The sequence below is a fragment of the Mesocricetus auratus genome, unplaced genomic scaffold (assembly GCF_017639785.1).
Source record: "Mesocricetus auratus isolate SY011 unplaced genomic scaffold, BCM_Maur_2.0 Super-Scaffold_100007, whole genome shotgun sequence".
Lineage (NCBI taxonomy): Eukaryota > Metazoa > Chordata > Mammalia > Rodentia > Cricetidae > Mesocricetus > Mesocricetus auratus.
Genome location: NW_024429191.1, coordinates 51,596,113 through 51,883,666, shown reverse-complemented (window position 1 = coordinate 51,883,666; position 287,554 = coordinate 51,596,113). Strand labels below are relative to the sequence as shown.

Sequence of the window (287,554 nt, the reverse complement as noted above, 5' to 3'; positions counted from 1 at the left end):
ATGACTCAGCCAGCTTCTTGTTCCTACTGAGTATAAACCACACTGACTGGGACTGGGTCGGGGCAGGGAGTGGGGCCCAGAGTAGTCACTGACTCTGACTGATCTAAGTCTCCTTCTGCAGCGCTGCACACGGGAATCCAGAGCTTGAGAATCCAGGAGGTCAGTGCATGGACATGGCTACCTGGACATCCTGTGTGTCCCTGGGGAGCCCTCACTGGAACCAGCCCTCAGTGAGAATAAGCAGGGTCACTCACCCAAATAGAGATTGTCCTCGGCAGGGTCATCCAGGACCTGATCAGAAGGAGCAGACGTGGGCACAGGACTTGAGGAGGAATGGGGTTGGAGAACCCAGGCCTCCTGTCCTTTCCTGACCCAAGATCTCTACTATGCCCTGCAACCACCCTGGACACAGAGCAGGAACTAACTGTACAGGTACCAAGAGAGGGGCCTCGGTGTCACTGATGCCCTCCCCCACATAACACTGGGTCCTTCTTCCCCTGTGATGGAGAAGGGATTCACAGTTACCTCCAGGACTGCCCCTCACCTTCAGCAAGAACACTACAGACCAGTTTGAACTGCTTCTGATACCCAAAAGGCTGATCTGTCTCCAGGGACTCACCCATTCCTGTTCCCTAGGCCCTGGTAGGCTGAACACTCGCCCCACCCTCCCACCCACCCACCCACCAAGCTCCAGTACCTTTGCCATCCCTCCTACCTCGATCAATTTGACTACGTTCACGTGGTCTAGCTTTTTTTAGGATGGCAATCTCCTGGTACACACGCTCTAGCGGCAACAGCTGCTTGGCTGGTCCTCCCTGGGTGGCTTGAGACCCTCTAGGGGGAGGACGGCCTGTGACCAAAACGTAAGTGAAGGCATTGGTCCAGAAGAAAGACTCCCACAAGGCTGAGATCTCATTCCAGCTCACCAAGGCTAGCCCATTCCCAGGCCACTGCTCCTGTTTCCTACCCTCCATCCCCACCATTCCCTCCTCCTCTGCCCCCAGCCTAGCAGCTCCCAAGGACAAGGTATACATACGAGGAAAGCCATACTGCTTCAGTAACTTCTTTTTTGGAAAGGACTTTCATCGCCTATGGAAAAAGGAACAGAGACATCACTCGTACAGCCTCCAGGGGGCTAGGAAAGGCTGGTTTATATGGGGACCATAGTCCAGATGGGCACAATGGCAGATGCCATTGGCAATAAGCATGTGGCCAGGTATGTGTCTGCTTATGCCACAGCTGAGTCTGGGCCTTGGCCCTGTTCTCCCTTAGAGGAATCTAGCCTCTGCTTGCATACCCCCAAGGAACAGGAAGCTCATTCCTTTAGCACATCCAGGAATAGGAACACCCCATAAGAGGAAGTCCTAGCCCCTTTCCCCAGCACATCTGCCTACTCCCCAGGCTTCGGGGGCCTACCTGGGCAGCAGCCTTTCCCAGCCCCACACTCACATAGTGTCTGTCTTCACTTTCGTTGTAGGCCAGCCTCACCACACCGTAGGCACCCTGCAGACAGCCACTGGTCAGTTCCACAAAACACTTCTTTCTGGGTCTAGCTCAGGAAATGGCAGGCCTGACAGCTCTGGTCCCAGCCTTTGCACCCCAATCCCACCCTATTTCCTACCATCTAGTTCTTGGGTTCACATTTCCCAGAGATGAGGAAGGAACCCCTGTGCCCCGGGAACTACCCCTGCCTCACAACTCCATATAGCCTCTTGTTTCCCCTAATCTCCATCAAGAACCCTGGGAGTCAGGAGTCAGAAGTTATCTCCACCCTCCTCTGGTGATCTCCCAGTCAGGCTGGGCGTTCTTGGCTCTGTTCCCCAGTTCCATCAGAGGGAAAGAAAGATGCTCAGAGATCGTCTGCAGCCCCACCTCCATCCTACCCAGGTCCTACCTTGCCAATCTCGCTCTGCAGCTTGTACTGGTTCAGTTGCACACAGTCCTAGGGGGAAGGGGAGCATCAAGATTCAGATACAACAGCACTCCCATCTTGGGAGACTGTTCAGGGCCCAGTCTCTCACCAGCCTTTCAAGTTTGGATCAGGGAAGGCTGGAGGGTAGCATTAACACCATGAGAGACAAGAAGCCTGGGGTAATATGTAAAAATATGAAGGGTGAGGCCCTAGCTATGCTATGCTCCCATCAACTACCCAAGTTCACATTCAAAGTCAAGCTCATGTAACACCAGAAACTGGAAGTACACTGCAGCTTTTAAGTTAGAGCACTCTTGGAGGCAGGGTTATGACTCCTGGCTCATGCGTGGGATGATGAAGGGTAGGGATGTACATGATCTATTTCCAAAGCTCTAAGAAGGCTGCTTAGGAGCAAGAGAGGGTCCTATGCCTGAGCTGACGGCGGGAAGAAGGCAGGAAGTAGCTATTGCTTCAGATGGCCTTCCTGGATAGGAAGAAGCCCTGCCGCTGGGTAGTGAGCTTCTCAGCTCTCCAAGTATGCAAACCAAAGAAAGCTAAGTATATGGGACAGACGGTAGGAAAAAACCCTAGGCTTTCCTGGCAGGCCCATGAACAACTCCTACCTAACTCCATCTCACCAACCTCCGTGTCTGAGATGGCCACACGGTGGGACTCGATGGTGGGTCTCCGCCAGGCCCGAGGAGAGATGTGAGTGGCAGGTCCTGTAGAGTAAGGCCCAGGTTGGGCCTCTAGACAGTTTCCGGCTGGCCGTTCCTGCAGGGAGAACTTCCTAGCAGAGAGGCTGGGCCGCACTGACATGGGTCTTGAAGCACTGCCAGGGATCACAGAGGCAGCTCTGGCGCGGGGCGGAGGGTCCACACCATTCCTGGAAGGCTCTGGGCCCTCATCTGCCTCTTCCAAGTGGGTCACATTGATGGCTGCCACCCGATCCACCAGCTCTGCCCGAGGGTCCTGACAGCAGACAGCCGGGCCACTCTCCATCACCTCAGTCAGTGGGTTCTCTCTATAACCTTGCTGGGAACCTGAGAGAGGAGGGAGTGTCACTCCTGGCCAGCCAAGCGGATTGGGCCAAGACCCTTTCCCACTATAACCACAGTGCGATAGATCTACCTCCCAGATTTTCCCTTGGCCTGGCTTGCTAGCACATAAACCCAGGGCTTCCTAGTAGCTCACCTGGCTCAGATGCTCCCAGTGGCCCTGCCTGTAAAACAGACGCAGTCACTTCTGCCATGATGGCTTCACAGAGAAGTGCAACAAAAGTGACTCTGCAGTCAAGACAGGTAGATATGGCAGGCCTGGAGGCCTAGTCACACTAAGGTACAGAGTCCCAGGTCAGTTCAGCCCCAGCCATATGGGCAGCCCAATGATTCACCGGTCACCATGCTTACTGGCAGAGCATTACAGTACAGTCCCCTAGAAGGATGGGCATCGGAGCTGCAGACCCAGACACCTCCTCCAGGAATGCCCCCCTGGGTGTCCCAGACCTTCACTCTAGTCCCTCTCACTGTTTTCAAGAGCATTTCCTGAGGTCTCAGGCCTCTGACTCCTCCTCTCATTATCTTCAAGACCCCAAGGCAAATCCGATCATTCACCTCCTTGCCCCAGTAGAGCTTCCAGCCCAGAAGAGGGAACACGAGGGGCGGGTCTGCCACACAAGACACTAGTGCAGCTTCTGCATTCCTCCTGTTTTTCTTCCAGCATGTCAATATGACAAAATGTCCCTTATGGCTGCTCTGCTGGGGCCGAGGTGCTCCCGGGTCTGACTTTACACACACCTTGCATCTACTGCAGTTTCTGTCCCCAACCAGCTAAAACACCTAGCAGCAGTCCTAGCTTGAACCTCAAGTCAACACCCAGCCTCAGGCCCACCCCTCACCTCAGCCATGACAGTTAGCTCCACACTGGCCCTGGCTAAACCCTGACTTCCTCTCAGAGTAGGACAACCATCTCTGCCACAGCCCACATTCTGGCTCCACCTCTACCCAATGCTCCCTCCTGGGCCTCACTCTGCATCTTTTCAGAAAAGGAAGTAAGTGGACTCCTGAACCCCTGCCCTTCCTGTCTGTTGGTGACTTCCGCTATCCTGACTGCAACTCAGAGAACCTTTGGCTCTCCATCCTTGACTGTGAATGCCGTCAAGGTGGTAGGGCTGACTGAGATGCCCTAGCCACTGGTCGGGAAGCCACCTCTGTTACCAAGCTGCCACCGGTCTGGGGCAAACCAGGCTCCCCACCCTGTACTGTGGATGCTGTGCCTCCCTAGCTGCCCTGGCTACCATCAGACTTGGAGGTAGACTGTAACAGGGCGAGGATCAGAGCCTCTGCTTGGGACCATGTGTGCTGAGTGACTGGGTGCCAGGAGGCAGCAGAGTCAGCTGTTTCTGGCATGAAGAAAGGAACAGGGTGGGGAAGCTCTGAGACGCCTCCCTGGAAGAGGTGAAGAGGGAAGGGGCTTCAAGGCTGAGAAGAGCCTCCCCAAGCCTGACTCCCCCTCCACCCCCTCTTCCATTCCCCATAGGGCAAGTCTCCCCACCTAAGCGCCGAGATTAGTTCTCAGTCTGCTTCGTCTCCATAAGATCACTTACGACTGGCACATAAGAGCTTGATAAATATTTGCTGAATACAAGTGGTCGCCATAGTGATCTCTACAGCCCTCTCCCATTACATGGATGGGAAAGCAGCCTCAGTGAGGGAACCCCAGCCAGCCTCGGGCAGCAGACCACATCAGGGGATAGAAGACAGTCAGAAGTTCCCGCCCTCTGCTCTCAGGGGAGCCCCCAGTGGACACAAACCACAGGTTGCCCTGGCCCATAACATCTGCATATAATTTCCCTCGGGTGACAACTCCTAAAAGGTCACAATCCTTTCCTCGATGGGGTAAAGATGACCCTGGGGTCACACAGCAAGTGGGTGCAGAAGCCTTCCTGCTCTCATCTAAAGACTATTACCTGACTGGGTACCCAGGCTGGGATGCCAGGCTGCCCACTTCCTGGCTCTTAGAGGTGGGAAGGGCCGATAACTGGGTGTTCCTCACCAGTGAAACGCACCACAAGGCAAGTCTCACTCTCACGTGGTTGTGAGGTATAAAGAAGCCTGTTAGGGACACAGAATAGCGCTTGCCTGCCGCTAACAAGCTCTAGAGAAGTGAGTTGTGATTGCATGGGAAGAGCTGGGGCCCAGATGGGTGCGAGGGTGGCAGTGGGAGGAGGCTGTGAGAGATGACGTCAGGCTCCCATCCAGGCCTCCCTCTTGCCTGGATCAAATTCAGGTGACTAAGCAGGGCTTGGCTGGAGGGAAGCAGCAAGGGAGGCCCAAAGTTCCTGCCAAGTGTCCAGGAGACGGGGCCTTGTGCCTGGCCTGTGCTGTGCTGTGTGCATGAGGACCTGTGTCTGACCAGAGAGAATATACTCGAAGAGGCTAGAGACTGGCCCAGCTCAGGCTTCTCCTGGACGCTGCACCCCACCCTCCACAAGTCTGCCACTCCCATGAACACAAGCCCTTGGCTTCAGAAGCCCACTTCGTCTGACCTGCTTCTGAGGACGCGCCCCATCCAGTTAGGTCCCTCACCAGAGGCCAGAAGAGGAAAGAACAAGTAGACCCTGCTGTCACCAACACTGGCTCAAGCAGCCCTATCTACAGTAACTTCAGATCTCATTCTGAGTTCTGTTAGAATGTTCCAGAGCCAGGCTGAACCAGGGACCAATTACCATCCGGGCAGAAGATGAGTAACCCTGGTCACAAAGGACTGGGGGTGGTGGCGCGAGGGGTAGTAGCCATGTGTGCTACACACCAAAGTGGTCCTGACATCTCAGGGACGATTCGCTGGAGCCTGTCCGATGGCTCTGGCAGTGGTGGCCTCTGTAGCTCCCGCCCCTGCCAGGATGACTCAGTTCCCGTAGGGGAGACCCAGGAGTCTGGTGCCAAGTCATACTCAAGGATGCCTCTGTGAGGATCATCCTCTCACTACCTCTGGGGATCCCCGGACAGCCAGGTGGGCTCGTGCCTCCCCCTCTGCAGCTGTCCTCAAGGCATCCCTTGGCCCACCTGTGGAAACTGACATCTGTGGGACGCCTCTTCCATGCCAGCTCTGAGCCTCCACCCTCTTTCCAGAGAGTGCCTCCCCTCTGTTCCTGGGTAGCTCAGCTCCATCAGGGACCCATCCGGCTCAGCATCATCCCCATCACAGAAGTGGGAATAATTTCCCCAGTTCTCATAGAACCTGGCCCATAAAGGCAGGAGTCAGAGGGATTAGCTCCCCCTCCTCTCCCTCTCTTACTCCCCCCCACCTCCTTCAGCACCCACTCTCCACTCTGGCTGCATCCCATCATTTCAAGCTTCCTGAACTGAAGACTCCGTGTCACCAGGCCTTTGCAAAAGCTGTGCCTTCTGCCGGGAACACTCCTCCCTTGGCTTCACTGCCTGAAGACCAGTTCAGACATCACCTCCTTTGAGATGACTCTTTGAACTCCCCACTGCTGGCTGGCTGAGCTCACTAAGTCGAACCACCTAAACAGCACAGATGTGGTACTAAAACAGCCAGCTTCTGACCTCCACTGTCTTTTCACTATTCCTGGGGGGTCTCCCTACCTCCTGATTCATATCCCATTCCCCCCTCGACACCGGTTGCTAGTGGGAGGATATCTAACATGCAAATATGTTCGGAGTTTGCCAGTAGTTCTTCAAGGGCCTTAGGACCTGGGGAACAGACAGGCACACTGACTCCTGACATGCAAATCCAGAGTCACACAGTCCTGTTCCAACTATCCATACATACTAGGAGGCAAACCAGGGAACCCAAAAGACAAAGCCCCTGATCTCACCATTTGCTTTCTGGCAGAGGCCGGAAGCAACAAGTAAGAAGGCTAGTAATGAATATAAGATAGGTTACGTTGGATTCCCTAGGAAGACAGCCGTTGCGTCAAGACAGAGCAGGAATAAGACGACAGGAGAAAACTGATTCAGTGCAGGGAGGACTTATTTTCAGACGCAAGATCTAAGCGCTATGAAAGGAGTAAGGCAGGACACAGTGTGGACCTCTGGGGAGGAGCATCTCTAGACTGGCCCATAGAAGCAAGTGCCCTGAGGTGGGTAGGTGCTTGCTCTGTGGGAGAGGTCCCTGGGGGAGGATACATCTGGAGAGAAGCAACAGTCCATTTGCATTGGCCTCAGGGATGGTTCCTGGAGGGGGGTGACACTGATGCTCCTTTTTGACCACTAAGCAGGATTGGGGGGCGTCCCTTCCCAAAGTGGGACTCAGGGCTTGGTGCGGGGTTGGGCAGGACTTTGTAGACAGAAATCACAAAGCCTCCAACACCAGAGGAGTCTTAAACAGTGGAACAATTCTGTTGCATGAGATTCAAGTCGAACTCCACTCTTGCTGTGAGGACTGAGCATGGACGGACCGAGGAGCAAGTAGTGGGGTCCCTGAAGTGTGTGGGTCTAGAACACCCTGACCTGTGCAGTGTGTGTTGGATGGAGACAAAGATGTGCAGAAGGCCTAGCCCTTCCTTTTCCCTAGGATTTTCAAGGACACAAGCTGTGTGTTTCTCTCATATCCTGAACCTGGCCAAGGCAAAGAGGCACTCACTGCAACACAGTCCTAGGACCCAGGGCATGGGACAGCAAGCTCTGCTCACACTGCAACATCCTCAAGACAAACACACACCCCTTCCCTGACATGTAACCTATATCCTCGTGACCGATGTTCACACACCACTCCATCCTGAAACGCACCCCCCCACGTACACAGGCACACTCTTGTGTCCACGTGACACACGCAACCCGCCTCCAAACACCACACACAGCTCCCCGCGCACGTGTGCACCCTCGGAACATCAATCCTATGCCCACCAGAATCAGAAGCCACAGCGCCTGCCTCCGCCACCCTCAGCCAGGGGACGACTACGCAGCAGCTGAAGTCGCTAGCCGCATCCGTCCCATTCATTACCCCGCCCCCAGCTCTCCACGGAAGACTCACGGGAGGGCCGTGGGAGGAGCGCTCCGCTGAGATCCACACGTGGGTGCACCAGTCCAGGCCCACTCCACATAGACAGGGCCTCCACCCAGAGTCGGGGGCCGGGGCACCGCGCGCGGGGCTCCTATCCAGTCCCGCAGACAGCATCTGCGGAAGGGACGTGGGTAGCGGGACGCCTGTAAAGCTAGCTTAGACAGATGCAGGCTCGTGGAGCCACACCTCGGACTTGACTCTGGAGACACAGTGGGGGTCGCTATACGCTAGGTCCGGGCTGCCCACGTAGACGCGGCCTCGCAGACCACCCCTCTACAACACGCTCGCAGCACAGAGCGGCTTAGCGGTCCACACCCCAACTTCCCATTCCAAGTCCCTGCCGCCGATCCCCTACCTCGGCACCTCACCACAGTTTCCACGGTGGGCGCCAGGCTAGCTCCCGCGGCGCTCGCCCCGCCCTGCTCGCCGCGCCGGGCTGGGATCGCCCTGCTCAACCCGCCGGCGCCTTGGCTCCAGGCAGCGCTCTCCACCCCCCCCCTCCGCCCGCCGCCGCGCCAGCCCGCTCTTATTGGCTGCGCCGCGCAGCGCACCGCAGAACCGTCCAATCAGAGCCCGCGGGTGGAGGGGGCGGGGTCTCGACGCGATCCGGAGGAGGCAGCTCGGGAGGGGCCCTGCGGCTGGGCCCCGACGCGTCACGCCCCCGGCGCCCGCAGACAGGCAGGCTAAGGGAACCCGAAATCCCTCGGGCCTCGTCGTGGACTCCTCAGCCTGGCCTGAAGCGTACGGTGCTTTTCTCCGAATCTTCAATCTTGTGTCCTGGTTTGTAGAGACAAGAGCATCCCTCCCTCGGGGGATGAGGCCAAGCGCGTGCCAGGGTGAGACTAAGCGGAGACTGATGGAGAAGGGCCTGGAGTTGAGTGTTCTCCTGGGGTAGCGGGAGCCAGGAGGAGGGAGGTCCGGCCGATTGCTGGGGTTGGGCGGCACTCAGGCTTGGGGAGGAGCAGGAGGCAATAAGCCCCTAACGGACTAAGAGAATGGAAAAGACCGGCAGGACCAAGAGGCCCTAGCTATGGTTGTGCCTGGGGACTCTAGCCCTCACAGACTCTTGGTTAGATCCTGCTGTTAGTCTCTTAGAGAACCCCACATCACTGCTTGCCTCAAATCCAGATCCCTGTTGTTGTCTCCAGCTTGGTCTCCGCTGTGTCCCCGTCTCCAGCTGGAGTCCGAAACCAGGAGTTTCCTGAATCCTACCTGTGTAGCAGGTTTAGCGTAAGGCTCAGTCTAGCTACCTCTTTCCACCTCCCGCCCCTCCCTGAGCCCGACCACTAGTCGTGTCTCCCCTGGACTAGTGCAGCAGTGTCTCCCCTGGCCTCTCACCCCATCCAGCCTCACTTCCCACTGGCCTTCCTGGGACAACCAGGACAGGCTTTCAGAAACACCAGACAGCTGCCTCCTGGGATCTTCCAGTGTGCCCATTACCTTGAGAGTAGGTCTTCTCAAACCCTCCATAGCTCACGCCTGCCTAACCCCCACTTGTCTTTTGGGGTTTAATACTTCTGCTGCTAGGAAGCCTTCCCCATGTCCTCCTGGATACCCAGAATGACCATCAGCCCTTCGTCAGCTGGGTACCTAGGAGGGGTCAGGCTCTGCTGGACAAATCAAGAAGAACCCTCTGTCTCAAGAGTTCCTAGTCCAGATGGGAAAGACTCGGGTGAAGTAGACAGACTTTAGGGATCTTTAAGAGGCAGCATGATAGCCGGGCGTTGGTGGCGCACGCCTTTAATCCCAGCACTCGGGAGGCAGAGGCAGGCGGATCTCTGTGAGTTCGAGACCAGCCTGGACTACCAAGCGAGTTCCAGGACAGCCTCCAAAGCCACAGAGAAACCCTGTCTCGAAAAAACCAAAAAAAAAAAAAAAAAAGAGGCAGCATGATAGCTGAGACGGGACACCCTGAGGATCTAGCAATTGGAGGATTGCATTTATAGGGCAGGAACTCAGGAAAGGGCTGAGCCAAAGAGACATTTCTCCCCCAATGTTCAAGATTGAATCCAGGGCTTCCTGCATATTAAGCAAGTGTGCTACTGCTGAGCTGCACCTCGATATCAACGGGACAGTTTTGAGAGTCCTCAAGGACCCACAGTCATAAGTGGCACCATGGAAAGGACGAAGCAAATCAACTAAAACAAGGCCAAGAGCAAAACACTTGTCCCAAGGAGCATCAAAATTCTGACTTAGGCAACAAATATCTCAGCCTTGAGAAACAATTCTGGGTGGATATGATGGCTCTACTCCACAGAAACCTCCCAGAGCTGGCTCCCTCCACCCCCTGTACCAGCAAGCACTGGCCTTTGACCTCATGGTTCTGAATAGGGACCAGAGCTCCAGTGATCACATATATACTCCAGGTTTTGGAGTGGAGGAAAACAGCAAAAGATCAACAACTAACTCTCTCTTTTTAAAATTATTTTATGTGGATAAATAGTGCCTGTATGTATGTATGTATGTATGTATGTATGTATATGCATCAGTGTGTGCCTATGGGTGGTTGTAAGCCATCATGTGGGTACTGGGAACTGAACCTGGGTCCTCTGCAAGAACAGCAAGTACTCTTAACCACTGAGTCATCTCTTCAGCTCAACACTCTCTTAAAGAAAGTGCCAGAGCCGGGGTGGGGGTGTGGTGTGGCGCAGGCCTTTAATCTCAGCAATTGGGAGGCAGAGGCAGGCAGATCTCTATGAGTTCGAGGCCAGCTTAGTCTACAAAGCTACACAGAGAAATCCTGTCTCAAAAAAAAAACAAAACAAAACAAAAAAATGCCCAGAAAGTGCACCCAGAACATTCCCCCATGTATCCCACTACCTCAAACTTTGTCACATGACCACATCCACTTGCAAGAGATAGAACATGGAAATGCAACTTCCATTATAGGCAGCCATGTGCCCAACCAAGGACAGCAAGAGTTGTAGCATCAAGAAGAGTGTGTGTGTGTGTATGTGTGTGTATACATATATATATATATATATATACATATATAGAGAGAGGGGGGGAATTAGTGATGGTGTGTACCAGGCACTGTCCTGGGGGCACTTAATTTTACTCCAACCCTAGCAGAAGTTGCAGTACCCCTATCGCACAGGGGAGTCTTGGAGAGAGGCCACTTGCCAAGGACACAGGGTGAGCTGTGTGAGAGCTACAAGAGGCCTTCTTCCCCTACACTCCAGGCCTGCCAGGAAGTCAGGAGAAGCTGCACTGGGCACCACTATAAGGAATCTTTGAATAATTGTTAAATGCTGGGAGCCAAGCAAGATGCAAGCTCAAGTGTCGCCGTGGATTTTGCAGCAAGGACTCTGCTAGTGACCTTGGCAAGGGCATCTGGCAGTGATGGGGGTGGAGGCCAGCTGAAGACAAGGGTGAACTGGTCTTTCTGGAAGGGCGGCAATGAAGAGGGAGTAGGCTGGCCTGTAGCAGAACATGAGGCAGAGAATGAGGCAAGAGAAGAAAGCACGTAGGGAATAGGTGAGAGAGAGGAAGCTGCCTTGGCTGAAGGTATCTAGGCTGGTTGGATTCTTTTTTTTTTTTTCTGCCACCCAGGAAGAAGGCTTTGGGGGCTGGGAAAGAGGTTCTTGGCTGGGGAAGGTGGCAGAAGGCCAAGGTCTGTGAGAACAACTGGCCCATGCTGTCCACTCTGCTAGCCACTTGCTTTGTACAGCTATTTTGGTGAATTAAAAGTAAATAAGAACTGGGTATGGTGCCGAATACCTATGATCCTAGCATTTGAGAAGCCGAGAGAAGAGGGTCGTGAATTTCAGACCAGCTTGACCACATAGCAAGGCATTGTTTGAAAAACATTAAAAAGTGAAATGGTTCCAGGTGCTTATTGGCTCCCCTTGGCAAGTGGCCACCACATTGAACAGTACAGATCCATCTGTACAGTATGAGAAATTGTGCTGGGCAGACTGGTCCAGACAGAGCAGGGTGGGGGTACTCAGAATCCCTGACTGGCTGTGAGCCCAGGCTGGAGGGCGTGGCCACATGGAGCCTTCTCTCTCTCCAACCACAAGCCTCACTTCCTTTTGTGGAAGTGCCCCCCAAATCCCAGCCTTGAGACAACAAGCCCCTGTCTCAACCCCATTTCCCAAGGCTGCTTCTGGGGTGCTCAATTGCTCCACAACCAGGAGAACAGCTTTCTTGGGGTTGGGAAGAGTGCTGGTGCCCTGTCCTGTGTAGGAGATGGGGCTCAGGGACTGCTGTGAGCTCACTGAGCCGGCTGGGTTCAGGCATCCCTCACCAGCCTGTCTACAGGGGCCTCACATGCTCAGCTCAGCTGCGCATCTCGAAGGTGAGCACACTGAACTTCAGAAGGGTTTGAGAGGAAACCAAAGGAGACAGAAATTTGTCCTCATTTCTTTTTATTGTGCCCCCACCCCTTGCCTCCTCAGCCTTCATGTTCCAACCAAGCTGGGCAGGTCATGGAAGCTGGGACTGGGCCACAGGCAAGGAGCCAGGATTCATCAGGCTTACCCCTCCATCTGAGGTAGCTGGGTTCTGCGGCTAGAAGGGCTGGTCTGGCCTGACTCCCTCAGGAAGGAGCATCGTCCCATGGGGGTGACACTGTATGGAGACCATGTGTCCCTGCCTAGGGGCGTAGGTGTGTTCAGATGGCTGCGCTTGCAGTACCCAAGCTGTTCCAACCTACACTGGGAGTAGAGGGTTGTGTGTGTGTGTGGGGGGTGTGTACATGGTGGTTTGTGAACTCCTATGTGGCACAGGGGCACACTACATGCTTGTTGGAGGTGTCTGAGACCCTGCTCAGTCTCTACACCTGCCAGTTGGCTGACCCAAGAGTGATTGGGAGCTTAAAAATCAGAAAGCTCTAGGATGGCAGTTCTTAAGCCTCACGCACAAAGTGGCCTGTGTTTCTGGGTTAGGAGGAGGGATGTGTGCCAGGCTCTGGTGATGAGCCTCCCAGGGAATCCCTTAGGAACTTCCTCCAATGAAAAACATCATATGCTGTCCAGCCTGGGAGCCAAGGGCTACATGTGTCCACTTAGCTAGTTCAACTGAGACATATCTTTATAATATTTTGATTAATTTAAGTTCAAATTGTCACATCTGGCTAGTGGCTTCCATGTGGAAGGGCACAAATCTAGGCAGGTGAGGCCCTGGGCTGGACAGTGAGAGGCTGCTCCATAAACACAAAGCTACAGTATAGGTGCGTGAGGAGCCCAACCGTATGGACCCAGAGTGGCTGCAACTGGAGGGGCCTCCCTCAGGAGGGGAAGTGTGGGATTGTACCCAGGGCTCTGAATTGCAGTGTCTTGCCTGTCTCCACTCTGAATTGGGGGGCAACTTGGTGTCTGCCTGGTGGGAAAGCCCCTGGGAATGGCCTCTGCCCTGGCTCGAAGCCACCAGCCCTTGCCGGAAGCCCCACACTGAATCAAGTCCAGAGCCAAGACTGAGGTCAGGAGGTCCTCATGTTCTCCTGCAGGCCCAGAGTGGAACTGGTGGCCGCTGGGTCATGTTCACCCTGTGTAAGCAATGTGGGAACACAAGTCAGGCCCCAGAAGCACTGCCCTGCACGACAGAGCCTGCCAATGCAGACACACAAGCTTGAGGTCTTTGAAGAGTCCTGCCCGGGAAGCTCAGAAGTTCGCTTACCTCCACAGGCCCCATGTCCTCCGCGTACTTGAACTTCTTCTGCTTGTAGTAGTGCCTCTTGGGCAGGATGTGGAGCAATAAGAGGTCACAAAGAACTGTGGCCTGAGGACAGGGAGGGCAGGCATGGAGAAAGGGAAGCTGAGGCAGATATAGACCTTCCGTGTTCCACAGTGGTCCCTACTGACTGTGTTCCTGGCTGAATTCTGCTGCTCCAGACCCCAGTTTCCTGAAGACAGGATAAGGTGCTGCAAACCCCTCCTGAAACCTTGTCAATCCCATCCTCCCTCTCTCTTACCTTAACTCTGAGCCTCAGTTTCCCCAGGTACACAGTGGGTCTAGGGTGGTGGGAAAATCCGTTGCTGCCTCAGTAGTGATAGGCAGCTATGGCCACATTTTGGGGTTCTGTTACTGATGTAGAGAGGAGCAGCTGAAACCCAACACAGCAAACGTGTCCCTAGCACTTACCACTCCAAAGATGCCGATCCCAGAGCCGATGGTGGTCATAGTAGGGATGATGTCAAACTTCCCAGCCTGGTGGCAGGGCCCAGGGAAGAGCCAAGTCAACAGAAGGGGCCCATCTAGAAAAAGCCAAACCCTCCTCCCTCAGCTCCAAACTATCCCCACTGCCTGTGACCGAGGACCAGTGCTCTTCCGAGAGCCAGTTCCTGGTCAGTAAACATGGGCTTTGTGCCTGGCCTTGCTTCCCTGGACCCAAGGAGATGGTAGGGGAGCATGACAGTGGCCCTAAGCCTGGCCAGAATCATCCCCCATGTCCGTGGTCACTAGAAGCAGATCTCTGTCTTTTTTTTAATATTTTATTTATTTATTGTGTATACAGTCTTCTGCCTGCGTGCTAGCAGAGGGCACCAGATCTCATTCAAGGTGGTTGTGAGCCACCATGTGGTTGCCGGGAATTGAACCCTGGACCTCTGGAAGAACAGTCAGTGCTCTTAACCATCGAGCCATCTCTCCAAGAAGCAGATCTCTGAATACACCTATCCCATCCCATTTCATATCCATAACAACAGACATCCAAAACAGGAAGGTGCCTTGACAGCCATCCCTTCACATGGGACACTTACCTTGCCATCCACAAGGATGTCAAAGCGAATCCCAAACACCTTGAAGAGGTGACGATGGTTTGTCCCATTCTGCACAAAGTGCCTGGCAAACCTGGGGTGGGGGGAAGGTGGCAGGAAACTGTAACAAAACCACCTTGAGTACCAAATATATTAGGAAGAGACCCTCCAGCATGACTTCCAGGAGAGTTGAACTCAGCCCTTTCCTGACTCCCACTAGGCAGACCTCCAAGGAGCCAAGACCCAGGACTGGCGACTCAAGCCTTTAAGGTCTTGTTTCCTGTTTGACAACTTACATAGGATGGAGGCCGTCCAGGGTCCTCTGGACCCCTCTGGGAACATTTGTCAAACCGTGGCATTCCAGAAATAGGAAGGTACCTGAAGTTGAAGCCTGGAGACAGATTTTTCTCCCCATACAGTCCATGGAACTGGTAGATTGGTTTGCAGTGCCGCACGTGCCAGTCCAGGTCACATTCCCAGTCGATGGTGATACCAACTACCCCACCCTGCCAGAGACACAGGCACATAAAATCTGGGCTGCAGGATTCTAAAACTGTCTAAACTGGCAAGATGGCCTCGTGAGTTTAAAAGAGAAAAAACAAACACCAAAACTGTCTTATAGTTGGTGACTACATTCTCTTTGAAAAAATTGTCTTACATTATTTATTAATTCTGTGTGTCGATATATCCACCCTTGTGTACAGTATGACTTTGGAGGTCAGAGGACAGTTTGCAAGGGTGGGCTTTCTCCTACCATGTGGGGCCAGGGATTAGATTTAAACCGTTAGGCATTCCACCAAGCACCTGCGCTCACTCAGCCACCTTGTTGCACCGCCTCAAAGAGAAGATATTTTTACTAGAGGAGGGACACTGAGATCCTGCTTTAGGGCTGAAGATCTGCCACTGTCTCTGCTCTCCTTCCACACCTGAGTGATCATCTCTAGAATATACCAAGTTTTTCCTACCACCGGCCCTTTGTCCCTGATGTTCTTTCACAAACCTGGCTCTTTCTCATTATGTGGTCATTTGCCTTGAGGGCTTCCCTGACCACCAATTCAGTCTAAAATATGTCCCTTGTTACTCCCTCCTGTAATGCTGTGTGTTTGCTTTTAGGCCATTTGTCACTTGTTGTTTTTATTTGTTTGGTTGGCTTGTGTTATTTTAAAATTTATGAGCACATATCTGTGTGAATGTCTCCCATGTATGTGTGGGTGCTCTCAGAGCCCAGAAGAGGTCATTGAGTTCCCCGGAACTGGAGTTACAGGTCATTGTGAACCATCCATTGTGGATGCTGTGAATCTAAAGTTGGGTCCTCTGGGAGGATAGCAAGTGCTTTTAACCGCTGAGCCATCTCTCCAGAGCCTTAGTTTTTTGAGACTGGGTATTGCTGTATAGCCTAGGCTGGCCTTGAACTCTTAATCATCCCGCATCTGCCTCCTGTGTGCTGGGATCGCAGGTGTGTGCTGGCACACCTGACTTGTCATATGTGTATTCTGTCCCATTACTATTGACCTCTCCTCTAGGATTGTCAGCTCCAAGGGGACAGACCATCTGGCATTCGTCACTGTTTCTCAGTTCCTGGCCGAAGTCACAGTGGTTTGGGAGACAAACTTTGAACTAAGGTGACCTATTTAGTCTGGGAAGAAAACACTTCAGAAAGTGAAGTGAGGCAGGGAACAGGACAGGTGGGTAGCTCAGGCCAAGAGTGGAGAGGCGATCAGAGACGAGGGCAGGGAGCTGAGCAGCTCAGTATGGATGCAGGAACAGAGACCCCCACACTCAGTGGGCGACGGCAGGTGTGGGTGGATTGTGAGTTATGACGACCCTGTAGGATCAGACAGAGACCTAAACACCAACGGTTAACCACTGTCTGTCTGCTTCCACCTCGATGTAGCTCTTGAATGCAAACACCTGCAGACTTCTGCCATACATAAGTGTGCCATGAGTGAGGCTTGTTGGTGACCTCACAGAAAAGGGATTGTTGCCATCCCCGCACAGACAGCTGCAGGAGCAAGCGCACAGGACCCAGCAGGAACAGGATGTGGGACTGCCCCATGGCCCGCAGAGCTGAAGTGCTAACTTGCAGGTGCATGCTCACTTGGTCCTCAAAGCACCACCGTGGGAATGATGCTATTAGCATCTTCAGTGATGTTCTCAGATCCACTGAACTTAAGAGAACTCTCTGGTTGGGAGGCAGACCAGGATTTGGATCCAGAGCCTCACAAAGGAACTGTGGTCTTGGAATCCAGAGGACATGTGAGGCCCTGAGTTCTGTCTCCACAATGGGAAAAAATAAGTAGCTCAGTGATTTTAGACTATGTACAGCTCGGGGTTAGGGTCTGCTACAGCGTGCATGAGGCCCATCCTCAGCAGAAAAAATAATTAAAAACTAAACTGGGTGTGGTGACACACACCTGTACTCTTCATTAAGCAGGCAGATGCAGGGGGATTGGGAGTTTGGGGCCAGCCTAGACTACATAGGGAGACCCTGACTCAAAACAACAAAAAGGAAAAGGGAAAAGAAGAGAGGGAGGGAGGGAAGAAAGGAGGGAGGGAAGGGAAGGAGGAAGGGAGGGAGGGAAGGAGGAAGGGAGGGAAGGGACACTGAATATCCAAATGATGCTGTCTGCCCACGTCTCTTCATTCTTAGCACCTCCTCCATGGCAGAATCAGACCAGGCCCTGCAGAGGACCCTCAGGGACTCTGGTACTATAGGGCACAGTCCCATGCACACACTTGGCCTGTGCCAGGGAGGTTTTGGAGGCAGGATGGGGCTGCCAGGTCAGCATCATGACCCTGCGCTATACTCCCCTTGCTGGCACCACCCCATCCCATCCATACCCTTTCAGCCAGGCTGCGGAAGTCCTGGCCTGACTCTTGCACCACATAGCCGAGGCTGAAGACTGGGCACAGTGGATGCAGGGTCTTGTGGTAGAGGCATTTCTTCATGTAGGTGCCATTCACCTCCTCCACCAGGTTGCGCCTGTGTGGAAGGCATGGGTAGCAGCCATGTGCCAACTGAGAGGGTGCTCACTCCGCTCAGCTCTAGGGACCCCCAAGAACTCTAGGGCAGCCCCCTTCCCCCAGAGCAGTCAGCCTCCAGAAGGTCGGCTAAGGCTGCTGTCTCCAGAGTGCAAGCAGCAGGGAGGGAGGGAGGGAGACAGTGTTAGAGCAGCTGAGCTGCTGCAAGCCACCTGCATCTCTCCCTTCCTTTCCCACGAACCTGTTGACCCTGAAGCGTGGAAAGCTGATGCTGTTCTTGATGAAGAGGGTGAAGTTCTCAGCCTCATGGAGAAGAGCAGGGCTGGGGAAGACAGCACTCATTCAGTGCCCCTCTCCAAGAGTGTTTGCATGGCTGGAAAGGCTTGGCAATAGCAGGGAGCACAGGGGATCCCTGTAGCGTGCATTGATGTGTGGTGGGGTTGGGGTGGCCACTCTCCAGATGGGGCACAGGCTTACAGGCTCCTAGACCAGGAAGACTCTTTGGCCTGGGCCATCTGGATAGGGCAAGGGGTGGGATCAAAAGGATAAAGAACCCATTCTTTCCAGATCCAGATGTCTGTGAGTCAGAACCCTGTCTCTGCTTCCTGGAAGGCCAGGCTATCAGTTACCTTGGGATCTTGTCATCCACCTCCACAGGACACCAGCCAAAGATCTCACAGGTCTTCACTGTGCTATTGAAGGGCACACATTTGCCTGTGCGAATGCCTGCAGCAAGAGAGCAATCCCTGAGCCGGGCGTTGGTGGCGCACTCCTTTAATCCCAGCACTCGGGAGGCAGAGGCAAACGGATCTCTGTGAGTTCGAGGCCAGCCTGGTCTACAAAGCTAGTTCCAGGACAGCCTCCAAAACAATACAGAGAAACCCTGTCTTGAAAAAAAAACCAAACAAACAAACAAAAAAGAGAGCAATCCCTGGAGTCCCAACCCATGGTGTACTTCTGCAGCATGGTGGCGTAGGGCCAGGATGAGAGCAGGGTAGACTCTCAGTGGGGAACAACCTGGTGACATGTGAAGTACAGAGAGAAAGGCAGGCACAGGCACCATGGCTGTGGAGGTGACCTTACCTTGGAGCTGGCCTTACCTTGGGCCTTCCTTTCTGCTTTTCCTGGAGTGCAGCCATGGTCATCCTGGCATATGCCACCTTCTGGGTTCTGGGGGAGGGGAGAGCTGCTGTCCCTGAGGCCTATGGTGTTGTCCTGGGGAGGATTCTCTCCTGCCCCACCCCCAGGGTCACAGTGTAGACGTGGAGCAAAATCTCAGGTTCTATGGGAGACCCCTGCTCACAGCCTCCTCCCACATTTATCCTAGGCTTCTGTCCAGCTGCTGAGTGCTGGTGTACTGCAGGGGGACTGGAGGTTGGGATGGAGAGGCCCAGTGCCCAGCAATGGCACTAACAATGGCTGAGAGTTATTTTGTATGACTCTGTCCAACAGTGCATCATAACCTCATCAGAGGCTTGTCCTACATCACCACCAGGGCCCACGGGGATTCCGTCACGCTATCTCCCAGTGGGTCCAAGAGAGGGGCGGAGTCCTCACCTCTGCACAATAGCCTTGAGCCTGCTGAGGGGTCACGATGAAATTGGTCATAACTACAAAGGAGCTGTCCCCCTGGAAGTGAAGGGCAGGGAGAGGACAGGCAGAGTCAGTAGAATAGCCCCTAGCATCTAAACACTGCCCCAGCAGGGCTCTGGAGCCCAGCTGACACTCAGGAGATGCCACATCCCATGACATCACTGTGGAGTGGAAGGACTAGTCTTACTGTAAGGGAGACTGAGGTCCAGCGAGCAGGAGGCTGAACTGGCCCCTTGGGGAGCCTTGAGTCATGGCTTGTGGGAGCGAGGATGGTGCAGCCCTGAGCCAGCTCACCTGCGCTGGGAAGACATAGTCAGCCACGTCCCAGACCTGGGGTCCCAGGCCCTGGAGCTGGGTTACAGCTAGGCCCTTGAGCTTCACAGACACACTGCTGATGAGACCGCTTGAAGTCTGGTATCCCTTTTCGTAGACAAACACCCACCTGCCGGGGAAGGAGGGAGTTAGGATTTTGTGCAGTGTTGGCCAGGACATCCTAGGACATGAATGGCTGTGAGAGTGTCTATCCTTTCTGGCATCCTCTGGACCTCCTCTGTCTTTCTTAGAGTTTCTGAGCTTCTTTGGTTCCTAACTAGTTTCCTGGAGGCAGGACAGCCTCACCTGTCGCCCCCTGCTGGCCTGTGTCTAAATTCCCACCACCCCAACTGCCTCAGAGGAGGCCAGTCCATGCAGCTACCAACTGACTGTCCTTCTTAATCCTTTTTCCCAAGAGCTGTCTGTCAGGGCCAGCTGGCCAGCCCTTGACCCCAGTCCTCCTTCCCAACACCCTGTTTCTTCCCACACAATTTCCAGCAAAGCGTGAGGACTGCCTGGGAGTCCGGCTTTGTCTCCCAGCCAGCCCTGCCCCTCAGTGCTGCCAGGTTTGGAGCGGATCCTTCTTCATCCTCCTTATCTATGAAGTGGGAACAACATTGGTACTTGTTTATGTTAAGTGAGTTAATGTAGAGAAGTTGCTTAGGATGTGGGCTGGCACCTAGCAAAGCTGAGCAGAAGTGGTCTGCCATTACTGAGTAGAAGGTGGGAAGGAGAACAGTGGGAAAGAGAAAGGAAGCCAGGATATGGAGCTAGAGACCATAGTCTCCCCCTTGCAGCATCCGCCCCCCCCCCCTCAGGCTGCTGTGTAAGTGGCTCATGTTTAATCCCGGATGGGCACATGTCCAAGGCACGTCAGTCAACGTCCCACCCCTCCAGCAGTAGTGATGAGCCTTATTGTCCTTAGAAGAGTGTCAATAGCAAAGCCAGACTCCTTCTTTCCTGAGATTTGCTAGGAAAGAAACTTCCACTGTGCTGGGTGGCTAAGCAAGGCAGCTGTGAAGTCAAAACTACCACCAGCCATTTTTGCCACCTCTAAGCACCAGCCTGAGGATGGAGCCAGGAGATGGAGAGGACCAGATTCCTGACCATGGTGCTGCAGCCCCTTGGGTGGGTGGGTGGGATTTCTGGACTTTACTAGAACATGAGCCAATGAAGACCCTTCTACTGTGGGAACTAGCTTAGGTTTCTTTTCTGTTGCTTACCCTGGGAGTTCTGTATCTCACTTCTCTCCAGAGTTAGCTTCTTCCTTTAGAATAAATTGTCTGAGTAGACTGGGGATGTGTTGCCCACCGGAGCATGTAACGCAAGCCCTCCCCAGAGAGAAGACTGTAAGAGAGTAGGCTCTATTCCCTCCATCCTTTACCTCACCTATACAAAGAGCTCAAAGTCATCTACTCTGGGAACAGGATTCTCCAAGCCTTAGTCCCAGAGTCACTGTCATTTCCCTGTCACAGGGAAACAGACCACTGTCTTGTTACCTTAATCCTCTCCCCCTCTGGAAGCCTGCGTTGAAACGCATTCCTCTTCCAAGCCAAAGTGTGGTCACTGCTGCCCCCTGCAGGCCTCAAATAGCAACAGGCGAGGCACAACAAAGGTCTGGGTTCTTCTGAGGCTGATGGCCAGGCTGCCCGGCTGGGGAGTCCCTCAAGGAGAGGGGTTCCCCATCCCCGTGGTGCCTTTCTGTAGTCAGGCCTCCATCTGGCACCCCAGCTTAAATGGGCTACTTTGGAGGAGGGTGTTGGTGCACATTCTGAGTCCTCCCTAAGAAGCCACTGGTTTCCCTCTCCACATCTCCATCCTCAGAACCCCAATTTCTCTTTGTTCAGTAGCAACACATCACACAATAAGCGGGAAACTGAAGTCCAAGGACACGCCCCTCACAAAGCCAGCGGTCAAACAGGAGCAGACCCAGGGCTGGAGGACTCCTATCCAGGATTGTGCAGCACTGGATCGGCTGTGTCTTCCCACAGCTCCTCCCCCACCTCAGCTGTGGGTTGGAACCAATACAATTTCTGGGCTGTGTCTGCCCCTGGGGTTGCTGATCTTGGAGGTCAAAAGGAAATGTCAAATCTGGCATTTGTGACCTCAACCCTGGTAATAATAGCTTTGGCATGATGGCAACAGGCCTGTCATTCCAAAGCTATGTCTTTTTAAAAAGTATTATATATATATATGGGGGGTTTGAACACTTGACTATAGATAACCATAAAGACCAAGAGAAGGTAACAGATCTTGTGGAGCCAGAATTACAGGTATGAGCTGCCTGCCTGCCTTAGATGCTGGGGACTGAACTTAGTTCATCTACAAGAACAGTTCATACTCTTAACTGCTGAGCCATCTCCCCCAAAGCCATGTCTTGGCCTGGCCTTATGGTACCACTCTGGAAGGCCATCAAAGAGGTCTGAGGTCAAAGACATTGGCATCTTCAGAGGCCCCTCCCCTTCCAGGAATGGCCCTTGCCAGTCTCTTCACTTCCCTTGGGGCTCCCTTCTCCAATGGTCCCTGGGAAAAGGACACACAGTGAAGTGGCCATGTTTAAGTTCCAGACCTGCCTTTTGTCAGATGTATGGCTTCAAACGAGAGGCTGAACTTCTCGAGCCCTGACTTCCTCAGTAAAACAGAGGGTGCCCCTACCTCAAAGACACTCAGCAAATCCTTAGCAAGGCCGTGTACTCAATACATGAAAATCAAAATCTCTCATCAAATCTTCCCCCATTCCCCTGGCCTCCATTCTCAGCCCAGGGCAGAGCTCTGAGTGAGCTGTTGCAGGTACACTTGTCCCAAGATCCACCTCTACACCTATGGTCTGCCCCTACACATTTAGTCAGTCATTCAATAAATGTGTATGCATCAAGCCCATCTTCAGAGCCAAGCACTGTTTGCGACACTAAAACCACAGACGTGGGCAAACCCCAGGAGCCTGCCCTCAAGAAGTCTGAACAGCTGGCATCTCTGGTTGCTTGCTGTACTGCTTGATATTGTCAACTAATTGCATCTGGAGACACCTAAGAGACTCGTCTCAGGATATGCTCAGAGAAGATTAACCGAGAGGGGAAGTGAACTCAGAGTGAGCAGCACCGTCCAACAGGCCCAGAGATAAAGAGGAAAAGCAGTGTGACCTGCCAGCCTTCACTTCCTCCTGGAGTCATCTGGGTCATTCGTGTTATATACTGGCAAAGAATCTGGCCTTTTCTGCCTATGTCCCAAGAACTTGAATGAGGTTGAATTCAAAATTAATAAAGCAAATTGTTTAAAAGGAAGTTGGGCCGGGTGGTGATGGCGCACGCCTTTAATCCCAGCACTCGGGAGGCAGAGGCAGGCGGATCTCTGTGAGTTCGAGGCCGGGCTAGACCGACAGCCTCCAAAACAACACAGAGAAACCCTGTCTCGTAAAACCGAAAAAAAAAAAAAGGAAGTTGGGTTTGTTGTTTGGATGGTTTAAGACAAGTTTTTGTAAATCCTGGGTTGACCTCAAACTCACTGTGTTGCCAAGGATAACCTTGAACTCCTGCCTCCACCTGCTGAGTGCTAGGATTACAGGGATGAACCTTCTTTTTTTTTTTTTTTTTTTTTTTTTTTGGTTTTTCGAGACAGGGTTTCTCTGTGGCTTTGGAGGCTGTCCTGGAACTAGCTCTGTAGACCAGGCTGGCCTCGAACTCACAGAGATCCGCCTGCCTCTGCCTCCCGAGTGCTGGGATTAAAGGCGTGAACCTTCTTGTTTATGTGTCAGGGGATGGAATCCAGGGCTTTGTGCATGCTATGCACCTGAGCTACATCCCCAGCCCTGGAAGGAGACATTTCAAGGGATTTATTTTGTTTCATGGTTTGAGGATACACCTATCATAGTGCTGAAGGCATGGTGGTGAGAGCAGTTCCCAGTGTCAGGTGTGGTAGCAGGGGCATGGGATAGCCAGTCTCCCTAAGCCCACGGTCAGGAAGCAGAGAGAATGCGGGATTCCACTTGCTTTCTCCTTTATATTCAGCTCATGGCATGGTGCTACCCACATTCAGGGCAGCATTGCTTCTAGGAGCCAAAAGGTAGAAACAGTCTAAAATGTCCAACCACAGATACTCTAATAAATAAAATGTGATGGATCAACACATGGAATATCACTTAGCCATAAAAATATTGGGCTACTGGTACTCATTACAACCAAGATGGAAAGTAATAGAAGCCAGATACAAAAAGGCTCATGGTGTGTGGTCCTATTTATAGGAAATACCCAGAATAGGCAAGACAAGCTGTGAGGAGAAAGGAGGTTGATTACTAAGGGCTACAATGTTTCTTTTTAGGGATGGAAATGTAATTAGAAGTGATACTGTTTCAGCCTTGTGAACAATAATGACCACAGATTTGTGTGGTCCTGTTTGTTTTGAGACAGTATCCATCTTATACTCCAGACTTGCTTGGAATTTACCATGTAACCAAACTAACCTTGAATTCATGCTATGACTGCCTCAGGCTATTGAGTGCTGGTAGTATAGGAAAATACCACCTACCCTGCCTGGTCCAATTAGAAGCGTGTGCACAAGTGTGTGTGTGTGTGTGTGTGTGTGTGTGTGTGTGTGTGTGTGTGTGTTATGAAGGCTAAGGAATAGCTCAATGGTAGAGAGTGTACTTGGCATGCTCAAGTTCATGGGTCCAATCCTTAGCATCAAATAAATGAAAGACAAGTTAATTAGAAGAGTAGATATTAAGGTATTTGAAGTCAATCTCATGCAAGTTCCAGTAACCAAACAAAAAAATTCAGCAGAAAACAGGCATGGTAGCACACGCTTTTAATCCAAGCACTTGGGAGGCAGAGACAGGTGGATGTTTGTGAATCTGAAGCCAGCCTGGTCTACAAATTGAGTTCCAGAAAGAGCCAGGGCTATATAGAGAGACCTTGTCTCAAAAAACAAACAAATACAAAATTCAACTCAACCAATTCTTTTCTTTCTAAACTGGGTCTCTCTCTCTGTAGCCCTAGCTGCCTTATAATCTTAGAACTCACTGTGTAGACCAGGTTGGCCTCGAACTCACAGAGATCTATCCACCTTTGCCTCTCAAGTGCTGAGTTTAAACATGTGCACCACCATGGCTGGCCAGACTGACCCACTTGAACTCACACAAGAGTTGGTTCCCTGTGTCCACTCTGCTTCCCAGAAGGAGGGTCTGGACCAGTCTGTCTCATAGCTCAACCCTGCAATTAGAGCATTTTATCTGTGTTATCACTGGTAATCTGGGCCAGCAGAGGCTCTGCCTTTTAGAGTTTCTTACTTCCCCCACTTGCCTCAGATTTCCAGGAAGAACATGATCAATAGAGACCACAGTCTAAGCATCCAGATCTTGACATCTCAGCCTGTCTGTCGGTCTGTCTGTTTGCCTGTTTGTCCGATAGACTTCCTAAGTCTCAATGCTGCTTTCGTCACATGTCTTCCTCCACTGCCGTGCTGCCCATTTCCAACATGGACTTCACTATCTGGTGTCCTGAATCTCTTGGTGGCCCCCACCATTCCTCATCTTCCCTGCAGCATCCACAGGACCAGACATCCAGACAAACATCTAGGAAAGGGGAGGATCCTCAGAGAAAAGTCCTTCCCTTCACAAGGAAGAGTACAGTCTTCTCCAACCGCGCTGTCCTACGTAACAATGGGGGATTTGAGTCTTGAGATGCTGAGGCTCTGGGAGTCTTATCTGTAGGAGTCAGTGTAGCATCAGGCATGGGCCAGAGGAGGGAGACATAGACATAGGAGCCACAGGCAGAGCTAGCCAGGGCTCCAGTGGGCAGGAAAGCCTGGGTTTGGGGACCTGAAGACCTTGCCTTGGGCCCTGCTGTATGAATTGGACATTTTAGTGAGACTAGTTACATCCCTCATCTCTGATATTCTCACCCCTCATACTAACAAGGGCTACAGCCATTTGAAAATCATGGACCATCTTGAGCCAGAAGAAAGGAAAGGAGGGGATGAGGTTCCTGTCACTGGAGGTAATGTATCAGAGCCAGGGAGCAGTTGGGTCTCATCGTACAGCAGGGCTGGGTTAGGTGAGCTGTCCCTTCTGCTCTGACAGCCAGGAGCTGTACATAGCCACGGCTCTGAAAACACAGTAGAGAGACTTCAGGGCCTCCCCATGTGAGGAACAGGCTGAGCCTAAATAGTGATTTCTCTTTCCTGGAGGAACTAGAAGTAAGTTAATGGTGCTTGACATGTGGCCATTGGTGCCCGTTAGAAAGTTTCTTAGAAACCTTGTGGGGTGGGAAGGTAGGGGGCAGAGCAAAGGCCCAGGCCCAAGGCTGATTTGCCCTCTGACCTGGAAATTCCGTGGCTCTTCTCTGGGCCTTAGTTTTCCTCCCACGTTCGACCAAATTGATTTGTGAGCAAGGAGACAGATCCAAAAGGCATCAGGAGGGTCCTGGTCTTGGCTGCATCTGGCCAGCTCTGAATCTTAGGGGACCAATGGGCAGAAGGAAGGCTGTTCTGGGTGCTAGACACTCCCGTGGGGTCAGCGCTACATGGGTAACTTTTCAGGCCCTTACTATCAGTCCCCAAACGGGTTGTGCAAAGCCCTAAGAACAGCACAACATAGCCAGGCCAGGGTGCTGGGTGTTGGCAGGTTCTCATCAAGGCCCGACCCTTTTAGGGACCCCAGGGCCTCTAGGGCCTCTTTTCAGCATGATTGAGTAAATAAGATGCCCCTTACATGTGACACTTCAGGAACCTAGCTATCTCAGACCCAGGGAAGACAGGGACACAGCCATATGCATGTACATCCAGCCATGGATAAATCATCGGTACATGCCTAGATGTATAGGACATGGGCAGGACACAGGTATATCCACACGATACCATGGCATTAGCCCACACAACACACATGCAAGATTCTGTCAGGCCTGTTAGCTTCTAGGACACCAGGCTGAACTTTAAAATGTGGTCTTTGCATAGTTCCCAGGCTAGCCAGATTGTGGAGGTAGGCTTGTCTGCTTTGACAAGGAAGGAGATGTCACACTGGAGAACGGAGACTACCTCCTGCTTCAAGCTTCCATCTATATGCTGAATGATCATAATTTAAGGGTCTTTTCAGCTCCCAGGTTCCTGGATACCCCAGGTTGTCCCTTACTCAGACTGGAGAGACAGGAGCAGAGCCTATCTTCAGGCTAGTAAAACGGGTGTTGCCGTCTCAATGGCTGCATGTGGGAAGCTGGAGGTAAAAGGGGCTCTTGTGGTGAGCGCCACTCACTGGAAAGGACAGTCACTATGTCCCTTCCTCAGGACCCACAGTGGCATTGCCCCTTGTTCGTCATGCACCCAGAGCACTGTGCCCCATCCTGCCTCAGTGTCTCCACCTTGGCAGTGGACTAATGGGGCCTATTCTTTCCTAGCAACATGGAGGCTCTCCAGTCCAGAGAGAGATGAGGGGCTACTCAGTGCCCCAGAGCTCAGAGGGCTAGCACATGTAGAGGATGGGTGCCCAAAGGTGGTAAGGAGGGGACTCAGACTCACCCGATGACGTAGACCAGGACGACCAACTGGATCAGACGGAAAATGATTCCCACCTTCTTGTTTCGCACCAGCACCATCCGGGGAGTGTCATATTCAAAAAAGAAGGCTGACAGCTCATCCTGCAGCCGCCGTGCCATGGTGGGCCAGGGGGGGTTCAGAAATGAGCCCCCACACGGCTCTGTGGTCAAGGGCAGGCCAGCATCTGCACCCACAACTGTAGCAGTGGAGTGACTGGAGACTTCTCAGCCCCTTAAGAGCAGAGCAGGACGGGTGGGACTGGAGGCCAGGAGGCAGGGGTTCGTTGACAGGGTCTGGGTTGGGAGGGAAAACCCTGGGTGACCAGAACAGCTTTTGGCTGCTGGCAGGCAGTGGAGTTCAGGCCAGTGGTGCCCGTGAAATAAATTCCCAAAGATAGACAGAGGCGGAGCCAGTGGGGCCACCCAGGCCCAGCCCCACAACCCCTCTAGGCTCCGCCTGGGCCTCCAGAAACAGAAGCTGCTGGCCGGAAACCACCATGGCCACCAGTCACAGGGGCAGAGATAAAGCTACTGGCTACCCCCACTCCAAGAACCTGACAAGACAGAACTGGGGGGTCTGGCCAGGACTTGGGGTGAGATCCCGGAGAGCCCCATCTCCATCCTTACACCTGTAGTCTCAGAATGGGCAACTCAGTCCTGGGGACCTGTGGGAAGATGGGCAGAAATGGAATCAGGTCCTGTAGACTAAAACTGCCCTTGAGCACCCCCTGTCCACCAGTCCCTTCAAACCCAAGTCTGGCTTATAACTGTTAACTTCAGCATCAGGCTGGCATCTCTATCCTCCTCTGACCTGCTTGACTGTACCCCCTGACACCACCCCTGTCTTATCCCCGCCACCAGAAGGGACAGGAAGGTAGACATCTAGGGTCCCTTATCCTTATGAAGCCTTAAGACCCAGCCAGGAAAGCCTAATATTAGGCGGTTTTGCCACTGTTGAGGGCTTGGGGACATTGTCTGGCCTGTCTAAGTCTTCTTCCTGTAAGGTGAGACAATGTGACACTTTCCTCAGAGAGAAGTCCTTAGGGGATGGGTCCCAGCAACATCAGGGACAGAGAATTGAAGCCACTGTTTAGTTAAGAGTTCAGGTCCAGTGCAACCTTTGCCTTCCTCAGTAGTAACCCAGACCCTGAGCATGGGGGGTCCCAAGACCCTCATATTGTACCACTAGGGTCAGAGGGGAACAATCTTACTCTGGGCCTATGAGAAGAACCAGCTTGAAACGCAGGCCTCCTTGGTAGCCTTCACTGCCCTGCACCCCAGGCCAAGCTGACCCACCCTAAGTACTGATAAGCAATCTCTTCTTCCTCATAAGCCACTTGCAGGGAGCAAATGGCCCTGGGCAGAGCACCAAGCTCCTGTGCAAGAAGGGATGCTTTCTGGATGTCCTGTCCAAACACCCAGGATCAGTCCCTCCCTCTTGAATAGAACACACACACACACACACACACACACACACACACACACACACACACACACACACACACACAGAGAGAGAGAGAGAGAGAGAGAGAGAGAGAGAGAGAGAGAGAGAGAGAGAGAGAGAGAGAGAGAGAGAGAGACACTGAAATCCCAGTAGGAACTCTCACAACTGTCTGACCACTGTCAGGGTGGTGAGAACCACATCCTTTACTTTTTTTCCTAAGGAGCCAGAGCTGCAGGCTCCTTGGCTTTGTCTTGGCCCCAAACAAAAGGAATTGTCCCTCTCCCAGCTGATTCCATGTCCAACTGTTGGAACAGGAGCCCCAGGAGATGGGCCACTTGCAATAGGAGGGGTGGGTGCTGAGAATGGCCACACCTGCGCCTTCCTCCATGACACTAACTGTGTTCCAGAGAGGAGCCAGCTCCAAATAAGGAGGAAGAGAAAGGATGGGGAGAAGACAGGAAGAGGAAGGTCGGCGTCGTCTGCAGTCCCGCTTCATGCTGCAGCCACCTTCTTCCTCCTCATCTTCCTCACTCCTCCTCCTCTCCTCCCTTCTCTTCTTTCTCCTTCTCTTCTTTCTCCCCTCCCCCTTCCTCTTACTTTCCCTCTTCCACTTCCTGCTCTTTCTCTTCTTCTCTCTTCTCACCCTATCCCCAAGAAGCTAGGTTTATAGCTAGTTGGATAGACCATCAGGTCTACATCTGCTACAGCCTGGGCATCAGCCATTGCTCTTGGGAAACAGGTAGAGAGGACCATTTGAAGGTTCTAGAAGACCCAAGGTGGGGCCAAAGACACAACTTTTTCTTCTCTTTCTTTTCTTCTTTCTTTTTTCTTTCTTCCTTTCCTTTGCTTTTAAAATGTCTTTTGAGACAGGGTTTCTCTGTATAACAGCCCTGGTTGTCCTGTAACTCACTTTGTAGACCAGACTGGTCTAGAACTCACAGATATCCTTCCTGCCTCTGCTTCATGAATGCTGGATTAAAGACATGATCTGCCACTGCCCAACATAACTTTTTTCTTGATAATAGCCCTGCAAAAATAAGTCAACCACATGAGACTATAGGGATGGCTCAGACGACCCAAGTTTGGTTTTTTTGTTTTGTTTTGTTTTTTGTTTTTTGAGACAGGGTTTCTCTGTATTGTTTTGGAGCCTGTCCTGGAACTAGCTCTTGTAGACCAGGCTGGCCTCGAACTCACAGAGATCCGCCTGCCTCTGCCTCCCGAGTGCTGGGATTAAAGGCGTGCGCCACCAACACCTGACTGAGGACCCAAGTTGGTATCCCTAGCGCTCCTTACAGCAGCTGCATCTGTAACCCCAGTGCTGGGCTGGTGGAGACAGGCAGATCTCTAGAGCTCATTGGCCAGCCATGGAGCTCTAAGTTCAATAAAAACCCTGTTTCAAATAATAAGATGGAGAACCATTGAGGAAGACATTTGATGTTGACCTGTGGCAGTGCGCGCATGCTCACACTCTCTCACACACACACACACACACACACACACACACACACACACACACACACACACACACACACAGTGAATGTCTCTTGCACTGGTTCACTCTTAGGGACAGACATCCGTGACCCTAGGCTTTGTAAGCATAGGTAGGTAGAACAGATGTTAGAACTCCACCCAATTGAGTTGAGCCTTCTCTTTACAATGGCCCTGTAAAGTAGGTGGTAGAATGCCCATTATACAGATGCAGAATCTGAGGCTCTGGAAGTTGAACACCTGGTCAAAGGTCATGGAACAAGCAGTTCTCAAGTTTGCTTGTGGCTGGAAGAGAGGCTCCCCAAAGTCTAAGGGCTTGGCCCAGGTCCCACCCAAAGACTCCAGCACTTGAGATCTGCCAGGCCTGCCTTATAAGCCCAAAGGACGTGTGGCCAGCTCTGATTCTGGCCCGGGCCTTCTAGGGAGACATGGCCTTGCTGCCAAGGACTCGGCCCCAGGACAACCTCCCCTGCTTGGCTAAATTTAGCACTCTGTGGGTATGGAGGGGGTCAGTGCCCATCCTGGAGCCACTGATCAGGCCTGGAGGGCAGCCTGAGTCCTCAACAGGGTGGGTGGCATTAATTCCAATTTGTCTCCTTAGCCACTCATGGTACCAAAGGCTTATCCCTGGCAGTTTGACTCTCACACTGTATGGGCCTGCCCTAGTGTCCTCAGGGAGTCACCCAATCCTCAACAGCCCCTCCAGTGCTGTTGGAATAGAGCTCTTGACCTAAGTCAAGGGGAGGTCTATGGAGAAGGCTGGGTACCAGCCATGACCTCAGGGCTGGCTTTTCTTCATTGTCTGAATTTTCCAGACCTCTTCCCTCCCACCGTGGGCCATGACCACACTGGCTCCTATCCTTCAGTGTCAAAGGCATCGTGGTCTCCTAGTCCATCTCTATTCTCTTTGAGTCTTTCCCTGCAGACCTCTTCTGTCCAGTAGGAAGGGGCTTCTGGCTAGCATAGGTCCCTCTCCTGAACACTAGGCACTCACTCAAGAGACTTGTTTCTTCAGCAGTTCTCAAGGCAGTGGCTCCTCTGTAGCCATAAGTAGCACAGGCCCACTCACCTCTTCTACTGCTCTTTCTTTTTCTTTTTTCCTTTTTTTGGGGGGGCCGGGGAGAGACAGGGTTTCTCTGTGTAGCTTTGGAGGCTGTCCTGGAACTAGCTCTGTAGACCAGGTTGGTCTCGAACTCACAGAGATCCGCCTGCCTCTGCCTCCCGAGTGCTGGGATTAAAGACGTGTGCCACCACCGCCCGGCCTCTTTCTTTTATTTAAGATATAGTTTCATACATCTTAGACTGACCTCAAACTTGCCATGCAGTGGGAATGAACTTGAACTTCAGATACTCTCGCCTCCACTTCCCAAGTGCCGGGATTATGGACAAGTACCACCAAGTGCAGTTTACGTGGAGATGGAGATCAAACCCAGGGGGTTTGCATGCCAGGCTAGCACTCTACCGGCCAAGCTACACCTCCGGCTCCCTTTTTTTCTTAATTTAAATCAAGCCAAGTTGAGGTGGAGTTCACTTTTTTCCTTCGTTTCCACTTTTGACAGTTTGATGAGTTCTGACAAATGCACATAGTTACTCTCTGACCCATCATTCTAGAAGGGTCTCTCTTGATCCCACCTACTTTGATGCTTTGAGACAGGGTTTCTCTGTACAGCTCCGACTGTCCTGGAATTCACCCTAGAGACCCGGCTAGCCTCAAACTCAGAGATCCGCCTGCCTCTGCCGCCACCTCTGGCTTCTCCTGACCCTCTGTACTCACTCTTCATCCAGTAGCCCAGCAATCACCGATTTGTGGTCAGTTTGGGTTATCCTGCCTTTTGTGGAAGTCCACGGAGGCACAAGCACACAGGATGAGCTTTTTTGTATCTTATCTCTTTCATCCAGCACGATTATTTCTTCATATGCTTGAGACAGGATTTCACTTTGCAGCCCAGGCTGGCCCAGACCTTGCTGCAATGTTCCTGCCCAGCCTCTCTACTGATGAGATTTTCTGATGTGTGCCACATGGCTGACCTATCACAGTGGTTTTAAGCTGTCTATATGTGGTTCTATATGCATGTGGTCATGTGTGCCTTTGCTGCTGAAGATTTTCTGTTGTACAGACATACCACAGGTGTCCCCGGACTTTTGGGCTCAGATCTCTGGATGTCCGTACTCCCTTCTCAGCTCTGTCTTTATTTTGTTCTTCCATGTCTCATGACACAGCTCCAACCTGTTCCCTCCCCTCACTGAGGAGGCCTGGAGAGCACAAAGTCCTGTTCCCTCCCCTCACAGAGGAGGCCTGGAGAGCACAAAGTCCTGTTCCCTCCCCTCACTGAGGAGGCCTGGAGAGCACAAAGTCCTGGTTTCCAGAGAAGCAAGGGGACCCAGAGGCATCTTGGCAGCTGCCACCTTGGAGCCAGAGAGGAGTATGGTGGCGTTGCCTGGGAATTCCCTCCTGGGTGAGGTGAGGAAACCTCTCTGTTTACCTTGGCTGCCCAGCCTTGGGTTGCAGACTCCATGTTGTGTGCTAGACAGAGATGGATTTGGGCAGGCCCTGGTGTGGGTGGAGGCAAAACGGACCAGGTCATCATGATCCAGAGGCTGCTGGGGACACTGGAGACACACACACACACACACACACACACACACACACACACACACACACACACACGCCTCTTCTGAAAATTCCCTTTGCCTATCTCATTTCCACACCTTCATCATGATGAAAGCCAGAAGATAGGCCCCTCCCACGGGTTCCTCATTTGTTAGCTGGAGCCCCAGTATCATGGGGCTCTTGAGACCCTAAAAGAGGAGTGCAGGATTTTATATTTGAGAGTCTTACAGAGGTCTGTGTGGCCAAGAATACTTCTAACCATTCTGCTGGAAAAAAAGAAATCCTTGAGAGCTCCTCAGGGTACGAGCTATCTCCTCTGTTGCTTCACAGATGTGTGACTTAGATAACGACACTGAAACCACATGTAGAAAATCCTTGCACTTGGCAGTGGAATTCTGGGTTTCTTCTTTCCCCCAACCCTAGGGCCTCAGACTGCTCTACCACTGGTTTGTATTCCCATCCCAGTAGTACCTTGGGCTTTCTTTGTTTTGTTCTTGCTTTGCTGAGTAATTTGGAGGTCCCAGGTTTTCACTTTACAATGGGCTCTGCAAATGATACAGTCGGTCCTGCCTCCTTCCCTGTGCAACAGGCCTGGGGTATCCAGATTTCCATCCCAGGACAACTGGAGGAGAGATGTGAAACCTTCATGGTGAGCCTTCTCTCTCTCTCTCTCTCTTTTTTTTTTTTTTTTTTTTTTTGGTTTTTCGAGGCAGGGTTTCTCTGTGGCTTTGGAGGCTGTCCTGGAACTAGCTATTGTAGACCAGGCTGGTCTCGAACTCACAGAGATCCGCCTGCCTCTGCCTCCCGAGTGCTGGGATTAAAGGCGTGAGCCACCAACGCCCGGCTGAGCCTTCTCTTTAGAGACATAACTAGTCCCTTCCTACAGCTGCTTCCCAGCATTGCCTGCAGAGGCTGGTTCATATTAGGCATCATTATTGAGACACCCCTAGGTGGTGGGAGCTGAGGGAAGTTGTGGGAAAGGGGGAGAAACCTTTGAGATTGGATGGATTGCAGGGGTCCCAGGGGGATAAAAACATAGCAAGCAAGAAAGCCCAGGGAGAGTAATAGGAACTACAGCACTGCCAGGTCAGGCATTTGCTAGGGATCCTAAGGTAGGGATCCTTAAACGTAGGCTCCAGGCCCAGATCCTTTTCTGTTGAGGTGACATGTTAATCCCAAAATATGTGATTAAACCGTTGAGCGCTGTTCTTAAACTGCCAAGCAGTAGAGCAGGAAGCAGGCTGCCCAATAAGACTCAGGTTCGCCCCACTTCTGCTATTGGGGTGTGGTTCTGGTCCTGTGATTCCAACGTAAGTGTTTCTCAAAGCCCCATCTTCGCATCAGAGATGGACTCTGGCAATGTGGGGATCTCAGACATTGACTTTGCTGGTTCTGGGTAGGTGGGCCCCTGGTAGCCACAGAGATAGGAGCCCACAGTTCAGACAAGATGCTGACAGCTCCAATCCCCATACACACACCTTTATTTCTCTACCAGAAAGCATGTCAGCAGGTGGGTGCAGGGCAGCTAGAACAGCCAAGCCATCCCTCTAACGTGTTTCTCTCTAAGGCCCCTCCAGAACCCGCCTGAGGGGAGAGAGGATTGCAGGAGTAAGCTGCCAAACATGGAGTCCATCTGTCTGCAAGGCAGGCCGAGGGGGTGAGGCTTTTGCTACTGGGGGTCAGGATAGTGATGTGAATCTTGATTTACATATAAAATAATCACACTGTACACACTTGAGGCAGAACTAAGTCACGCAGACAGGCATGCACTCTGTTTTCTGTGACACCTGACTAGTTTGTTGCCAAAGGAGCGACAGCAGGGTTAAGAGGAACAACCACGGGGGGGGGGGACCCAAGCAACACCAAAACCAGTTCATCTGATAGATCCCGTGAGATGATTTCTTTCAGTGGGGGGCAGGGGTAGGCAGTCCCTCACGGAGCACCCATCCCAGTGACATCTCTTTGACTCAAAGACGTATGGTGGGAAGAGCAGGGCGAAGAGTAATGCCGGGAGCCCAGGAGACTTGGAGTCACCCAGCCCTGCAGCAAGTGGCATGCCTCACACCAGGCTGGGTGGCAGAAGAGGCTGGCACGGACCCAGGGATGTCTGGAGTCTCAGGCACCAGGGACACGGACAGGAAAACTGGCCTCTGCTATACAGACGAGGTCACCCTCAATCGTCATGAGCTGAGGCAGTGAGCCGAGAGGTGGGAATAGGGCTGAGCTCCTGGGAAAGGGAGTCCTGTGTTGTGTCCCCTGTATTGTCCAAGCCCCATCCCCTAATTCCCGACTCCACCCCACCTGCCCCAATTCTTGTGTTCCTATCTGTCTGTGATCCCTCAACCCTGGGTCCAGCACATACATAAACAGACACAGGCTCCCGCTCTCAGAATTGGACTTGGTGGAGGCAGAGCCAAGTGGAAGGGGGTGCCCTTCCTTGTGATCACAGCTGGGCCCAGATGGTCCCCTCTGACTCCTTCTCCCACAGCTGAGTAGGCTCCAGATCCAAACTAAGCAAGAGGTCAGAGTCTGTAAGAAGGCCCCCATGAGTCCTCCATCAGGGCAGAGGCATGAGTTAGCAAGCAAACCCAGTGAGCAAATGCCCAGCCTCCAAGCAGGGGAAAGGTTGTAGAGCTGTGGGTAATATGTGGTGTCTCTGCGGCCAGCTTTGGCTTCTTAGCCGCCCCTCCTGGGCTCAACTTCTGGGCCAGAGCTGTAGGGAGGGCTGGAAATGGAGACAGGGACCTGGGGTTGGGACTAAAGGTGACCAATCTTGTTTCAGGCCTGTTATGTCCAGCAGGGTCCAGTAGACAGGTGGCTGAGTGTTGTGGCAGGGGTGGGAACGGGGGCGAATGCTTGGACACTCTCAGTCCGACAGCCATACTGGAGACTCCTCTCTGATCCCAGAACTTACTTCAGGTCCTTTTTTTCTGGAGGGAAAATAAACCCGAGAACTCATATTACGACCAAGAGTGAGCTATGCAGGCTGTCCCTTTCAGCCACTTCTCCAGGGCCAGCCCCCACTTTCCACGGCCTGGAACCTTCCATACCTGATCTATTCCTAGTCTCACTGAGCCTGAGCCCCAGCCTCAGGAATCCAGCTGCTCTCTATGTCTCCTGCAGTCCTCCCAGAGAAAACGCTCATATTTCTTTGTTTGGAAAACACCCCCAGTTACTGTTAGTTCCACAAGCAGGGGATCCCCCTTGCCTCCTCCCTATCCCGCGTGGTCTGACTTCAACTGAACACGCTCAAGCTGACCTTTACCTCTGCAGCCCATACAAGGACTAAGGCCCACTCTATCTGTCTCGCCTTACTACCTCCCTTCTGCTGCTGGCGTCATACAAAACCCCAACCTGGCCCCATCATCCTCCCGTGGCTCCACTGTCTTCAGATGAATTCTGGGTCCGCCTTGTAAGCTTGGACTCTCCCAGATCCATTCTCTCTCAGCTTCTCCATCCCAGCCTACAGGCCTCCTGACAACCACTCAGTCACACCTGAATAGTGCCAAGGGTGGAGAGAGGACCCCCAGTCCCAGAGCTGACCCTAAATCCACAATTCTCCCCAGGACACATCCTCATAAATCACAGAGAAACAACAAGCGTCAGGCCTCAGTAAAACTTCCCTAAAAGGCCACTCAGCTGGCTTGGGAACGTAAAGGGTCCCCTCTCTCACCCCCGCCCTGTCCAACTTTAGGAGGCCCAAGGGATTGCGGCCGCCTGCCGGCTCAAGGCAGAGCCGTTTGGACTTCCAGCCAGCACATCGCTCCCCAGGGGAGGCCACAGGGACCCATCCTAGGTCCCTCCTGAAGACCTGTGGTCGCTCTCTTTCAAATCAAACTTCTGCAGGACCATAGTGGTCACCATTTTAGGTCAAGAAGGTTGGTAAAGGTGTGGCTTGGGGCCAGCTCACCCTGGACCAAGATTTGGTTTCTTCCTCAGGCCAGTTTAGCGCCTCTTTGGTTTATACTCTATTTAGTGTCCCTTCAGTACGTTTCTAGCTGTCATAGTCCCTCTCCCATGCTTACAGTCCTTCTGTGGTCCCCACTCCCTGAGAATAACCAGGACCTTATCTTGGCATCCGGGTCTTCCATGTCCTCTGGGCTTCCCCTCTCACGCCCCAGGCACCAGCTGCAGTATAGACGCCTTAGCCTCTACCCTGCCAGATTCCACTTTGTCCATGTAATCTACTCTAGAATCTTCTAGCAATTACCCTTAGTCCCAACTGGGCGGCCCTCTAATCTCCCCCATCTAACTCCCGCCCTCCCATTGGGCCCAAGAATTCAGTGTGGAATTGTATCCCAGACACAGGGTTTCCCCAAGGGAATGAGAAATTTTAGCCATGGGGAGACATTTTTCATTTTAAAATTTCCTCAAGAAAACATGCTGAACTCCTTGCCTGCTGTGGTCATCAGGGATGAGATGTCTCTCAAGGAAGACAAAACAGCTTCCAGATGCTCATGTTTCTAGGGGGCAGGCTTCACGAGTGAGTTTGTCTGACTGGGGCTGGGTGTGGAGGGAGGGGTTTCCAGGGGGCTCTCCTGTGCTGTCTGGCCAGAGCCAGAATTATTTTTTTCCTTTCTTTTTGTTTTTGTTTTTGTTTTTTTTTTGAGATAGGTTTCTCTGTGTTATCCTGGCTGTGCTAGAACTCACTCTCTAAATGTGGTTGAGTTTGAACTCAGAGATAGATTGCCACTGCTTCCCTTTAGAATCTTTCAGAGAAAACTAAGATAAAAAGTAATGCAAATATTTTAGGGAACAGACAGGCTTTCATTACATTGACCAAATGGATCTTCAACCCCTGTTCAAGTGGTGTTGCGGTTCAGTCTGGGTACACGTGAACACAGTCTGGGTACACGTGAACACAGTCTGACAGCGGCCATCTGTTGTGGTGGGCTGGCACAAGTGGTTCGGGAAGTGCTGGGATTAAAGGAGTGTGCCACCACTGCCCAGCCAGAGCTGGAATTGTGATGCTCTAGTGTCAGAACCATTTCTTTGAGGCCTCTCCCAGGTCCACCCAGGGTGAGCCTGAAAGACCCATATATGGAGGGGGCAAAATGGCCTGGTCCAACCGCCCTCAGCCCCGCTCGCTGGCTCTTTGAATCTAGCCATTCCCTGTACAAACTCCAGAGAAGAGGGAAAGGCTCATCAAGGCTCTTTTGAAAAGACAATTGTTTTCAGTACCCAGTAGGTTTGGTTAGCATAGAGTATGGGGGCCTTTATGGAATGACAGGCATGAGATTTATTTATAGCCTCCACTATTTCCTGGATCAGGGGTCACATTCCAGCTAGAAGTGGCCCCCAAAGTCCCAGCTGCCCAAAGCAAGTTTTAGCTGGTTGCTGGGCCCAACCTCTCCACAGCAGGGTAGCTTTCTTATCTGCACCCAAACCGGCTGCTGTCCATCCCTCCTGGATAAAGACAGACCCTCCCCTTGTTCCCACTCATAAGGTGACACCAAGAAGCCAACCCGGTGTGGTATGGGGTCCTGGAAGTGGTCGGCGGTTGCCTACTCCAGGCCTGCACAATTGTCCTGAGAATACCTGGATAAAGACAGGCCAGTAGAGGGAGGTCAGAGGTCAAGGCTAGGACTACCACAGCTTCTTCTCCACATACGTGCATAAGGCAGCAGGGGTGGGGTGGAGTGGGGGCGGTTATGGCAGGAGAGAAGAGGGAGGCAGCATGGTCCTGAGCAGTGCTCCCAGGAGGTCCAGTCAAGGCTCTTCCAGTGCAAGACACCTCCTAGCAACACCTTGGGTCACAGCTACCAGGACCCTTATATTTTCCATTTCATGATCCAAAAACATAGCTCTCCTACCATGATCCAAAAACATAGCTCTCCTACCATGATCCAAAAACATAGCTCTCCTACCATGATCCAAAAACATAACTCTCCTACCATGATCCAAAAACATAGCTCTCCTACCATGATCCAAAAACATAGCTCTCCTACCATGATCCAAAAACATAGCTCTCCTACCATGATCCAAAAACATAGCTCTCCTACCATGATCCAAAAACAGCTCTCCTACCATGATCCAAAAACATAGCTCTCCTACCATGATCCAAAAACATAGCTCTCCTACCATGATCCAAAAACAGCTCTCCTACCATGCATCCAGCATCCACTGCAGCATGGGGAGGGAGGAAGCAGAGGCAGGCTGGAGGCAGCTGGTGAGGACGTGGGAGGGGCTGGGCCTCACTTACCATCCATGTGGTTCCTGGACAGATACTTGAGGGCCTCATCGAGCAGGATGACAGGCAAAGACATCTGGAGCACCACCCCCCACTGCCGGCCACTCAGTGGGGTCACCTGGAAAATGAGCTGGTGGGGCAGGGAGACCCAGTCACAGGCTGTGGATCTGTGTCACCCACCTGGGCTCCAATGGGCTCTCTGTGGGCATGTCCCTGGGAGCCCTTCTGTCACACCTAAGTCTCCCCAAGGACATGCTGTCCCTTGCTCACACAATCCTTCCCCGGCCCTGCCTTCCACTCAGGCTCAGATAGTCCCCTCAATGAGGGGGTTCTACCTTTCATGTCCCCTGAAGGTGGGGACCTATAGGGGGGTGATAGCTAGCCACATCTCTCCCTGCTGTCCTTCCTGTCCTTCAGGTGACTTCTATTAGAGAGGTCTAGGAAGGCTCAGCACCAGTTGGGACCCCCTAGTGTCCAAGGACTACTTGGTGCCTGTAACCCAAGAAACTAAGGAAGGAGGGGGCATGGGGGCAACTCACAGGCAGGGGAGGCACCAGAAGGATGAGGAAGTGCAGAGCCATGGACATGACCACAGCCCCCAGCAGCCAAGGGTTCAGCCAGGGTGGCATGCGCAGCAGTGACTGGTTCTCTGAGACGCTACCAAAGGCACAGGGACTCACTCAGGACGGTGTCAGGCCACGGCGGGCCACCCACCTCAGCAACCACCTCTCTACTTAGGTTGTAGAGTCAGCATGGATATTTCCTGTGCATATCCCACTCACCCTAGAGGCCAACCTCAGGGCTTGGGCCTACGTTCTCTGTCCCTCAGGTTCACTCCTGGACCTCCATGGTATCACACCCAGGTCTTTCTCTCCTGAATCCCAATTCTGGCCCCACTGACTCTCAGAACGGACCTCTATCACCCACAGACCTCAATCTTCAATCTACTTGGATCCCAATCCCTGTCCCTTTTGACCTTAGACCTCAGTCTGTCTTGGACTCCTCTGACCCTTAACCCCAGCCCAGAATCCCCTCTGCCCAGCTCACCTGTTGAGGGCATTGCACATTTCAATGGTCACAAGCACAGATAAGGCCATGGTTGTGGGGAAGCGGGACTCAAAGACCTCACAGTCGATGCCGTCAAAGAGTGGGTTGTCTTCAGAGCACTTCAGGAAGTTCCTCTGAGGACAAGGTGAAGAACAGCTGTTACTGAGGTTCTGGACAGAGGAGAGGGAAGGCTTCTCCAACTTTGGACCAACTGAGGATGACTATAGAGTACAGCTCTGCAAGGATGAGTCAGAGCGACTACCCTGTGGTGGTTGTTCATGGATCATGGGAGTAGCTGGCTTCAGGCTGGGGAAGGCACTGGGAGGCCATGGGGTTGGGGCGGTGATCAAAAGAGACCTCATAAATACTCAAGTGCTTGCCAAGATCAACCAACACAACTACACTTAAATAGAACTGACCTCAGAAGCAGACAAAACCCACACGTGCCCTCTTCAAAGTCATCACACAATTCCTGCCTCACTCTCTGCCCTCTGCTTATGACACAGAGAATGAATGGCCAGGGCTCAGCCTTAACAAACACCTCCTCTGTAGTTAGTGAGCTGTTAGCACCATAAGGAAGCTGCCCCCCACCCCAGGAGCTTTCTTTCTGCTCACTGGCCTTGTTCAGAGTCTCCTGCAAAAGATGCCAAACTGAGGATGTCTGGGAGAACTGACTTGTTCTCTCCCACACCATGGGGGTGAGTGCCACTGAGTTCACCTGGGTCTCTCAAGCATAATTTCATTTCTTTCTTTCTTTTTCTTTTTTTGAGACAGGGTTTCTCTGTGGCTTTGGAGGCTGTACTGGAACTCACTCTGTAGTCCAGGCTGGCCTTGAACTCACAGAGATTCGCCTGCCTCTGCTGGAATCAAAGGCATGTGCTGCCACCACCACCCAGTTCAAATAATTTTATTTCTTACAAGTCTCTTCTTCACAGGGCTTAGTGATAGGCATTGTGCTGTAGAGATAAATCCTCCAGGGACAGGTGGTCTGACCGAGCAGTAAATACAGCACTGTTGGCTCTGTGCATGAGCCTCTACTGTCACACAGGAGGAAAACTATTGGCCACTAAGGCTTGGCTAGAGCCCTCCTAAAAGCTGATTGCATGCATGTGCCCCCAGACCCAGTTTACAGAGTGCTGTGAACTAAACCAAGTGTGTCATGCATGTTAGGTTCATGCATGTACCAGCTGAGCCACATCCTCAGTCCGAGCTCAGCTTGAGTTGGACCATTTATGCAGTCACATAACGGAGTGTGGGTGTGGTGGTTTATTTTAACTGTTAATTGGATGAAATTTAGAATCACCTGAGGGAGTGTGTAGCCCAGGTTGGCCTGTGGATATGTCTGTGGAACAACTGTCTTGATTATGTTAACCAATGTGGGAGCCCCAGCCTGAAACCAGACAGTGGCATTCAGTGGGTCTGGGCCCTGGACCACAGGAAAGCAGAGAAAACAAGCACCTCCTGCTCATTAGCGTGCACTTCACATTCGTCTTTAATGATTTATATACCAAAGAAAGGGGTTTTGTTGTTGGTTCGGATTTTAAATGAATATATATGTGTATGTATTCACATATGATTTTATGTGTATGGGTGTTTTGCCTGACTGGATATCTGTGTACCATGAGTGCCTGATCCCTCAGAGGCTACCAGGTCCTCTGGAACTGGAGTTACAAACAGTTGTGAGCTGTTACACAGTTGTTTTCTGAGGCTCTGACCCTGGCCTCTGCAAAAGCTGAGCCACCTCTCAAGCCCGTTCCTGTTTTGTTTGAGACGGGGTTCGCACTATGTATCTCTGGCTGGCCTGCAACTCGCTATGTAGACCAGACAAACCTTGACCTCACAGGAATCTACCTGTCCTGGGTACTGGGATTAAGGTCCCAGCTGGCAGAATTGTTTTAAAATATATTTCTTTATGGTTTATTATTAATAAATAATTGCCTTGTGTATGTATTTTAATACTTATGTACTTGGGGTCATATAAAAATTTCTTGAGTGAGAAGGGATTTCAAATAGAAAAAGTTTATGAAACAGGAAGCTGGAGGAATACCTTGGTGGTTAAGAGCACTCGCTGCTCTTCAGAGATCCTAAGTTCGATTCCTAGCATCCACATGATAGATCACGACTGTAACTACAATTCCAGAAATCTGACCACGTCTTCTGGCCTATGTAGGCACCAAGGACACATGTGGTACACAGACATAAAAGCAAACAAAACACTCCTACACATAAAATTAAAAACAAACAAAGCCAGGTGGTGGTGGTGTTTGGGAGGAAGAGGCAGGCAGATCTCTGAGTTTGAGGCCAGCCTGGACTACAGAGTGAGTTCCAGGATAGCCAGGGCTACATAAAGAAACCCTGTCTCAGAAACCCAACACTCCCCCACCTTAAAAAAATAGAAAACAAGCAGATACTTTTTAAAAAGTCATGAATCAGAGTGTTCTCTTTTGGGAGTTTCCTCAAGAATCCCTCTCTTGAAATCTGAAAACTCTAAGGCTGGAAAGGTGGCAGAGGCAGGCAGATACCGGAGCCAGCTGAGTCTATGAATCTATGAGCTCCAGGTTCAGTGAGAGACCTTGTCTCAAAAAAAAAATAAGGTTTAGAGTAATCAAGGGAGACACCCAATGACAACCTCTGGCCTCTGTACACATGTGCACATGTACACACACAAACACATAAATACCAGAGAGACAGAGACAGAGACACAGAAGCACAGAGAGGGAGAGAGACATCGGTGACTCTAGCCTAAGGTTCTGTCTCAGCCTCCCATTGAAGCACTTCCCACCCTGAATAGGGTTCCCCATTTCCACAGCCCCTCCCCCAGACTGCCAGCTCTTTGTAGAGACCCCCTGATAACACTCCCATGGCTTCAGTAATTTGTGCCCAGGCCAAAGTGAGAACTTGATAGATATTTCCTGACCAAGTGACTGAATGAGGAAAGGAATGAGCTAAGAGCAGTTGAGAAGAAAACATCACGTCAGGCTGACTGGGGCTTAAGGAGATGTCTAATGTGACTCCGGGGGTCAGCCTGAGTGACGAGGCAGACAGTGGGTCTGAGATGAGATAGAGGAGAGAGATCATTGTGGAAGGAGATGGCCTTGGTGTGAGCCTTATGGTTTGCATGGGGCCTGTGAAAATGGCAGAGGTGGTAAATAGCATCTGTGGGGTGGGATCTCAGGAGAGAGACAGGAAATCCCTAGAGATGGGAGAATCCTTGGTCTAAAGCAGTGGTTCTCAACCTGTGGGTCGAGACCCCTGGGTTGAACAACTTTTCAAAGGGGTAACTTAAGACCGCCTGCATTTCAGAGATTTACATTTTGACTCATAACGGTAGTAAAATTATAGTTATGAAGGAGCAACAAAAATAATTTTATGGTTGCGGACACCACAACTTGGGGAATGGTATTAAGGGGTCATAGCATTGGGAAGGCTGAGAACCACTGGTCTGAAGGATGGATGTAGACACAGTGATGGATGGAGGCACAGTGCCACACTCTAGTCCAAAGCTATCACGGGAGCCAGTGGTGTTGAGGTCATCAAGGATGATGGGCTCCCTGGCTGAGGACAGGAGGGGAGGGATGTTAGCCTTTGAAGGAGGCGGGGCTATGCTCTGTATTGTGGCGAACTGGTAGAGATGCTCTCTGGTCTCGAGGGCTGCTGGGTACAGAACATGGCCCTAGGGCCACCTCCTCTCCAACAATGCAGGTGGCATCCATCAAGGAAGGGTCCCAACTCCCTCAGCTGTCCTTGTCCACTGTTCTGTGTGTCTGTTTCAAGCAAAGGGCCAGAAGGAGACACAGCAGCTGAAAGGGCATCTGGCTTGCTTCCTGAGCTGAATGAACTAAGCTAAAACTGCTCTACACTGTGCTGTGTAGTATTTCCTTGAGCTGGGGAAGACAGCTGCAGGCCAGCCATGAAGGCTGTGTCTCCCTCTGGGACTCCCTCAACTATATCATCTGTAATTCCCCTGTCTGGCCTCTTCTTGCTCACCAGCTGATAGAAGGTGACTTGAGGTCCCTCGGCGTCATATAGGAACCACCAGGTGGCGGCAGCCACCGTAGCCAGGCCTACATACACTGTGGGCAGAGGAAGAGACACAGCACAGTAAGCAGTTGAGTTTGTTTGCTTGTTTGTTTGTTTGTTTGTTTGTTTGCCATTCATATCCACTACCCAACCATCCCTTGACTTTCCCTCTCCTTTCATAAGCCATGGCCTACTAACATCTATCCTGTGCCAATCATGGGCTCTGAGTGGCAGTCTCATCTGCCACACTCTTGGGTATAGTGACTAGTCTAATTTGCACTAATAAAAACTAATAGAAACAGGCCTGAGGCTTTTATAAAAATAAATTCCAAGCCGGGCAGTGGTGGCGCACCCCTTTAATCACAGCACTCGGGAGGCAGAGGCAGGTGGATCTCTGTGAGTTCGAAACCAGCCTGGTCTACAGAGCAAGTGCCAGAATAGGCTCCAAAGCTACACAGAGAAACCCTGTCTTGAAAAACAAAACAAACAAAAAATAAAAAACCAAAACAAAACAACAAACCTCCCTGGGCTGGAGAGACTCAGTGAGCATAAGCATGAAGATCTGAATTTGGATCCCCACCATCCATGTAAAGGCTGGATGTGGCCAGGTGTGCCTGTAATCCTGGCACTATGGGTTTGCAGGATACAGACAGGAGGATCACTAGAACTTTCTGTGGCCAGCAAGCCTCCCCTGCCTCCCCCACCCCAAAAGGGCAAGCTCCAGGCTAGTGAGAGGCCCCACCTGAAGGGAAAAAGGCAGACTGACAGACCAGCCGTACCCTGTGCCTAGTCTTTTTAGTCACATGAGCCCAGAGCATCTGCTAGCGGAAGCTAGCTGAGTTGCACTATCTGCAGTCTGCACACCTAGGATGCTCCTGAGGGATAATTCCCTGCTCACCTCCAATAGCCAAATACCGGAAGAAAAGCCAGCCACTGATGAGAGCCTCACGGGGGTTCCGAGGCAGCTTCTCCATGATGTCCAGATCTGGTGGGTTGAAGCCAAGTGCTGTGGCAGGGAGGCCATCTGTCACCAGGTTTACCCACAGCAGTTGCACAGGGATCAGGGCTTCAGGCAGGCCCAGAATTGCTGTGAGGAAGATGCTAAAACCAGAGTCATGGGCTCTAGCCCAAGCAGACCAGCTACCACCAGAGGATCCAGCTATACCTCTTACCCCAGGCTGGAAGAAGGACCCTCTGCAGTTTCCTCTGCAGCCCAGGAGGGAGGAGTGTGAGTATACTGGCTATATTTGCCCTTTATGTCTAACAAAAGACAGTTGGGTGTATACACACATACCACATGCCCAAGCAGCAGACATGTGCAAACATGTAAGGCCTGTTACTCAACCACACAAACACATAAACACAAGCATTCACCGATATGCTGGCCCCAAAGCACAAATGTGCAGAATTCACCTGCATTGAATACACATGACCTCACAGCATCCAGCAGCCATCTCTCCCATGCAAACAGGAATGGGAACATAAGCACACTCTGGTCTACATTCTGTTTGAGATTATACCCAATGACATGTAAGAGCACACATGCATTCCTAAGCATAGACCTCTAACCTGAACACACCACACACACACACACACACACATTAATGCATGCATACATGAAGACACCCTGTTGCCCTGTGGTGAAGCTGCTTCTCCAGTCTTATGGGTCTCAAGAGTGAGAAGTGATGAAGAGGAAAGACCGTGGCTGGAGGATGGTAGAGGATGCTGAGGTGCACCACAATCCTGGGGAAGCCTTCTCAGGAACATAGAGTTGTTTGGTACAGGGGCTTGGGAGGAGAGAGCATGGAGCCTCACCAGACAACCTCACCAACATTGGAGGAGATGAGGTAGCGGATAAATTGCTTCATGTTGTTGTAGATGGCCCGGCCCTCCTCCACTGCAGCCACGATGGAGGCAAAGTTGTCATCGGACAGTACCATCTCTGCTGCTGACTTGGCCACAGCGGTGCCTGAGCCCATGGCGATGCCAATCTCTGCCTTCTTCAGGGCTGGTGCGTCATTCACCCCATCGCCAGTCTGTGGGCCGGGCCAGGTAGCACACACCTGAGAAACTTGTCTATTTCCTCTTATCCCTAGTAACCCCACTGTTAGCCCCAAGAACTCAGACAGATAGAAGACATGGTGGAGTCAAGAATGAACTTAGAGAGCCAGCCCGTAGACCCAGCCACTCATAAAACAAGCAGGAAGACCACAAGTTCAAGACCAGCCTTGGTAACTTACTGAAACCTGTCTCGAAATAAAAGTGAAAAAAGGTCAGGGGATGTGGCTCAGTGACAGAGTGAGGGCCCTGCAACAGCACCCCTGCCCCTCCCCACCCCCCACAACACGGAAGGAGGGAGGAAGGAAGGAAGGAAGGGAGGAAGGAAGGAAGGAAGGAAAAATAAGCATGATCTTATAAGTTGGTTTGAAGATGGGATTAGAGAAGTCAAGGGATATGGGCTTGGATGAAATTGGACAAGACCAAGTCTAAGTCCAGAGAAGATGGTGAGGCAGGGGTAAGGATGAGGTGGACCAACACTGAGGATTGGTGTGAAATTCAGGTTGGGTGTGGAGTAGACCATCAAACTGAGATTAGGGGGAAAACTAAAATCAATTCAGACATAAAGTCCAAGTCAAGGGCCAGGTACATACTAGAGTCACACGGTAAAGGACAGAATCTAGGCAAGATGCAGGCTGAAGGTAAACAATACAAATTAAAGTAGAGGTCAGAGTCAAGGTTATTGTCCTCATGACTAGTGACATAGTCAAGTTTGGAGTTGCAAGGTCAGGATTGGAGGCCAGTTTAAAATTGAAATCAACATAAAGTTGAACACTGAACAGTGTCAGAGAATCACAGTCAATGTCTTCGATCAGTTCTGGACCAGGTCAAGACTTATATGCATATCAGGATTAAGCTTAATGTAAATAATAAGAGGGTCAAGGGGCTGGGGTTAACCTCACTGGTAAAGCATGTGATTAGCAAAACAAGTTGGAGATCAAGGTCAGTGCTAAAGTCAAAGGTGAGGGCAAGAACTAGGTTCCAGCAGTAATCATTTAAAGCAGCTCCCAGGCTGTACCCGCTGCCCTGCACACCATAGCCTCACCATGGCAGTGATCTCATTAAAGGACTGCAGGTTCTCCACGATGCGAGACTTATGTGCTGGTTCCACACGGGCAAAGCAGCGGGCGGTGCGGCAAGCGTGGCGCTGCTGCTCTGGGCTGAGGTCATCAAATTCACGGCCCGTGTAGGCCTTGCCCAGCACATCTTCTGTGTCCCCAAAGATGCCAAGTCGACGGCAGATGGCCACAGCTGTGCCTTTGTTGTCTCCTGTGATCATGACGACTCGAATGCCCGCTCGGGAGCAGCGTGTGATACAGGCAGCCACCTCTGGTCTCGGTGGGTCTAACATGCCCACACAGCCCACGAAGGTCAGGTCTGTCTGTGGGGAGGGAGGCAGAGGCAAGCACATTCCGAGTCTATGCTTGACCTGGTAGGTGCCCAGCCACTGCAAGAAGAACCCAGCTCTCAGCACCCACCTCATACTGTACAAACTGGCTGCAGTCATCCAATCGCATGTCCTCCTTCCTTGGGGGTGTGTCTCTGGTGGCCAATGCTAAGCATCGCAATGTGTCAGAGCCTGAGCCCCAATCCCGGATCTTGGCCAGAATGTGTTCCCTGGAGGTGGTATTCAGGGGTGCTGTTCGGCTCCCCACTCGGACTGAGCTACAGCGCTCAATGACACTCTCGGGAGCTCCCTGCAGAGGGAAGGGGGAGTCACCTCCACCAGCCAGGACCCTGGCCCTCCTTACTGCTCAGTAGAGGAAACTATGGAGAAGGGAAGAACCACCCTCTGTAAGCTCAGAGGGGGAACCTGGTGGGTCTCACTATGAGAAAACCTAAAGGCAGGTGAGGTCACAGCCATCTACCAGCCCACGACTGAGACGGCTTACTGCAACATTTGGAGGTCTGGTTGGGATCTGCCTCTCCCGTGGGAACATGTGCCCCTCTCTGCTTGCCTGTGGCCACTGGAATTCCCACTTCATACGAGCGCCACAGCAGAATGGCATACTGAACCCTGCCAGGGCACTCGAAAGACAGGCACGCAGTGTGGCACGTGTGACCCTGGCAAGGTGGCTTTTGGTGGAGGGGTGACTAACTCCTCAGTTTTATCAGGGTCTTGCGTGGGCCTGGGGTTGGTTTCTGGCTAGCCCATCAATGGCCTCTTCCTCTCTCCCTTAGCCTAAAAACCCAGGGGCTACCTTCTCTCAGTAGCCAGGGTTCCCAGGATGGAAGCCCTGTCATTTCACGGGTACTCCACTGTAGGGATGGGATCCTTCTGTTGGATTTGAAAGCAGCCCTAGAGAGCTGAAATGGGAGTTTCTGCTTTCTCTTCCCAGATTTCAGCTTCCAAAAACTAGGCACCAATCACATCACCACCAGTGATCAGAGGCAAAGGAGCTTCTGAGAGCTTCTCGCCCAACTTTGTCATTCCCATGGGGTGCCTGAGACGGTAGAGGAGCACTGCTGACCCCCAAGTCCTGTAGCAAGGCAGTGACCCTCGGGCCAGAACCAGGGACCTAAGTCACTGGGTGCTGTTCTCAGTTCCCTAATGCATGCTGACCAACCTCACTTTGACAATGGGCCTCACGGCTCTCCGGGTCTCCCCACAGCTGCAGTGTGTGGGGCTGTTTATTTGTTTGGGTTTTGGTTCATCTGCTTTTCTTTTCTCTTCTTTTCTTCCTTCCTTTCTTTTTTGAGATAGGGTCTCATGAATTCAGACTCGCTTAGGTAGCAGACCCTCCTATCTCTACTCCCTCGAGTGCTGAGATTCGAAGCATGTGCCACTGTACCTGGTTGATGTCATTCTAGGGAACAAACTTATGGCCTCTTGCACTCTAGGCAAACACTCTACCAGCTATACTTTGTGGTGTTTTAGAGCCTGGAGACCAGATTCCCTGCCCCCTGCCCCCTACTCCCCTCCCCCAGATCCCAGAAGTAACCCCAGGCCACACAGGCAGGCCCCCACCTTCACAAACATCTTGCTGCCTTGGGTTTTGGGGTCAGGACGGGTAGGTGTGCAGTACACAGACATGGACTTCCGGTCCCGGGAGAACTCGAGGGTGAACTCCTTCCGCATGAGTTGCTTGATGACCTGCAGGGTCCAGGAGAGCAGGGTCAGGGCATGAAGGACAGAGCTGGCAACTCTTGCCTGCTTCTCACTAGCCAATCAGAAGAAGATCTGCACTCCGCTGACTCTTGTTTCTTGTGGCCTGCTATCTGCACTCCGCTGACTCTGGAACTCAAGGTTCCCACCTTCTTCTCCCAGAATGTGCTCATTTCCCAACTGGAAGCCTGTGCCTACACCCAGCCCTTTCCTCCCTCTGCTCCACAGATTCATCTTACAAGGTGCTTGAGGTCCCGGTTCTCCCTCGAAGCTCCCCAGCCTGTACTTTTGTCTTTCGCATGCACAGACATGCCAGAGCTCTGGGCTGCGCAGCATCCACAGACACACCAGAGCTCTGGGCTGAGCAGCCAAGGCAGCTGCATCGTACTCACCGAGTTGCAGGCGCCAGCGCGCTCCACCCGGGACAGCGCTTTCAGGTCTGTGTCAAACACGTTCATCTTCTCTACGAGGCAAGTCAGGGCTGTCTCCGTGGCCTCTCCTACCTTCTCATACACGCAATTGGCCTGAAGGGTCACAGCACACAGGGAGTAAGGGCCTCCTGCTGTCTTTACTTACTAATTTTGAGATAGGGTCTTGCTATGAGCTCAGGATGGCCTCAAATTCACAACCGCCTCAGCCTCCCGAGTGCTGGGATTGATTCTATGAGTACTTCAGCCCACAGGGCTTCCAGGCTCTTCTCGCTGAGCTTCAACCCTCCTCCCTTACCGCACAGGGCTCCCGGGCCCGTGTTGTTATCAGTCTGTGCTATGACACACACAGAGCATCTTTTGGAGAGGCAGTGTGGTCATACCAGTCCCCTGCTCAAAACCCTTTGGTGGCTCTCTGCTTGCCCTTGGCTTGGCATGGGAACCGATTTGGCCTGGCAAAGAGTTCCTGGAAGGCTGGAGTCTCCTCCTGTATGTTCCATTCCTCTGCTCCAGCCGCAGAAATGGCATTCGATGTGTCACCTCTACCTTTGCAGAATGAGCCTTTCCCATGACATGCCCTCTGCTTTAAATGTCCGCTCTTGTCCTGACCCCCACCCAATGTCTTCCCAAAGCATCCCGGCCTTCCAGCCTCTCGCATGGCAGCCTCTCAGGGGGCAAGGTTACACAAGCCACGTGAGCAGAATGACAAGGAGGGTAGGAAGGGAGGGTGTGCAGGGGTGACCATGCTCCAGGGGTGTGGCCCTCTGAAGCAGCAAGGAACACCAGCCTGGAACAATGAGACTCTGGGCAAAGGAGAAGGGTCTGTCCTGAGAAATGGAACCTAGGGAGGTCATGAAAAGGAGTGGGGGCCCACCTCATTGTAGTCCAGTGCTGAATCATTGCAAAGGGCGCAAATGGTCGCTAGCTCCACAAGTCCATCAAACTGCCCACAGCGCACAGGCTGCTCTCCTTGTCGCCTGCAGAGAGAAAGTGGTCAGCACAGGGCCTGGCCCCGCCCCTGAGAGGTGTCCTTCGTTGACCCCCTCCCCCAGGAAACCACTTCCACGGACCCCCCTGGTGTCCCACAGAGCTCCACCCACTTGACCTCACCGTGCCCTCTCTCCCACACTCACACTTCGCCCTCTGGGGTATATGTGGTACCGGAGATGGTGAATTCATGCAAACTACAGGAGCTTGCCTCTGCTTCAGCTACCACAAACATCTGCAAACACAAGGGCGGGCTCAGGCTGCTGTGGCTTCCTTTCTCTCTGCTGTCAGCTTAAAAAAAACTGTCTGACCAAGGAGGATGTTTGTGGCACCCTCCAGAGTCGCTGAAGGGCCTTCCTTCCTCACTAGAGTGAAGAGTGAGCCCAGGCCAGGCCCGGGCTAGGCACCCTGAGACTGCTGTTCCCAGTGGCATCTGGCTCTCACTGGCCATTTGCTGGGGACTCCTGAGGGTTCTGTGGCCCATTTCTCAAAGCCTGAGATGGCTGCCAACATGACAGGGTCCTGAGTTGAGCAGGATACCTGGGCCCTTGTCCATCTCTGTGTGACCCCTTTTCAAGTATCTAAGCCTCAGTTTCTCTACCAGTAACATGGGGGAAAAGTGGGCCCAGAGCCCAACTGCAAGGGATGAATTCTCTACCTTCAAGGAAGAAACCCATATCTTGCTCTGAGGTAGTTTCAGCCAACCCACAGGTGACCTTAGAGAATGAGCCTCTTGGGGCCTGCCGGGTCATCCGGCCCCTACCTGCACTCTCTCCTACCAGGGCAGCCCATTTCCTAGTCCATCAGCCAGCCGAGACAAGTTCTTACAGCTCATTCTCAAGCCAGTGGTCAGCCTAGCATCTCGAAGCCTAGCATCCCAGACTATGCCTTCCTTCTTGTCCTCTCTGTTCTGGGGTGGTCTTCCAACAAGCAGAGTCAATTACCCAGCATGCTCAGCTACTGTCCCACACCATGCTTCTCAAATCTTTATTTTAGTCAAAGAACACTGAACAGATTAACTCCCACTAGGGATTTCAACAAGTCAGAGGATTCAGGACAGCAGAGCTTGCCCACGCCTCTCCCCTACATCAGGCTCTGATGTACTTCCATGGGGCTGTAAGGTCTCAAGAGTCCTAAGCTAGCCCCTAGGGCCTACTAGGAAGACTGTGGGAGCAATGCAGAAGGGGCCTGACAGGTGGCTGAGAAGGTGTGAAACCTACAGCTGCCACCATCTCCCCAGCTATCTCTCTGCTGAGTCAGAATGGGCCTTCGCCCCTTGGAATTCCAGCCAGAATCCCTGGAACATGTGCACAGTGGCCCCAGGATGTGGGATCAAGTGCCCTGGAATGAATAATTGCTGCCCTGGTCCTTCCCGGACAACTGGAGCCAGCATATCTGGTGACAGGCGTCAGGTGAACAGTCAAGACAGGGACGGATAGAACCTGGGTCCAATGACACGGAGACTGCACTTGACCCTCTTTTGGATCCCTTAAGGTAGTTACCTGGCAGCGCTCATACCTAGGTTTTAGATGAGGAGACTAAGGTCCACAGACTGGAAACGACCTTCCCAGGACACTGCAGTGACACTGGGCCCCAGTGATGTATCTAGACAGGCACTGATACAGTCTGCTTTATACATGGAAGACCTCAGTCTGCAGCTCCCCACCGCCAATGGACAGACACCACACAGGTCTCCATCCCTTACCCAAAAGGAGGTCAGGGAGCCAACCCAGCTGCCCAGCATCACCTAACCCCAGTGGGTCCCAACTCAGCTGCCACTCACCCTGCAGACAGACATCTGATTGGTGGTGAGCGTCCCTGTCTTGTCAGAGCAGATGACTGAGGTGCAGCCCAGGGTCTCCACAGAGGGCAGGCTCCGCACGATGGCATTCTTACGTGCCATACGCCTTGTGCCCAGTGCCAGGCATGTAGTGATGACTGCTGGGAGGCCCTCGGGGATAGCAGCCACAGCCAGGGCCACGGCAATCTTGAAGTAGTAGACTGCACCCCGGAGCCACGATCCACCGTGGGCTGGGTCAGCAAAGTGGCCGATGTTGATGACCCATACAGCCACACAGATCACCGAGATGGCATGGGACAGCTGCCTCCCAAACTCATCCAGCTTGCGCTGCAGTGGTGTCCTCTCAGGCTCCACAGCTGCCATCTGGCTCCGAATCTTGCCCAGCTCTGTGTGCAGGCCTATGGCCACAGCCACACCCAGGGCTTTGCCTGATGCAATATTGGTGCCCTGGCCAGAGAAGGACAAGGAAGTATTGCTTAGCCTCTGGCCAGGGCCGGGAATCCCTGACTCCAAGCCAGAATAGGCTCTTCTGTGTGGCCAGTGTTTCCAGACTTACATAGTTTGGTACTTACTGGATTGTTCTATGAAGGCAAGGGTTTAGAGGGTCACTACATGTCCTGTGCTTAGCATAGTGCCTGGCACAGAGGAGGCTTCAGGATTGATATCAGCCACATGTCTCAAGTTCAACCCATCAAATAGGACTCATAAACAGCCACTATGGCCACATACAGAAAGGAGAGTCCCTGACAATAATCCCAGGAAAGTAGTTTATAAATATTTACTGAAGAATCCACAAGACCTGAGGCTTGGCACTCCCATTCCCTAGGTCCTGGGCAAAAGACCCAACTCCTAGTGTAGAGGACAGGTGGCCTTGTACCCCAGTGTCCTGTTCTGCAACATGCCCCCACAGAGGCCCAAGAGGCTAACTGCCTGGTGCCCCCTTTGGATGGATGTGGAGGCAGGTGATAAGAACACAGGTGCTAGAGATAACTCTGCCTTTCCTTTATGCAGAGCAATGTAGCTTTGCCCCGATAGCTGGCCCCTCCCAAACTAAGACACAGACCCACAGCAAGCCACACGACCTCCGTGTGTCTTATGCCTCCCTCCTCATCCAAGGCAGCTTATCTGCACATGCACTCAGGAAGGGCTCGCTTCAGGAGCTGAGGACCCATGGTGTTCTCCATTCCCGGTCACTTCCAGGGAGCCACCTATGCCTGGGTGTGCTGGGGGCGTGGCCTAGCTGAATCGCAGCTCCCCCTATCGCTTCTGTTACCCTCTCCTGTGCCCTGAGTGTCTTCCATTGAGTGACTTAAGGCAAGCCCTGTCCCTCTCTAGTTGGAAGCACAGTGTCCTAGCAGGAAAGAGAAATCCTTAAGACTCAGATGTGGGAACTTACATCTCAACTCTGCTGCTTATTCACTGTGACCATGGGCAATTGACTTACTCTCTCCTAGCCTGTTTCCTAACACAGATAACAAGATACAAACAGCCTCATTTCAATGGTTTGCTGTGTGGGTTAAATAAACTATCAAGTTTAAAGGACTTAGACCAATGCCAAGAAGCAGGTTTCAGTAAACACAAGCTATTAAGATTACTAAAAATTTGCATGTATTGTTGGTAACCAAGAGATCCATTTCTATAGGACTTTGAAAATGTAAAAAATTACGAGCCAGGAGTTGTGGTTCACACCTTTAATCTCAGCACTCAGGAGGTAGAGGCAGGTGGCTCTCTGAGTTAGAGGCTAGCCTGTTTTACATAGGCAGTTCCAGGACAGCCAGATACACAGCAAGACCCTGCCTCAGAATAAAAATAAATAAAAAATATAATAAAAATGAATTAAAAAATGACAGACAAAAATATTCTTATTACTTTTTCGTGTTGTTGGTGTTGGTGGTGTTGATGGAGGTGATGATGATGGTGGTGATGGTGCATGCATAGGTCACCATGTGAATGTGGAGGTTGGAGGCCAACCTATGGGAATCAGTTCTCTCCTTTCAGCCTGTGAGCTCTGGGGATCAAACTCCGATCTTCGGGCTTGGTGGTAAGTGCCTATATCAGATGAGCCATCCCACCAGTGCTCCTATAGGACTATTGTTAGCTGACTTTCCTGATCACTGTCCTTATGAAAACTGAACTCTTACAAAAGAAAAGAAAAACAAACAAACAAAAACCCTATCCAGGCAGAGCCCCGAGCATCCCGACAACTTACAGAAAACAGCATGTTCTTCTTGTCCTGGTTCACGGCTCTGGGGTCTGGGATGGCGTCTGTGTGCTTGGTCACAGACACAGATTCCCCTGGTGACAGGATGAGGTATGAGAAACCTGGAGACAAGCCCATCACCTAGACCCACCCCCACTCTCCCCGAGCCCTTGGGCCTCACCTGTCAGGATGGACTGGTCCACTCGAAGCGTGGTTGACTTGATCTCAATGAGGCGGAGGTCAGCAGGCACCTTGTCTCCCACTGCACAAGGAGAATGGCATGGCTGAGAGTGGTTTGGGACCCTAAGCTCAGCAAAATCAGAAAGGCTCCCAGAGGCAAGGCTACGACTAGAGGCAGGGCCCTGAGCTATGGCCCTTCAGGCAGATCCCAGACACTCTGGCCACAGTCTCTGGATCTGCCCATCAGGGTTTTGGAAGGTTCCAACAGTCACTCCTCCATAGTGCAAAACAGAAGCAAAGAGAGAAACGAGGTTCCCTGCTGTCACATAGCGAAAGGAGAAGGGCCTGGACATACCCACCTGCCACTTCCACAATGTCCCCAGGGACAATGTCCCGGGCTCGGATCCTCTGCACACCTTTGCGGTCAGAGCGGATCACCTTACCCATCTCAGGCTCATACTCCTTCAAGGCCTCAATGGCACTCTCAGCATTGCGTTCCTGCAGAACATAAGTGGGCAGCTGGTCTCCCTTTGTTGCCCCAGGAGGCCTCCTACTTGACAGAAAAGTCTTTGGGACTAGGAGGGACCTGAAAGGAGAGATGGCCCACCCCCAGCACCTCCCACCTGCCACACTCCCACGATGGCATTGGCCACCAGGATCAGCATGATGACGAGGGGCTCCACAAAGGCAGTCGTGGTCTCTTCACCCTCCTCGAACCAGGCCAGGACCTGCAGGGACAGAGCTGATCAGCCTGGCTGGAGTGTCCCCTGGAATGAGCTCTTTGCCTTTTATCCCCAGAATTCTGTCTGCTCCCTGGGGAAACCTGGACTTAGAGAGGAGGCCTTGGTGGAGGAAGGATGCCCATCTTACAGATGAGTAGCCTTGGCCCTCATCCCACCCAAACCAGCCTTCAAAGGGACAGAGCAGCTGGAGACCCCTCTCTGCCTTCCCTGCTTTCACTGTGGTCCTCAATCAGCAGCCCCAGATGCACCTGGGAATTCGTTAGAACCAAAGTTCTCGAGCCAGCTCAGACATCTGGGCAGAAACTGCTAACAAGTCCTCATGATTGTGATGAGCGCTCATACTGAAGATCCTCCAGTCAGAGGAACACCATTCCCACCACAGAGTCTCAGCCTTAATGTGACTCAGGCCAAGTTCCTTGTCCACTTCTTGGCCCAGCTGGGGACTTGTCACCTCCCTCCAAAGTCCTCAGGGTTCCCATCTGTTCTTTGAAGGGTAAAGGTACTCCTTAGGCTTTGCCATTTTAGACATCTGCGTGGATGGGGTTTTTGTTTGTTTGTTTTTCTTTTCTTTTGTAAGAGTTCCAGTTTTCACAAGGACAGTGATCAGGAAAGTCAGCTACCACTGGATGGGAAAAGCCAGTCCCAGCCAGTACCATGGGGCTCTCTCTACATTCTGAGTCACCAAGATGAAGTCTCCTCCCCAGGAGTAGGAATCATACCTGCCTGCTTTGTATTAGCCTTGTATTTGCTGCTCAGCCTTGGAAGGCAAGCACTGTCTCCCTGCCCACCTACCACTCTGGGCCCAGGACCTGTGGTCCAGAAGGGGTCCAGATAGCAAGAAAGAGGAAGGTATAAAGAAAGAGAAGCCAAGACAGACACTAAAGTCTGTTTGGTGTACCTAAGAAGCCTTCAAAGGAATTTGGCCCCTAAACAGACATCTAGCAATGTCTGAAGACACATTCGATTGTCACTGGAAGGTGCTGCTGGCATCTGACATGTGGCCAGGGATGTTCAGCATCTCAGACCAACCAGAGCCATCTAGTTCAAGGGTGCTGAGGTTGACAGATCCTGGCTAAGGCAGGGACAGGGAGGGCAGGTTTGGGTTTTGAAATCTCCCTGAACCAGCGCATAAGTGGGTTAGAGGAATTCAGGTGGAAGCCAGGAGTTCACTGTGGGACAGCTGAAGACTGGGGAATGTCCCTGACTGAGAGGAGAGCAGCCCAGGGCTCTGAGCACTGGCAGGACCTGGCTCACAGGGTGGCAGGGAAGGCCTTACTTACAAAGGAGACCAGGGCTGCCAGCAGCAGGATGCGTACCAAGAGGTCCTCAAACTGCTCCAGCACCAGCTCCCACAGGGACTTCCCTGGAACAGGAGAGTGTGTGAGGCCCAGGCCCCTGGCCACCCCTCCCACACTGCCCCCATCACTACCTCCACTCAGAACTAGGGACTTTCAGGAACCCCCTCCCTGTTGTTCAGAGGGAAAGCCCAAAGTCCTGAAGGGTCCAGCTGAGGGCTCAGCAAGACCTCTGTCTGGGACTGGGGTATCGCAGCCTGAGGGTACCTAGCTCAGGGTTATTATAGCCTGCAGCCTCCCCAATCCATGCTGCCTCACCTTCCTCAGTAGGGAGCTCTGCAGGATCCAAGCAATCACAGGAACCGGAAGAGGCAGGAAAAAAGTGGTTACTAGTAGGCTCTTCTGGAGTCTGGGAGCCCCTCCCATGGAGCGAGTGCACCCGGGCCCACCATGGCATCTCCTGAGTCCTCCCGGCTCTGAGGTCACAGAATCGGTGTGCAAGCTCGGTGACTCCCTTTACCCCACCCCTGGTAAGTGGTCTAGTGTGGCCTGGCTCACCTTAGGATGAGACCAGAGGGGCAGAGGAGCTTCCGTCCCCACCCCCTTTCACAGAAGTGAAATGGAGGCCTGGAGAAGAGAAAGAAGCCGCGGTCACGGAGTCGGCAGTTCCCGTGAGCCCATCGCACTGACCTTCCTCGTATGGCTGCCAGCCTGGCGGGAGCCTCCTTGCCTTGGCAAGTTCTCAGTACTCCTTGTAAGCCCCAGGGAAAGGTCAGCCGGGAATCCCACCCACCAGCCTCCCTGGACACCCCTCGTATTTCTAGACATCCAGCAACCAGTCATGCTCAGGTCCTCCTCAGGATGCCCCTCGGGACTCCACTCCAGATACACTCAAGGAAGACCGCCCTCACTGTCCAGTCCCGCCCAGCACTATAGACTGTTTTCTCTAAATACCCGCAGCACCTGCATCAGCTTACCTGCCTAACTGCTTTAAAGGGATTATTTTTCGTTTTTATTTTCTTTTCATGTTTTCTGTGTAAGAATGTTTAGCCTGCACTTAATGCGTGCACACCACATCCGTACCTGGTGCCCAGAGCGGCCAGAAGAGGGTGTCAGATTCTGTGGCAGTAGAGTTACAGACATTTGTGTGCTGGGAACTGACAGTCAGTGCTTTTAACTGCTGAGCCATTGCTCCAGCCCTCCTGCCAAACTTCTTGAGCTAATTTCACACCAACTGTAAAATTACTGGCTGGCTGCTCTGGGTAGCTGGGGTCGTTAACTTTGCCCAGCAGCCTCCAGCAGAAGCATGTGGTGTGCCAGGCCCGTTTCCCCGTCTGTCCGTGAGGACCAGAGAGGACAAGCAGCTGAAGCAAAGTCCCACAGCGAATCCGTGTCTGTGTGGAGACGTGTACAGGTGGCGGAACTGAACCCCAGAGTTGCCGCTCTGGTAGGCTCTCCTCTATGGCAGAGACCTTCCCCTGCTGAAGCTGACTGAAGGGCCCCCATGGCCAGTCTTCCTGAACTCTGCCTCCGTCTGCCCCCACAGGCAGCTCAAAGCCTCAGCCATACCTGGGACCCACTCGCAGTACAGATTGGTAGCCTCCCACCCTCCCCTTTCCACTCCCTGACCATGGCCCAGATCCTCACATCTGTCCACCTGTTCTTGGCCCATGGACACTTTTCTCCAGACAGCACACCAGGGAAGTTTAGGGTCTTCACCTGTCAGCTGAACCATGGGCAGCAGCAAGCAGCCTCTGGCCCTCGGGGCTCCGAGAGGGAAACATATAACCTAAAAATACACTTTCTAGCATTTTCTCTAAAGTCCTATTTTAGGCAATGGCTGACATTTTCCACTGAAAATGTAATCTCCAGTGTCCTGCGTTGAGATTAAAATCAAACAGACTTTCCTTTCTGATCTATTTAACTGAAGCGAACAGGAAAGGTGGGGGGGAGGTCCAGGCCCAGTTTCTGGGCCAGTACTCCAATGGCACAGAGTCCCTTAGCGGTCATCTTAGCTATGCCCCTGCATCAAACAAAGCGGTGCCCACCCCACAGCACACGTCAGCGGCCTCTGCTAGGCTCTCCCCAGGAGTCTCTCACCTTGCTAAGTCTCATGGCCACGAGAAGGTCTGTCAGTCTCACCTGACTCTCTCATTCGGCTTCTCTGGTCTTTTGCTCTGAGGCAGGACCCCCACCCCACCCACCCCAGGCTCCATGCCACCTGTGACACAGATTCCACAGCGTTAGGCCTGGGGTTAGGACACTTGTCGCAGGCTCACACACCAGGACTAGTCTTCAGGCTACATTCTGCCTGCCCTAGGGGTGTATTTCTAGTTCCCCCTTTCTACTTGTCTACCTGGATCTCCCCTCGGGCGCCCTGACCCACAGTGACTCACTCTTTAAAAGCCATCGTATTTCCACAAACACTCCTGCTTCTCCCAGCTGGAGGCCACACTGTAACTGTGTGGTTCTCAGCCCATGAGAGTTTCCAAAAAAAAGGATGTGTGCTAGTTCCCAGTTGGCAGGTGCAAGGCTCCCTGGAAGGTCACTGTCCCACAGACCGATCTGTGAAGATGGAAGGAGTTTCTGTTCCATCTGGCATAGCAGTCCCTAGCTACATGTGGACACTGAGACCTGGGAAAGTGGCTCATGTGCCTGAGGGTGACATTTCTAATTTTATTGACTTCATTTAAACTCAAGCAGTCACATGCAGCGGCTAGCTGTTTGTCCCATGGACGACATGGCTGGGATACTGACCCTCGCCTATAGTGGTACTTATCCATGACTCATACAAGCTGCTCTGCTGCCCTTTGTGCATGCGCTTCCCTAGGATTCTCACTCAGTTTGAGGAGATACTGTTATCACTTCCATTTTACAGCACCCGAGAACAGATACACTGTGTCACAACTTCATGACCACATAGCTGAGAAGTATCAGGAACATTTCTACACCCAGGCCATCTGACCCTCAACCTCTGCTCTGGGCCTCCTGTGCTAACCCCTAGGTAGCCCCCACCTTCCTTTCCCGGGTCCCTTAACTGCCCAGTCGAGGCCATCCAAAAGACCTTGGGGTCCTGCATATTTACCTGGGTGCCCATTCCTTTGTAGTGAGCCCGGATCCACCTGCCCAATTACCTGGTCCCAGAGGATCTTCTGTCGTCACAGTTGGGGTTTGGGGGCCACTATATCCTGCCCATTAAAGCCTGGTCTGAAGGACCTGATTGTCTTTCACATGATGGAGTCACAGGGTCACAGAGGAAGCCCGGGACTGGAAGAGTTCCCGGTGAAGGGAAAGATAAGATGCTGGCTTTCCTACCTGCCCCTAGCTGATCCTGAGGACCGGTGTGGTGCCAGGCCTGCCTTGGTTCAAACGTCCTAGTTGCTAAATGGAGGGATGCCTGTCCTGTCCACCACAGTGTTGACAGCTACACAGGATGAAGGCAGTAACCTGGTAGGATCCTACCCCACTGGACTAGCCCAGGCCTGGGATCCCCTGAGTCTCACACAAGGAGACTCAGAACAAGGGAGCTGGTCCCAAGGACATGAATTCACACCCTGCTATGAGTTTTGTTATGCCGAGGCCACCGGCAGGCCCGGAGCACAAAAGCTGTGGTGACAGGGATGCCCCTTGAGGTTGACTGAAGGCAGAGTGATTGGCAGAAAGCTCCTGACAGGGACAGCACAGTCACAGGTATCAGTACAAGCTCCTGACAGGGACAGCACAGTCACCAGGCATTAGCACACTGACAGAGATGGACCATCAACTCCACAGCAGGATTGGTCAATGCAGCATCTCCAGCACCCGGAACAGCGCCTGGCCCAGGGCAGGGAGCCCCACGCAGGCAGGCGCATCAAAGCCCAGGAGCAGCCAGCCTCTGAGGCTTTCCCTGGTCTGCCCAGCATGTCCTTCCACAGTCTCCCCCGATTTATGTGCGTGTATCTCTGCAACCAAGCGAGAGGCTTCATGAGGGCCACCGCCTTCTGTTTTCCTCCATGTACCCTTCTCATCACCTCATCCAGACTGCAAGAAGCCGGGGCCTTTCATTCCAACCTTGTCACTTCACCACTCTTTGACCAGGAATTAAGACTGGGCCTCCCACCACTAGATCTTGGGAGCACCAAGGCTGGAGCCACACTGTGCCCCCTCCCCACCCCCAGGTCATTGTTTATTGAGTGGCTCAGGCCTACTGCCCGTACCCTGGAGCTATGGAGCAGAGGGTGCAGAGCCAAGTGCACCGCTGGGCTGCCCCCTCACCCCATCCTGGGCTCCACACACCACCTGCTCCTCTAATTTCCCCCTCCAACTCCTTCCTTCTCTCAACACTGAAAACTGGAATTTCGGCTTCTAAATGTCAGTTCCAGCTGGGAGAGGCGGGCACTCACCAAGGTCTTCCTCCAAGGCAAATTTACAGAGCAATTAAATTGTCACTTGTGGAGGCAGGGAGAGGCTCTAGCCAGGCAGAGCCCGCCCAGCCCACCTGGCTCTGCCCTGTCTCCAGGGTCCACCTAGAGTGGATGGCCTGGTCCGGCTCCGAGGGGGACCACTCAGGGGGTCAGGAAGAAATGGCCCCAGTGCCGCAGGGGACACACCAGCCTACCCAGAGCTGGTGCTGAAACGTTTGCCACCACCTGTGCGTCTTGCCACATCACAGGGAAGACTCCATCTTGCTCAGGGCACACCGGCTTTCAGCTGGGAAGGACTTGACAGATCTCAGTAAGAGCCAGGAGATGTGACGAGGAGGGCGAAGCCCAAGGTGGCTGCAGGTAACCTAGCACCCAGCAGAAGCAGTTTCAGGCCCTGAAAGGCACTTAGCTGACAGGGGCAGGCCTAACTCTACCATGCGGAAGACACTGGGACCAAAAAGGGGCAAGTATGCCAGAGGTCATCCAGGGTGTGAGGCCACACCTGCCCCGTCCTCATGGTTTCTGGGGGTCATACACATGGGTTTCCCCTGTTTGGTGTCAAATGGGGCCTGGGCTGAAAGCAGGAAACAAGGTCACAGCCAAGGCCCTGCTGAGCCCTCCTGGGATTTCTCCTGACCCAACATCCTCAGCTCTCAAGGGTCCGCAGGGGTGGGTGTTTGTGTTAGGATGAGCCTAGCACAGTCTAGTCTCTGGCCTTGGTCTACGCTGTTTAGGGACAGACAGAAGTCAGACGGCTTCTGAGCAACCAAAGATGCCGAACCTGACTTGAAACAGAAAAAAAAAAATGCAAGGAAAGCTATAAGAGGAACTTTCCCATCAGATGAGCACAGTCAAATGTGGACTTTGACACCACTGTCTGGGTGACAGAAGCAGGCAGGTTGACTGCTTCAGCCCATGGGCAGTGACTCAGCCACAGACCCTACACATGGAAAAAGACTCCTGTTTTGCTCACCAGTTCCTCTAGGAGCTTGTCCTGAAATGCCACCTGTAGTGGTGACATGATGTGGGGATGGAGGGCTCCTAGTAATACTGCGTGGACGAGCAAAGACCACGAACCACCCAGCCATGAGAAGTGTGCTGAAGAAACGGAAGCCTGCCATGATGAAACCTGTGCAGCCATGAGGGAGCCCAGGGCAGCTCAGTAGTCGTGTCTAGGAGCTCTAGCCAAGAGGACCACCACAGCCAGACTGCCTCTGTCCCTGTGAAAACAACCCTGGACCCTAGACCCCATGCACACCCCATGTGTATCCAGGAAGGGGGCTGGTGGCTGGGGATAGAGTTGGGGTGACTTTACTGCATACTATTTGTACCCTTTGAAGATTATACTTTGTGTAACTTTTTATTTAAAAATAAATTTAGAATTAGGGGTGTAGCTCAGTGGTTAGAAATCTAGCCTGGCCTGTGTAAGGCCCTGGGTCAATCCTGAGCACAGTTAAAACAAAAACAAAGCACCATCAGACCGAGCATGGTGGCACAGGCTTAAAACCCCAGCACTCGGGAGGCTGCCCCTGGAAGAACCAAGCTCCAGGCTAACAGGGGTATGGGGGCTGGTGCTGTTTTCATGTGTGTTGGACCTCCCGGCTGGTCTGTGCGAGGCTTCTACCCAACTCTGAGGTTTTCTGTCAGGGAAGGGAGGGGGGAGTCAGGAGGGTGAGGTTCCCCAGTGCCCCCACCATTTCTCCACCCCAGGCAGAATTTGCAAACTTTGAGGAGTTAAGCAAATGACTTCCTTGTGGTTTCCAGCACTAACGACTTTGCAGGTGCATAGCTGCCTATGGTAGGGGGAACACTAGTCCCTGGGGTGTCCCCTTTGCCTGTACACCCTGCCCATCCTGTCACCCAGCCTCTGGCCCAGAGCCCAGCCCCACCTCCTAGTTCCAGGGCAGGATGACTCTATGTAAGTGACCTCACTCTGGACAAACAACCCTGGCATGGGTCCTACTGTACCCTCATAACACAGAAGTCAAGGCAGAGCGTCTAAGTGGCCTGCTTAGGGCAAAGCAGAGCTAGGGTATTTACCCCATCTGCTGCACTACAGCGGCCGAGCAGAGGCTGGAGGATACCCAAGCTTCCCCCACAGGCAGGGAGAAGCAGCTGGTTCCCCTCTGCTCACCTGACAACTTCCAGAACCCTGGGCGGCTTCCTGAGGAACAAGCCAGTGATGGGAGGGACCCGGAGGACCGAGGGATGAAGCAGGAATAGCTGCTGCCCAGACAACCCCAACACCTAGCACAAGCACCGGCACCGTGGGGAGGGGGGAACAGAACCTGTGTCTGTCCGATACAGTCAGGAAAAACTGAGGCCTACCTAAGGAGAAGCCCCACTGCCGACCCAGACACTGACTGTGACCTTGGCAGGTCACTTGAGTTTCTAAGCGTCTCATTCACCTCCTCAGTGAAACGGGCGACAAAGTCCTTACTTCCTAATTGTTCAGAAGAAGAAATGAGTTAACTGATGAGAAGCATGGAAAGCAGTGCCTGTCACAACTGCTCAGTGAAGTAGGAGCTTTTATTAACACCATCAAAACAGAGGCACCTGAAGCACCCCTACCAACCTGTCCTACCACGCATGCCCTTACACACCATGCCAAGCCAATAGCCTCCGCCAGTCACACTCCGACACCCTGAGACTCCATCACCAGACAAGACTACTTGGGGTGAGGAGGCTGGGGCGTCCTCGCTCTCAGTATTGCCTCTGCTGGACTAATGACGGCATGAGCCAGAAAAGACAGCAAACTAGGCCAGAGCCCTCAGGGGACAGAATCTGTGTGACCTGGGACAGAGCTAAAGGTTGAGCTTCCAACTTCATATGGGAACCAAGATCCTAAGCTGGAGGCCACAGTCCCATTAAAGAGACCGTAGACCCCAGGTCTGCCTTCCGCTCCCTCGGGGTCAGGGGAAGACCCTGCTTCCTTGCCTTCCTTCAGCAGACACCCTCACTGCCAAGTCATTAATGGAGGATATTAAATAATATTTATCTCCTAGTTCCTCCCACAGCTCAACTAAATATAGCAACTAATTTTTTTGAAAAAGGATTTCTGTTCCAGAAAGATAATATTTACATAAGAGGTGGTTTTCATAAACCAATACAAACCCCAAAGCAACCTTTCTGACAGCTCTTCCTAATTTCCCAGCCTGCCCTGAGCAGAGGGACAGCCAGGCCAGAGCATGGCTCGCTCAAGTGCCTGGCAACTCTAAAGGGTAGGCCCTCTAAAAAGATACAAGTTTGGAATGGGTGGGATCTTCTCTCTCTCTCTCTCTCTCTCTCTCTCTCTCTCTCTCTCTCTCTCTCTCTCTCTCTCTCTCTCTCTCTCTCCTTTCTTTCCCTTTCCCCTCCCTCCCTCTCCTATAGGTGCTATGACCCTGAGGCAGGAATGACAGGTCCTGCTCACAGGGACACTGCAGGGAACCTCTATATGTCCACCCCCACCTCCATGCTCCTAACAATGTGTGGGCCACATCTGGATGCAGTCTACTGGCACTGGTGAGACTTTGGCAGGAAGAAAACCCAGTGCTCCTCGAGGGAGGTGAGGAAGCCATTGCTCTCCCAGAAAACTTCAAGGGTCCATGGGCTCCCTCCATGCCCACAGATGGGCAGGTACCACTCCAGACCACCAACTGGGGAAAAGACTCCTCTGGGATCTCCTCCAGACCTCCGGCCTGCCCCTTCAGGAAGGTGGGTCTTTGCCCCAGCAGTTCAAACCCACATCAACCCCCGCCAGCCACATCCGCTTGGGGTTGCAGAAAGAGGAAGACCTGGGGCTGGGAGTAAGAGCACCAAAGCTGACAGCTGACAAGATGCGCCTTTTCGGGCGTCTTATTGAACCTTCCGGGGAAGACATCGGAGTCAGCTGAAAGGCTGGATCCGGAGACCCTGGCTAGCATGTCTCAGAGTGCGCACCTGCAGGGTGCCAGCAGATTGCACAGCAGCGTTGGCGCGGGCATTCAGCGAAGCCCTCGGACACCATAGGTGAAGACTTGCAGGGGTGCATAATGACAGGGGGGGCGGATCCTGCCGCTCCCCATGAAGGAGGCCGCGGGGCCCCGCCAGGTGCCCCACTAACATCTGCGAAGGCTTACGGAGCCCCAGCTTCCTGCCAAGAGCCGGGAGGGGGACAACCGCTCCCCACCGCGGGGCAGGGACCCGCGCTCACCGTTGGGGCCGTAGCGCTTCCGCGCGTCGGTCACCTGCTCCGGGCTCAAGCCTCCCTCGGCTGTCACCGAGAAGCGGCGCAGCACGTCGGCAGCCGGGAGCAGGTGCGCCTCCTCCATGCTGCCCGCCCAGCCGTCCGCGACGTCCAGGCCGATTCTCCTCGGAGCTACTGCCCGGGGTGCTGAGGGCTTGGGCCGGGGCGGGCACTTCGCGAGGCCATGACCGCTCTGGGACCTTCCCCGACGGCAGTGGCTGAGGCGGCCCGGCCCGCGCCAGGATGCTGCGCCCCGGGCTCCGTCCCCTGGGCGGGGCGGCGCGGGACCCGCCCCCGCACCCACACCCCTTCCGGCCGCCCCCGCAGCCACCGCCCCGCCCCGCCCCGCTGCGGGGACGGAATCCCCGCCAGTTCTACCGAACCCGGCACTGAGGCTGCAGCCCGGGAGCCTCGAACCGGTCTGCAGTGTTAGGGTGCGTGCAGCTGGCGTGTAAGCCGCCTCTCGATGCCCTAGGGGAGGAGCAGGGCTGTGCAAACTGTCTCTGTCTGTAGAGTGGCGTCTCCTTCCCAGCTCCACTTCAGCGCTGCGGACCCTGGATCTGGCGGGAAGCAGATGCTGTGCACTAGTGGGTCTCCTGCAGAGGAAGCCACCTGATGCTTTCCTCGGGTGCTGAATGAGTGCGCTTTATTTTTCCCAAACATTCTGCGATGAGCGCTCATTGCTCACGCGCCCGCATCTCTAAGACCCTAAGAGAGATCCAGTGGAGAAGAAAGGTAAAGAGCACCAGGCTGTTACCTACCACTCAAGCGGTTTCCCGCCGGTGAGTGGGGGAATCCAGAGAGGTCCTCTGCGAGCAGGAGCGAGGCAGAGCGGTTTCCTGCTTAGGGTGCCCGGCAGAAGTGACCTTGGCTGAAGAAGGGGCGGGGACAGAGGGAACCTCCTGTGTCAGCACTGCCAAGGAGTGCCAACCGGTTGCAGGCCAGAGGAAGTGGGGGAAGGCAGAGACCACTCACCTCCCAAGAGGGGGAGCCAAGAGAACAGTGTGGTCTCATCACCACCCTCACCTCGGGCTCTGGACGCCGTATGATCTGTGGATCACCAAGGCTGCCAAAATGGTGCTTCTTGGCACCTGGGCCCCACAGCACCCTTGCAATTTGAAGCTTCCGGTCTGCCTGACCTGGGCACCCCGGGGCGGGTTCACCCTCTGTTTCCACTTCTCTATGCCTTCAAAATATTCAACAGTGAAGAAGACAAGGGCAGGTTGGGCCTTTTTGTAGCTTTTGAAGACTGTGACATCAGCTGGGTCTCAGCTGGCACAGAGATAAACGAATACTGTTTTTATGGCTGCATCTCCTTCCAACTGACATTTCATTTGTTTACTTTGGGTTTTTTGAGACAGGGTCTTGCAAGGTAGTCCAGGCTGTCTTCAGATTCTTGGCAATCCTCCTGCCTCAGCTTCCAGAGTGCTAGGATTACAAATGTATGCTACCATGCCGGAGCTCCTATTGTGACATCTTAAGTTTCAACTCCAATGTCCCCAGGTATCTTCCTTCATCCCTTTCCCTCTGACCAGGACAGTACATGGATAATCTCTCTATCTGTAAATTGCTAGGAACCTTGTTAGGATTCTGCTGGAGACAGAGCCAGCCAGGGATAGTTCCCCACTAAAGATCTCGCTCCCTGAGATATGGAGCTGTAGACATCCCTCCTTCCTCCCAAACACACACCTCCTCTGCCAGCCTCAGGGCCATTAACCCCAAGCCTCTCCCATTCTCCCCATCCACAGCTGGGAGTTGGTGTTTGCTAGAAGGCAGGGCCTGGAGACCTGATTGTTTGCTCTGACAGCCCCGCCCCTTTCTCCAGCCCACTCCACCCTGTCTTCAAACCACACAGGCAGAGCAGGTGAATACACCTGTCAGTGTGCCCCACTTGCTAAGCTGGCCTCATCAGGACTTCTGAGCACCCCTCCAAACTTTCCCTGAGTCCCACAGAATCATTACATATTCTGACTCTCTGTCCCTCACCTCTGTGTTCCCAATCATGTCCTCTGACTGCACTTAGACAGACAGCTTGAGGCTAGGGTGACATGGTCACTAGCAGGCTGTCCAAAGGGCAATTCTGTCCTCCTACTTCCCAGCAGCTGTCATGGACTCACAGCTCCAGGCCTATCTAGACCCAGATTTTTCTAACTCTCCTACAGGGCAGATAGTGGCAATTTGCCAGCAGGATCTCGCTGGGCTGCCTCACGTGAGGGGCCAGGACAGGCAGGAGGAGACAGGTGTTCCCTGGGAGAGTTTGGACACATGAAGAGGGTGTTGCAAGCGGTCACAAGCTGTTTGAATTAAATGTGGGAGACATTAGCCTTGTGGAGTAGACAGAGATCCAGTTCCAGCACAGCTGCAGCATGGGAGCAGAAGATGGATATCTGGAAAAATGACCAGGAGACTAAGCTTGGACTCTAAACCTTGATTACCCTGGTTCCTATCCTGAAGGTTTTTAAGCAATGAGAGACAGGATCAGATTTGCCTTCTAGAAAAATCTTCTGTGGGGGCAAGGGAAAGTGGAGTCACCCAAGCCAGAGTTTCTGCTTCAGCTTGCTGGGTAAGGGTCAGACCTAGGAGAAGGCAACAGGCTGAGGTAGAGAGAGGAGTCATTGAAGGTCAAGTGGATGTTAGGGGCCTGAGGTAGCTAGGGGAGGTGTTGAAGAACAGTTCTGTATTTCGGACTGAAGAGAAATCCTGGGAGGCAGCTTAAGCCACCTGTATACTGCCTACACACAAGCCACCTGTATACCCTCTACACACAAGCCACCTGTATACTCCCACAAGCCATCTGTATCCTCTCCACACACAAACCACATGCATACTCCCCACAACAAACCACCTGTATACCCCGCAAGCTACCTGTGTACCCACACACACAAGCCACCTGTATACTCCAGGTACACTCAAGCCACCTGCATACCCTCCCCCACAAAAGCCACCTGTATACCTCCCCTCACAAGCCACCTGCATACCCCCCACACACATAGCCACCTGTATGCATCCACTCACACACACCAAGGAGAAGAGAGGCCCAGGCCTAACAGTACAAACAGGGTGAACTGGGCCAAGTAGCTTGTTGCCTTAGGCCAGAAGTCATACCGGGAGGGGACTGAGATTGTGTTCAGACCAGAGTCCACAGTGCATCAGGCTCAGTGTCGCCTCAGCAGGAGAGCAAGAGAAAGTCAAGTGTGGGTGAAGCAGGGAGCTGAGCAAGGGAGAGGCAGTGGGGAAGGGAGACAGTGGGGGAGAGAGTGTGTCCACCCGTTGCATGGAGGCCCAAGGTGATGTTTCTCTATTTGTGATGTGTCTGTATTGAACAGATTTCTGGAGCTTTGTAGTCCTTTTCTGGTTTGCTTTTGGAGGCAAGGAGCTATGTGTGACTAGGTAGAAGTCCACCTTCAAATCTGGGCTCTGCCTCTTCTAGGCGGTGTAGCCTTGGGCAAGGTGCTTCACACCTCTGAGACTCACTTTGCTCATGGGTAATTGTCAGGGTAAACCAACTGCCACAACCAAGTCAGCCCAAATAAATACATCGGGGATACAGTCTACAAACGTTTCCTTCTAACGGTGTAGAGTGTGCAGCCTACTGAACACGCAGCAGGGTGGTGACACCGAGACCCAAACTCTTCCCTCTTTGTGGCTCTGTTTTCTTCACTTGGTGGCAAGGCCACCACTCTAGCTTCATGGAGCCAGGGAGGGAGGAAAAATATGGCCCCAGCCATAGGAGGCTTTCATGAGCCAATTCTGGTGCTGTCATTTCCTCTGCAAGGCTGCAGTTTGGTCACATGGCCCCACCTGTCTGCAAGGGGAGCTGGGAAATGTAGTCCATGCTTAGAAAGAAGGAGGAAGGAGGAAAAGATAGTGTTCTTACCCACACATGGGCATAATGGCCCACTCCCAAGTCCAGGAAATGGACCCTAATCAGCGTTCTGTCTTCCTCAGTTTTAATTCTGGGACTCTTCCCTTCCCTGTCCACTCTCTGGCTGCCCCAGAAATGATCCTGTTTCTGAGATCCAGAGACCAGGGCATGACTGTCCTAGAAAATGAGACAACCTGTAGTTCCCTGGCCAGAGGATTGGCTCAGAAGTAGCACTGACTAAAACTCAGCCAACCGGATATACTGACTTGGACTTTTTGTTAAAATATTGGGGAAAGTTCCAGGACAGGCTCCAAAACAATACAGAGAAACCCTGTCTCACAAAACAATACAGAGAAACCCTGTCTCACAAAACAATACAGAGAAACCCTGTCTCACAAAACAATACAGAGAAACCCTGTCTCACAAAACAATTGGGGAAAATATTTTTACTCTTCAGCTATTGATGGCCGGCAGCCACCTTGTCACCACAAGGGTGGCAGCACAGACAAACGCATAAACTTAGCATTCAGAACACCTGAGGCAAGAGGATTGGGAGTTGGAGGTCAGCTGAGGTACGCAAAGTGAGGCAGGAGACAGGAGGAAGCGGCCCCAACAGGAGGAGTGGGAGTATCTCTGGGCTGAGCTGTACTTGGCTGGTAGAGCACTTGTCTGGCACATACAAAGGCTGGCTTTGCTTCCCAGTGCTGCAAAGAGTGTATTTACCAAGAGGTGGGTCTCTGATGGAGCTGTAAGAGCACCTTCATCTGCCAGAGCTCGGGGGTCAATGAAATCCCGGGTTGGGGGGAAGTTGGGGTTTCTGTTATTTGGAAGAAGAAGGCTTGCTTGGGCTTTGGTAGCATTAGAAGCTAACTGTTGGGTGGGGAACCAGGATGTGTTCAGTAGAGACTTACTGAAGTTAGTTAACCAAAACTATGATGGGAATGGCTGAGGAACCTGTGGTGGCCATTAGTGCATAGTTCCCAAGGAGGGAGATGAAAACATGCTTCCTGGAGAGAAAGGGCCTCCACATAAGCCCTGTGACTGGCACCAGGGCCACACGCCAGTCCACTGCTTTCTCTCAAATGCATACAGTAGCCCTGCTTCCCCCCCAGAGCTCCAGGCCCATGGCCTGAGATGGGAGGAGCTTCCATACTAGGCAGGGAGATGTCTGTCATCAGAACAACTGAGGAGGACCTGCACCATGAGCCAGGATCTGCCCCCTATCACCCAGGTAGTGTAGTGCATTCCTGCAATTCCTCAGGAGACTGGGGCAGGGGGTTCTTGAGTCCAAGACCAACCTCCTGCTGTGTCTTATAAAACCAAACCAAACAAATACCCCTGGGCTTGTAGACTTGAGAACATTACCCATTACCTTCTTTTGGGGGTCAGAAGTGTCAGGGATCCTTAGCCCCCCTGCTGAGTGCTGGTCTGAATATATGGTCTTTTTTTTTTTTTTTTTTTTTTGAGACAGGGTTTCTCTGTATCTTTGGCTGTCCTGGAGTTCACTCTGTAGACCAAGCTGGCTTCCAATTAGCTGCGATCTTCCTGCCTCTGCCTCCTGAGTGCTGGGATTAAAGGCATGTGCCATTACCATCCGAGTTTACTGTCTTAAATTCCCAATCCTCCCCTTGATAGCCACCTTTGAGGAACAAGTGGGAAGTCCTTTGCTTCCAACTGTTCAGAGAGGGAGATCCCTTAGTCATCTGGTACCCTACCCTACCCTGGGATATTGTTTGAATGTTCAGGCTTAGGGACTCCGTACCAGCCCCTGGCATATCCCATCAGCTCTCCTGGGATCAGCCCCTTGGCCTGAAGCCACCTTCAATGCCCTCTTTTTCTGTCTCTGAGATGGTCCTCCAAGGAGTCCCCACATCACCTATGACCTCTTCTAGCTACCCCCCCGCTTTGTTCTCATGTCTCCAAACCTTTTCTAACCACTCCATGGGGGAACACTTGACTTCACATCTGGTTCTCTCCTCCCAGTAGGAGGCAGGCCTCTGGATTCTTGCTCATTCTGTTCCTAGGCTAGATACAGCGATCCCTTTTCAGCTGTCGCATTCCAGCCCCACAGAACCCCACTATCACCTTGATGGTTTTTGTCCCTGATCCTCCACCTGGTGGCCACTCTTGCCACCTGAGCTATCCCATAAAGGATAGTGTAAGGATTCAGACATTACGCTGGCCTGCCCCTGTCACCTAGGAATGCACTCAGGCAGTACCCTGGTCAGCCCAGGGTTCCATGGTATGCACGCAGGTGCAAAGGACCCTTTAAAAGAAAGACCCTCCACCCCACCCCCACCCACTTACTCTCTCTTTTCTGCTGTTCCCCTGGGGCAGGCAGGACTTTTCCCGTCTCCCTCTTCTGTCCTCTCTCTGTCTCTGTCTCTTTACCTCTTTTCTCTTTCCTCTTCCCCTTTCCCTTTCTAATAAAACTTCTCACTTAAGCTCTGTCTGCCTGGCATGTTTGTCCCCCACCTCGGTCACCCTCGCCTGCCGTGCAATCCTCCAAGGTTCCTGTCGCAATTTATCATAACCGAGCCTGCTCAGAGGTATCCAAAAGTCCTGTGGAGACACATGATGCCTGTCCTAGAAGGAGCACATGTCATCCATTTACTGGGCCACAGAACCGGGGCTTGTCACCAGGGGACAGAAAGAGAAGCACTCGCCGGGCGTTGGTGGCGCACGCCTTTAATCCCAGCACTCGGGAGGCAGAGGCAGGCGGATCTCTGTGAGTTCGAGACCAGCCTGGACTACCAAGCGAGTTCCAGGACAGCCTCCAAAGCCACAGAGAAACCCTGTCTCGAAAAACCAAAACCAAAAACGAAAACAAAACAAAAAAAAGAAAGAGAAGCACTCAGGGTCCCCAGGCCTCTTGTGCATTTTGTGACAAATGGACTTTCTGGCATTTTGCGTCTCTTCCCCTTGCATCTGGGCTGGCCCTGCAATGGCTAGGTCTGGGACATCAGGCCATGCTGCTAACTCCTTAAGGCAACTTCCTGTCCCCACCCCCTTATCTCCCCAGCCAGACCAAGGAAAGGAAGTCGTTCTCTCCAGAGGCACCCCTGGACCTCAGGAAAAGTAGCATGTCATGAGAAGGCGGGCCTACTTCTAAGTCCCTCCTCCTCCTGTGTCTGCTGTGAGTCCTCTTCCTAAGCAGCTGTGCGGCCTCTCCCTTGCTAAGAGCCTTGCGTTTACGCACTGTGATCTTCTCCAGTCAGATTGCTTCCACAGCCTCAGATTCCAGTCACACCAACCCATCTCCATTCCTTCTCCAAGATTTGCCATCTCCTTGTCTTTGTCCACACTGTTGCCTTCTCTGGGAAGGCCACTCTTAGGACATTCCTAGCCGGGAGGGTGAATTTGTAGTGACCATTAGCATAGGATGCCCCTGAAACAACTTGTGATGGTTTGGATGGTCCTCATCCTGGAGGGACACACCAATTGGAGGCTGCCAGTGAGAATTCAGGCGAACACAGAAGCACAGGGCACTGACTAATTAGGAGCCCAGGGAGTGGGGGTGATGCTGCTAAAAATCTGAAAGACAAGGAGGTTTGCATCTCATTACTCAACACCTGAACCACCACCTGTTAAATGCAGTCTCGCCAGTGCAATAGGGCAGAGAAGCACATGAGACGCCAGTATGGGAGAAAGAGGACGAATGAGCACAGTGTCCAGCAATGCTCATATTACGGGGATATATCTTATGTTATAACCACATCATGTAGTCGGGGGTCTAAGGCCCAGAGAGGAGCTAGAATCTACCCATGCCCACGCAGCTCTCGGGCTTCCCTCCTAACTCCACATTTACCTACCACAGTGTCTGTCACAAGGCACAGGCTCTTGGCCAGTTGTGTGCTCCAGCTACCAGCACCTAGGCAAAGAGAGGAGTGGGTCTGGCTGGCAGGAAGGGGGCACATTGGGCCAGCCTGCTGCATAACCTCAGCAGGAGGCCCAGGCAACCAAAACCCTGATTTGCCTTGGAAATTGTCGGAGCAGCCAAGCTGATTGTCCTTGAGTCTTGGCTTTAAAAGTGAGATTTATCCCCATGGAACAGAGAAGAGGCCACTGGGTATCATAAGAGCCAGAGCCCGTGTGCATGGTTGGGTAGGGGCTTAGGGCGGGCCTTGCTCTGGATTCTTCCAGGCTAGAGCTGAGTTCAGGTGGCTGGTAAACTCCTTAGGCCAGTCTGGATTGCCCTGGCTATAGAGTCTGGGGAAGCTCCCTCCACTCTCCACCTATAGTCAGATAGTAGGTGGGATGGACCCTTGTCTTATTCTAAGCTCGCTGGTGTCATGTGACCCCCCCCCCCCCAGGAAAAAGTGGCGCCTTTTGCTTTCAGAATGGAGCAGTGGAAAAAACTTACATCTCTATTTGTGGGCACCCAACTTCCTCTGCCTCGCTCTTGCTGTGGTCACACTTTCCATGACAATGCTGGGCCGTTCGTTCGCTGTCTGGAGCGACCAGCTGTCCTGACTTTCCCCCCCTCTGCCCTCTGGGGCCTTCCAGCCCAGCTAAGCCGCCCGCCGAGTCTCCACCCCGAGTTCCCTGTGTGGGCAGCCAGCCCAGCTCCCTGGGGATATCCTGCCATTGTGGCCCAGTGCCTGGGCTCTGTTTCTGCCAGGTCACCCCCAGTGCCCTGGGTCCTTTCCAGGTCCCCAGGTAGAGCCTGGGAGCTCAGAGATGTGGGCAAAGTTGACAGAGGCAGCCAGATCCTCTGCATAGCAGGGTGGCCAAGCTCTGTGTCTAAGACACTTGATACCCAGGCTCTGGCCACCTCAGAGCAGATACACAGAGGGCTCTCCGATCTGACCCAGAGCTGGCCCTGTGGGTGACCTCAGAATGTCCTTTACCTCTTTGGGAGACTTTTCCTGATGCCACAATTTATGGCTAACCCAACCCTGGTTCAGGAGACTAGGGGAATCTGTTACCACTGGGCGGTGACTCCCAGAGTGGTTAACCACTGTGGGTGTCACTGGACCTTGAGGTGGAAGGGAATTTCTGTGGGGCTGTGTTCCTAGCTTCCAACAACTGCACTCCATGAAAATACTAGAATTTGCAAGTTGAGTTCTATTTGCCTTAAATTTCCTGGAACCACACCCCTCAGTTGCATATTCAAATCAGTTCAGGCCCTCCAGGTTGATTATTCACAAAGGCAGCTGCTGAGGGAGGTGAGGTAGGGAATGTCGGGGAGAGCTGGGGGTAGGCAACAGCTACCAGGCACTGCCTCTAATCTGGTTGCAGGTTGGCTAGTTAGTTAACTAGCTACCTTGTTGTGAGATAGGGTCTCCTTAGCCAGGATGCCTGAAGCCTGCCATTCCCCTGCCTCAGAAGAACTGAGACCACAAGCCTGTGCCATTATACAGAGTTCTTCACCATATCCTTTGAATAACAACTTGTCAATGCCAGATGAGGCAAAGCCAAACCCTGGCAAACAGTGGATCAGGGAGCTCGCCCAGCCTTCTGTGGCTGTGGATGGAAATAGCCGGCTATGTGCACCAGTGCCCTGGGCCCTATGGGGCTGGGCTGTTAACCCAATTGGCCTCCAATATCCTTCTCTTATCCCCTGTTACAGCCTGGGAAAGTGCTGAGGCTGGGCTTCCAGCAATGTCCTTGGCACCCTCTTTGAGGTCACCAAGAATCCTACCAGTCACCCTTGAATAGGGGGAGGCGGTCTACCTGCAAAGGCCATCGCTAAAGCTCTACCGTGTGGCCTTGAACAGAGGCTTTGCGTCTCTGTGTGAAACGCAGGGGTTCCATGTCATGGTCCCCCTGGAGCTGACTGTGGGGATGACCAGGCTGCTGCTCCTAAGCAGTGACCCCTGGCTCCAGGTCTGTTCTCAAGAACCCAGCTTGGCTCTGGCTTCTGTTCGCCAGACTGTCTGTGATCTGAGCAGGAAGCTGGCCCTGGGTAATACCCACCCAGATCCTGGAGGCAAGAAGCCAGCAAGCAGGAACAAAGAACTTTCCATGGCTCCAAAGTTAATGAGGAACTGACACTCTTGGGCCTCGACTGGTCTTTCACCCTCCTCTCCTTCCCTCAAATTTCCATCATTGCTGATATTTACGTTGGAAAAGTGCCCAGGACTTCAGGAACCTGCAGGAACCAGTGGAAAAACAATGCAGAGCTGGTAGATGGATTCCTAAAGGTGGTGGCAGGTTTGCGCACCTTAAAATATATTGCAAGGCAGCGAGTATCAAAACCGAATGGTTGCTTAAATTAACTTGGAAGATGTCTATCACCTGTGAGACACTGGTGAAATACAAAGGAGAACCATGAAGTCCTTCCTTCAGGAGGGCCACAATCATGAGGGGCCCCTGTATAGCATGTCCCCCAACTAGGATTAGGAGCCTGCTTGATGGGAGAGAAATATGGAGTGAATCCCCTATGTGCCTATGTTACCTCAGGAAAGTTCCTATCTATATGTCTGAGTCTCAGTTTTGTCTTCAGTAAAATGGGAGTACTAATGGGCCCCACCTCAGCGGAGTGTCGTGTTTAATTGAGGAAATGAGTGGCCTTGCCAGCTGTCTACCCGACAGGGATCACTCCCCATTGCTGACAACAAACACACCTTTTGCTAACAGGCCTGAATTTGTTGCAGGTAGCAAAAGTATCCAGGCCGGGTGCATGAATCATGAATGGTCTAAGCCAAGTGTCCTTCCTCTTTGCCAAACACTGGTTTTCTCAGCTTCCCAGCAGCCCAGGCTGACCATGTCACTAAAATCTAGCCAATTAGGTATAATAGGAAATTTACTGGTGTGTGTGTGTGTGTGTGTGTGTGTGTGTGTGTGTGTGTGGTGTGTGTGTGTGTGTGTGTGTGTGTGTGTTTAATACTGAGAATGAGAGAGCTTTGACTCTGATGCTTCCTGCCTGGGACGTGCTGTGATGTCTGGGGCTGCAGCAGCTGTTTTGTGCCTGTGGGGCTTCCAGTGTGAGGCTGTGTGTAGACTGACATTGGTTGAGGAAGGAGGGGAAGGGGAGCTGCTGAATGGCTCCTGGAATGGCTGACCTCCAGGCTTCTTTCTCTGTCTGCTGATTCTCAATGCCTTTATTCCAAGCCACCAGGACCTCCAGGGTCTGTACCTATGTTTGCACTATATGTTTGACCCACAGTCTAATGCTGTGCTGTGATGTCACATTCCTCTCTGCTCTCCTGGACAAGGATGGAACACACAAGTGTGAAGTGCTTTCCCTGGCCTTTCCACTCCACAGCTCTTAGATAGTCCCAAGGGTCATTTTGCCCATCGTGATTTATATTGTTATCTCATTTGGTTTATTGATACAAGATCTCGCCATGCAGTCCTGGCTCCCTCAAATTTACAACCCTCCTGCCCCAGCCTCCAGAACACTGGGATTCCATCCTGACTTTTTTGTTTTTTTTGTTTTTTTTTTTTTTTTGAGACAGGATTTCTCTGTATAATAGTTCTGGCTGTCCTGGAACTCACTTTGTAGACCAGGCCGCCCTCAATTTCACTGAGATCCACGCCTGCCTCTGCTGGGATTAAAGGCATGTGCCACCACTGCTCAGCTTCCATGCTGACTTTTGCCTAATGCCCCAACTTTGGAGACCTGTAAGGAGCACAGTGGTCCTGCATGTGACTCAGAATTTTAGAGGTGTGCATAACCCCAGCTGGAGGGAAGTCACAGGCAGGAGTGACCCATCATAGTCTCTCCCACTAGAGAGGTGGCCCTGAAAGGACAAGACCAGGGAAAAGTACAGCCAGCTTAGTTCTGAATGCTTCGGGGGGCTGGAGAGATGGCTTAGTGGTTAATAACACTAGCTGGTCTTCCAAGGTCCTGAGGTCAATTCCCAGCAACCATACAATGGTTCACAATCGATCTGGCTTCCTCTTCTGGCCTGCAGAGATACATATATGCAGACAAGACACTGCATACATAATAAATAAATAAATACTAAAAAAAAAAGAACCCCAGTGCTTCACACGGCCTCTCACATGACCTCTGTATGTGAAGAGACATGTGATTCACATGCAGAACACACATGTGACTTTGGGTGATAAAGTACAGCAGCCCACAGACCTGGACCTGCCAGGCTCTGTACTGAGCATCAGTGGAGACAGGAGAGCATGGAGTTGAACCTAGAGGACCAAGTCCCATGTGCAGTCGCCATCTGGCCCTGGCCCCTCACCACACACCTGTCTGTGCATCTTCCTCCATTGGGTCTGCATTCTGTATTTGCCTGCTTCCCTGTCTCCTATTTAGTTTTTATAGTGCTGTGGGTTAATCCAGAGCCTCCCAGATGCTGTGTAAACGCTCTACAATGGAACCACATCCCAGCCCAGATGAGGCAGGATGATGTGAAAACGTGTGATGGGGGCAGGGTGGTCTGTGTGATGTTGACCCAGGGATTCACGGTAATGTGAATAGGCCAAGTGTGGACTCTATGAGTCCTGCCTGGACAGTCTAGTCATGGCCATCATGTTGTATGCTGTATACCTAGAGTGTTAATTCTTTGTTGCTGTTGTTTCATTTCACTTTGTCTGAGACAGGGTGTGCTGGCGAGTTTTATGTCAACTTGACACAAGCTAGAGTCATCTGAGAAGAGGGAGCCTCGATTGAGGAAATGCCCCCATTAGATCAGACCGCAGGAAAGCCTGTAGGGCATTTTCTTAATTAGTGATCGATGGGGGAGGGCCCAGCCCATTGTGAGTGGGCACACTCCTGGGCTGGTGGTCCTGGGTACTGTAAGAAAGCAAGCAGAGCAAGACATGAGGAGTTAGCTGGTAGGCAGCTCCCCTCCATAGCCTCTGCATCAGCTCCTGCCTCCAGGTTGCTATTCCGAGTTCCTGCCTTTGATGATGAGCTGTTATATAGAGGAATAAGTGACATAAACCCTTTCCTCCCTCCCCAAGTTGCTTTTGGTCATGGCATTTCATCACAGCAATAGAAACCCTAATTAAGATACGGGTTCTTACTTTGTAACCCTGGCTGTCCTGGAACTCACCATGTAGACAAGGCTGGCCTTGAACTCACAAAGATTCACCTGCCTCTGCCTGTACCTCTGCCTCCTGAGTGCTAGGATCAAAGGCATGTACCACCATGCTTGGCTCAGTAATTTTGCATTGTTGTGGCAAAATTCCTGACAGAACACCTGGAAGGATGAAAAATTTGGTTTGGCTCATGGTTTCAGAGGTTTCTGCCTATTGTGGCTGGGAAGGCCTGGGCAAGGAGCTTAGTTTGTGGTGACGGGAGTGTGTGGTACAGGCTGTTCACATCACAGTGGACCAGGAAACAGAATGCCAAGAAGCAGTCAGGAATAATATACGAAGGACCAATTGGCCCCACCACCCGAAGCTTTCAGAATCTCTCAAAATAGTGCCACCAACTGGGGGCCCTGTATCCAACCCAACTAACCTCAGCCAGCCCAGACATGGAGAACCAGATGTCCAGGAGAAAGCCACCAGGAACTTCTCTGCCTCTTCAGATAAACAAAGCTGGGTCACCACAGAAGCCAAAGAAGATGCAGCTGTGCCTGCCTGGGAGGTGCCTGGCCTGCCCTGCCCTGCCTGTGGCCCTCTGGAGTAGGCACCTGCAGGATGCAGAGCTAAGAGCAGCTTCTTGGGAGCTCAGCCTGGGTGGACAAGCAGTGGGTGGTGGTGAGGAGTTTTAAAACATTGTCTTAGTAGCGTCCTGAGTTAGGCCTGTGTTCACAGTCATCCCCCTGCCAAAGTCTTGCCTTGGCTCCTCCTGTAGAATGTTCCCTAGCAGGAGACCTGGAGGAACAAACACTTCCAGGAGGTAGAGTCGTGAAGAAATGGAGGCGCCCACAACAGCCACAGCACCATGACCTGCAATGGGATGTGAGGCTCCTGGCCTCTGAAGGAGCTAATGAGCTCCGGCCACAGCCCAGACACCCACCTGTCCTATGGCTCTCTCTCTGCTCAGCACATCCTGCTGTCATGGGGCCACCTTCTTTTTTAAGGTACCGCCTGCACCTTGGGAACGGAGAGCTCTTGTTAGAATGTTCAAATCCTTTACCCTACCTGGGGACAAACACACCGGCACCTGATAAACAGACACACAGACAGTCCTTGGCTCCTGATCGGGGCAGCTCATCTTCCCATAGCCACCATTCTCCACTGCAGGCCTTGGGAGTGGCCTAGGACCCCAGTCCCTGTTGGAGTCACACCTCAGGCCACAGCAAATTCTGACAATGACTACTCCCTTCTAGACCTTTGTTTCCCCATGCACCTGGTGATGTACAAGCAGAATGAAGGGCCTCTGGCTGCATCCCAAGCTGATGGAGTTTCTGTTTTAGGCAAACTATCTGTCCATAGGAGGTTTCCTGGGGAAGCAGCCCACTCCTGCGGCTGAGGGGTCCGAGTTAGATATTGGTGCAGGGACAGAGCCTCATTTATTTCCCTGCACTTGCTGAGTAGACAGAGCCTATCTGATCGCTGGGTCCTGGGCGTGGTTACTCCTTTGGGCCTCAGAGACCAGCGTCAGGGCTATAGGTGCTAGACAAGGCAGGCTTACCAACCCTGTCAGTCTTGCTCAGTTTGGGCCTCAGGAAATCTCTAGCTGTGCTCGGACCACCGCAGAGCACACCCACGGGCTCCCAGCCTCTACCTGGCTGCCAGGGCTCACCTCTCTGGTCCCCTTACATTTGAGTGTTTGCAAACAGGTTATCTAGGAGTCTGTGACAGGCCAGCAGCAAGCAACATTCTGACAGAAGAAAGGGGCTCATGGGTGCACCTGGGGATAGAAACCCTGTTCAAATGGCTGACACAGCAACAGGAGATCACCGAGATCACTGGCTCATTCCACTGAAAAGTTCTGGCACAGACTGCCTCAGGAATGGCTGAAGAAGTTCTCAAAAAAATGACTCCAAGAATCCCTCCCTCCCTCCCTCCCTCTCTCCCTCCCTCCCTCTCTCCCTCCCTCCCTTCCCTCCCTCTCTCCCTTCTCCTCCCTCCCTCCCTTCTCCTCCCTCCCTGCCCCCACCCCCTCTCTCTGACTCCAGGCTTCATCTTCAGGAGGACTCTACTCTCATGCGGTAAAGCGGCTGCCAGCAACTTCATTTACTGTCTCACTTACTGGCCACCTCAGAAAGAGATTCTCTTTGACATCTTCTAACCAAGATCACCAGGCTTTCCAGGTGTGGGGCTGAAACCCTTTCCTGCTCCAGGGGAGCTGGTCTCTGCACCCAGAGGTGGGATCACTGGTAGACAGCCAAGGTTCAGAAGCTTCGGAAGGAGTGTGAACATGCAGGAACACAGTAGCTGCCACTGCTGGCTGGGGATGTCAGGGCAAGCGACTGCGGCAGCCCAGAAGGAGGTTAAGGAGGTCCCTGGATACCCAACCCAGACCCCAAGGCATATCAACAGCTACAGTGGTTTTAACAGCCAGGAGACTAAACTGAGTGGGCAGCAGCTGGGGTGTGCAGAGCCGGAGCACATAAGTCCTGGGCGGCCAGGGGATCATTTAAGCCACACTGTTTACCCTTATTCTTAGAAACAGGAAGTGGGAGCTTCCTGAAAGCAAGCTGATGCTATCCACAAGCCCCAGGGTGGCTCATGGGCCTGACCACTTCCAAAGGAGTGCACAGAAGCACAGTCAGCCTGCAGCTTGTCTCTGGCCTCCCTCTCTATTCTCACTACACTTTGATCCTCGGTGTGAGCTGCCATCCATTTACACAAGGCTGTCCTTGACTGTAGGCCCTTGGTACTGGAGGGTCATAAGCCTCATTCCCTGACTCTTCCTGGTTCTGGTCCCTCCCGTGCTCATCCCTTATTGCTCTCATCCCTCCCGTGAGATCATCCCTCCCGTCCTTCATCCCTCCTGTGCTCATTCCTTCCTTTGTGCTCATCCCTTTCGAGCTCTCATCCCCCCCCCACCCTGCCTGCCCATGTACTCATTCATTGTGTGCCAGTGTTTTCCAGGTCTTACCATCTTCCTGGGGACTCTGAAGGTTTACAACTAAACAGCACAAAGCAGTTCTTAGGACAACCACAGTTTCATCTGGATAGTGATGCTTGTTTCTTTCTTTGGCCATCAGCCACGGTCAGAGTCTAAAAGAGGAAGGGTAATGGCTGTCCTCAAAATGATAATTCAAAAAGAAATACTGGGCGGGAGAGACATCTCAGTGGTTAGAACACTGGCTGCTCTTTCAGAGAACCCAGATTCAATTCCTAGTACGCACATAGTAGCACGTAGTTCCAGGTGAGCCAGTCTCCTGGCCTCCATAAGTCATTGCATGCACACGGTGCACACATACACATAGGCAAAATACACATATAACCCTTTTTCTTCTGAGAAAGAAGTGTCAGAGACACAAAAGGACTGACAGCTGAGAGGCCGGGTGCTGCCCTTGGCTCTGGCCCTGCTTTGCCGGATAGCCTTGGAGAATGTGGCAGACTTCTGACCTCCTTGGACTACTCCACAGCCTTCTAGCTCACTATCTGCAGATTCTTCCTGAGGTTAAACCCAGCGCGGCTCTACACATTAGCTTCCCTGCACTGGCCTCCTCAGCCATTCTGCTGTGATAGCCCTGTCCCTGGGGCTCTGTTTACTTTGCTCTCTGTGTGTGATTTTTCCACAAGTGGCTGTTGAGAACACAATTCCAGCCTTCCCTCAAGGAGGTGCACAGAGCCCACATCCTAGCCAAACAGTGGGTGTCACTAGCTTGGGTCAGAAGCTACCAACACACTTGGGGCTCCCATGGCTTCTGATCTTGAGCCTGCTTAGGGGCGAAGCAGAGAGCAAGGGCTGTTCAAGGGCTGCTGGGGTTCTAAACTGAAAAAAATGCATGACAATGGGCTTTCCTTCTAAGATATCCAGGGGCTGTAGAATGAGTGAGACCCATATGTTAATCCAAAAATCCACCTCATAAGGGACTTGCATGGCTCTTCCCAGAGAGATACCCCTGGAAGCCCTTGCCCAGGCAACCCAGACACAAAGGGTCTAGCACTACTAGCAACAAGTGTTTCCTGCTCAAACCGGCTGCACGCCAAGCACAGCATGGCCATGCTCAGGTCAAAGCAATAGTGTGGCCTTCGCTCTCAGCTTCCGGTCCTGCAGTGGGAACAAAGGCGGGATCAAAAACACTATGGGAGTCTAGAGCTTCACCAGGCTCCGTCACAAATGCATGTATCTCCGAATAAAAATCTAAATGCACAAACAGATACCGTCATCAAGCATTGCTGACACCTGTTCCGAGATTCTCCTGGGCATGTGGTGTTGGCAGGAACCTGGCATTCAGTCTGTGGGAGACGCACCCTCAAGTTTCCTTCCTTTGACAATTTGTCAGGTGCTCAGAGGTGCAGATGGGCAAATTGAGACCAGTCAGCTAGTCACTGTCACCCTGTGGGGGTCACTATCCTCAAGGGCCATTCAGAGGCATGTGAGGGGCCCTAGGCTCCAGGGTCTTCCTGCCTCTACCTTGTCCCAGTTCCAGGCTGGGGGTCCTTGGGGGCTGCCAGTAGTGGGCACACCTCTAAGGTAGCTTGCCTATGATGGTCTCCTGGTGTTCAGTCCTGTCTGCTCCCCGTTTATTTCCCCTCTTGCTTTGGTGTCTCCGGTCTCAGGATATTCTTGTTTTCTAGAGGCATGGAAGTACATCTCCATGACCTTGACTTTGACAATGGTTTCTTAGGACACTGGAGTCACATGCCATAAATGAAAGACTAGATGATAATCTGGACTTCTCTAAAACTAAAAAAGAAAAAAAAACTGTGTTACAAAAGATATTGTTGAGGATTGGAAATGTAGCTCAGCCAGCAGAGTACACGAAGCCCTGAGTTTGGTCCCCAGCACTGCTTAAACCAGGTGTGGTGGTACCAACCTTTAATCTCAGGGTTCTAGATGGAGAGGCAGCAGGATCTCAAGTTCAAGGTTATTGTTGGATCAACAACAACAAAAAGGCAACATCAAGAGAGTAAAGGGCAGGCTCCGAATGGGAGAAAATATTCACAATCCATACATTTGAAAACAGCCTAGTGTCTAGTCCTTTGTAGCCATGCTGGCCTAGGACCTTGGAGCCTCCTTCCTCAGCATCCCTAATGCTGGGATTACAGGCATGCGCTATGACACAGGACTTGTACTGAATTGTGTTGGTAAATAAGGGAGAAGTTACAGGATTGTCATGCCATAAGGAAAACATTGTGTTCAGTAGCGAAAGCCAAACACTTCCAGGGAACATAAGTCCCACAGCTTGCTCTTCTCTCAGTGAGAGACTTACATGGGGGACTTTTAAAAAGTCTGCAGGAACTTTGCAGAGGGAACACTCAGTAGGGGAGCTTTGGTTGGGGATCACAGCCCCAAGCCAGCAGGAGGCTCTGGAGATGGTGACGCTGTGGCTTCCACTAGGCAGAGCAGAGCGGGCCTACTGTTACTGGAGACCTGTGGGCCTCACAGAGGACAAGCTCACTTATCACTTAGGTGTCATTTGGTAGTAAATGAGAGAAACCCAATGAGATGTTCTAACATCTGATGAGCAAAAATGGGGCCATTTTAACTGTGTCACTGACTGTTCAGAAGCAAAGTGTTGGTGCACTCTGGCCTGGGGCTCTTGCAGGCCTGTGGATTGGCCACCGGAAACCCCATCTCAGAAACAAGCTCTCGTGCGTGGGCCTGGAGGCTGCTTAGCTTGGATTGGGAGGACCTGCATGGGTGCAGGAGTGAGGCTGGGAGCCCAGGGCTGAGTGTGACTCAGACCTAGGGGGCTGCCTGGAGAGAAGTGGGCAGCTCCTGTTTGTTCCAAACCCTCAGCCTCTCAGGCAACCTGGAAAAAAACAATCCTTCCAGCAGGAAACAGACACGTATTCCAGCCTGCAGAGCAGAAAGCCAAATCTTTTGACAAATATAAAACAAAACTTGCAGAAGGCAATTCTCACAATAGAACATTTAAAAACAAAGCACTTTTTATTTCCACAAGTACCACACATTTACTGTAGCAAAGTTTTAAAATACAGATAAGTGAGAAGGATAAAATGCTCATTATCTCACTCACTTCCAGGAATAAATGATGATAAATTGAACTGCCTGTTTTCTCAGGCTTTTCTTTATACTCACAAGTCTGTTTTATTCTTACACAAGGTCCGACACTATTTATAGATTTTTACTTCCAAGTGTTTGGTGGATATATATATATATATATGTATATATAATAGAATACCTGAGCCTGATAATTCATTAAGAAGAGAAGTTCATATTGGCTCACAATTCCAGAGTCTGTTATGGCAGGTGAAGAGTTCTTGCTGCTTCAACTCTTGGTTTAGCACAAAGGGGCAGATGGGAAAGAAACATGGAAGTCAGAAGTCAGGTTTGCCTGATACAGCCTCCTTGTCTTGTGATCTCTAATGTGCTCAATAATGTCAGTGACTTGCCTAGATGGGTCCCAAACCATCCCCCCTTTGCCTTAGCCTAGCATTCTAGATGTGTACCATCTTGTCTGACTGGGAATGACTATTTTGAGGAAAGACCACGAAGGTGGGGAGAAGAAATCCTTTGTGTTCTCTTATCTCTGTGCTGTGTGAATCCCTCACTACAAGCAAATGTTTTTTGTTTTGTTTTGTTTTGGTTTTTCGAGACAGGGTTTCTCTGTGGCTTTGGAGGCTGTCCTGGAACTCACTTTGTAGACCAGGCTGGCCTCGAACTCACAGAGATCCACCTGCCTCTGCCTCCCGAGTGCTGGGATTAAAGGCATGCGCCACCAACGCCCGGCCAAGCGAATGATTTTTATAACTGCAATTCCTATGGAAACAAATGGTTTCTAAAATCATGAGTAAAAGACGGTGGGCAGAGTGGAAGAGGCATTTGTAACATACACAACAACTTGTTTTTCATAATCTGTAGGGAGCCCTTACAGATCAACAAGATTAAAATCAACCTGCCAATAGCAGAGGGGAGAGCCAGATGCCGACAATCCCACTCCCCCTAAAAAAAAAAAACCTCACAAGCAGGTGATAAATGTTCATTTGTCTAAATAATTAAAGAAACATACAGCAAAGCAATACAAAAACTGAGAAGATAAAAACATCACCTGCCAGACTGGCAAGGGTGGAAAACAGCAAAGAGCCAGCAGTGGACAGGATTTGCCAGACACCAGTTGGGCAGCAGGAAGGAGCTAGGGTGTCCTGTCTCCTCTCTGGCACTGGCCAAGTGATCAGAGCCTTAGAGGGGCAAGTCCTTCACAGCACACTTCAGCTGCTAAGGATTTATCCACAGAGGGGAATGGTCTCGGTTCTGCCTCAAATGATATGACAAGACTTTTGGGATCCCCTATGGGAGGCCTCACCCTAAGGGGTGGATGGGGAGGGTAGGATGGGGGAGATGTTGGGGGGAGAGGCAGGACCGGAGGGAGAGGGAACTGGGATTGGTATGTAAAATAAGATTGTTTTTAATTTGAATTAAAAATTAAAAAAATATTTAAAAAATAATAAAAAGTATAAAAAATAATTTATCCATGGAATAATTGTCCATGGTGCTGAGACACAGAGAACTCACAAAAGACAGTCATTAAATACTTGAAGAAATGTGTTATTCTCTGCAAGTGATTAACATAAAGCTGCACATGTGCACAGGGTTACCTTCCTGTGGGGGTGCTCACGAGGCACTGCTCACGGTCCTGGTGTCATCGTGTAAGAGGCTGGGAGGGATCCATCCTCATGGAAGGGTTAATGTGGTCTTGGGGGAGTGGTTCATATCCTCATGACGTTAGGTCTCAAAACAAACACCAAGTCACAAAGAGCTCTGCCCTTTTCTTCCCTATCCTACCTGGGGTTTTCACTGTGTGTTCAGAAGTCAACGTTCATAGGGATGGGATATAGCTCAGTGGTAGAGTGCTGTCCATTGTGTGTGAGGCCATGGTGTGCTCCCTGTCACTGTAAAATATATAATTTAATTTAAAACATAAAATTACAGGGCCAGTGAGATGGCTCAGTGGGTAAAGGTGCTTGCTGCCAAGACTGGACGACTCAAGTTCAATTCCTAAGACTGATATGAAAGGAAAGAACTCCTAGAAGTTGTCCTCTGATCTTGTGCCATGGCATATGTGTACAAACACACACACACACACACTATATATATATATGTATGTATATATACACATTATATACATATACACACAATATATATATACATACACATACTATATATATATATACATATATACACACGCTATACACACACACACTATTTGGTTGAGTGGCCCATTACCTGTGTGTGTGTGTGTGTGTGTGTGTGTGTGTGTGTGTGTGTGTGTAGCTTACAATTCAATAGGAAGATGCTGACAGAGCAAATGGAGCCATATGCCTGTATCTGTATCTTGTCACCCTAGCTGTGAGGAGGGGAGTAACATGTGTGTCATCAAGGGAAGCCTCCAGGGTGGTCTATGATCCCTCTCTCTCCCAGAACTCAAGCTGAATGCAATCCCTTCCCTTTGAGTGGGGGAGGGACACCTGACTTGCTTAGATTCAGTAATGAAGCACAGGTGATGAGATGACCATCTGAAACTGGGTCAAAGAGTCTCTGTAGCAAAGACAAAACAAAGCTTGTAGAAATATTTGCCTGAGGGGTTGGGGATATGGCTCAGTGGTTAGAACACTGGCTACCCTTCCAGAGGACCCTGGTTTAATTCCCAGCACCCACTGTCTGTAACTCTAGTTCCAGGGGATCCAACACTTTCATGTGGACATACATACAGGCAACTACACTAATACATATGAAATAAAGATAATTTAAAAAATTAAATATATTTGCCTGAGTAGTGGTGGCACATACCTTTAATCCCAGCACTCAGGATACAGAGGCAGGTGGATCTCTGTGAATTTGAGGCCAGCCTGGTCTACACAGAGTTCCAGGACAGTGAAGACTGCATGCTGTCTCGAAACAAAACAACCACATGTCCATGGCTCTTTCTCTTGATAGGCTCCTGCTGGGTCAGGTGAGCTTCCAGGCTGTGAAGAGATTTGGGGAGAAGTCTAGGTGGCACAGGAAGGACCAAGGAGGAAACAAAACCTGCCTGCTGGTGATCACACAACAGCCAGTGGATTCCCCCCCCCCCCCGCCCCCTCTGGTCAGATCTTGAGGTGCCTGAAACCCACGTGAGATCTTGAGCTGCAGGAAGCAGCTAAGCTGTGAACTGAGATAGTAAACAGTGAATTCAGTGCATCAAGAAGCCCTTAGGTGAGCACATTTTTCTGTGTAGGTTCAAGTGCACAGTAACATCATTCTGGGAAACAGAGGCAGGAGGATCTCTGTGAGTTCAAGGCCAGCCTGGTCTACAAGAGCTAGTTCCAGGACAGGCTCCAAAGCTATACAGAGAAATCTTGTCTTGAAACCCCCCCTTCCCCCCCCAAAACAAAACAAAACAAAAACAAAAAATCACTCTGACAAAATCCTCTGGTCAATGTATGGCCCTCCATCCATTTCCCCAATCTTCAGTTTCTTTGAGTGTCCTGTTTTGTTGTCACACTATAAGGCTTGCACTTCTGTAGCCAGCTTTCTTTTTGAACTGTCAACCAGCTCTCAAATAAAGGCACGAAGACTTATTAGTTATGAACATTCAGCCTTATCTTATGCTTGTCCCACTATCTCTTACAGCTTAATTTAACCTATTTCTCTTCATCTATGTTTTGCCTCAGGGCATTTTACTTTTCTTTTACTCTATATGTCCTACTCCCCTGGTTCTTCTGTGCCTGACTGGCATCTGTCTTTCTCCTCCAAACCTAAATTCCTCTTCCTATTTATTCTCTGCCCACTAGCCCTGCCTATCCCTAGCTATTGCCCATTCAGTTTTTAATTAGACCAACCAGGTGCCTTAGGCAGGCAAGGTAAAACAAATGCAACACACCTTTACATAGTTAAACAAATGTAGCTTAAACAAATGTAACACACCTTTACATAGTTAAACAAATGTAGCTTAAACAAATGTAACACACCTTTACATAGTTAAACAAGTATAACACATTTTTAAATAGTTAAATAGTCCACAACATGCTTCTTTTGATAATTTACTCCTAAGATTTTTTGAGCGTGTTGTTGTTTTGAGATGGAGATACAGTAAGTAGCCCAGCTGGCCTCTCACTCTTGCTGCTTCCCTTCCCAGTGAAGGTGTGCCACACACTAACTTCTGTGTAGACTGCAATTTGGATGAACTCACTTGTTTACTGGGTTTTTTGTTGTCATTGTTGATTCTTTAGGATCTGAAGCCTGTAAGACCCTGATTTGTAAATGGATCCTTTCCTTTCCAGAATGGGAGCAAAGGGCTATTGTTGCTTGCCCAGCTCTTCTGTATAACGCTGGGTAGAAGTGGTGGGGCATATGCCTGCTGTGACTTGCTAATTTAGGAAGGAAACACCAACTTTCTACCAATAAGTGAAGAGTTAGTGCATTTTCTTAGGTCCCTGCATCACATTGGGGACCCACCCTCTGGTCTCCTTGCTCAAGTTGGTGGCAGAATTTGATGTCATCTGAATGACTTTGTTTTTGTTTTTTTGTAGGTGTAAAGAATATAAATGCTATGGGTCATACAGACTTTTGCCCAGATTCCAAAAAAAAAAAAAAGAAAAAAAAAAAGCTCATGAGACTCGGCACTGTGTTCCAGGGTCAGCAGCCTAGGAAAGAACGATGTGGAGCTGTGAGAGTGACGCCTAAGTTTCAACAGAGAACTCAGGAAGCCAAGGATGACAGGAACATGGAACATCTGCTGAGGGAAGATGTGAGCACAGCCAGCCCAAGGGAGGCCGCATGTGCCAAAGTCAGCATGGTCAGAGTAGCAAGAGTGCCTGAGCCTTCTAGGGCCCACATCATCCTATCACATGCTCCAGATGCCAGAGGCACAGGATTTAATGCTTGTCCTGCTGGCTTCCCTTCCCCCCTGCTCCTGGAATGGGAATGTTTAGACTGTGTCACTGGGTATTGGAAGTATGTTTTTTTTGGGGGGGGGGTTCAGTTTTATGGAGTCTCACAGCTATAAGTTTGTCTTGGATCTTTGAAGATGCTCTGAACTTGGGTTTTTGAGCAACACTGTAACCTTTGAGAAGTTGGGGAGTCTTAGAGATGTACAAAAGAAAGTTTTGCTTGAAGAGATGGCCATGAGTTTCTGGTGGCCAAGAGCATCTGAGTGTTATGAACCACTTGAGTGTGAAATGTTTCCTGCAGGCTTGGTCCCCAGCTGATGGGACTGTTTGGGGATGTGAGGCCAAACTGAAGGGAGATCCAGCTGGGTATGGTGGCCCACTGGCCGTTCTTGGGGAGGGACCAGGGTGTGGTTCCCAGCACCTACATGATGGTTAACAGCTGTAACTCCACTTCTAGGGGATCTGATGTCCTCTTCTGGCTTTTTCAGGTACTTATGTAGCAAAGCACTTTTTTTTTAAAGCTTGAAAAGGGGGAGTTGAAAAGAGTTGTTGCCAAGTGAAGAGGTGAAACTGCAGGAGGAAAAGTTTCTAATGCTCACTAGTACAGAGTAACAATGGCTGACAACTGGTTAGCTGAAGACAGCTCATAGAGATGCTTTTTAGGAGGCACTGGGTAATGAGTCTTAGCTAAACACATGCTACTCCCTAGAGTGGATTCTGAATGAATGTTCCTAACACAATGAAATGGTAAGCAGGAGCAGGTGGGGCAGGACTGAAATAATGTTCACTACTGGGAAAGCTGAGGCAGGAGGATTGCAAGCTCCATCCTGGAACACGTAAGACCTTAAAATAAAAAATAAAGAAAGCTCAGTGGTACGGTGATTGTGTGTAAGGGCCTAGGTTTAATCCGTAGCACTGTAAACATAACATGAATATCACATTATACCTGATAAATATGTACAATAATGTGTCAATTTTAAAACTTAAATATAAAATGTAAAAGGAATTTGAGTTAGCTGTTTCTCTTTACTTCTGCTGTGAATTTCTGCCATAATGAGCAGCCTCCCTGCCATATTTTAGGGTGTCTCACCTGATGGAGTGGCTGAGCAGCTGTGTTGACAGGACTCACAGTGGCTATGTGGGGATTTCCCAGGCATGACATCTGCCCAGTTGTCATGGATGCATGCTGCTCAGCAGTTCTGAGGCGACAACCCATAAGGACATGGGTCTCCCAAGTAGCTTTTTAAACATGAAGGTAAATGGTGGCTGGCAGTCCAGGGAAGCCTAGCATGAAGAAGCACAGCGGGTGGGGGCGGGGTGGTGGCTCTGGGCTGCCCGGGGAAGGAGCATGTGAGTAAGAGTCCAGGAAGAGCAGGAGAGGCGAGAGCAAGGAGAGACAGACAGACTGACCTCACATCTTCAAGCCGAGGCAGATGCAACTTTCAGGCTTTTCAGTTTTGTGAGCTGGTGAATTCATCTTTTAAATGTAGTCAGTTAGGGACGAGCAAAAACTGTGAGGCATGTGAAGGCAGTAGCTGCTAAGCGGCCCACCTGAGTTCACTCCCTGGGACCCACATGGGAAGGGGGAACAGATTCTCTTAAGTTGTCCTCTGACATCCACAAGTGTAGTGTGGCATGCTTGTGTGTCCGCGCGCACACACACACAAACATGCACACACACATGCAAACAAATAGTTTGGAGTTTAACTTAAAGCTGGGGAAATCTCACTGAATTCTAGGACAGTGCCTCCAAATTAATCTCAACTCCTTTTGTGCTAAGGGAAACTACAATAGCCAAGAATCCCTAGAAAGGAGAATTTGCTGATGGCTGCCATAAATTTGACTGGGCTCTGTCAGTGGCCTTTCTATTGCAGGAAATGTCTATACATTTATTTCCCATACATTGCTGATATTCTAAAAATCACATCACTCAGTATGCAGTCCTGGCTGTCCTGGAATTCACTGTAGACCTGCCCCCCAAGTGCAGGAATTAAAAGCATGTGCCAGCACCACCTGGAAGTAGAAGACGACTTTTAAGAGCCCATTATCTTCTCTTTCTGGATCATCAGGGTATTCGGGTCACCAGGCTGGACTGTAGTCTCTTTACTTATTGAGCCATCCCAGTGGCCCCTAAATTCTTGAAAAACTTCAGTAGTTATTTTTAGAAAAATATCTACTTAACAGGACTATTTAGAGCAATGGTTCTCAACCTGTGTGCCTTGACCCTTTCGGGGGGTGTCAAATGACCCTTTCCCAGGGGTTTCCTAAGACCATTAGAAAACAGATATTTACATTATGATTCCTAAAAGTAGCAAAATTAGTTATGAAGCAGCAACAAAAATAATTTTATGGGGGTCACCACTACATGAGGAACAGCATTAAAGGGTCACAGCATTAGAAAGGTTGAGACTCAGTGATTTAGATAGTCTTAGTTCTTCCTGGAATAGATTTTTAAAATAAATCTAATTGTTTTCATACAATGTATTTTGATACTATTATGGCAAAAGAGTTACCACCTTATTTTAACCCACTGGAGTCAACTGTGGCCTAAATTTGGGCCAGAAAGTATTTTCTTTTACAAGTGAGCAGAGACCAGCCAACCACACGCTCCCTTACCCACCTCCCTAGTACTCCTGGGGACCCTGAACAGGTGCTCAAACCCTGCAGTTAGGAATCCCACTCCCATTCCAATCCCTGCTTCTGCAGCTGCGTACTGACTTTTCGCCATCTGCTCTTCACCACCTTAGGGAAGCAGGTGGCAGAGGGGTCTCCAAGCGTAGTGCTTCCTCAGTGCAATGTGAGCAAGAACCCTTCGTATTCAGCAGCGCTCTCAGCCCTCCTAACTTGACCCTTTAATATGACTCCCAACCATAAAGCTATTTTCATTGCTACTTTAAAACTGTAATTTTGCTGCTTTTATGAAACATAATGTAATTACCTGAGACACAGGATATCTGATAGGCAACCTCTGTGAAAGGGTCATTCGACCCCCAAAGGGGTCATGACCCACAGATTGAGAACTGCTGCCCTAGAGCCTCCTAGCTGGCTGGCATCAGTGTCGCTATGGCAAGAAATGGCTCACAGCCACCATGATTGCAAGAGATGGGAAAGGAAGCAATCCTATAAACAGAAATGAGATTTCTAGGACGGATGACTCTCCCCATGAGCCAGTAAAAAGACAGTTTTCCTGAGATTGAAGCATCTATAGTTGTCACCCACAGACTGGATTCTGGGGCAGATGAGACGGTTCCCTGCCTAAAGTGCTTGCTGCCAAGCCTGACAATCTGGGTGCCCAGGGTGGGAACCAATCCCTGCAAATGGACCCACATGCACGATAATTTAAAAAAAAGATTTGATACTGAAAAAAAGATTCTGGAGTCTGTGAGCAGGGAAGGCGGGAAGTGGGCAGGAAGAGGCAGTGAGACAGGCAACAGGGTCAGTCATGTGTAGACATGGGCTTAGTCTACATCTGGGTTTTCCAGCAGGCTCTTTCCATGCAGTGTAAACGCCTGGCTGACATGCTGGGGGAGCTGGGCTGTGTGCTGGGCACCGGGGCTGAGCCCTGACGGCTATTTTCCTCCCGTGCCAAAGGATTCGGCACTGACATGCACAAATGAGGAACGCTGGAATTCTACCTTTCCCTTCAGTTATGGAAGGCTTGGGCTGGAGTTGCCTAGCACTGCTGTGACCTGCTAACTCCGTGTCATCTCAGCAAGCAGGGAACTTCCACACACTGTTCCAGTAAAGGCTATCAGTATCATCAACAGGTAAGGTTGGGAGCCTTACTTTTCAGGAGTAAGCCCCACAACTCTCAGACCCGTCAAGGAGAGGAGGGAGATTCAGAGCCCTGGATGACTCAGTTCCCCTGAGCACTATGCTAACCCAAGCTTCCTACTGGAGAAGCTGAGGCTGGATCCAGGCTCTGCCTGGGGCTCCCCTAGAGTTTCAGGTTTCGGGAAGATGTGTACCCTGTGGGCCTCAATGTTGAGTCAGGCCCAGATCCCACTGAGAAGGCGAGTTCCTCCACCTTGTAAGATGGCACTGAGCCCAGGAAAGTGTCTGAGAAGGGCACAGCATGGGACGTGGGACCTCGGACCTGAGGCGGAACAGGCATCGGCTTTCGACGAGTCAGACGAGGCTGGCAGGAGCAGCAGTCCCAGGACAGCAGCAAGGCGGTGCTGGGGAGTCTGGCTGGAGAGGGGTGAACTTGGGGACACTACTGGTGTGTCAGACCTGAGAGATACAGTACAGAAGGGGCCACTGAGGTGAACCCCTGGATTTCCTGGGTCGACACAGTGAAGGACAAGGTTCACGGTTCTGTCAACACTCAGAGGATGGTGCCTGAGGGATCTGCTGGACTCCTTCCCACAAGGAGGTGGCGATGAGGTTCTGTTAAAGCCCATCTGTTTGGCTGGGCAAAGACTCCAAAGTGTATTTCACAAGAGACACTGAAGCAGGCACGAGAAACATGGGCAGAAGATTGTGGGTTCCAGGCCGACCTGGGGGATACAGTGAGATCTTTCTACAGGGGGATGAGGACAGGGAAGGGGAAAGGGATAAATCCACACGGAGTTGTACTTTTTTTATATAGAATTTGTACAATATATTTCTCTTCATTTGCATATCTTATCCACAACTTAAAACATTCTTTTTACAGGCTGAACTCACTCAGCTGATATAATCAAAATTCTTTCTCTCAACCAAATAATAAAAATTCAAAATCGTAAACCTGTAAGAAAACAAATTAAAAACGATGATGAAAATAAGTCACTCCTCTCATTAGAACAGTGTCTGTACAATATATGATTTGGAACAGAATTCTTTGTAGATTAGGCACATGTTTCCACGACCCCTTATTCCTGCCAGTTTTGTCTCAGTCCAGGCAGTCTTGCCTCCTAAGAAGGGAGGGTCAAGGGGACGTTGGCCTTGATGGAACTCCTTTGGGACCTCCTGCCCTGGTTGGGGTCAGGAGAGATGGGCCTGGCTCAGCAGTGCCACCCAGTGGCCTAGAGAAGCAGAGGCAGTGGGCTGCAGGTGGCCAGGTCAGGAGGGGCCCTGTCAGAGCGCAGCTGTGGTGTGTGAAGGGCAAACTGAAGCACAGGGAGAGAAAACGGCCAGCAGTGAGTGGAAAGAAGCTATGGGGTCCAGCGTTTATTTACAATCGCTCTTCCTGATGGAAGGGTGGGAGGAGGGCTGGGGCCTCCAGCCTTGTCCTGCCCTGATCATCTGCTCCCTCTACTCAGTCTGAGGTGTGGAGGGGGAGGAGTGTGTCAGCACCCTCTCCCCCCATCCTCTAACTGCTCTCTGATCTGAGCCACCATGAGGCTCTTCACTGAGCACTGAGACCTGTTCTGACTTCACCTGAGACCTACTTGCAACGGGGACCTTCTCTGGGGTTTAGGCAGCTTGCAAAGCCCAGGTGCTTTGGCAAAGAGCAAAAGATGAGAAAGAGGTTCCTATGGGCTGGCACCACGTCCTGCACCATGGGAACTGGACTACAATTCCTTTGATGTCAGGGTGGTGGATCACAGGTCACTGCTCCATTTGTTCCTATGCTTTTGCAATCTGTCCCCTCCTGTATGCTGGGGTTCATCAGAGAACCTAATTCAGAGGCCAGGCAGGTAGTGGTGCCAGAACACAGCACCTTTGCAGAAGATGCTCCCAGACCTGCAGGCTCAGCCTCTTCCAACCCAGTCCCTTGCCTACTCCCAGAAGTCTCTTCAGAAGCCAAGAGGCATACTGGGTCATAGCAACACAAGTTGGCCAAGTGTGGCCCTGGCTGTGAGGAGCCTTTTTTTGCCATTGGGCCTGTGAGGTGGGACATGCCTCTGGCCCAGACACCTGCCCTTCAATAGAAGGTGCCTCAGGATTCTTTCTTCCTGAAAGTCCTTGGCCTGGTGCCAACTCAGTTTCCCACTCATTGTGACCCTGGAAAGAAAAATCATCAGCACTTCAGGGCAATGCTAAAGCCATATATGGAAAAATGCAAAAGCATTCACTAGAACTAATGTAGTTATTGAGAGACAGGTGATGGCTAAATAGCCAGACAAGAGGCCCAAGGTGGTAGGTATGCCGATCACCATGACTGAAGCTGAAGTATGATCAGGTATGTCCTGACTCCGAACAAGCGCTCCTCTGAGGGCACTGCTGGCACTGTAGGTGCTGGAGAGCCCCCTCCATTTCTGTCACTTCCACACACAGCAGTTTGTTCCTAGGCATTCCCTAGGGGCCCTCTCAGGGAGCCAGTGTGGTTCTCTTTTAGAAACATGAGGGGGAAACCAAAACATACTAAAATAAGTGAAGAAACACAGAAGTGTGTGCTGGAAGCTGTTGCATGGGTGACAAGCAGTGCCTGTCGGCTGTTCCCAAGGGCACTGGGGAGTTGATCAGCTGACCTGTGGCAACTTGGGAGTTGGAGGTGGCTGAGAGGTGCTCATGTTGGTTGTGGGTTAGTTTCCCAACTGGGTCATTGCTGCTGCAAGCTGCAAGTCTCACAGCACGGATGGTGCTGTCCCCTGATGGCAAGCCTGGGCAGCTCCCACTCAGTGGAGACAGAATCCTTCCAGAGACTACTTCTAGGTCTTCAGTGCTGTGACTCCCCTGGGACAGCCCTGGAGGAGACTGGTCTCTCTGAGTCATTTTCCCAAGGCCTCTTGATGGCCCTTTCTGAGCCCCTCAGCACTGCTGTGCTTTCTTGCACAAGTGGAGCCTGCACAGTGGGCCTACTTGATGAGGCGGCTGCTTGGCATCCAAATGGGAGCAGGGGGTGGGCTCAGAGAGCTGTGTGCAGAGGCTGCAGGGGTTTCCTGAGCAAGGTTGGAGGTCTGCTGTAAACCCCTGTAGACAAAGTATTGAGTCCATGCATGCCACAGTGAGGTTAACACTCAACATTCCAGAGGCGGGTGGCCTTGTTTGGGTAGTTGATGGCCAGGCTGATAGCAGCGATGTTTTGCAGAGCCTGTGGAGGGAAACAGCGGTCACCAACATCAAGGGCCATTTACTTGCTCACCCCTAAGTCTCTCAGCTGGAGGGTAGTGAGGTGAGCCAGAGGTAATGCCCCTCATCCAGAGGCCTGAAGGTAGAGTGAGAAAGGAAACAAAACCAAAAGCCCACAGGAAAACTGAGTTGCTGAGGCAAGAGTCTGGGAAAGCCATATAAAGGTAAGGAAGGGAAGCACATAGTACACATAAGAGGTAACAGCCAGTGACAGAGGAGAGGCACCCATAGGGAGCTCGTAGCAGCGCTGGAGAGCGGCTGCCCCAGAAAGACATGGCTAGGAATCAGAACTCTAGTGAGGGAACTAGACAGCCGTGGGAGGGGCACAGGGAAAGGGGACTAGACATGCACGGGGCAGGCATGAGGGTCAGTCGAGCCAAAGCAGCCACACATCACAATCTCTTACAGCACATCAAGGAAGCAAGGCCATGGCAGCCAGTGCAGGTGGCCGCTAAGATGGAGGGCAGTTTGTACTCTACCTACAGGTCTCAGGAGAGCCCCACCTGATCGTCCCCCCTGCTTTGGGGGAGGAGCCCCACTTCTGAGCAGACATTTCTAACCTTGCACAGAAGAGCCTTCCTCGAAGGACTGGGCTCTGGGAAGAGTCCCAGGTGGATGCCTACCTGCATCCCTATCTGTCCATTCTACGATTATGGCCCAAGTCCATTCTCAAAATGCAGGCCAGGGCCTAAGGCTCTCAAGCCTCTGGAGAAAGGTCACAGGTTCAAATATTACGTTCACCATTTCCTGAGCACACAGCACAGTTCCATTTCAGGGATTAGTGGAGGGCAGACACAAGAACCAGCTGTCTTCTGTTGGGCCAGACATTAAAGAAGTCTGCAAAAATGAACTAGGGCCACCCTCCTCAAAAGTGATTTTGTTTTCCTAAAACACATTAACATGAAAAGTTCTGTCTTAAAAACTGAATTGATAATAAATGTTTAATGTTTTAATTTTGACACTGAAGTCTAATTTCTAATATTATACACTGTATACAGCATACATAATGAACAGCTTTCTTGGGCCCTCTATCATTTAGAAGCACAGCTGTTAAGAGGAGTTTTCCTAACAGGGAAGCAAAGTACGTCCAAAAATATCTGAAATCTAACTCTATGGAAACTTCCAGGATCAGCCAAACTAAAGTGAAGGCACTAGTTGTTTTGGTTTTACAGACACACATTCTTGCTAGTGTCTTCTGACCCATTTAATATGAGTGACAGTGATAAACGGGGCTCCCCTGCTCTCTGTGAGAGTCAGACGGAAGTGACTGAATTGCAACCGAGCTCCATGTAAACTCTGGAAAGGTCTGGACTTGTCATGCAACTAACTCTCTTCTCACTCTTCTACCTCATGCCCTGCCCTTCAGTCCTGGCAAGTGAGATGGTGCCATCCATCCCAGGAATATGGCCTACAGTCCAGTTCTTTGGGGACAGGGGAGAGGGTACCTGTGCTGCACATCGGAGAAGGTGGTCCTCAGTCGTTAAGGCCAGCAGGTACTCCTGCAGCAGGCCAAGCTCCTGTGAAGAGAGCACGGGCTCCTTGAATGATGGGACTAGACAAAGGACACCATCATGCAAACAGGGTGCCAAGGGCGTAAGCACCTATGACACCCCACACTCTACAGCCACCAAGAAGCCTAACTGGAAGAAACAGGAGCCTGGTTTCAGAGCTAGCCCTGATGGCCCACAGGGTGACCAGGCAGAGACATTTCTCATGTACCCTGAGGAGGACAAGCAAAGGACCTGTGAAAGGCCCTTTCATGTGGCAAGTCAATAAGTCTATTGTACCTAGGCTGAGAAAGATGAGGAAGAGGAACCTAACTGTTTGATTTTCCAGAAATCTCTGTTGTCAAGAGCTGGTCCAAGACAGTCCCTACCCTGCTTTGGCTATAGGCCTGACAAAATAAGCAACTAGGCTGACCTGAGGGTTTCTCTTCCCAGGGCTGGGAGTACGTGTGTGTGTGGGGGGGAGGGGGTGATAGGGGGCTAGATGTAGGCCCAGGCCTGCCTCCTTGTGCAGTCTGGACACCCTGGGCTGGGGACTTGGGTGTGACCCTAGTCCTGCCATGAGCAGGAACAGGTAAAAGCATAGAGGCACAATCCTTCCTGCCCAGACTAAATGGCAAGAGGTGGACACATTCTTACCTGGGCACGGTTCTCGGTGACAAAGAAGAGCTCAGTGAGGGCGCGGTGCAGGGGCAGGAGGATGCCAGGCTGCGTCACATCCTCAAATAGGCCATACTCCATGTGGGTAAAGAGCTGCCACAGGGGCTTCAACAGCGCAAGGTCACAGAGGTCACTGGTGGTGCAAGCATGGGGTCAGTTTACTAAGAAGTAGGGCCCCCTCAGGTGGACAGTTGAAAAAAACTGCAGGTCAGGCATATGAGGACGTGGTACTAACAGTAAGCATACCCAACCTTCTCTCACCCTCCCCGGCTGCCAGCCTAGGAAGTGACAGTGAACCACCACTTTATCTTCCTGACTTGAAGATTCCTTTAAGTTTTTAAAAACAACAACTCCATAATACCTTTAACTTTGAGTATCATCATCACCTCACATTGACTCATACTGTGTGTATCTACATGCCTTAAAAATGCAGGAAAGAGAGCCTGGAGGTGGTAGCACACACCTTTGATCCCAGCACTTGGAGACAGAGGCAGGTGGATCTCTGTGAGTTCCAGACCAGCTTGGTCTACAAAGTGAGTTCCAGGACAGCCAGGACTGTTGTTACACAGAGAAATGCTGTCTTGAAAAACAAAACAAAAAAGCAGGAAACAGCAACTCTTACTGGTCAGGGGTCTGTGGGTGGAATGCATAGCAGCTGCATACATAGCACAGAAACCATCAGCTCTTTCCTTTGAGACAAGTCCTATGAAGCTATAGCCACATTCCTACGTCTACTCAACACTATCGTGGAAGTTCTACAAACCCTGCTCCTGTGCATTGAGAGGAAGAACTAAAACTCACTATCACAGATGCCATGACTGAGTGCTGGCTAATTCATACACTCACTCAGAACAGATGTTGGATATAAGGTCAACAGGCCAAAATGACACAGCAGCAAACAAAAGTCACCTTTTGTTTGAGGTGGTTTTACCAGTGTAGCCTACGCTGGCTGTGAAATGCCTTAGCTTTCTGGGTGCTGGGATTATAGGCATACACCACCATATCCAGCAAAAATTTAAACAATAATTATAAGAGAATAAAAAAATTAAAGACATAGGAATATACAAAACAGGTGCTGTATGAATTGTCTACAGAAATGTGTAAATTATTTCAAGAACCTACACAATGGAATAAGATAAAACGGCTGTGGATTAGGACAGTCAACTTTCTGAGGAATTTGATTTCCCGCAAACTGATATGCAGAGCTTATTGGAATCCCATTAGGAGGTGGGCACGTGCCTTTATGATAGAGTGTGGAAGACTCTTCCTCCCATGTGGAAAGCCATGGGTTAAGTCCCAGTACCACCACCACCACCACCACCAACAACAAAATCACTGGCCAAGATGGAGGTTGGGAAGTGTGAACAAGAGAGCACAAACGTCTCACTATATAGCCTGGAATTCATTATGTAGACCAGGTCTCCAGCTCACAGATATCCAATCGCTCTGCCTCCCTGCTGGGACTAAAGGTGTGTGCCACCACTGCTCAACTGAAAATGTTTTACTCTTTGGTTGTATGTGTTTGTGTGCGGTCTATGTATGTATTCAGGTAGGAGTGTGTAGATGCTGTGAGTGTGCAGGGGTCTTTCTCAGTTGCTCTGTACCTTACATTTAAATTTTTTATTAGATATATTCATGTTATATGTGATTGTTTTGCCTGAGTGTATGTATGTCCACCATCCTGTATGCTTGGCATATTTGGAGGTCAAAAGAAAGCACTGGATTCCCTGGAACTGGAGTTATGGATAGAGAACCACCACGTGGGTGCTGGGAATCAAAATCCTGTGCAAGAGCAACAAGTGTTCTCAACGGCTGAGCCATCTCTCTTGCCCCATGCACCTTTTTTTTTTTAAGATGAGTTCAGACCTAATTGGATCATCTGGGATGGTTGGCCAATGAGTTACATTAATCTTTTTGTTGTTGCCTTCCTTCCCCAAGTACTGAAGACCTCAACCCAGGTTGTCATTCTTCTGCAAGCACTATAGACTGAACCATCTCCCTAGTTCCATTTCATTTTTTTGGGGGGGGGGACGGGTCTTGTGTATCATGGGCTTCCCTAGAACTCACTATAGTTGAGGATGACCTTGATCTTCTGTACATGGAGAAATGGATAGAGAAAAAATGGTCAGTCACACTAGGGTTATAAATACCCAATACAGCCAGTGGAGTATACAGGCAGATCTCTGAGTTTGAGGCCAGTCTAATTTATATAGTGAATTCCAGGCTAGTCAGAGTTATAGAGTGAGATCCTATCTACAAACAAACAAACAAACAAACAAACAAACCAAAAGCAGAAAATCACACTCCCAACACGGTCAGGAATGGTGGGGCATAATCTGTAATTCCAGTGCTCAGGAAGCTGTGGTTGGAGGACTCAGAGCTCTAGGCCTGAGCAATATACTGAACCCTGTCTTAAACAAAACCAAAACCCAAGACAATCTTGAAGAGAAGAACTAGGCTGAAGGACTTCCACAATTATATTATTAGATATGTAAATCAGTCATAGAGCTACAGTCATTAAGACAGCACTGGCTTACAGACAAGTTATGAATACATGGGACCAAGGTAACAGTGCAGGATGCTCAGTACAAAGGAAAACTCAGAACAAGCAGAGATCCAAAGCAAAACCTTGGCACTCTAAACTCAAACTCGTTTACCCACATTTGTCCCAGGTAGATGACAGACATCACATGAAAGGGAAAGCTTCTAGAAAGAAACAATAGGTACTTTTATGACCTTTGAATGAGGCAAAAGTTACTTACAGGACACAAAACCCACTAACTTAAAGGAAATGATGGATGAACTCAGAAACACTAAAATTACATTTGTTTTTTTTTTTTTTTTCCTCAAAGATGCCATTAACAAAGGAACTATTAACAGAGTAGGAGGAGATGTCTTCAGGGACTGAACCCGGCACTGCCTACCTGTGGGTGCAGCATCGTACAATCCTCAGCAGTAAGTGGATGGCTTTCAGTCGTTGATGACCAGTCTGGCGGCAGGCCACACCCACCAGCCATTCCCAGATCTTGGCCAATGGGAGGTGAGGTACAACCCTTTCTTCGGACAACATCTGCTTCAAGATCTCAAACCCTGGCAACACCCCAAAATATAGACATTTTAAAAACAATTGTTAACATTAAAAGTTTTACATTTTGCAAACTGTTCACACTTTGATAGGGTGAAAACACTGTGATCATTTACATTTTGGCTGAAATAAATTTTTTTTTCTTTTTCTTTTTTTTTTTGTTTTTTTGAGACAGGGTATCTCTGTGTAGCTCTGGCTGTCCTGGAACTCACTCTGTGGATCAGACTGGCCTCAAATTCACAGAGATTCACCTGTTTCTGCCTCTCCAGTAGTAGGATTAAAGGCATGTGCCACCACTGCCTAATGAAACCAAATTTCTTTTTGTAAAAAAACACAAGAACAACATTCTCAGTTCCTCATTTTTGGAAAAGGCCCTGGTGTTGGGGGATATTCAATTACACTGTGAGTTCCAAGTATGCATTCACATTAATTAAATAAAATTAACCTTGGGTCAGGAGACTGAGTTACTAACTAGTTGAGGAAAGTAATCACAGAGCATCAGAGAGCATAGAGCATCTAGAAGAGACAGAGATACACCAGAAGTAGTAGGGAGGGGTTTTGAGTGGCGTGGCTTTTTTGTTTTTTGCAGAGTAGAAGGATAGTCCTTTCAAGAGAGCCATCAAGGAGAAAAGATTAGCTAGTTGCTACTTAACTTCTCTGAGCTAGCAAGTTTTCACCTCAGCCTTTGAGTCTCAAGTCTTATTTATAAGTAGAATGATAGAGATTTAGTTAGAGCTACCTTTAGTGGCAGTGACAAAGCCAGTGCCTGCGGGAGTAGAATTCCCGCCAGGCTTCGGCCTGAGCGGCTGGGCAGTTGCCAGAGAAGCAGGCCAGTAACTGTGGAGCTGCAATTGCTGACTGAAATAGCAGTAGATTAAGATGCAGTCACCGTGCTGAAGAGAAAACAACATACCCTGGCCACAAAAACCAAAAAACAATAAACAAAAAACCAACCAAACAGAAAAAACTTAAATGCTTTCTTTTAGATCCTGATGGAAGGCTTTTTTTGACCATTCAAGTTTATAAGCAGTCAACTAGGTCCTGGTGAAAAATGTCAGGCATGGGAATTGGGACACTTTTGCAAGGCCTTAGAGACAATACTTGCTTTGGTTTGAACAGAAGTCAGTAACATAATGGCACCTCTGGCCAGAGTGTGTCTGGCGGGCAGAGCATGCAAACAGAAAGGGCGAGCACATACCTGTCTGGCGGGCAGAGCATGCAAACAGAAAGGGCGAGCACATACCTGTCTGGAAACGGCCCAGGTGTCCAGCTGTCACAGTGAATCGGTAGCCCCACTCGGTGTTGCTCATGTCAGAGGTAAATCGGTAATACAGAGTATCTCCTGGGTCACAAAAACCAGAGACAGGTCAGGATATGGGAGCAAAAGGATGGCAGCTGGGGTGTTTCTGATGAAATACATTAAGCTCTAATAATTTCTCAATTTTATGTTTTTTTTTTTTTTTTTTTGGTTTTTCGAGACAGGGTTTCTCTGTGGCTTTGGAGGCTGTCCTGGAACTCGCTCTGTAGACCAGGCTGGCCTCGAACTCACCAATTTTATGTTTTTAACAGTTTGTTTACCTTTATTTTGGGTAATTATTTTGGGGTAAGAAGTGTATGTATGGTAGGCATGTACATGCCAAGGTATATGTGTAGTTGGTTCTTTCTTCCTACCACGTGGGTCCTGGGGCTTGAACTTAGGTTGACAGACTTGGTAGCAAGTTCCCCCTACCATTGAGTCATCTCACTGGCTTCACTATTATGTATAAATGCTTCCTTTAAAGTCTACACAGGGCTGGCGAGAGGGCTCAATGGGCAAAAGTGCTTGCTGAAAACCTGACAACAGTTCAATCCCTGGGAATCATATGGAGAGAACGGACTCCAAGTTGTCTTCTGATCTCCACAGGGCACTGTGAAACATATCAGCCCCTCAAATAAATAATCACATACACAAATAAATAAATATAAGGAAATTTTAGGAATTTTAAAGGAAAAGTCTATATACCTGGGAGCTCAAAATCTTTCCACTTCTGTTGGGAGCCGCTGAAGTTGTGTCGGTCCTGCTGAAAGTCACTACTGCTGGACATGGCTAATTCATCACAGCCTTCCTCTGTGTTGCACTGAGGATCAAATTTGATTGAGAGGTAGATTGCACCAGGAATGTGAACTTTATCCTAGGAAGGGAGACAGAGAATACTTCTATCACTGACACTAGCTGCCACTGTGGCTGTCACTGTAACCAGGGACATGAAGTATGAGCCAGCCACAGTCCCTTCCTCCAGCTCTGTGGCGGGAACCACACTGGGCAGTCAGGAAAGGTGCGGAGCAGGGTGTTGATAAGAAGCCCCTTAGGGAAAGGGACACATGGGCACCAGAGTGCCTTTCAGGTAGCGAGCAGCACCGGAAAGGTCTGCATGCTCTGAGTGGCAGGGAGTATGGCTTGGGGTTTTACAGGAGGGGTCATGAACATGTGTACTAAGACTTCTGGAGAGCAGGTGCTCTGATCACATCTTGAAGAAGGGTCATAGCTGTGAGGAGCCAGGAGGGGGTGGGGGTGGAGTTGGTAAGAATCAGCAACAGTTGCTCCAGAGGAGAGGCCAGGCTGGGACCATCAGGAAGCTATGACGATCCCTTCTGGGGTACAACTTGGCAACAGAATGACGCAGGAAGGAAGAGGGTGAGGAGGCGTACACCTCTGTGAAATAATGTCTCAGCTGATCAGCAGTCAACTTTTGAACCAGCCTCTGTGTCCCTGTCCCAACTGCTGTAGACTACTCCCACTTAGACACTCAGGCAATGCCAGCCCCAGCATCTCCAAAGTGCCAAGGAAAAGTGCAAGACGTCAAGTCAGTGAGAGTGTCTGATGTGGCCCAGACTCCTACAGCTCTCTATTTAGATACAAATTAGGATGGAGAAGATGAGGCTGTGAGGGCTGGTGGGTACTTAAAAAAAGGGGTTAGTGTCTCCAAGGTGTGGCCTAGATCCCCACACAAACTCACTGCTGGAAGAGGCGCTTACAATGGGAAAAGTACATTCTACTCTGGAGCCAGGAGCCCACTTTCCCTATTAATACAGCAGCTGAATCTGGAGAAAGGGAAACCTGCTGCCCAGGACTCACGGCTTTAGACAGGAGACAACTAAATGTGTTCCGAGTCAGGGTTGCTAAGGGAGGAAAGAGAAGTCTGACGGCAGCTGTACCTCAAAGCTGGTGTTGTTGTTATATGGGTGTTTTGATTCCCTCACTTGCACCTCCATTCCTGGCTCCTCCATGAACTGGCAGGCAGCCAGGGCCATGGTCCCCAGCATACCCTCTCGGCAGCCCTGGAGCACTTTCTGCAGGATCTGAGAAGAAAGAAGATGGGTAAGGGCAGGGAAAGCCAGTGTCATCTGAAGGAAGAGAGAGCCTACTTCAGTCTGAGAGTCACCTGAAGGCACTGGCACCATCCAAACTGTCCCCAATGCAACCCCAGTGGTCACCTCTCAATCAGGCCCTGTTCTGAATCAAAATAATGCCACTTCTAGGAGGCCCACAATAAAAGAACCAGCCAGAGACATTCCAGGCCTCTGAAGAGCTCATAGTGCTATAAGTAAACACTACAGCACACAGAGAGAAATGGCCCAAGTGAGGAGCTCTAGGGGCCAAGGGACAGAGAAGCATATGTCTAAGCAGGGGTCTGCAGAGGCAGTGGATGCCTCTTCCCTTCATGGAAGGTGGATATGGCTAGAGCACTCTGCCTGCCAGGGCCTGCAGAGCTGTGAAGCTGGTAAACAACTAGGATACACAGAACTAGTGGTTCTAGGCGGGCAAAACAAGGGCCAGAGAACACAGCAACCTCCCCGTGCTCAGCACACTGGACAGGAGGGACAGGAGTAAGGGGGCAATATGACCCATGATTTCTGCACCTGAAACCGAGGAGAGTGACTGACCCTGTACCAGAAGGAATAGGTGCACAGGGATGCTAAGGTGTAGACCAGGATGTTTTCTGCTACTCTGGATTCTCTGCTTCTATGCAGCAGAAGCAGAATGGATTCTAACCCAGAATTACTTAGATATTTATTTTATGTATATGTATGTGGCTTGAAGATACGTATGCCCACCGTATTCGTGTAGGTGTCTGTGGAGGCCAAAAGAAGGCATTGGGTCCCCTGGAATTGGAGCTGCAGGAGATTGTGAGTTGCCCAGTCTGAGTGCTGGGACGCTTATCCTCTGCAGGGGCGCCAAGTGCTCTGAACTGCTCAGCCATCTCTCTGGCCTCACAGTATTATTTTAGAAGAAAACAGGAAGACCTGATATAAAAATGGAGCAGATGAGGTGGAGACAGCTCAGTGGTTCAGTGCACTGGCTGCTCTGACAAAGGATCCAAGTTCAGTTCCCAGCACGCACACGAAGATTCACAAACATTTGCAACTACAGGTTCATATGACACCTCTTTTGGCCTTTGAGGGCACAAGTACACATGATGTACTTACATACATGTAGGCAAAATGTTATACACATAAAATAAAATTAGAAAAGAAAAAAAATACAACATGGCCTCCAACTTAAAACTCCAAGTTGGAGAACCGAGCTTCAGAGAATGGCATGGATACTAGTGAAATACCTGTCACCCAGAAATCAGACTCTTGGATAAGCCTTCTACCTACACCACCAGGGTCATAGCACAACCAAAGTGTGAGGGCAGATCACCTGACCTGCATAGACAGTCTAGAAATGACAGTTTAAAACAGAAGGCAAAGCCTTCATTAGAAACTTTCCTGTATTATGGGAACAGGTTACCTGGGCATCCCAAGGATATTACCTTGTCACCTAACTGCATCATGTCAAATTCTGAGGACCTGAGATGACACAGGCTAGCTAGGAGAGCTGGAAGATCTTTAGGTATGAAACAATCAAGGCAGAAGGCCTGGTGCACTCAGGTCTGTGCTGTGAGCTCAACTCCAGAAAACCATGGCACAATCAAGAGCAGCCTTTGCCTCTGCTGCTTTCATACCTGTCACGGGGCTACATAACTCAAAGACCCTGGGGCCACAGAGATAGGGAAGATGGGCAGAGAGGAGTCTAGGCTGAGCAGAGAGCTAGCTACCTTCTCCCACTGGTGCTTTTCTTCCAGTTGCATGAACATATCCAAAATGTAGGTCATATGTGCAGGGCCGCTGAGCTCTAGGATGTCCTCACTCACTGGCACGTGCCCTGGCCACTCGGCCAGCAGGGAGGCGAGCACATGACGAGCATATAGGACTGCTGTGGCCTCGTTCACACGGAAGAGGAAGTCGCGGACAGCCTTCTTGCTCTTGCAGTTCAGCTCCTTGTGCAGGAGGGCAGCACTCTTGCTTCGGCGCTGCTTGGCATAGCTCTGCTGCAGCTCACTCTCTGTGCTGGGAATCAGCTTCTGGGTCACAGGGTTCGATTCAGGAGTGGCTTGGTCAGAGTGCACAGGCCGGGACTGCAAAGCCAAGACCATCATTACAGAGGCCTGGCCTTCCCACTAGAGGGGGCAGGCAGAAGTGCAAACACTTTGATCCCAAGGTAGGTGACATACCAAGCATGGCAAGATAATCATGTCTGTGTCCACAGCTTTGGCGCTCTGCTCCTCCAGTCTCAGACTCCTACTGGGTTGCCACCTCTGTGCCAGGGAGCGAATCCTCTCATCCGTGGTGAGCTCATCCCCATCAAATCTGAAGGGAGCCCAGTGATAGGCACAAAGGTGGAGGAGACAAGAGCTTAAAGTACACTGTCCTTGTCAGAAAGGTGCCCAGAGCTATTCTCTCACTATTACTCACCCGACTATATTACAACTAGCTATACTTTGCAAACTATAGTCACAGCATTCATCCATTCAGCCATACATGCAGACTTCCAAGAATATCTTCATAGCAGAGATGTAAATTGTCTCTTAGGAACCACTTTTATCTTTCTCTTTATTTTAAAATTACTTTTTGTCAAAAGAGGGTTCCAAATATCAAACCTAGGTTCTCTGTGAGAGCAACAAGTGTTCTTAACCACTAAAACATTTCTCCAGCCTGTCTATATTTCTTTCTTAATTTTGGTATGTGTGAATATGGGGTTGAGCTCATCTTTTCAGCTGTCCTCCACCTTACTTTTTAGAGACAGGGTCTCTTACTGAGTCAGAGCTTACTGATCTGGCTTCACTGGCTGACTAGCAAGTTCCAGGGACCCATTTGTCTCCATTCCCACATCCCTAGCACTGGAGCTAGAGATGAGCACTGCCATTCCTAGCTTTTACATAAGTACTGGGGATCTAAACCCAGGTCCTAATGCCTGCATGACATACACTTAATCAAGTGTCTTCCCAGTTCTCCCTTTCTCTGTCCCCTCTGGATGCTTTTGTGAGAAAATCACAAATTCTACCTGCCTCAGTCTGAGGTCCTTCTGCTTTTAGAGTTACAGTAACTTAGACTGTAGCCTGATCATCTTCCTCTCATAGTACCTGCTCCATTTCACACAGGACTTTAGATAGTACATGGGGCAAAACAGAAACATGAATGAAATTGAAATTCACTTCACATTAGAATAAGAAGCTAAGGGGCTAAGGGGCTAGCTCAGCATGTACAAGACTGTGAGATTCCCTAGCACAGCAAAAAGGGAGGGAGGGGACAGTCGGAAGGGAGAGGGGAAGAGGGTGGGAGGGAATGATATGTATGCAGGAAGACAGAGAGAGCAAAGCCAGGACAGAAGAGGAGGCTAGATGGAAGATATGTAAAGTTTCACACAAATTCAAGAGATGGGTTCTGGAACCACCTCTGAACTTCTGGGTCAGGAGAAGGGTATATTGTTGATTATATAATCATCCCTGTGAAAACCCCTCTTGAGCCACAGACCCTGCTCTGCTCTGTGCCATCTGCTCACTGGATGGCATGAGAGGCATCCCAGAGTCTGCACCTTTAAGACTGCACACATGACACTCTCAAAGGAAACTGTCACACTCTTAGCGATGACCCAGTCAGTCAAAGTGGCACAGCTGCCTTTCCAAGGGCATCAGGAACAACTCCAGGCCAGTCCCCATGGCTACCTGGCCTGTCAGGGCCTCTCCAGATCCCATGACAGGAGAGTCCCCCCACCCTCACTTGGCACACTTCAGGGGGTCTCAATAGTCTTTACCTCTTCTGAACTTCCAGGAAGAAAGAGTCGGTCTTTTTCATCTGCAGTTCATATATGGCCCGGAGAATGTGCAAAGGGGCATTGAGAGCATCATGAGCCATCTAGAGGCATGGAGGAAGGCAAAAGACAGACAAGGATATATGTCTTAAGACATGGACAACATGTACTCTGAAGTGACAAAACAGTCTTTCAAGTTACCCCAGGTTACAGCAGAAGAAGAGTATACTTAAAAAAAAAAGCATTGCAAATTTTGAGTACTAAGATATGAACTATAAAATGTGCATTACTGGGGCTGGAGAGATGGCTCAGTGGTTAAGAGCACTGGCTGCTCTTCCAGAGGTCCTGAGTTCAATTCCCAGCACCCACATAGTAGTTTACAACTACCTGTAACTCTGGTTCCAGGAGACCTGACACCCTTACACATGCATGCAGGCAGAACACCAATGCACATCAAATAAAAATAAATTAATTAAAATATGTATTAAAAAAAGACAGACTCTGGAGATTCCCCCCCCCCCCAAGGAGGGTCACTCTCCCTGGGAAATTATGTGGGGATTGGGTGGGGGGCTGGGGAGCTGTTGGAGGGACAAGGGAGGAGGGGTGGGAGAGGGAGCTGGGATTGACATGTGAAGCATGCATGTTTCTAATTTAAATAAAAACATATATTGAGAAAAAAAATCTGTAAATGCTAAATGCTCATAGATTAAAGACATGTGCTATATATTGAAAAAAATGTGCATTACTATTGGAAGCCACTTTAGGGGCTAGAAAAATGGCTCAGTGGTTAAAAGTACCTACTGGTTTTACAGAGAACCTGGGTTCAATTCCCAGAACTCACATGGTGGTTCCAGTTTCAGGGGATTCACTACCCTTTTCTGGGCCTCTGCAGGTTCCTGCATGCATGTGGTGCATGTAAAAATCACACAGGCACACACCAAGCACATAAAATAAATACATAAATCTTAAAGCCACTGCAATGATAGGGATCTACTATCCTTTTGGATCTTTTCTGTATGCAACAGACTATTTAGGAAATGAATTCCTGGGACATCAAACTGAGCAGCTAAAATGGTTTAATTTATTTATGTGAATGGATGTTTTGCCTGCATGTCTGTCTTTGTCCCATGTGTGTGCCTAGTACCCATGGAGCTCAGAAGAGGGTGTCAGGTCCCCTGGAACTGAAGTTGTGAGCTCCCATTTGGGTGCTGGGAATCCAACCCCGGTCCTTTGGAAGAACAAGTACTCTTTAACCACTGAGCTCTCTCTCCAGTCCCCAGACTTGTTTAGGTTGAAGCACAGACTGAGCCAAGGAGAATCCATTCCCATGATGAGCACATACCAAGAAGCATATTCTGGTAGGTTCATCCAAGCTTTCCAGAGGGTCCAGTTTTTTCTGTTCTGGTTCTCCAGGGCTACTAACTGGCCGGTCTACTTCTTCCTCTTGGTCCCCTCGCTCATCTAGTTCCAGGTCTCCATGTTCAGTCAGAGTGTTGATCTCTTTTTTTGAGGAATACAGCATGATGGACAGAATCTACACACAAAGTCAGTCAAGCAGAGCAGGGAGAGGAGTGTTCAGTGAGTGAGAACATGACATACATCTTTAATCATGTAAGGGTTTAACTAAGATCAGAGTTCACATGGAGAATATGTGATTAGTAAAGAACATGGAAGCATGTTCAACTGTACCTATGATAGAAGAAATGCTAGCAGAATCTATGGAGACCCTTGTGCCTATTAACTTTCTTGACAGCACAAATGGATATTATCCTTTTCTCACTTGTTTTGGAGAAATGTAACTATTAAACTATTAAAAATATATCCTTTTGACCTATAACTTATTTTTTAGAGATGACAAAATACATAAAAAATACTGTTCAAAATATGGCAATGAAGCATTAATAATGGCAAAACCTGCAAAGTACTTTCCAGTCTTACACACCACCATTAAGAAGGATGGTTTGGGAGCTGGAGAGACGGCTTAGCAGTTAAGAGCACTAGCACTGGCTGCTCTTTTCCAAGGATTTGAGTTCAATTCCTAGAACCCACATGGCAGCTCACAACCATCTGTAACTGAAATCCAGGGGATCTGATGTCCTCTTCTGGCCTCTATAGGCACCAGGCATCCAAGTAGTGCAGACACAGTTGCAGGCAAAACACCCTTCTATAAATTTCCCTTAGACCTAAGCAAACCCTGTAGTATTTGGAGCTGATTCTTCAAATGCAGGCATCTATGCAGTAAGGATGAAGAGTACAGCACATCCCTCTAGCACTATCCCATTTATACTAGAAGCTAGCACTTGACCTTGTAAGCCTCTGGGAACCACAAGAATTTCACTAAGAACATCTAAGGCCTCAGAGGAGAACAATAAAACGAAATTACCGACTGAAATCCTACATAAGATAAACATGTGTGGCCATATTTAGAAACTGATTTTAGCTCAAAGGAACTTTAGAGGGAAATAATAATTCAAAAACACATTTTATTATCATGATTTAATGGTCAATTATATGTTTCCACAAAATACTTCTCCAAGGTTCTTTGAACAAACACCCAATTCATTTTCCTGACAGGGGAGGACAGGTGTTAGGATCCCTAACTCAGGAAGACAGAATCAAGGCTGGGTTTCAGAGCTGCACAGAATGAGCGTGCACAGGGAGCCAGGGTGCAGATGTACAGGACAGCCCTCCGGCTCACCTCCAGGTCTCGCAGGAGCCAGGTCTTACTGAAGCCGGTCCCTTTGCTGCACTTCTTCACCAGCAGTTTCAGCAGCTCAGACTGGAGGAAAGTGGCATGGGTCTCTGCAAAACCGTGAGCCTGCCAAGCCAAGACAGTGATCTATCTGTAGGTGCTTCAGAGTGAAGTTAAGGTCGGCAGAGTGCCAGCCAGTCAGAAAGCACTGGCCCTCACTCACTCTGTGTTCTTTCACTGAGCAAACACTTCTGAAACCTATTTTATGTCACTTCCCCTCTTAACTTTCCAAAAATGCTAAAATCCAAGCCCTAACCATGGCTGACAGGGTTCCACAAGGCTCCCTGTCTTTTTCTTTGGCCTCACCCCCTTGGCTGCACTATCTTAAAGATCTAGAAGGCCTTCTACTCCATGACCATCATGCCTGATCCACTTTGAGGTCTGAAACTTGCTATCCTTTTTGTCCCAAGGCTAGTTCCATATCTGCCACCTCAAATTTCTCCTTTTCAAAAGGCTTCCGATGCAGAGCTGTCCCTCCTCCTGGTAGGAAGGTGCTCCTTTGCTTAGGAGACCACAAACCTCATGAAAGCACAGCCTTCTTTCTCGTTCACCACTGCACACACAGTTCCACTTGGCTCTTGGTGCTCAACAAATAAATATTAACCAACTGAGCACTTGTGGTGGTGCACACTTTAATCCAACATTTGGGAAGTAGAGGCAGGCAGATCTCTCAGTCTGAGGCCAGCCTGGTTCATATAGTAAGTTTCAGTCTAGTCAGGGCTACATAATGAATACTTGTCTCAAACAAATAAAACTGGATGAGGATTTAAGAGCTCTGTCATCAGGGAGTTAATTTCCCTTTTCTATTACAGTGGAAACAGTGAAACAAAGCCCGTTGTGAAACATGTCAGAAACTGAACTAACAGATGGATGGTCTCAGCTGACAGTTACACCTCAGTGCTGCCCAGAGCTGGAGAGTCAAGCAGGCAAGTCTCTGGTGGTACCTGAGTCATCCCCCTTCACCACCAACCAATGACCTTCCTACAAGAGCTACTACTGAACACTTCAATGTTAAGGGACAACAAACTTCAGCTGGGATCCCTTCAAGGACAGCTCTGTAAGGAAAATCATCCTGCAAGTAACCTCAAATGTGTCTCCTTGAAAGACCTAGCACTCCAGTCTACTAAGACCCCCAAAGTCCGAATGGGTCAGGGTTTCTCTCAGCCCCAAATACCGCTTAGCTACTTCCTCCAAGCCTAATGGCCACACTAATTGATCCCTTGAAGCTCCTAGGGATGCTGGTTCCTTTTATTCCTCCTGCAATTCCTGTGATAACCTAGAGGAGCTCCTGCTGGGTGTGAAGTAAAAAAAGCCCACTTTTCTTCACCCAAGGCAGGATCATGTTCCAAGAAGTCACAGTACCTGAGTTCATGAAACAGTTTAAAAAACTGAGACTTGCCAGGTTGGGGGTGGCACACACCTTTAATCCCAGCACTCAGGACACAGAGGCAGGTGGATCTCTGTGAGTTTAAGGCCAGCCTGGTCTACAGAGAGAGTTCCAGGACAACCAAGGCTACACAGGAAAAACCCTGTCTCAACAACAACAACAATCCCCGCCCCAAACCCAACCACCACCACCACCAAAAAAAAAAAAAAAAAAAAAAATCACAAAAAATAAAATAAGATTCAAAAACACTGGGAAAATTCTTTCTTCCTTTTTCCTTAAAGTTATCCTTGGATAAGGTCTCAAGCATTTCTAAAACAACCCACTGTTAACCATTCATCCAAATCAGGTAGCATTTCCCCCCTTGTCAATCCCCACAGATGTCAAATCAAAGGAAGGTTTGTGCACACGGAAGAGGTATGCCATTACCTTTAGAGTTTTATATAAACCTTTGAGGGCCAAGGAAAGGACCCATGTTGCTTCCACTGCCTCGGGACAATGGCTGTCCATGCTGGTTTGCAGAAGATGACTGGCAATAAAGGCAAAGTGTTGGGAGTACTGGCTCAGCTGGGCCTGAGAGGTGTCACACTCTTGTCCTCCCTTCTGGACCAGTTGGTAGTCCTTCACTATAGCATCATGTCAAAGAGGAAAAGAAAGGCACAAAGAGTACAGTTAGTGTCCTCTACAGCCAGGTTTCTCCACAGGCCTCACAAAGCAAGGACTGCAGAAATAAGTGTCTCAGGCTCGGTGTAGCCAATATATTTAAGCCTAGTTTGCAGGTGAGCACAAAAGTGGTACAGAGTCACTTGTCCATGGGGAACTGAGAGAGACAAGTCACAATGCAAAATTCTTATTACTATGCACAAGCAGGTCATCGCCAAAAGGTGTTGTGAGGGCTGTTTTTGGTTGTCAACTTGATTACATCTGAGATTAACTAAAACCCACTTGGCTGGGCACACCTATGAGGGACTTTTAATCATTTGAAGTGAGAAGAACCACTTTTAATGCAGACCTTTTGAAGTGGGAAGATTCACCTTTAATCTGGGCCCCATCTTCTGCTGGCAGCCTATATAAAGGACATGGAAGAAGGAAGCTTGTTCTCTTTGTCTGCTTGCCTTCAGTCTCCCTGGAAAGTTCATCATCCCTTTACTGCCAATAGAGTCTGCTTCTTTGGGATTCTAGCGTATACTGAAGGTCAGCTGAAACATTCAGTCTGTGGATTGAACAGCTAGCTACTGGATTACTGGACCTTCTACTGATAGACAGTCATTGTTGGACTAGCTGGACCACAGCCTGTAAGTCATTCTCATAAATCTGCCCCGCCTCGATTCATCCTATCAGTTCTATTCCTCTAGAGAACCCTGATCAATGCCGATTTTGGTACCAGCAGAGGTTCTACAGCAATAGAAGTATTAAGATGAATTTTTTAAAAGTATCTGGAATAGACTTTTCAATTTGCTAATACCCCAATTAGTGAAGCTCTCCTAGGCTCAGAGTACCAAAGCCTGTGGGGTGAACTATTTTACAAACTTAAGGGGATACATTTGATTATCCTGATTGAACACTTGTGAAAGGCAACAGATGTGGTTACTCTGCATATAAAACTTTTGACAATCTGTGGAAAAATAAGGAAAATGATGCTCCTGGTTTGTTACTCCTGCATCTCTGTATAAAATGACAATGGAAAAGAATGAATTCTGAGATAAAATTAACCAACTTCTAGCATCTCAAAATATGGTGAAGGATAACAATTAACGGACCTTAGTGATAAAAAGGATCAGCTCCAGAGGTGCATAACCAATCTAGAAGTTTCTAAGTGTGCCCTTCCTTCCAGAAGGCACAGAGTTTGTTGTGGAAAATCAAACCAAAACCCTCATTTTAAGGTTAGCTGAATTACAGCAAAAATTCAAGCCCCAGCCTCAGAGTAAGGGCATCAATTGGTTAACCATGGGATGATCCTGTAACTTGGGATGGAGCTGCAAAATGGCGAGGGGGCAGCAGCACACTTCAGGAGCGTTGTTGTTGCCCTTGTCCTTGTGCCAGACCTTGAGGTTGCAGATGCTGCTGCTCAATTGGATGTATCAAATGAAATGGGTTTAACTGGGCCCTTGAGGTAGCACGGGCCAGGTGGTAGTACTAAGTGACCAAAGGTAAGGTGATTATAGTTATCATAATGGGCATCACTGACAAAGAAATGATGATAATGGCATGATCCATAATGGGCAGCACAGGCACAAAGTGATTTTTATGGCGGCATGACTTATATGGACCTTTGATACTGGCTAGTCAATCATACTGTTCTAGGCATGCATGGCATAGCTAAGAAGTCTACTGCATTCTTGTTTGATCTGTATAAGAGGGGGGAAAAACTCAAACAAAGGAAAGAAAGGCTACATTGGATTGTGGCAATAAGAACTCTCAGTCCATACACCAATTTCAAGATAAGTCAGTGAGCAGGTCCTGAAGAAGTTGCCTACAGTTTCTACTCCTATTACAATGCCATCCCAAACATGAACCTATAGCCTAAGAGGTGTGCCCTATGGTCTGCTGACTGAGAAAGAAAAGACTAGAGCCTGGTTTACTGATGGTTCTGCAGGCATCACCCAGAAGCAGACAGCTGCAGCATTACAACCCTGAAAGATATTGGTGAAGAGAAATCTTTACAGTGGGCATAACTTTGGGTAGCACATTCCTTGGAAGGAGAAATAGCCAGATGTGTGACTATTTACTAGGATCGTAGAAAGAGCAAGATTGGAAAACTGGTGAGAAACACTTCTGAGGAAGAAGTGTGCGGACAGATCTCTCCAAATGGAAGAAGTCACTGAAGGGTGACTTTAGCAATAATCAAGTAGGTAGGATAACCCATTCTGTGGACAGTCAGCCTCTTTCCCCAGCTATCTCTGTCATTGCCCAATAAGCCCATGAACAAGGTGGCCATGGTGGAGATATGGGGGTTATGCATGAGCTCAACAACATGGACTTCCATTCACCAAGGCTGACCTGGCTACACTGCAGCTGAGTGCCAGATCTGCTAACAGAGACCAACACTGAAACCCAGATATGGCACCATTCCCAGAGTAGTCAGCCTACAACCTGGGGGCAGGTTGATTATACTGGACCACTTCCTCTGTGGAAATGACAATGCTTTGTCCTTACTTATTCTGGTTATGTATTGCCTTTCCTACATGTAATGCTTCTGCCACTATTACAGAATGCCTTATCCACCATCATGGTATTCAAATAATCCCTAAGCAGTCAGAGAAAAGATACACTATAAACAGCAACAAAGATAACAACAGCAGGCCTCACGCCACTTCACAGCAGAATTAGTGTAACCCAGAGAACAACAGAAAGACATCTTTAAAGAATTCAAAGAAAAAAAACTATTGGGAGCTGGGAGCAGCTGTGACGGCAGACTGCCTCCTTAACAACCACAAGGCCTAGGGCTGGTCTCCAGTCCATTAGCCAGGTGATGCACATGCCTGTAACCCTAGCACTCAAGGCAAACACAGAAGGATCACAAGCCCAAAGTCAGCCTTAGTTATACAGCAAGTTCAAGGCAGTCTGTGCTATGTGAGATCTACACACACATACATACATACACACAGAGACAGAGACAGAACAGTATAACAACAAATGCTAAAATATCTCTCAGAATTTTTTTTATCTAGAAAAGTTACATTTTATAAAGCTTTTACTTTTAATTTTGTGTATACATGTCTGTCAGTGTGAGGATTTGTACATGTCAGTACAGTGCCCACGGAGACCAGGAGAGAGTGCTGGAAACATTGGACGTGGGTGCTGGGAACCAAACCTAGGTCCTTTGGATGAGCTCTTAACTGCTGAACCATCTCTTCAGCCCCAGAAAAATAATCTTTCAAAGATAAAGTCAAAGCCAGGAGTGGTAGTGTGCACCTACAAAACCAGTCATTGGGAGAGAAAGATAGAAAGACTTCAAAGGCTATTTGGTGAGAGTCAGTCTCAAAAACAAACATTTTCCAGACAGATTTTTGTGGCATGCACTACAAGAAATGCTAACAAAAAGGTTTCAAACCAAAGAAAATTGAACTAGATGGACTTCTAAATCTACAAAAAGCAATGAGGAACACCAAAAATAGTAAATGTATAATTGAATATAATATGCATTGTTTTCACTTAAAATCTCTGTAGTTAAGAACTCACATCTTACAGTGCATTATATACTACCAGAATTACATCATGTAGAATAAAACGTGTGACTACAATAACACAGAAGGAGGCAGATATGAGGCACAAATACAGTATCTCTACACAATTGTAGAGTGGAGTAATATTTGAAGACAGAGAGTCACAGGGGTGCAGAGCAAATCTCAGGGCCATCTCCCAAGTCTGACTAAAGTACTGACAACTGTGACACCAGAGCAACAGTTATAGTTAGAGCCAACAGCAGACCCGAACTGAATCTTTAGAAAATAAGAAAAATCAATCCAAAAGAAGGCAAGAGAAGAAAAAAAAAGAAGGAAGAGCAGAGACAAATGGGAAATAAGCGAGGAGACAGCAGGCTTAGACTCAATCAATCATAAGATGTATTGAAAGGAAGGGACTGTCACACTGGATTAAAAAGAAGACTGACTACATGCGTTTACTATGTTTATTAGTTACCATTACTATTTTATTTTGAGACAGGGTCTCATTATGCAGCCCAGACTAGCCTCAAACCACTATCATGCTGATCATGATTATGTGATGCTCCTGCCTCAGTGCTGAGGTTATAGACTTGTACCACCATACTCTACATAAGAAATCCACTTAATTCTAAAGATTTGAGCTGGTGAGGGGGCTCAGTGGATATGGCATGTGCCACCAAGCCTGATAACCTGAGTTCAATCTCTAGGGCCTCAGGCGACAGAATGAGAAAATTGACTCCCACAAGTTGTCCTGTGATCTCCATGTGTGTATGTACATGGAAATAAATAAACGTAATTTAAAAAATTAAACAATCACATGAAGGAACAAGAATGGAGGCGTCTTCAATGGTTTCATAGCATGCAAGGATTAGAATATTTTCTTCCATTCTTAGAAGACATAATTATGCTTAAGACCTGTTTTCCTTTTCCTGGTTTTGACGTCGACAATCACAGCTCTGTTCTTCTCAGTGAAGTGCTTCAAGATGATCACATTATGGGGTTCATTGGCATTATCCATATAAACACAGCGGGTTCCCACACAGAGGACCTAGAGCGTTGATGCAGGAAGAGGCACTTCATTAGGCACAAGCCCAGTCCCTTTTGCTTGCTCTTCTACAAGCATGCATGGATAGGGGGGTCTTCCCAACCCTAAGTCCTAAGGATTGGATGCAGACCTGGCACAAGATTAGGTGCTTGCCATCGCTTTACAGCTCCTAATTACAGTCAGATGAGGCATACAAAATGAGGACGATCAACATGAGTGCCAAAGCGAAAGATAACAGTCTCTAAAGTTCTTTGTTACCAAATACATTATAGTTACCTACTATGCAAAACTAGTAAAATGAATAAAATATCTAACTGTTGACAATGCAAGTCTAACAACTGTACAGTTCTGAAAATATACCAAGACTATAAAAGCAAATCATACAACTAAAAAAATTCCCGTGTGTGTGTGTGTGTGTGCGCGCGCACGCGCGCGCGCGCGCGCGTGTGTGTGTGTGTGTGTGTGTATGTATGTATGTATGTATGTATATATGTGCTACAGAGACTTGGGCGAACAGGACTTCAGATTCTGTACCTGGGGGGAAGCCGACAAGCACCAACAGGGTGAAGATGTTGGTGTGCTTCAGCTGGAAAGGCAGCTGCTTGATGCAGTGGTCTGTGAAGGTGGCAATGACGTCTCGCCACAATGGGGCATTGTTGAGTGACCGAAGAATCTCTGCCATGGAGCAGGCCCAGTCCAAGCCCACTCGGCTAGAAGGCAAGAGCTCCAATGTTACAAATATCTCAGCTCACTAACCTAGGAAGAGTCAGACTCAGGCAAAGAACCAACCATTACTTAGCTTAAAAACTACCAGAATGATGCTTTTCATATAAAGATAAGTGAAAACAAACAAACAAAATCAAGATCTGTTACTTATATACTCAGCCTAGAAACTCAATCTACAACTATGCTCTGAAATCTAAAATAGTGGTTCCTAACCTATGGGTCATAACCACTTTTGGGGGTCAACCAACCCTTTCACAGGGGTCATCTAAGACCACCTAAGGACTGGAGAGATGACTCAGAGGTTAAGGGGACCTGGATTCAATTCCCAGCACCCACATGGCAGCTCACAACTGTCTAGAACTCCAGTTCCAGGGAATCAAGTACCCTCACACAGACAAACATGTAGGCAAAACACCAATGCACATTAAAAAAGACAACCTGAAAACACAGATAAGCATATTACAATTCATAACAGCAGCAAAATTATAGTCATGAAGTAGCAATGAAAATAATTTTATCGTTGAGGGAACTGTATTAATGGGTCACAGGATCAGGAAGATTGAGAACCACTGCTCTAGAATGTCATCTTCACATGCACATACTGACAGATACATTCATATTTATAGCCATGCTCAGAAAGGAACTTAGATATAAACATATGGTACAAGTCAAGGTCATTTTTCCTTCTTCATTCATTTCCAATTTGGTATTACGATTGTTGTTTTTACAATGACAACAGATTTCTCAACTGCAATGACTATACTTACTTTGCTCAAGACAAAGCTACTAGAATAGATCTCATCAGAGCTGACTGGCAGATGCCGCTGAGGCTTTCAGCTATTTTAGTGTGGAGTTACTAGTTGAATTCTCACAGAAGAGCCTTAGCACTGCAGCACACTGGAACTAATTGACAGCTAGACCTTTATTCTCAGTGTGTACCACAAAGGGTGTTATGGAGGCTGGGTATATGGAAACCAAGGTTACCTGTCCAGGCACACGGCTCCTAAACTGAAGAGCAGGTGGGTGGTCTTCCAGCCATCTGGTACAATACCATTGTCTGCTGTAGCAAACAGGTTGTGTTTGGCTGAAAGGACCTTGACAACTGCAGTGTCCACCTCTGCTGGCAAAAGACGGACAATTAACTGGCCCAGGAGGCCCAGGGTGAGGTGGTAGGTTTCATTCAGATGGCCTGCGTTGGAGATGACAACCTGAAACATGAGTGGGAGGACGTGCTCCAGGTCTATCAGGGGGACTGTGGGACCCTGTCAACAGAGAGGGAAGATCTCTTTAGTACAAGTCCAAGCAGCCACATCATCTACAAATGCCACCCATTCGTGTATTACACCCGACCTAATTCCAGTTTCAAAAATGGCATATGAACAATCAACTGTAAATAAAATAAATATGCTCAGGTATCATCTTATCCTACTTTTTAAATTTAATTTTTTATTTGTATGTGTATGTGTGATTATACACATGTAATTCAGTTGCTTCTGGAGCCCAGAAGAGAGCATTGGAACCCTGCAGCTAGATACAGGAGCTGTTGAACCTATAAACATGAGGGCTGAGAACTAAACTCTGGTCCTCTACCAGAGTAGCAAGCACTTGCTTTTCTTCCTCTCCTGATAATGTCCATTATAAAGAATTCAAAGGCCGGGCAGTGGTGGCGCACGCCTTTAATCCCAGCACTCGGGAGGCAAAGGCAGGCGGATCTCTGTGAGTTCGAGGCCGGGCTGGACCGATAGCCTCCAAAACAATACAGAGAAACCCTGCCTCGAAAAACCAAGAAAAAAAAATTCAAAGAACTAAAAAAAATCAGACCTTCCATCATAGCCCTCCCACCACTGCCAAAGAAGTAGCAACTATTAACAGTTGGAAGGACAGTTTGTCAACCTTTCTCTACACACATTTATAGGCAATACCTGTACATTATTTTTCCTCCCTTTACCTTCCTTCCTTCAGTGGTATGTGTGCATGCACGCATGTATGTGTGTGTGTGTGTGTGTGTGTGTGTGTGTGTGTGCGCGCGCGCGTGTACCACAGCACAATGCGGAGGTCAAGGGAAAACCTCCAATGTTGGTCCGTGCCTTGCACTTCGTTTGAGACAGGGTCCTTTGTTTGCTTCTGTGTATGCCAGGCTTGCTTGTTTATCTGTCTTACGCTGCCCCACCCCTCTCCATGGGGAAACACGTTACTGTATCCAACTTTAAGTGGGTTCTGGGTCCTCAGCTTGCATTGTAAATATGTTACTCACCAAGTCATCTTCTCAGCCCTATTTTTCTTTCTTTAAATACTGTCTGCATTTTACTTGGCTTCCAATGCTATATTATTAAAAATGCCATTTAGAAAACAGCTGATTACATTTCTGCCCACTTAAGCCATTTATTATTTTCCATAGGGAAAAACTGGAGAACCTCTTTAATAATTGTGAGTTAGTACAGTTGAGTGTGATTCAAGAGGACACTGTATACAAACTAGAAAGCAACACAACTCAAGTACAAAAGCTCTTAGCAATAAAAACTAAATCTCAGGAAGGCATCCCTTGAAGGGATGGCTGACAGGGCTGCTGGAGTCCATGAAGAACAAGGAAGTGTACAGAGAGGGGCTGGTGTGGTGTGGGCTGCAAGTTTCCAAGTAATGGGAACCTAGGAATTGGCATAAAGGCAGACATGATGAGGAACTGTTAAGGTTGGGAGAGCCTCAGTATAGAGTCAAAAGAGGAAAGGGAGAACACTCTTCAAAGAATAGTGGCTGTTGTCGGGTGGTAGTGGAGTACACCTTTAATCCCAGCACTCAGGAGGTAGAGGCAGGCAGGTTGAGTCCTGCCTGATCTACAGAGCTAGCTCCAGGACTGCCTCCAAAGCTACAGAGAAACCCTGCCTTGAAAAACAACAACAACAAAAAGAGGCTGATCAAATAAGTACTTATACCAAGGGTCATGAGATGCAGGACCTCATGCTAAAGATTAGAGGTGCAAATGCAAAAAAGAAAAAACTAAATGAATCTTGTGCCATCACGTGTGAACTGCAGGAACTGCTGTGAACTCGTAACTCGTTCTCTCATTCTCTAAACCCCTATGCTGAGAAAACACTGACGCTCCTGCCAGATACTGTGACTGACTCATAAGTCAGCTTCAGTCCCCACCACAAGGTGACTTCCCTCAGACTAAGCAGCTCTTGGCATTTTTGTCCCTGGACCCAGAGATCTGAAGACCAAACCATGGGTCATAGGGATATCTCCCTTTTCTACAGTTTGGAAACTTGGGGAAACTTGTTTCTTCATTTTGCTAGCTCTGTCTGATTCTTAGTCATGAGAAAAAAAAAAGTATTGTTAAAGATGTCAGTTATTCCTAAATTAATATATTCAATGCCATTTCAAAGTAAATAACTCACCAGATCTTAAAGATAAAAAAACTAAAATTCATATAAAATATGCACACATGAAGAGTCCAGAAAATTATAAAGAATATTATGAAAATTACCAAAATAGTGCTGGACAGATGCAAGTTCCAGGACAGCCTGGGCTGTTACACAGACAAATCCTGTCTGGAGAGGGGGCAGGGAATCTTTTTTTTTTTTTTTTTTTTTTTTTTTGGTTTTTACGAGACAGGGTTTCTCTGTATTGTTTTGGAGGCTATCGGTCCAGGGGGCAGGGAATCTTAAAGGCAGTTACTATAACAAACATTAAAGCAAGGTGAATATAATAAAGGGGACCAAATAAGCATGTCCTCTGAACCCAACACATTCTTAAATGGATACTGATTTTTACAAAAAAAAAAAAAACTATGTGTAGGTTCTCTGCAGTTTAATTGAACTTTTAAAAAAGGCGTGTGTGTGTGCGTGTGTGTACATTCATACATATATATATAGTGTCACTCTAAAGTCCAGAGTGCCTACAAAGTGTTGGGTCTACAGTGTGAGCTACAAGGCCTAAGTGTTTAATACGTTAGTAACATGGTACTCAAAAGATGGTACTTTTAGGAGAACTGAGGATGAAATGCCTATAAGCTTTCAAATTTTTTTATTTCAGAAAAAATATAATAAATATATAAATTAGCAGACATAAAACAACACTAGTAACTAATATCTAGGTGAAGATCTTCATTCATTGTATTTCCAAATTTTCAATGAGGTTAAAACCTTTCAAAATAAAAACATAGAAAAAGTAACCATAAGAATTAAACCAGAGCTGGGCGGTGGTGGCTCACGCCTTTAATCCCAGCACTCGGGAGGCAGGGGCAGGCGGATCTCTGTGAGTTTGAGGCTGGGCTGGAACGACAGCCTCCAAAACAATACAGAAAAACCCTGTCTCGTAAAACCAAAAAAAAAAAAAAAAAAGAGAGAGAGAATTAAACTGTTACACAGAGAAACCCTGTCTCGGAAAAAAAAAATTAAAAAAAAAGGCAATTACACTCATACGAAATGTAAATTCAAAGAAGGTAGCTTTAATTAATAGTCGTCCCCTACCTCACGACACAGCTGTTGATAACAGTTGGTTTCTGCTTACACCTTACCACCATATTTTTCTGTGAATATAACCACCCACTCTTTCACAAAGAAAACCCTTACCGACTGGATAGGAGGTAACATGGCTGCCAGCAATCCTAAAATCCTCTTCTGGGAACATTCTGCAAACACTTGCTCAGGGTTTGGACTAATTGCCTTCTCTTCTACTGGTGTCTGAGAGGACACTTCTGGATGTTCAGCATCTGTGTGAGGAAACACCACTGTCAGATTCTGCCGGGTTCCACACACATAAAAGGCAACTAAACCACAACCCTACCCTTCCTACAGAAGGAAGCTGGATAATATCCTATTGCTGAACCCAGGCATGGTAATGAATGCCTGGAATCCTGGCACTTGACAGAGTGGCTAATCAAGAGTTTGAGGCCAGCCTGGGCTACACAGAAAGACTTTGTTTAAAAAGAACAAAGGGGCCAGAGACTTTGCTCAGTGATTAAGAGCACTGGTTCCTCTTACAAAGGACCTGGGTTTGATCCCAGCATCCACATGGTGGCTCCCAACTACTTCAACTCCAGACTCAGGGGACATAACTTCCTCTTTGGCCTCTGCCTCTACCAGGCACACACTTGGTGAACAGATATACATGTAGACAAAACACCCTTACACATAAAATAATCTTTTTGAAACAACAACAAAATCCTAATTGAATAGGGGACCGTTCTCCCTGTTCTCTGAGCATTTGATTACCCTTTAACATTCTACACATTTGTGTTTGCTGTTCATCAAGTACCCTTCTGGTTTTTTGCCTCTTTTGTGCACTTAACAATGTCCCAGAACATGGGGGTACCTGACAGATACTTGTTGTCTATGAACCAAAATGCTGATCCGCAGGGGAATCTGATTCTGGTACACTTTGAGGACCTAGCATGCTGTGGAGTGTCTTGCTTCTGAGAGCTGGTCTTGATGATGGTGCAGAATACACTCACTTTCACTTACTTCTATTACAGAACAACCAAGGGGCTGCCTGAAGCATCTCCTGTAACCCAGCACTATTGCTTCATCCTCCAAAATCCCAGCTCTGGCTCTACCACTTTCTTCCTCTGACAGGCTAAGGCCTGAATGTCACAGCCATGCAGCAAGCAAGCACCACAGTAGCTCTTCTGTGTCATCTTCCAGTGCTCTGCTCTGGCCCTGCACATCTTGCATAAAAACTTCTCTTCATGTTAGTTCTGGAACCTACTAAGAGGACTTTTCTCACAGTGAGTGATTTCTGCCTGAATGTCAGTCCCTACTACATATCCTGGCACATTCAAGATCCCTTACATCTCTCCTTTTACATGGCTTTATACAGATACAATCTGCTCTAGATCAGGGCTAACACCTGTCACCCTTCCCCTGGGGCCAGAATCACAGGCCATCTCAAAAGACAGTTATTTGTATCTCTGCCTGAAACCTTCCTGTTCCAGGAGCGCAGAGGCCATGTGTCCCTTTGTCTGTGTTGGTAAATTTCATCCCTGGGATCCAGCACGGTGCTTAACAAAGAGAAGGCACTTGGTAAACACATGGAATAGATGAGCTCAAGTAAAAGATAGGTGATCCAAAGTAACCAGCCACAGCTGAACAGAAATGGAGAAACCTCAGTTATCGGACAATTTCAAATTGTATGCAACAGTGAAGACGTGATGATGTGTGCACTTGGAGAGGAAGGAGATGGGGTTAATGGCCATATGTTCCTGACCTGGAGGTCCCGGAGGCACATGAGCATTTGCAGGTGCATCTGAAGTCTGGGTCTGGCATGAAGGGTCCTTAGTTAAGGAGAGTCCTTTAGCCGCTGTTTCCTTCTGCTTGTAGTCCAAAGGGCTGACTTCTTTATCTGTGGCTTTCTTTCCCTAAAAACAGGAGGTAAATGTAAAAGAATAAAACAAAAATACACTCCATATATACTGTATATAACTATTAGCTAGTCTTTCACAAACTAAGAATCTTCTGAATTTCTTTAGAAAAATGCTACTAATTTCTTAGAATAAACCAGCACTCTATAATGATGATCCTCCTATTACAACCCCCTGGTCATCTCTGAAGTGCCATTAGAGTTTTCAGGTCACATAAGCAATGGCTCATACCAAATCTTTAGAATATTCCATGTGCCTTCCAGAAGCTAGGAATTGAAGTTCTTCTTTTGGGAAAAAGATAGAGTTGTTGATTTCCTTCTAGTACAATACAGTGATCATCTTTATATACTTTTTTTTTGGTAGAAAAACAAACACAGGCTGGCAGATGCCTCAATCAGTAAAGTGCTCACCATGTATGCACAAGGACCTAAATTTGGATCTCTAGGAACCATGTAAAACTCAGGTATGGTAGGGAGTGCCTGTAATCCTAGTGTGGGAGGAGGCAGAGACAGGGGGATCCCTGGAGCTTATTGCCAGCTAGTATTGCTGAACTGGTGTTCAGGTTCAGTGAGACATCCTGCCTCAAAAAAAAAGAGGTGAAGAGTGAGAGAGGAAGACTCTTGATGCTGACTTCTGACTTACACACATATGCACACACACACGAAAGTGTACATGTGTTACAGCATACACACGCAGAAAATGAAACCCATCTTTATTTACAATCAGAAAAGTATTATATCTGCTATTATCTTTAATGCTATTGTAAAGATAATAGCATTACATCAAATCTATACATAACATTGTTTCTACTGCTACAGATTTAAGATATTTTATTGATACAGAAATGAATATTCTAAGGGTAAAGGACAGAACTGTAAGCTAAGTGGGTAAGAGACCCTTGTCATACAAGCATGACGATTAGTCAGATCCCAGCACCCATACACATGCTTTGTTGACGCCCATGGGAAGCCTGCCCCTTTCTAAACTGAAACAGGAGGAATGGATTGGGGGAGGGCTAGGGGAGGAAATGGGAGGAGAGGAGGGAGGGGAAACTGGTTGGGATGTAAAGTAAATGAATAAATTAAAAAAAAAAGGCTGGATGTGGCCACGTATATGTTATGTCTATAACTGCTGCCAGGAGAAGAGGCAGGAGGATTGTTGGGGCTTGTTTATCACATTAGCTCCAGGTTCTGTGAGAAACCCTGTTTCAAGGAATGTGGCAAAGAGTGATAGAGTAGAACATCCAATGTCCCCTTCTGACACGGGGCTTACTGTTTGCATGTTCTAAGCACTTTACAAGTTTCTTCCAAGTGTGGACAGTATATAACTCCTACAATAACTCTGTGTTACAGTCATTGTTATTATCACCCCTTTTATAGAACGTACCTGCACCTGTACACACAAAGAGAAAGAGAGAGAGACAGACAGACAGACAGAGAGAGGATAAAAAAACCAGACAGGAGTGGCCACCAGGCCAAACACAGGGTCAATCTGAGCATCAAAATAAATAAAATAGCCGGGCGTTGGTGGCGCACGCCTTTAATCCCAGCACTCGGGAGGCAGAGGCAGGAGGATCTCTGTGAGTTCGAGGCCAGGCTGGATCGACAACCTCCAAAACAATACAGAGAAACCCTGTCTCGTAAAAACCAATAAATACATAAATAAATAAATACATAAATAAATAAATAAATAAAACCAAGTCCATTTTGGTGTAAATAAATGAACACATTGATAGATGGGGACCCAATGCTGTGGGCAGCTTGCTACAAGATGCTGAGGACTCACAAATACAGACAATCCTGCCAGAATCAGAGGTGAGGACTGCTGTCCCTCCTGACTGGATGGGTTGACTGCATTCCCTCCTGTGCAAGGTAATTTGTGGCAGGTTAAATGTGTTGTATAACAAAGGAGTTTCATGGGGGAAGTGCTACTGTGTGTGTGTGTGTGTGTGTGTGTGTGTGTGTGCGTGTGTGTATGTGCATGTATGTATGTATGTATGTATGTATGTATGTATGTATGTATGTATGTATGTTGATGTGTGGCTAGTGGCCAGGCAGGATAGCAGAGGAGGAGAATTGTGGGAAGTGTAGGCAGACAAGAGTTGTGCTGTGTGCCCAGGAAGAGAGGACGCTTCAGGCGTTCTCGGGTAGGCCAACACCACATGGAAATACATAGATTAATAGAAATGGGTTGATAATTAAGACAGCTGGTCAATAAGAAGCCCTAGTCACCCGCCGACAGCTTATAATTAATATAATTCTCTGAGTGTTCATAAGGGGCAAGGCAGCTGTGGAACTGGGTGGGAAATCCTGTAACGGGCTGGTAGGCCACAACATTGATGCTGAGAGATGGGCAGCAGAGGCAGGAACATTTACAGAATGGGCTCAAGCTCTGAAGGCAAACTTCTACAAAAACAATCTTTTGTTGACTTTATTTTAAATTCATAAAAAGGACTTTATGTGTGTGTCACCATCACAGATCATGCTTGGATCTATAAAGAATTTTCTGTCTATAAACTATGTAAACTACACTTGTAAACTACAGTGTGTCTACCTGTTAAAACAGTACACTTTTGGTATCATCTATTTGTTGACTGGGCACTAACGTCTTCAGTTGAATAATCCATGCTCCTAACTTCCCTGTTGTGCCTCCTTGTGTGACTGGCTCCCTGAATGCAAGCTGTGACCCATAGTAAAGACACACTACTTACATTGCAGGTCACAAACAGGCCCGCATTTCCTGGCTCCTCAGCAAGCTGAACTGTTTCCTTCTCTAGCTGCTCCCCTGATGTTTGGATGGACATTGTGACTGGCAGGGCTTGATTTTCTGAGGTAGAGTCACCATCTGGCAGTACACCAAGAAGAGCTAGAGCTTTAAGACCTGAAAGGGAAGAAAAAAAAGGACATGGCTAAAGATTCACAACAAAGGGATATCTCTCGCAAGTGCCACAAAGCTTAATTGCTTTATAGAAACAGATGGATGAGAACCTGGAAGCAACCTAGATGCCCCTCAACTGAAGAGTAGATAGAGAAAATGTGGTACATTTACACAATGGAGTACTACTCAGTGGAAAAAGAAAAACAATGGAATCTGGAAATTTGCAGGCAAATGGATGACACTAGAAGAAACCATCCTGAGTGAAGTAAACCAGTCACAAAAAGACAAACATGTACTCACTCATTTATGGATTTTAGACATGGAGCAGGGAATTGCCAGCCTACAATCCCACCGCCAGAGAGTCTTAGCAACAGGGAGGACCCTAAAAGAGATATGCATGGTACCCCAGAGAAGGGGAATGGGACAGGATCTTCTGAAGGGATTGGGAACATGGAGGGAGTGGAGGGGAGAGAGAGCTGGGAGAAAGAGAGGGGGAGAAGAGGAGGACATGGGGTAGCAGGAAGGTTTAGTCAGAGGAAGAACATAGGAGAGTAGGATGAGAGATACCATAATAGAAGGAGCCACTATAGGTTTGAGAAGAGATCTGGCACTAGTAAGATTTTCAGAGATCTACAAGGATAACACCAACTGACAATCTAAGCAATAGTAGAGAGGCTACCTTAAATGGCCTCCCCTTGATAATAAGATTGATGACTACCTTATTATATGCCATCATAGAGCCTTCATCCAGTGGCTGATGGAAACAGAGGCATACACCCACAGCTAAACACTGAACTGAACTCCTAGAACTCAGCTGCAGAGAGGGAGGAATGATTAGCAAAGGAGTCAAGACCTGGCTGGTGAAACCCACAGAGGCAGCTGACCTGAACAAGGGGGAGCTCATGGACTCCAGACTGGTGACTGAGAGGCCAGCATGGGTCTGATCCAGACCCCCTGGACATGGGTGTAAGTGATGAGGCCTTGGCAATCTATGGGACCTTAGATAGTATATCCATATTTAGTCCTGTCTTACAAATGGGCTTTGGGAGCCCATTCCACAAGGAGGGATGCTTTCTAAGCCTGGACACATGAGGGAGGGACTAGGCCCTGCCAGGGATGACATGACAGACTTTGAAGATTCCCCATGGAAGGCCTCACCCTACTTGGGGAGGGGAGGGTGAGGGAGCTGGGATTGACATATCAAACAAGCTTGTTTCTAATTTAAATAAAAAAAGACAATAAACTCAGACAAAAAAAGAAAAGAAAAGAAAAGAAACAGCCCTGGCAGCCCACATCCATTCCACTCCTGATCTCAGATGAGAAAGACAACAGCAAAGGGAACTTAACACTTTAAGGACAATGAAACATTGAAGATACTACAAGTGATAGGATTGTTTTGAAAATTAGAAATATATTCTTCTGATAGTGCCAAGCAATTTGTTTATTTATTTATTTTTGAGGCAGGGTCTCACTCTGTATCTCTGATTTGTCTGAGACTTGCACTGAACTCATAAAGCTGCCTGAGCACTAGAATTAAAAGTATGTACTGCACTATGCCTGGCTAGTAACTAGATTTTTAAACTCCTACTAGCAGATAGAGACATCACCTTGCTTTTCCCTAAGATAAGTGTGATTCCCTGATGTCAGTTAGATGGGGAATCTATCATCTGAGAGAAACTTAAACATCTCAGAAATTTAACATTTACATTACTGTCCTACAAACACCCTTCAGTGCAGTCGGAATTACCTCATTATTGTTATTTTAAGACAGGGCATCTATGTAGCCCCATCTAACCTCCCTAGAACTGGATTTGGGTGTGCATGGTCATGCACCCAGAAACACCATTACTTGTAAGCAGCTTTCATCTAGGATATGTGAATTTGTACTAAAGGTTTAAAAAAAAAAGCATGGATTCTTGAGCAAAGTGAGAGACTCAAATACACAGATCTATGGACTTCCAGGGTTTTGATAATATACTATATAGATGAAATACTATTATTGATAAAAATAGATTAACCCATTTATGACTATAGGAAATAGCTATAATTTTAGGTATTAGCTTTTGGATGTTGAGCTTGAACACTTTCTTTATTGGTGGCTGCTTTTAAGCCAACTATGGTTTTTTGTTTATTATCTTATTCACTATTTGAGGTTATTTCCATTCCTAAAGAGCTGTCCCTCTTTAGGCTATATTTTAAGCTTACATTTAGATTATAGCTTCTTATGATAGGCTTAAAGTTGAACTGAAGTTCTTTATTGGGTAACCAGCTATCACCAGCCACGTTATGCTTTTCACCTCTACCTAAAAGTCTTCCCACTATTTTGCTACATAGACTGTGTTTGAGTCAGATCGACCATATTATCACCCGATTAATAAGGACATTCCTACTCCTTCTCAGCTGATGAATAGTTGAAATATATTATTAGCTGAGGTAAGGATAATTATAGTGATGAGGAATAAGTAGATGCTTGATAAATCGATTTAGATTGGGGTCAGAGTGCATATACCATGAGGAGAATTCTATGATAGACCAGGTAACAAAGAGGGCTACTGATAAGAATACAATGCAGAAAAAAAATCAAACTTAAGCTTAATAGACAGTTTAATTGTGTTGATAGTAATTCAGTGTCAGTTCAGTGTCGGAGTGAAATAGTATGCATAAAGGAATAAGGCTTAAGGACAATTGATGGGTTCTATTATGGAAATAGTGAGATTGTGATTAGAAGTTCTCCAATTAGGTTAATTGAGGGAGGAAGAGCTAAGTTTGTTAGGCTTCCTAGAAATCATAGTACGACTATGAGGGGAAATGCTGTTTGAGGCTTTGGGCTATAATTATGATTTGACTATGAATTCGTTTGTAGTTAGTGTTGGCTAGACAAAATAGTAGTGAGGATATGAGTACGTGTGCAATTATTAATGCTGAGGCTCCTATAAAGCTTCATGGAGTTTGAACTATAATAGTTGCAATAACTAGTGCTATATGACTTACTGAGGAATAAGTGATTAGTGATTTTAGGTCTGTTTGTTGTAGGCAAATCGAGCTCAGTATAAATATACCTCAGTGAAAGCAAAATAAATGGGTAAACTATAGTTTTTGTCATGGGGTCAAGAATAACTGATATTTGCATTATTCCGTAGCTGCCTGATTTTAGTAAGACTGCTGCTAGAACTATAGATCCTGCAATGGGGGCTTCTACGTGGGTTTTAGGAAGTCATAGATGGACTCCATATAGAGTTATTTTGATTATAAAGGCTATCATGCATGCCAGTCATAAAATATGGTTAAACCATGTTGAGTCTAGTGCTGTGGTGTTTAGTGAGAGGAGTAAGATATTTAGTGTCCCTAGTGAATTTTGGATTGAGATGAGGGCAATTAGAAGAGGAATAGATCTAATTAGCATGTAGAATAGAAAATATAATCCTGAGTTTAGTCTGTTTGATTACCTAATTCTGTAATGAGTGTAGGGATTAGGGTGGCTTCAAATAGAATACAAAATGTGATTAATTCACTTGCGGAGAATTGAAGGATTTGAAGGGTTACAAACATGGAGATGTAAAGTTTTTTGTTAAAGTCAGTTCCTTTTTCGATATGATTTTGACTGCCTAGTAATATAAGTGGTAGAAATCAGATAGTAAGAGCTGTAAGAGGAAAGTGAGTCTGTGAAGAATATGGGTGAAAAGTATAAACTTCATTATTGTGTCACAGTGTTGTTAGGGCAATAATGTTGATTAGGAAGCTGTAGGTGGTTACATTAATTCATAGTTTTTTATTATTAGAAAATCAAGTTAGTGGAAGTAATATTAGTGAGGGTATAATAATTTTTAAGATTGTAGTAGGTTGCGTTTTGTTCATAAACTGATACTTTTACTAACAGGGCTAGTCCTACTGCTGATTCACATGCAGAATATAATTATTTAGTGTGAGTTTAATGAGGTGATAGGCATAATAGTGTAGATATTAAGTGAGAGCGGAATACAAGTGTCCCTATAAATGAAATATAAAAGCTAGCATGATGTTAAATACAGTGGTTGTCATAGCATAATCTAGTGAGTTGAAATAATTAATTTTAATTAAACTAATCACCAAGATTATTTGGTTCATTCTAAGCCTTTTTGTTTTCATTTGTAAGATAGACCTAGTGCTGGAATAGATAGGAATAAAGTGAGATGTTAGTGTTGTTTCAAGGCTTATGGATTGGATAGCTCAGGGAAGGGGAAGAAGCAGTGCAATTTCTAGGTCAAACAAGAGAAATGTAATTTTACATTTCCAGAAAAACATTATGGAAAAAGGTAAGTGAGATGAGCTTATGGGATCAAACCCACATTTGTAGGGGCTTGCTTATTCTGTATAAATGTTGAGCTGAGGTAGTCAGAAGGCGATTAGAATTAAAGTAAGTGATAGTATTGTGTTAATTGAGATTGCTATGATTAAGTTAATTACTTTCTTCTAGATTATGGCTAAATCTAACTGATTGGAAGTCAATTGTACTAAATATACTTAGAAAGTAAGACCCTCATCAATAGATAAATATATATAGGAATAGCCATATAACATCTACAAAGTGTCAATATCATGCTACAGCTTCGAAGCCGAAATGGTGTTTTGATGTAAAGTGGTTATTTAGTTGTCGTAGGAAGCATACTGTAAGGAATGTGGATCCAATGCTTACACATGGGCCGTGAAAGTCTGTTGTCATAAAGAATGTAGACCCGTAAATCCCATCTGAAATAGAAAATGAGGTTTCCAGGTATTTTGGTGCTTGGAGGGCTGTGATTAGTAGGGCTTGATTATGTTATTTTGTTTGCCTTCTATAAGGCTGTGGTGAGCTCATGTGATTGAGAACCCGGATGCTAGGAGTACTGATGAATTTAATAATAGGACTTCAAGGGGGTTAAGTGGAGTGATGTCTGTAGGTGGTCAGAAGCCACCTAGGTCATGGGTAGGAACTAGACTAGAGTAGTAGAAGGCTCAGAAGAAGCTGACGAAGAAAAAGACTTCTGATACAATAAATAGGATTATGCTGTATCTAAGCGTTTTTGTAAAATGGGTCTATGGTGGCCTTGATATGTGCCTTCCCATACAATGTCATCATATGGTAAGCATATTTGTTAGTTGGCTTAGGTATAGAAGAGTAGATGAGTTATAATGAAATCATATGACTAGGCCTGAGGTTAGAAGTAGAGTGGAGAGGGCTCCTGTAAGGGGTCATGGACTTGGGTTAAGTATATGATATGCATGTGTTTGGTGGGTCATTAAGTATTATCGTGTAAATATAGGCTTACAAGTAGGATAAATACGCATGCTTGAATCAGGGCTACAGCAAATTCTAAGACAGAAGAATTAAGTTGATGAATGTGATTGTGGCGGTTGGTGGGCTAATAGCTATGAGAACTAATGTAGTTCCTCCAATGAGGTATAAGTATGTGTCTTGCAGTGATATTAGATGTTAGAGCTATTGGTGGGATAAATAGGCTAATTGTTTTGATAACGATAAGTATGGGAATTAGTGAGATAGGGGATCCTTCGGGTAGGAAGTAAGCTAATGAGTCTTTTATTTTGTGAGGAAACCCTAGAATTACAGCCCTGGCTCATAATGAGATGGCTATTCTGAGGTTTATGGATAGCTGAGTTGTTGGGATGAATGTGTGAGGTAATAAGCCTAGGAGGTTTGTTTATCCAATAAATATAACTAGAGAGACTAATATTAGGGATCAAGTTCCTCCTTTTGGTGAATGGATTGCTATTATTTGTCTAGTGATTAGTTTAATTAATTGATGAAATGTATGGAAGCCATTGTTTACTAAGCGTTTGGAAGATGTTAATAATACTGATGGAAATACAATGATAGCAACTACAATATGAAGTCCTATTATTGCAGGGGTAATGAAAGAGACAAATTTTCGTTCATTTTGATTCTCAAGGGTTGTTTGATTTTGAAAAGTTTGAGGTGTTTATTGGAGGAATTGTTGGGGAAATCTTGCAAAGAGATTTTTAATTGGATTAAGTGTAATTGTGGAGGCTATAACAGTAGTAAATCATGTAGATGCATCTAATTGTGGCATTATCATTATGGAGATATTAAATCTCTAACTTTAACTTAAAAGGTTAATTATTGATACAGATCAGTTTTCAAAGCGTTTGAGGGGTACTATTTCTAGGATGATTGGCATGAAGCTGTGATTAGATCTGCAGATTTCTGAACACTGGCCTTAGAATAATCCTGGGTGATTTGATGAAATTGTAGCTTGGTTTAGTCGTCCTGAAAATGCATCAGATTTTAGTCCTAGAGTACATCTCTAGTGAAGCACATCTTTGGATAAGGTTAGCATACGAATAGGTAGTTCTATTGTCAACTTCTAAGAGTTCTCCTGATTTATGGTCAGTTGTTGGAATTATATATGAGTCAAAGCACAGGTCTTTGTAGTCTGTATGTTCATAGCTTCAATATCATTGATGTCCTATGTTTTTTTACTGTTAATACTAGGTTATTAATTTCATCTATTATGTATAGGATTAGTAGGGATGGAAGGGCAATAAGAATAAGGATTACTGTGGGCAGGATAGTCTCCATGAGCATCTATTGTACTTGTGTGTGTTAATTTTGTAGTTAATATTAGTGTAGTAATATAAAATCCAGAGAGCTGATAAGGAAAATGACTATTGGGGTGTGATCATGGAAGTTTATTAGCCCTTCTATAATAGGTGATGTGGCATCTATGTCATGTAAGATATATAGAGGTTAGACTATAATTTAATTTTGACAAAGTTATGTAATAAATTTACTAATATCTCATTGAGAAAGACATAGAGGTTATGGAGTTGCCTTGAAACCAATTTTAGGGGGTTCGAATCCTTCCTTTCTTATTTTACTTTAACGAAAGTTGGTTCTTCAAATGTGTGGTAAGGTGGAGGGCACCAGTGGAGTTATTCTAGGTTAGTTGGTGAATATTCTACTGTAAGAACTTCTCATTTGGAGGCAAAAGTTTCTCAAATTATGAAGATTATTACAAGTACTGCTGTTATTTCATGTGGTATAGGCATCTGAGTAGTCAGAATAACGTTGTGGTATGCCTGAAAATCCTAGAAATGTTGGGAGAAGAAAGTTAAGTTTACTCTTACAAATATAATAGCAAAGTGGGCCTTAGCTCACGTGTCATCAAGAATATGGCCTGACAATAGGGGAAATCAATGGACAAATTCCTGCTATGATAGCAAATACAGCTCCTATAGATAGGACGTAGTGGAAGTGAGCAACTACATAATAAATATAATGTAATACAATGTCTAAAGATGAGTTTGAGAGAACAATTCCCGTTAATCCTCCTACTGTGAAAAGGAAAATAAAGCCTAAGGCCTATAGTATGGCAGAGGATCACTTAATATTACCTCCATGGAGTTTTGCTAGTCAGCTAAATACTTGGACTCCAGTTGGAACTGCAATAATTATAGTAGCAGATGTAAAGTAGGCTTGAGTGTCTACATCGAGCCCTACTGTGAATATATGATGAGCTCATACAATAAATCCAAGGAACCTGATTGATTTTATTGCTCATACTATTCCTATATAGCCAAAAGGCTCTTTTTTTCCAGAGTAATAGGTAACAATGTGTGAGATGATTCCGAAGCCTGGTAGATATAGACTTCAGGGTAACCAAGGAATCAAAATAGATGTTGATACAGGATTGGGTCTCCTCCCCTGGCGGGGTCAAAGAAGGTTACGATCTGTTAGTAATACTGTAATTCCTGCAGCTAGTACTGGTAAGGATAGAAGCAGCAGTACGGCTGCAATTAGGATGGATCAAAAGAATAGGGATGTTTCATATTGTGTTATGGCTGGAGGTTTTATATGGTAAAGTTAATAGACCCTAGAATTGAGGATACCCCAGCTAAGTGAAGGGAGAAGATAGTGAGATCCGCAGGTGCCCCCGGCATGTGCAAAGCTTCCAGCTCGTGGGGGATACACTGTTCACCCTGTTCCAACCCCAGCTTCAAATATAGATAATGCTAGTAAGAGTAAGAATGATGGGGGTAGGAATCAGAAGCTCATATTATTTATCTGAGGGAATGCTATGTCAGGGGGCTCCAATTATTAGTGGCACAAGTCAGTTACCAAATCAACCAATTATTATTGGTATAACTATAAAGAAAATTATAACAAATGCATGGGCTGTTACAATTACATTATAGATTTGGTCATCTCCTAGTAAAGCTCCAGGATGACCAAGTTCTGCTCAAATTAGAATACTAAGGGCTGTACCAACTATTCCTGCCCAGGCTCTGAATATTAAATATAAAGTCCCGATATCTTTGTGGTTGGTTGAGAAGAGTCGGAGGTTAATGAACATGGGTAAAATGGCTGAGTAGAGCATCAGACTGTAATTCTAAAGACAGAGGTTATAGCCCTCTTTTTACCAGGTCTTTTTTTTTTTTTTTTTTTTTTTTTTTTTTGGTTTTACGAGACAGGGTTTCTCTGTATTGTTTTGGAGGCTGTCGGTCCAGCCTGGCCTCGAACTCAGAGATCTGCCTGCCTCTGCCTCCCGAGTGCTGGGATTAAAGGTGTGTGCCACCACTGCCCGGCTTACCAGGTCTTAAGGTGATAATTACATCGAATTGGAAATTCTGACAGGCAGGAGAAGTAGATTGAAGCCAGTAGTTGGGTGTTTAGCTGTTAACTAAAGTTTTGTAGGTTTAAATCCTATCAGTCTAGTGGAGGATTTAGCTTAATTAAAGCAATTGATTTGCACTCATTAGATGTAAGATGAAGTCTTGCAGTCCTTAGTCATGGAAACACTTTGACTAACTAACCAACAGTCCTCTCAAGAGAAACTGGGATTTAAGTTCCAGGCTAAGTTGAATCCCTCTCATTTACTACCTCAGAATCAAGTGTGGTCTTTTATGGCTACTTGGGCTTTTTGTCCAACAGCAAGCAAAGGCAGGGGCCTGGGGTCCTACATAAGGAATAGTCACCTTTGCCCTGGTGGGCCTTCATCAGACAGTCCCCGACCAGCTGCATGCACTGGCTCCGCAGGGTGACAGCATTGCTGTGGGCCTGGGGGTCCAGCTGCTCCCCATCCATGTCCTCTGTGCTGGTCAGGTGGGCACTATAGAGAGCCAGGGCAGCAAAGAGCAGCCAGGAATAGTTGTGGATATAGGGCTGGATGAGCCTCTGCCGGTCACTGATCCGAATGGTCACCATTGGGTGGGCTGTGATGCTGTGGCTCGGCAAATGGCTGCAAAGAAATGAAAGTTTTAAGGCCTACAACATTTGTAAGGATCTGAAAAAGATCCCTGGGCCTCAGGGAAGCATGTGCTTGATGATTTTGGGCATTATTCACCAACAGGCTGTGGCTATTGAAGTTCTAAAAAATAGTATTACTCTTTCCCCAGAGAAATGAAAAAGCACAAACATTGGGCATCTCACATTAGCACTTTACAACCTAAAGCCTGCAAAAGGAAACTATGCTAAGGAAGAGAGATTGCAGAGAGTTCTGAAGGAGTGCTAATTAGTTTGGTAATTCAAGATAATACCTGTAATTTAAAAAGGTAGATTACAAGGTATAAGAAAGAAGTGACTTAAGGTTTGAAATGTACTTTAAATACTTTAAGGTAAAAGAAAGAGATGGAGTAAACACACATGACGCCATCTCCCTAACTGAAGAATCGAGGATACAGGGTGCACTGTATCACTCTCTCTTCTTCTAAGTATGTTAAAAAAAACAAAACAAAACAAAACCTTTCTTTAAAAAAGTAAGAAAGGGGCTGCAGGACAGCTTAGCAAGTAAAGTCATTTAGCATACCTGGTGACCTGAATTTTAATCTCTAGAAAGGAGAAAAGAGAGAAATGACCCTACAAAACTGTCTTCTGACTTCTGCATGTGCACACACATGTATGCATGCACATATGCACACACCCTTAACATCAATAAAAGATTTTCAAACTAAGGAAGGCTAGTAGCATAGCTCAGGTATAGAGTGCTTGCCTAGCATCTGTGAAGTCCTGGGTTCAGTCCCTAGCACCATAGAAAAAGCAAGATACCCCTTTAAGTGAAGACAAAAGGTCATGGTGGTAGCAGGACATGTGACGTACCCATAGGAGTATTTCTTTGCTGCATAGCATCCATAGCAAAGATCAAAGTCTTCACATACATTGCAATTCATTCTCCGGCCTATGATCAAACCCTGGCAGTGGTCACAGGTAAACTCCATGTTGACCATTTCATGATCATCTCCATGGCCTTCAGGCTTCACTCCACCTGTAAAAAACCCAGAAGTATGAGGTGGATGGGGTAGAGGGTCTCCCAAACTGCAGCAAACTGATCACAGAACCAGAGCCATTTCTCATTTACTACTCCAGAAGGCAGGGGTTCTTTGGAATACCAGAATGTCCTCATAGCTATGAGCATATCAATGATATCCTAGCATGGAATCTTTGGCAATGGTTCAGCTGACTGATCTGATGCCCATTCTACAGTATCACAGTCAGATCAAATACATGCCAAATTTCTACTATGACTGTTATTTGGGAGAAACAGGCCCATGTACTTTGTGAGGTATCTCCCAAACCCCTCTCTGACAGAAGTTACACACCACTAGCATGCTCCTATGGAGAACACCAGGGATCAAATTTCTGTTCTTATTTGTCACTGAAAAATTATAGGTGGAAAGAGACTTCAGAATCAGATGGATAAGAGAATGACAGACATGAACAAGACAGGCTACTATGATATCTCTCTCTGTAAGTCCCTGTTCAATACTCCTCACAGCTGGCCACTTCTGTTCCCAGTGCTGTGAACCTGGTCTAGGCCCAAACATCCTGTGACTAGAGTCTCCTAAAGCAGAATGACACAGACAGTCTTCCCTGAGCACATCTTTGATCACAGTAACATCTTAGCTATAAATCTTCCTACTGTCTTCAAATTCCTTAGCCTAGCATCTCAAGAGTCCCACAACCTGGACCCTATCTGTCTTAGTCCATCACTTAACTAGACAAAAACTGGAGTGTATCTATCTAAACTCAACTGAAAGCACTCATTCCTGTCCCTGAGCTTGTTCTGCTCTTGATGGTAATGCTATCTTCAGAGTTTTGTAATGTGATCCAGTTCAAACTTTCTTCAAAGACAATTATTACCCTATCTCCTCCACAAGGCTTCCCTGTAGGGTGCTGCTATATTTCCAAAATTTCCTAAAAATATTCTGTCTAAACCCAAACAAGCAAAAATCAATCAAAAAAGTAGATCATACACATACACTTAAGTGAAAGACCTTGGAAAAGTGGCACTTTTCAGATTATAATTTACAAATAAAACATTATTTAACTGGAAAATTACCTACTCCTGATATTAGAAACAATTAGAAAACAGTCAACATGAATGTTGTCTCCTATCTGAATAACACAACTGAGGTGCATCATATGCCGAGTACCATAGGGGAAAAGTAGGAGCAATGGTAGTTACATCACCTTCCTTGTATGGTACCAGTGCCAACACCAGCACCAATATATTTCAGTTACATCAAAAATCAATTTTTTTTATCAAACATGGATACCAGAAAATGCTCACAAAAATAGCTGATCTGAAACAAACAAAAGCCGGGCGTTGGTGGTGCATGCCTTTAATCCCAGCACTCGGGAGGCAGAGGCAGGTGGATCTCTGTGAGTTCAAGGTCAGCCTGATCTACAGAGCAAGTTCCAGGACAGCCTCCAAAATAATACAGAGAAACCCTGTCTCAAAAAACAAAAAAACAGCAAAAAAAAAAAAAAGGTTTTAAAAAAAGATAGCAAAGTAAGAGGAAGTTAAAAAAAGAGGCACAGAAAGCAGAAACAACTGCTACTTGTGGACATGGATTCCCCTGGAAGCTTACCAAGAAAGCAAGTCTTGCAGAGGTCCATGTCACTGCACTGCAGACACCGGTAGCGATGCCAGGGGGCAATCTCATCACATCCATCACAAGAGATGTCCACATTTAACAGGTCACAGTATCGAGCAATAAACATGTGCATCTGTAAGGTAAAATGAACACAATTAGCCAACAGACTTTCTATTGTGGCACTGTTCATTAATCGATTCATTCACTCAATAGGTACCTAAGGTCACTCAAGCTTTGTACCAGGTGCTAGGATTTGAAGCTGGATAAGCAAGTACCCATTTGGGAATTCCCTCAAACAAACAGATGGTAGACATACACTGTGAGGAATGTTTTAACAGGCAAAGTTAGGAAGCTTAGAGAACACAAGGACACTATCAAGGTTATCAGGACAATCAAGGAAGGTTTTTCAAAGACAATTCCTCAGTTAAAACCAAGGACAAACAGATGGTAGCTGGATGGAGATAAAGGTGGACAGACAGAAATGTCTACAAAAGCTTTGCTCCTGCAAAAAGGGGAGCACAACACAGACTGGGTGTGTAGTTGAGTGTGTGAGCACTGGCCTCACAGGTGCAAAGCATAGGAAAACAGAAAGAAAAGAAAAAAACAAGGGTTTTTTGGTTTGCTTTTTTAAAAGATGTATTTTTATTATGCGCATGGTGTTTACCTGCAGACATAAGCACTGAATTCCCTAGAGCTAGAGTTATGGGGGTTGTGAACCAAACATGTGTCTTTTGGAAGAACAGCGAGTACTCTTAACCACTAAATCACCTCTCTCACTCCAGAGCTTTTGACATGGGCAATAATATAGTATGTATAGCATAGTACAGAGGAGGAATACCCAGGTGATGTCAGAGGTAAACTTCAAGGAGCCTAAACTGCTAGTGTTTCTCTGTGGCTTTGGGGGCTGTCCTGGAACTAGCGCTTGTAGACAGAAAAGTAATGGTAATAGATTTGGGCACTCTGAAGGTTCCTCTGGTTACTAAGACCAAGGTCAGGGAAGCTGACTATGATATAGCTGCTCAAGTAACTCCATGTGGTACTAAGGGCAAGGACTGAGACATACAAAGAATGGGGAAAGCAGGCAGATTTGAGTAAGGAGGCAGACTGAGAAGCCTTGGTGACCAAATTAATAAAGGGACTATCAAGAATGACATCCACATGTTTGGCTGGGTAGTTTTTAGAAAATGGCAGTACGAACAAACATCAAAAGAAGACTTTTGATTCTGGCACATTAAAGCAGCAGGGCACGGTGGTGCTTCCTCATAACTCCAGCACTCAGGAGACTGAGGCAGGAGGGTTGCAACTTCGGGCCAGCTTGGACCTCTCTATAATCAAACAGACAAACAATACTCTGGTTTCTCTTCAGACCATATAAGTCTTTCTTGTTTAACTAACTAGCTAGTTAGTCACACAACTAGCCAACAGACTTTCTATTACTTAGCTAATTTCCTTCCTGGGAGCAGATTGTAAAGGACTGTTACATGAACAAGCTATCGGGTTACTAGAAAGTACTTGGCAGTTTATTTTAGAGTCTGCATATGAAGAAACCAAGTCAGAAAATCACTGTTTGGTAGTAGATGGTTCGCTGTTGAAGAGGAAATCTGCCAGGTCACCTGAGCACTACAGGATGCTCTCCTTCAGACATGAACTTACAAGAGAGAAGTGTTCCTCATAAGCACCACAAAGGTACATACTATAATGAACAGAAGGTACTTAATATGGGGAGAATTAGTGGCTTCAAGGCAACAGATGCCTGACACATGTAATAGTGGCAGATGGGACACCTTACACAAAGACAGATAGGCTACCTAACTCTCAAAGATAAACAGGAGCTGCTTCAAAACTCACCTGATTGCCAACCTTGTAATTGGAATGGTGCTTACCTACAGGAAGATAGTATGCCAGCCCAAAACAATTCAATTTCTCACTAAATTAATATCCTGGCATCTAATAATATACATCAACCTTACTAGACACTCTGCTGTGAGCTTAGTTCTATGGATGTAAGCCACAGTGGTGGATCACATCCAGATGAAGACCAGACATTGGTCCTGAATGTTCCCAGAAGCCCTCTGGGAGACATTATCCAAGTGCACCCCAGCGACACCCTCTTCTCTAATTTCCTAGCAAGTCACCCAGATTGCTCTAGCTGAGAGGTCTTACTTTCCTCTGCTTCTCTGGATCCTCTTGAGCTATTTTTTCATACCAGGCCTCAAACATGCCATCCTGACACTCATCCATCCATTCTGAGTTCTGCTTGGCATCGGCGAGTTCATCTTCTTCACTCCACTGGCTGAAAGTAGGATGTAATGAGAGAAAAGCATGCTTCTTACAATAGCCAAAGAAGTGCAGATGGCATGTCCTATAAGTTTAACTGGGCATTTTGAAATGATGGGAATTACTTTTCAAAGCCTCAAAGTTTATCCACTATTTGATAGATTTATGCTAAAAAAAACCTAAATAAATAAATAAACCCCTCCTTGAGCAGACTACACTGAGTAGGGCAAGTCTATCATGTGCCAGGTACTGGAGTCAAATATGATGATTTAAAAAGTTAAGTCGGGAACAGTGGCACATGCTCAGAAGGCAGAAGCAGAGGCAGAGGCAGAGGCAGGTGGATCTCTGTGAATTAAGAGGCCAACCTGAACTATACAGGGAGTTCCAAGTCAGCTAGGGCTATACAGTGAGACCTTGTCTTAATAACAACAACAACAATAATAAAGTTTGGGCTGAGGATGTAGCCTGGTTGGTAGAAGATAAGAAACCTCCAGCATGTATGTCATCAACAACACACACTTGTAATCCTAGGCATGAGGATCAGAGGAAATTCTTGGTTATATAGAATGTCTGAGACCAGCCTGAATTGAACATGACAAATTCTGTGTGGACATGGTTAGAAGAGCCCAACGCAATCAGCATGAGGAAGGGGTCGGGAGCTTGAAAAGCTTGAAACATTGGGCCGACTGACAGCTGATTCTTCAGTTAGTGCTGTGTCCCCCATCTGCTCTCTAACAGCGGGTCAAGGGATAGAGACAACTTTATTTGTGAAGCTACCTCACTGGCGCAAGGAGGGAGCTTTAATTACCCTCTGCCTTCTCAGAACATCTCTTTTGAGAGTGAAAACAGTGAGTGTTGTCTCATTCTGTTATGTCCCAATTCTCCTCTTAACATCTCTGTTTCTCTTCTCTCCATACAAAGTCATGAATGGTAACTGGGCTTGAGCACATACATAGGTCAAAGTGAAATGAAGCCCATCCCTCTTGAGACACCCATATCTACTCAGAGACATATGATAGTGTCCTTTTCCAAGTCCCACTCTCTTAATACCCATGTCTAAAATCTATATTAAAATATTGTCTCAATAAACTCCCAAAAAATGTAGGGGAGAGTATAAACACAGTCCCCTATTATCACAAATTCTACAGTCATTTTTCTATGTTTGGGGAAATAGCATCATGGGTCAGTATATCTCAAAAGTCATGGTTGAGCCTCACCCTGGGAAAATCACCCCCTCAATTATGGTGTCTCCCCTGCCAGAAAGTTTTGTATACTATTTTTTTTATTATAATCTAAGTCATTACAATGTGCAGGACACTACAGAGGCTAACAGCATACAAATGTGTTTTTTTAAAGGATTATCCAATTCCACAGGTTAAAAAAAACTTGCCACATTCCCCAGGTCACTTGTGATAAAGCCAGGATGTATTATAGACTAGCTGCCAAGCCCATTCCCTTGCCCCAACTCTACCCATACCCTTATTCTAAGAAGAGTAAAGGGCAGGACTCTGCTCTTACCTGATCACACTGTCATGGATGCTGATATTTTCTTGTGACATGTTCATGAGGAGATCTGGTAATTGAATGTCAACAAAGAAGGCAAGATCACTGGGTTCCCAGCCCATATCCAAAAGATGAAGCAGAGCTGTCTGAACACAGGATAAAGCAGGAAGCAGAGACCTAAAGAGATCACACAGGTGACAATTCTCAAAGTTGCCCACTGCCAACAAGGACAGTGAAGTTGGTAGCCTGATTTGGTACTATTTTTTTTTTTTTTTTTTTTTTTGGTTTTTACGAGACAGGGTTTCTCTGTATTGTTTTGGAGGCTATCAGTCCAGTCCTGCCTCGAACTCACAGAGATCCGCCTGCCTCTCCCTCCCGAGTGCTGGGATTAAAGGCGTGCGCCACCACCGCCCGGCTTGGTACTAATTTTTAAGGAAGGATTCTACACAAATATCCTTTGAAGCTTAAAAAAGCCAAAATAACAAAAGAATGCAACAATTCTGAAAGGTGGAAAGTGAGTTTGGAGCACCTTACCGTGAGGGAATAAGGAGTGAAGTCATGCACTGATGAGTGGCAATATTAGGGCAATCCCAAATTAGCTAATGTTAGACAGTTACAGAAGAACCATCTGATTTAAGGGTTATGTCTGAACACCTTAGTATAGAAGAGACAAGAATCTGCTTGTACTCAAGTTTTAATCTTCACATAATATATCAACACTGAAGATAACAGGCCATAAACTCTTAGATTTTCAAAAACAAAATGTAAAGGCAATCTAGTACCTGTCATTTAAGCTATTAAATCCTTTGATCGCTTTGACCAAAAACAGTACAAGTTGATAGTAGGTGTCTCGGATTTCTTTGTGTAGATCCGCACCACAGCCTTCCAAGTGTCCAAAGTAACTAGAAACAGAGAAAACCACCAGCTTAATATCCAGGACAACTTTGACTTATTAATCTTTATCCCACACACAAAATAGCCAAGCAGTTAGACAAAGCAGCCCAAAGACTGGAGTAAAAACAGGGACATGATTTTTGAGTGGAAGTCCAGTTGGGTCAAGAGAGCAGTTCAGCAGAAGTATAAAGGTGACAACTACTAATCTCTTGTTGCTTATCAAACAAAGCATCCAACCCAACTGACACAGTCTTCTCTTGGCTTTTATGACACCACCACCTACAGGCTGTCAATCTATCCCATAGGTCACTCTCCACCTTGATGCTCTTAGCTGACTCTTCTTTCTTTTGACGCCTAAATCAAAGTTCAGTTCTGAGCCACTGCCTGTCTAGGCTTCATCTGGTCCATGGCTTAACTATCATCTGAGTGTTCGTGATAAACAAATTTCATCCCTAGTCCTGACTTATTCCCAGTACTTTAGATTCTGATCCTCATCTTCTTATCTTCATTTGAGTACCAAAGAAACAGTTAAAACAGAGAATGGAGAGAAGGTTTAGCAGTTAAGGACACATGTTCAATTTCATGCACCCACATGATATTTTACTCCAGTTCCACAAGTCTTATTCAAAGAGATCCAATGTTCTATTCTGACCTCCAAGGCATCAGGCATGCAAATGGAGGTTGGGGTCAGGGGTGCACAGTCATACATACATACATACATACAAAACACCCAGACACATAAAATAAAAAAAAAATAAGGCCACAGTAATGTACGCCTTTAATCCCAGCACTCAGGAGGCAGAGGAAGGTAGATTTCTACAAAATGACTTCCAGGACAGCCAGGACTGTTTGTTACACAGAGAAACACTGTGTATAATAATAATAATAATAATAATAATAATAAAAAAGATAAATAGTTCAAACATATTGAGCAAACAAAATTTAAAGTTTTGTCCCCATCTGTGTCTTTCAGATCCCGTCTCTCAGTGAAATGTGAAATAATCCACACAACTGCTCCAAACACAATCCTAAGAGGTTTTTTTCCACATATTTCCAGTATCTTTCATTCACTTTCTTTGTCTTACAGAATTCCATCTCCCAAATAAATCCTGAATGCATCCCCTTTTCTCCATCTCTTAAACTTCTCCCTGGTCTAAACCATCCTCTCTTGCCTGCATTATTCCAACAATCTCCTAACTGCTTTTCTGATTTTCCCATGTTCTCACAGAGCAGCCAGACGCATCTTTCATAAATGCAAACCATTTGTGCTCCTCTTACTGGGCTTCACAATCTCAAGGCTTCCCACCTGCAACTCAATATAAAATGCCAAGACTCAGCAAGTCATTTATCTCTTAGTTTACAGGCCATTCCCTTGGTACACTTTTCTTCACTACCCAAACTGTGTCACTCATCATGGAATCACCACAAACTATATAATTATCAGAGACTATCTCGCTTATTTATTTTGAATATTCTCTCTTGTCCTCCACATCACTTTTGAATATATTATGCTTAGAAAGGAATCTGGCACAGCAGTGTGGGCACATAAAGAGCACAATTCTTACTGTCAGGTAAGGCAGATCAAGTCATAAGAGGAATAATCATATTCTTGGTAAAAGGTTATAAGCTATTTTTTCTTCAGAGAACCAAAAATGTAAATTTGTGTCATATACGGCAATTATACAGTCATCAATACAGAGGCCAATTAGGATTTCTGTAAAATAGCTTCCGCTGGTTTTCTGGTACTTACTTTGTAAAATCTTTCTGGCAGGTCAGAAGTTCCAGTAGGAAAAGTATATACGGTGGATGGAAGCAGTGAGGCTGCCCAAGGGATTCTGTACAATACTGAATTATCCTCAGGACTTCAAGGATGCTCTGTGCTTGGGCTTTCCGCAAAGAAAGAACTTTCACAACACTGGAAAGACAGCTCAAGTCAGGAATACCCAGAAAACAAACCCTTCTCCCATATCCTGAAGCTACACGAATAAAAGCCAGTCCTGTTGTGAGTGTCAAAATAAGTGCTACCTATGATCGGCACTTAGCAGCACCACAAACCAGTATGCACCAACTATGCAGAAATACAACAGTTTCGGGCTTTTAACAGTTTTAGGTTTGTTTTTTTTTTTTAAATAAGTGGTTAAAAAGGAACTTTAGTATCTTTACTTCCCCTAAGGCTACGGACAAATAATTTTTTCAGAAAATATCAAATCCTAAATTTCTCCCTTGCAATATGAAACAATTTTGAGTGCTACTGTCTTTTTAAGCTAGGTGTGGTGGCTTATGACTATAACAGATGTACTCAGGAAGCTGAGGCAGGGGGATTACTCTGAGTTCCTTGTCAGTCTGGGCTGCAGATTAAGATTAGTCTAAAAAAAGAACAGAAGAGGGAAAGGGGAAGGAGGAGGAAGAAGAGGAAAACAGAAAGGAAGGAAAGAAGTGCTTCTATTTTAAAAGATCTATGCAAACATTACTGAGACACATGTTATACATAGTGAAGGATACAATTTGTTTTTTGACACAGGGTGTATCTACATAGCTCCAGCTGTTCAGGAACTCACAGAGATCCACCTGCCTTTACTTTCCAAGCACTGAAACTAAAGGTGTGCATTATGATGCCCAGCTACGGGTTGGAAAGATGGCTCAGAGTTTAAGAACACTAGCTGGCCTTCCAGAGGTCCTGAGTTCAATTCCCAGCAACCACATGGTGGCTCATAACCATCTGTAGTGAGACCTGGTGCCCTGTTCTGGCCTGCAGGAATGCCCAGCTACAAATTTTTCTCAAGACAGGTCTCATGTACCCAGGTTGTCTGTGAACTCCGGATAACCTTCTGAGTCTTGTGCTCCACCTCCCAAGTGCAGGGATCACAGAATCACTACTATCACACAAAGTTTTAGCATAGTGCAGGGGTCAAACCCAGAGCTTCTTCATGCCCAGTGAGCACTCTACTAATTGAGCAATATCAACAGCCCACAGTGTACCAATCTTAGTATTTCCTTAAGCTATTTATCCTGAATATTCTTAAACAAGTTTGGATGTACCCTAAATATTATTGGTTCATTTTATTTTATTTAAAAATTTTATACACTGTATTTTGATTGTATCTTTTCCCTTATCCCTTACTTGTTCATTTTAAGCATGAACTTCAAGTCTTTGTTTGACTAGAGTGGGTACCTAGAGCTTGAAAAGGGAAAGTGCTGGAAGAAAATGACTAGCTTACCTCTCATGTGAGAGTGACTGATCTTTAATGAAGTCCATGATATCCTTCAGCACCGGGTATTTCTCTTTGATTGTGGGGACTGGTCTGGTCTCCTCCATGGATCTGAAAGAGAGCAGCCGGAGTCGCCCTCGGGTGAAGGGAGGTCGCCGGGTGGGTGTGGATGGTGATGAAGGTTCTTCAGCTGTGGAGACTTCTGCAACAGAGGGGCCACTGCTGGGTGGTAGCTTTGGCTGGATCTCCAAGCCAGGACTCTTGTCACCTGTGGTTGGGGTTGCTGCTTCTCCAGGGGATGCTGAGGCCTGGAAATGCTCTTCCACCACAGAGCTCGTCCTTGGACGCCTGTCAAGTGGCTGGAGATGATCAGCTTCATCAACAGGCACCAATTTGTCACAGTTTTCTTTTGAACTCTTGCTTGTGGGCAAAAATTTCAGTAATAAGAGACTTTTCTGAATACATTCTTTTGCTAAATGAAAACAAACGAGGAAAACAAGAAGTCAAAATTCACTTATAATCCACTTTTGGAGAAAAAAATAATCTATTTAAACTTCATGATTTCTGGCAAGAAATGCCTTAATGAATGCTGTGACGATTCAGGTCTTATCTCACTGTACAAGTTAGGGTCTTGCCATGAGTATAGTGTACCTTCTCAAGTTTTACAGAAATGATCATTTCAAACACATATAGCCTTATCAGTAGAAGGACCCTGCCACAGAGCCTCAATAATTGCCAACTGACAGCTAATCTGGTGCCCTACTCCCTCTCCCTGATGGTTTCTACACAGTTTCCAAGCATTGCACTTTCATCTATAAATATTTTATAAAACTATTGCTTTTAAATAGTACAACCAGGCTAGAGATGGCTTAGTGGTTAAGAGTGAAGACTATTGCAGTGGACCAGAGTTTGACTCCCAGACTGACATCTAGTTCGAGGGGATCAGAAACACTCCATGGGCAATCATGATGGCATTTTAAAAACTAATAGCTGTTATTTAATTTCCATGGCTAGCTAATGTGCACATACTTTAAAAACAAAGTAAGATATAGCTCAAAAAGCACTTAACATCTCCTATGAGAGAAGTCATTACAAAGATGCTCCACTTGAAGCTTGGAGGTGAACAGTATCTCCTCTCTGGCATCTTCACTTCCTTTCTTACTTCCCTAGATCAACACAGCTCAATTAAGACAACCTTGAAGGTGGTGCACCTGTTCCCAGGTTCAGAAAGGAAACCCAACTGCCTAGTCATGGTAGCTAGTATTGGCATACTCACCCAGGCTCTCTGGATTCACCTCTACAGCTTCCAAACCACGTTTTTCTTCTGCCTCGCTCCCCAGGCTCACCAGGGACCTCTGCTTCATCTCTAACTGGGGAAATGACAAGAGCCACACAATTAAGCTGTCAGACAGAGCTTCAGTTTTCAATTTCATTGCCTATTCTTTCCAGTTATTTAAAGATTCTTACCAATTACTATGCAATATTTAAGATGCATAACAGCTTGGGGGTAGAACACTTGCCTAGCATATATGAAACCCTAGCACCTACCTAAACAGACTAAAAAGATTTATATAAATCTTTCACACTTATCAATTCTTCTGCAATCTGCTTATCATCAAATCTGTGAGAGTCAACCCTACTGATATATGTAACTCTATTTCATTCATTTTTATTATAATGTAATACCACATTATCATACTACATTTTGAGACACAGTATTACATAGTTATACATGACTGGGGATGTGGCTCAGTTCATAGAGTGTTTACTAAGCATGCCTGAGATTGATCCTTAGTGCCAAATAAATCAGGCATGGTGACACATGCCTAGTCTCAGCACTCGGGAGGTAGAGGTAGAAGCATAGAAAGTTCAATGCCAGCCTCAGGAACATAAGAAATTTGGGGCCATTCAGGGTACAGGAACCTCCATCTCAAAAAATAAACACACACACACACACACACACACATTTGGTTCTTCCATGCTACTGCTATAGAATTGTTCTGCAATATGCCAGGGACCTTTTCTCTCCCTGAAACAGGCACTGGCTGTTCATTATCCATAAAGAGGCCTTCAGAGTTACAAAAGAAAATAGAAAGGGCTTGATTAGACCTCATTTAATCAGCATTTTTTAAACACTTAATCAAATTATGACCTACAGGCTCTAAAATAGTTCATATCTATTAATGACTCTGAAGTTTAGTTCATCCCAGTGGGAAAATCTAAGGCATGTAACAACTTCATGGGAAGGAAAACCTTACCATCCATATTCGAATTCCATCTGCCAGGGAATATACTTGCGAGAACTCCTCACTCAGGGCTATCTTGCCCCCGCTGTTTACTAGGGAAAGAAGAAGAAAGGAAGAGATTCATTCGGCTGGCACAATTCACCACTGCAGCATTAAGCCTCTGAATCCTAGCACTCTTTCTGACTGAGAACTGCAACCTAGTTGGGTCCTCCATGTCATTTCAGTCTAATTTTGTTCAAGCTAATAATTTATGAACAGCCCAGTTCCTTGGGCTCCTTAGCTAGTCAGCCAGTTTAGACAGGAGTTAAAAGAAAAGCACTCTGACAAGAAAGCAGGTTTTGAAACAGTATAAATGTAAAAGACTGCCTTTAAAACATGGATGGATAAATATATACATACATGAGTATATCTAAGGCAAAGTAGATATGTAGAAACATGCTGACAAAGGTACTATGATAAGATTATAGTTCATAATTACTTAATCTTTACTTTGTAAGAATCTATATAATTTTTCTAATTAGAAAAACACCAACCCCCATTTAAAAAAAAATCTCTGAAGCCTGCCCTTTCTCCTTATCAAAACCAAAAGCTAATACTGTAGAACAGGGTCCAAGGCTGGGAAAAAGACACAGTCTTGGCCCTCATGCAGCTTACAGTCTGGTGGAAATCTCTCATTTCCCTGACTCTAAAGGGGTCACTCCATGATATCAAGGAATTAAGACAACTCAAAAGATTAGTAATACCCCACATTTTAGAAAACAGTTACAAAAGGCCATTCTAAATGTACTTCAGTTTTGAAGAACTCTTGAATGGTTCCTAGATATGATGTATGTATAATAAAGACAACAGCAGAGGGTGAATATGGCTGAATTTGAGGCCAGTCAGGGCTACACAGTGAGACCCTCAGTGGTAGAGCGATTGCCTAACTATAATGTGCCCCGTGCTTCATCCCTAGCTCCCCCAAAACCAAAACAACAAACAAGGGAAGGTATTTTGGAAGTAACTGTGTGTACCATGATACTTCTTGTCTCCTTATTTGACCAAGTTTTTCTCTATTGCAAATAAACATGAGGTAGACATATGATGTGACCATTTTCCTACCAGCTTTTGACTCATGAGGCCTTTATCCCTCTAACAAAAAGTCCCTCCCTCAGAAAACAAAGATGCTAATTTCTTTCCCAAAATCATAAGGATGACTCCTCCCCCATTGTTTAGTGAAGGTATATTCTTCCACGTATCACTCATGTCTTAATATAGTTTGTTTTGAGTCGCTTTTTAAAAATACATAAGATTTGAGGAGTAATTGAGATATTGTGACAAATAGGAAATAAAGATCTAAAGGGTTGAGCCACACAGGTTACAGAGATCATAATATGTAAAAATGACATGAGCCAATAACCTGCTCCAATACGGGAAAACGTCTGTAGAAACCCTCCCTCTCTGTGGACACGGAGGAAAGGCTGTCTGAGCATGCTGAACCTGGGGCTTTTCATGGTACTTATCCATAGGAGTTCTAGATAAAATATCTGCTAATTCTGTAGATCAAGGTTACCTGACACATACTGTAAGCTGCTAAGTGCTAAGTGTAAATTAACCATTAATCTCTTGACTGGCAAAGTAAATCTGACAAGATTAAGTTGCAGACATGGGCTAACTAACATCTTTAACTATTTCTAGATCCTCACTTAGATGGGCCTTCTTAAAACTTAGCAATTAGCCTTCAGATCAAACATATTCCCTGTAATATGAGTTACCATATTTTTGCAGCTTCTCATATAAATCTGGAGTGCGATACACCAGAGCGGCAAAGGTGGCGTTCACAGCTTGATCAATAGTGGAACCAGCAACTATATCTGTCTTTGGGGCCTGTTTTCTACATGCCTGTATGAATCCTTTGAAAAGTTCTGAATATGGCCCACAGAAGTTCTGAGCAGGCTCTGACTGGGCAAAATCAAGCAGAAAATGGCGGCAGGGATCATCAGGGATGTTCTTGACCTAGGAACAAGAGAAAAACTGTCACATTTAACACACTCATTAGAAAAAAAAAATTCAATGTGCACCTATTAGGACAAAGCAGAAGAAAAACACAACATGGTGCATGCTGCTCTCAGGATGTTTAAATCTATTTGGGAGACCAGACAGATGTACAAGTTTAAATAAATAAACCAATAAAACCTAAGAGCATTAAAACTAGCACTTCCATAAAGCAAAAAAAAAAAAAAAAAAAAAATCACCCCAAATACCTAGAGGGTACCCAGTGTTGAGAATTCACAGAGCTCCTGGCAGGTCAAAGTAATTAAGAAACGCCTCCTGAAGAACATAGGCTTAGGGATGGACACTGAAGGAAGGGATGCCTTGGCCCTGAGACACAACCATTCGCAGAGGTTAAGAGTCAGCGGGGAAACTGACCTGGCCTGAAGTCTCAGCTGGGGAGTGGTGGGAACTAGAGTCAGATAGGTAAGGTGAAAGGAGACTGTAGAGAGCCTTGACTGCCACACTGAGGAGTTTAGACTTCACCCTGTGAGCAATGGGGAGCCATTAATGGTACTTGGCAGTGGAATGAAAAGATAATGCAATGATTAAAAATAAAAACAAAAAACAAAAACAAAAAAACCTTGGTCGGTCTTGATGTAATAATGTAGGTGCAAAGAGAGGGCTTGGATAAAGATGGAGACAGAGGGGAGGACAGAGATGCACATCATAAGCAAGGCTCTATGAGGCTTATAGCTGACTGTATAGGAAGAGCAAGAACAGCATAGGAATGAAGAAAGCTATGGAGCAGTGACTGAGGGCTGGGCAAATAATGACCACTGAACGGTCCATGGGGGAGACATTTTGGTTTTACATTTTGGACTTAATGAGAAGCAGGATGTTGAAATGTAAACACCTAAGAGAAGGCTGGAGTTTGGAGATAAACTAGGGCAAGAAGGATTATGGGATTATTCCCATAGGTGGGACAGTAAGAGAGGACAGAAGATGAAGTCTTGGGGGTTATGGGAAAGAAAAGGAAACCTGAATGCAGCCTATCCTTTAGAGAAGGGGGGAGGGCAACAAAGAGAAAGACACCCAACTATCATGGACAGAAGGACATGGCCTGAAGGGGTAGATTTAACAGAGAATGGAGACTAGAAGAGTGAGCCATGGGGTTTGGAATAAACCACGGGATAACTTTGGAGGGAGAGAAAAGTGGAGAAGAGGGAAGGAAAGGAGAAGAATGGGAAAAGAGGGACAAGTAGAGACAGAGGGCAAACTTGTTTGGTTTTTCAAATATTTTATACCTAAACTAAGTGCTACAGTTCAGGGGGACAAAAGGGACAACACAATCATTTAAAGCGTGACCCTGCAGGCACAAGAAGCACAGTCACTGTCTGTGTGGCAATACCAAGAGATTGACTGAGCACTGACACTTGTGAACACTAATTGTATTCAGGCCCCTGTTGTACATGGTGGGGATAAAAATGAGTCTCACAGAGCTCATAGCCCCACAGGTGATAAGACATAACACAGTGTTTTTAAGTTAAGGTAACAGATCCAAGCCGTGAGTGACAGAAGAATAAATAAATACCTCCTTCCCATTATGGTGTGGGTGAGCGGGCCAGCTTGCTCCTAGTTCTGCCTCTGGACAAATCTGATGCCTGAAGACAGGTTTCCACAATGGAGAATTCAGGACTGAAGCCAGTTTTGCCTGTGATATCACCATGTTACTGCCTAATTCTGTAGAGAAAAGGTGGCTCATGAGAGTTCTACTTTTAATTCTGTACACAAAACTTTTTGAGCTGACAAAAAAAATTTTTTGGAGGAATTCACCTACAATTCTGAGACTGGATTGTGACACCTCATAAACACACACCCTGAATCAACCTGGAGCCTCAGTCCTGACTGCTGTTGCTCTGTCACGGGAGGAGTGCGGCGAGACTCAGTGAGCAGGAGTGTTATGTGGGCCTCCTTCCAGGCCTGGCGGGGCCATGGCAGCATACTGACCATGGAAAAACACTCACCATTTATAGAGCTGCTCTCACATAACATAATTAAACACTCCCCCTGAGTATAAATAAGACAGAAGCAAAGTCTCAGGAGATAAAGATGCTGAGTCGTCACCTCCAGATGTTAGGGTGGAAGAGGTTCTATTGTTCTGGGGTCTTTGTTTTCCCATATGTCATTTTCCTGTTATATTTTTCTTTTATAATTGAAAAAAACTTAAGAAATGATATAGAAGGATAATAAAACGGAAAAAAAATTTAGACAGGGTTTCACTATGAGGCCTGGAACTCGCTATATAGACTAGGTTGATCTCAAACTCACAGAGATTAACCTGTCTCTGCCTCTTGAGTGTTGGGATTTAAAACGTGTATCACCAGGCCTGAAAAATTTATTCTGCAAATTACAAAGATTCATTTCAAATATTTGAAGAGTTTAATAACAAGTTATTTTAAGACAAAGCCATATCTCTACATCTACAGACCACATAAATATTCACATACAGGACACGCAGTTATTTAATTATATAACTCTGCCCCCTGACTGGAGTATATCTAAATATATTTACAAAATAAAAATCACCATGCTTGTTAACACCTGGCTTCTCATCCACTTATCCTGTGATGAGGGCCAAAGTCCAAGTCAGAAAACTTCCTGACAACAGAGCCAATGGAAACTGGCAGGAAGTAATGTTATCAATACTATGTGAGGACCACCTAGAAGAGAGCTCCACCTTGCTCTTCAACAAGGTTCTATTGAAAAGGAAGGAGCCAGGGCTGTGAACTTACGATGCGCTGACTTGAGGGCCATGCACTGGGAAGCAAGACGCCCCATCAATCGCGAGACAAGGAGTTGCAAATCCAAACCCCAAGACACAGCAACATCAGGCAGGCCGTATGCAGTGACAGTGAACTTGTAGCCCCACTCATTGTTACTGCTGTCAGAATGAAAGAGGAACTGCAGCCGAGGACCATCCTTAAAGGTCACTTTCTAGAGGCAAATAAAGTCATGTGGTCAAAGAGATGGCAGGAGGCTGCACCTAGGAGTCAACAAGCAACTTGAAATTTAATGTTTAAGTTCAAGGAGTCTTTATTTCTAGAAGTTCACACTACTAAAGGAGAAATGTACAAAGGTTACAACTGAGCCTCCAAATTTATTACTGTGTTCACAAAGAAGCAAAATGAGGAGAAAAATGGCTGCTTATCTTTGCAAACCTTGGGTGACCACCTGTCTGCAACCTTCCCAGCCAGCAATCGTGCATATATAGGCCTCTGTTCCCAACCAAGACTCCTGACAGCATCCGTCAACAGTCAGAGGCAGCTCCCAACCTGCAGCCCTGAGACTGAACAGAACTAATTGGGCCCTCCTCCTAGATCACTATTGTCCCGAAGACTAGTGAAAGGAGAAAAACTGCAGAAAGGGGCCCTTCACCTCCTTCTGGGAATGCCACTCACCTTGGGCCATTTATAAGTGCCAACTTTGGTGTCATAGCGTGTCTTTCCACCTCTAGAGTCAGTAAATTCCAGATAATCATACCTGTGAAAGCACAGTCCCGGTTACTTCCTTCTCTTGCTTTTGACCCACTGTTGCTTGAGAAAAAAACCTGAGTCTCACCTTTTTTCAGTTTCACACCTCTCATCAAATTCCACCTCAAAATAAGTTGCCCCAGGGCTAACAAAGACAGACACTTCATGGCAATTATTTTCATAGTTATGGGTGGATTCCTTGGTCCATGTATGCAATACCACAGGCTGTTCTTGCTGCCAGGTCTCCACGTCCAGCTAGGAAGGCAAATGAGTCAGAGAAAAAGCTCAAATCACTCTACCCCAGCTTGTACAACAGGGTGCTTATCAGCGCTGCAGGGGCAAGGCTCTGGTGGCTCTGAAAAGGCACTGTGTGGTGCTAAAAACGCATGTCTGACCTTGCAGTCCACATAGACATCAACACCTGTTTATCACTCAGTACAGCACATACCTGCTTTTACTATAATCCTGGGGCTGTGACCAGCTTCTGTCTTTTAGCCATGCCAGAACTATTTCTTACAAATAATTGCAAGTATGACTTTTCAGTGGAGAAAAAACAAAGCAAAACAAAAAACCAAATTTGAGACTTAACAAAATAGCAAGGCTTAACATTTCTTATTTGGGACTTTAGCAAATCTGAAACTTCTCCCTTCTTCCCTGACTCCCTTTTAAACCTACTAAATGTATATGCCTTTTCTATTGCCACAGGGCTATTGTAGGATGTGGCCCATAAGAAACTTTGGTTACTGAAAAATAGAGACTTTTTTAAGTACTAAATCTAATTTGCCTTTGAAGTCTTCTAAATTTCAGCTAAGTATTTACGCCAATGAATTTTATACAATTTCATATGCTATTAATTGCAGGGCTTCCTTCGGGTCTCTTTTCTAATGCTGATGTGACAAGTCTACTAGGGTCAGCATTTACTACCCTTGTTGGAAGAACTGATCTACATGTGGAGACATCAGTCAGAGCAGTCACTCTCTCCCAGGAGAGGAAAATGCAGGTTCAAGGGCCACCTTGAGTCACCTTGCTCAGGCCTCCTTCAGGGTCACTGCACAGCTTCTTCAACAGTTCTGTGAGGGTGCTGAACTCTCTCAGGAGTGTGCAGTGGGGAACATCTAAAGCGCAGAAGTCTAGCAGGAAGATGACCTGCAGGAGGACGAGTGGAGGCTTAGCATCTGCTTCAGGCTCTCTGGGCTGAGCACCCTCCCAGTTTATCACAAACAGCTCTTTGCTCTTACCAGCTGACGAGCTGCCATGGAAAACACTGAGTTACATAATTTTTCTACTATGGTCTTTCCACTATATTGTGACAAAAGGGATTCCAAAATCACTCTCATGCTTGCCAGAAACTGTCCCACATCTACCAAAACATAAAGAGAGTAGTTAATACTTCATATAGGAGAAACATTACTTGCTTAATTGTCACCAAAGATGAAGCTACAGTGCAGAGGTTCTCAATCTGTGTGTCACAACCCTTTTGGGAGTTAAATGACCCCTTTTACAGGGGTCGCCTAAGACCATCAGAAAATACAGATGTTTACATTACAATTCATAACAGTAGCAAAAATGACATTTATGAAGTAGCAACGAAATAATTTTATGGTTGGGGGGTCAGCACAACATAAGGAACTGTATTAAAGGGTAGCAGGATTGGGAAGGTTAAGAACCACAGCTGTACAGGGATACAGAAGCTGGGCTTCTGCATCAGATGAGACTGTTAGCCATTGTGCAAATGCTTCCGGAAGGGGAAAGCAGTGCAGATTTCATTAAAGGCTGCCATTAAATGAGTGATGCCTTTGTTCTTGTTACTTTTCAGAGAAAACATTTCTATAGAGGCACATGCCTGTAATCCTAGCACTATGGGACTGAGGCAGGAAGTTTGAAGTCAGCCTGGGTTAGTAGTGAGACTCTGTCTCAAAGAAGAAGAGGGATAAAAACCAGCCCTATTACAGGAACATGATACAGGAAGCCACACGTACACAATGAGTTACTGAGGAAGGGCATTTCTCACCAGGTTAAACTCAGACACCTGTCTGTGGGAATGGATCCCTGACACTCACATTTTTCAATAAGATCCATGGCAAGCTCTTTGGCTGCAGTGTCTGTGCTCTTGAGTTGCAGGAAGCACCAGGAAAGCAGGCTGCCTTGCACAGACCAGAACAGGGAGAAGAGCACAGAACCAACATCCCCATGGGCCCGGCTGAGCATCAACAACTCACACTGCAAGAAAGCAGACAAAGTGTCCAAACAAGACTCTTTAGAGAACACAGTGAGAGATCTTTACCAGACCAGCCATCATTAAAAAACAAAACAGAACACCATGCACATGGGGAATAGCCAATCCAGTAGCAATTCCAGAAAGATGGCTTTATGAAGACTCCCCTCTATAAAAGGTTTCCTCCATAGGACATCTATTTCTGCACCCCAAGCAACCCATCCCATTGTTGACCTCTCTTCCTTCTCTTATATCTTCATATCTCTTCTCTCTTTGTGGGTCTTCCCAAGTATTTGAGAAAAATTCTCCTACCCTAAAATAACTGTTCATCTTTTTATGGATGTCTAATCATCATCTTTGTTCTTGAAACTTTCTGTGACGGGGTCACCTGACCTCTAGAGATAAACGTTTGCACATAAGAATTATAGGTATATTTATATTAGTGTCATTATGGAATCAACTTCCCTAAGCTGGAAGCCTTTATGACATGCCAAAAAGGCGATTGGACACATAAAGATATGCCAACATTAATGAACCTCAAAAACAAAAGCTGCATGCATGTGGTTCTGTAGAGCAAAACAAACACACTGTGTAAGAAAAACAAGAAAGAAAAAAAATGAGAATCAGAGATCCCAGAGAGGCATGAGGAAGCTAGTGGCAGGGAGGCTGGAGTCCTTAAATAGAGTTTTGTTTCTTAAATTTTGTGTGTTATCCAGCATCTATCTTCTTCTGCATGTGTACCTCACTGTAAAAGGTAGCTTCATAGATGGGCATAGTGGTACATACTTTTAATTCTAGCACTCAGGAGACAGAGGTGGGTAGATTGCTGTGAGTTAAAGTTCTATATAGTGGGTTCTAAGCCAGATAAGGTGTGGACCCTGCTTTATTTATTTCTTTTGGTTTTCTGCGATAGTTTCTCTGTGTAGCACTGGATGTCCTGGAACTCTCTCTATAGATCAGGCTAGCTCAAACTCTGCCTGCCCCTGCCTCCTGAGTACTGGGATTAAAGGCATGTGCCATAACATCTGGCTCTATTTTTTTTTAAAGGGGAATTCCCCTGGAAAAGGATAGGTGTGCTCCCCAGCTCTCCCAGGACCACATGCCTACCCTCTGACAGCATGACTACATAGTGAGAAGTGTCTCTCCTGACTGGGTTCCTCTGTCACAAAGCACAAGGGCCTTGTATACAACAGACATTCAGGGGATACAGGTGAATTAAAAAACTCAGGAGAAAGGCGGATGGTGGTGGTACATGTCTTTAATCTCAGCAGAGTTTGAGACCAGCCTGGTCTACAAGAGCTTGTTCCAGGACAGTCTCCAAAGCCACAGAGAAACCCTGTCTAGAAAAACAAAAATCAAAAACCAAAAAACAAACAAACAAACCAACCAAAAACAATAAAAAAAACTCAGGAGAAAACTTTCAGGCAAGCAGTTCTGACAACTTTTACACTGTTTCCTAATCCAACTCTACCTCTCTTGTATAATCACCAGTATCTCAGGGAACTATGTTAGTGGCTGAATGATTTCTGCCTGGGAGGTTCAATGCAGATCTAACTTGCCCTGTGTTCAGATGATAGAGGAGTGACAGGGTAAGCGCTTGACCTCCAAGTACTGAAACTTATGGGAAATTCTCTGGCACAAATGCCACCTCATTTCTCTAGTCACAGCTTGCAAGTATGACCCTGTGGAAAGAGGAAAACACAAGAGTGGCCCAGATTTTAGTCCTGGCTCTTGCATTTAGCAACTCCTCCCACAGGAAGCCCAGTCAGCAAGAGTGAAGCCCAGTGGGATCCCTGAAGCTTTCTACCTCAGTATGTGACTGCAGAGGAACCAGAAGAGCTTAGAAAGACTCCAACTTGAGGAACACACAGGTTGGAAGTGGCACGGAAATGGTAGAAACAGATGGAGACTAGAATGAGCAGTGCCAGCTGGGGTAGAGGACACATGTTGGTAAGAAGAAGTTAGAGTGAGCATTATAAGGAAGACTTAGAGAAGAGCGAAAGAGTGCAGAAACATGACATAGAGCACAAAGTCAACACAGAGAAGGAATGCTAGTTTGAAGACATGGTAGCTAGACAGTGGTCAGCCTAAATGGGCCTGTACCCACTGGTGACTTAGTTGGCCTGCATGCTCTGTGAGGACTCTTCTCTCTGTAAGAGAAGTAAGAAGAACTGTTCACTAGCCCACTACTCCAGGTAGCTCTGTGGACAACTTGATGAACAGGAAAGCACTAACAATTAGAGGAGGTCAGGGTCAGGTGTGGCTCAGTTGGTATGTCAGCAGCCTAACATATATGAACCCTGCATTTCATCCCAGCATTGTAAAAACTGTGTGTGGTGGCACATGCCACCTATAGTCAAAGTACACAGGAAGGAGGTGGAGGCAGAAGAGTCACAGACTTGAAGTCACTCTGGGTAGGCTCGTCTGTATAAAAAAACCAAAGCATCAAAAACAAAACAAATCTACTTAAAGACATTCAGTCAAAGATACAAGATAAGTCATTCTGAAGTTAACATTTCCAAATGTCTTTCTCCAACTATGAGAACACCTTGAAATCTTGTGTTCTTAGAGTTAGCTAGAGAAGCTATATCTCAGAGTGTCCTGGAGTGCTTGGTAAAAATGCTTAAACGTTTAGCACCATGGGGTTGGGCCTTGGAGCCATATTTCTGTCAGGCAATGCTTATTTAGCAGCACTATGAGCTGCATTCTGAGAAGCATGAAATATGTCACAAGCACAAGATAAAGAGGTCATAGTGTCATAGTTGATAGGCCTGAAAATTCATTAACTGATCCTAAGTTTCTAAAAAGGTCAAGGCAATTTAAAAAAATTAAAATTAGAATTGCTGAGCTCCATGACCAGTATTCTGTGTACTCAATGACTTCATCTCTCTGTTCACAGAAGTCTTAGCAAGCAAGGATTCTTACATTTTCACTTCTTGCTGAGATAAACAAAAATCCCTTAATTCGTTTGCAGGGGCTGGCTGGGAATCTCTATGTCCATGTGAAGCAGTCAATATCCAAGTATAACCATATTGCAAAAAAGGGCTACCAGGAGGTCACAGTGATGGCATAATCATGCCCCTGAAAGCAGGAAGTAACAATGACAGGTAGCTGTCACTAGATACCTCTCGAGCAGCAACAGAGAGGAGGGTGTTCATGACCGCCAGGACTTCACTGGTGTTCATGTTGGCCAGGTCACTTTTCTCAGGTAGAAGCAGAAGACCTCCAGGATCCTTATCACTGAAAGGACAGAAACTTGTCAAACATCTAGTTAGGGAGGAGGATTTTTGCTTTCTACCTTGAAGCTTCCAAAAAAGAATGTAGACAGATTTCAATGCCAGAGGTCTATTGGACAAGCTTCATGGTCCATTATATTATACACAAAGCCATTAGCATCTTTGATAACAACATATCTTCAAGTCCCGCCCCATTCCTGCTTCTCTTCTTTCTGAAAATTACTATTCTGTACTTTTGTGTGCGTGCATGTGAGTGTTATACATGTGTATGGAAACCAGAATATAACCTTGTGTATTGTTGAGGAGCTGACCACTTTGAGAAACAGTCACTCATTGGTCAGAGACTTGCCATCTTGGCTGGCTGGTCAGCAAGCCCTAGGGATCCACCCAGCTCTGTCTCCCCAGCACTAGGATTACAGGTCACATCACAATGCCTGGCCTTTTTTTTTTTTTTTCTTTGCTATTTTTTTTTTCTTCTTTTGGTGGATTCTGGAGATTGAACTCAAGTCTTCTTGCAAGGCAAACACTTTACCTCCCCAGCCCTTATTTATGTTTTTTGACACAGGGTTTTTCTATGTAGCATAGGAAGACCTCTACTTCGCTATGTATGAAGCCCAGGTTAGCCTCAAACTCCCAGAGTCTCCTGTCTCTACTGCTTCATCACTGGGATGGCAGACATGCGGTACTGTACTGGGCTGCCCTTAGTTTTTAAGAAGCTGGGGCTGTAGATTTAAATAGAAGAACTGAACCACCTTTAGTTATAGTTTTTGTCTTTAAAATTCCCTTAGAAACTGAAGCACTCAGAAAGTAATGGACAAGGGGCCCAACTATAACTGGTTTTATAATGACTAGGTCTTGGGTTATTCCAAGTCACTTAACTTCAGAAACGGATCCTTTTAGATTAGCAGAGAATACATATGAGAAGCAAGAAACAGCTAAAATAATGATAATGATAATAATAATTTTGTAAAGATTCAAAGAACTTGACAAACACAGAGAAGTAACTTACCTAAAATATGTGCAGAGTGAACGGAAAGTGAGTTGCAGAGACTGCTTGTGTTCATGCTCAGTGACATTCTTCTAGGAAACCAGAAACTGTACATTTAGAAAATCGATTCCATAACATTCTTGAGACCTTAGACCAACACAGAATACCACAGAACACCACCACCCACTGGACCATCTCATAGCATCCAAATAATTCAGTAAACAGCACTTCTGCATCCACACCTGCCTCCAGCTTCCTGCACTGTTTGAACTCCTGTCCTGACTTCCTTCAAGATAAACAGTGGTGTGAAAGTGTAAGCCAAATATAAACCCTTTTCTCCCCAAGTTGCTTTGGTCATGGTGTTTCATCACAGCAATAGAAACCCCTACTAAGACAGAATTGGTACCCGGGTCATGGTACTGCTGTGACAGACCTGACCATGTTACAGTTTTTGGGAGGACTGTAGAAGGGCTCTGGGCTAGAAAAGCAACTGAGTGCTCAAAGTTTGGTGAACTGTTCTGTGGGAGCTTGGAAGATAAAAGTGTTGAGAGAAATGCAGATGATGGATGCCTGGCTTGTGAAGTTCCAGAATGGAGTTTGAGAGTCACCTAAAGACTCTATTAGGAGCCGGGCATTGGTGGCGCACGTCTTTAATCCCAGCACTCGGGAGGCAGAGGCAGGAGGATCTCTGTGAGTCCGAGGCCAGCTTGGTCTACAAGAACTAGTTCCAGGACAGCCTAATAGGACCATTGCATATTTTGAGTTAAGAATCTGTGTTTCTGCTTAGCTGGGGTTGAAGAATCAGTTATGATTAACAAGAGACCAGAACCACTAAAGTTGCTTTCCGGAACAGACACTCGTCAGCTGGAGCTAAGAAATTATCAGTGATTTAAGATACCAGCATCATTGGGTTGAAATCTTCTGGGAAGTGTTTCCTGAGAGTCAGCACATAGAAGCTATACTCCAGCGGGAGCCAAGGTTGTACCTCACACTGGCAACCAAACTTGGTAATATGTAAGGACCACCCAGATGTCACTTGTTTTGAAGGCATGAAGGGGTCATAGAAGAGCAGCTGAGGCTTGGCACTGTGAAAGACCAGGAAAGGCTATTGGAGAAAGTGCAGCCTCAGTAGCAGTTGAAGGCCCAGCACTGAAGGGTAATGGAGAGAAGTTGAGGTTTGGCACCATGAAGAGAGGCCTAGTGGTTAAAGAACAGCCCAATTTCAGCAAGCAAGAGACCCCAGTATTTTGTAGAGGCCAGAACCATGGGATGACCATCAATGACAGTAAAAGGTATGGAGCGGAGCCAGCCAGAGCCTAGGAGACATAAGCTGTGTGTGCTGCAGAGGGCAGAGCCAGAAAAGTGTCCCAAGCCCTTTGGAGAAGCCCAGAAGATTTTGAGTGAGTACCTATATTGAGCGCTGAATTATTTATACACTTGGAGTTTGGTTTTGCTTCGTTTTGATGGTGACTGTGTCCTGGTATTTAACTTACTCTTGATTTTACAGAAGCCTACAGATGAGAGACTTTTAAAGAGATTTTGGAATTTTACATAAAAAGAGACTGAATTTTTTTTTAAAGTCTGTGGGGCTTTTAGAATTTGAAATTCTTAAGTTGTAATGTTGATATTCATGTGTGATCTTTGAGATAAATAAGAAAGGAAATGTTATGATTTAACAGTGATATGTTTATGTGTCAAGTTGACAAGGGGTCACCAGCCCTTCAACACCTATTTCTATGTAAGGCACTGAGGGAAACTCCAGAGGATTTAAGACCTACACCTCAGCTAGGGACAAAACAGATGTGAAGGTAAGAGATGGTTACAATGAATGCAGGTACCCAAAGAGAATTGTTTGGCAACAGAAGTTAGCAGTTTGAAGGGAAAAAAGCAACCCGATCCCTTTTTGAAGGGATGAACAGAGAGACAAGGCTGCTTTGCTAACAGACATTCACACCATTCAATTGGTCAGGTGTCTCCTTTTCATGTGGGACAAACGCTGACAACATCAACAACAAATCATTCCTCCAGCTACCTGATGAATGCTTCCAGCAGAAAAAAAAAATGGGGGAGTCTTTGGTATAAAACCCTCCATTTGGCAGTATGGTGCTTTTAACTAGGCAAAGCACCTTTAACCACAGCACTGAATCTGACTAACAAGGAGACTGGCCCTAGGAGGGTAAGAAGAACCAACTGAGGATTAAAACCTGGTTATACTTTCTTCACAGTCATATACTGAACTGCTATGGATGAAATAATCAGAGATTTACTTCAAAATGACAATGGGTGGGTAGGAGAATTGAAAAGCAAGTGAGGTATATCACAGATGAAACAAGATAAGCCTGAGTAATAAGGATTCACTATATTATGGCTTTAATTTTTTCTTGTAATTGCCTTAATTTCTTCCTGGGAAAGATAAGATAGGAAAATGTGGTTGTAGGCAAGTCATAAGGATAGAAACTATAGTGACTAAGAAGAGGACAAGCTGGAAATCCAAGTTGAGTAGAGTGCATGTCCTTCAACAGTTCACACAAAGCTCTGAACATAGTGACTATGTACATAATTACCATCATGGTGAAGAGCTGGTTCCGCCGGGTCTGTCGATCAGGAAAGAAGATGGCAGCCCCATTGAGGAGGGTGTTCCTGACTTCCTGTTTTAGGATCTCCATGGGCATGGAATCTCCATCAGCTCTATCTACCACTAATGAAAAAGAACAATGGGTCAGCTCTGCAACATTCCATCTATTCACTAACTAACCTGCTATAACTGATTACAAATTCACGATTCTCTATGTTGTGCTGGGTAGCAAAACAAGATATTTCTGTGTATAGGTTAGGCAGTATAAGTAATTTAGTTTTTGCTTACATGTAACCAAAACAAAGACTATACAGACAAGTTTTTATGTTTTTATTTGTCTGCTCTCTTGAGACACACTTGGCAAAGTCTTAAAAGTACTTTCAGATAAGGCATGTTTCATCTTTATTCCATCTCTCACTCTCAATCTATTGGCCTCATCCCAGTGTTAAGGTTGAACAGTGTGATAGTAATTACCCTCAACATAATAGAACTGTATCTGAAACTAGCACAAAGTTGGCTGTAAAAGAATAAACCCTCAACTCAAAACAGTAACCCAAAAGGTATCAAACAAAATGCTCCTGTTATGTTAGGGATGTAAACTAGCTGGCAGAGCACTTGCCTAGCATTTATGATGCTTTGAGTTTGAGATCCAGGACCACATAAAACAGTATAGTGACACTTATTTATAATTCTGGTAACCAGGAGGTAGAGAAAGGAAGAGAAGTTCAAAGTTATTCTCAACTACTTAGTGAGTGGGAGGCCAGTTGGGATACATAAGACTTAGTCTCATGGAAAAATAAAAAGAAAAGAAAGGGAGGTAGGGAAAGGGGGAGGCAAGCAGGTCCCATGTGGCCTATCTCTTTCTGGTTCACATGGACCCCTCACACTTCTATAGCGAAGTGGCCACCAGTACAAAGACACATTCAAGGCACACCCCAGTCCCTACCATCACATAAGTGTGTGTACAGCTCCTGGGCAGCCTGCATTCCCTCAGGACACTGTGCTGCAGGCTTCTCTTCCTCACAAGCAGCTGGTGGGTCACTCTGTAGCACTGAGAAGCAGCTCTGTAGAAGCTGCAGCAGCAGGGTCTGTGCACAGATGCATTCTTCCCTTGGGCTTCAGAAGGACAAACAACATCAGAGAGCAGAAGGCCAGGTTCATCTCACCCTCCAAAGTCATACAGCTGTCTACAAAGGACTTCCCTCTAGCCTTCAGGGTCAGTAATGGAACACCAAGCCAGAGGAAGCTGGACAGAATATCACGAACACCTGGAAACAGACCCTGTCTGACTGTCCACTGGGAAAAGAAGCATATTTCTGATTTATTTATTCACCTGTAAAATCCTCTTCTAAAAAACTGGTATCAGAACAGAAGAGCCTCAAACTCTGGATTTTTCTTTTTCATGATTTTGGAATATTGGCACATGCATGCATGCATCAGAGAGGGGGAGGGAAAGGAGAAGAGAGGGGAAAGAAAAGGAGAAGAGGGGGGAGGACGGGAAGAGCTTTCTTGGAGTTGGGGCATAAGTCTAAATATAAAACTCATAGAACTGGAGAGATGACTTATTCCACAATCATAAGAACTGGCATTCAGCTTCCAGCTCTAATGTAACAATCTTGACATCCGTGTATGTTTTCCAGGAGGAGGCGGGGGACCAGAGACAGAAGAATTTCTAGGGCTTACTGGCTTCAGCCTCAATAAGAAAATGTGATGCCCTCTGCTGGCCTCCACCCCACACACACACACACACACACACACACACACACACACACACACACACACACACACACACACACACACACGTGAATAATTTTTTAAACATGAAATTAATTTGTTTTGTATACAACTTTTTTTTTCCTTTTTTGCAATTCTGAGCATTGAAGCCAGGGCCCTGTGCATGCTTAGCAAGCGCTATGTCACTGGGACAGAAGTCAGGACTTAGTGCATGCTAAGTTAGCGCTATGACGCTGGGCTACAATTCCCAGCCATACAATATTTTTAGCTCAGCTGCATTTTGACTATGATTCATGATAGGGAGTAAGATGTGGAATTTTCCACTTGTGGCAAACGATTTTTTTTTCCAATTTTGGGATTTTGGATAAGAGATGCTCAACTTGCATCACTAGAATGTCTGACCAGCTTATCCTAGCAGGACAATTAATAAGGAAATGCTTTCTAAACATTTTACAAAAATCTGAGGTGCTACTTTCAACAACTATCTCAAAGCAGAAGAACACATACAGGAAAAAAATTTAGAAGAAAAGAATACCCATTTCAGTTTTTTTATGATTGTCACTTTATAACAAATTCTGACCTACTTTTGCTTTAATTTGCTGTAAAAATTCCAGAAGATCTGCAAATCAAGACCTGTGAAGTCCAGGAAAGACTTATATTTTAAGCCACTTTCCTTCTGCTGCACCTAAAAAATGATAAAATTAAAATGAAAAAAGTAAAATTAAAATATCAGAGAAATATTGAGATGTCTCACTAACTTGTCATGGTTAAGAAGTGAGATGACCCACCTGAATGAAACTCCTATACAACTTAGAAATACTTGTGTGTGCACACATCAATAACTGTGACACTAACATGCACACAGCCATACAAGCTCTCTGAGTCATAATACATATACTAAGCTTTACATGATAATGATGCTCAGGACTGTTCTGCAATATACTTGACTTCCCTACATGTGGGCTGTACTTTGTAACTTCTACAACTCCTAGGCCTTTCTCTCTTCTCCGCATGATAAGTGATCTTAGCTGACAGAGACCTAAATGCCATTTGCACACTATCATCAGCCTCTTGTGCACTGAAGAGAAATAATGCTAAGGATGGACACTGCTTCCCTTTAGGAAGCCAAGAATTCCATGAAAAAGACTCCCCAAATATTTCAAATCCAAACTCTGACAGCTTCGTCTATGTAATAAACAAAACTCACCTCTAGACTTGAGAAGTAACTCTAAGACTTAAAGAGTAAATCCCATGATGCTGCTTTGTTTGCTGTCCCTCGACAAGCACAGGTAGGTATAGAACCATGTGTGCAGGTTTATTCCAGGGGACCTCACAACAATGGCCATATGCCATGTAAGACTGGTGCCACAGAGCCCACTCTCCCCAGCCTTTTTGTATTATCATGTAGTGTGAGAGCTGTTGTGTTCACTGGTACTGCCATTGTTTCAGAGACGTCAGGTTTTAAAGGTGCCTACTTCCCTTAACATTGTCTTTCATTCCCCCATAGGAGTGTTGATGGGAGATGTCATTCTGTAAATATATTTGTCTAATTGGCTAATAAATAAAGCACTGTTGGCCAATAGGGAAGCAAGATAGGTGGGATTAGGAGTTGAGGAAGAGTCTGGGAAATGTAGTCCAGAGCGGAGAGTCCTCAGTATGATAAGACCTTATAGAAATATATATATGTATATTAGTAGTTATGGGTAATACTTAAGACAGAACTAGCCAATGAGAATCCCCGGACATTGGCCGACAGCACTGTAAATAATAGAGTCTCTGTGTGTTAGTTGGGGTTGACATGGCAGGAAGAATGCTTGTTACAGAGTGTTGTATAACAATGGAAAAAAAACCCTACCAGGTCATGGGCGAGCTGCTGAATGAATTGCAGAGTTCTGAGGAGCAGGGTGGCCCCATAGATATTTTCTGTGTCTTTTCTGCAGTGGGCACAGAGGATGCTTTGTTCAGCTTCTGCCCTTGCAGGCCGGAGGTACCCACTGATGCTCAAGCCTTGCACACCTAAACGCTCTGCTGACTCCTGGCGGGTGCAGAGGAACTTCACCATCAAGTACTGGAAAAGATAAATGAGACCTAAGAGAAGGGCTTGGAATCCCTAAGTGCAATGAAAGAGTTTTAAGAAGTCTTTTTAGGAAAGTCCCTCTTGGTTTTAGTAAGTATTTTAAAAAGTGTCACCATGCCTAATGTTGGGGACACAAATAAGTTCAGCCAACAGAAAAAAAAAAAAAAAACACAAACAGTAGGTTTTCTAAAGCTCATACTAGGAGCAATGGCTTTCTGAAAGACAAAAACCAAGTAGGAGTGAGAAAATTAGATTTGCTTGTTGACAGTCATTTTGAAAAAGATAAAAAATAAAAATAGATATTTAATGAAAACAGTCAGTACCCTAAGAATCACTTCAAGTTCTCAATCAGCATGTGCATTTTATGCACTGGAAGTAAAGAAATGGCCTTGTCTATGCAAACAAAGCAAAGGTATTTCAAAAGCCCAGTTTAGGTACAAACTGCTTCCTAAAGGGAAAATTCCTTTCATAAAGGCCTTGCTGTCTTTCCTTATTCCCAGTTTTACATTTTACTAATTTATTTCATGTGTGTGGGCACAGGCATCTCACAGTGTGCTTGAGGAGGTCAGAGGAGAAAGCAAAAGAGTTGGCTCTCTCCTTTTATATTGGTTCCAGGGATCAAACTTAGGTCTCAGTCTTGGCAGCAGGCATTTTCACCCACTGAGCCATTTCACTGGTAAGAAAGCCTTTCTAAATCTATCACTCAACTGTACATATGTACTAAGCACATACTATGTATGAACTCAGAAGAAAGTTCTGAATTCTCTTACTTACTCTAAGATTTACTCTTAAATTAAGAAAAATAAAGTAAATGGAAAGGCAGTTACTACTCTCAGAACTGGGAAGCAAGTCCATCCCTCTTGCATTTATGCCTGTGTACTACTCACTGTAGTAGACCTTTCTGACACCTCTCAGTCACATTAAAAATTATGACCCAATCCTCTTCCAGCACTTGGCATGATTTCACACCCTCTTTCAAATGAGGTCTTCTCTAGCTAGGTTAAATCTCCCTTTGTCATAGTCATATTCCACCTGTCTCTCCATGCCCTCTAAAGTGCCAGTGTTGACTCAGGGCTGGTGCAGTCAGTGAGGCTTGTAGACGGGGAGAGCAGGTGAGTGAAGGAAGAGCAAACTGAAAGCTGCTTACTTTGGCAACTCTGCATTGTTGCAACTTGACATCTGCTTCATCCCACTCTTCTTCCAGCTCAAACCAGCCAATGGGATCATCTTCTCCAAGGTCATCAGATGAGCAACCAATCCTGTGAATGCAAGTATGATCATAAACATTGTCCTGCTTCTAAGTTTCTACAGAGCCTGACAGGTAAGGCCTTATCCAAATGACATTCAAGTCAGGCATTTCCAGTGTCATGCAGGAATGATACCCCAAGATGAGCATTTTTGGCAAGCACTGAGGGTGAGGCTGGAGAATGGCTTCCCTCCCCTAGGTCTGGCTAGCTTGTGTATGGCTAGCCTGAGGTTTGAGCCATGTACAAACAGCTAAGGGGTAGCTGCTTTAGATCCTGGAGCTTTCAAACAAGAAAACCTCAGCCTTCACAGGTCTCTGTTGACTAGCAAGTCCTCCAAAGGAAGCATTCCGTCCTTAAACTACAGGATAATTGTGGGCTGCTCTTCAAAAGTTGCAGTGGGTAAATGCTGCTCCCTCTTCAGCAATTAAATAACTAATTAAGGAGCAGGCATTCATTTCAAATATCACTCCTATTTGTTTGTCTGAGACAGAGTCTCACTATGTAGCCTAGGCTACCTCGAAACTCACTATATAGGCCAGGTTGGCCTTGAGCTAATAAGAGATTTGCCTGCCTCTGCCTCCCAAATACTGAGATCAAAGGCCACTGTGCCTGGCTTCAAGTTCCATTCTTAAAACCTCACACTACTTGGCCTATGACTCAACTACCACACTAATAGCACAGGAGTGTTCTGTACAACATGACAAGCAACCACAGATAACTACAGGGAAAATACAGAAAAAAATCTAATACGTTGTGAAATAAAGGGAAAATACTGTTCTCTTCCTCACATGAGTCTTTCTTGGTAAAGATCTTTTGTGATATATCTGACCACAGCAGAACAGAGAGAACTTGCTAAGCTGTGTCAATGAATCCCATCCATAATTTTAATGTATAGTACATTGGCATAGTGTTTGCCTAGAGTATGTGAGAAACTAGTTCCATCCTTGGCTATGTAGCATTGAGCTCTCAATCATCTTATCCCCTTGCCACCATGCCTAGCAGAAAGTCTCAAGAAAGTCTTTGATGTAGAATACACGGCAGTGATGGTGCAGACCTTTAATCCCAGCACTTGGGAGGCATAGGCAGGTGGATCTCAGTGAGTTTGAGACCAGCTTGATCTACAGAGTGAGTTCCAGGACAGTCACGGCAGTTACACATAAAAATCCTGTCATGGAAAACTAAAAAAAAGAATAAGACAGCCCACAGAATGAGATGACCCCACATCTGACAGAGGGCTGATCTCCAAAATCTACAAAGAATTCTAGAAGCAAGTTTCCAAAACACCAAAGGATGCAATTAAAAAGTAGTCTACAGAACTAAATGGAGAATTCTCAATAGAGGAGCCTAAAATGGCTGAGAGACACTTGAGAAAGTGTTCAACATCCCTAGCAATCAGGGAAATGCAAATCAAAACAACTCTGAGATACCATCTTACTCCTGTCAAAATGGCTAAAATCAAAAATACCAATGATAGTTTATGCTGGAAAGGATGTGGAGAAAGGGGAACAGTCCTCCACTGCTGGTGGGAGTGCCACTCTGGAAATAAGTATGGAGATTCCTCAGGAAAATGGGAATCAGTTTACCACAAGACCCAGCAATCCCACTCTTAGGCATACACCCAAAAGATGTACATTTATACAAGGATGTCTGTTCCACTATGTTTATAGCAGCACTATTTGTAATAGCCAGAACCTGGAAGCAAACTAGATGTCCCTCAGCTGAAGAGTGGATAGAGAAAATGTGGTACATTTACAAAATGGAGTACTACTCAATGAAAAAAAAAAAAAAAGAACAATGGAATCTTAAAATTTGCAGACAAATGGATGGTATTAGAAGAAACAATCCTGAGTGAGGTAACCCAGTCACAAAAAGACAAACATGGTATGTACCCACTCATATATGGATTTTAGACAAGAAGCAGGGGAGTCTGGGAAACAGGAAGGACCCTAAGATACCCCAGAGAAGGGGAATGAGGCAAGATCTCCTGAGCAGATTGGGAGCATGGGGGGGGGCAGGAAAAAGAGAGGGGGAGAAGAGGAGGGGAGAGGACTAGGGGAAGCAGGAAGGTTGAATTGGGGGAAGAAAAGAGGAGAGCAGGATGAGAGATACCATAATAGAGGGAGTCATTCTAGTTTTGAAGGGAGATCTGGCATTAGTGAGATTTCCAGAAATCTACAAGGATTACACCAACTGGCAAACTAAGCAATAGTGAGAGACTACTTTAAATGCCCCTCCCTGATAATGATTTTATATACCATCCTAGAACCTCCATCCAGTGACAGATGGTAGCAGAGGCAGACACCCATAGAGCCAAACACTGAACTGAACTCCTGGAACCCAGTGACAGAGAGGGAGGAGTGATGAGCAAAGGGATCAAGACTAGGCTGATGAAACACAGAGAAAGAAAGGGCTGACCTGAACAAGGTGGAGATCTTGGACCCCAAACTGATGGCTGAGATGCCAGCTTGGGGCTGATCCAGACCCCCTGAATGTGGGTGTCAATGAGGAGGTCTAGGCAATCTATGGGGCTTTGGGTAGTAGATCAGTATATATCCCTGGCACTCAAATGGACTTTGGGCACCCATCCCACAATGAGGGATGCTCTCTAAATCTGGACACTTTGGGGAGGGCCTAGGTCAACCCCGGAATGAAATGATGGACTAGAGATTCCCCCATGGATGGCCTCACCCTCCCCGAGGAACGGAGTGGGGATTGGGTGGGGAACTGGGGGGTCTGGTGGGGAGAAGCGGGTGTGGAGAGGAGGGAGATGGAGCTGGGACTGACATGGGAAGCAAGCTTGTTTCTAACTTAAATATATAATAAAAAAGTGTTTAAAAAAAAGAAGAAAAAGGAAGCTTGCAGAGTCAGGGACTGTAGAAGTAAGCTCTCAAACTAAACCACACTTTACAGCAGGCAGGTGCTGACAGGGGAGTAGAGTTGGCCTATATTGAAGAATAACTCATGCTAGAACCAGATCAAATCATTAAGGGATTCATGAATAAGCTTGTATTTAGGTTTAAAAAATTCATCCTGTATAAGATATGAAAGATCTTGTTTGACAAAGTCTAGAGGAAAAGACCTATTTTAATATCCCAAGAGTGAGATCATGGCTCCTTAAAATTAGCACACAAGAAGCTGAGGAAGTAATACTGCCACAAGTTCTGGCTAGCCTGGGCTACACAGCGAGTTCTAGGCTATCCAGGCTAATAAAACCTTGTCTCGAAAAACAAACCAACATTGGAGCACTTGGGAGGCCAAGGCAGTAAGATCTTAGTGAGTGAGGCCAGCTTGATCAGGACAGCCAGGGCTACATAGAGAAATTCTGTTCTGAAAAACCAAACAAAACCAAAAAACCCCAAAACAAAATAACAGTAACAACAACAACAACAAAATATAATGAAGGAAGGGGGATGAGGAAGAGAAAGAAAGGAAGTCCTTCCTGTCACTACTGAATCAGACAGACCTGTATTTTCATATGATCCCCTGTAATCTGAATGCAAATTTATGTCTAAGTAGCACGTACTGAGCAATAGTAAAGTGACCTATGTCTTCCTAGTCCCAGCCTCTTGAATGCTGGGATTAAAGGCATGATGCACCACAACTGGATCCCATATTTTTAATGACCATGTCAAAGATTGTCATGTCTGTCCCTACAATACAGGGGTCTCTCTTAGGCTGCTGACCTGTTTATCCTACTAGCAGGACTCACACTGTACTCACCACCTTCCCACAAACCTGTTTCTCCCTAGAGCATTTTCTATCTCAGAGAAAAGCACTACCAAGTTTCCCACCTGCCCATAGGGAGATGCTGCCCAAGCCTTCCTTCCTCTCCTGTTCTCAATCAGTCATCTCCAAGTCCTACTGTAGCAGACCACCTTGCTCCACTGCTCCTGCTACCAAGGTTGTTGTGCTGATCTAGGCCACTTCCTGGCAACATGCTGCCTGCCTCTCCCCTTGTTTTCCTCTATCCATGGTGCTGTAGGACACGCCTAAGTAGTTCTTCTAGAAGACATGTAACTTCCTTCATCTACCTCTTAACTCCCCAATAACATTCTCTACCCTTTGCCTGCTTTCCTCCCCTACCGCACATGTACTTTAAAGATAAACTAAGACGTGAAACAAACAAAGACACTTCTAAGGTCTCGCCCAGCTCTCCAGCACTCTCCCTGACAGTGCAGTTCAATCACATAACCTCCAGCTCCTTTATGATGCCGTGCGCCACCTCTGGGCCCTGGTGCCTACTGCTCCTCTGCTCATGCCACACGTTACTTCTTCCAGCAGCTATTTAGTGTGTGACTTACTCTTCAGAAATAACACAGCACTGCTCACTGGCTCGGGGTTACATTTCCTATCAAGTGAGGCCTGCTGTCTGCGTCCAGGTCTCCTGCACTGTACTCATTACAGTTCCCACTCTCGCACTACAGTGCCCCTTCTAGTACTTTTTCCACTGCAGATCTTCAGTGCATCAGGCCTGTACATAAATAAATGCTTAATAAATGTTCTCAATGAAAGTCTGAACAGTGGGGCTGGAGAGAAGGTTCAGAATTAATGGCACTTGTTCTTCCAGAGGACTCAGTCCAAGCACTACATGGTGGCTCACAATCATTCTTAACTCCAGTTCTAAGGGATTTAGTGTGTTCTTCTGACCTTCACAGACACCAAACACACACATGGTACATATACATACATGCCAAAAAACATTCATACATTAAACAAATAAATCTAAAGAAAATTTTTAAAAATGTTTTAAAGCTTGAGTGGCAGGAGAAGGGTTCCCCAGCTATTCTGAAATGTGACCCTTGCCACAAAAAAAGGCCAATTAAGAAATTATATACAAATTACACCCCTCTTTGTAAATGCTTTTAGAAAGTAACGAAGACAATTTCACAGTAAGAATACATTTTTTTAGAAGACATAGTAGTCGTGCTGACTGGCCTAGAACACACTATGTAGAACAGGCTAGCCTCAAACTCACAGTGGTCCACTTGCTTCTGCTTATCAAACACCAGGGTGAAAAGCATGAGTATCACATCCAGCAAGAGAACAGATACATTCTTACTGACCATAGGCTTTCCCTGGGCTCTATACCTGCTTTTTACGAACTGCCTCAGTTCCTGGAGCTTCCATTTGTCGTATTTTTCAAACCGTTTGAAGTGTTCTTCTGCATGAAACTTAGCAGAAGGTGAGTTATAGGCAAATACCAGCCCACACTGAGCACCGATGCCACCACGGCGAACCTGGAAGCAAAGGCAAAAATTCTGTGACTATTTTATCTCCAGTTGATATGGTTAAGTTCCAACAGCCTACAGCACAGTGAAACCAATGAAGCAACACTCAAATATAATATGTCCTGGAAGGAAAGAGAGCTATCCTACAAAATGTTAGCTTGGTTCTCTCCACAGTCACACCATTCAGTTTGTACCCCTGCCCTCTGCTAGAAAACAGAAAAGGAAAACAGTCACTGCATACCCAATGAAAGGCAAGAACTCTGGAAACATAACCCAACCCTCCTCCCCCCAAAACACACACCCCTGGTTGTTCCAGAACTCGTGCTATAGACCAGGCTGGCTTTGACTTCAGAGACCTACCTGCCTCTGCCTCCTTAGTGCTGGGATTAAAGGCATGTGTCACCACTGTCCAGCTCAATTCACTTAAGATTTATTATTATTTTTTTATGTGTGTGGGCATTTTGCTTACATATGTCTATGCACCACACCCATGCTTGATACTAACTGGTGAGTAACCATGTGGGGGCTGGGAATGGAAGTCAGGTAATCTGGAAGAGCAGCCTGAGCTCTTAACTGCAAAGCTATCTCCCCAGACCCTAATTCACTTTTCAAAGCAGGACCACTACTTAAAGATGGGAGAAGGAAAATTACCATAATTCTGATCTGTGTAACTTGGAATGCAGACTCAGTTCCTGCAGAAAAAATAGTACTTGCTCTGGTCTTTCCAGTCTCTGTAAGAAAACCTAAGAAAAAGAAAAAGTTAGGATGTCTGAGTCCTTTTTTATAGTCCTAAGATCAAGAATCAACAAAAACAAGGGTACCTGTCTGGTACCTTTGTGACAATTAGAAAAGCAATTCCTTTTTGGGCAGATATGATTCCCTCCCCCACACCTCCAACCCTGCAAAAAAGCTCTAGGTAACAAGAGCTAAGTACCATCCCTGCACACACACACACAGGCTGCAATCTCTTCAGATTGGGATTTTAAATCAAAGAAACAGAAAACTGCAGGATCAATCATCTTCCTGAATCACCCCTATAGCCATGACTAATGTTTCACTGGGCTAACGAAAGACAAGAAGGTTTAGCAGCTGAGAAAACTATTAGCCAGCTTCTAGAACATTCTGTCAGGAAAGATTATAAAAGACAATGAAATGGGAGGGGGATTACTAGATGTCCTGTCTAACACATTCAGCAGCTATCACCAGCCTTTTTCTGTCTCTAAGCTATTTTACAATTCTTTAAGTTGAATGTTGAAGGTAACCCAAGTGATTTTTGCCCAAAGACATAAAAAAAAGTAAAAATAAAAATTCCATAGAAATATATCTGGTTACTAATTGTAAGCAAATTCTAACATTCCTATTGGTCTTTGTGTGCTTTATGAATTTTCCTTTTTACTGTTGATAGTAACTTATTAATTCCCTTTTTCATTGAAAAGTCTAATGTATTTGTTTACAGTTGTACAAGAGTCATATACCTTTTTTTGATTTCATTTTGTCTCTCAACTCACAAAAAGATCTGCTGCTAGACACAACATGCAGCAGTGATTAATGCAAGCCAGCACTACGTGAACGTTGCCCATGACCCTGACCTGCTTACGATCATTCTTCTGTAAAGTCAGAACACTGAAATGAGGTTCATGTTCTCTCTCTCTCTCTCTCTTGAGTTTTCGTTTGTTTGTTTGTTTTGTTTTTTAAGACAGGGTTTCTTTGTGTAACAACTTTGGCATCGTGAAACTCACTCTGTAGACCAGGCTGGTCTTAAACTCATAGAGATCTGCCTGCCTCTACAGATTAAAGGTGAGTGCCACCACCACCCAGTGAAGTACATGTTCATATTTCATACCTGAATTTAGTAATACAAACATTCATAGACTGGGTTTCCACAAGACAACGTGAAAAATGTATCACCAAGACAAAGAACAGGAGTGATGGCTTTAATTACCAGCACTTGCTATTCTTACAGAGGATTTAGATTCAGTTCCTAGCACCTACATGTGGGTTCACAAACATTCAGAGGGTATTCAGGAGATATGATGCCCTCAAACTGGCCTCCTAGGGCACTAGGCAATATATGGTGCACATACATACACTGAGGCAAAACACTAATACACATTTTAAGGTTTTTATTTTTACACACACACACCCAAAGCACCAACATCTGAAAATTTTCAAGGCCAAATGTGAGTTCACATATCTGCCTCCTGTGCATACTAGCAACATACCATCTAGTACTTACCATCCCTTGTCCATGGCTCTGCAAGAAGGTTTTCAGGTCCTGACTTATCTTCCTTTCCTTTGACATCACAAGCCTGGAGAGTCAACTGGAGAGGTTTACCTGACCAAAGAAAAGATAAGGAAAGTTTTAAGCTGGGTCCACAAAAAAAGAAAGAAAGAAAGAAAGAAAGAAAGAAAGAAAGAAAGAAAGAAAGAAAGAAAGAAAGAAAGAAAGAAATTGGCAGCAATGTAGAGCCCATGCCTAGCCAGACTGCTAACACTTACCTGTACAAAAGGCAAAATAGGGGCCAGCAAGATGCTGCCAAATTTGATGGCCTAAATTTGATCCTTAGGATCCTTAGGATTACGCACGCACGTGTAATTTTTAAAAATTGGGGGAGAAGGTGTTTGTAGATAGCTCAGCAGTTAAGAGTGCATACTGCTCTTCCAGAGAATCTGAGCCCAATTCCCAACACCAACATCAGGTTGCTCACAACTGTGTATAACTAAGCTCTGGGGATCTGGTACTCTTTCTGGACCCTGAGGGTCTCTTCGCTCATGTGCACATACCCAAACAAATACATACTATACTCACATAATTAAAGAATAAAAATAAATCTTAAAATATTTTAAATAAAAAAAGGTCAAGTAGGGTGGTAATAGTAGACAAAAGACAATACTACCACTATGTGCTTTTCGGAAATAAAAAAGTATAACCTATGACTCTGAGTAAGTTTAAGGAGTGGTCTCTAAAAATGTCATTTTTCAGAAACAAAGCACATCACTATAGATTAATACTATAGATAACATATGGAAAGATTACTAAGACACTGTTTGAAGTAAAAAAATCAAGTTTTGCTACATCGAACTGAAAAACTGTTTTAATAATAACAAGCTGGATGTGGTGGTGCACAACTTTACTCCCAGGATGCAGGAGGCAGAGGCAGGTGAGTTTGAGGCCAGTCTGGTCTACACATCAAGTTCCAGGCCAGCCAGAGCTATACAGTGAGATCCTGTCTGTAAATAAAAAAGTAAATAAATAGCAAACGCCCACTAGCCTCTAGAATAGCCCAGAACTAACCACTGTTAGCCATGTGCATCCCTTCCATATTCTTCATCTCTCCTCTGCCCCCTCCCAACAACCCCAACATGAATGGTAAATATTTCTTAGGAACACTTCAGCTTCTGGATGCCACTTCAACTTCCCACCCAGCCATGCCTGTTCCTGGCCCACATTTCTCCAGAGACTTTGCTAGTGTGGAGAGAAACTGGATTCATAAGGCAGTTGTATTATGTTGTGCAAACATCATGGCGGGAATATCCCAGTAATGCCTATAATGCTGAAGAGGATAAGATCAGTCACTGAACTTAATGGAAGAAAATTGTGCCACTAGACACTGGCTGTTTCCTCACAGCCAGGTTGCAATCACTGTGAACAGCTTTATTGGCACTGGGTTGATATGTATTGGGGAATCTCACACTAGGTCATCAACAAAGTGCTGATTTGGGCCTAGGCAGAGAAAGCAATGGCAGGCACAAACGTGTTCCTGAGCAGCTATGTTGTGGATGCAGAGGAAAGCTTCTGAGGAAAAGATTCCTTTGCACTGGGTCTCAGTGAGCCCCTCCCTCCAGATGAGAAATACTCTAACTTCCCAAGTTTCTCTACCTTCATGATGGCACACACCTGTATTTCTCCAAAGATGGCTGTGCACAAAATGACTACCAGACCCAAGTCATTATATTAAAAAAATCCAAGCACCATCAGGGACACTTAGATGTCTTCTGACAAGCTGTCATAAATGACTCATGGACACTCTCTATCTCTTACCAAGTCTAGAGAAAAGGTAGAAGTCAGAGGATGTGCTCATCCAGAGATCAGGGCACCACTATTACAACCCAGCTTACACAATATCCAGAAAGACCAAGAGGGGCCAAAGGACACCTGAAAAGGGTAGCATTATGATTTGTCCACTGTGAGCATTTCTATCATGCCCAGGTCATTTACCATATTTCAGAAGCAGGTTCTGTCTGACAGATGCCATGGATGAGATGAGGGATGACGCATCATAGCGTGTGTCCAAGTGGTCAGTGATGGTACACAGAGAGCTCATCACTTTGGCAATACTTCCTCTTGCTAGTGCAAAAGCCAGAAGAGTCAGTTCTACCTCTGGAGTAGAACAGCAGCTACAAAGAACAAGCAAAAAAACTTTTCACTTCCTAAAAACAAGAAAACCAGACAGCTCAAACCTATGCAGTCAGTCCCTATAGGTAAAATTAACCTATCATGTGTTCTCTAGATGTTTACCAGAAATGCAGTTTCAAAATCCTTAAGATAACCCAAGGAAAATCAACCCAAGGGCTAGAAAATTAAGCCAAAATAAATGAGCTACTACAGCCAGCCTCCATCAGGACTCCTGGGGATGAGCTAAGCTGGAAACAGAGCTAGGGTGCATTACTTGAGAAACATGAGAACTGCTAGATCCACCCCTTTATACCTCTCTACCTTTCCTAACACACCATATCTATGCATTTTGGGATGATTAATGTCCTGAGGGCTTGCTGTGGAGAGCCAAGTGTCTTCACACCAAGGTACCCTTTCCCAGTTCTATAAGCAACTAGGCTTGTTAGTCCTACATGGAAACAAGCTGACTGAAGGCCACAGGCTGAGGAGAAGAATGAGTTAAGAGGCCTGCATCTTACACATGAACACATCTCTTCTAAATAAATTAGAAGCCAACTTCCACTGCACTCCCAATTCTTAAAGTCAGGTATTACTGGAGAATACCAGTGTTAATTGAATTAGGATGAATTATTTCACTTTCTCTTTGGTTACTAAAAACAAATCAAACTTTTCTTAAGAACTGAATGAGCATATATGCTCTCCACCCACCCCACACAAGTTGTTCACCTCAGCACTCTTGATTTTACCTAGTTATTCTTAGGAGAAAGCTGTCCACTTCTTCCAGAACATTTGGAGACAGGAAAGTTGAGAAGTCTGTAGATCCTGGTGAGAGGGACAGTGGTGGCATGTGCTGCAGGGCCTTCCTAGACAAGTAATGTGTGCAATCAGAGCAAAGCCAGACGTGACATTAGACAAAAGCGCACCATCAAATCTTATGCTGAACAATCTTTTGAGCTAGCAGAGAGACAGATGGAAATAAAATAAAAAAGGACACACAAAGGCAGAGTGAAGGGGTTTTATCAACCAAATCAGGGACTGTGTGAACATCACAACTGTGGTTAGGGAGGGCTGGAGAGATGGTTCAGGGGTTAAAAGCACTTGCCGTTTTTTCAAAGGTGCTGGGTTTGGTTCCTTGCACTTTACAACTGCCTACAACTCCACTTCCAAGGAATCCAAGAATCTCTTCTGGCCTCTGTGGGCACTGTACACATGTAGTGTACACATAGACAAACAGGCACACAAAAAACAAATGTTTTAAAAACTGTGGTTAAGGGTGGTGGTGGCCCATGCCTTTAATCCCAGCACTTGTGAGTTACAAAGTGAGTTACAGGACAGCCAGGGCTATACAGAGAAACCTTGTCTTTAAAAAATTGAAAGAAAAAAACAAACAAGCAAACAAAAAAGAAATGGCTAACTATAAGCCAGTGTATAAAACAGAGATCTGTGAATCCTTAATGTAAACAAAAAGTTTGATGGGGAGTGGGATTTACATGGCCATAAAGTACCTCCTTATCAAATGATGGATTATAAAGAAAAAATAATTCTAGGGTTGAAAAATCTGGCAATGGTCAAAGTTGACACCTGCAGTTATAAGAACAGGACAGTCTGCAGCTGTGCTACCAGATGGAATGCAATGAGAGCATAGTAGCACTCCTATGACATTCCTGCTCAAGAAATGAAACAGACAGGCCTGGTAGCACACACTTGGGATCCCAGCACTTGGGAGGTGGAGACAGGAGGATTGTCAGTTGCAGGCCAGCCTAGTGGCATAGTAAGACTCTCAATCAAGCTAAATGAAAATTAAAAAAATCCAAATCTGCTTGTGAGGAAACATCAGATGCACCAAAATCACAATACACTCTTCAAAGTTACTGACTTGTAATTTTCAGAAGGGGTCAGTGTTGTGTTGGCTGTTTGGCTCACACTAGTCTGTGGAAGAAACAGGGTCACTTTTGGATGATTTTTTATCCTTTGTGGTTGCTGGGGGAATCAGCTTCTGGTGAACTGATTGACTGTAGCTTTGCAAAAGGCTTTTTTATTGTTATAATTTATACCTTAGCAAGTCTATTTCCACATCCCAAAACCCCCTCAAAGAGACAAATGCCAAAGCAATTCCCAGTTACAGGACATCTCAGTTTTCTGAGTCCTCCCACAACCAAGTTTTACATAGGCTTCGAACCTTTAGGAAACTCTCAGGTAAGATTTACATACTTCAAACAGAAGGTACAGGGCACAAAAGGCAGATCAAAACCAGGTGCTAACACTCAGGAATCAAATCAGCTGCAGAGGTCAAGGAAAGACTGACGAATTGTTCTAGACTAAGTGAAACTAAAGAGATATGACAACAAAATGCAAAATACAACTCAGGACTATATCCTCCTGCTAAAGGACTTTCCTGGGACAACTTGAAAACCCAAATGGGGTTTGATGGTTACACATTTATTCATGTCCTCATTTGGTGGTTTTCACAAAATGTTAATAGGGATCACATTATTAAAGTATTTGGGAACAACAGGGTAACAATTTACTCTCATATGGAGGACAAAATATTCTTTGATTATTCTTATCATGTGCTTAAAAGGGTTAATTAAAAAAGATTTTAGAGATAGAGGTTCTCTATGTAATCCTGGCTGTCCTGGAACCAGCTCTGTAGACCAAACTCAGGGATCCACCTGTCTTGGCCTTCCAAGTGCTTGGATTAAGTGCATGCACCACTACCACCCTTAACCATGTTTTTTTTTAAAAAAAATATTTACTTGTTTTTAATCTTGTACGCCTGTTTATCTGTGTGTACACTATGCTGGGCAGGACTGAAGGATGACAAGGTGTACTAAACAACACTAATCTCAAAAGCGGACAGGAAAATAAATATTAGACGCCTCCTTTACACCAATACTTGACAGTTATACTAATAATGCATTCTGTTATTGAACCTACACACAATACACTAGCAATTCATACTAAGTAGTCCTGTCTGGATGGAACTTGCCATAAGGAGCAGACTCACTTTGAACTATACCTCCCCAGTGTAGGAGAGGAAGCTGCAGCTTTTGTTCTACATGTTGATACTTGACTGTGGGAACCCTTCAACAAGAGAATAAATTAGTATCTTTGAAAATATTTAACTCACTAATGAAAAGAGCTCCCAACATGATAGTCCAAAGACCTGGGTCCAAACTGACTCACCACTGCCTGATTGTGTGACTGGACACTCACCAGATTCTCACCCTCAAAAGGAGGATGGCTTACAGAAGCACTTCATTGTCTCCAGAGAAAACAAGAGCCAGCATTTGGAAATGCGCTGTCTCATAGTAAATGTTACATAAATGAGTAACTGTTCCTGATGCATAAGGAGTGCAGAAGAGACAGCATGGAAGACTTCAGGGAACTAATGAGCTAAAGAAGAGGGAAGGACACTGAAGGAACTGTGTCAGCGGGGCAGAAGGTGGAACTTCTTCAGTCTATAAAGTCAGAACATCCATCAGAGTAGAGCAGAGCCCTGAGGCAGGGCAATCAGGATGCTCCCTGGAGGCTGAAGAAGTACACGGTGACAGAATGGGAACCAGAGTGACTTACTGAGTATTTTGCAGCACTGTCTGGACAAAGGCAGGATTTGTCTCCATAGAAGCTGTCACCAGAGATGTCAGCAGAGACCAGTACCATATTGCAGAGGCATCGGAGACTGAGACTCCAGATTTCTTAACTCTCTGAAAGCCAACAGCCCTCAGACCATGAATCCTAGTGTCACACCCATCGCTAAGACAACGCTTTATGTTTATCTGGACATCTGTTGAGCATAAACAACAAGCTCAGCATTAGATTAATGTATTTAAAGGGTCAGCAAATGGTATGCTGTCAACTAAAAGCAAAATGAAAATTGTAAAGAAATACTTTAGTTACAGAAATAAAATATATTTACTTTGGAATATGTACATATACTATGTGTAGCATAGAATTAACCTGTCATTTTAGACACAGATCTGGGGAGTGCCAGCCTACAATCCCATGGCCAGAGAGTCTGGGAAACAGAACCTTCATTCAATGGCTGATGGAAGCAGAGGCAGACTCCCACAGCTAAACACTGAGCTGAACTCATCTATAGTATATACATATAAAATTCTATTTTTTAATTAAAGAGTGCCTTTTTATGTGTATGCATGTATAAACACACACAAAAATTTGTAAGCATAAGAAGTGGTCTGGAAAGAACCATACCAAAGCAGTTGTGACTTAACAACTTCTGTGTAGTAAGATTCTGGATATGTTTTGTTTGTCCATAGTTACTAGTTTTCCAGTAAGAAAATAACAATATATTTTTAATTACAAAAAGCTTTATGACTGTTATATATATTTAAAATTACCTAACAGATAAAATAGCGATGCTTTTCCTCTGGGTGTAACAGAAGCAACGAAATCACTACCATCCCTCCCCTCACAACCCACTTCTGCTGGACTCACAGAGCTGACTGATGTTGGCATTTTCTAGCAGTGTCACATAGCCAGTGACATTGCTGGGGATGTGCACATCTCGTACTTCCTGCAAGTCACTGGCACTCCTTCCCACAGCCACTGTCACTTGCTGTGGCATGTAGCTCTGGTCACTGGCAGCCACTGCAATGGACAGATGCCTAAGAACAACATCCGGCTTCATCTTCAAACTGGAAAACAGAACATAGAAACCACTAATGTTTACATGGCCTAAGGACTGTTGGGCCACAAGTCCCATCTCTGGACCTTGCATTTGATATATGTAAAGACGATTTCTCTGTGTAGCTCAAGGTGACCCGGAACTTGCTTTGTAGGATGGGCTGGTCTCAAACTCAGACAGTCACCAACCTCTGCCTCCTGAGTGCTGGGATTAAAGACATACGCCACCACTACCTGGCTAGGATGGATTTCTAAAAGACTAACCTGAGATGCTAGCTATGTATTCAAAAGTTGTTTGTATGGCCTTCCTAAATTTCTTCAAAGCCATTCTGTTAAGTTAATCTTATATTTCCTTTTAAAATATTAGTATAAGCAGGAATGGACAACATAAACATTTCAATAGCCAAGAGGCAATTCTAAACTGCATTCAAAAAGCTGAGTATACCCCTCATTTATAGGTGAGCTAAGAGGAAACAAGGCAGCCGGGTAGTAGTGGTGCATACCTTTAATCCCAGCACTTGGGAGGCAGGGGCAGGCAGATCTCTGAGTTTGAGGCCAGCCTGGTCTAAAACAGCCAAGGCTACACAGAGGAAACCCTGTCTCGAAAAATGGAAAGAAAAAAAAAGGAAACAAGGTAAAGATTTTTGTTTGTACCTCCTGGAAGATTTAAAACATGTACTACCCACCGTATCCAGTGTGAGCGGGCACTACCATCTGACTGCCAGTAGGATGATGTTTCTCCATTTGTCATCCTGTAGATGTCTGCAGGGTTGGAGGATGTTTCTATGTAAGCATAGCACTTCGTTACCGACTTGAGTTTATCCATTTCTGGACTTCTGGCTAGGTCTCCAGGGCTTTCTGTAGGAAAACACCAGAGCTTAGCTATTTCACAAAGGGAAAAAGAAAATGGCCTTTTAAAATAGCTAATAGAAACATGCTTATTACTTTGGCACCAAACCTAACATCCCTTAAAAGACTCCTTCCAGCCAGGCCGTGGTGGTTCATGCCTTTAATCCCAGCACTCAGAGGCTGGATGGATCTCTGTGAGTTTGACACCAATCTAGACAAGCTCCAAACCCACAGAGAAACTCTGACTTGAAACCCCCTTCCCCGCAAAAGACTCCTTCCAAAAACCCCACTGGCGATGACTGTCCCACCTTACCATTGATTTACACAATACCCTAATCACTATCTTTTTTTAAAGCCATTCCAAAGGACGAATACTTTGCACTTAATTTCTTTAATTATGCTTTATTTTAATCATATTTATTTACTTACTTAAGTAAATTTATTTGTGTGTGTGCATGTATTGGTGTGCATGTATTGGTAATTACACACATGCCACAGTGCAGGTGTGGAGGGCAGAGGACAAACTGCTTTTCTCTTTCTACAATGTGGGTTCTGGGGAAGAAACTCAGGTCATCAATCTTGGTCACAAGTTCATTCAGAGCTGAGCCATCTTGCTGGCCCAAATGAGGCTTTTGAAGTCACTTACAGTTCCGAGTATTTTTCTGGTGCTACCCTCTCCCATTTTCTTCCTGGTTAAGAGTCAAGACAAGGTTTCGCTGTGTAACAGCCTTGTCTGTCCTGGAATTTGTTCCTTAGACCAGGCTGGCCTCGAACTCACAGCAATCTGTCTCTGCCTCCCAAATGTTGAGTTTAAAGGTCTGTGCCACCACTGCCCAGCAATAGTATATTTTTAAAAAATCAAGTTATTTACTGTTTATACTTGTTTACATTTGTAGTGTGGACATATATATGTACCTATAACAACTAATATTTACTTGGGTATTTACTGACATGGGACGAAGAGTTAAGTAATTGACTGAGAACAGTTACAAAAAGAAAAAAGCTCAGCCAAATGGGTCATTAATATGACAGAAAACATATTTTGCTCCTGGAATGTCCATTTTGACTGTTTATATTTTTTCTGGGAGAAATCTTAAAAGATAGTACACCCTACTAATCTTTTTTTAATTTAATGAGTGGAAGTGGGTATAAGGAGACAGACATACATTTCAATAGTCAGTTCTCACTTTCCATCTTTCTGAGAGGCAATGTCTCTCTTGTTTCCACTGTTGCACTGGATACAGGTTAGCTAGCCTACAGTGTCCAGCTGACTCTCCTGTCTGTGCTTTCCATCTCAGCACTGGGATGCTGGGATTATAGATGTGTACCACTAACTCTGAGGACCAAAGTCATCAGACACACACAGGCAAAGAGGCAGGGAGAACATTCTGGCTATGTATTTTCAGAAATACAGGCATGAAGAACCAGCTCACCTTATTACTAAACACTACAAGAGATAATGGGAGAGTGTTTTCCAGAGACTTTCCCATGCACATACCCTTTTCTTTTTGTACCAGCTGATCCAGAGACTCCTTCAGAACTGATGATCGCATGGTGCACATGTTATTGCAGTGGTCTAACATGGGGTAGGGAATCACCATACTAGAGATCCGATTGCGATGAAGGAAGCGCAGTATCATTGATGAGTGAGTGCCAAGGCCCTCCTTTGACTCTGAAAATATGTCGATGAAACCTGAAGACATAAAATCCATTTTTGGTGTTTTGGTGAAGCCACACAATAGTTCCCACATCCTATGAAATGGCTAAATTAAAAGTAGCCACTAACTTTACTGAAATTTTGAGCTTCAACTGGAGAATTAGCTTAGCAGTATAAGTTCAGCTTGCATGTACATATGTACACTGTGTGTATGTCTGGTACCCACAGAGGTCAGAAAAGGGCATTGATTCTTTAGATTTAGTGTTTGTGCTAATTTCCTAACAACAACAAAACATCCTCTGCCATTGCCAGTTTCTGGAAGGTCTGGTACCCACAGAGGTCAGAAAAGGGCATTGATTCCTTAGATTTAGTGTTTGTGCTAATTTCCTAACAACAACAAAACATCCTCTGCCATTGCCAGTTTCTGGAAGAATTTTATGGAGATGTGAGTAAGGTACTTGATATATACTGTCTCACTTGGTCCTTAAAATACATAGTATGTTTCCCAGGGGTGGTGAAGGTCCAGGAATCCTTGCTTTATAACAAGGTGGAAATAAAGCTTAGATGACCACAAGAAGAAGGCAGGGTGGGGAACACTCCTCCACTCTCTCCTCATGCTCTTCCTCAGGCTATGTTCTCCCCACCCCAGTGTAGGACTCATTTGAAGCCCACTCTCCATCTTTTCTTCAGCCTCAACACCTCCTGCTCAGATGCCCACTTGGATGCTCTACGCGACTCCCCAAATGTCACCTGCCTCTCATGTATCATTATCCCAAGTAAACCTGCCACTGTTTAGAATACTTTTCTGGCTCCTTATAACCTATATGTAACCTCAAACTGAGGTTACTATAATCCAGGAGCACCAGGTTAAGCGAGGCAAGGATAAACATGGCAGTTTTTCTGGAAGCAGAGACATATTTATAGATTTGGGGTATAATTTTCTTCCCACTTTTTAAAATGGTTCATAATGAAAAGTTCACATAATTGTATTATGACAAATTTTCCTCAAGTTCTAGAGAGCTATTGAACAACCTCAGAACAAGACACCAGCAGTCACTAGGAACTTGGGTTTAACAGCAGAACAGATTCATTAGAAGAGAACAAAACTCAGCCACTTTTTGAATAAAAGGAAAGGTCAAGAAGAAATTCTGTGCTTAAAGCAGTCAATTTTGGTTACATGCCCTACACAAAACCCAGAGAGAGCGGATTTCTAACTACTCAAAATCTGGGCAACCCCTACCCACTCCCACAGCAAGACGAGGCCTCATATCTATGATGCTGCTGAGACTGCATGGATTTGCTCAGAACCCAACACCTAACAGCAGACTGCTTCACATGACCACACGGAACAGCAGTCTGTCACACATGACCACACCTAACAGCAGATTGATGCACATGACTGCATGCACACACACACACTCACACCAAGAGAAATTCTGTAATGGAAAATGTTTTCAGTCTTAGAAAGGTTCTGAAAAGGAATGATTTCAATGAACTCTATGCATCTACAGTGAGATACAATAGTAAGAACAAGTTTCAGTGGAGGAGGACATTTGAGAGGACTAGGAAACTATTCAATGCCACCACAGAGATGACCTCAGCTTTCAAAGGCTTGAGACTATGATGATTCTTTTATGTTGACTATTATTACATATTTTTGAGTTGAAAGCTTTAAGTCATGAGTGTATACTATGTGAGTACTTTGGGATATGGACTCTGCATTTTTTTCCATCACCCCCTTTCTCCATCAGGCACCCAATGCAGCAGGCATTACTCACTGGTGGACTCCCTTACCTCCCCCACCTGCAAAATCTTTCTAAGGCTCAGGGTTACAATGCTTGCCTAGCACTTGTGAGGTCCTGATGTGATCCTCAGAACACTCATGCATATGTGCATAATCTGAGGCATCCAAATAATGCTACCCACACATTTGTAATGCAAAGGTGGAAGTGTCCATACATACTGTGATACGTTAACTAAATGGAATTCAAAGTTCAGCTTAACTGCCATGACACTAGGAAAAACAGTAAGTAATATGTATAGGTTACCTTCAATGCCCTCTAAGAATTACATAATGAAAGACAACAAAACATTCATTTTGCATTAAGAAGCAGACATTATCCTTCCCTGGCTCAATACATCACTCAGCAGTAGGTCAGAGGGTTCAACAGCAATCAGATTTAAAGTCTGCCAAGTCTAACCTGCTTTACTCCTACCTGGAGACACTAAGTACTGTCACTTTACTCCTACCTGGAGACACTAAGTATTGTCACTCAGAGTACAGAACAGGCAAAGTTCTTAGGTTGAATGATGTGCAATGTTATTTCCCTTTCAAATTGAACTGTCATCTCACTTGAAAAAAATGAAGGGCAAATTTATTCTGATGCTGTCTTCACATAAGTCTGAGTCACCAAGGAAATCATCTAACCACACAGACCAGGCTGGGTATATAGTGATATACAGCACTTGCTAATACTTACACATGTGTGTGTGTATGTGTGTGGGAGAGAGAAAGAGAGAGAGAGAGACAGAGAGAGAGAGAGCAAAACAAATAAGCAAAAAAAAATTAAAGCCAATATTTTTCAAATGTACAACAGGCAGAAGCACCACTACTTAATTTTTAGCAATTCTTACTGTACAAACATTACTAAAGTTTCAGTCTAACGCTCTACCAACTGAGCTATTTCATCAGAGGGCTGATTTCCAAAATATATAAAGAACTCAAGAAGCTGGTCACCAAAACACTAAACGATCCAATTAAAAAGTGGGGTACAAAACTAAGTAGAGAACTTTCAATAGAGGAATCTAAAATGCCCAAAGACACTTAAGAAAGTGCTCAACATCCTTAGCCCTCAGGGAAATGCAAATCAAAACAACTCTGAGGCCAGGCATTGGTGGCACAGGCAGGTGGATTTCTGTGAGTTCAAGGCCAGCCTGGTCTACAGAGCTAGTTCCAGGACAGCTAGAGCTACTACACAGAGAAATCTTGTCTGGAGAAAAAATTAAAAATAAAAAGATGGCTCTTGTCAAATGCTAAGTGTCAGGATAGGCTCCAAAGCTACACAGAGATACCCTGTCTCAAAAACAAAACAAAACAAAACAAAAAACTCTGAGATACATCTTACACCAACCAGAATGGCTAAAATCAAAAACACCAATGACAGTCTAACCTGGAGAGGATGTGGAGAAAGGGGAACACTCCTCCATTGCTGGTTGGAGTGCAAACTTGTGCGGCCACTTAGTCATACTCCTGGAATCCAGTTGTAGAGAGAAGGGGGGGAGGGGATGAGCAAAGCAGTTAAGACCGTGCTGGAGAAACCTACAGAAAGAGCTGTCCTGACCTAGTGAGAGCACAGGGACCCAAGTTGTAAAGCTGGGGGACCAGCATTGGACCAAACCGAGCCCTCTGAATGTGGGTACCAGTTAGGAGGATTGGGCAGACTATGGGACCTCTAGCAATGGAACCAGTATTTATCCCTAGTGCACAAATGGACTTTGGGAGCCCATTCACTATGGAGGGATACTGTTTCACCCCAGACACATGGAGGAGGGCCTAGGCCCTTCCCCAAATGATGTGACAGACTTTGATAATTCCCCATGGAAGGCCTCACCATCCTTGGTGAGTGGGTGGAGAGTGGGTTGGGGGGGTAGGTAGGGAGCATGGAGGATGGGAGGGAGAGGAAACAGGGGGAATGATATGTAAAATAAGATTGTTTCTACATAAATAATTATTAAAACCAAAAAAAGAAAAAATTACTAAAGTTTCAGAGTAAAAGCTTTAGAAAACAATAAAATGTTTAACATATGCCAAAAACGTAAGGACACAGCAAAAATAAGAGAAGGTTCCTGCTCTTATGGAGTTCACAGTATTAGAAAGACGACAATGATGAAATCAATTCATTTGTTACAATGATATGCTGCAAAAAAAAAAAAAAAACAGAAAAAAGAAAAGAATAGAGATGCAGAAGAGAGAGGCAGGATGCAATGAGAACATGCAGCATGGGCTGGGCCAGGCACGCTTTTTAAGGAAACAAACAAGGAGATCTACTGGAGGCAGCCTCTTGACCAAGGTGCAGAATAACAGAAAACTGCCCAGCCATCACTGCTGAGGATTTTACTAATTTTGCTCAGCTCATATGTCTAATGAATGCTTTGGGGGAATTCATGGTGCCACAGTTGGGTCAATCTCAGTTTACAGCACAACAAAGTTCATTCTGATTCTAAGATTTGTGCAGTGGCAGTGCCATAGCCAATGAGGTTTAGCCTAGGTGATGTTAACACTGAAAACACTGGTTCTAAGAGAACATCTTGAGTCTTCAGAATTCATGTATGTGAGACCTACCTGGAACAAGAGAGCAGGCTTGTAGTTGTCTGATGACATGGCTCAGCTCCCCCTGCAGATTGGCTCCACTGGAGTTCTTGAGGGCCTCCAACATATTCTCAGCATCAACTGTCCCATCACCCTCAGCATCAAATTGGGCAAAGGCCTTTAAGATAAGAGACATATATATGAATATATGTGTGTATTCATTTTATTCAAAGAACAAATAAATTCAGGATAGTAAGCTCTTTGTGTTTAGTAAGATATATGTATGCATAGTTTTATAACCTCATTTCTCCTCAAGGCAGTAATTCTTTGACATCTCCAAATAATCTCAGAAGAAAGCATCATTGCAAGTTTTTTCAATAGTTGTAAACTGTTGTGATTTCAATAGAAAATGTCCCCATAGGTCCATGTTTTTAACATTTGGTCCCTGCCTAGTGGTGGTGTTTTGGAAAGCTATGAACCTTCAGAAAGTAGAGCCTGACTGGAGAGTGTGGGTTGCTATGGGCAGGCTCTGAGCATTTTAGCCTGGCCCCTCTTTCTGTCCATTTTTTGCTTCCTGATTGTAGATGCATTATGGCCTCATGTGTTTACTGGCAGGTGCTCTCTGTAGCCTTTCTCAGATTGAATCAAAACAAACCCTTCCTCCTTAAGTCCTTTCTTGACAGGAAACTTGGTCACAGCAACAGGAGATGTAAAGTATAGACAATGTCAAACACAGAACAAAAATCTGGAAGAATTGGGTACTCAGAATAAGTGCTACGTTGGTCTACTGCTTCAGTACTTCCCCTACTGGGCTGTTTGGGAAACCTGGTTCAGCATTGGACTTGGTCTGAACGTTCCTCTTGATCTGAAAGATAGGTGAGTTCTCACATTCATGAGCTGCTGCCTGGACAACGTACACAGGAACAAAGTCCCATACAATTAAAGCCACTAGCAGAACATTGATTGCCTTTTATCTATAACCTCTGACCTTGTCACATTCTACAAATTGTCATCACAAAACTATGTCCTTTCTCCCAGTCTCAGCCCCTGTGCCCTGGCTTTCCTGTTCTGTTGATACATGCACTCACATACCCTCACAGCTAAGATCTTTTGACCTTTCCAAGTGAGCCTCTCTTCCTCAAAACTTCGGTCCCCTTTCCTTACTCCTCTGCTTCAGGAAAATAACCCACCAAGGTTCCATGATAGACACAATACGCCCATTTCCATGCCACCACAGATATATGAAGAGTATAATATTCAAAAAGGAATACAGATACCCTAGGCAACATTTGCAACCAGAAACCCTAGGCATATATGCAGGGTGAAAGAGAATTTAGAAATAATGTACCAACGGGAGAAAAAAAATCACAGTATTACTTCTGCCTCTATTCTGCCTCACAAACTATCCAAAAAGTGAACAGGATCAAAGTTTACACTCACTGAAGTACAGTGTACCAGAGGAGAGCTCCATCCCATACCCTGTGGAGAACAGATTTTTGTGGAGTATGTGTTTTGGTAGAGATGGTTCTAGAGATTAAACTGGGGGCCTTGCTCATACCAGGCGATTGCTTTACCACCACACCATATCTGTAGACTGAGGGTAAGTGGGAATGTCTTAGTTGGGGTGATGAAACACCATGACCAAAAACCAAGTTGAGGAAGAAAGGGTTCATTGGGCTTACACTTCCACATCATATTCCATCACTGAAAGGAAGCCAGGATAGGAACTCAAACAGGACAGGAACCTGGAGGCAGGAGTTGAAGCAGAGGCCATGGAGGGGAGCTGCTTACTAAATTACTCTAAGCGATTATTTGGCTTGCCCAGTCTGTTTTCTTATAGAATCCAAGACCACCAGCCCAAGAAGGGCCCCACCTACATTGAGCTAGGCCTCCTACATCAATCACCAATTAAGAAAATGCCTAGAGACTTGCCTACAGCCCAATCTTATGAAGGCATTTTCTCAATAGATTCCTTCCTCTCAAATGACTATAGCGTGTGTCAACACAAAACTAGCCAGCACAAGTGACCTCTTGTCAATTTACACACACCACTGTTAAGCCACAACTTTTCCTTACTTGTTAATTCCCAAGATCACACATTGGTATCACAATATAAAAACATTTTACAAACTTAAAAAGTCCCACAGTCTTTTTTTTAATATTTTATTTATTATGTATACAATCTTCTGCATGCCAGAAGAGGACACCAGATCTCATTCAAGGTGGTTGTGAGCCACCATGTGGTTGCTGGGAATTGAACTCAGGACCTCTGGAAGAACAGTCAGTGCTCTTAACCTCTGAGCCATCTCTCCAGCCCCCAGTCTTACAAATTTCAACACTTGAAAAGTTCAGTCCCATTAAAAAAAAAAAAAACCAAATGTCTCTTTTAAAGTTGAAAGTCTCTCAAAACAGAGAGGGAAGTTTGAGGGTCACTTAAAGCCCCTGTCAGACCATTGCAAATCTGAGTTAAGAATTTGTGGTTCTGGTTAGCTGGGGCTGAAGATTGAACTGTGAGTATCAAGAGACCAGGATCAACTCTGTAGCAAGGCAGGCCTTTTACTTGTGATCTTGCCTCAGCTTCCAGAACAGCGGGATTACAGGCCCGGCCACCAAGTCCAGCTCTAGTTTGTAATCCCAGCCCCCAACTGTCCTGAGCTACTAAGACTCTTACCTGGGAGTATAATCTTAGCCCTTGGGAGACTGAGGCGGGAGAAGTGCTATGGGTTTGAGGCCAGGCCAGGGCTAAACATCAAGTACCAGGCTAGTAAGGGCTATACTATACCCTAAGATCCTGTCTCAAAAAACTAAGAAAAGAAACTCTCATTAGAAAGGTTGAGAAATAAAGACTATTAAAGGAACCAGAAAGTAGAGCAAACAGAGAAATAATAGAAACTAGGAGGGAAAATAAAATTAAGAAGACTAAGGTCAACTTCCAAACAACATGAGTTCCAGATGGTGCACAAAATGCAGGAGGAGAAACCACAACAGTGATGATGCACAGACTTCCTACACCAAAGCACATAATGACCGACATAATGACTGACAGTACAACATAGTGGCACTTCCTAACAGCCAGGCACCATGGCACACAACCATTGTGAAAGGCAGAGGTAGGAGGATTCCAAATTTAAAGACTAGCCTGGGCTATAAAGTGAAACCCTGCCTCAAAATTGAGAAGAAATTCCCTAACATTGAGGGATAGAGAAGTTCTTATTTCTAGGAGAAAGAAATAGTTCTAGGTAAAAGGTGAAGAATCAGAATGGGACTAATTAAGTGGACAGAAGGTGGTAGGAACAGTGCATCTTTTGGAGGGGATTTCCTAACCCAGAAATCAATACTCAGCCACAATACTGTGAGCGAATAAAGACATTCTTATACTGTTCAAAAAAGAAAAGAGGAAGACAAGGAAAGAAAGAAGGAAGGAAGGAAAGGAAGAAAGAAAGAAAGAAGACAGACAGACAGAAAGAAAGAAAGAAAGAAAGAAAGAAAGAAAGAAAGAAAGAAAGAAAGAAGCTTCCTTTTCAGAAGGCACCTAGAGGGCTGGCACCAGAATGAAGGAACATCACAAGAATGGGAAGAATAGAATCCAACCACAGCAATCTGGAGGATGACAAATCCACCTTACAGAAGATCAGAAGGCTTAGGGGAGCCAACACTGTCTTCTGGTCTGTGAGGGCTTCTTTACACACATAGCATGCATTCACACAAATACACATAAATAAAATACAAATATATATTTTTAAGAAGGTAGGCTAGGCATGGCAAAACATGCCTTTAGTCCCAGCAATAGGGAAGCTGAGGCAGATGGATCTTTATGAGTTTGAGGCCAGCCTGGTCTACACAGTAAGTTCCAGGACAGCCAACACTACACAGTAATATAGTCTCAAAACAACAAACAAACCAAAAAAAAAACAGAAGCTGCGCTGATAGAACATCAATGTGTCAGAACATGTTGGCCATTTTTGTTTGATGACATTCAGACAAGTCACAGAGAATCTGTAGCTCAAATAATAATAAAGCACATAAAGCTTAAGGACAAAAGTACAGGGACTGCATTTGGGGCACAGCAGTCAGTGCCTTCTTGGCACACAGAAGGTGGCCTGGATTGATACTTCACACAGCACAACCTTTTTTTAAAGAACCAATTCAATTGTTAACCCCAGAGAAGGTAAAAAAGATTTCTAACTAAGGGGAAGTCCTAGTGGGATACTATAGAACTCAGCTGGAGGGGGGGGGATAGAATTTACCTAATCTTGGTTATGCAAATAACAAAGGGTGATCCAAACAAAACTGATACCATCCTAAGAACAGCAGATGAGATCAGGAAGGCAAAAGGTTCATCTCCTAATGATGGGAATAAAATGGGTAAAACCCAATACTGAAAAACCTCAAAGAGGCTGAAGAGATGGCCCAGTGGTTAACAGCACTGGATGCTCTTCATGTTCAATTTCCAGCACCCACATGGCAGCTCTCCAGTTTCTGGGGGAATCTGAATCCAATGAACACAAAATAAAAGTTAAATAAATTTAAAAAAGAAATCCCCAAAGAAGTGGAGCTGGAGAGACGTCTCACTGATTAAGGGTCCTGGCTGCTCCCACACAGTGAATCACAACCATCTCTAACCCCAGTTCAAGGATTCCAACATCTCTTCTGAACTTAAACTCCTGCACACACACACACACACACACACACACACACACACACACGGTGCACAGATATACATTCACACAAACACATGCATAAAGTAAATAAATATTTTTTTTTAAATCTCAAAGGAGCATGTTATTTGATGAGTGATACCACAGTGAACACCCAAAATATAGCAAACCCTGGAAAGCAACTGTTCTTGGGAAGACACTAAGAAAGAACAGAGCCACTGTTTTTATGTTGAGTGGAGTCTACATTATGCACATATGCAACTAATGAAAATAGCCCCCTCCAATTTTGTTTTTTAAGATTGGGTCTCACGAGCCTTAGTTGGCCTGGAACTCACTATGTAGATCATACTGGCCTTGAACTCCTGGAGATCCACCTGCTGGAATTAAAAGGGAACTAAAAATCAAAAACTGAAAGTATCTACTTCAAGTGTGGAATGGATGAGTTAATTTTTTTTTTAATTACTGTTCTGCAGATCAAACTTAGGTCACCAGGCTTCAGCAGCAAGTACTTCTAACCACTGAACAATCCTGCCAGCACCCCCACCCCCTGATCCTGACCCCCCTCCTTTTTTTTTTTTTTTTTTTTTTGAGACTGAGTCTCACCGTTTAGCAGCCCTGGCTGAATGCTGGGATTAAAGGCCTACACAGCCACACCCAGGTTTGCAGTCCCCCTTTAAAAAGCAATGTAATGTTTCCTCTCTTTTAGGTAACAGTTTATACACACTGGAGACAGCAACCATGAATGAGATTGTTTGAACAATTGGACAAATGTGAATATGGACTGGGTATGTGATTAAACAGACATGGAAAACTGAAGATCATTAACTAAAAAAATGTAGGTATGCTAGAGAGGTGGCTCATAGTACAAAGGAGCTGATGAGCCAAGTTCAATCTGTGAGGCCCACATGGTGGAAAGAAGGAACCAATTCTACAAGCTGTCCTCTCACCTCCACATGTACATCCTGGTTCACGCGTGCTTCCCACATGCACAAATAAAAAACTTAAATAAAATGTAATTTAAGTAAAGCATATTTTAAAAAGAATATTGTTTGAAGAAAAGGCATCTGTGTAATAATAATCTGTGTAATAGAAATGTATGTATATGTGCTTAAAAGACCAGAAAACAATTAGGTGTTAATAATGGCAATAGGTTCTAGGCAGTGGTGGCACACGTCTTTAACCCCACACTCCAAAGGCAAATGCAGGTGATCTCTGTGAGTTCGAGGCCAGCCTGGTCTACAGAGTGAGTTCCAGCATAGCTAGAACTACACTAAGAAACCCTGTCTCAAAAACAAAACAATAACAAAATAGTGGTAACAGGTTTTATAGTTTCCCAATTTTACTTATCTGCATTTCTAGTTTTGTATAATAGAGTTTAAAAAATGGCAGTTGGCAGTGTAACATATTTTGTTCAGTGCTTACGTAGCTTGCACAAGGCCTGCATTCCATTGGTAGTCCACAAAGATTCAAAGCATATCCCAATACAAAAGTGGACAAAGGAGTGAGGAGGGAGGTGGCATGGAACCTCAAGTGTCCAGGTGTGACTACAACAGGACCAGTAATAGCTACTTTCTACTTTCGGATAGCATGACATACTAAGAAAATGACACTTGTATGACTCCATGGTAAATGCAGCAATAATTCAGTTGGGAATAACATATGGGTTGGGAAACTTAAGTAATGTTTGAGGACTTGGTAAATTCCAATTGTTGTGAAAATGTTTTATATGCATAACATTAATTCTCATAACAGTTTATATGCATAATATCATTAATTCTTGTAACAGTAATTACACTATTAACTTCCTCATTTTAGAGCCCTATATAGAGGCCAGGAAACTTGTCCAAGTTCACTCAGCTGCCAATGAATCCACTCCATTCCCCTTCCTTTCGTCAGGTAAGCACTGGGGTTCCTTGCAGTCTAGGGATCAGATACTTAAAACTTAGCTCCATCCTTGTCCTCCATCATGTCCTGCTGCCCAGGCTACGTCTATCTATCAGCCTTGCAAGTGAGCCTCACACTCTAAACCTTGAAGCAGCAGCCAAGTCCCATTCCCACCCACGCTTCACACCTCAGGTGCTGCCGGCACCCACTGCTGCACAGCACGCCACTTCACAGACAATTCCTACCACACCGCCAGTAAAAGACCTACCAAAACCAGAAGTAGTGACATTTCTGCTATTTTTAACAATTATTCTGTTCATCTGTCAATAGGTAATGAATATAATAGAGACTTTATACAAAACATAAGGCATTTGGGCTGAGGAAAAAATCACAACAGCTTTGTTAACACCTTCTTTAAATTAATACTTAATTTTCCAACACCCAGAAGTTGGTTCTTTTTTGTTGTTTTGTTTTGTTTTAGAGACAGGGTTTCTCTGTGGCTTTGGAGGCTGTCCTGGAACTAGCTTTTGTAGACCAGGCTGGTCTCGAACTCACAGAGATTTGCCTGCCTCTGCCTCCTGAGTGCTGCGATTAAAGGCATGGGCAGAAGTTGTTCTTAAAATGTTCATGTTCCTGAGCATCCACCATGCTTTACAGGACTGCAGCATCTAACCATACACACACTCATTCCATGCAGACATTTTGCACATGCCTGAGCCTGTGCTTGGAGCTGTGGATATAAAGGCTAGAACTTGCCCTCTAAACCCCTCATAGCTTAAAAGACAGATCTATAAACTAACAGCAGCAATGTCATAGATAATGATCACTAGAACAAGAGAAGTCACAGCATTAACTACCATAACAACTCATATACACAGAGCCTTTGCCACACACCAAGACAGTTATGAGCATTTCACAAACCTATTCAACTTGCCACAGTAATCCTACAGGCCATGCTTCTTTTCCAGTGGTGAGGAGCAAAGATAGTATTTTGTTCAAAGCCACATGGTTAGTAATGGTAAATAATGGCTCAAGTTTGAATTCTGGTCTATATATTCTGAACCTCCACAGTACCAATCATTATACCATAAGCCAACCAAACTGCAGAGATCAGAAACCCAGGAGGGGACAGGGTATTAAAGGGAAATACTCAGAGAAATTAACTCTTGTATGAGCTCTACAGGTAACTGGAGGGTTAGAAAGCCTATGAAGAGGTGTAGCTATGGCAGATAGAAGAGACAGAATGTGGGCACAGAAACAGAGTGCATGGCAGACTGGTGTGGTGGGAACAGAGTAAGGCAGAAAACGAAGAGAATGACAAAGGTACAGAGATGTGAGAACTGCTGAAGCTAAAGTATTATAGTAAGGGCACATGAGGCTACTGCAGAGTACTAAGGGCAGAGAGATCTGACCATCCCAGATCTACATGCACCCTCATATTGAAAGAACCTACAAAATGTTAATGCATGAGCCTTGGGCTGCAGTTCAGTGGGAGAGCACTGGCCTTATATTAGGTCCCCAGTACTGGAGGTACGGAGGCATATGCTTTATACCATCTGAACCCTTCTCCAGCTTCTTTGAGTGTTCAGCCACTTTCTCATACAGGTATTGGTAAGAAAAAGCTAATGATCTGTGAGTCAGTCTCTTTCCTATAGTCAATAGAAAACCCCTTGGGGAGGCCATTCAGAATACATCTGCTTCTGTCTAAAGGTGGCCTGTAGATCAGAGAGAGCAGGAATCAGGTCTTCTAAGTCCCGTGTCCCCCTCCATTCAACCATCTCTTTTGGGGAAGGCCTTAGTCTCATTTCTATTCTGGTTGTCCCCTTTAGTATACCTGTAGCTTGCCAGTGAAATTCATAATAGTGTATCAAGTTTTATTGACTGGTCCACCAAAACAGAAATATTTAATTTTATTATAAGAGACTAAGGATATATATAATTGATGTAGAAAATATCATGAAATAATGTTACAGCTTCACCAGACAGGTTGTATTATGAGATTTTTCTATTCCATTCTATTCTGTTTCTCTTTTAAACAAGATAGACTCTAAGTAGATGTCTAATACACGGAAGGGACAATTTGAAAAACATTGCCTTGGAAAGAGGTGCCCAAAACTCACTAGTCTGTCCATATTCCAAAATAAGTCAAGTCATGGCTGCTGCATCTTTGCGAGGCTTCAAAGACGGACCTGACTGGGGTTGTGAGGGAATTAAAAAAGACACACAGACACACACACCAATCTCCTTTCCCTGCCCCCATACTCTCGCCTCTCTGTGGACTGGGCTTTCTGATGGTGAAATGCAGCATCCAGGAAGCCCAGGGGAGTTATTATACACAACTAAGCAAGAAGGTAGGGTTATTACATACAAATAAACAAGGAGGCAAGGTTTATGATATCTAGATGGACCAAGAAGACAGGTTTGGATAATTTCAGCAGCAGCAGTCTCTGTAGTGGAGTGAGCAGTCTTTGTAGGAGAGGAGTCTTCATGCCAAAAAAGACAGAAGGGTGCTTACTATGGTGCACACAGTATCAGCATCCACACATGGATCAGAGGAAGGCTTTGCCCTCTGAGCCTTATAGGGGTGAGGGAGGCTTTTTCCAATGGATCTGAGGCTAGGATCCTTGACATGACTGTGCCCATTTTAATAGCACAAATTCACTCAGTACTTGACTCACTGAGCGCTTCTTACACATACCCTTTGTCTTTCTAACAAACAAATGAGGTCAAAACTCATCTCCACAAAGATGGCTACTTGGTCTGCCACACCTTCTTTTCCTGATTCAAGCCTCTTTTTTGTTTGTTTGTTTTGAGATCACTGTCTCATTATGTAGCATTCGCTGGCCTGAAACTATACAGACCAAGTTGACCTTACTCACAGAGATCTGCCTCCCTCTGACTCTGGAGTTCTGGGACTACAGGTGTGTATCACATTCTTGGGAAAGCCTCTTGAATTGTCTTTTTACATTTTATTTTGTATTTTATGTGTATGCAGGTTTTGCCTGCCTGCATGTAAGTACACTGTGTATGTGTCTGTGCTTGAGGATGTAGGTACTCTGGAACAGGAGTTATGCACAGTAGTGTGTTCTGGGAACTTAACCACTGAGTAATCTCTCCAGCTCTGAAGTGTGTCTTTTTTTTTTTTTTTTTTTTTTGCTGTTGTTGAGAATTGAGCCCACAGTCTCACGAATGGAAGGCAAGTGCTCTGCCAATTAAACTATCTCCCTGGTCCCCTGAGGTCTCTCTTTATAACATTCCTGCTATGGGCTTGCATGCACAAGGTAACTATTAACAGTATGGAGGGGCAGGACACTTTGATGGTTTCATGTGGGAGACAAGAAGTATAATCAGAAGATAGTAAGTACAGCAGAACCAAAGCCAGGTGTGGTGGTACATGCCACTAATCCTTACACTCTGAAGGCTGAGTCAGTGAGATCATGAGCTCAAAGCCAGCTAGGCTACATAGTAAGACCCTGTCTCAAGCAAACAAGCGAAACAATAACAAGAAGAAGCATAACAGAACCAGACGAGGAAGGGAAACCTGACTTAAGTGTTTAATCTTATCCATTTTCAACTCCTCAACTGCTACTGTGATCAAGAAACATCGTTAAGGCCAGAGATAGAGCTCAGTGGTACAGTGATTGCCCAGCATGCCCTTGGTTTAACTTCCAGAGCTGCAGAACAAAACAACAAACAAACACTGCACACATGAACACTGAAGCTGAAATAATCAGAGACCAGAACTGTGGGTTTAGACCAGTAGACAGCACTTTACTGGCTTAAATATGAAGGTACCTAGAGTGTTGCTGGAGAAATCACCCACATGAAAAATAACATGACCCATTACCTGAGTACTCAGCACTCCAGTACTCTTCCAGCCTTTTAAGAAAGTAACTTAGTGCTTTTAATCCTAGCACTTGGGAGGCAGAGTCAAGCAGAGCTCCAGGAGTTAGAGGTCAATGTGATCAAACTACCACATTCCAGGCCAGCTGGAGCTACACAGTGAGGCTAAAATAAACTAAAATAAAAATCACCTGTCTAGACCATAGTGAACCCTTGCTTTGCCCAGAAGCAGGCTGGCTCCAGGCTCAATTCCTGCTTAGTCTACAGAAGAACAGTAGAATATGCTGTCTCACAAAGCACAGACTTGTTGAGCCACAAACAGACCGTACAGGAGACTGCACTGAAGAGTTCAGACTCTCCTCTCTGTGCCTATGTGCCAAAGCTCTTTCGATTCAATATATTTGCACATGTCATGCTATAACTGGAATATCTCTTCCTTTGCCAAGCAAATTCATTTCAACTCTCATGTCTTAGGTTTGATGAAGCATTCTCAGATTTCATGCTACTATTAAGCACTTCTCTGTGGACTTGAAAGTGGACAGGGCTTGGAACAGAGCAAAGAACTACCTGAACCCTGCTCTGGAAGGCTTGGACTAACCACACAATGATGCCAAGATGGGAAAGCTGGAAGAGCTAGGCTAGCACAGGAGAGTGTCTGTCCTACCAACTAGGAGCACAGCACCTTCCTAATGCTGTGACCCTTTATTATGGTTGTGATCTCCAACCATAAAGTTATTTTCATTGCTACTTTATAATTTTGCTATTGTTATGAGTTGTAATGTAAGTATTTTTGGAGACAGAGGTCTGTTGAAGAAGTTGTGACCCCACAGGTTGTGAACCACTGGCTTAGGCAGTGGGGAAAGACGGATGAGTCAGGAAGGCAGACAGGCTGGCCTGTGGGCTCCCACCCACTCAGAAGAAGCTCCTGGGCAGTGGGGAGCTGAGGCGCTGAACAGGGGGTTACAATGTTGGTAGTTGGCTACAACTTTACGCTGCATATACACATCTGGTGGGGGAGGGGATAATTACATGTGCATGATTCTAAGCACATGATTCTTAGGCTCAGAGCCATTGCAAGCCAGGCAACTATTGCTTTGGCATGATAATACCAAAGTGGGCATTAGAACTTTTTCTCCAGATTTCTCCTAAACCCAACATTGGCTGTTTTCAGTTTTCACTAAAACTATATTTAACTGTTCCCTCCAATGCCAAGAAAGAGCTAGTTAAGAAAAGGCCACAAGCCAAGCATGAAACACAAAGTTGCCATGTGAAGATTGTGTCTTAGCTTGCTCATGCACACTGGGGCCACAGGTGGAACAGTTACCAGGCACTACCACAACCACAGAGGTGAATCAAACCCTTCCACAGCCAGGCATGGTAGCCAGTATAAGAGACTGAGGCAGCAGGATTTTCTGAGTTTGACCTGGGCTTCAGACTCTGTCTCAAAAACAAAAACCACAACCAAAAGGGCCCTTCAGAGTTTCACAACACAGTAAATTAATAAAAATGAGAACCAGTCATCTTAAACTCTCACCTCAAAGTTATCTGCTACATGTGGTGGCACAAGTCTTTAATCCTAGCACTTGGGGGAGCAGACGGAAGTAAATATCTCTATGAATTTAAGGCCAGCTTGGTCTATATATCAAGTTCTAGACCAGCCAGACTACAAAGTGAGATCCTGTTTTAAAACCAAACAAAAAGTCATCTGCATCACCTTCCTGTACTGAGCACTTTGTCCTGCCCTAAAGCCTACGTGACTTTCTAGAAGTGTCCTTATGTTAAGAGCAGAAATAGCTAACCTCTGACGTCAAATAAGAATTTCATCCTCCTCCCCCTTCTCTCTTCCTTCTATAACTACTGTTTCTTTCAAACAAATCTAAGAGTCCTTTGCCTGAACCACACCCAGTAAGAGAAAAGGTGTGCTATATAATAAAATGATAATCTCAAAGACTTTGGCCCATGGTCCAACTCTAAGGCCATCTTAAATGATACACCCTCGAAGCACTAAGGTCACTGCAATGAAGTAAAACAGATGGTGGGCATGGACAGAAACACAAGTTTCTGTTAAAGGCCAAGAAACAAATGAGCTGCATTGAGAGATCCCTACATTGTAAGGATGAACCATGCACAACCATGGTAACCTGTGCTGGTAAAAAGAAATGAAGGGAAATAACTTGTCATCTTAATTGCTACTACAAAGATATTTTATTATTATGATCTCATAAAACTTTTAAACATATTAATCATCACAATGCATTTTCAAAACTTTGGTGCAAAATACAGAATTAGTAGTGGTGGCTTAATCCCAGCACTAGGGAGGCAGAGACAGGCAGATCACAGACCAGCCTGGTCTACAAACCATTCCAGGACAGGCTCCAAAGCTACAGAGAAACCCTGTCTCAAAAAAAAACAAAAAACAAAAAACAGAAACAAAAAACAAAATTAAATGCCTAAGTATACACACACAAGTATATACTTCCTTGGGGCTAAAGTCAGGATTGTTTTGAAAGCACAGAACCAACCACATGGCTAATATTATGCCTTAGACAGGGTGAAAAGATACCCACCATGTGATTGTCACCATCCTGCTCTCTTTAATTAACCAGTGTGGGGGGGTGAGGCATGAGATTTTGGTTATCAACCCAAATCACAAATCCTCCCTCTCCAATCTGAAAATGGTATATAGGTTTCAAGAAAAATACATCTATCTTCCTAGGATTACAACAGACTGGCTTTCTATATAATGAAGGAAAACTTAAAAGACTTTATTACTTATCCTTGAGGTTAAAAGATTAATCATGGACAACCAGATACTTATGGGGAAAAGGGCAATAGATCTGGGGTGAGAAGATCTACACTGAAACTGAATTTTAACACCCCCTTTTTTGAGATAGGCTCTTGGAGAGTGACTTGGCTATGACATCTATCACTCCATTGATAGCTAGGGTTGACTCTGACTGGGCCCGTGTGTCCCTCTTAAAGTTGTACACTCAGTCAACGGAGGACTGGTCTTCAGTTAAGGGTTTAGGGGTGACTGAAGACTCCTGCTAGCATGTCCAAATGAGCTCTCAAGGTGGGGTTTCACTCAGTAAGCCAGGCTGGCCTTGAACTTGCAGTACTCTTGGCTGTTTGATTCCCAAATGCTGGAATTACAGGTGTAAACCACCCTGCCAGCTCCAAAATAAATCTATCTTATGTGAATTACTGAACCTTGCTGAGTTCTCAGTTTGGTCCTCACTTTCCTACTCAGTTTTGTGGCTGCTGTCATCCATCTACCTCACAGAGTTGACTGGTGTCAATCATCAGATACCATGTATTTGAACATGTTATGAAGAAGGAAGTGAGATAATGGTAGGATTGTAAACCCTTTGAGAACTTGGTGCACACAGCTCTAGATTATCACAGGATTTTTACACACATAAAATAGCAATGTCCAATATTAACAAAAACAAACCAAACAAAAAATTATAAACTACCAATACAGAGAGTTGGACAGATGGCTCAATTGTTCAGAGCCCTAACTATTCTTCCAGAGTAACCACATTCCAGTATGGCCTCGAACTCAGAGATCCATCTGCCTCTGCCTCCTGAATGCTGGGATTAAGGTCATGAACTACCAATGCCAGCAACCCAAGGATGGCCCTGAATTGATCCTCCTGCCATTACTTTTCAAACTCTGGTATTGCAGTTTGTATCACCATATTTTGAGAGTTATAACACATTAAATGGAGTTTTATGTGTAGACAACTTCATCATTTGCAGGCAATATCCTTGAAATATTTCAAAAGCCTGTTTTAGGGCAAACAAAACTTTATAATAATTCTACAAGGGATTGTTGGTTTCTTGCTTTACAAACTAACCATTTGATAACTGGAAATCTTACATGGCTTACTCATTAAACACCTTTTTGTCCTAACATTGCAGAATTAATAAGGCTTCAGGAAGTATGCTAATAGGAGCATAAGAAAGAAAACAAACCAAGAGGTTTGTATTATGCACTCAGTTTTGCCAATGAAATGATTTACAGGGTAATTCTGGGTTAGTTTTTTTTTCCAAACCCTAAACCGAAAGAGTTCACTACAGATGTGGGGAGAAATTGCGTAAGTACAAGAAATCTAATGCTTCTCTATCAATTTTAGGTCTTATAAAGGTTTAAATGAGTCTGGAACAATTTCTTCAATGATCTAAAATCAAGTGTGTACTTTGGAAAAACTAGTATTTTATAGATGAAGATGGCTTGTAGAGTATTCCGTGCAATATTACCCTCCTGCTACATTGGACTCAGATGGTTCTGTGCAAGATCTGTACAGGCCAGTAAAACAGAATGGGTTTTAAGGCCACTCCCTTGATCTTTGCACATCCTTTCTCGTAATTTGTCTTATACCATGATAAGCTTCAGCAAGCAACCAAGGCTGCCTGTCAACTGCACAAATGTCTGCCTACTACATGCAGAGACATTTAGGCTTGTTCCCCTTTTTGGAGCAAAGCCAACGTAGCCTGGACTTTCCACACCTCTAGTAAAGGTGAGAGACGTAGCAAAAGTCCGGAGTGATGCACTCCGAATGGGTTCGTGTAACCCATGCTTCCATTCTAAGAACCCGAACACCCTATGTCTTCCTGGCTGGCATCCGCAGAGCAACCGCTCACCTCTTCACCACCCTACCGACCATCACCCTGTCCCCGGTCCGCAGTCGTCAGCCCACCCTGACCTCCTCGAACTGCTCGCCCGAACAGCCGGCGCCACGAGCCTCCAGCAACTCCCGGAACTGCTCCAGAGTGACGGACTCTTCACCGCGGCCCAGCCGCTCTTCCAGCCAGCGCAAAAGCGCGCCGTGGTGCCTCGACACCAGGGATTCGCAGGGGGGTGTGGGCCGCAACGCAGCCGCAGCCTCTCGCAGCCGGGCCGGTTCCAGCAGTGCAGCGGCGGACGGCAGTGCCGCGGCCGCAGGGCCGGGGCCGGGGGTCGTGCCAGAGTCGGCAGCCCAGTCCTGATGCGGGCTCCAGCTCTCGCCCCCGGCGGCCGCCGCTTCGTCTTCGCTGCTGTTACTCGGAGCGTTCCCCATGGGGCCTCCGTCTTGGGTGCTCGGAGGTGTTGTGGCCGCCGCCGCCTCCCAGCCACGACCTGTCAACCTCCGACAGCTCCAGGCGGGCGGGGACGGGGTGGGGACGAAGGCGGCGGCAGCGACTTCCGGCTTCCTGGCCGTCGAGCGAAGCCTGATGTCGCAACGGGGCCGTCAAGCGGATTGTACCGGCTCACGACAGCTGGGTGAGGCCTAAGAGCACGCCTGTGATGTGTAAGTCAACGTCCAGCCTCCTTTGCCGCCATCTTTGTTGAGGGCGGATAACTTGTAAGCCAGGGTGGTCTTTCGGCGCAGTTCCACTTTCTCCTCCACGCTTCACGTTCTCAAGTTATACCGGAATAGTGTGAGAAAGAGTCGGAGCCCAAGAGTGAACTTTATCGGAAGCTTGTCGAGCGTCGCGCCGCTGACGTCACGATCGGCGTCTCCGCCATCTTCGTTGTGGCTGGAGAGCTGGCGATTTAGGAAGTGCGGCTTGTGTGCTGCCGCGTAGATAGATGCTGAGGCTATGCGGTCTTGGCGTGGTGCTGAGCCTGGTCGCGGCGGCGGCGGCCGTCTTGGGCGTGTGGTTGATGGACTGGTGGGGTCCCCGCTCTGGCCTTCGCCTCTTCGTACCCGAGGAGCTAGCCCGCTATCGCGGCGGCCCAGGGGACCCGGGTCTGTACTTGGCGTTGCTCGGCCGCGTCTACGACGTGTCCTCTGGCCGGAAGCATTACGAGCCTGGGGCGCACTATAGCGGCTTCGCAGGTATCAGCGAGGCTCTCCCACCCCTTCCTCCTGCGCGGGGCCGTAGCCTTCCGAGCGGCAGGTGTCCATTCATGAGTTTGTTCATCCGCGCCCGGCCACCGCCCTCGATAGAACCTACATCAAATTAACTTTATTCTGCTGCACTCCCTCCCTCCCTCTTTTAACAAAGGAGGAGAACTAAAGAAATATAAACTTCCAGCCTAATAATTTTTAAGTTTGTCTTTAAATTTTATTTTATGTGTGTTTTACCTGTTTGTACGTCTCTGAACCACCTGTGTGCCTGGGGCCCGGGGAGACTAGAGGCTTTCAAATCCCCTGGAACTGGAAGTGTGAATGGTTGTGATGTGCATTAAGGGTGCTGAGAACCTGGGTCCCCTGGGGGAGCTGCTGCTGCTCTTAACCACTGAGCCAGCTCTCCAGCTCCTAGACTACTAATTATAAAGATGTTGCTTTTCTAGCCTCTCACTTTTGGGAAGAAAAATGCAGGGCAAGCCTAAGACTGGTTACTAGGTTGACAAAAATTTCAAGCTGTCCACTGGTCATTTAGGAGAATTAGGAAGCTGCATTTAAATACAAATCATTCACTTCTTTCTCTCCAAACTTCAGACAGTCCAGAAGAGGAAGGAACCTACCCAGGGACATAGAGAGTTATAAGCAAAGCTTATGTGGGGGAGTGGGGGGTCTTCAGCATAGGATTTTTCTGTGTAATCCTGACTCCTGGAACTTGCTTTATAGACCAGGGTAGCCTCGAACTCACAGAGATCCTCCTGCCTTCCAAGTGCTGGTATTAAAGGGGTGTGGCACCACTGCACAGCTTATTTTGTTTTCCAATGTTAGGGATTGGATACAGGATGTCATGCATGCTAGGCAAGTATTTTATTGCTAAAACAATCTCTGATTTCTCCTCCTACACCATTTGAAAGATGATGTCTCATTATTGTAGCTCAGGCTGTCCTTGAATATACAGCATTCCTGGCTCTTAATGTCTTTTCATTGTAGCCATCCTAGTGGGTTTAAAGTGCTGTTTCCTCTACTGCATCTCTAATGAGTAGATGACAAGCATATTCTGCTGTGTCTGGATTTCTGCCTAGGTACCAGGAATTCAAACTCAGGTCCTCAAATTTGCAGAGCTGAGTGTTTTATTGACTTAGCCATCTCTTCCTAAAGCCCTGTTTTGTGTTATGTTTAAGAGGAAATAATAAGGTTAACCAGAACCTCTAACCTAGTCAGGGAGGAGGAAAGAGGGGAAGTCAGCACAATGAGTGATGGAGAAAGTGACTAGATGGGGGTTGGTGGCAAATGCTATTGAGTTAGGGATTTTGGATATTCTCATAAGGCAAAGGGAAGTACTGAGGATTTTGGCAGAAAATGACATTGTGATTTTTTTTCTTTTAGTTTGGTTTTTCCAGACAGGGTCTCTGTGTAGCCTTGACTCTCCTGGAACTTGCTATGTAGACCAGGCTGGCCTCAAACTCACAGAGATCCTCCTGACTCCCGAGTTTTGGGATTAAAAATGTGTGCCACCACTGCCCATCAACATGATGATTTTTTTGTTTGTTTACAGTAAGGCAAGTTGGTGCATGCCTTTAATACTAACACTAGGTGGCAGAGACAGGCAGATCTCTAAGTTCAAGGCCACACTGGTCTATAGAGCAAATTCCAGGACGGCCAGGATTATACAGAGAAACCCTGTCCTGAAGAAACAAAAAATAAAATACCAGTCTAGGGAGCTGGGCATGATGGCACACACCTATAATCCCAGTACTCAGAGACAGGTAGGCCAGTGTCTGGGTTCTAGGCCATCCTGGTCTATGTAGCAAGTTATAGGTCAGCCAAAGTTACATAGTAAGACCCTGACTCAAAAAACCAAAACCAATAAAAAAAATAGTCTCGTGCTGGAGACTGACTCATTGGTTAAGAGTGCTTGCTGCTCTTCCAGAGCACCTGAATTCAGATCTTAGTACCAATGTTGGATGGGTCAAGCTGCCTGCAAATTCAACTTCAGGGAACCAATGCCCTCTTCTGACCCACTCATGTGTTTATGCCCATATACACAGAGACTCACAAAATAAAGTTTTATAATAAGAAAATTAAGTACTAGTCTGAGTGTTACCTGGAGAATAGTTTGGGTCCTCTGTGGTAGTTCACCTGAGAGATGGGATCGTTTGGTAGCAGGTAGAGATAGGTGGATGAATACAGTAACTATTTAGGAAGAAAATAAAGACTGGCACTAATTTAGGGGAGGGTTAAAAGAGGTATTAACTCTGTATAGACTGGACCATTTCCTGAGGCTGATGACCAGTAACCCAAGATAGGTTTGTTGAACTTGTGATGGCTGTGAAACAGCTAAGTGACATTGGTCAAGTGAGAAGGTGCAGATAATAATTAGTCTCTAGGGCTAAGGAGACCGTGAGATGCTGAGAAGACCAGGAGTGGAGTGTCATGGAAGCCAGACGTTATCATTTTGCATTTTATCAATTGAATATTGTTGAAATTAAATAAAAGCTGATGGGCCAGGTGTGGTGGTGCATCCCTTTATTCCCAGAATTTGGAAGGTGGGCTGATCTCTGTGAGATGAGGCCAGTCTGGTCTCCATGTCAAGCTCCATACCAAACCAAATCATAGTGAGACCCTGTCTCAAAAACAGACAAATAAAAAAGCAAGTGGATGACAATTACCAAAAATTCATGTCCCTGATTCAGGAGGTCCCTGGGAGTGAGGACTAGGGGCTATCAGGACATGTTTTTTTCATAAAGCAAAAGATGGTAGCACATCTTCCCAGCACTCAGGAAGCAGAGGCAGGATGGATCTCTGTGAGTTCGATGCCACCTTATCTACAGAGTGAGTTCCTGGACAGTTAGGGCTACACAGAGAAACCTCTTGAAGGAAAAAAAAAAAAAGAGCAGAAGTTTTAGTTGGTACAATATTGTGATTTATAACCGAATTTTTGGCAACTTCTTTCCTGAAGGCCGGGATGCATCCAGAGCATTTGTGACAGGAGACTATTCTGAAGCTGGCCTCGTGGATGATGTAACTGGCTTGTCCTCCTCTGAGATACTGATACTTCACAATTGGCTTTCATTCTACGAGAAAAACTATATATTTGTCGGTATGTAGTCCTTGACCATTGCTGAAGATTTCTTTCCTTCTTTCTTTCTTTTTTTTTTTTTTTGTGGTTTTTCAAGACAGGGTTTCTCTATATTGTTTTAGAGGCGGTCCTAGTACTCGCTCTGTAGACCAAGCTGGCCTCGAACTCATAGAGATGCATCTGCCTCTGCCTCCTGAGTGCTGGGATTAAAGGCATGTACCACAAACGCCTGGCTATTCCTGTAGATTTCAATCGGTTATCTTGCTGTGTTTTTCAGGTGTCCTGGATTCTTTATCAACTGGGCTCAAGTTCAAAATTTGAAACCAGCTCTGGGATTTTTATGTTAGGTTCTTGCTGTTAGTGCAGGAGTGATACGCAGAAGAAGATGAAGTTGTGGGTAATCTTGGGAGGGCATTCTCAGACCTGTACTTTGGTGTCAGTGGCCCCCAGTCAGTGTCATCTGTGTTGGACATGAACAGCCAGCTCCAGAGGCAGCCTCCCTGTGGCTCCAGTACAATTAGAAAGGCTTGAAGCCACTCATGTGTGTTTCTGATGCTTTGCTTCGCTTGCTCTCTGATGAAGCAGACATCCTGAGTGAACTGTTTCTGAGATGGAAGTTTTGCTAATCATGCATTCATTTATTATTTCATTCAGAGTTCCATGTAGCCTGGTTCAAACTCGCTATATCAGGTCAGCCTTGAATTCCTGGTCCTGCTGCCTCCATCTCATGTATTAATGCCAGTTGTGTTGCCCTGCATTTGTTGCTTACTGGGAGTCCATGAGGAACTCAACTCTTGAGTGAGCAGGCAACTGACAGACACTCATTGATACAGTCTTTCCTAAGCCTTGAGAGCTAGGATGGCTGAGGCCAGTCCTGTCATCCGTGTGCAGCCCCACTGCTCATGGAGCCCCACGTGTGCATGACTGACTTCTTGTTGATACTAGTGTCCCTTTACCATTGGAACAGGTCTAGGTTAGAATTTCCTGACCGTAATACCCCTAAAGGCTTGCGTTCATTACTTCTTGGCCTTCTTATTCTGAGAACCATGGGATTTTCCTTAACTCCTCTACTCAGCATCCAACTGTTGGAGCTCTGCTTTTATAAGATGTGACATGAGTTCCTTTCCATTCCACTCCCATTGCTCCTCATCTTCATCCAGTCCTCATCCCGCATTCGGCATACCCTTCCTTGTTTCCCTTAGTTGGCCCTACTGTGCTCAGTGCACTTGTTTCTTCCTGTTCTCCATGATGTTGCCAAGTGACAGTTGAAATGTTGCTGACCCAGTGAAGTCCTGCATACTAATAAGCAAGCAGCCCTGCAGACCAAGCTTCATCTCTGCCCCAGCTTTTTAAATTCTGTTAACTTGTTGGAAAGGCCCTGGTCACAAATTGGTTGGCTCCTTGTGACTGGCTGGGGTTAGGCTTTGTTTCTACTTATCAGAAGTGCTCATATTCAGCTTTATTTATGCTCAAATGGGTCATGGTTATTCTTGAGGTATTTTGTGGTGAGATTTGTTCTGTTTTGTTTTTGAGGTTTTGTTTTATGTTTTTGTTTTTCTTGGTTTCTTTGAAACAAGGTCTCATAGAATCCAGGCTGACCTCAAACTTGTTGCATAGTTGATCCTGGCATTGAAGTCTTAATCCTCCCGTTTCAATGCCTCAAGTGTAGTAAACTTTCTTGTTGGACCACCAGCCCACAAATAATGACCAGGAGACTTTATTAATTATGTAAGTTTAGCCTTAGCTTAGGCTTTTTCCTAACTAGCTCTTATAACTTAATTAACCCATATTTTTTAAATCTACATTCTGCCATGTGGTTTGGTTACCTCTTCTTGATATGGCACATCCATGTTGCTCTGAGTCTGCTGGCAAAATCACAGTTTCTTTGTCTCTGCCCAGAAGTCCCACCTATACCTCCTGCCTAGCTATTGGCTGTTCAGCTTCTTATTACATTAATCACAGCAATATATCTTCACATGATATACAAATATCCCACAACACCCAAGTATTGGGACTCCATTAACATATACCACCATGTCCAGTTTGTTCTTTGTTTGTTTGGGCTTTTTTATTTGTTTTGTTTTGTATTTGAAACAATGTCTGATTATGTTGCCCAGGCTGATATTGTACTCAGAGATCTGCCTGCCTCTGCTTCTTGAGAGCTGGGATTAAAGGTGTGAGCCACTAAGCCTGGGTGAATTTTTTGTTTTGTTTTTACTTTGAATGTTTAGTATCAATTTTATTATAGGATATTTCTGTTTTCAAGACTACTTCTTCTGAAATAAAATCATATATCCAGTGAAAGGAAAGAACGCAGTGAAGAAGAATGGAATCCCATGAGTGAACAAAGGATGCCATAGCAAACACCATGAAGTAATTTTGGGGTAGCAAACTAGAAGTACCCCCGATGTGCTTGGGAATGGTGGGGGCACGTGGTTAGAAAGCCTATGGGAGAATTTTGGTTAGTCAGGATGCATTTGAACAACTGTAACTAGTGTTATAACTGTGATCCTCACAGTGACCAGGAATGTAGTTAAACTTTCCTTTGGGTCACCAGCGCACAAATAATGACATGGAGACTTGTTATTAATTATGAAAACTCAGCTTATAGCTTAGACTTGTTCCTAACTAGCTCTTATAACTTTAATTAACCCATTTATATTAATCCACATTCTATCATGTGGCATTACCTCTCTTTCATCTTGCACCTCCTGTTTCTTCTCCGTGTCTCCTGGCATCTCTGCTCTCCTTCTTCCCAGAGGCTTCTCTGTTCCCGGAAGTCCTGCTTGACCTCTTCCTGCATTGCTATTGGCCATTCAACTCTTCGTTATATCAATAACAGCAATATATCTTCACACACTGTACAAATATCCCACAACACAGGAGTGTGTTCAGTGCAATTCCTGCCAAAGATTTGGCATGGGGACCATCTAAGACTTTCAGGGACATCAGCGGATAAAGGCAGATTTCCAAGGTGCATATTGACTTACGCATAGTTAAGTAGCTATTGTCACAGTTGCACAGCTGGATCTTAAGGGAAAATGAGGCAGATTTTGTTACGCTCTGGATACCCAGCTGGTAAACCTGTTCTCATAATACAGCATCTAAAATTCTGCCTCTGCTCGTGCTATCCTCTCTTTAGCTATTCTGTCTAAACCTCAACAAGACAGGCTCATCCTATGCCACACAAAGCCTTCTATCCAAAAGTTTGCCAGTAAGCCAACCTAAAGACTTCCAATCTGGCATTAAGGTCCTGATCCTTCATCTATTTGTGTGACAAACATTTAAAACAGATGCTCTGTATGAAGTTGTTTTGAGTACTGGGCCTCACAGGATACCTTCTAATTAAGCAGACATCTCTACACAGGGCTTCGAATATAACCTTAGGATGCATGATTAGGAGTATGAGTTACCTTTGCAGTTGGTGGCTTCTTGGAGTTGATGTCAGCAAATGGACCTAGCAGAAGGAAGGATAACCATAGTGAGATTTGGGAGAGTGTAGCAAACTGAGGAAGGAGCGGTGCCTGAGGTGGGTGTCAGCAAGACCTGGTCAGGTACTAGAGAAATCTGTGTGCTGCAGCCCACAGGAATGAGGGAGCAGATGACTTAAGAAGAGGCAAAGTGGATAGCCAAATGGCAGGTAGGACCTGGAGGCCTAGGTAAAAAGTTTGTATTTTATTCTGTGCTTTGAGTAGCTACTAGAGGGTTTTACTTAGGCATAGAAGTGATGTATGATTTGTGTTAAAAAAAAAAAAAGAGCCGGGTTTTAAAATACCCTGCTTATGTTACTGTTTCTTGATTTATCATCATTCACCATAATATGCTTATTTCTTAAAATAATAGGCCAGGGTTAAGACTCACTACTTTCAGCCAGGCGTTGGTGGCACACACCTTTAATCCCAGCACTCAGGAGGCAGAGGCAGGCGGATCTATGTTTCGAGGCCATTGTGGTCTACAGAGTGAGTACCAGGACAGCCTACAAAGCAATACAGAGAAACCCTGTCTTGAAAAACCAACAACAAAAAGAGAGTATTCACGGGTAGAGATAGATGTCTCAGTGATTAAAAGCACTGGCTGCTCTTTTAGAGGACCAGATTCAGTTCCCAGAACCACCTGGTAGTCCACAATCATCTGCAACTCTAGTTCCATGGGATCTGACACGCCATTCTGATCTCCATGGGCACTGAATACATGTGGTGTATAGACATAGTCAGTCAAAACATTCCACCATAAGATAAAAATAAAAAATGAAAAAGAACATCCAAATTAGGCCTATGATTCAAAAACTTGCAAAACTGAAGCAGGAGACTCAAAAGCCTCAGGCCAGCCTAGACCATGTCTCATGAAGGTTCCTAGGTATATACTTTAGTGGCAGACCACTCACTTACCATGTCTGGAGCCCCAGTTATGATCTGAGCGCTGGGGCAGAAATGCCCCACATGCTTTGTGGAGGAAGTACTATAGGAAAGCATGAGCTGCAGCAGAGACCAGTTGGAAGGCTGCTGTCTTAGTCTTTGTTTTAGAAAAGGTGGCAGCAGTGGAAATCAACTAGAACAAGAACTGACAAGATCTGCCCATTAGCCACAAATGAAGGGAAGTGCGTATCTGAATGTGAGGATCAGGAGAGAGCCACTGCTCTTGACGTAGATGTGCTAGTTTCTGTTACTGTGGTAAATTACCAAGACCAAGGCAACTTTATTTGAACTTAGTGCTTCCAGAAAGAAAGTCCATAATGTCAGGCCAAGTATGGCAGCAGGAAGCTGAGAGATCACTTTTTTAGAGAGAGAGAGAGAGAGACAGAGACAGACAGACAGACAGACAGACAGACAGAGAGATCACATCTTTAAGTATAATCACAAAGCAGAGAGAGGATGTGAACTGGAAGGACAGCCAGACTATAAATACTCAAATTTCTCTGCCCTCAGTGATGTACTTCCTTCAGCAAGTCTGCACCACCTCTCCAAATAACACCACCAACTAAGAACCAAGTGTTCAAATGCCTGAGCCTGTTGAGGACGTTTCTGATTTAAAACTACCACAGGAACGTTGGCAAGAGAGTGGGACTTGAGAGTATGAACGAAATCCAGGCCTTTCCATTGGAACCTGAGTCCAGCTCAGTTCTCAGGGACTGACTATAGAGGTTGGACCCACACAGCTGGGACAAGGAACCACACTACCTCCTACTTGCTCAAACCTCCCTGAGGTGTTTTCTGGGGCTTCCTCCATCCAATACGGTGGTGCCTTTTAAGACATTTTGCACCTTGGACACAGCAATCTGTGGCACTTAAGGAGAAGAGAACCTTTCTGCTGCCTGTAAACTGCAACCACTTGGTAATTGCTTTCATAGCTTAAATATTAAAAAATTTTGAAAGCCATTTTAAAAATTAATGTCCTCATACTTAGCTGGCAGAGGAAATACCATGATTATGAAGGTGGTTTTCCCAGGGCAAGGCTTATCCATTGCACTCTGGATGTGCTGACCCCTGCAGTTTCCCCAAATGCAGGAAACTCAGTCACATAATTTGTGGTAGTGGGAGACTGCATTCATGCTCTCCCCTAGGGGAAAAAAATTAATGTTCACTAAAGACTTAGTTAGAAGAAGGTAGTAGAGGAAAAAACATAGGCTGAGTTGGTCTCACTGAATAGTTATGTAAGACAAAGTAATTTGACATGGACCCAGAAAAATGCGGGTTAATAAATATATTCACCCAACAATTACTAAATGCTTAAGTGTCCCCCACGCACTACAGAGTATTGATAAATGTTACACACATGATTCTGTTTTCAGGGAGCAGGTGTTGTATGGAGGTGATAAAGATTTGACCATTTCCATATTGGCAGCTATCTGACTCTTCAGCCCCAGCTAACCAGAACCACAGATTCTAAATGCAAAGTAGCAAATGGCCCTGAGAGGGTCTTTACGTGACTTTCAAATATCTGTCTGGAACTTCACAAGCCAAGTCTCCATTATTTCTCTTAACACTCCTGTTTTCCAAGCTCCTACAGAACAGCTCACCAAGCTTTGAGCACTCAATAGCTTTTCTAGTGCAAAGTTCCAGAACCCTTTCTACAGTCCTCCCAGAAACTGTAACATGGTCATTTCTGTCACAGCAGTACCCTGTGATTTTGGTGACAGTTTCTGTTTTATGGTTTTTATTGATGTGAATTTAGAGAAAAAAATGATTTATTTTGCTTACCCTTGCTGCTACTCTGACTGATCTTTTTCCTTGTTATCTCAGGGAGATTGGTTGGAAGATTCTACGGAGAGGATGGGCTACCCACTTCAGAACTAATCCAGGTAGAGGCCATGGTGACTAAAGGCATGGAGGCAAATGAACAACAACAGAGAGACAAACAGAAGTTCCCTCCATGTAATGCTGAGTGGAGCTCTGCCAAAGGCAGCCGGCTCTGGTGCTCCCAAAAGAGGTAAGCAGGTTTCCCTTCTGTTCTGCCACCTCTCCTGAATCCATCTTCTAAGCCATCCTTTTATTATCTATTTATTTGATTGTTTATTATTTATTGTCTCCACAACTGACTGCTAAGCGAGGAGCTTATATATGTACTATGCATACTAGGTCTTCTGAATTATTTTCATTTACTTATTGTGATAAAACACCCGAAAGGGGGGAAAGATTGAACTAGTTGTACGGTTGTAGAGAGTATAGTCCACTGTGGCAGGGAAGCCATGGTAGAGCAGCTTGGTCTGTAATGTGTGGTCTTCCTGCCTGCCGCCTGGGCCCTGCTGAGCTGTCTGAGCCCCCAAATAACACACAGGACGCTATGTCAATTATAAGCTGTTGGTCGTTTGCTATGATTTCTTGTCCACTAGCTCTGACTTAATATTTAACCCATAATTGCTAATCTGGGTATTTCCATGTCTCTTACCAGAGAAAGATTCCGGACCTCTTATTTCTCTGGCATCCTACATTGAGTCTGCCTGTGCCTTTCTTTCCCAGAATTCTTTTCGACTCCTAGTCCCACCTGTCTTGCTTCACTATTGGCCAACAGTGCTTTATTCAGCAACCAATAAGAGAGACATATTTACAGAATGACATCTCCCATCATCTCCTCTTTTCTATCTAAATAAAAAGAAAGGTTTTAACTTTAACATAGTCAAATTACATACAACAGAACAGTTATCAAGTAAGAACTATAGTTACAATTAGTCCATTAACAATTAGTAAGATTTAAAGAAAGTATTTTCTATCCTATCTTTGTGAATCTAAAGTTTTATATGTAGCTTATCTTTTATCATAACTAAGGAAAACTGTAATTAAAACTATAGTCTTCAACTCCATCAAAGACCACAGAAGGATAATATATAAACTCTAGAATTGACAAAGACATCTTGCTACCTGGACAGTCACCCGAAGTTCCTCTTTAATGCTGGGGCATCTATCCTCAGTCCATAGGCCACAGTGTGTCTGGAAGACTTCTCAGCAAAGCAGGAAATTTCAAACTGTCCATCTGCATTGGCAGTTTGTCATTTTTCTGTGTCCTGCAGAATGTCTGGCAGACTCTTCCATAAAGCAGAAACCCTGTAGGACTGTCCAAGTTCAGCAGTCACTTTCCTGTGGGTCCTGCATGTCCAGTTTATACAGCAACAGTCAAGCAGTACAGGAAAGAGCAGTTTCTTGCCCAAATGGTTCATCTTGCCATGTTGAAAGCAAACTCCATAACAAGTTTCTTCGATGCCCATCTTCCTCTCAGATGTAATTGGTGCTGCCAGGAGCAGACATTTTTCATTGTCAAGAAAAATCCTAAACCATTTTTAAATGCCATTTTCTGAAGGTCTTTGAAAGATTTGAAGACTATCTATCTATCTATCTATCTATCTATCTATCTATCTATCTTAAATGCATCTGTGTATATCTAGAAAACCTAACTTACCTAACTATAAGTTTTGACTATTATAGGTATCTATAATTGTTACTTAATTATACATTATATTTTAAAAGATCAGTATAAATACAATACTTAATCAAGAGGAGAAATATACATATCACAAAATTGTCCTTAAATTTGTATCAGTAAATGAGCATCCATTCCAAGACAAAGTATTCATTTCTATATCATATTTTTTCTCTTTAGAAAGAGATTGACTGTGATCATTACCATTTATAAGCAACTCTGTATAAATGAAAACTAACAATAATTGGGAATTTGGGCGTTATTCATGCCAAACTGCTTCCTGCTGGGGGGGAGCGATGTCCATACCATGGGGATCATGACACAACACAGACACCTGGCCATGTCCTTGGTTTTTTGTTTGTTTGTTTGTTTGGTTGGTTTTTGTTTTTTCACAACAGGGTTTCTCTGTGTTGTTTTTGGAGGCTGTCCTGGAACTTGCTCTGTAGACCAGGCTCTGCCTCCCCAGTGCTGGGTTTAAAGGCGTGGGCCACCAACACCGGCTAAGTCCTTGTTTTTGTAGTCTGCAAGGCTGCATCATCTCAGCTGTTTCAAATGCTGGATCACCTGGGCCACTGCTTCCGGGGGTCATGGTTCATCAAACCACAGAAGCCTGGAAGGAATCCACAGCTTTCCATTTTCTGTGGAAACATAAACAAAAACTCTTCCCAAGTAACCTGTCCTTATATTTAAATTTAGAAGTCAAAGCATTTTCAAAAGATATAACTTGAATTAATTCAGCAGCATTTACAATCAAGTATATTCCAGCAGTTGTTTCTTTATTAGTAACTGAACAACTGAAAACCGTGATAGCATACAGTATCCAGACTTTGTGTGTTTTTCATCTTTACGTAGCTTTTTTATTACTCCATATCTTTTTATTTTACTTTTTACTTTTTTTGAGACAGGGTTTCTCTCTGTACTTTGGCTGCCCTTGAACTTCCTCTGTACACCAGGCTGGCCTTGAAATCACAGAGATCTGGCTTGCCTCTGTCTCATGAGTGCTGGGATTAAAGTTGTGTGCCACCACACCCAGCTACTCTCTTTGTTTATGTTTTTCTTCCAAGTGCTAGGATTAAAGGTTTGTTTTCAATATCTTGTTTCTCTCCCAAAGTACATATATTTTTAGACACAATATAAACCTTTTCAAGGTTTTACTTCATCTGAATCTGACTTTACTGTAAAACTTTTGTTTTTCTGGCCACATGTCTTATATAGGCTAAAGAACATTGCTAAAATTAAAGTGGAAACAGTCACTGGCTTTCCAACATGGCTGGCGTAAGTTTGACACCAGCTCACTGCTTCAGTCTAGGCCAGCATCCAGCAGCATGGTGCCGGCTTGGAAATGTGGTCACTGCTCCTGTCAGCTGCCCGCACACACCATTCAGTTGTTAGAAGAGCCTTGCAGTTTTGCCGCTTATACTGAGTCAGGAAGACTACCGTAAGCGAGCCACATTGAGTCTCTGCTTGTCTCTAGCAAAACAGAGCCCACCTGAGAAAAATGGTGCTACCAAGAAGCTGTGCTTCTCTCTGTTCTTTTGTTTCTAAAATCCCTTTTAAGCTTTTGTCTTTCTACATGGAAATTCATGCCCCAGGTTCTGACACCATATTTAACGTGTATCCTTCCTGCATGCCCCCTGGGCCCTGCCAAGCTGTTTGAGCCCCCAAATAACACACAGGACACTATATCAATATTATAAGCTGTTGGCTCTTTGAGATTATTTCTTATTGACTAGCTCAACTTAATACTTAACCCATAATTGCTAATCTAGGTCTTCTGAGTTATTTTCATTTACTTATTGTGATAAAGCACATGAAAGAAGCTATTTAAGGGGGGAAATATTGAACTAGTTGTATGGTTGTAGAGAGTACAGTCCACTGTAGCAGGGAGAGCATGGTAGAGCACCTTGGTCTATGGCTGTGGAGGTATGTAGCTCCAGTTCTCATATCATTACAGATGGGGAAGTGAGGCTGTTCTAGAACAAGAAACTGTAACGTTCAAGGCCTGCACGAGTGACTCACTCCCAACTAGGACTGCTTACTGGCTGGTTGGGAAGACCTCTTAGTCACTAGTACCAGCTCAGGGAAGTGACACTGCTGCAGATTGAGAAATAAAAGGGGTTGGATCAAGGGCACAGTGAAGGGACATGGACTCTTACTTCCTTCTAGAGACAGTAATATTAGCATTTTGTATGGAAAGCCAGAGAAATAGGAGAGCTTATGACCCAGGTTGGTTGTTTTGTTTTTGTTTTACGAGACAGGGTTTCTCTGTATTGTTTTGGAGGCTGTTGGTCCAACCTAGCCTCGAACTCATAGAGATCCGCCTGTCTCTGCCTCCTGAGTGCCCAGGTTGAGATAGGAAGTGAACCCTGCAAGTGTCTCTTCCTCTTGTCCCAGGGGCTTGTAAGTTGATGCTTTTAAGAAGTCCTCTTTCCCTTTTTCCTAGTGGAGGTGTGAACAGAGACTGGATTGGTGTCCCCAGGAAGCTGTATAAGCCAGGGGCCAAGGAGCCCCACTGTGTGTGTGTGAGAACAACTGGCCCCCCTAGTGACCAGCAAGACAACCCTAGACACTCAAATCGTGGGGACTTGGACAACCCCAACTTGGAAGAATACACAGGCTGCTCACCTCTGGCCATGGAGTGTTCCTTCCCAATCTAAGATGGTGTCCTATATGTGATGACACATGGAGAACCTTCCCTAGATCTTCAGAAAGCCCTTAATAATAGGAGGCTCCTGGCATGAAAGTAGGAGGGTCAAGGACTCCAGCCTCACTCTGCAAACGTGTGTCACAATTCTGTTGGCTGAGAGAAGAACCGGATAGCCTACCTGGTGTGGTCAGATTGTTTTGACACTATTCGGAAGCTTGGTCCCCTGTCATCTTCCTTCAGAGCCTGCAGACATTAATGAATATATCGTGATCGATGTAGATCTGCCTGGATACATGCTGCCCTAATCAGAGCTTGGACTCTGCCCGTCATGCCAGTCCTGCTGGTATATGGAGCAGTAGCAGAACAAAATTGTGGCTCTCAGCAGAGATGCAGGCATTTCCCAAGAAGCTATGCATCTTACAGTATCAAGGTAACTGTTCTACGCTCACAATCTCTGACTTTTGTGACATTTCTAAAACATCCAAGGCAAACTTGAATTACTGACTCCTTCAGAGCTGGGCTGTTACAATGAGACGTGATAATAAACTGGGATGGGTTGATTCTGGGATAGGGAAGCTTTTACATACACAGATGGAACACATCCAGATTCCCCCTGCCCAAATGTGTATTAAACTGCTTACTCCCCTCATATCATTAATGAAAAGATGTCCCTCCATTCCCTGAGTTTCTATAATTACCACATGTTTTGAAAGGGGCTTCTGCTCCAGGTTTCTCAACCCCATTCACTGCCAAATTCCCCTGCCTTCTCTACAGTGGTTAATTCTTACCTATCTTAGTTGTTTTGCTTTTGTTTTCATATTTGAGACAGGGTCTCCTGTAGCTCTGGCTGTCCTAAAAGTTACTAGGTAGACCCGGCTGACAGGGATCCATCTGCCTCTGCCTCCCAAGTGTTGGGATTAAAGCCTTGTCCCACTGTGCCTTGCTAATTCTTGATTTTTGGGGGGGAAGGGGAGGAAGTTCGAGATAGGGTTTCTCTGTGGCTTTGGAGGCTGTCCTGGAACTAGCTCGCGTAGACCAGGCTGGTCTTGAACTTTGTCTCCCGAGTGCTGGGATTAGAGGCGTGCGCCACCACCATCTGGCTGCCTTGCTAATTCTTACTTATTGTGATCTGTTACTTTTTAAAACATTACTTGACTTTTTGAGGTAGGATCTTATATATCCAGGCTGGCCTTGAACTCAGTATGTAGACATGTGCTACCGTGCCCAGTTTATGCAGTAGTAGGGATTGAGCCAGAGATGTATGCATGGTAAGCAAGCACTTTACCAACTGAGCTACGTCCCTAGGCCCTTGACCTTCATTTCTCTTGACTCTGTTGGCTACGATGTCCTGCAAGGTCCCCATAAAGCCCTCACTTGCTGTACTGATCCTACTGGCAGCTCTTCTCCTATCTCTGTGGTTCATCCCCAGGACCTTCTCCTTGGCTTTTCTTTCTCCTACTTCAGGCAATACACTGCTAGGTATTATTAAACCAAAGGGTTTAATAATGAAGTCTTTGAGCTCTTTCTGGAGGCTCTTTTGCATATATGATGTATGTGTGCATATATCAGTGAAATGTAATGTCGATGTCTTCCTGTATTTCTCTCCACCTTATGAGACAAGGTCTCTCTCTAACCTGTAACTCTTATTTGACAAGACTAGCTGGCCAGCAATCTCCAGGAATCCTCCTGTCTCTTCCTCCCCAGTGCTAGGCTACAGATGTGTTCCATTATACCTGAATTTTACAAGGATCCAAACTCCAGTCCTTATGCTTGTATGGTAGGTACTTTACCAAGTGAACCATCTCCCCAGCCCTACAAGCCCTACATTGCTAACACCTTCATTCTTCCTGTCACCAGATATCATAGTATCAGCTGTCAACTTGACACAAACTTAGTCACCTGGGAAGAGAATCACAACTGAAGAATTGCCCAGATCCTACTGCTGAAGTTAAGCACATGAAGGGAACTGTTACCTGGAAGTGTAAGATAAAATAAATCCTCCCCAAGTTGGTTTTAGTCAGGACACCATATGACCAATCCCACCATCGCTACACTGCTCTAGGGAAAAGCCTCCTGCCTCCTGGCCAGCCTGCACCTTGAGGCTCTACCTACTAGCTCTTCATCTTAACTTCTCCTTCTGGTCGCCTTCTCTGCTGTGGTAGGTCATCTTTCTCGTGATGATCAGGGTAGTCTCCACTTAAACCTCCCAGGGTGTCTTAGAGTTTCTGTTGCTGTAATCAAACACCATGACCAAAAGGCAAGTTGGGGAGGAAAGGGTTTATTGGGCTTACCCTTCAGGATTGCTGTTCATCACTGAAGGAAGTCAGGACAGGAACTCAAAAACAGGGCAGGATCCCAGAGGCAGGAGCTGATGCAGAGGCCATGGAAAGGAGCTGCTTATGGGCTTGCTTCTCCTGATTTGCTCAGACTACCTTCTTCTAGAACTCAGGACCAGTAAGTAGCCTGGCACTTACTGGTTCCACCATGGACTGGAACCTCTCCCATTGATCACTAAATGAGAAAATGCCTTATAGCTAGATTTCATCAAGGCATTTCCTCAACTAAGGCTCCTTCTTCTGATGACTCTAACTTGTGTCACCTTGGCACATTAAACCAGCTAGTACACAGGGGCTCCCCACTATCTTTGAGGATCACACACAGCACTGTGGCAGAGACCCCATGCATTGCCTGTCTGGCTTTACTCTTCCTTCCCTGTGTGCCCTGCTCTATATAATCCCTACACACAAACCCTTGCTTCTGGTGAATCTCTCTCCCTCACTCCATTAGTCTCCTGTTTATTTCTCAATAGTCCTGTCTACACAGACCCTGCCTGGGTACCTTCATTAGGCATAGGCCCACAGAGTAGATTTTAACTCTTAGCTCTCCACCAGCAGCATTTTGGTTGCTCACCTCTTGTGGGTATGGTGATACAACCCTTTAATCCTAGCACTTGGGAGGCAGAGACAGGTAGAACTTTGAGTTTGAGGCTAGCTGGGGTAACATAGCAAGTTCCAGGCCATCCAGAGCTATAGTGAGACCCTGCACCAAAAAAGAATCTACCCTTGTGGGCTTGAACCCAGAACCTGTCAGCCTCACACTAAACACACATGACTGATTCATACATTCATGGAACATGAACACTGTTTGCACTCCCAGGGCAGGAACTGACAGTGAACTGATCAAAGACCTTGTTCTGAATTCTAGACAGTCCTGAGCACAGTTCCTGAGTGCTGGGATTAAAGGGGATGGGACCATCCAAGTTCCTAAGAAGCCCCTACAGAATAAGCAAGATCACCATAGCTACTCTGAGTTGGGGGCAAGCAAAATGAAGAAGACTAGAGAAAGAACACATTAATCCAAGTAAGTATCCTGAAGACCTGCTTACTAGAATATTTTTTCTTTTTTGTACTAGATTTGAAGTTTATGGACCAGATATAATGTGCAGGCCTTCCTTAACATTCTCTGAAGCCCACAGTGCCAGCCCCCACCCACTTTTTCTTCATCTTGGCCAGTGGGTAAATCCTTGTAGTTGCTTTGAAGTAGTGGAATAAAGGAGAAGTCCAGACAGCTGAAACTCCATCAGCACTCACATGTACCACTGGAGCTTCCACTCAGGAGGCAGGAGCACAGCAGCTGTTCACACTGCATAAAACACTTACATGGGTCATGTGAAATGTAGCATTGAAATGTAAAGGGTAGCTGTTCAAGACATTTATTAGTTCACATATCAATTTTTAAATATTTTAATTATTACTTTATGAGTATTTTGCCTGCATGTACATCTGTGTATCAAATGTATGCCTGGTGCCTGAGGAGGTTGTAAACTTCCATGTGGGTGCTGGGAATGGAACCTGGGTCCTCTGAGGCCAACTCTCTAGCCTTCATATTTAGTTTTTTGAGACAGGGTTTCTCTATGTAGTCTTGGCTGTCCTGGAACTTGCTTTGCAGACCAAACTGGTCTCGAACTCAGAGATATCCCTGCCTCTGTGATAAAAGGTGTGCTCTACCACCACCACGTGGCTCAATTTATTAAAATTGCTTTTTTAATGTTCGTTGGTACTTGGAAGTAGCCACAAATGTCTTTAATTAAAGCTTCCACTTGAAATTCACAATTTTACCTTATTTTTATTATAAGTAATTATTACAGAAAATGAAAATACCAATATTTGAAAAATACATTCCATTACAGAATCCAAAGAAACAATGCTGCTAAGTGCCATGGTCCCAGATGCTACTGTCATTCCCACACTGAGCACCACCAGTGGTTTGGAAGCCAAAGTGACCCATCTAAACATGTGCCTACAGTTTTAAAGGCCCAGCTGCTGCCTTGTCCTTGTACCACAAGGATGTCACAAAACACCCAGCTCCACATGGCTGCCAAACAGGCAAGTCAGTAAGTACAGTAGTCCCCAGACTCTCTTGCTATAGAAAACCAATGTTGTCAGTTGTAACAGTTAATGAATTATTTATGCCACACCAAAGAGGACTGTATAGGCAGTGATCCTCCAGAGAAAGTCTTTAAGGCATCCATGACATTTGGGATTTAATATATTTAGTGAACCAGTCAAGTTTTTCATTAGGTCAATTCTGTAAAGTGAACATGGCTCAGAAGCCTGTGCTGTGCTGTGTCCTCTGTTGGGCTGGCAGGGGAGCTCTGGAGCTTCAGGTGGCTCTGGGGGGCTGGTCATGAAGGAAGCCAGTGTCTGTGAGGGAGGCATACTTTATACTTGTACATGATGCTGTTGTTGCCTCTCAGGCACTTCAGCCATGTTCTTTTCCTCCAGGTAAGGAAATCCTAGATGGAGGCTTTGCCCCCAACCCCTTGTCTGCAAATAAGACTAGTTCAGTATGAGGGTCAGGCACGAACTGGGAAGGGCAGTGAGACCACACACCCAGTTCCCTGAAAGACCCATTCAAGGAAAAGGAGGAAGCTGACAGGTAGTCAGAAACAACTCAGGGCTCTGAGGTAGAGAATAAAAACATCACATGGACCCCACTGTTTGGAGAGAATACGGCAGGTGAGCTGAGCAGTGAATATTCAGCCTTGACTGAATTGGTTATTGGGGTGGAATAGGCCTAAAATTTGTGACTAACACATGACTGAGTGAGACACCAGTGAAAACACAACTGGAAACAGGAGTCCTCAGTGTAGGCACTTAAGCTTGTGGGACATCGATGTTAGAGGATCATAGCAAATTTGTTAAAGCACATGGTTTGTACCTGTTTAAAAAAAAAACACCTTAATGATACACTGTACAGTAAGACTAGTGATGAACAAGAGGCAGTTAAAAGCTAGGAAAGCACAGTAGTGCTAACTGATGCAGCAATGTTTCAGTAAAGTTTATTCTTCCTGCTCTGCTCATTTGCAACTGAGAACTTTTTGAGTGAATAAAATGTTTTGTTGCTAGTTCTCAAGGTGCTGATTAAGACTGAGCAAGAACAGCTAAGAAGTTTCATGGTGAAATGTGGTCAGCATGGAGAAAGCACAGGAGAGATACACAGTAAGTCTGGTCCTGGCCAGGGCAGTGCAGAGCAGGAGTGCTGCACAGGGAACATCGCGTGGTCTGGCTGTGGAAGGATGCTTGAGTCATGTCTACAGCAAGGGTACTGATGCCCAAGGCACACAGTCCCTCTCAGCCATAGCTGGTCACTATGCTGACCTCTGAAGGAATTGAAGCTTGAACCCACATCCTTTTAGGCGTGAACTTCAGATTGTAAGTACAGTTATAGGCAGGATTGTTATTGAAACTGGTATAGGTCAAGGACAAAATGATCAGCTTCATCCTGATTCCCTATTTTCCCCTCTTCACTGTAAACATGAAAAACAAGTGTATGCGTACCGACCACCTTGGTTCATAGCAGAACCATAATTACCTTCCTCATTAAAGAATCATGGTACCAACTAAATTCTACGTCTCTGTGACCCTTTTTAGGCAATGAAAATTAGAAATCAACCACATGCTTCATATAGTTGTTGGCTAAGACTGGCTAAATGTTTCCATGAAATAAGTCACAGGGTGGGGACAGCGGCACTCTTCTAAGTAACTTTTCCTTTCAAAATCTGCATACAAGCTAATATCAACATAAATCACACAGGTATTCTTAGAAAGTAGCACACTGGTTTATCAGCACATTTTATACATATTTAGGCAGTAAAAAGTCTTTAACTCTACACAACAGAGGGCATACCACTATCCAAGAAAGAAAGTGATGCCAAAAGAAGTCCCTTTTATTCATACATCTGTACTCCATTAATGCAAATCATGTAGGCTATCAAACATCTCAAAAAAATCAGTATGTGTGCGATTGACATTTTAATCTCTTGAGTGTAACTAGTGTTCATTTCATAGTAGCTGTGTTTTTGTTTCTTTAAAAAAAAGTGGTAGAAGCTTCTCTTTCAGTGTGCAATAAAATAAAATTAAAAAAAATTAAAATTCCAAATCAGAAACAACCCAAACCACTGGCCCAACTTTAAAAAGAAAGATGCCTAGTATCCCAAGGTTAGTAGAAGCAGCAGAAGGAACCCAAGCCCTGTGCTTCAGAGCCTTGCTTCATGTATCAGCCAGACTTCCAAAACAGGCTGCTCATAGTTTGGCCAAGGCCTTTGGCGGCTGTCTCTGATTGGGCAGGGCACCAACAGCACTCAGCATGCAAGGCAAGGTTTTAGCAGGAAGGATGTGTGTGAGTATGAATTTCTTCCTTCTTGGCAGTTTTCCCTTTAAGATTAGTTTGTGCTGAGGTTCAGTCCAAGCTGGCCATCAGAACCACTGATAAAAGGGTGTGTGAAGGTATTTTTGAATTGGATTCTCCAATGATGCAGCTTTAGAAAAAGTGCAGCACAGTCAAAGTGCATTTCTTCTACCACTCAAGTGGCAGCGACTGAGGACTCCACAGACAGGACGCAGCAAGACGAGAGAATGAGACAGCTGCTAGGTGTCAAGCTGCCACTGCACTGACACCCAGCAGTATCAGCATTGGTAAAGCTTTCGTTGTTAAGGCCACAATTTTTCAGCTCTCATCTTTGAACCCTGTTTAGAAAGATTTCACCTTTTTAAAAGGGGCAGCTCATTAAAAAATACAGCTTAGCTTTAAAAAGAAAGAAAAGACTTGAGGGCAAGAGGTTCCTATTATCTTTATGAAAACACTGTGCATTAAAGGCCACAGCCACTTAGAGTAGCCACCACCCTAGGGTAATCAGCTCTCATCTAGCAGCTGCGGCTCTACTCTGTCAGGCTCTGCCTCTAAGTCAGCCCAGGCAGGAAGACGTTGTGAATTCTCTGAGATGGATGCTAATACTACCAAAAGGGAAAATTGTCTACAAATGTCTTTGTGTGCTGCTAGCTGATTCCTATCACATTTGTCATACAGGCTACACTGGCCTGGTCCAACCAGTGAGACATCTAGTGCACTAGACCACAGTTTGACACAGTCATACAGAATCGTCTGAAATGGGATCACACCATGGCCTGTAATTGTTCCAGTCTTCTGCCGCAGGAAGACAACTGCCAGCTCTTGATCTGGGTAGGAGTCAGGCTGGTGAGTAGAGCAGCTGCTGGGGAGGTACCAGGGGACGCAGGCCTGGACCCTCCTAGGGGCTCACTAAGAGACTCCACCCAGAGTCAGTACATCAAAGCAAATGTTGCAAACCCGCACAGGCTTGTTCAGGTCAAACTTTATAATAGGAATCTCCTTGGTTGAGCATTTATGGCAAAGAAGACGGCCACAATGACGACTGTGGAGGCAAAGAAAGAAGTATGAGAGGTGTGGAAGAGCAGACTGTTCCCAAATGGCCAGCCAGATCACACCAATTCACATACAGTATTAGTTCTTCACAAAATACTAACTGTGGTAGCTAAGCTAAAGCAAACATGAAGATGAACACAGCTGCCCCACCTTGCTAAGGCGCTGTCTAGACCCTAGCACCCTGTGAGGCAGTGATGGAACCTTCCTGCCCAGGAAAGCCACAAGCCTGAGTGCTCCTGCTGTGCTATTCTCCAGTCACAGTGGGACCTGCTCAGGTCTATCATCCCTTCATTCTGTTTGGTGAACTTCTGCCTGGAAGAGGCTCAGGCCTGTAGGGCTCATGGCTCATTATGGACACTATGAAGCTCCTACTCTTCTGCAAGCAAGTCTTACCAGTGATGTTTGCGAGTTGTGACTCCAAACTTGGCAGTGCACTCATAGCAGTTGGAGCCGTCACACCATGGAGGCTCCTTGGAGAGCATATCTGTAACACACACAGAAGACTACTTATTACACAGTTTAAGGACTCTGATTCCAGGGGGTATGACACCTTCTGGTCTCTGAGAGTACCTGCGTGATAGAGGTGCATATAAACACACAGGTACACAAACATTCACAGGAATCTAAAAATCCTTTAAAATGTGTTTTTCTTCAAAAAACAAACAAGCAAAAGTTATCTTTCATTTGATTTTAACATGTATAGACATTCTGTTGGCATGTATGTCTTTCTGCCATGTGCAGATGGAACTGAAGTTACAAATAGTAGTGAGCTACCATAAAGACGCTGGGAATTGAACCTGGATCCTTAAAGAGCAGCCAGCACTAAGACATCTTTCCAGCCCCATGAAAAGAAAGTATATCTGTGTGAGCATTGCATGAAGTAGATGTGACAGTCGGAGGACAACTCTGGAGTCATTTTTCTCCTGCCTTTATGTGTGTTTCAGGGCTAGAACTCAGGTTGTTAGGCTTGCGTAGCAAGCTCTTTACCTGCTGAGCCATCTTGCTAACCCTCTAACAAACAATTTAAATTGACACTTGATAAATTATATTTCTGGGATATGGCATGAAGATCTGCTGTACCAATATTTGATGACCAAATCAAGATAATTAATTATCCTTGCCCTTTCCTTAAAGCTTATTCATTCTTTGTGTTAGAAACACATGAATTCCTTTTACTAGTTCTTTATATGTATCAGTATAGTTGCACTAATGTGCTGCAGAACACTAGAACTTACTTCTACAAATTGTAGATGATGCATCCATATGAAGTGAAATTAAATTCAGTTTATCTGTATGCGTGTTTTGCCTGTATGTCTGTCTGTCTGTCTGTCTGTCTGTATGCATGTATGTATACACACATACATACAGCACATGAGTGCAGTGCCCCTAGAGGCCAGAAAAGAGCATTGGATTCCCATATGGGAACAGAAACCAAGTCTCTTCAGCCCCTGGTCTTCATCTCTGGTCTTCCTGCTAGAATAATACATGTTTGCCATTATCACACCTGGCTTAGCACATTCTAATTCTTGCTATCATATCAAAAGAAAGGCATAAAAACACACAAGTTAGAATCAAAAGGGTTGAGGGCTGGAGAAATGGCTCAACAGTGAAGAGCATTTGTTTTTCTTGCAAATGACACAGGTTCCCAGTACCATGTTCTGGATCACAACTGTCCCTAACTCCAGTTCCAGGGGGATCTGACACCTTCTGACCTCCACAAGCACCAAGCATATATATATAATAGATGTGCAGATTAAGATACATGGGACTTGGTTAAACATAGGTTAATTTTATTTGGGGAGAAGTCACCTACATAAGAAACCGATGACCTGCATGACCAAGAGAGGGAGCTGGGGTCCAGGACCCCAGACCTAGCCTTCCCCGTTATATCTGCACCTGTGATCACACCTAAATGGGTGTGGTCAGTGCAACAGGAGTGGGCGGGGTGGATATCTCACTACAAATATGTGCAAACAGAACACTCATACAGATAAAATGTCTTTAAAAAGTAGTAAACAAATAAAACCAGTCAGAAGGCATAGTATAACCAGCAGAGAGCTTGTGGGCTTCTTAAATATTGAGGAGAAATGGGAAAACAACACGGATGTCAAAGCAAACACTCTGAAAAAAGGCCCTTCCCCTTTCAGAGAAAGCCTTACAAGGTGCCTAGAAACAGCAGGTTCAGATCTTAAAGTATGAAATTTAGAGCTGGGTATGTGAGATTCAGGCTACTCTGGTCTATAAAGTGAGTTACAGGACAGCCAGAACTGTCACAGAGAAACCCTGTCTCAAAAAAACAAAAACTGCTGGGCAGTGGTGTGGTGGCGCACGCCTTTAATCCCAGTACTCAAGAGGCAGAGGCAGATGGATCTCTGAGATTTGGAGGCCAGCCTGGTCTACAAAGCTAGTTCCAGGACAGCCTCCAAAGTTACAGAGAAAGTCTGTCTTAAAAAAAAAAAAACAAAAACAATAAAACCAAATACCCCAAAAACCAAGAACAACAACAAAAAAGAACAATTTAAATATCACCAATACTTTACACATCAGCATTATAACTGTAGAGGAGGTACAGAAAGTATGCTACTTACCTAATAATCTAAACAGAAGCTGCTTAGTGGCAACCTGGTAATTGAAAATGTTGACTCCTTGGTTATTATTCACCCCAAGGCGAGCCCCAGACCGAACAATGGCACGGCACAAGTTGGCATTCCCTTTCATGTATGCTAAGAGCAGCACTAGAAAACAAAACCACAGGTAAGGCTGTTTCCCACCAGTGCTGGCTGGCCACAGAGGAACACTGGCAGGACATTTGTTAGTAGTCTGCAGACACCAGAGTCTGAAGCGCTAGTGAGAACTCCATGCAGAATCTGGTATATCTTCCAAAAAAGGGTCCGGCCAGAAGCCAGGTGATACTAGAGTTGAAGTTCATAATACGGAACTAATGTAGGGATCAAACACTGGAAAAGCCAGTTTTCTCAGTTGCCTTCCCCAGTCAAAAATCACTGCTTTTACCACTAAAGACAAAGCTCTTTGCAGTGTAACTAAATGTAAAGACCTCTGATTTCAGTACATATAGAGAAGTAAAATTAGTATAGGAAACATGTTCCAGAATGTTCTTCCATCCAAAGGAGCCTCTCTTTGTGAAATGTTGGCTTAGTAGGAAGCCAGGCTCTGACCTAGTCATTCTGTCCTCTACAGAGTTACAACTAGCAGCAGCTAGCTCCCTTGACTTTAGCAGACACTTCATTAAATTTTTAACTCAAAATGATGTAGCAACATGAAAGCTCTTAATCCCAGTATCAAATGAGGACATGTATATAAAGAGGCTAAGAATTCATCCAGTCTCCTTAATAAAATGTAACACAATGAGACACTTGAAACTAAGTCTCCATGAATCAGACCCTGGACATGAAGTCTCTTCCTACACGCCTCTGAAACTATAACCTGGGCAAGTAGTTTAGGTAGACTGCCTACAAGAGCATGTCACAAACACAAGAAAGAGACACTGGAGAGGCCTGCTTCGCCTTCTTAAGAAGGCGCCACGGTAGAACTTGCCACTACTTCAAAGCATGTCACGGCTACACATTTCCTGGAGCCCAACTCTTGGTTATACCTTATCTCTACTAAAATGGGAGCAAAAGGCAGATGAGGACAATTACAACTGTCAAGGTCTGCTTGGTCATGGGTGTGAGGTTCTGGAATACCGGAAGCACTTCAAATGTCAGACACCAGGTTCCATGGTAGAGACCTTCAACAGCTGCTAAGAGTCTGACACTTTATTGCATACCTGTGTTGCCTTCTGCATCTGGTTTGTCCAGAGGGTACTCAGGCATGCACTCTAAGAAGAGATCAAAGATGGCTGCTGCATTCTCTTTGCCATATTGTCCCAGAATGTGTAGTGGTGACTGGCCTCTGATAAAATGAGTTGGCAAAGGTTAGACATGTATCTGTTTATCTGTCACACCAAAGAGGAAATTTTCTGCTGTGGTCTTAACTAAATCTAAAGGACATATAACAGACGAAGTAAAATTTTAAAAAGTATTCATTACAAAATCAAAATTACCATGGAACCAAAAGCTACTCAAGGTGCACCTGGGGCTTAGGGAGGGAATAGGCTAGGTCACCAGGTACCCTGTCTGTGCTTGGGACCAGTCACACTCACCTCAGATTAAAGGCTTCAGCATCCACTGTACACTCTGTCAGAAGAGCTCGGATGTTGTTGAGTCGACCATGCATGACCGCAAGATGAAGAGCTGGAGAGCAAATAATCTTACTTTGCAGGTCCAGAAGCACACGGAGAAGGCGCTGTCTCCTCCCACCCCCATCTAAATACACTCAGCAGTGACCAGCCAAGTACAGAGCCATCCTTTCATATCGCCTCCCCTCCCTTGGTGAGTCATCAGTGCAATCTCTTAAGCCATGCTGGTGGTTTCCAAAGATGAGATTTGAATGGCTTCATGGAAAGCTACTTCTGTCTCTGTGTTTGCTCTCTGTATCTCACTGTTTGAATGAGAATGGCCCCCAGAGGAGCATATATTTGGTATATTTAGTGCAGTTGTTTGGGAAGGATTAGGAGGTATGTCACTGAGGGTGGGGTTTGAGGTTTCAAAAGCCCATTCCATTCCCAGTTAGCTCTCTCTCTGCCTCATGATTGTGGCTTAGACATAAGTTCTCAGCTATTGCAGCAGGATTATGCTTGCGCACCTGATGCTATGCTCCCTGCCATGACAATCATGGTGCACACAAAGTAAAGCAAAGGGGACTTCATGATCACTGGGCAAAGGCACTTGCCATCAAGCCAAAAGACCTAAATTTAATTTCCAGGACCCACATTGAGGAAATTGCAAATTGTCCCCTAGAAACATACATAAAAAACAGCCTCCCAAAAGTCATTGTGATGTAGAAATGATTCTGAAGTTAAGACCATACACTGCTCTTTATGAGGACCTTAGTTCAATTCCTAGTACCCAAGCCAGGCAGCTCCTAAGGATCCAATACTTCTGGCCTCTGAGGATACTAGCACTCACAAGCACATTCCCCTATACAGACCTAATTTTAAATGATTTTTTAAAATCTTTTTAAAAATACAATAGAAAAACTAACCACTTTAGACTACGAGGGTTACAATGAAATTGGGGTGCTACTGGGTGGCAGGACCTGTCCAGAGCTCTGTTCCTGTATAAGCCAACCTTCCTGAGGGGAAGCAGACCCAAGGGTGCATTTTAGCTCCACTGTAGAGCAGGACTGCCCAAGCACACATAATTACCGTTATTTCCATTCTCATCCACAGCAGCAAAGTCTACTCCATTCTCTAGGAGGACCGAGCAGATGGTGGGCAGGTCCTGCTGGGCAGCAAGATGGAGAGCGGTCTGGCGATGCTTGGTTAATTCATTCACCTTGGCTCCTGCAAGAAGCTGTTAAAGTTGATTACTCAATCAGTCTCTCCCATAATTCAAGGTCCTATTAGTAAAATCAAGTCTACCTATCATCTCTTATCTAGAGAAAATGACAATCTTTCCTCCTGACAGAGCTTGACTGCGTGAGGATCTTTCAGATAATTCCTACTGAGGCAAACATAGCAATACCTATGCCAAAAGCAAATTATGTATCAGTTATGTCCAATGGTTATTCCTTAGAACACAGTAATTCTAAGACTTTAGTATACTCAAACTACAAAGTACTGCAATTATATTCTCTGTATTATATAAGAATGTCCATATTGCTTATACTTTTCAAATTTCAAACAAATTCCCCTATATAAAATACCCACATACATTCAGTCTAACCACCTTTCTTTCCCAGGCTTGTTCCCTGTCTAACATTATGTTGTGTTGCAAAGTTGGGCTTTGAGTTAAACTCAAATCTACTTACATGAATTACTTTTTAAGAGCCTTGGTGGATTCTTTTTAACCTACTCTCTTTATTTTAAATATGTAAAATTTTCCTTCTGTAGTTTAAAAGTCTCAGCTAATCTGGGAATGGTGGAACTTGGGAGGCAGAGGCAGAGGCAGGTGAAATCTGTTAGTTTGAGGTCAGATTGATCTGTACAGGTCATCCAAGTTAGCAGGGTAGAAAAAAATGGACAAACAGAAAAGGAAGGAAGGAGGTGAGGAGGGAAGGAAGAGGGAGAAAGAGAGGGGGAAAGTCTCAGCAGAGAGCCTCCAGTTCCTTTCCATTGTCTGTCAAATCCTCCTTGGCCCTCAAGGCCTGACCCCAGCATCCCTAGGTCTACTTCCAGCATATGTACAAGGGCACTTGGGACCTGCCACCCCTTGACACATCTGTCTTCCTGGTTTAGCTCCCCAGATATATGCCTTTCATTCACAACAGCTCCAAGGACAACTTCTGTGCATAGCCTGAAGTATGCTTGCCTTCACGTTTCTCTGTGGCTTACCAGATTTCGGACAATGATCTCTGAGCCTGCTTGTACAGCAAGGTGCAGAGGGGTCAACTTGGAAGCATCCTGGACTCTGGAGTTCACATTGGCCTGGACACTGATCAGGAACAAGACACTTTCGATGTCAGAGTTCTGAACTGCCACGTGAAGAAAATTCCGACCTTTATTATCTACCTACAACAACAAACAAGTAAGAATCACACTATCAGCCAGCTCCCCTTAAAGAATGGGACCCTCCTGCATGCCCACAAGCTAAGCAGGTCACTGGGGAAATCATGAAATGTCCTTGAATGGAGTTTCAGAGCTCCAACAGTAGATGCCACCCCACCCCCAACACAACCATGCACACACATGCATGTGGTCAGGAGAAGGGCGTGGCTGCTCTGGCACACTCCTATAGTAGGAACTGGACATGGAAAGCCAGGAAGGGACTAATTGAAAGACAGAAGGAAGATACAAGGAAGGATGAAACAAATGTGATGATTGGCTGCAAGGCCTCTGCTATGACCAAACTAGATATCCATTCTCAATCCCTGAGCAGCCAACCAGGCTTCAAAAAATTTCTTAAGTTTTAGATTAACACAGAGTGGGAGGCAGATACCAGACAAGCTAAGCTTCCTCAAATCAAACCCCACCATGTACTGTATGTCAGTCTAAGCATGGGCAAAGTTAAACGCTATACATCCACGCACACTTAGGAAAACGATAGAGAAAGGCAGATACCAAAGCCTGTGCTAAGAAAGCAGTCATCTTCATAAATGGATACTTCCAAATCTTAGCAAAATTCTACATGCTGACTAAAATCAGGTTTAGGTGGGACTGACCCAACAATCCTATTCCAGATTTCACCCACGTCAACTCATTATCATCATTTCCCACCCACTGTTGTAGACAAACAAGTTGTAACCAGGATTTAGGAATGAAACAAAAATGGCAAAGAACAAGGAAATGCATGTGCTCAGTAACAACAATGCCTCTAAAACACTCAGAGAGTAGCCCAACAACACAAGTTTTAGTGTTAGAGACATTCATTATCAGGGCATTCGGGAAACGCAGAGAGTGAGCTCAGCTGCACACACACACAATTCTAATGCCAGGCTCTCATGTGAGTTCCCTTCCCCAGCCATGTACATTTTACCAGGTCATACCTCAGTCGGTAGACACAGGACACTGGAACAGCTAAATTTTCAGAAAAGGGGGAATTTAATTTTTAAAAGAAGCGTCTGTGTATAGTTAGTGGCATCTGGTTAGTCTCCATATGAGAAATTCTACTGTGATGAATAGTGGTGGCTGGTCACTGACCTGTTCAGCAGCCCCGGACTCTCGTTTCAGAATGGCCTCAGCTGCCTTATTGTTCTTGTAAGTCATGGCACAGGCAAAAGGGGTTAGTCCTTGTCTGTCTCGTACACTCAACTCAATGTTAGGGTGAGAAATCAACAGCTGAATGATGACACTATGCTGGTTGCTGATGGCCACATGGACAGGTGTTCTTCCTTCTGCATCCTATGGAGATAAGGCACAAATTCCCATGTCTAATGGAAAGAGAAAACTCAGGAGCAGGTCGGGTGATGGTGGTACATGCCTTTAGCCCCAGCACTCGGGAGGCAGAGGCAGGCGGATCTCTGAGTTCAAGGTCATCCTGGTCTACAAGAGCTAGTTCCAGGAAGCCTCCAAAGCTACAGTGAAACTGTCTTGAAAAAGACCCTCAGGAACAGTATGCTAGGAGGTACCTTTCAAATTTCAGTTATGAGACCTGAAGTCTGAAGTCAGTTTCTAAAGAGGTAAAACAAAGATGAACAGCAGCTTCTCTCCGCCACACTGCGTTTCAATGACTACAGGGTCCCAGTGGCAGCAGGAGCCCAGCACAAGCCCACTGTTTCAGAAGAGCTCAGCTCTCATTTACACAATGTGCTACCGATGAAGCAGCAGGTATATATCTCTAGAGTGTTCTGGAGCTGGGGAGCTGGCTCAGACATAAACATTTGTTTCACAAACATGATACCTGGGGCTTGCTCCTCAGACCCATGGGTTTGGAATTCCAGTATTGGGGAGCAGAGAAGGACAGATTCTGGGGCCCACTGGACAGTCAGCATAGTTGTCCAGTCCCAGCCCAATTAGATACAGGGACTGGGGAGATGGCTAAGCATTTAAGAGCACTGGCTGCTCTTTCAGAGCACCCAGGTTCAGTTTCCAGTGCCTACATGGAGGCTCACAACTGTTTGTAACTCCAGTTTGGGGAGGGGAGTATAGTGTCCTTTTTGGTCTCTTCTGGCACCAGGCACACATGTATACTTATATACATGCAGGCAAAACACTCATACATATAAAACTTAAAGTAAATATTTAAAAATGTATTAGTTGGACAGTGACTGAATAAAAACACCCAAGGTTATCCTCTAGTCTGCCGCCACCCCCACATCCACAGGTCTGAATGTTGAAGAGCATCAGTGAGCTAATTAATGGGAAACAGTCCTAAATACAGTCCTTAGTCCTCAGTGTGAGACTAACCCAATTCTGTGTGGAAATCTTTAAGGGGGCTAAGAAGCAAGGTACAACATATAAAACAACTGTATTTATGCTGAAGAACAAGGCACAGAGAATTAACCTGAAATCAATTTAATTACCAGACAACCATCATGACTCAGAAAGTCACTGACTGTTATAATTTGAGTTTGTAAAACAGAAGTCAAGAATTGGGTAATGTACAAGGCCCCTTGTCACAAAAGAAGATTCCTCTAAGTTTACCTCCCCAGAAAAGAAAAACTATATACCTGTGCGTTGACATTGGCACCGAACTCCAAAAGACACTGAATTGTCTCTTCTAGCCCCCATGAGGCTGCCAAATGCAGGGGGGTCTGCCCATCCCTTGCCTCCTCTTCTCCTTCTCCATCAGTACCCGGTTGTCTGGGACTATTCACATCACAGCCACTAAAATAGGGAAATAAGAGTCACCCGCCACCTTGTCTAGCACAATGTGCTAGACAGCAGCAGCTTTACCTGCTCTAACAACAAAGCTATCACTGCCACGCTCTGCTAGCTCTGGTCCTCCCAGCAAGTTCTAAGGACTTGGTGCCACGGCCATAGCCTCTCTTGCAACTGGTCTTAGGGGCAACCTGGGAATCAAAATCATGACAGACTTCCTAGGAATATGTACACACTTAAACTATTTGCAAAGTTTCCCAAATTATCCTGCCTCCCCATATCTCACTAAGAGGGCTACAAGCTTTTATGGTTCATGTGTTGTGGTGAGGCCCAGATGAGCCCATATGGTCTCCTCTAAGCTAGCCTCCTGACTTCACTAGGAACTGGTCTGATGATAAAAGGGGTCAATGGAATCTCCAAAGCAGAAGATGATTTTGATCTAGGCATGTAAGCCCCTCCCTCCTCCACAGCTAACTAGGTTCTTAGCTGACTTGACATGACATGACAGAAGAGGGATGCTTTGATAATCATAATTATGAAAGTCAAGACCAGCTACAGGAATGCCAAAACTGAGGTGACTTAACATGAGAAAGAGGTGGTTGGCAATAAGCAGAATAAAAGAGATACTTTGACTTCTCAGACCTGCGAATAAGAAAGCAGGCAGTGGACTCATTGTTTTCATCAATGGCTCTGTGCAGAAGTGTCTGAAGACATCCACTGGGTCCTGGGCCCCAGCATGTGGCATCACAGCCATGTCTGACCTGCAAAGAAACAAAGTTGTCTCACAAGCATTGTTGAGCAAAAGTAAAAATGCTTATTTTCAACTCGGAGCAATATGTATACTACTTTTCAGATAAGACATGGGCAACAAGCAACTGATGACTTTTCAATCATAACCACTCATTAGTCTTATAAAAACTTATTCAAATTTGCTCTTTGAGAGCTGGCTCATCAGTTAGGAGCACTGGCTGCTCCTTTAGAGAATACAGGTTTGATTTCCAGTACCCACACAGTGGCTCACAACCATCTGTAACTCCAGTTCCAGGGGCTCTATGCCCTTGTCTAATGTCCATGAGCACCAGGCATGCACATGGTACACAAACATAACATACATGCAGGCAAAATGCCATACACACAAAAATCATCTGTTCTGTGCAAGTTTTTACACTATGTCCTAGGAGTATGGTTTTTGGAAGTACACACAAGAATGGTGCCTGCTGATATGTGTACTCCAAAGTTCCCTAGCAACACACACCTGTAATTAATAGGTAAGCCCTCAAAACACCTGATAAAAACCTCAGGTGCAAAATTCCTCAATGAAGGCTCTAAGAGTGATAAATGAGAGACTCTTGGCTTACCTCACTTTAGATCTGTCTCATCTATATAAAGACAAACCTGAGATGTGAGGATTTTGTAAGATGCTGATGGTCACAGCATCAAATCAGCCCCCACCAGGAGATGCCTGAGGCATGTAGTACTCCTCTGTTGTTGTCTCTTGAAGACAGCCCAGATAGAAGTACAGGTCAGCAGCAAGTACTACCCTCCCTTCCAGTCCAGACATGGTCTTAATGTATAGTATTGGCTAGTCTGGAACTTGCTTTGTAGCCTAGGCTGACCTTGTCCTCTCAGACATAGCCTTACCTACCCAGTTCTGGGATTAAAAGTGAATGCAACCATAACCAGCTGAGTTTCAGACTTCCTTAGACTCATTTTATTTTTATAAACGAATGTTTTTCCTGTGTGTATGTCTGTATACCACATGCATGCCTGGTGCCTGCTGCTATCAGGAGAGGGCTTCAGATTCTCTGAACTGGAGTTATAACTGTGAACCACCCATGTGGGTGCTGGAAGTCAAATCTGGATCTTCTGTGAGAACAAGTGCTCTTAACTCATCTCTCCAGCCCTATAAATCTAGGACTTGTTAATGTGACTTTCCACTAAACACCTGGCTTGTTAATTGGCTGACCTCTTGCGCCTATGATGGCAGGCACCAAACCCATCTTTGACAGAACACGCCGTCATCTGTGAGCAGAGGCTCTGTTATGCATGACTCACCAGAGTGGAAGCGATGTCCTGCAGACTATTTCTCAAGGCCAGCCACAGTGGTGGGTTTCCTTTCTCATCCGGCACAGACATGTCAGCTCCTCGAGTACATATGGCATCCACTACGAGTGGCAGCTGATCTCTGATGGCCAGCTGAAGGGCAGTCTCCCCATCCTGAGTCCTAGCAAGACATAACCACCACAATCAAAACCAATGCTTGTAAATGCAGCCAAGAACAGCACTCTAGGTTTTTCAAAGCCTAGATACTACTGGATCCCTATATTCACCTTAGACTGTTCTCGAGGAAATCGAACCTGTCAGCTCTAGCTACCTTTCCTGACTTTAAGAAAATACAGCCACTTCTTTTTATTGTACTCAAAAAGCGAACAAACAGGGCTGGAGATACAGCTTGATTGTAGGAATGTTTGTCCACTATTCATAAAGCCCTGGGTTTGATCCCCAGGATACATGCCTGCAATCCTAGCACTAGGGAGAGGTCGGTAGAAGGATCAGGAATTCAAGGTTATCCTCAGCTACAGAGAATTAGAAGCCTTGGATACACAAGACTGTTTCAAAAGAAAAACAACAAAACCCACTTTGTTTTCCCCACTCTGTAATTCAGTGTCACTTGACAATGGAAATCCAGAAAGGATCCTATGAATATACAATGAAAAATATTAAAGTCTGAGGCTGGCAAGATGGCTCAGTAGGTCTGTCTCCAAGCCTGACACCTGAGTTTGGTCCTCAGAACACATTGGGGAGAGAATAGATTCCCACAAATCCTTTGACCACTACATGCACACTGTGGAAGACATGGGTACATAACACATGTACTAGATAAATACATGAATTCAAATATTAAAGCCTGTTTCTCCTTTAAGTCTGATAGTAGCCTAGTTGCTGAGGTGTTCTTTGCTGAAACTGAAATTCCTATGAAAGACTGATTTTTGGATCATCCTTTTTAATGAGACTTCTGTGATTTTGGACATTAACCCTTAAAGTTACCAATAATGAAAGAGTACAGTTTGGCTATGATTGTGAATGTCCACAGATGATACTCTCTTGTAACCACGTTTGTGTTTTTTGTTAGAGGACATGAATTAGGCATTGAACTCGGGGCATTAGAGGTGTTCAGCAAATGCTCTACTACCATCCCTTTTGTACACTCTCCCTTTTGAGATCCTGGGATTGAATATAGGGGTCAAGTACATTAGGCAAGCTCTTTACCAGAGTGCTGCGTTCCCACCCTTTTATGTTTTGTTTTTAGGGACAGGGTCTCACTGTGTAGATCAGGCTAGCCTTGAACTCAGGAGATTTACCTGCTTCTTCCTCTGGAGTACTGGAATTAAAGGTGCGTGCTACCACTCTCAGTTTCTAGCCCTTCTTAAATTTTTCATTTTGAGACAGTCTTTCTAAACTTGTTCTAACTTGCTTTCTAGCTTAAACTATCTTCTTGCCTTAGTCTCCTAAGCAGCTGGAATTATATGTATGGGCCAGCCAGGTCTGACTCCATTTATACACTCTGAGAGCCACTGTTTCTCTTCCTTTATGTAACAATTTAAAAAAAAATCCCACCTAAAAGCCAGGCTCTGATTTTGAAGCATCTCAATTAAATATGGCCTGGAGTTACAAGAGAGCATGCCACTTCATCCCACCTGACGTTTATATCGGCTTGGTGTTCCAGGAGGAAGAGTGCACTCTTGCTGTCCTGCCGCCTTATGGCCATGTGCAGCAAAGTCTGCCCATCCGACATAGTGTCATTGATAGATGCTCCGGAGCCCAGAAGCTGGGCAGCAATTGTGTGCATTCCTAGGAAATAAACACACCCCTTTCACGCATACTTGGCTTTCCCACTTCCTTGACAACAAATGGACCCTCTAAGCTCGCAAAGGCAGCAATCTTTCAGTGAACATAGCATATTTATAATAAAACCATTAGACCCACCTCTTCCTCCTTCCCCCCTCTAGTCTACCCACCACTTTCTCCTACACCCTGGCCCCAATCTACCCAGCTACTTATCTCCTATCTGAAAATCAATAGCCTTTGACATAACTTACCAGTCCATAATGCCAGGCCTAGCACAGTTTGGTCTCTAGAATCTTTGAGGCTGAAGTCCGGAATAATTTGTAAGTTGTTGGTGGCATGAAGAGCATTGGCTAAAAATTTTTTAAAGGAAAAGAAACTTGATTTCACAATCCTGTGGCTGACAGAATCCACCTTTTTTTTCTTTTTTTGATCAAGGTGGAAGTAAAGAGGAAAATGGGGTCTCACTGGTAGCCCTGGTTGGCCTCAAATTTCTGGCAGTCTTCCTGTCTCTGACTCCTGAGTGCTGAGATTGTAAGCATGAGTCACCAGACCTGGCTCCTTGGATCACATTTAAGTCATTCGAGAGAGTAAGACTCAGCTATAAACTAATTGGCTGGTTAGAACATAATTGCTTTTCAAAGGGAGCAAATAGATAAATCTTGTGGGGAGTGGAAATCCAGAGACCTATTATTTTGAAGCAAAATTTTTAAGGTAAATTAAATTTCTTAAAACTTAAACCTTCCCCACACAATGAAAATAGACTCTATTATAGCACTGCATTGTAAGTGATAACTACAAAACTAGCTGTAGAAGACTGGCAAATGGAAGTCAACCACCCAGACAACTATTTCCACAGCTCATAATGATGGGCATCGGACCCAACCACCTACCTTTCTGCTCCAGGATGACAGACACCACATCTGCATGGTTATAGGCAATTGCCATGTGCAACGGTGTCTGCAGGTAGATGCCATCTGCAGAACCCATTAGGACTGGAGTCTCTTTAGACACAGGCAAAGCCTCCTCTGTCTGTAGGTTTGGATTGGCACCTTGCTGCAGGAGCTCTGCTGTGAGGTTGGCCAGGCCATGCCGACAAGCGGTATGCAAAGGAGTTTCTCCCTGAATGAAACAAAAACTCAAATCAACATGGAAGAGAATTAGAAGTTCCTATCACAAAGGGATATGGAAAGTGGAAGTGCCAAAACTCAGGGCACACTGCCAGCCACAGCCCTGGGTTCCTCCTGTCATCAGCTGACTTCATGAGTCTGACTTCCCTTCCTCATCATCATCAACCTTTAGTGTCTCCTCAAGCATCTTTCTGTCTTTTTATCCAGGACCACCTTGGTTATCCTTGTACTTTGTTCTCACATTTTTTCCTAATTATGCAAAGGATTTAGTTCTCTATAAAACAACAATAGCCAACAACTAGCAGGCATCACCAAATTCAACACTAGAAAAAGCAAGTGCCCCATGGCCTGACCTGAGCAGGGCTAGCGTCTTCTGGCTCCTTCTCTAACCTTTACTAGCACCTATTGCTTTAATTTGTTCGCATCAACCTCATCTTGAACTCTGATCAAGACTTCCTTCGCTAACTTTAAAAATTAAAGACATTTTCTTCAGAACAAACAGATTTATTTACAACAGGTGAGAAAGAACTCCTCAGAGTGGGAGGGGCTTCAAGGGAGGAACATCATTAAAGACATTTTAAAGGTATTATAGATACCAGACTTGGTACTCAAAAGGCAGGAGAACGTTTTAAGTCTTACTTCCCTCCTGACCTTCAGCACACAATTCTCTTCCTCTAAAAGAGCCTTTATGAATTTCATAGAAAACACACATAACTATTCATTTCTGTGTATATGTATTCTTATGGTGTATGTAAACATATGACTGAATGTTTTATACCCAAAGAAGCAGAGCTGTCAAAAGGATGGACTGGGTGCTTTTACTCCCTAGCCCCATCTATTCCTGACCAGGCCTATCCTGTTCAGCCCCTCTCCCTACACATGCTCATCAGTGTCCTTGTCTATTCCTGTGGTTTTCTTTTGTTTTTGAGACATGGTGTTGTGTATCTCAGACTGACGTCAAATACATTATGTAGCAGAGAAAGACTTCCAACTCCTGATCCCACTGTCATTCATCTTCTAAGTGCTAGTATTACAAGTATGCACAACCACATCAGGTTTAAGAAGTTCTGAGAATCAAACCTACGGATTCATGAATACTAAGCAAGCACTTTACCAACTGAACCACATCCCCACTCTCTACTCGTGTGACTTCCACGAGGGCCTAGAGCCATGTCTTCAGCCTATCTCTCCACCTAGTATTTCCAGTGCCTTCAAAGCTGTAAACAATATGGTTGCAATGGAACACTAGTTCTGCCTCTTGGTCATGAGTCTATCAAGATACTTTAAATTCTTTTGCCTTCTTGAGAGTCCTAAGAGGTACAGTATAATTCCTTTGAAACCTGTTGACTTGGATGTGTGATATGTTGCCTGATATCTAGGCAACTCCAGCCTGGCTCCAGCCTTGATTCATAGCATGCTCACCATGCTACCCACCTTTCTGAGTCTATAACGATTGTACCACTCTTCTACCCAAAACCTTTCTATGGCTCATCCTTGAGCAAGATGAAACCCAAACACCTATGTCAGCATCCCAGGTCCCCGTCTGTGTTGCTTTTACTTGCTGTCATGTCAGGTTCCACTGTGCCTTCCATCTTAGACTTCCTAAGGCTTTGCCATGAATTGCATTCAAGAACAAGAGCTGATATGTACTGTAGGCTGGGAGGACTGTTTATAAAGTTAGGAGACAGAGTGTCTACCTTACTAAGAATGAATGAGTAATGGCGGGCTGGAAAGATGGCTAAGTGGTAAAAAGCATGTACAGCTCTTCCAAAGGACCAGAGTTCAATTTCTAGCACACGTCAGGCAGCTTACAACTTCCTGTAATTTGAGATCCAGAGAAACCAACATTGCTAACTTCCTTGGGCATCTGTATACATATGCATATACCCCCACAAAATACAAACACATGCACATGATTAAAAATAATTAAAAAAATCTTTAGCCACATGTGCATATGGATGAGTAGATTTCACAGGGAGAAAGATGGTACTGCCTTCTCTCCTGCTCCTACAAAATATTCTGGTATGTCTCAGGTGCACAGGGCCCAGAGAGGCCAGAGGAGGGTATTGGGTCCCCTGGGACTGTAGTTCTGAGCTGCCATATAGGTGCTGGGAATTGATCCTGGATCCTCTGGAAGAGCAACCAATGCTTTTAACCACTGAGCCATCTCTCCCAACCTCAAGGTCCTTTACTCTCAATTAAAGGATATTTAGAGTATCTCTTCAATTCTAAAATACATGTTGTTTCTAAGTCCACCAGAAGAACCACAGAGTTATTTAACATACAGTATTCTGCCTGCATGTATGTCTGCAGGCCCAAAGAGGGCACCAGGTCTCATTACAGATGGTTGTGAGCCACCATGTGGTTGCTGGGAATTGAACTCAGGACCTTTGGAAGAGCAGTCAGTGCTCTTTAACCTCTGAGCCATCTCTCCAGCCCCAGCCTTTCTTAAGATTTTATATTTAATTGTGCATACTTGTTTGTTGGTGTATACAATTGAGTACAGATGCCTGCAGAGGCAAGGTATTGGATGCCCCTAAGAGCTGGAGGTACAGGTAGTTGTGAGCCTATCCAACATGAGAGTGCTGGCAACCAATCTAAAGTCCTCTGGAAGAGCAAGTGGTACTATTTATTAATCAGTGAGCCATCATCTCTTCAGCCCTTATTTCTTTTCATCTTACCCTTTCCTATGACATCAAGATTAACTCCATTTTACAGCTGTTGAAACTGAAGTTCAGAAAGTAAAGTACATTGTCTAAGACTATATGCAGAAGGTGAGAAAAGCTGGTAAACTTAGTACTATCCGACCCCAAAGATCTACTGCTAACTCTAACAGTGGCTGCCCTGATTGCAGAAAATACAATCTTTGACACTCCAGAGATGCCTGAAACCATAGGAATACCAAACCCTTTGTCTATTTTGTCCTAACAAAGTACTTACAGTATTACATGTAGTTTATTATTTAGGCACAGAAAGGGGATTAGCAACAATAAAATAAAAGTTATAACATTATATCCTAAATAAAGTCATGTGAACGTGGCCTGTGGAAATATCTTGTTCTATACTCGCCCTTCCTGCAGGAAAGCACTGTCTATGGTCAGTGAAGGTAACTGACAAGAGACAGGCATTGTGACAATCAAGATTAGCACTGACACTGAGTCAGTCCATCTTAGGAGAGGGCTGCTGAGAGACTGGAAGGCAGGCAGCACATGCATCAAGGACACACTGGATAAAGGGGTGAGCCACAAACTAGGATTATGTGGATTTCATGTTATTCTGGTGGAAAACCTAAAACTTATGGATCATTTTCACAATGTTCCACTTAATATTTTTAGACCATGACTGACCACAGGTAACTGAAACCTAAAGGTAAAAGTGAAGGTGAGGGAAGACCATGGAGCAGCAGCCCCACAGGAGACTTGAAGAATCAAGAGCCAGACAGGACAGCACAAGTCTACAATCACAGCACTGGAGAGGCTGGGACAGGAGAGCACAAGTTTCAGGCCAGCCTGGGTTATATAAAACTGCCTCAAAACCAAAGGAATCAAGAAGCTATTACAGTACTTGTTTACATTCTTGTTTGCTAATTTATATTCCATTTCAAAGTCTGCAGGATTTAATTTAGGACTTGGCCATACAACAAAAATATAGATAATGGTTTTTTACTGGATCAGTCAACCAATCTGTGAGGACATTCAAGAATCCCTTTTACACTGATCATATGAATGTACATTCACAAAAGTGAGGAAAAAAAGGAAGACAATTTCATTTTTCCTGCATACCCAGCATTACTATTTCCTTCCCAGACCACAGTCATTCCCCCAGCTGCCCTTTCCAACTTACCCATTTGTTCCTGTGGTTGGCATGGGCACCACTAGTTGCTAGGAAAAGAGCTGCAGCCTCATTTCCTGCCCCAGCTGCCCGCTGTAGTAAACAATTTCCTAAAAGAAAGAAGCCATGTTCATTCTTTCATTTACATGGAAATGAACTTAAGTTCCACCCAGCACAACGCCCTGACCTGCCTCACCACCCGCTGGCCAGGCCACACCAGAAAGCAGGTCTTCTTTCATGACCCTTGCTGGCAGTTCACTGCACCTCCTAGTAGGGCTTGGGTAGGGGTGAGGCTTCCCCCAGACTGCAGTGCTGCTGATATTTTCTGAGACAATCATTTACCACAGAGGCCTGCTCTCTAAGTTGTATATTTGGCAATATTCCCAGCTTCCACCCACCAGATGCCAGAAGGAGCTCTGAACTTCTGACAATCAAAAATGTCTAGGGGCTGGAGAGATTACTCGGTGTTTAAGAACACTGCTGCTCTTCCAGCACTGGATCCTTCAAGAGGACACAGGTTTGATTCCCAACACCCACACAGCAGCTCACAACTGTCTATAGCTCCAGTTTCAAGGGATTCAATGTTCTCTTCTGGCCTCCATGGGCACCAGACATGCACATGGTGCACTGATATACATACAGGCAAAACATCCATAACACACAAAATAAATTATAAATTTAAAACAAACAAAACAAGGGTGGTGGAGGTTCATCTCTGTAAATTCAAGGCCAGTCTAGTCTACATATTAAGTGAGAGAGAGAGAGAGAGAGAGAGAGAGAGAGAGAGAGAGAGAGAGAGAGAGAGAGAGAGAGAGAGAGAGAGAGAGAGAGAAGGAGGGAGGGAGGTTGGGAGGGAGGGAGGGAAGAAAGGTCTAGAGACCCTTTCAAACGTTCTGGGGAAGACAGGGTATAGGTGGCAATGTCCAGGCACTGTAGCTGTACTAGAAAATGCCCATCAAATGCTCCAGTTCTATCCCTAGAGCCGTATAAGCTTGCTGTTGGCTCCAATATATTTTTGCTTAGCACTGTAACTATTTTCTGAATAAAACACTTAGGAAAATAAAATCTTCTCCAAATGGTTTTTGGCTCCAGAACAGTGTTTCCAACTCCATTTCCAAACACAAGAAAATCTCATGTTCTGGGTGCTAGAAAATGGCACAATGGTCAAGAGCAATACTCTTGCAGGGAACCTGAGTTTAGTCAGGTAGCTCTCAACTGCTGTAACTCCAGCTCCACAGGACCTGATGAGCTCTTCTGGCCTCAGTAGGCACCTGCATATATTTGCACATACCCATATACAGACACATGGGCATACTCATGATTAAAACTAAAAAATAAATCTTTTTTAAAAACTTATTTTCTGAAGCTGTGGTGATTGAAAATTTAAATAAAATGAATACTAAGACTGAAAAATAAAAAAAAAAAAAAAATGGAACAAAGCAGTGCCAGGGAGAGGACTGTGCCAGGCAAAAATGCTTGCTATACAGCCTGACAACACATACGCCATTTCCAGAGTTGTGTTTTGGTTTTTGTTTCTTTGTTTTTAAATTGGGGCCTTACAACTGTAGTCCTGGATGACCTAGAACTTGCTATGTAGACCAGATTGATCATGAATTCACAGAGCTCTGACTGCCTTTGCCTCTTGAGTGCTAGGATTAAAGGTGTGTGCAACCAATCTCTGGCATCACCAAAACCATGTACACAGCAGTCAGATGCACCTGTAATGAATGCCAGCATATCTACAGTGAGATGGAAGGAGGAGCTAGGAATGAAAACTCTAGCTAATCTGGAATATGTAGAAAGATATTCTGCCTTAAAACCAAGAACCAAAAGTTATTACCTGACTCCCACATGCTCAATTTTACACACACACACCTTCAATCAAAAACAAAATGAAGAAAAAGAAATGAACAAAAGCACTACTTTGTCTTTCTATCATTTTTTTCCTTCCCTTCACGGAAAGTGACTTCATCTATAGTTATAGTCAGTATGATCTCAACCTCTGTTGTACATAATACCTGCCCAGAATTTCCAAGTTGGAAGGTAAAAGCAAGACAATAAAGAGGGGGCTTGAGAGATGGCTTAGCAGTTCAGAGCACTTATACTCTTGCAGGGGACCTGGGTTTGGTTCCTCTAGCTCTGTGTGGTAGCTCTATGTCAGCTAGGATAACACAGCAAGACCCTGACTCAAAAAAAGAAAAGAAATCCCCATAGTAGGTAACAAAAGCTCAAGGCAGAAAGTTCTACTCAGAGAACTAAGATTTTGAAACTAAACACCTGGAAATGGCACTATGATAACATATTAATCAATAAATTATGTTGGCTCATGATGGCTCACTACTGTTGGTAACTCCAGTTACAAGGGATCCCATGCCCTCTTCTAAGCACATATGGTGCACATACATACATGTGAATAAAACACTCGGACTAATAAAATAAATAAATCTAAAAATGATAAGAGTTCAAGACCACCTTCAAGTACACAACAAATCTGAGCAGTCTAGACTACATTAGAACCTGCCTCAAAAACAAAATTTGAATATTGGAAAACTTAGTAACCCCAAGTTTGATATTTTCGTTTTTGGTTTTTTTTCAAGACAGGGTTTCTCTGTATTGTTTTGGAGGCTGTCCTGGAACTCGCTCTGTAGACCAGGCTGGTCTCAAACTCACAGAGATCCACCTGCCTCTGCCTCTCGAGTGCTGGGACTAAAGGAGTGTACTACCACGCCCAGCTCAGTGAAAGACTTCTGATGAGATGAGCAGTGATATCAGTGAGTGAAGTTCCGAAACATGAAGCATGGGACATCCATAACACAGTGAACCAACACTCTCCAGTTACTAAAGCATAATTTCTAGAACCATGCACAGAAAAGCAATCCACTCAAAGCACAAACTGGTGTGACTATCATATATTCACAATGTGCCTCCCCTTTCCATGTGTCTCTAAGTATGTACATTCTTCATTCACTTTAACCAGAACAACACATCTGAAAAGAATGAACACAGATGTAGATACAAGAAACTACCTGCTCTTCTAATTAACTTGTTTAAAAACTATACTATAAAAAGCTCTTAAAAGCTTCTCAGTTTTGGGTCTGGAGAAATGCTCAGCAGTTCAAAGCACTTGCTGCTCTTCCAGAAAACTCAGGTTCCCAGCACCTACAAAGCAGCTCACAACCATCTCTAAGTCCAATTTCCAGAGATCTGATGACTTCTTCTGACCTCCAAGGGAATTAGGCAAGCATATGGCAAAGATACATGCAGGCAAACACTCAAACACATAAAATAAAACAAACCTAAAAATCAAATTAAAAACAGAAGGTTCTTGGGATTAGAAGCTGGGTATGGTAGATTGTGTCTGTGATCTCAGTACTTGGGAGGCTGAGCTCAGCAGCAGAATCTCCAGTTCAGGTCCAAGATGGGCTATACAAACCTGACAAGACTCTATCAAAAATGAAAACTAAAGAATAAAATTCTCATTTTTATTTTCCAACTCTTAGTAAATACTAAAGGTATAGCTATCCAAAGAAAAACTTACTGATTGTAAGCTCTACAAGGGTAAAAAGGAATCTACAAAGTCTAAGAACCATTGCTTTAACTTACCAGGTGTGTTTTAGCTTTGTAAGACTTAAACTAATGCCTGGTTAAATTATTTGGAACACGGGATTAAAACAAACCAACCAACCACATGGGCTTTTACTGAGCTTAAAATTAAAAACAAAACAAACAATTCTCATAATAGTAAGTCATTCCCTTTCTGTATTATTAGAAACATTTACAAGCTGGCATGGTGGCACATGCTTGTGCTTCTAGCACTGAGGCTAAGGCAGGAGGACAACATGTTCAAGGCTAGCCTGGACGATCTAGAAAATCTGAGACCAGCACTGCATTCATCCAAAGCCCCTGTCATCAAGCCACAATAAGAAACTAAGCTGTCACTTCTCGAAGACCTGAGACTGCAATCTAATTCCTTCAGTCACGTTTTACCTGTCAGTGCATCCGGGGCATCGGTATTGCTGCCGCGGTGAATGAGCCTGGCTGCAAAGCTGTTTTCATCAAATGACGTCCCATTCACCACCGGGAGGTCTTCAAAGGGGTTTACAGACTGGCCAGATGACACGGTGATGTACTGGACGGCAAGCCAGAGCGCAGTGCTGCCCTCATGATCCTTTAGCTCTAAATCTAATCTGAAATAAAGAGGCCTTGTGAATGACAGATACAATTTCCTTGCTGCCAACAGCTTACTCTCTCCCTGTGTTTTCTATAGGACAAATTTTTATTTTACTTAAGGTTTGTAACTTTAAGTTACTTTAAGGGTTGTACCTAGAAAGCTTAAGAGAAAATTTCAAGCCAGTAATCCCAGTAATTGGAGGACTAAAGTAGGATTTGAATTCCAGGTCTGTTTAGACTACATAATAAGACCTCAAACAAATAAATGACAATAGTTTCTAAGAGATTTTAATAAGGAAAGATTTTTCACTCACAATCCCACCCTCACAACCGCTTTTCATTTCTCCAGGCCGCCCTACGTACTGTTTACACTGCAGCAGCTGATTGAACACATATTCATTCCTGGCCATGATGGACAAGTGTAAAGGAGTCCTGAGGGCAAGACAGAATAGAAGGAATTAAAACAAACAACGCAGACACTCATAGCATGCAGTAGATTCACCAACTATAACCAGTTTTATTACTCTGTTTTCTAAAACCAAAGCCAAGAATCATAATATGAAAACAGATTGCGTTGGGCACTGATGGTGTATGCCTTTAATCCTAGCACTCAGGAGGCAGAGGCAAACAGATCTCTGTGAGTTCCAGACAAGCCTGGTCTACAAGAGAGAGTTCCAAGACAATTTCCAAAGCTACACAGAAAAACCCTGTCTAGAAAAAAAAAGAAAGAAAGAAAATGGATTTGTTTCTATGGCCCATGTCTTTACTCCAGTTCTAACCCTTCCTGAAGGACAGAACAGCTTCTGTCACACTTTCTCTCACCTCTCCTCTGCCAATCTGAAAAGAAACTGCTCTTCACTGTAATTTTCTATTAGCACAGGAGCACACAGCAGCGGCAAGCCAGAACTGGGTGGAGTTGAACCTGTTCTTCACCACCTGTTGATTTAGTACTAGAAGGCTGGCACTAGAGCACAGGGCCCCAGTCTGGCCTCAGTCTGTTGTCTGTCTGAGGGGGACCAAAGAATTAGCATGGGGAAAGAAGGATGTAACTACTTGGAAGAATGAGTGTTACTATGCAACACCAAGTTCCTGGACCATCTTATCTCTGCACAGGACCCACTGCACAATCCCTCTCCTGGAAACCAGCCTCGAAGAATCTGACCTCCTGGGTATGTTTTCAAATACTGAACTGAGCTGATGGTGAAAGATGCTTGTAGCCCTGCCCAAGGCTGCTGAGGCAAGGGCTGCACTCTTCTTCAGAGTCTCCCACACCCCTGCCTCATGACAGGCAACCCTGTCTACAATTCTAAACCACAAGGAATTCTAAACTAACTCCTGAGAAGATACAAAAACAACAAACTGGGCTGGAGATGGCTCAGTGGTTAAGAGCACTTCTTCCAGAGGACCTGGGTTTGATTCTTAGCATCCACATGGTGGCTCACAAACACCTGTTACTCCAGTTCCAGGGATTCCTACACACTTTCTGGCCTTCACAGGCACTGCATTTATGTAGAGCATTAATACACACACAGGCAAAACACCTGTATACACAAAGTAACAATAAATACAAATAAAAACTGGTAAAAATGCAAAACAGCAAACATAATCCAGAAATACTACCAAATATAGAAAAAGGCTATGCAATGAAGGTATCATGGTCTGGAGATAACAAGGTGTCCAAAGTTAAGATATTTATAAGGCAGAAGTGGGTTTAAAATATGGAATTTTCTAACCATTAGGTCTCAGAGAGATAAAACAGGTTGCCTAAAGGCAGCAGTTCCTCTTCAAACTATCCAAGTGATCCTAAAAAATGTTGAAGAATGTCCTTGTAAACAATGACCAGGTGACCACTCTGGTTGCTTTCAACATGAAAATGATATAAATTGCTTAGAAATTCAGCCTTTATTTAACCAGGCTGAAAATGTTTTCCTCAAATGCTTCTAGTCTTGGTAGTGACACTTAATTACATGACAAATAAATGCTTGCAGCTTTAATAAACATCAGTTTTACTAATGTCAAATAGTATGTATGTCAGTTGTGTGCCACCATAAAAACCCCCTTCTGGAGTTAGTGTACTCACCTGCCCTTGCTATCCTGCATGTTGGGGTTAGCACCAGCCTGCAGGAGAGCTTCTGCAATCTGCGCCATCTCAGACATCACATCTGCTGAGTATTTCTTTGAACTATACAATGCTACAAGGTGTAATGGGGTCTCTTGGGCTCCCAATGTGGCAGCATTGACAAGGGCCCCATTCTTAATGAGGAATGTAGAAGCAAAGAGATCTCCTTGAAAGAAATAACAGAACACACAATGACATGACAACCAGTTACTGTGGCCAATGTTTACTCTGAAGGCAGCAAGTGGATAACTGCAGACATAGAAGAAGGATATTTGGGCCTATCTGAAGCTGTAGACAGCTGTAGATGGAAATCCATGACAGTCCGCAGAGTTGCACTTTAATTCAAAAGGCTCTTTTGTCCACCTTTTGATTACCAATGACGATTTGCACCTGTTCCTTCCTTTAAGATGCCCTTACTGTCTAATAATAACAGACTTGGGTGGGAGAGATGACTCAGTGGTGACTCTTCCAGAGAACCCCAGTTCGAGGCCCATCACTAACACAGTGATTCACAATTGCCTGCAACTCCAGGTCCTGGGATCTGGCATCCTCTTATGGATTCTATGGGTACACTGGCACACATACACACATATAGCTGGGTGGGTGGAAGCAGTTATTTGTCTCACTGACCTCCAGGTGGCACCAATTAGCTTCTACTTGGAACTCATCGACCAATGTCTTTAAAAAACTGGCCTTAGGAAACTTGGGGAAGAAAACAGATGAACTTCAGGGATACTAGGTTTCACTTTAACAGACAGATTCTATTCCAATCAATTCTGACCAGATAACTACTCTCTTAGCAGAGTCCTAGGTCTACCTCTAAAGATAGAAATGAGGACACAGGCACAGAAAAACCTACACATGGTTTGATTCAGACAGAAAGCATAACATAAACCATCTTGTATCTTAATTTTTTAAAATGACAATGGTCTTACTCTGTAATTACTCTGAAATTACAGGCAAGAACCACCATTCTCAACTAACATTTTTATGACTCAAGTCTTTTTAATGGATTTACTGACTTTAAATTAAATTTACTTAGCCGGGCGGTGGTGGCGCATGCCTTTAATCCCAGCACTCGGGAGGCAGAGGCAGGCGGATCTCTGTGAGTTCGAGGCCAGGCTGGACCGACAACCTCCAAAGACAATACAGAGAAACCCTGTCTTGTAAAAACCAAAATAAATAAATAAATAAATATATAGATAGATAAATGAATTTACTTAAAGGTTAGACCCAAAAATCAATTCATAATTTATAACCATACATTTATATGCACTTTAAAGAAAAAAAAAGCTCTTTAGAAATTATTAGAAGTTGAATTAAGGAAAGTCAGTTCAGAGGGCAAATAAACAAGAAAAAAAAAAACATGCAGAGAACAGGACAAAGCAGGGAACTGGAATCTAGGCCCTAGATAAAGTTCTTACCAACAAGGAAACAGCACTCCACACACTTTCAATCTGACAGGACAAGGGTGTGGCTAGCACTCAACCACTGCTCAGCATGCTTAAAGCCCTGAGTTCCAACCTTGCCAAGAGAAAAACAGTATCTCCTACTGAAAACTTTCAACCACTTGCTTTCCTCAGTCACCAACATCAGCTAAATGAAGCATTATTGTCTTCATTTTCCCACATAAAAGTACTCCTAACCAATACTGAACAATTTTTGAATGGGCATACAACTGTCCTTTCAGTTTTGAGAGTTGTATTCAGAGAACAGCCATAAACCTTCATCATTAAGATAATACAAACAGTATTTAATAGTCCTTGTTTTAAAATTTTCTACAAATGATCAGTCAGAGAGTCCAGGTTATTGCAGGTTTTTAAGTAGTAGAAAACTAGAATTGTTATGAAAGGACTCATCATCTTGCTTAGGTCAGGCTAATCAGAGGAGATGGGAACAGAAGAGATGGTAACACTACCCTATGTGGGTCTCCTATAGCCTCACAGACCCTGATACCACCAAATTCTCCTGACAGATGGGTTTGCTTATTAGTAAGATAAGAACTAATGTTGTGTGGATTCTAATGTGCATCTTCAAGTAGACCTAGACCTCATTCATTTACTAAGAACTTCCATCACTCATAATGAATTGGAAGCAAGGTCAGCACTCAGTCACTGGGTAATGTTCCCCAAGTAATAGCAAGATGAAGGAGGCAAAGTCAAACAATCCCTCAAAAGGAGTGACAGCACATACCCAAAACCCAGAACACAGGAGGCAGAGGCAGGAGAACCACTGTAGGTCTGAGACCAGGCTCTACCATGTAGTGTTCTAGACCAGCCAGTGTCTCAGTGGGACCTCAATGAAGAGAAAACAATTCCTACAGGGTCTGGTTATGGAGTTCCAATGCCCAGGCAAGGTAAAGGCTACATTGTATAGGGCACATCCCAATCCTGTCTCACTGAGCTAACAGCCTGATAAGCAGAAAGATCCCTTCCCATTTTATAGACAAGAGAAGTCTATACAAGTGTGGACAAATGACTATCAGAGCAACATATGTGCCAGGACTCAAGCCAAAGTCAGTACTCTGTCCATACCACACTCCTTTTAAAAGTCTGCTATATTTACACTATGATCCACATACTTCCAGACATTTCACAAATTCAGAATGAAAAATTACATCACATTAGAACACACATCAAAACTGTCTTGGCAATCCCTGTAACTAAGCAATCACCCAAATATTTAATAACTCACGAGAGATTTTTTTTATGAAACATAAGAATTCAGCTCCCAGAGAGGAAAGGAATTTAATTGTTTTTTTAGTAACAAGTGAATCTGTTTCCAAAATAAACACCTCAGATACTAAACAGAGTAGGAAAGAACAATTCCCTATGTGGTAGAAACTTTCCCTAGTGAGTACAAACCCAGAGCTAAGTGCTATATCTGCTCTCCACAGCGATCTGCTATAAGAGTTTCCTACCCAGTGATGAGTAAAACTTTCCTCTCTACTAGCCAGCAAGCACAACACTCTACATAGCTCAGAAGGACATTTACCCTAAATCCTTTGCCCAGAAAGGGGAGAAAAACACAGCTGCAGCATCAACATTCAAATAGTACATTCTGCTAAGAAACAAAACCATGGCTGAGGGAGCAGCAGTGTTGTCTGTTGATGAACACCCATTTTCTGGCTATAATGAATAATGCAACCGCAAACATATGCAAATAACTAAGAGCTGTGCCCCACACGTGTGCAGGTGCATGTGCCTATCTGTGTGTATGCATGGAGCCAGAAGAGGCTGCGGGTATCCCCCTCTCTTATTCTGTCTATTCTTTTAGGCAGTGTCTCTCCCTTTACCTAGGGGTTTACACTTTCTCTGACAGGCTGGAGGCAGCAAGTCTACCTGTCTCTGGTCTACCTTGGCAGTGAGGTTAAGGTTACCTATGTGTTGGGATTAGAACTCTGTTCCTCATAATTATTTAACCACTAATCCATCTCTCCACCTATCCTTTATTTTTTAACATTTATTTATTTCATGTGTATGAATAAAAGTAGGCGTGCACATGGACATGGCCTGAGTGTAGAAGTCAGAGGACAACTTTCCAGGGTCAATTCTCTCCTCCCACCATGTGGGTTATGGGAATCAAACTCAGACCATCAGGTTTGGCAGCAAGTGCTTTTACCTACTGAACCATCTCTTTGTCCTGTCATTTATGGTCCTGATAACAACCATTCTGAACTGGAATGAGACAGACTCTCAAATGAGTTTTAATATGTATTTTCCTGGTGGCAATAAGATGTGGTGCACTTTCAAGTTTTTTTTGTCATTTGTATATCCTTTTATAAGACCTAACAGTTTAGCTCATTAATTGACTGGGTGCTTTTAAAAAACTTTAATTTTGGGGAGTACTTCCTTGCTACTGGAATACTGTTCAGAAAACCCTTGCCTATGCCTGTATCTTGAGGTATTTTAGCTACACCTCTTTCTTCTAGCACAGTGGTTCTCAACATTCCTAACTCTGTGACCATTTAATACAGTTCCTCATGTTGTGGTAATCCCCAACCATAAAATTATTTTCATTGCTATTTCATAAGTGTAATTTTGCTACTGTTATAAATCGTAATGTAAATATCTGACATGCGGAATAGCTGGTATATAATCCCAAAGGAGTCAAGACCCAGAGGTTCAGAACTGCCACTCTAGTAGTTTCCAAGTTTCTAGTCTTACATTTAAGGTCATTAATCCATTTTGAAATAATTTTTGTAATTATTTTGTAAAGGTGATAGGTATAGATTGAAGTTCATTCTTCGTTAAAAAGGTTGTCATTGCTCCAGTGTATTTCTTTTTAATTTCTACTATTTGGGGGGGGGGTGTTTCAAGACAAGGTTTCTGTTAATAGCTTTGGAGGCTGTCCAGTAACTAGCTCTTGTAGACCGGGCTGGTCTCAAACTCACAGAGATCCGCCTGCCTCTGCCTCCCAAGTACTGGGATTAAAGGCGTACACCATTACCGCCCTGCTCTATTATTTTTTAATATGTGTTTGTGAGTGTGTGCAACATGTATGCCTGTGCCCAAGAAGTCCAAAAGATGTTAAATTCTCTTGAGTTGAGTTCCCGGGCATTGGTGGTGCACACCTTTAATCCCAGCACTGGGGAGGGGGAGTAGCAAGGGGAGGGGGAGGAGAAGGCGGAGGCGGAGGCAGGCAGATCTCTGTGAGTTTGAGACCAGCCTGGTCTATACGAGCTAGTTCCAGGACAGCCTCCAAAGCCACAGAGAAACCCTGTCTCAAAAAACCAAAACCAAAAAAACCAAACAACTCTTGAGCTGGAGTTAAAGGCAGTTGTGAGGTGTCAACTGAGTGTTGGGTAGTGTAGCAAGCACTCTTGACCACAGAGCTGTTTCTCCAGCCCCTCCAATGCATGTTTTTGACAGATTTCTCAAAATTGGGATGCTATAACTATGTGTGTGTGTTGTTTTTTGTTTTTTTTTAGTTCATCGATCTTCAGGCCTGTTCTTAGACTGACAACAAGCTGTTTTTGTTACTATGTCTCTGTAGCATAGTTTGAGATCAAGTATCATAGCTGATACCTCCAGCACTGCTCTTTCTGCTAAAGATGACTTTGGCTATCTGGGCCTTTAATCCTTTCCTAAGAATTTTAACAGTTTACTGGCACAATTGCTGATGAAATGGGATTAAGTAAGTAGACATATGTTGCTCACAGCCAAAGGTACCTCAAAAAAATTTTTTTAAAGCTTGATGTGTATCTGTGTGGGTGAATGTCATGTGTGTACTTGTAGAACCAGAGGACAGTATCAGGACCTCTGGAGCTGGAGTTACAAGCAGGTGTGAATTTACTTACTAGGAACCAAGTTCACTGTAAGTGCTCTCTAGCAACTAACCATTGCTCCAGCCCCAGAGGCATTTTTCTCTTTAGTTTCTGGTTGTATTTTTGTTGTTGAGACAGGGTCTCTCTATATGACTGTTCCAAAACTAACTCTACAGACTAGACTGACTTTAAACTCACCGAAAACACTACCACCACTCCAAAGATAATTCTTTCCTTTTCTTTCTTTCTTCCTTTTTTTTTTTTTTTTTTTTTTTTTTTTTTGGTTTTTCAAGATAGGGTTTCTCTGTAGCTTTGGAGTCTGTTCTGGAACTCACTCTGTAGACCAGGCTGGACTCAAACTCACAGAGATCAATCTGTGAGCCTCCTGAGTGCTAGGATTAAAGGTGTATGCCACCACCACCCCGTCCAAAGGTGCTTCTTAAATGCTATCTGGCTAGCCTCTCTTCCTCAAGTGATGGTGGCACTATGAAAAGACAATCTGACAAAGTCAAGAGTGTTTCAGACTCTCCAACCCAACAATCACAAGTTCTAACTCATGCAGGCTGAGTATGCAGACTCAAGGTCTTTTGGGAATTCCTGGTTTAGGAAGCTGAAAACTGTAAATTTAGAAAATATATTGTGTACAAAGAAAACTGTGATGATATTTTGTTTATGATCTACAGCCTGAAGATCAGAGTGCAAAACTAGCCACAGCCATAGAGGCCAGGCAGTGGTGGTACACACCTTTAATTGCAGCACTCAAGAGACAGAGGCATATGGATCTCTGTGAGTTCAAGGCTACCCTGCACAACATGAGAGTAAATCAGTCTAAAAGAGGAACTCACACCTTTGATCCCAGCACTTGGGATCACTACCCTTTAATCCCAGCACTACAGAAATATAAGGTGGGAGGAGACAGGAGCAAACGGAGGCAGTCTGGGGTTTGGTGGAGACAGATGCAGTCTAGAGATGCAATCTGAGGACAGGATCACTCCTTTGGTCTGAGCATTGGTAGAGGTGAGACTCTCGAGCAGCTGGCTATTTTACTTCTCTGATCTTCAGCATTAACCCTACTATCTGTCTCTGGATTGTTATTATTCATGCTACAGTAAAATTCATTTCTCCTCACCTCTTTGTATTCCTTTATGTAACAAGCTCCAGCCATTCTTGTCTACCATGTCCACATCAGCTTTATGACTAACCAGAGTGGTGGCAATACTTTCTAGGCGCCGTGAAAGAGCCAGATCTAATGCAAGATCTCCATTGTGATCCATTTCGTTCAGCTTCCCTGGGAGCTGCACAGAGAAGTGGGGAAATCAGCATGCAGACAGGAAATACTTTAACCTTTCCAAACTGAAAACCTCTTTTTTGAGACAGGTTAATAGGTAGACCAGGCTCAAACTCACAAAAATGGCCTTTCTCCCATAATGTGTATGTCACCACACTTCTTACACAAGTGCCAATTCTAATGCCTTGGCACTGCTTAGTCCCCAAATTCACCGTCATTCACAGACTTTCTATCAGGCCTCCTGAGAGCATATGCTGTCAGTACCATACAAACAATAGTGATTAATTACAAAGCAAATGGCAACAATGTGAAAGGTGATTAAAGAACCACAGGGAAAATGCAAATAGCATGGGGGGGGGGCAGGTGCATGGGATAGCAACACATATCAATGCGGGACATAAATATCACAAACAAGCCAGCATAAAGAACTTTATGAAAAAGAGTTTAAAAAGGTAGCTTAACAAAGTCTTCTTTATCACAAACACCCATGATAAACCATATTTCCATTTTCATTCCTTTGAAGGCAGTATGGTATGCAGAATAATGACCTCCACCCCCACCCTACAGATGTTCATGCCCTAATTACCAGGTAATGTGAGAATGTCACCTTATATAGCAAAAAGGTACCACCGCAGATGTGATAAGGCTAAGTACCTTGAGCTAGGAAGATCCTGGATCAGCCTACAGGGCCCCACTTTGTAACAACATTCATTCTTAAAAGTGAAACAGGACAGTAGAAGAGTAGGTCGTTAAGGGGTCAAATCAGGACTTGACCTGTCACTGCTGGCTTTACAGATGGAAGCAATGCTTCTTTGAAGCTAAGGACTGTGCAGACATCTAGAAGCTGACAACAGTCTTCAGCTCACAAGAAAATGGAAGTCTTAGACCACTAGATAATTCTGCAAAAAAACTTATGTGAGCAGGAAATGGATTCTTCCCAACAGCTCCATGAATGATCACATCTACAAACAACTTGATTTTAGTCTTTTGACTTCCGGCTTGGACCTCAAACAGGAAAAGCTGATAAATAATAAACTGATGTGTTGCTGTTACTGTTTTAAACTTTATTATTCTATGTGCATGAGTGTTTTGCCTGCATGTTGCGTGTGGACAACATGTGTGCCTGATGCCTCCAGAAGTCAAAAGAGGGAAGGTACTGGATTCCCTAGGAATGGAGTCACAGATGGTTCTGAGCTGCCATGTGGGTGTTTAAAACCAAAACTGTGTCCTCTGCAAAAGCAAGAAGTGTTCTCAACCAGTCCAGAACATGTGTTGGTTTAGGGCACTGAATTTGTGGAAACTTGTTTTGGTAAGAAATGAAAACAAAGATTAGGGCCTAAAGTCAGGTACTGCTGTGACAGCCATCTGGAAATGTGAATGTCGCTTTGGACTGTACAAGACTAATGAATTCTGAGGAACAGAACAGGAAATACTCAAAAGCAACCTGAATAGTCAAAAGTCCTTAGAATGCTCAATGACAGTACAGATGGAAGCAGGGAATCTAAATAGTAATAAGATTTGGGGGTGGGGAGGGTTGAAGAGATGGCTAGCACATTGTTTAAGAGCACTGACTGCTCTTCCAGAGGACTCGGATAATTCCCAGCACCCACAAAGCAGCTAATAACTGTCTCTAACTTCAAGATCTGACACCCTCATACAGACATACATGTAGGCAAAATATCAATAAAATGAAATAAAAGTAAATAAGCTATTTTTAAAAAATTGGAGACAGGAAAAAAATGGAAATGTTTCTACAATACCTGGGAATCCATTTCAATCAGATAGAGGAAGACCACATCTTCTCTCTCCACTTTGATAGCTTTATGTAATGGGTACTCTGTCTTGGATTTGATCATTTTGTATAATAACTGAGCACTCATGCTGCTGAAGTCCTCCTTTCGCAAGTCATCCTAAGGATTAAAAACAATGAAAAGTGTCAATAATAACAACTGTCATTTACTAAGTATGTGTCAAGCCCTACTTTAAGACCTTAATATTTTTCCAACTACTTGAATCTTTGCTTGTTTTACAGATGAAAGTGAAGTCTATGGAGGCTAGAGAGCTCACACAAAGTGTGACAGTGAGAAAACGCCCAAGTCAGGATCTGTATTAATAGGTACCACACTCTACACATCACAGCTCAGTTGGGCCTCAGACACTGGACAGCTGAACATCAATGCTGATCTTCAACAGGAACCAAGTCACGTAGGAGTCCTACCATGAACTTAGTGTCCTTTTCCAACTAAGTCTACAAAGATGGCGATTTCAAAACAAATCAGAACTACAACAGTTTACCAAGTCCCAGGTGTTCTCCACAGCTGTAGCCCTATCAGCAAGTGAAGGCTACCACTCTGTCAGTTCTTTATAGCTAGTTTTCAGCACGCCTTTACTCCCAACATTTCAGAGACTGCACTGAGGCGGGGGTTTGCCTTAAGTTTGAGGCCAGTCTGAATTACATAGTGGGTTCCAGATCAGTCTGGGCTACAGAATGAGATCTTATCTCAACACAAAAAACAATAACCCCACTTTTCTAGTGGTATTGGGGATCAAATCTAGGACTTCTTGCATGCTAGCTAAGCATTGTACCACTGAGCTGTATTCCCAGCTAAGTTCCTCAGGCTTTTCTTGAATCTGCATCTCAGCTCAGACCAAACTCAGCATCCTCCTGCCTTAGCCTTCTAAGTAGTTGGGGCTATAGGTCCATGCACTAAACACAGACACAGACACACACACACACACACACACACATACACACACCAGTTCTGTTAGAAATATTTCTTTAGAATTCAAAGGCTCCTCCCATACCACTATATACAAAACAATCACAGAAGCTAGTTCATAAAACAACACTGATTGTTGTTTTATTTATTAATTATTTAATGGGGGGGGGAGCTTGGGAAGAGACAGTAGGGTCCCTGCGGTTCACTAGCCAACTGGACTCACGTAATTGGTGATCTCTAGGCTAATGAGAGACCCTGTCTCAAAATATGGTGAATAGTACCTGAGTAACTCCACCAGAGGTTGTCCTCTGGCCTCCATGAGCACCTATGTGCACCTGCATACACATAAAAAATACAAGATCAAGCCAGGCGTTGGTGGTACATGCCTTTAATCCCAGCACTCAGGAGGCAGAGGCAGGCAGATCTCTATGAGTTTGAGGCCAGCCTGGTCTACAGCGCGATTTCCAGGACAGCCTCCAAAACAATATAGAGAAACCCTGCCTCGAGAAACCAAAAAAAAAAAAAAAAAGATCAAACCTGTTATTTCTAATAAAAACCTAAAAAAAGCTTCTCAAAAGATGATGCTAAAGGCAGGTATTCCTCTGGATATCTGCTCCTGGACTCATTTCCAGAAAATAAAAAAGCCTCACAGATCATCTAAACCAACTGCTTATTTTTCAAGACTGCAAACAGCAAAGACAATGTATCTGAGAGGCAAGTGCGGAAGCAGGACTTACACTGGGATCTCTGGCTGCCAGTGTGAAAGCTCTGTCCATACCTCTCAATCTGTTACTCACCCAATGACTTGCAATAATTTCTGCACAGTAGTTCATCAGTGTGCTGGCATTTAATTCCTCTGCAGTTTGATAAAAGCGAATACAGTTCCTAACATTCACCAGAGACATAACACCCTTCTCACATCTGTAAGAGATTTTTCATTCATGATGAACAGTATTAGTAAGGCAAATATATTCATTAATAAATAAACCAAAGTTAATGATTGAGGCACTAGCTGTGTCTAGTAAAACTAAGGTGTAATACTGAACATCAAATGTATGGATTTTTACTTATTGAACAAACCAAAAGAAAAAGCAAAACAAAATAACCCCACAACCTTCAACATAGGGATGGCACACACCTCAAACCTCTGTACTTGGGGAGCCTGAGGGAAGGAAGATTGTCAAGAGTTCAAGAAGACAACCTGAGCTACAAAATGAGTCCAGGAACCATGGTCTATAATGTATAACACTATCTGACAAATAAAACAGTATATACCTAAACCTCAGTTTTCTGTACCACTAGAATTTCCAAGTATGCATCACACCACAACAATGGGTGACAAAGTCACTCTGATCTGACCACAACTATGGAGTAAGTATTCCAGGAGAAAAACCCTCCTTCCTTTCAGAGAGAGGCACTTACAGTACAGATATAGATATGATGGACTTGCTAGAACACTGTTCTAGCAGCAGGTGGCCAACTGCACAGAAGGAGCACAGCGAGTTTCAGTTCCCATCTGCAGAGCACTTTACACACTTGTACAGACAAGGTCCTAGACTCTGAAAGTTATCTCTTCCTTCTTACTGCCAAGGGACTTGGACATATTTCATGACAACAGATGTCTTCTTAAAAATTACAAACTTCATATTCACTCATTTGGATCCCTAGAGTGCCACCTGCTATGTGGATCACCTATAACTAAAAACTGATACAACTTGTACAACAAAAGAACACATACTTTTATTTTAAAATGTAAGTTCTCAGTTCAAACTTCATCTTTGAAAAACAGCAAAGCACACTAGTTTTCCTCTAGAGGAAAAATATCCTTTTTATTAGTATATTTTTTATAATTTTATATCCATAAAGAATACAAAAACACAAAACAATCTATTTTATTTTTAAACATTTTTAAAAACAGAATCTCACCATATAACCTTGGTTGTCCTGGCATTCACTTTGTAGACCAGACTGTACTCAAACTCATAAAGATCTATCTTTCTCTACTTCCAATTTGCTGGGATTAAAGGCGTGTGCCATCATGCCTAGCAAAGATTTATTCATTATTTTTATGTGCATGTGTGTCTATGTGAGTCCATATGTTTGTAGGAGCCCAAGTAGACCAGAAAAGGGCATCAGAACCCCAGAAAATGGAGTTAGAGATAATTGTGAGCCCCTGGGAACCAAACCTGGGTCCTCTCTAAGAGCTAAAGGGCTCTTAACCTCTGATCCATACTTCTAGCCCATAAATCTGATCTTAAAAAGTATAAATCAGGCACCCCCCCAAAGTCCCATCTGTTTCCCCACTTTGTTTTTGAAACAGAGTCTCTCTGTGTAACCCTGGTTGTCCTGAAACTAGCTCTGTAAACTAGGCCAGCCTTGAATTCAGTTATCTGCCTGTCTTTGCCTCCCAAGTACTGGAATTAAAAGCATGTGCCACCACACCCAGATAGTTTTCTGGTTTTTCTATCAGTTCATGTGTGAGAAGTGAGTACTACAGAGAGAAAAAACATAGATGAACAATGGTTGGGTTGTAGATAACTAGAGTTTTCTTTATATACTTCTGTTTTCCAGAATTAAATAAAGTTGCATACACTGAATATGTATTTATAATCAGGAGGAATGCTATCATTTTTATAACATAATTTTTTTTTTGGTTTTTCAAGACAGGGTTTCTCTGTGGCTTTGGAGGCTATCTTGGAACTAGCTCTTGTAGACCAGGCTGGCCTCGAACTCACAGAGATTCGCCTGCCTCTGCCTCCAGGGTGCTGGGATTAAAGGCGTGCGCCACCAATGCCCAGTTAACATACTCTTTTGTAAGAGAATTTTCTGATAGCATTAAAAATAAAGACTTTCTATGGTAGTTAGAATATAACTGGCCCCTATAAACTCATAGGGAGTAGCACTATTAGGAGGTGTGGCCTTGTTGAAGGAAGTGCATCACTGTTGGAGCAGGCTTTGAGGTCTCTTTTGCTCAGAGTCACAAGATATAAGACTCTTAGCTACTTCAAAAGCACCATGTCTGCTTTCATGTCATCAAGCTTCCCACCATGATGATAACAGACTAAACCTCTGAACTGTAAACCTCCATCTCAATTAAGTGTTTTGTTTGTAATAGTTGCTGTGATCATGGTGTCTCTTCACAGCAATAGAAACCTTAGACATCCACTTTTTCATCAATTTAATTATTAACATTTCCAAGCCATCAGGACCTCTCACAGAAATTAGAGACCTCACACTGAACTGTCTGCATTTGCCCAAGACTCTTAACATCTTATCTTAGACATGTCATTTCTCTGCCGGACAGCAGTGGGCACTCTTGTAACCTCATTAAGAGCCAGCACTCATTCTAGACCTGGTCTCTTCCATCCCAGCTCTTTTTCTTTTTCTTTTTTTTTTAAGCTGAGACATCTCATTTTCTTTTCTTTTTTTTAAAATATTTTATTTATTTATTATGCATACAATCTTCTGCATGCCAGTAGAGGGCACCAGATCCTTAAAAAGCTGTTGACACATCCAACAGTACAGATTTGAGCATCTGGTAATGTTGATCATTACAAGTTCTAATCAATCAACAAACAACAAACATTTTAGTTAAAGAATCCATTATACCAGTATCAATAATTGATACAAATCCCAGAACATTTTTTATAAAATTTTATTTAAATTAGAAACAATCTTATTTTACATATCAATCCCAGGTCACTCTTCCTCCCATGCCCCTCACCAACTCCCCTATCCCATCCCCCATGCGTTCTCCAGGGAGGGTGAGGCCTTCCATGAGGGATCATCAAAATCTGTCAAGTTATTGGGGCAGGGCCTACGCCCTCCCCTGTACATCTAGGCTAAGAGAGTATCCCTCCATGGGAAATGGGCTCCCGAAGCCCGTTAGTGCAGTAGGCATACAACCACCCAGAACATTTTAAATAAAGCAATTTAATTTATAAGGAAGTCTGATATGGTCAATGAGAAAGCTCAGGATATCTGAGGAAAAGAAAAACAATCTAAAATGAGTATGAGTTTACTCCTACGTAGTTCAAAAACTTACTAAATAAACATAATAATTAGCTAGATAGAGTACCTCAACATTGAAGTTAGTTGTGCTAACAATCTAGCCCTATGCACCTTGGACCTGTTTATGTTCAAATTAGATTTAGATAGTAAAACAGTTCTCAGGCCCACATCACTTACAGATAGTTGGGAAGATTCTGTGTATGGATTCCTGTGGGTCTGTGCTAGAAGAAAAGCCCTCTCACAGTAAAAACAGAGCAAGCAGTTCCTGGTAGCCAAGTCTCTCATCTTGATGGCTAAAACTAGCCTTTCAACCACCATCTTTTTCACGCACCCATGAGAATAAAAAGAGATAATGAAGTACTGTAAAAGGACTACATCGGACTGGAGAGATGGCTCAGAGGTCAAGTGTATTGACTGCTCTTCCAGAAGTCCCTAGTTCAATTTCTAGCAAACACATGGTGACTCACAACCAACTGTAATGAGATCTGGTGCCCTCTACTGGTATGCAGGCACACATGCAGACAGAATACTGTGTATCCATAATAAATAAATAAATACATCTTTTAAAAAATGTGTGGTGATAATATTGTTTATGATTTAGTAAAGCCACTGGAGATCAAAATAGCAAAGCAACCATACTAGTTAGCCATAGAAGCCAGGCAGTGGTGGCACACACATTTAATCTCAGGACTCAGGAGACAGATGCAGATGGATCTCTCTTAGTTCAGGGCCACCCAGGGCTAAATGAAATTGAATCAGTCTAAAAGAGTAACAGAGATCACGTCTTTAATCCCAGGACTCATGAGGGGTACTTAAGACAGGAACAGGGTCTCAGAGCTGGCATTCATTCTCCAGCCAAATTGAGGATAAGAAGGCACTGAATTCTCCAGCCACAATGAAGTGAGTGAGGCAGCAGCCTGAGGCTTGGTGATAGCGCTCGTGGAGACAGGAACAACCCTTTCGGCCTGAGGTAAAGGTTAAGATCTACTGGCATGACTGCTTTGCTTTTCTGATCTTTAGCTTGAAGCTTGAAACCCAATCAGTCTCTGGGTCTTTTATTTTTTGTGTTACAAAAAAGAGTAAATATCTTTAAAAAAAAAAAAAAAAGGAAGAAAGGGAGGAAGGGAGGGAGAGAAAGACATCAACTAAGTTGGCCACCAATAGCCACAGTTACAACAGGTGCACAAAGCACTCTGCCTGGCACCGTTTGATGAGCATTTGTCTATTATTCTACAATCCCAACTTGGGAGAAGAACAGAGAAAATGCACTTTTTATAAAAACATACTGGGACCTAAAAAGCAGTTAACTTCAATGAAGTAATACAAAATCTACCGAACCATACACTCTCTGGATTAATGTAAGCACTAAAGTGCTTTCAAAAAGGAGTGCATAACCAAAGATTTCATCTGCTAGATCCTTCCAAAGGCAGAATAAAACATTGATGAAAACAGAATGAAAGGCTAAGTCAAGAATCTGACACTGGATTCTATTAGTCCATATTCAGTTGTCAGTTTACATAATCACATAATCTCAAGTAATAATCTAGTAGAAAAAAGAACAAATTAGTACCGCAAAATTGAGTTTACCAGCAACACAAAGCAAGGGAGAAATCAGTCTCCCCCACATCACCTTCACAGACCCCTAGCAGCTCTTCACAGTCAGAAGCTGCCCTGCCACAGCTTGGCACAAAAACTTCACCACCACCTTGCAGGGCCTTGAGCATATGTGTTGTGACTTACCTCTCCCTAAGGAGCTGAAGCTGAAAGCGATTGGCCAGTTTCATCAACTCAGTCAGAAACACATCATCCTCTCTGAACTCTAACTCATCAGTATAGATCCAGCGAAGCATGGTCATTGTCACCTCAGGATTCGCATCTAGTTAAAAGAAAGTAGATGACACACTTAGGCCTTCTAGAAGTAACCCTAAAACCTGTGGTTAGAAAAGAGGTATACCTAACTCAAGGAGATATACTGTAACAGGCCCCCACCCCTTATCACAACTGACACCATGATAGAATTATCATTCAGGTCTTGCAACCTAGCACACAGGCAACCAACACCTGCCAAAAGAGAATAAAGGCCTATGTTCTGGCAAAGTCCCTAAATTTATTAGCCTTGCTTTTTGGCTTCGGCAATTCCACTTCTTACTGAGGTATGTCATCCCAGGATATAGTTTTTGTGTTTAAAACCCTACCTTGAGAAAGGCTTGGTGCTGTACATGGGTCCCAACCACCCAGTGTAGCTGCAGGCCAGCTAATAAAGACTCTATTTGCTTAAATCCATATCCAAGTGATCTTCTCTGGCAGATACATACCTCCTAACAATACAGTCATTAAAAATAGTGACAGTGTGTCTGAACAGCACCTGACTCCAGAAAAATGTTAAAAGTTCTGTATGAGGAAACCATAGGGTCAAATTCACTGAGAAAATATTTGACATGCAAGATAATTTCAGAATATTTTTCATTCCTTCCTTCCCCCATCTGTGGCTGTCCTGGAAATCTCTATGTAGATAAGGCTGGCCTCGACCTCACAGAGATCTGCCTGCCTCTGCCTCATTAAAGGCACGCACCACCACTCAACAGAATTTCTAATACCAACTAGCCATAGCTTTATTTGTTTGTTTGTTTATAGCCATTTGTTTGCAGTCCTGGAGATTAATTAGAAAGGCTTTATTTTATATGTAGGGGTGTTTTGCCTGCATGTATGACTATGCATTCCTGGTGTCCATAGAGACCAGACGAGGGTATTGAGTCCTCTGGAACTGGAGTTACAGATGGTTGTATCCCACTGTATGGGTTCTGGGAATAAAAGCCAGATCCTCTAGAATAGCAGCTAGAGAGAGAGCTCCACTGAGCCATCTCTCCAATCTGCAGTCAAGATTTTTAAAGACTGAATAAAGTTTTACACAGCAATTACTCACATAAATTGCTATGCTAAACAACAGGGTAAATACAGAGAAATGTGTTATTTTAATAATAAAGAACTGAGACAAAATGTATATTTTGAAACAAGAACTCTCAGTCTGTATTCCAGGCTGGACTGGAACTAACAGCAATATTCTTGCCTCAGCCTCCCAAAATTGTGGGATTACAGGTATGAGCCTTTGCTTACAAAATCTTAAGAGTCCAACAGAAAGTTAATAAAAACATAATATACACACAATGACAAATTAGCAACAATTCATGGCAGTATATTTGCAGAGGTTTAAAAAACTGAGAATACATTTTGTATAACCTAGTTTTTTGCAATATGTATGACAGTATAAATGTACCATTTGTGTATATGTACATACTATACACTCATACACCTCTATCTGTCCATCATCTATCAATCAATCAAGAACCTGAAAGGATATATACTAAAATACAAATCAAGAATTTATTCATGATTAATTTTTTAAGCTAATCTTTATCTTGATTTTCATTTAATAAATGTATTATTTGTATATTATTAAAGTTAAAGACTATACAGCTAGTTGAAGGAAATGTTTACTATAAAAATCATCATTTAAAATATCTAAACTAGTGCTGAGGATCTGGCTCAGTTAGTACCGATTGCCTAGCATGAAAGAAAAGCCTTGAGCTGACTCCCGATGACATAAACCAGGTGTGGTGACACACATCTGTAATACTAGCAATTGTCCAAGGTCAATTTTGACTACATACTATAAGTTGGACAACTCGAGACACTATCTGAAAGCATAAACAAGCAAACAAACCTATACAATTATTTTGATTAAATCAGCATACAGAAAGTGACATCCAGAGGACAAATTAAAGCCATAGCTTGTATAACAGTTCTCCAAGCATAGTCCTGAGCAAGCAGACTCCAGAGTGAACTCTCCAGCTCACCCAGGCCCACCAAAGAGAACTGGTGATGGACCCAGCATCTGCATCTTAATGATTCTGTGATGTTAATGCGATGCTCACTAAAGTTTAGCAAACTATATTCAATTCTTAATTATCAAGAAAAAGTACAGTAAGGATCAGGAATACATTATTAATAACTAGGCAACAATAGATGAGCTCTGATTAACTCCCTATTCCAACTACACACAGTGAGGAGGATGGGTTTGAAGGGAATGATGTTGAGTTGAACTGAAAACCTGATGTACTCAAAGCAGATTATTTCACTATTGTTTCCTAAAACAACCAGACAGACAAGGGTGGGGCAAAAACAAACAGTAGCTTTTTTTTTCCTTTGTCTTCCTCAGTAACACAGTAGTAACAATGAAAAATTTTCATTTTGCTTTGTTTTTGGTTTTTCTGAGACAAGCTCATGCCAAGGTAATCCAGGCTGACCTGGAGTTCTAACCCTTCTACCTCGGTCTCCTAAGTCCTGGGATTACATGAATATGCAACCAGCCCAGCTAAAATTTCTTTCTTTTAGGGGGAGCAGTTCGAGACGGTTTCTCTGTGGCTTAGGAGGCTGTCCTGGAACTAGCTCTTGTAAACCAAGCTGGTCTCTAACTCACAAAGATCCACCCTCCTCTGCCTCCGTAGTGCTGGGATGAAAGGTGTGCGCCACCACCGCCTGACCCAGCTAAAATTTCTATCTCAAGATTGCAGTAAATAGTAACACTGAATTTAAAGAATTGATAAACTAGACATAAAGGAAATTATACACACATACACACACACACACATATACATATAGTAGCACTGAACAATCAGCTTCTTTGACATAATAGCATTTAAAGAATACTACATCTTGGTGCACACAGGTAAACCCAGCACTCGGAACAGTGCTGGATCGTGTAATATATAATTATTATATAAAATAGGCAGGAGAATGGCAAGTAAAAGATCAGCCTGACCTATATAGTGAGCTCCAAGCCAGACTGGGTAACATAGGAAGACTCTACCTCATAAGTAAGTAGGGTGGAAGTGTATGTGAAGTGGTGGCTTGCCTAGCATGTGAGAGGCCGAGTTCAAACCCCGGTACTGTAAATAAGCAAAGCACTGTATTCAGCAACTGCAGTGCATTATCTTTCCAAGTGCACACAGTATATTCACTGAGACAGATACACACTGAGACATAAAATAACAGGGTTTCATGTAGCCCTGAACAAAGCACATCTCATAAGTCTCACAACTGCTGGAATCACCAATTTTTGATAACTGAAGTATCAAAAGACAGTAGCCTATTCTTAACATCTTTCTAACAAATTTGAATAATTCTAAAGTCTTTTATTATCTTTTCTAGCCTTTATATACTATGTGACTGTGGAGTCAAAATACTACCATACATTTTGTGGACAAGACTTCATAATCAAATGGTTCTTGGAAATTATCCTAATTTTATTTACAGGTGGTCAGAGATATGTGGTGTCAAAAGATTACATGTTTAAAGAGAAAAGCCACAGCTCTGAATGCACACAGATGGACTGCAGCCTTTGCAATAAAGGTCTTCCATGTAGGCATTTTCATTCTAGGTGTGAATGGCACATGCACATCCTTCTGCTTTTATGTGTGTTAATTTGTGCTCATGAGGAGAACCAAGGGCTTCAAGTTAAACCTTAGAAATTATCATAAAGACAGTTCCCTCACAACAGAGAAACACAAAAGATATGTTCTAAATCCAGGGATCAACACCTATTCTTCCTGTACAGCGCTGCTCAAGTGTGAGTCACTGGCACCTCTTCATAGCCCAATTCAAATCTCTGCTGGAATATGCACACAGAGCAGCTATGTTGTTATACTCACGGCCCTGGCCTGAAATGATTTGCTAACTGTAGTAGCATCTTGCAAGATTTAAATGGGTTCAGGTAACAGTTCATTACTTCTTCCAGAGCACAAGCTCTGAGACAGAGATACATCATAATCGCTCAGTCACACTTGCCACACAAATCTAGCAACCAGAGTTCAATCCCCAGCACTCCACAAAGTTGTTCTCTGACCTCCAAACATATGCATACATGCAATAATAATTTTTAAAGAAATAAGCTTATTGAAAGATACTTGTATTTTTTAAATCATAAAAACGTGATACTCAAATATTTATGATTTACTATCCAAAGATTAAATCACAAAGGACACTTTGAGGCTGGAGAGATGGTTCAGTGGCTAAGAGCACTGGGTTCAATTCCCAGCACATGCATGGAGATTACCACCATCTGTAATTCCAGTTCTAAGGGGTCCAACATCCTCTTCTGACCACCTCGGGCACTGCATGCATATGGTGCAAAGACAGAAATGCATGCAAAACACCCACACACACAAATTAAAATAAAATTTAAAAACTAAAAGAAAAAGGAACAACTAACTTTGGGTGACAACTTATTTCAATAATTTATGTTTTCCACCAAGTGATAAGTATCTTACTTTTATTATACAACAGATATTTTAAAGTGATACATTATAAGTTTCTGTCAAGAGGTCTTGTGTATTAGTTCTGTTTTGGTGAGTCAGACTTACCTGACAAGTCTAGTTCCTCCGTGGAAGACAAGTTGGCCAGACTCCAGCTATCACTGCGGGCAGCCAGGACAAACTTGTGAGCACTGATGTGCCTTCCCCCAACCTTGATCTTCAAGTCACTGATGAGGAAAATATTCAAAGATACAGAAAGAAAAACGTCATCATAACTGGATAAGCTATGAGTCCCACCTGACAAATGTATGGAAAATGATTATCAACATGAATCTGCAAAAGAAAAAAAATTCACAATGGCATTTCCACATGGTGGGAATACTTTAACTTCTCCCTCAATTCCATGGGATGACCCACTCTCAAATACATCTGACAGAACTCTGTAGTGAACTAAGCAGGATGATTAACAGTCATACGCAAAATATAAGATGTCTTATGCAGAATGTTTCAAAATAAATCACCAAGGTGAGAAATGCGGACAGCTCAAAGCTCTGACTTTGTCCCATAATAATGCCGAGCAATGTAAAATAGACTATGAACAGATTAGTTCCCACAAAGAGACAACAACACAAAACCTAATACCTGGACTCCTGTCTCCATCAGAAACATTGATACATAACATTAGCCATTTAATATTCAACCATTTACCAAGAAAAAAGGTTGGGGCTGGGTGGCACTTTCATTTTTTTTTCTTTTTTTCTGGTTTTTCAAGACAGGGTTTCTCTGTGGCTTTGGAGGCTGTCCTGGAACTTGCTCTGGAAGACCAGGCTGGTCTCGAACTCAGAGGTCCACCTGCCTCTGCCTCCAGAGTGCTGGGATTAAAGGTGTGCGCCACCAACACCCAGCTAGGTGATACTTTCAAATAACCTCAGTATACTGGGATCAAAAGTTTGAAATCAATCTCGGCTACACAGCAAGACACTGTCTCAAAAAAGCAAACCAGAAAGAAAGAAAGGGATATTTCCTACATACTATATTTAAAAATTCCCTGAAAAAGATATGTACATTTACTCTGATATGTCAAATGCTAAGGAAGAAAGACTTCTAGGCAATTAACTGAAACATCATGATGATCCACTGTGTTGACAGGATTGGGCCATATGGCTGGCCATGTTGGCAACAAAGAAAAGTACCAGCATGTGACATGTAGCAAGGCTGCAGCATTGGACAAGCAGTGGGAAGAAGATCAAAAATTAAAGGTTATCGTTGACCACACCGAGTTCTGCACTACCCTGGGCTACCAAAGACCTTGTCACAAAAATAAATGAATAGCTAGGTATAGTAGTACATGCCTTTAATTCCAATAGTCAGTAAAGAGAAGAAGCTCTGAGTTCAAGGCCAGCCTGGTTTACACAGCAGGTTCCAAGTCACCCAGGGCTACACAGTGAAACCATATCTCAAAAAACAAACAAACAAAATAAATAAATACTTCGCTAATAATCAATCCTTGGTATGTGCCCACTACTCTAAGTATTTTTACATCTATGACTTAATCTTTACTCCAGTCCTAAACAGCATACAGGGCTCTAACAAAGACTGACATTCTGAGTAACAAAGGCACATTGTTCATCTTTTTCATCAATTGGTGTGGTGTTGATTTATGTGTATGAGGGCACAGGTGAGCATGCAAATAGTGTCCATGTGGAAGTCAGAGGTCAACCTTTGATGCCAATCCTCAGATGTCATCTAGCTGTTACTGGGTCTTTCACTGGCCTAGAACACAACCACTTAGGCTACGCTTGCTGGACAGTGAGCCCCAGAAACTGCCTGTCTGTCCTCCTAGGACTGGGATTTTAAGTGGCTGCCATGAGGCCCAAAATTTTTCATATAGGTTCTTGGAATCAAACTCAGGTACTCATTCACCTTACTGGCATCAGCCCAACTCTTATTTTTATTTTATGAGATAAGGACTCAGGCCAACATCATCCACACCGGACTGGACCTCACTATGTAGCTTAGGCTGGCCTCCGAGTCATGATAATCTTCCTCTCAGTTTCCTTAGCACTGAGACTACAAGTGTGAGCTACCACATATGGATCAGTGCTAATAAGTTTGATTACAGAGAAATAAATTTGGCCTAGTAGCACAGGTAGGCCTAATCCAGCCTATCTGAGAGGCTCAAACAGGAGAAACACAAGTTCAATGGCAGCCTGGCCAACCTAGCGAGACCCTCTCTGAGAAAGAGGTGACAAAGAGCTGAAGACGCAGCTCAGCAGTACAGCATTTGTCTAGCATATGCAAAGTCCCTACTTCAATCCCAAGGAGTGCAAAGTAAGAGAATGAGAACACACTGTAACATGTGTGTCAAGTGGCTAAGGATGAAGCAAAAGGTCCAGTTCTGGTTCTGGGAGCTCACCTGTACTGCTCCTGCTCATAGAGTCCTGCCACTATTGCCAGCAAGCGGCTGATGAAGGACTCACTGCTACTCTCCTTGTTTGCCTGTGCAGCCAAAAGCGTGCATCTTTTCTCTGTCTCCGCCAGTTTCTTCTGCAGCTTGACATACTCTTGTCGAAGAAGCATCAAATGCTTCTCCAACTTGGCCACCTCCTCTGCAAAGCAAACAAAGAATGTTTACATGGCAGTTGCAAGGCAAATCTCATTCACCACTCTCTAGCCATCTGGTCTACTATTTCTGTATGATCTGAGAGAATCAAATAGGACTTTGTAGTCTGGCAAGATAGATCAGCATATAAAGGCACGTACTGTCAAGTCTGAGGACCTGAGCTCAATTCCTAGGACTGACATGGAGAGAGCCTACTACTATAAGTTGTCTTCTGACCTCCATAACACACACTGTGACATGTATGTACCTACATACATACATACATATATATATACACACACAAAAATAAATAATGAAAAATGCAATTGAAAAGAAAAGGCCCAGTGAGATGGCTCAGCAGAGCCTGACAAGTTGAGTTTGATCTCCAGGACCCACACAGTGGAAGGAAAGGAACCCTTAGGTTGTCCTCTGACCTCCACTCTCTCATGTGGCATTGACTTGGGACATTCATGTGCGCACATACATACATACATACATACATACATACTATACATACATACATACACATACAACTATAAAAAATTAAATAAGCAGAATATAAAACCATATGCTTTATAATTCTAATTTAATATATTCACATATGTGCAGACTACAAAGCAAATTAAATACTCCAAATAGCAAGTCTTACTGAAAAGGATTTTTGTTTACACTTTGTGATTGCTATTTTATAACAAATATGTCCTGCATCATAATTTTAAAAAGTGCTTTAGCCTGGTGGTGGCATCACACAATTTAATCCCAGCACTTGGGAGGCAGAAGCAGGCAGAACTCTGTGAGTTCAAGGCCAACCTGATCTACAGAGTAAGTTACAGAACAGCCAGGAATGCTACACAGAGAAACCCTGTCTTGTAAAAACATTTTAAAAAGTGTTTCAAAAGATATGTGTTTAATTGCTAATATGCTATTATTTTCACATATATATATACACACATTTAGGTATATATGTGACTTTTTTCTACTCTTCTAGACATTCAATAAATGCCTGGGGTGAAAAACTGATGTTCACTCAGCCTCAGGTATAAATCAATATCCCCAGGAAAATAAACTTGAAAAGCACTTACAAAATGACAACAGTAATATTTTTCTCTAATTCTACAATTAACTTGTCTTACAAATATTGAAACCAAACATTTCTTTTTTAAAAAAAGTATTCATTTTGCTCTTAACTGCTGAGTCATCTCTCCAGCTTCTAAACAGTATTTCTTTTTAAATGCTGACTAAAGGAAAACAATATTTTTGTTTTGTTTGTTGTTTTTTTTGAGACAGGATTTTTCTGTGTAGCCCTGGCTGTCCTAGAACTCTGCCTGTACACCAAGCTGGCCTTGAACTCAGAGATTTACCTGAGAGCTGGGGTGCGCCACCACTGCCTATCAATGAAAATAATAATCACAAATTGAACCCGGTTTCTTAAAAAACAGGAGTTAAACTTAAAATTACACTAAGCACCTTGGGTTAGACTCAGGTCACTAACCCTGAAGAGTTCAAGACTAAAGAGCCAGGATAGCACAACTGCTAACCTCCAAGGGGAAAACACTGAGCACAGAGAACTCAGCAGCAGAACAGGAGATGCAGACTCATGTCATAGAACAGGTGAGTCCTGAGGCAGGGTAGAAAGAAAATTTAGAGGTCCTTCACACTACATTCCACACACTAGAGTCTAGTTTACATTCCACACAAGTAACAAAGACAAATTTTTAAGCTGGGCAGTAGTGGTCTATGTCCTTAATCCTAGCACTCCAGAGGCAGAGTCAGGTGGATCTCTAGTTTGAAACCATCCTCTTGAGTGAATTCTAGAACAGCCAGAGGTATACAGAGAAACCCTGTATCAAAAAACAACGACCCCCCCCAAAAAATGGCCTACAAAATTACTTCTTGTCAAGATGTTTCAACAAGGATGTTTAAAAACATCATATTCTGTTTACATAGGGCCAGAATGTGACCTTAGGCTTAACCCTACAAATTCTCTTATCCCTAAACCTAAAAAATATGCCTCATAAACCTTACAATTTCATTTACAAAAGGAAATTCTTTAAGATAAATAAGTAAACAAGCTCATACTTTCTTCCTTAAAATACAATACACACAGTCTGGAGAGATAGCTCAGCAGTTAGGAGCACTGGCTGCTCTTCCAAAGGTCCTGAGTTCAATTCCCAACAACCACATGGTGGTTCGCAACCATCTGTAATGTGACCTGCTGCCCTCTTGAGGCCTGAGGGCAGAACGCTGTACATATATTAAATAAATAAATCTTTAAAAAAAAAGCACACACACCATCCATTCATTCATTCACTCACTCACTAAATCATATCACTCTGATAGACCAGGCTGGCCTCTGCCTTCAGGGTGCTAGAACTAAAAATGTACCACCATGCCCCACCCTTTCTTTCTTTTGAGACAGGGTCACAATAGAGATAAAAAAGGGAAAAGGCCGGGCAGTGGTGGTGCACGCCTTTAATCCCAGCACTCGGGAGGCAGAGGCAGGCGGATCTCTGTGAGTTCGAGGCCGGGCTGGACCGATAGCCTCCAAAACAATACAGAGAAACCCTTTCTCGTAAAAACCAAAAAAAAAAAAAAAAAAAAAAAAAAAAGGGTATGGAAGGGATAATGCCCCAGACACCAACATACTAGATGAATTAATTATAAATGGCCTGGGATCTTTGTTGAATGAATGGAGATAAACTTCAAATTTGGAGTTTCTTTGCTCCCAGCTGTATAAGCCTATGCTAACAAAACACTTTTTAGAATAGTGCTTTTCAACAGAACCTTATGTGTGGCACAATATTCTACTGATCTGCCTATCTCATTAGCCACACCGCTGATGCGCACGTGGAATGTCACTAATGTGACCAGGTACTAAGTATTTAATAGCATTTAATTTTAAGTTCAAGTGGCTGTATGTGGCTAGCAATTATTGTACTGACCAGTGAATGGCCAGTGTAACAATGTCTTCACTTGTCATTCAGTTGTTCCAAGTATTTGCCTGACCAAATTCCACTAAATTAGTAAAGTCTATAATCAACTATTGACAAACCACACAAACACAAACACACACACTTAATTTCATTTTGTGGGATCTGAAGCAATGACTCCATGGTTAAGAGCACTGGCTAGTTGTTTTTTTTTTAATAATTTATTTACTTTTAATTGCATTGGTATTTTGTCTGCATGTATATCAGTGTGAGGGTTCAGATCTTGGAGTTAGAGACAGTTATAAGCTGCCATGTGGGTGGTGGGGATTGAACCCAGGTCCTCTGTTAGAGCAGTCAGTGCTCTTTCATATGCATTGGTATAAGAGTATCAGATCCCCTGGAACTGGAGTTTTAGACAGTTGTGAGCTGCCATATATGTGCTGGGAACTGAGCCTCAATCCTCTGGGAGAGAAGCCAGTGCTTCTCTGAGCCATCTCTCCAGACCCACCTTGGCTAATCTTACAGAGAACCCAGATTCAATTCTAGCACCTACATGATGTCTCACAAATATCTGTAACTCCAGTTTCTGGGCATACAATACCCTCTTCCAACTTCCTTGGGCACCAGACATGCACATGATATGTACAGGCAGGCAAAACACTACAGACATAAGAATTAAAAAAAAAAAGTTTTCCCCACTATGATGACATCTATGAATCACATCAGCAACCAACATGGCAAGATAATCTTAAGGGTGCAGTAGTGACATGAATACCTTGGCAATAACCAACAGCTCTGTAACTGGATTTAAGATGCAATAAAAGGTAAACTATGCCTGGTAGTGGAACCTAGCTAACTACTCAGTGCTAGTAAAGACATGGTTATTAGAGGAGAATCAACAATCACTATTTACCATATCAGCAGAATCCCTAAGAATCTATGAACATTTGGTCTTTATACCCACAGATAAGTGTAGACTTCAACCCTCATCAAGGAAGCTTCACTTTGTAACAGAGACCACTACAGAAAATCACAACCAATAAAAATACTGAGTTGTGGAACCCAGTTCCAATAGATACAATTACAAAACACTCCTGTTTCTAAGGCTCAGGGAACATTTTGGAAGAGGGGAGCAGAAAGAATTGTTGGTGGCGCACGCCTTTAATCCCAGCACTTGGGAGGCAGAGGCAGGCGGATCTCTGTGAGTTCAAGGTCAGCCTGGTATACATAGTGAGTTCCAGGACAGCCTCCAAAACAATACAGGGAAACCCTGTCTTGAAAAACAAACAAACAAACAAATACAGCCATAAAGTTTCATGAACAGATGGCCCAAATGTGAGCTGAACAAGGATAACATCAATGGATATGCCCAAGTGAGCTGGAAAATGCCTACAACGCTTCAACCCTACACAAAAAACTACAAGCAACTGAGGAAAGCTGGGAGAAATGGTCTTCTCCAGGGAAGAACACACCAGTTGATTATCCATTGCCAAACAGTCAGCCCAGAAAATATACACATAAGTAACATTATACAAACCAAACAGGTTATATTTAGGACTGTGTGTACCTACACACATACATACATGCACACAATAAATAATAAAAAATAGGTCATAAAATTGAAGAGAGAGTAGGGAAGGGTACATGGGAGGCTTTAGAAGGACTGGGAGAATGTTATCTCAAAAAAATTTTGTGCTGGGAATTGACCCCCAAGGCAAGCACTCTACATCCCTAGCTCAACAATTGTACTCTTGTTTTGTTTGGTTTTTTGTTTGTTTTTCGAGACAGGGTTTCTCTGTGAAACAGTCCTGGCTGTCCTGAAACTCAGATATCCGCCTGCCTCTGCCTCCTTAGTGCTGGGATTAAAGGTATACATCACCACTACCTAGCTCTACACTTTATTTGCTAAGACTTAAATGTGCTAGGGAAAAAAAAAAAGCAGTTGTGGTGGTTTGAGTAAGGATGGCTCATATATTTGAATGCTTAGTCACCAGGGAGCAGAACTGTTTGAAAGGACTATAGGGTTAGGAAATGGGGCCTTGTTGGAGGATGTGTCACTAAGGATGGGCTTTGAGGTTTCAAAAGCCCACACTGGGCACAGGTTCTAGCTCTGTCTGCAGATCAGGATGTAGTGTTCTCAGCTACTGCTTCAGCATCTGCCTGCATACCACCATGCTCCTCACCTTAATGGTAACAAACTAAACCTCCAAAACAGTAAGTAAGTCCCAATTAAATGCCTTGGTCATAGTTTCTCTTCACAGCAATAGAACAGCAACTAAGACAGTAGTTTAAAGAAGCCAGGTATGGTTTGCATACCTGTCTGGCAAAAAGATCATGAATTCAAGGCATGAACCACAAAAGAACCAAGTACTAGGTGTTGTTTAGGGCACTCCTAGAAAAGTGTTTTCCAGAGAAATGTAGCTGAACCCACCAGTTTACATGATGTCTATTACTGTGATAAAACAACATTACCAAAAGCAACTTGGGAAGCAAAATGTTTACTTGGCTTCCATATCCCCATCACAGTTTGTTGAGAGAAATCAAAGCAGACATCTGGAAAGAGGAGCTGAAGCAAAAGGCATGTAAGAACGCTACTTACTGGTTTGCTCCCCATAACTTGCTTGCTCAGCCTGCTTTCTTATGTAACCCAAGACTACTTGCCCAGAGGCTGGCTGCACTGCCCACAGTGATCTGGTCCCTCCCAATCAACCATTAATCAAAAACAAACAAAAACAAAACAAAACAATAATGCACAACAGACTTGTCTACAGGTCAATATGATGGAGGCAATTACTCAATTGAGATTCCCTCTTCCCAGTTATGTCTAAAGTCAATTTGTGTAAAGTTGACAAAAACAAATAGCACATGTGACAAGAGACTAAAGGTATACCCAAGCAAACTGTTTGAGTGCTAAGTATTTAATCTATGTTGAGAACATACTCAATACAGGCTCAACCATGGAGTTATACCCCCAGGCCCCAAACAGCTTAAGGAATGATCAACAAATTAACACAGGCCTTCAAACCTAGACATGATTCTAGGTTGAGAGACTGAGCACTGAATAAAACAAGAAATGCTCCAGCTTCCCAGCATTTCCTTTCAGGAAAACCCTCTGAGATGACAACTGAAGAGCTATCTGAAGAAAAGCTCATCAGCCAGCCATGTAGAGAAACGGTTTTGCAGGGACAAAGACAGAGGTAGAAACATGTTGAAAACAGACAAGAACAGTTAGTGTGACAGGGGTACAGTGAACGAGAGGTCAAAAACAAGTTTCAGTGTAAACCAGGACCAGATCTCTTTAGAGACTTCAAGGTTATTTGGAATATACCACAGGAGTTGGAGGGGGAGGGTGTTAAGAACAGAAAAGGCAGGGCTAGAGAAATGGATCAGCAATAAAGAGCACAGGTTGCTCTCCCAGAGGACCTAGGTTCAATTCCTAACCCTGTAAGGTGGCTCACAACCATTTTAAATTTAGTTCCAGGATCTGATCCCCTTTGGCCTCCTCCCACATCAGGCATGCACATGGAGCACAAAACAGTGGTGAGCAACACATCCATACATAAAATAAAAATATAAAAATTGTTTGAAAGGAGAGGTAAGATCTGATTTTGTGTTTAAGGTTTTATTACATTTACTCATTTATTTGGAGAGGAATTGTCATGGTTGTTGAGCACTTGAGGTGGAACTAATGTTACAACTAATGGATGTCAGTTCTCACCTTCTACTGCACTGGTCACAAGAACAAATGCGGGCAAGCCAGGCTTGGTGGCAAGCCTGTAACCACAGAGCCATTACCCTGGCCCTGATCTTTATATTCTTTTTGAGACACTGTTTCATGGCTGGCCTTGAACCTGCCATATGGCTGAGGACAGCCTTGAGCTGTTGATTCTCCTGCTTCTCTTCCCAAGTGTGGGAGTCACCATGTCTGGCATAGATCAGATTTGTTTAACATAAGAAACTGAAAAGAGGCTGTGGGTCATTAAACTAAAGGGAAAAAAAGTAAAAGTAGGAAGACCACATGAAAACTTTAAAAATAGTTTGAGTTAGAAGAAAACACAGATTGTAACAGCTGCAAAGGTGTACAAAATGGAAATAGAAATCTCTTTTAGAGGCTGGGTCTGGTAGCACACCCCTTTCATAAATCCTATAATTCAACTGGCACAAGCAGGTAGATCTCTGTGAGTTCTGAGCCAGCCTGATTTACCCAGCAAGTTCCAGGCTAATCAGGGCTAAAAGTGAGACCCAGTCCCCAAAAAGGAAAAAAAAAGTCACTTAGAGTGGACCTGAGTTAAGTATCTATATTCAGTCAAGTGAACATTCATAGAAACAAGGAAGTTTTCTATACAAGTCAGGTAAGTTATTGTATTATTTATATACATGGTTTCTCAAGGCGCTGCTTACTATTCTTGGGAACTAATGAACCACAGGTGACCACCACCACCAAATGAGCAACTACTAGAAAAGTTCCCAGAATATGCTGACAAATAATCTAATTGTCACATCTGACAAAAACCTATGTGTTTATGACTACCTGAACAGCAACCAGGTCTGATCAGCCTGATTAAAGCACAAGAAGCAACAAAACACAAGCAACCTAAGAAACAAAATATCTTTAGATAGGGGGAGCTCATGGACCCCAGACTGATGGCTGGGAAACCAGCACAGGACCACCCAAACCCCCTGAACGTGGGTGTCGGTTAGGAGGCCTGGGCAATCTATGAGGCCTCTGGCAGTGGATTAGTATTTATCCCTAGTACACAAATGGACTTTGGTAGATTCCACATGAGGGATACTCTCTCAGCCTAGATACACGGGGGAGGGTCTAGGCCCTGCTCCAAATGATGTGACAGACTTTGAAGATCCCCCCCCCATGGAATGCTTCACCCTCCCTTGGGAGCAGAAAGGAGATGGGATACAGGGGGCCAGTGAGGGGCAGGGGAGAAGGGGAGGGAGAGGGAACCGGGATTGACATGTTGACAATAACAAGACTGTTTCTAATTTTAAAAAAGAGAAAAAAATCTTTAAATAACTGATTTTCTTTGCATACAAAATGCCTTTCATTTAATGAGCTAACTGACCCAGAATGCTTTCCTCGAATTTCCCTAGCTGAACTTTTTGACATCATTTCCAAAAAGTTTTAACTGGAAATTAGGAAACTGGAATGTAAATAGGGTAAACTGTGAAGTCAGAGTCTAAGATTATCTGCCTGTCATCTCCCCATCACTTCACCCTTCAAACCAATTTAATCCTGGAGGTGTTTTGTCTGTGGTTAAAGTGTATGGTGCACTGGGTGGATATGATTCTAATCACCTCAAGGCAAGCACAAGTAAACAGTCAGTGTACTGACCTCAGCCTATATGTATGAACTCCCCACAACTGGAACCCGAGCACAAAACATGGTATACTCAATAAAACTACTGAATGGAAGAAAAAGTACACCCTCCACAACCTAAAACTTGGTAATGTATTTCCCCAGCACTCAAATTCCCTTCCTAAAGGCACTACACTATTCATAATCTCATATTCTGTCTTCCTGAACCTTCCTCCCACATCTCACTGCTCAGCGACAAGGTGCAAGTCACTGGATGCCTCCTATGTACAATATTCTGTGGTTTGCAGATCATCTAGTTCCTTTTTTGGACAGGGTTTTGTGTGTCCTAGGTCGGCTGTGAACGACCTTAATTCCTGATCCTTCTGCCTCTAACCTCCCAAGATCTGAAAAACCTACACGAAAGCATCACCACACCCAGCTCGATCAGAAATACCTTTGCTTCCTCCTCTTTCACCTGAGGTTCGACCTCCAAGGTGTTTAACATGGTAGAAAATGGAAAACTGGATTCGGTCCCAGCCATAACTCTGACCTCAATTCACTTAGCTATAAAAGGGCAATAACATACCTGACAAGCCAACTTCGTATTACTCTGGAACCTAATCCAAATCAGGAAAGCCTACAAAAACTGTCATACTACCCAAATCAAGAAAGGATGGTAAATAAAGCTTAGCAAACGAACGCACCAAAACAGTACTAGTCTTGATCAAGCACCCATCAGTCACTCAATAAAGTCCAACAAGAAGTGTTTTTCTCCAACAATGAGGTACATACTAGAAGCACGCAGGCTCATCATCACTGTATGATCCCTGGCAGGTAATGGATCATCTCTGGGCTTTCTTCCCCACTTGTAAAGTTTTGACAAGCAGAGATCCTACACTAAGGAGAGCTGAACGTGAGAGACCAGGTGCCTTTACCTGCAGTGTCTAAAGAGTATCCTAGAAAAGAGGTTAGGGAACCAGGAGGTAAAGGAACGTGCACCTTTAACGAGCAGTGAGGCCTTTGGCCAATTCCCTTACTAAGCAAACCCCACCTCTTGCCCCCATTGCGCACATCTCAGAGAAATCTCAACGCGCCCACATGCTGGGGCTGCAAAAAAAGCGCAGAGGCTACAGTGCTCGCCCAAGAAACCCGTCACCCAGTTATGGCAGTCCCAACTCTTCCCGACCTCCCGGCAAAGAAGAGTCAAAAGCTCTTCCGCAAGCAAGGGAAGCACCCCTTCCGGATGCAGGACCTGCCATGACAGCAGTTTCGATTTCCTAAGGAGATGGGCACTTCCCTCGCCGTGCCAGCATCGCTGACACTAAAGGAGCCTCCTGTACAGTCTTCCCGAGCCTCGCTGCAGCGCTTGCTCCCAGCACCTGATTCCCCACCACCACCAGCCAGGGTTCTCAGCCCACCCAGATCCCGCCAGGGCCAGACTGCTGAGAGGGGCGTTGCCATAGGAACGGCACAGAACCTACCCCCCCCCCCGCAGTTCGGGAAGCCTTGAGACGCTTGACAGGAAGGCTCGCGAGACACTCGGTGCCCCGTGCGACCACACCCAACCAACCCCTCTCGAGGTTTCGGTGCCCGGCCAACCGTGCTCCCACCCCTCCATGCCTTCCCGCGCGCTCCACAGAAAAACCTACCTTCCGCCATCTCGGGCCCGGCCCTGACTGCAGCCTCGCGAGAAGTGCCTGCGGAACAGAGTCAACAAGTCTCGCGAGACCTAGGTGGAGGCGCGGCAAAGGGAGGAGACTGAGCAGACTAGGGGGGTGAATGAAAATGTACACCCCGCGGGACCACCACCACCACCCTCCCCACATCCCTCCGCGCGCACTCCAGACATTTAGAGGAATTTGTCAAGCACTGACTGATCTCTCTCACATTCCAGGCGGTCCTCAGGGTCCAGCGAACATGGACTACTCGGATTTTGCAACCACGTGAGATGCTGTCAGAACCTCGAATGATAACATTTGTCCTGAGCGTTTGGAATTTTATGACCAAAACCAGACTACGATTCAGGTCGTCAAATATGGCACGCACAATGGCTGCTGAAGTAGGGGTTGCAGAAACTGCAAAGCTCTGTAATTATTAAAAACCAACGTTGTGCAAGCAAAACTGTGAGATCCCTGAGGTCGAAGTGGCAAAGCTAAAAATACCCAGAACAGGGCCATGGAGTAGAAATGTGAAGCAAGGGTAATTGGATGTTGGAAGATTAAACACAGGAAAGGACGTTTGTAAGCCAGGAGCTAAAACCTTTGGTGAATATGAGAACGACTATGAAACTTGATAATAGCAAAATATAAGGTTAATACACCTAGATAACACTAGCCTTTTCAAAGGACATGTATTTCATTTTGTTTGTTGGCAGTGGGGTGAGGAATTAAGATAGTTTCTTTACATAACTTTGGTTGTCCTGGAACTATGTAGATCAGAATGGCTTTGAACTGATAAAATATCTGTCTCCAGTGGTGGGATTAAAGGTGAGCATCCACTAGTTTAAAGACTTTTTCTTGGCTTGCTTAACTAGCAAGTGTAATTAGCATATGCCAAGTCGGCCTTCAGTTCAACAAGAAAGGCTTAATTCAGGGGAATACAAATAAGGCATCAATAGTTAAGGAGGAGGATTTTAGGAAGATCTGCCGAAATTAAAGCATTAGTGGAGGGTGGCAAATGGAGTGATGAAGGAATTTCAAGTTTAGATTATAAGAACATAGGGCCAAGAGTTAAAATGTTGAAAAGGGGGCACCCCTGGCTGACAAACACCTAGAAAATGGAAGAGAGGAGGACACTGAAATACGTTAGGAACAATTATGTGCTAGAAACAGATGTTCCAGGTGTAGCAGACCACGAAGAAAACATGGGCAGAGCAATGTTTAGAATAGTGGCACTGGGTAAGGAGCATATGGGTAAAGAACACAGCATTTGTCAGTTTCAATACAAGTACCAGAGCTCAAAGCTTCTGTGTGCTGAAGATAATTCATCCGTGTACCAAATGTTGAGCTTTTGAGACCTTCAGATGGCTACGTGAGCCAGCCTCAGGCATAAAACAAACTCCTCTATATGGAATCCCCTTAAAAAAAACTCTCAAAATCTTAGTACCAAAATGACTAAAGTGGTTGCCAAGTACTGTCATGGCTAACATTTGCTTTCCACCATGTTTTTCTTTGCTTTACTTTGCAATCCTGATAAATTAACCTGAGCCTGTTTTCACATTTATTTTAGTCCAGGCTGGCCTAGAGCTCCTGACCTTCTTGCCTTCACTTCCCACATGCTACAATCTGCTCACATCTGGCTCAAATTAGTTTCCTCTTGAGATACTATTACCTTGGATGATCATCTTAAAAATTTGACCAGATACTTTATGATACACAGGTAACAAACTCTGCTATCAAGAAGGGGATTAATTAGCAATCATGGTTTCTACTGTGTTGGGAGTAAGTTATTATGAGCATTCAAGTACTGTGTTTCTTTGGGAGTTTGAGTAAAGGTGTTGGTTTGCAGAGGCCAGAACTCAGGGTACATTACTTTTTCTGAGGGGGCCTTTGTATCCCTGGATGTTCTGGAACTCTTGCTGTAGACTAGGTTAGCTTCAAACTGGAGGCCTTTGCCTCCAGAATGCTGGCATTAAAGCTGTATCTCAACATACCCAGCTCACATTTTGATAGTCTTTCACTGAAACATCACGTGTTTGGCCGGACTGAGAGACCAAGCAGAGACCTCCTGACTCCACCTCCGGCACTAGGATTTTAGGCAAGGACTTCAGTGCTGGAGATCTGAACTCTGGTCCTCATGCTTGCGTGATAAACACTTTACCAAACTGAGCCATCTTCCCAGCCCTTTGTGTGTTGTGGTGCTAGTAAATTAAACCCAGGGCTTTTGAACATTAAGCAAGTCCTTTGACACTAGATAATACCCTCAGCTCTACAATTACTTCTAAGGGATATTGCTGCAGAAGAGATATTTTTCTGACTTTCTGTGTGACACGTCTAATTGTCAAAAGCTGTTTGATTGATATGTGGACAGGATTCAAAAGTCTGTGATCCTGTCACCGAAGGTCAGTGTATAGGCACAATTCAGCAAGGCAAAGAGTATAAACCTACCTTGGCAGCTAGACTGCACACCAGAAATCAAACACCTGGAAATACTACAGCCAGAAAGTAATTTTCTCTGCAAACTAAATTCTGTTCAGTTCTGCAGGTCTCCAAAAAACGAAGTTTAAATTGGATAAGGTGATCATTCCTATATCTTCTTGAGGGCAAGGGAAAAATTTTTTTCCTTTCCAAAGAAAATTCCTAGTACCTAGTACACAGAGCAACCTGTTCACTTACATTTGAAACAACCTGCTAATAGAACTACTTCCTATTTACCTAGTGATGATTTAAGTATAAAACTGAGTTCATAGGCAACAGCTACTCCCTCCTATAGCAATTTCATTCCAAATATATTTATCAGGGTTAGAATTATCTTCTTGTTCCTAAGTCTCTAAGATACCTGATTCCATATTCAGTTTGCAAAGAGACCAGTCACCAGCAGCAGCATCAATACATCAAGTCAGTTATCAGTTCTAACACTAAATGCACATAAACTGAGGCCTCAAGACAAGAACTAGGTACTACTATCTTTAAGAGAATGGAAATAGGGGCTGGAGAGATGGCTCGGGGTTAAGACCAAGAGCACTGGCTAGTCTTCCAGAGGTCCTGAGTTCAATTCCCAGCAACCACATGGTGGCTCACAACCATCTATGAGATCTCATACCCTCTTCTGGCATGCATGCCAGAACACTATATGCATAATAAGTAAGTAAGCTTTAAAAAAAAAAAGGTGTTTATTCCT

At 45.5% G+C, this 287,554-nt stretch overlaps 6 protein-coding genes, 1 long non-coding RNA gene and 2 other non-coding genes across 16 annotated transcripts in view; 2 read left to right on the top strand and 7 right to left on the bottom strand.

Annotated features, from left to right (window-relative positions):
- Window positions 1-8,426, bottom strand: part of Camkk1 (calcium/calmodulin dependent protein kinase kinase 1) — a 20,091-nt gene extending 11,665 nt beyond the window's left edge. The window contains 9 exon segments of the mRNA XM_040749105.1: window positions 255-291; window positions 716-754; window positions 756-850; window positions 1,037-1,070; window positions 1,072-1,089; window positions 1,450-1,503; window positions 1,895-1,942; window positions 2,555-2,955; window positions 8,295-8,426. Coding sequence (XP_040605039.1) covers window positions 255-291; window positions 716-754; window positions 756-850; window positions 1,037-1,070; window positions 1,072-1,089; window positions 1,450-1,503; window positions 1,895-1,942; window positions 2,555-2,914 — 685 coding nt within the window. The 5' untranslated portion in view covers window positions 2,915-2,955; window positions 8,295-8,426.
- Window positions 8,427-12,292: 3,866 nt separating this feature from the next.
- Window positions 12,293-27,679, bottom strand: P2rx1 (purinergic receptor P2X 1). 2 transcript variants are annotated; one of them, XM_021225674.2, is made up of 12 exons: window positions 27,028-27,679; window positions 19,507-19,654; window positions 19,177-19,248; window positions 18,720-18,789; window positions 18,249-18,345; window positions 17,861-17,941; window positions 17,479-17,620; window positions 15,016-15,143; window positions 14,641-14,731; window positions 14,024-14,089; window positions 13,559-13,660; window positions 12,293-13,427 (listed from the first exon to the last, which is right to left on the bottom strand). In XM_021225674.2, the coding sequence occupies exons 1-12, from the start codon at window positions 27,162-27,164 to the stop codon at window positions 13,362-13,364; spliced, it is 1,200 nt and encodes a 399-aa protein (XP_021081333.1). In that variant the 5' UTR covers window positions 27,165-27,679; the 3' UTR covers window positions 12,293-13,361. The 2 variants fall into 2 exon arrangements, with proteins under 2 accessions (XP_021081333.1, XP_040605038.1); XM_040749104.1 differs by lacking the exon at window positions 27,028-27,679 and adding an exon at window positions 21,024-21,585.
- Window positions 27,680-31,842: 4,163 nt separating this feature from the next.
- Window positions 31,843-33,343, bottom strand: LOC121141401. Its single transcript, XR_005878298.1, has 2 exons — window positions 33,059-33,343; window positions 31,843-32,527 (listed from the first exon to the last, which is right to left on the bottom strand). It is a non-coding gene; the product is annotated as an uncharacterized LOC121141401 (long non-coding RNA).
- A 707-nt stretch (window positions 33,344-34,050) lies between these two features.
- On the bottom strand, window positions 34,051-65,493 carry Atp2a3 (ATPase sarcoplasmic/endoplasmic reticulum Ca2+ transporting 3). 4 transcript variants are annotated; one of them, XM_021225676.2, is made up of 23 exons: window positions 65,220-65,490; window positions 57,201-57,269; window positions 56,961-56,978; window positions 56,628-56,710; window positions 55,228-55,332; window positions 54,964-55,102; window positions 54,606-54,686; window positions 54,434-54,519; window positions 52,207-52,671; window positions 50,570-50,658; window positions 50,311-50,413; window positions 49,401-49,532; window positions 48,871-48,996; window positions 47,381-47,599; window positions 46,948-47,283; window positions 45,660-45,880; window positions 44,743-44,945; window positions 43,812-43,897; window positions 39,825-39,958; window positions 39,317-39,434; window positions 38,790-38,907; window positions 38,053-38,125; window positions 34,051-35,517 (listed from the first exon to the last, which is right to left on the bottom strand). In XM_021225676.2, exons 5-23 carry the CDS (start codon window positions 55,267-55,269, stop codon window positions 35,454-35,456), a joined length of 2,835 nt encoding a protein of 944 aa, XP_021081335.1. In that variant the 5' UTR covers window positions 55,270-55,332; window positions 56,628-56,710; window positions 56,961-56,978; window positions 57,201-57,269; window positions 65,220-65,490; the 3' UTR covers window positions 34,051-35,453. The 4 variants fall into 4 exon arrangements, with proteins under 4 accessions (XP_021081335.1, XP_005067492.1, XP_005067493.1 ...); XM_005067435.4 differs by lacking the exon at window positions 57,201-57,269 and having other exon boundaries at window positions 65,220-65,493; XM_005067436.4 differs by lacking the exons at window positions 38,053-38,125; window positions 57,201-57,269 and having other exon boundaries at window positions 65,220-65,491.
- A 28,014-nt stretch (window positions 65,494-93,507) lies between these two features.
- On the bottom strand, window positions 93,508-205,821 carry Zzef1 (zinc finger ZZ-type and EF-hand domain containing 1). Of its 2 annotated transcripts, none has more exons than XM_040749095.1 (55): window positions 205,357-205,821; window positions 190,296-190,440; window positions 185,795-185,989; window positions 184,134-184,305; window positions 183,259-183,458; window positions 182,377-182,587; window positions 179,547-179,663; window positions 178,624-178,802; window positions 176,641-176,739; window positions 175,056-175,147; window positions 174,265-174,413; window positions 169,077-169,188; window positions 167,708-167,920; window positions 166,437-166,537; window positions 165,065-165,234; window positions 164,108-164,241; window positions 161,565-161,635; window positions 160,445-160,559; window positions 157,165-157,324; window positions 156,343-156,464; window positions 156,128-156,250; window positions 155,193-155,359; window positions 155,033-155,114; window positions 154,367-154,568; window positions 153,166-153,314; window positions 151,355-151,595; window positions 149,613-149,692; window positions 148,631-148,724; window positions 147,364-147,826; window positions 145,896-146,060; window positions 144,034-144,153; window positions 143,267-143,428; window positions 141,635-141,764; window positions 139,466-139,604; window positions 137,694-137,859; window positions 136,574-136,836; window positions 127,437-127,606; window positions 124,573-124,723; window positions 122,940-123,079; window positions 119,356-119,633; window positions 118,183-118,355; window positions 117,516-117,650; window positions 112,864-113,060; window positions 110,997-111,116; window positions 109,641-109,832; window positions 108,302-108,402; window positions 106,722-106,857; window positions 106,266-106,625; window positions 104,380-104,523; window positions 103,187-103,355; window positions 102,428-102,526; window positions 101,024-101,189; window positions 98,079-98,232; window positions 97,380-97,451; window positions 93,508-95,896 (listed from the first exon to the last, which is right to left on the bottom strand). In XM_040749095.1, the coding sequence occupies exons 1-55, from the start codon at window positions 205,708-205,710 to the stop codon at window positions 95,816-95,818; spliced, it is 8,895 nt and encodes a 2,964-aa protein (XP_040605029.1). In that variant the 5' UTR covers window positions 205,711-205,821; the 3' UTR covers window positions 93,508-95,815. The 2 variants fall into 2 exon arrangements, with proteins under 2 accessions (XP_040605029.1, XP_040605030.1); XM_040749096.1 differs by having other exon boundaries at window positions 161,565-161,632.
- On the bottom strand, window positions 142,851-143,015 carry LOC121141692. The gene has a single exon (XR_005878653.1). It is a non-coding gene; the product is annotated as a U1 spliceosomal RNA (small nuclear RNA).
- Window positions 205,822-205,981: 160 nt separating the features above from the next.
- On the top strand, window positions 205,982-226,025 carry LOC101834440 (neuferricin). Of its 2 annotated transcripts, XR_005878297.1 has the most exons (6): window positions 205,982-206,472; window positions 209,441-209,581; window positions 215,800-215,986; window positions 219,915-220,548; window positions 223,323-223,478; window positions 224,308-226,025. XR_005878297.1 is itself a non-coding variant. In XM_040749099.1 (4 exons), exons 1-4 carry the CDS (start codon window positions 206,223-206,225, stop codon window positions 220,126-220,128), a joined length of 792 nt encoding a protein of 263 aa, XP_040605033.1. In that variant the 5' UTR covers window positions 205,982-206,222; the 3' UTR covers window positions 220,129-220,767. The 2 variants fall into 2 exon arrangements, 1 of the variants encoding a protein (XP_040605033.1); XM_040749099.1 differs by lacking the exons at window positions 223,323-223,478; window positions 224,308-226,025 and having other exon boundaries at window positions 219,915-220,767.
- Window positions 214,956-215,119, top strand: LOC121141669. Its single transcript, XR_005878633.1, has one exon. It is a non-coding gene; the product is annotated as a U1 spliceosomal RNA (small nuclear RNA).
- Ankfy1 (ankyrin repeat and FYVE domain containing 1) lies at window positions 224,224-284,445 on the bottom strand. Of its 2 annotated transcripts, none has more exons than XM_040749098.1 (25): window positions 284,365-284,445; window positions 274,289-274,481; window positions 271,981-272,099; window positions 267,302-267,437; window positions 262,348-262,471; window positions 260,591-260,740; window positions 258,672-258,837; window positions 252,238-252,442; window positions 250,521-250,589; window positions 249,975-250,174; window positions 246,000-246,097; window positions 241,920-242,148; window positions 241,281-241,379; window positions 240,879-241,032; window positions 239,236-239,404; window positions 237,823-237,941; window positions 237,030-237,186; window positions 235,561-235,761; window positions 234,256-234,432; window positions 233,128-233,275; window positions 232,024-232,114; window positions 231,649-231,773; window positions 230,450-230,596; window positions 228,255-228,345; window positions 224,224-227,850 (listed from the first exon to the last, which is right to left on the bottom strand). In XM_040749098.1, exons 1-25 carry the CDS (start codon window positions 284,372-284,374, stop codon window positions 227,718-227,720), a joined length of 3,510 nt encoding a protein of 1,169 aa, XP_040605032.1. In that variant the 5' UTR covers window positions 284,375-284,445; the 3' UTR covers window positions 224,224-227,717. The 2 variants fall into 2 exon arrangements, with proteins under 2 accessions (XP_040605032.1, XP_040605031.1); XM_040749097.1 differs by lacking the exon at window positions 284,365-284,445 and adding an exon at window positions 283,508-283,597.
- Between the last annotated feature and the right edge of the window lie 3,109 nt (window positions 284,446-287,554).

Excerpts from the sequence above, each read along its gene's own strand:
- Zzef1 (XM_040749095.1), bottom strand. The coding sequence starts at position 205,710 with ATGGGGAACGCTCCGAGTAACAGCAGCGAAGACGAAGCGGCGGCCGCC. Across the intron at positions 165,235-166,436 it reads TACAGCAAATTAAAGCAAAA|CCCAAGGGAAGAATGCATCT; the intron begins GTAGGTCAGAAT and ends GTCCTTCTGAAG. Across the intron at positions 118,356-119,355 it reads GGAGCCGTGTGCCTGGACAG|CCGAGTGGGCTTGGACTGGG; the intron begins GTAACCTTGGTT and ends CTTGCCTTCTAG.
- P2rx1 (XM_021225674.2), bottom strand. The coding sequence starts at position 27,164 with ATGGCACGGCGGCTGCAGGATGAGCTGTCAGCCTTCTTTTTTGAATAT. Across the intron at positions 18,346-18,719 it reads AGCAGAAAGGAAGGCCCAAG|GCATTCGCACAGGCAAATGT; the intron begins GTAAGGCCAGCT and ends CTCTTGCTGCAG. Across the intron at positions 13,661-14,023 it reads GGATCGGCATCTTTGGAGTG|GCCACAGTTCTTTGTGACCT; the intron begins GTAAGTGCTAGG and ends CCCTGTCCTCAG.
- Atp2a3 (XM_005067435.4), bottom strand. The coding sequence starts at position 65,337 with ATGGAGGAGGCGCACCTGCTCCCGGCTGCCGACGTGCTGCGCCGCTTC. Across the intron at positions 50,659-52,206 it reads ATCAGATGTCTGTCTGCAGG|ATGTTTGTGGTAGCTGAAGC; the intron begins GTGAGTGGCAGC and ends TTGTGTTTGCAG. Across the intron at positions 44,946-45,659 it reads AATGTTGGTGAGGTTGTCTG|CATCTTCCTCACAGCAATTC; the intron begins GTGAGGCTCCAT and ends CTCTGGTTTTAG.
- LOC101834440 (XM_040749099.1), top strand. The coding sequence starts at position 206,223 with ATGCTGAGGCTATGCGGTCTTGGCGTGGTGCTGAGCCTGGTCGCGGCG. Across the intron at positions 209,582-215,799 it reads GAAAAACTATATATTTGTCG|GGAGATTGGTTGGAAGATTC; the intron begins GTATGTAGTCCT and ends TTGTTATCTCAG. Across the intron at positions 215,987-219,914 it reads CTCTGGTGCTCCCAAAAGAG|TGGAGGTGTGAACAGAGACT; the intron begins GTAAGCAGGTTT and ends CCTTTTTCCTAG.
- Ankfy1 (XM_040749097.1), bottom strand. The coding sequence starts at position 283,529 with ATGATGAGCCTGCGTGCTTCTA. Across the intron at positions 250,175-250,520 it reads CAGCTGCTGCAGTGTAAACA|ATTAGATTTAGAGCTAAAGG; the intron begins GTACGTAGGGCG and ends TCTTTATTTCAG. Across the intron at positions 233,276-234,255 it reads AGATCATTGTCCGAAATCTG|CTTCTTGCAGGAGCCAAGGT; the intron begins GTAAGCCACAGA and ends CAACTTTAACAG.